Source organism: Microcaecilia unicolor, chromosome 10 (assembly GCF_901765095.1).
Source record: "Microcaecilia unicolor chromosome 10, aMicUni1.1, whole genome shotgun sequence".
In the NCBI taxonomy this organism is placed as follows: domain Eukaryota; kingdom Metazoa; phylum Chordata; class Amphibia; order Gymnophiona; family Siphonopidae; genus Microcaecilia; species Microcaecilia unicolor.
The window spans coordinates 216,568,568-216,841,184 of NC_044040.1; the positions used below are offsets into that span (position 1 = coordinate 216,568,568).

The following is a 272,617-nucleotide window of genomic DNA, read 5'->3' on the forward strand; positions in this document are numbered from 1 at the left end:
GGAAAGAGTTAATTGACTCTGTGTGGCATGGGGTGCAGTGGGGCTTGAAAATAAGTTAATGGGAGTCCATCGTAGTTAATATAATGTTAATTTGGTCTTGTTCAGTCCTGCTGAAATTTATTTGCCTACTTCAGTGTCATGGCCTGTTGTCTCTGTTGCTTACACCGTTCATCACCACTGTCAGCTTATCCCCCTCAGTTGACACAACCTGGTTTTTCCTACAGCTTCTATCACTGGGGTCCCCAACTGCCATGGCATGGCAGGTTGTGCACAACATGCCATCTGCCATGCATGTTGAAAACAATTATCACATGTACAAACCAACTGCCTTTTACACATAGGAGGATCAAATGTATTTACTTAGAAGTCAAGAATCCCTCAAGATTTCTTAAATCGCTTCTCATCCCGTCTACTGGAGATCGTTCCTGCCCCAACAAGGTCACTAGACCACCAGACTTGTAAGGTAGACCCAGAGAGAGCCAATGGATGGCGGGAGTGGCTTTCAGCGGGGATGTGAGTGCGGGGGGGGGGGGGGGACTGTACAACCCGCCTTTGGTTGGGGGAGTGCTTCTCAGTTTCAGTTTTGGCTTTGGTTTTAGTTTCAACCAAAAGTATGCCGTGAATTTTGGCAGATGTTTCGGTCACCCTCTAGCTGCTAATATGACTTCCTTAGCCTTTGCTTCCCTGAAGTAGGAAGATAAACGACACCAATGTTGGCAGTGGCACAAGACGGCACTATTTAGCCAGTCAGAGGACCCAATGTATCACCATGTTCCCCAGAGATACAAATTGAGGGGGAAAGGGGGGAAAACCTTCAGTGTATGAGGCCACGAGACAGAGACCATGCTGTTTTTGACATTGGGCCCCGTGTGAGCTCTGCAGAGAGAAGGTTGTTTTCAGTAGCAACGTTGCCTTTTGATGATTCTCGGAGCTAAGGAACCCTCCTCTTTGCCTGTGTTATGTTGAGAGAAACAAATCTGCATTCAGCCTCTGGAAGCAACCCCAAAGCCCTCCTTTACCGGGAACAGCGGGAGCCATTTATTGATTAATGCCAGACTTCAATGCTCATCTTTGTTCTTTGCTTCATCTCTCACCCCTTCTCCGCTCCCATTTATGTGTTCATTATTTAGGTATCTGGAAGGGCAGGAGTACAATAGAGTGCCAGCTTGGGACTCTCAGCCAAAGTCCAAATTCATCTTAGATTTAAAAAATATATTTAGAGAAAAAGTGCAAAGGGGGAGCGATGGACAAGAAGCATTCATGGGCCGACGATCAAAAGCAAACGCAGCTGCTGGAGGCTGTTAACACCATACTAGCGCCTGCATTTGCTTCCGCCCCATGATCAGAGCCCCTGAGCGTGTGAAACAACTTGCTCGCGGGCTCTGAACGCAACCAGCATGCAAATGCATGCAAAACATGGCTCTTAGCGCAAGTAGCATGCAAATGCATGCTAAATGTATTCCTCCCCAATGTCAACTTGCAGCATGCCAAACATTGGTGCACTGTCCGCAGAAAACTCTACGCCAACTCGGAGCCAGCGTTAAGAGTTTACACACCATTGGGGAGGAATGGTGAGCCCTGTCCAACATGCATTTGCATGTTAGCAGGCCCCCCATTCCTCCAATGCAGCAGCCTCCCCCAAAGGAACCCTGCTTGACCCCCCCCCCCCAGCGACACAGGGGCTGAAGGTCCAGTGGACCTCTGATCCCTCTGACACAGGTTTGGGGGGACTAGAGATCCAGTGGGTCTCCAGCCCCCCTAACTTCCCCCAGCATCCCCTCAGATATCCCTGGTGGCCCAGTAGCCCGCAGGTCAATCCCCCCCCCCCCCCACCTGGTGGTCTAGCAGCCCTTCTCCAACCCCCTACCTTCATTGGAGGAAGGAGGTGGCAATTTTTTGAAATGGCAGTGCACAGCCCTGCCCAGTGCATCCTGGAATGCACTGGGCGGGACTTCACACCATATAAGGGGATTGACCTGCGGCCCACTGGGCCACTAGGGACATTTGAGGGGATACTGGGGGGGGGGTTTAGGGGGGCTGCAGACCCACCAGATCTCCAGCCCCCCATGAACTTGTGTCGGGGGGATTGGGGGGACTGGAGATCTGCTGGACCTCTGGTCCCTATTTCACTTGGCACAGGGTGGAAGTTCTTGGGGTCTGGTGGTCCCATGGACCTCTAGCCCCTGTGTTTGACAGGTCCAGAATTTCATAACCCAGAGGCTTTCGATCTTCTGCCCATAAGCAATGTTAACAGGCCTCCCATTTCCAACAGGTTAAGTGGGGAACATCAGGATCATGATTAAATTTGCAGATGACACAAAACTATTCAAGGTTGTTAAAACACGTGCGGACTGTGAAATATTGCAGGAAGACCTTAGGAAATTGGAAGACTGGGCATCCAAATGTCAGATGAAATTTAATATGAACAAATGCAACATGATGAACATTGGAAAGAATAATCTGAATCATAGTTACCTGATGCCAGGTTCCACCTTGGGAGTCAGAACTCAAGAAAAAGATCCAGGTGTCATTGTAGATAACACACTGAAATCTGCTGCTCAATGTGCAGTGGTGGCCAAAAAAACGAACAGGATGCTGCACGCACACCTTGAGTATTGCGTCCAGTTCTGGTCACCGTATCTCAAAAAATGATCTGGCGGAATTAGAAAGAAATTCAAAAAAGAGTGACCAAAATGATAAAAAGGGATGGAACTCCTCTCGGATGAGGAAAGGCTAAAGAGGTTAGGGCTCTTCAACTTGGAAAAAAGACGGATGAGGGGAGGTATGATTGGGGTCTACAAAATCCTGTGTGGTGTAGAATGAGTAGAAGTAAATTGATTTTTTTACTTGTTCCAGAAGTACAAAGACTAGGGGACACTGAAGGAAGTTACATGGAAATACTTGGAGGAAATATTTTTTCACTCAACGAATAGTTAAGCTCTAGAACTCTTTGCCAGAGGATGTGGTAACTGTGGTTAGCGTATCTGGGTTTAAAAAAGGTCTGGACAAGTTCCTGGAGAAAAATTCCATAGTGTTTTATTGAGACAGACATGGGGAAGCAACTGCTTGCCCTGGGATTTGTAGTATGGAGTGATGCCACGATTTGGGTTTCTGTCAGGAACTTGTGACCTGTCTTGACCACCGTTAGGATACTGGGCTAGATGGACCATTGGTCTGACTCATTATGGTTACTCTTATGTTCTTATGGTATCATATCACAAGATGGGTACCTGGGGTGTAAAACTCAAGATCCAGCCAGCGTCAAGTATGAAAGATACCATGGTTAATGAGCTAAGTGATGAGGGTTGTGCATCTCCATTTTGGTGAAATTTGTATCATTTTAGTGTGAATTAAATAATGCACACTATAAGTAAGTAGCATGCACTAACATGAAATAATGAGTGGTGATATGAAATAGTGTGCCGTAAAAAAAAATTTAAAAAATCACTGAAACAAAAAGCCCAAAAGGAAATGAAAACAAACATTTGTAGCCCTACATACCTCTACTAGGCAAGTAATTTAAAAAGAGAAAACGAAAGAGCCGGGTCCTTTGGAAGGATTTCTCCTCAGTTGCTATAGTACTCATTTCTCACCTGGTAGCAGCCTGCCTACCAGTCTTATCTATCACCCCCCACCTGCAACTGGCCGTGTTTGAGTGGTCAAACATGTGTGACACTGGTAGAGGAAGCAATTGCGGGACACGTAATTCTCTCTCTTGCAGAGAAACAGGGGTGATATGATACAGACGTTCAAATATTTGAAAGGTATTAATCCGCAAACGAACCTTTTCCGGAGATGGGAGGGCGGTTGAACGAGAGGACATGAAATGAGATTGAAGGGGGGCAGACTCAAGAAAAATGTCAGGAAGTATTTTTTCACGGAGAGAGTGGTAGATACTTGGAATTCCCTCCCGCAGGAGGTGGTGGACATGAAAATGGTAGCGGAATTCAAGCATGCGTGGGATAAACATAAAGGAATCCTGTTCAGAAGGAAGGGATCCTCAGAAGTTTAGCTGAGATTGGGAGGTGGGGCTGGTGTTTGGGTGGTGGGGCTAGTTTTGGGCAAGACTTCTACGGTCTGTGTCTTGAAAATGGGGCTAGTGCTGGGCAAGACTTCTACGGTCTGTGCCCTGAAAATGGCAGATACAAATCAAGGTAAGGTATACACAAGAAGTAGCACATATGAGTTTAACTTGTTGGGCAGACTGGATGGACTGTGCAGGTCTTTTTCTGCCGTCATCTACTATGTTACTATCGTTACTGTGCTGCAAGGAGGCCGAGCCCTTCATGCCCCTTGTCCTCTTGAGGCTGGAAGAGGTGCTTTTCAAGGCAGTGGACTTGCCTGATCTTGTCACCTTCTTCCTCCCTTAGTTGGAGCATTTGCAGTCGATATAATGTAATGCACTACGTCCTAGGAGGTAAACGTACTTGATTGCTGATGAGCTAGACGTGACAGAAGCCTGGTGCAATGTCTTCCATCCCTTTCTTGGGAATGGAAAGAGTCAGTGTGACTCCTCATATTTGATTAATGGTCAATTCAGAGTCTTAATCAACAAAAATTGCTCCTGGAGCTTGAAGCAAAAGTCCATAAATCTGAGGCAGCAGGGCTTGGGGAAGGGATTTTTCTCCATTAGTTCTGGGGGTAGAGGATGCTAGAACATTGGGTTAGTATTGATCGGGTTAATATCCCAAATGCTTTCTTGCCAGTTGGGGATTAGTTCTCATTCCTAAGATGTGGGTCAAGACACCTGCCTAGAAAATAATTAATGTCATAAAACTGCTAACGAGGTTAGTCCCCTAAGCAGACTGCTGTTCTGAGGAAAAGAGCGACAAGACAAGGGGGAAGACAGTTTCTAAACAGTACAACAAAATTCTTTCTATGTCACAGCTGCAGCTTTCTGAGTCTGATGCGGAAAGCTACTGTGAGTCTAACCGCACATGGTCAGGCGCCACCATCTTGAAAGATGGCAGTGCCAAGACAGAAGCAACTGGGCATTGCTCCTGCCTCTATCAAGGTACAGGAGTGAAGGGGGCACTGGAGAGCATGATGGAAGTGTGAGGAACTGACTCCTCCGACCCATCGCCAAATTTACCTTCATGTGATGCTTTAGTTCAGTGTTTCCCAAATCTGGTCCTGGAGTACACCTTGCCAGTCATGTTTTCAGGATATCCACAAAAAATATGCATGAAAGAGGTTTGCATATAATGGAGGCAGTGTTTGCAAATCAAGTTCATGCATACTCATTGTGGGTATCCTGATAATCTGACTGGCAAGGTGTTACTCTAGGACTGGACTTGGAAAATACTGCTTTAGTCTGTTCTTTTTTTAGTACAGCTGTTGTGAAGAGATTAATTCAATTGAAGCAGCTTTTGTGCTTTCTACTGGGCAAAGCAATTGAAATCGGCTCCGCCTTCACCCGCCAAGCAGGGTTGCAGCAACTCCTGAGCAAGATAATATGACTGAGCAGCTTCAACATATTTCAACGGTGCTTTCTGAGAGCACCACACATATCAAAGGCATTAAGGCGGAAATTATGCATTTTAATATGAAGTTTTTTGCATTGGAAACTAGACTACTCACTCTTGAGAGCAAGTACATAAGTATTGCCATACTGGGAAAGACCAAAGGTCCATCAAGCCCAGCATCCTGTTTCCAACAGTGGCCAATCCAGGTCACAAATACCTGGCGGAAACCTCAAAGAATAACAAGATTCTGGAATCCCAGAGTAGCAACATTCCATGTAGAACCCCAGAGACTCGCAAGATTCCATTCAGAATCCCAAGTACATAAGTGTTGCCATACTGGGAAAGACCAAAGGTCCATCAAGCCCAGCATCCTGTTTCCAACAGTGGCCAATCCAGGTCACAAATACCTGGCCACTGAAACTTTAGCAGCACAGCAGAAATCCAATCGGAAGACCATTGACATATGTCATCTGGAAGAAGGTTCCAGAAGACTATGGAAACCAGAAGTGCTGAAATAATTTACAAGTTCTGGGCGTAGTGAAAAAGACCGAAGGAAAACATCTGAAGCACTGAGTTCCCGCCAGACCAACGTTGGCCCCAGCTAAGCCCAAACTTATTATTGTGAATGTGCTGAGGTTTCCACCTATACAAGCTATTTTGGAGAAAATGAAGACCATGCGCAGCATTCATTGGCAAGATCGATGCGGAGAAAAGGCGATGATTAGTGGATCTTTGGCCACAGCTGAAGCACTCGAGGCCCGCTTCGGTCTCTTGCTTGGTGCCAGAGAGAATGAAGATCATCAAAATCATACTAAAACCTCTAGTGACCCGGTAGAGTTGGAAAAATACTTTCTTGATCAGGAAACACTTGTCCGTATGAATACTTGAGGTTTTTTGCCTGATGGATATGAGAGTGTTCTGCCTCTCTTTCCTTCTGGTTGTGCTGTTTACTCATTGTTGAGCTGAAATCTTTGCTCGTTACATGTTTATATGATACTAGTAAAAAAAGGCCCATTTCTGACACAAATGAAACGGGCGCTAGCAAGGTTTTCCTCGTCTCCCCTGCAGCCACCCATGTCCAGCGACCCTCCTCTCCCCCTGCGCCCACTGCAGCCACCCATGTCCAGCGAACTTCCTCTCTCCCCTGCCCCCCCTCTAGCCACCCATGTCCAGCGACGCCCTGCCCCCCTGCAGCCACCCATGTCCAGCGACCCTCCTCTCTCCCCTGCCCCACCTCTAGCCACCCATGTCCAGCGACCCCCCTGCCCCCCTTGCAGCCACCCATTTCCAGCGACCCTCCTCTCCCCCTGCGCCCACTGCAGCCACCCATGTCCAGCGACACTCCTCTCTCCCCTGCCCCCCTCCAGCCACCCATGTCCAGCGACCCTCCTCTGGACATGGATCAGCTGTGAGGCATGTTCCTCCCCCCCCCCCCCCGGGTTGTGAAGTTGACATCATAATGGCTACGGTGATGTCAGCCTGATCTACGGAGCCTAGTAGCAGACCAACTCGGAATGAGCCACGGTCCCAGGCAGCAAGTCAGAACGATATATAGGGGCCCTTTTACTAAGGCACACCTAAAAGTGGCCTGCGCTGGTGTAGGCGCGTGTTTTGGATGCATACAGATCAATTTTTCACATGCCTGGACAAAAGGCTTTTTTTGTGGCCAAAAATGGACATGCAGCAAAGTTAAAACCAGTGCGCAAACATTTTCGGCCTGAGACCTTACCACCACCCAATGACTTAAGGTAAGGTCTCACGCGCTAACCAAGCGATAAGCGACCAGCGCACATAAACTGCTGTTTACCACCAGGTAAGCGCCACGAGATAGAAAATAGAAAATATTTTCTAGCACGTGTTTTGGGCGCGCGTCAAAAATGGAATTACCACCCAGGGCACGTGGTAAAAGGGCCCCATAATTCATAGACAGGGAATTGTTGTGTTACACGATTTACCTTTTGTCTTTCTTCTTTCACAGCTTATGTCAGCACCAGGTCAGAGGCCCTGGGACTGGCAACACCTCCTTTAGCCTTCCTCCTCCCTAGTTCCAGAGCTTTCTCTGGCCCATGCTCTTTTTCTCTGCAGTGTATGGCTGCGTGTTATTTTGTGTGTTCTGGGTCCGTATGTGAGAAGATGTACTTCAAGGCTGTTTATTATGGGGGTTGAGGGAGATTTCAGTCCCAGTATCTCAGGGCCTATAATGTACCTGTGAAATGGTTTTAGCTTTTTCTGGGAAATATTAACTGGTATTTCTTATCTACTGCGATGGTTGCTCTCATAGTCAGTTCAGTACTTTATTGAATGACTCTGATGCTACACTAATACTTCTATTTAACCTGCGTGAGTGCTCGTAAGATTGTTTCTTGACCATGAAGGGTATTACTAGTCCTTTTAAGCACAAGAACTTGCATTTATACTTTAAACATTTGAAAGCAGAAATTGTGTTTCTTCAGGAGACACATTTGTCAGTCCTCGAGTCAGCTGAATTACAGCGAGATTGGGTTCAGCGTTGCTGTTTTTCTCCAGCAAGTACACTGTATACGTGGGATTTCTATATTAATATCGAAAACCAGTTCAGAGTCGCTCTAAAGTTTCCACTGGCAGATGGATGATGCTCACTTGGAAATGTCCAAAGGTACTTATACCTTTTTAAATGTATATGTACCTAACATGGATGGTGTTTCTTTTTTTCAACACAGCAAAGCAGTTGCGTCACACTAGTTCAGATTATATAATCCTCAGTGGAGACATTAATCTGCCTTTAGATCCTGTTTTAGACAGACAATCCAGAGCCAGTTATAGGGTACCTAAGTCCTTCCATATTTTGAAAGCAGGATTGGTGGATGGATGGAGAGAAATGCACCCTACTGAGTTGGATCTTACCTTTCACTCTATTCCTCACAACGCTTATATGCGCCTTGATTATATTCTAGTCCCTCATGAAAGATGTGTTGCATTCAACCATTGAGCCTCTGCATAGTTCTGCTCAAGTGGGTATCACCATTACTTTCCAAGTTGGCTCATTAAGATCCATCTGGGCTCAGTGGCAATTTAATATCTCCCTTTTGGAGGATAATGAATTTTTAGAAAAGGTAGAATCCTGGTCCAGTGACTATTTTAGCCAGAATGATCTTGATGCCATCCCATATTATGTAATTTAGGATGCATTTAAAGCCTATTTCTGGGAGGAGGAAGGGGGAAATGATAAAAATATAGTGTACATAAATTAAATTTGCTGATGACACAAGATTGTGAAAAATTACAAGAGGACCTTACGAGACTGGGCGTCTGCACTTGCTCACATTAAACGTCATCTGCCATTTAAAGTGATGCATGTGGGAAAGAGGAACCCGAACTATAGCTATGTAATGGAAGGTTCCACGTTAGAAGTCACAGAGCAAGAAATGGATCTAGGTGTCGTCGCTGATGATACGTTGAAACCTTCTGCTCAGTGTGCTGCTGCAGCTAAGAAAGCAAATAGAATGTTAGGTATTATTAGGAAAGGAATGGAAAACAAAAATGAGGATGTTATAATGCCTTTGTATCGCTCCATGGTGCGACCGCATCTCGAAAATTGTGTTCAATTCTGGTCGCCGCATCTCAAAAAAGATATAATGGAATTAGAAAAGGTGCAGAGAAGGGCGACGAAAATGATAAAGGGGATGGGATGACTTCCCTATGAGGAAAGGCTAAAGCGGCTAGGGCTCTTCAGCTTGGAGAAAAGGCGGCTAAGGGGAGATATGATAGAGGTCTATAAAATAATGAGTGGAGTTGAACGGGTAGATGTGAAGCGTCTGTTTACGCTTTCCAAAAATACTAGGACTAGGGGCATGCGATGTAGCTACAATGTAGTAAATTTAAAATGAATTGGAGAAAATATTTCTTCACTCAACGTGTAATTAAACTCTGGAAATCGTTGCCAGAGAATGTGGTAAAGGCAGTTTGCTTAGCGGAGTTTAAAAAGGTTTGGACGGCTTCCTAAAGGAAAAGTCCATAGACCATTATTAAATGGCCTTAGGCAAAATCAACTATTTCTGGGATAAGCAGTATAAAATGTTTTGTACATTTTTGGGATCTTGCCGGGTATCTGTGACCTGGATTGGCCACTGTTGGAAACAGGATGCTGGGCTTGATGGACCTTTGGTCTTTCCCAGTATGGCAATACTTATGTACTTATGTACATAAGAATAAGATGCATACACAAAGATTATTAGACCTTGATAAAGAGATTAAGACACATGAGACATCCTACTTCAACAGGCCAACATTGTCAGTCCATCTTCAGCTCCAGAAATGTATACAACACAATTTTATCTGAGAGATCTGGCTTCCTGATATTAAAGGATCAGGCTACTTATCATGAAAGCCAAAACAGAGCAGAACACTTGTCAACCACTTACCTAAAGTGCAAGAAGAAATCTTCTCAAACTAATGCTGTCCATGTGGGAGATCAAGTTTATACTAATGTGAAGGATACAAGAACATAAGCTTTGCCATACTGGGACAGAATGAAGGTCTATCGAGCCCAGTATCCTGTTTCCAACAGTGTCCAATCTAGGTCACAAGTACCTGGTAAGAACCCTGAACAGTAAGACAGAATTTATGCTGCTTATCCTAGAAATAAGTAGTGGAATTTCCCAAGTCCATCTTAATAATGGCTTATGGGCTTTTCTTTTAGGAAATTAGCCAAATGTTTTTTAAACCCTGCTAAGCTAACTGCTTTTACCACACTCTATGGCAATAAATTCCAATGTTTAATAACACATTGAGTGATTAATTCTACAATTTGTTTGAAATTTATTACTCAATGACTTCATTGCAAGCCCCCTAGTCCTTGTATTTTTGAAAAGAGTAAACAAGTGACTCATGACTACTCATTCCATTCCACTCCACTCAGTATTTTCTATACCTCTATCATATTTCCCCTCAGCCATCTCTTCTCCAAACTGAACAACCCTGGCCTCTTTAGTCTTTCCACATAGGGACATCATTCCATCCCTTTTTATCATTTTTGTCTCCCTTTTCTGTACCTTTCCTAATTCCATTATTTCTATTTTTGAGATGCGGTGACCAGAATTGCACCCAATATTCAAGGTGCGGTCACACCATGGAGCAATACAAAGGCAGTATAACATTCTTATTTTTGTTTTCAATTCCTTTTCTAATATTTCCTAATATTTGTTCTTTCACACTGAATATGTAGAGCCCTGGTCTTACTCCCTGTCCTTAAGAGCCAGGGATTCTGGATACCTCTAGAGAAAACGAAAGAAAGGTGGGAGAAATGCAGATCTCTACAAACTCCGACCCACTGGTGATCCTCAAGAACTTGGAGTGAAGACCAAGGATTGTACAGTATGCTATGCTGATCAACGAAACAAACTCCTGGTTTAATGTTGAAGGGCATGAAGACTCTTACAAAGCATTGTGGGGCCCTTTTACTAAGCTGCGTAGGTTCCTATGAGCGCCCAACATGCGCCAATTTTGAGTTACTGCCCAGCCACGGCATAGGCCTTGCGGTAATTTCATTTTTGATGTGCGTCCACTATGCGCTTTGGAAAATCATTTTTATTTTCTGGCGTTCGAGTGGTAATCGGCATTTTATGCACGTAGACCGTTATTGCACGGTTACCGCGTGAGACCTTATCGCTAGGTCAATGGCTGGCGGTAAGGTCTCAGACCCCAAATGGACACACGGCAATTTTCATTTTGCCACACGTCCATTTTCTGTAAAAAAAATTTAAAAGGCCTTTTTATTTTACAGGTGCACTGAAAAAATGATTGTGCACGCTCCCAAAACATGCGTCTACTCCACCGCAGGCCATTTTTCAGCACGGCTTTGTAAAAAGACCCCTGTGTGTGCAGTGCATGAACTGAATGCCTACAACAGAATATGTGAGAAAGAGAGCTGGTTCACCGGATTCGATGATTATGATTGGGTGCATGTGAGAGTGTGTGAAAATGCAGCTGTACACAGAAGCGGTTGTGCAAGAAAGCAGGTGCACACCGAAATCCAACCCACCATAGCATGAGGTGCCTCTGTCTGCAAGGCAATTTCTGCCAGAGTATGTGGGTGAAAAGAAGTGCCTATGCCTTAGGTCTGCTGCCAGACCCCTTCCACCCTCTGCTGGGCTGGTGCTGGCCCTTCTGATGCCTGGCTGCCTCCCTGTAGTGAGCTACTGCTTGTTTAATTACCCTAATTCAATTAACCATGGAACAAGAGGCTGGTGAAATTGTAAAGGCTTGACAAAGCAGGTGATTCATTATCAGACAGGTCTTTCCCTCCCTTTCTAAAGTTCTTACCTCCAGGGTCATTAGATATGAAAGCAATGCCAGGATACAGAAACCAGAAAGAAAGAATCGGTATTGGAAGGAGGAACAGACCGAGGAAACCAGGGCTATGGCCAGGGCAATCTACTGGGCTTTTTCAGAATTGGCTGTGCTAGTCTTGTGAAATTTTTGTGGAGACCTCATAACCCACCCAAAAGAGACTCTTCACAGTTTATCAGCCTTAGGAGGCAGAGATTAATAAAGAGAAATAAAACAAAACAAAGAAGCAATGCAGCCTTCTTGGCAGAGGCTCTGTCCTGGTACCATTTTGGCATCTGAGGGCATGTAAATGTGACTTTCCTAACAGTACTTAAAGAAATCCCCCAGCAATTTTTGCCTTTCTTATTCAGTTCCTATTGGGTCCAAGACCCAACCATGCTAGGAAAAGCCTTTCATAGATAAAACATCAAAGGAACTCCATTGAGGAATTATTTTAGAGAAACAGAGACATGTGTAAATGTCGTTATTTTCACACAGATATCATAGTAACATAGTAAATGACGGCAGAAAAAGACCTGCACGGTCCATCCAGTCTGCCCAACAAGACAAACTCATATGTGCTACTTTTTGTGTATACCCTGATTTGTACCTGTCCTCTTCAGGGCACAGACCGTATAAGTCTGTCCAGCACTATCCCCGCCTCCCAACCACCAGCCCCTCCTCCCACCACTGGCTCTGGCACAGACCGTATAAGTCTGCCCAGCACTATCCTCGCCTCCCACCACCGGCTCTGGCACAGACCGTATAAGTCTGTCCAGCACTATCCCCGCCTCCCAACCACCAGCCCCGCCTCCCACCACTGGCTCTGGCACAGACCGTATAAGTCTGCCCAGCACTATCCCTGCCTCCCACCACTGGCTCTGGCACAGACCGTATAAGTCTGTCCAGCACTATCCCCGCCTCCCAACCACCAGCCCCACCTCCCACCACTGGCTCTGGCACAGACCGTATAAGTCTGCCCAGCACTATCCCCGCCTACCACCACCGGCTCTGGCACAGACCGTATAAGTCTGTCCAGCACTATCCCCGCCTCCCAACCACCAGCCCCACCTCCCACCACTGGCTCTGGCACAGACCGTATAAGTCTGCCCAGCACTATCCTCGCCTCCCACCACCGGCTGGCTCTGCCACCCAATCTCGGCTAAGCTCCACACACATGTAAGTAGCAGTTTCAAGAAGCTGCTTTTACAAATGGAATTCACACTACATAGAAATCTAAATGGGACAAAAAAGGACGTGAACCCCCCCCCCCCCCCCCTCCTTTCACAAAGGGAATACACATGCCTAAGTTATACACAAGTACTCATTTCAGCCATAGCCTGCACATTTTCCTTTATCCTAAGTAGTTTATTTCCATCTGCAAAATGTAACCAAGTTAAAATTGTGGCTTCTGTACTTATCTTGTGTAAGTTTGAAAGTGGCACCACTTTACCTTTTGAAGCTCCACCACCTCCACGTGAAAGCTGCCAGGTTTCTGCCATTGACTTTTCAACGTCTTTCTTTGCAAAATGCCCCTGCTCCCCCTTGCACATGCTGGTAAAATACATGGACACTGTAAGTACTTTGAATCGGCAGATCCCTTTGTAAAATGCCACCAGGACTGACCTGGACGTCTGAATTTCGATCCCTAAGTTCTGTGTAAAATTGAACTGAATTTACAGAAAAGCAAAAAAGTGGAGGGTTGGAAAAGCTGACAACTGCTTGATGGTACTGGTATGTGAGGGCAATGGGCCCCTGCATGAAGCACTATATACAGCACTTATGCTGCTATATAACAAAGGTACATGGGCTTGTAATCCTTGGCACCTTCCAGCATTGTCAACCTGGTATTAAAATACAGATTCTGCCTAACTTCATCTTTCACTGCTAAAGCCTATGTGTGCGCAGTCAGCAAAATCATCCTCGGGGGACTGCAAGCTAGCCAAGGACCACTGGAAATTCCCTTGCTGACTGAGCCGACATCATGACTGAAGGAACAGAATGCAATAACATGTTGCTTATTAGGACAACAACACAAAACAGCGAAGATGACCCCCAAAAAAGGAAGGGAAAACATAAACAATAAAAAAAATCCAAGTATAAGATAAAAAATAGGGAAATGATAAAAATAAAAAGTAAAAAATAAAAAATTAAAATCAAAAAGAGTAAAAAAAAAAGTTTAAAAAAAACTCAAGACGACACACAAAAAGATAAAACTCACTTTAGTTTCTCCAGTTGTTACAGACAGCGTTTGATGTCTTGAGTTCGAAGATCTTTGTAGTGACTGTTTGAAAGACTGTTCATACAATATGATCATAAAGGTTCAGCTTATTTAATAAGGTTCCATTCAACAGAACATTCCATATAGATTTTCAAACGACAAGAGAACACATACATAGTGTAAAGACTCCTGATGCAGGCCGGTTGGACCGAAACACAGCTGTGTCTAGTCATATCACCTTTCAATAAAATTTTGAGTTTTATCTTTCTGTGTGTCATCTTGAGTTGTTTTTTTTTTTTTTTTTTACTCTTTTTTATTTTTATTTTTTATTTTTTACTTTTTATTTTTATCATTTCCCTATTTTTTATCTTATACTTGGATTTTTTTTATTGTTTATGTTTTCCCTTCCTTTTTTTGGGTCATCTTCGCTGTTTTGTGTTGTTGTCAATTTTTTGCGAGGACCAGTTTCTTTTGCTTATTAGGACAAAGCTGTCCGAGCAGGGGGTAATTTTCCTGCGTTCTGTTTCTGCGCTGTGCATTGGGGGGGGGGGGGACTACCACCTCACCTCATTAAACAGGCATTTGAATGCATTTAAATACAAACCGTGCGTGTCCACAGCAGTGAACGTTCTGCTCAGCTTAACGCCTCTAGCACTAGTGTTAGGTTCTGAGCGTCACCCCATAAGTTTTGCTTTGGGACTTATTGGAACTGGAAGTTTCCCTCTGCTAGAACATTCTCATGGTAACAGACCCACATTGGTCCACCCAGTCTGCCCAGTTGAGACTCTTCTGCTTACAGTGAATTCCCATGGGCAGCCCCACACTGGGTATGTACCGAACAGCTGTTTGCAGGCGGAAGGACAGGGCATATCGGCATTGTAAGCTCATAAGCCCTCGAACCTGTGCATACACCCTTTCTGTAGTGGCTTTTCTTCACAGAAACTAGCAACTGGCCTTCGAATCAAGTCAGATCTGATGACACTCAGAGCCAGATGCACAAAATCTAACGAGCCCACAACTTACGTTTTAAACTGGTTCCAGGCAGTTTAAAACGCAAGTAGTTTACCGGGGCATGCACCAAGGGCATTTTTCCTGTCACGGTAGCAGGCAATGAAAACGGAATGCAAATTATCCAAAGGCTATTATAATGAGATGCACTACCGTTTTTCCGATTCCCTTCCTGTGAGGGAATCGGAAAGGAAAAGAGCCCCAAAAAAATTAAAAAAGGAAGAAAAAAAAGCAGCGAGCGCACGTGAGGGTCATCCTTTATGGACGTACTCTGCCTGCGCTTGTGAGGGACGTCTTTCGCCGTTTTTTTTTTGTTTTTTTTTAGTTTTGTCTCCCCTGCGCTGCTCACCTTCTGTAGCAGCGAGGAGAAGGGATTAGGAAATCGGGGGCCTGTGACTCAAGTCGATCCAGAGTTCGGGACGTCCCTTTCCATTATGCTCCTCTTCCAGATCTCTTCAGCCAATCAGAGTGCGTGTAGCTGACACCAACAAGCTAGATGCGCTTTGATTGGCTGAAGAGACCCAAGAAGAGGAGCATAACCGAATGGGACGTCCCAATTCTCCGACTGGCTACTGAGGTAATGGTGAATGCAACGGACCTACAACAAGTAGCTCATTTGCATTCCCTTTCCTTAGTGAATTCCCGTTCCCTACCGATTCGCTATGGAATCGGTAGGGAACGGGAATTACCGACGACTTTAGTGCATCTTCCTCTCAAAAAGGAACTAGACTTAGCTGTTTCTTCAGGCTTTTCCAGACTGGCAGATGGCAATGTTACACCCTGGGGTTCTACTTTTGTTTTCTGTGATTATTAGATAGTAGTACTAATAAGCTTTACAATGTCTTATTTTAATGGTGTCATTTCATTTATATGGTTTGATGATCTTTGTTGTATTTGTGCTCTACTAAGAGTATGTAAGATCAGCAGAATATAATTTGGTTTTAACTAACCAAATAAATAAATAAATATTTATTGTGTGTCAGTGTAGTGTTGTGTGTATTGAAGAGAAAGCGTGGCCTCTGAGGAGGATCTGGAGTTTGCAGAGAAGAGTGAGAAATATCCAGGAAGCCAAAGAATCGTCTTTGGGTCGATATTCAAAAGGCTTTATTTAACCAGGCAAGAGAGGCCTAGAATTAGTCAATTTCGATCCCACATTATCTCTAGAATCTAAGCAGGGCAGTGCAGCTGAACATCTCCACTAAGAGGAGGTCAGGAGCAGTCTGCGGACAGGACTTGGGGGGAGCCAGTATTTAGCTAGTTCATGGTGATATTCAGTCCGCGAACCACCTAAGCAGCCGCATCAAGTTAGGTCAGCCAGTGCCCGGTTAACTTCTGGGTCTAATGGCCATTTTGTGTTTCGAAGCCAATAGAGACATTTGTCAACTGTATTTTTTTTGTTCTTGGATGGATTATATTAAAAAAAAAAAAATTTCCCCTGAGGCAGCCAAGTCAAGGCGAAACAGGGCACCCCTTTGGGATATATGTGGATATTTACTTGATGAATGTGAAGAATACAGGAATATGAATTGTCATCCAAGATAAGTAGAGGAGTGGCCTAGTGGTTAGAGCACCGGTCTTGCAATCCAGAAGTGGCCGGTTCAAATCCCACTGCTGCTCCTTGTAATCCTGGGCAAGTCACTTAACCCTCCATTGCCTCAGGTACAAACTTAGATTGTGAGCCCTCCTGACACAGAGAAACATCCAGAGTACCTGAATGTAACTCACCCTGAGCTACTACTGAAAAAGGTGTGAGCAAAATGTAAATCTAAATAATAAGTACTGTGTGTTTGTAAACAGCACTTCATTGTCTCCAGCCAAATTGGTATCTTGAAAAAGGTTATCTTGTTTTTGTTATATGAATATCACTGGGACTAATGGAGGTTTTTTTTGACCAATGAGTAAAAGGAGCCCTCTGTGTTCATGAAAGTTGTATCGTTCAAACAGAGGTGTTCTCCGAAGATACCGAGGTCTTTTTTCTCCACTAGCTTTCATTACATAAAACAAGATATACCTTGAGATACTCAGGATAATTGTAGAAGCAACTTATTATATTTTGACAGTGAGCTGTTTCCAAGAGCGACTGTGTTACCTGCTGGAGGATGAGAAGAAAAACCATAGAGTGTAGAGCCTTGAAAGCTTGGATTTCCTCCCAACCCAACATAAGCCCCAAAGGTTAGGAGTGTGGAGTGCAGAGCACCAGCCCCTTACTCATTCACATACCCCAGGCTAGAACTACATATTGATTCTGGCAAGATCTAAGTACTGAGTGACAACCGGACTGGAAGATAAGAAAGAAATTATCATTTTTCTGCCTGATGCTGGACAGGACTGTGGGAGGAAGATGAGTAAGTGCCACACCCAGTGAGATAGATTTGGAAAAAGCAGCAGTGGTATGACTTACTCACCTCTTAAATGGAATAAAAGAGTTGAAGACTGACTTGTGGCCATGTGGTAATGTCCTCAGGAGAATAATGATGTCATCTGAAGTCTTTAGCACCAGGTCAGAGTCCCTTTCTGTGTAGCCCATTTCACTGTCAAAGCACCAGGACTCCTAAAGAAGGGACAACAGAACTAACCAGCCTCTTCCCCTGCCCCCTGGGTTCTCTGGGTCCTGATGCTGTGAGGGGTGAAGAGTTGGTACAGCCAGGACCCTGATGCCCAGTTCACTGTGTTGCCTGTGCCTTCAGGATGATGGTTTGCTTCGAAAAGTGGGCACATCTGGGGAACAGGTGTTGAAATGTTGCTTTTAATTTGTTTTATGAAAATATATATTTGTTTTATTTTAAACAACTTTTTGGATTGATTTGCCCTACAAGTTAGATGATGGCCCCCTTGCTGTTTCGGTTGGATGGTTAAGATCTTATGAGTAAAATGCTGTAGAGTCACGGATGAAACCCATGACTTCAGTATTCAGACCCCAAGAGGTTGTGCTGTCACCATGTCGTGTTGGACTGTGCTTAAAATGGTTAAAAATCTAAGGATGCCATATGTAATTTAATACTGGTTTTGTGTTACACCTTTCTAGAGGGGAAACCCATACCGGCATATCTTACATAATCATAAAAAGAATGTGTAATATACAAGAATACGTCATATCAATGAATACATCATCTTGAAATAATTCAGAGCAAAATAACAGATAAAAAAATGAAAATTCAATATATAATTCAAATATAATAACTAGGAGTTTATCGGAAATCTATGAGAGAAAAATCAATTGACTTTCAAAGTATAAGGTTCTGGAACAGCCTACAAGTCGATTTACGGCAAACTGATTCATACTGTAAGCGCCTTCTGAATGCAGACGTCTGTTAGTGTAATCATAGTAACATAGTAGATGACGGCAGAAAAAGACCTGCATGGTCCATCCAGTCTGCCCAACAAGATAAACTCATATGTGTATACCTTACCTTGATTTCTACCTGCCTTTTTCAGGGCACAGACCGTACAAGTCTGCCCAGCAGTATTTCCCGCCTCCCAACCACCAGTCCCGCCTCCCATCACTGGCTCTGGCACAGACCGTATAAGTCTGCCCTCCCCTATCCTCGCCTCCCAACCACCACCCCCTCTTCCCCCCACCTGCTCCGCCACCCAATTTCAGCTAAGCTTCTGAGGATCCATTCCTTCTGAACAGGATTCCTCTATGCATGTCCCACGCATGTTTGAACTCCGTTACCGTTTTCATCTCCACCACCTCCCGCGGGAGGGCATTCCAAGCGTCCACCACCCTCTCCGTGAAAAAATACTTCCTGACATCTTTCCTGAGTCTGCCCCCCTTCAATCTCATTTCATGTCCTCTCGTTCTACCGCCTTCCCATCCGGAAAAGATTCGTTTGCGGATTAATACCTTTCAAATATTTGAACGTCTGTATCATATCACCCCTGTTCCTCCTTTCCTCCAGGGTACACATGTTCAGGTCAGCAAGCCTCTCTTCATACGTCTTGGAACGCAAATGCCATACCATCCTCGTAGCTTTTCTACGAATTGCAAATTGCCTTAAAGGTGGAATAAAAGTAAATAAACACAATACGCAGACAGAAACAAAAAAAGGCAAAGATCTGCCACAGAAATAGCAAATCAAAAGAAAAAAAGCAGATCAAAAAAGACAAAAAAATAGAACAGGAGGGTAACAGAAGAAGTGGTTTATTACAAGTTACCCGACGTGGCCATGTTTCGCCCTCAGTTTTTTTTACCCCTGACGCAGCCTGATCTATTTTTTTGAATAAACACATGAAAATCACCATACTGGAGCAGAACCAGGGACCATCTAGACCCTGTATCCTACTCCCGACAGTAGCCAATCCAGGTCACAAGTACCTGGGAGAATCCCAAAGAATAGCAAGATTCCAGTTGACTCCTAAAGAGTAGCAAAATTTCATGCTTCAGGAGGAATAATTACTCCCTGGTTCAGATAATGTTCCAGTGAGGGATAGTGGCAGTGGGCGTAGCCATAGGTGGGCCTGGGTGGGCCAGGGCCCACCCATTTAGGGCTCAGGCCCATCCAACAGTAGCACATGTTTAGCGGTAGCTGGTGGGGATCCCAAGCTCGGCCAGCTGAAGACTTCCCCCTGATGGTAATGAAAACACGCATTCTCAGTTTTCAGCGCATGCCTGCTGCAGACCCCCAAGGTAGAAAGAAGCATTTTCCCGTCAGCTGAGATATTTTTTTGGTGGTGATTAGGGGGAGGGAGAACGCTTGGTGCCCACCCACTTCTTGTCTAGGCCCACCTAAAATCTGTTGTCTGGCTACGACCCTGGTTAGTGGTTTCTGCCAGTGGGTTTGATGGGTGCGTGAATGAAATTAGTAGGGAAGGGTTGGAAATGGAATGGAGATACTGAGATCAGAAACCATATATTAGTGATGACTGAATTGTTAATGACTGCTTTTAAATCGTAATTACGCCCCTATTTTCTGTAGACTGATTGCCATGTACATGTGTTTTAGGGACTCTGCTATGTATGTCTAGAGCTTTAGAGACCTGTAGGCAGTGGTAGGAGTTATTTTCACAATGTGTTTTGTTGAAATGCTCTAATAAAGATAATGTCCTGAAGAGACTAAGGGCCATGACATCATCTCAGTGGATGGAGACATCATCACAGGGTGATCTGAGCTGCCAGTGCAGCTCCGCCTTCCAGTGATTCAGCCCAAAGCCAGGTCCAGCCCGAGTAGGAGGTGCTGTAAAAGCCCACAAGACAAAGGAGAAATCAACATGGAATTGATTAAAGTGTTTATAAAACAGAGGCCGGACTGTTTGCCAATACCTAGAGGTGTGAAAAAATGGAAGCAATTTAGTGGAGCAATTACAGGGGATTAGAGTGATTCCTCCAGCTGCTAAAGTCACTCCAGTTTACTGCCTGACTGATTCTGGAGGTGGATCTTTCAGAGAAATCATTCTAATACTTTTATTTTTTGTTTTAAATTACGAAGCAATGCTCCTTTCATATTTCCTATTGAATGTTTCTGAGCGGGGAGAGGGAGTGAGGATTCTTCAAGAAAAGAATCGCCTTTTAAGAAACCATGGGACATTTTTAATTAACTTTTTCTTGGCTGAGTGGGAATAGGGATCCCGCTGGTTTGAACAAGCTCCGATGGAACCGGTGCAGAAAGCTCCGGCTCAGTCTCCAACAGTTCTGTATTGTTACCATAAAAGGCTTTGCAGTACCAAAGCGATGGTGGGTGACCTGCAAAAGCGTCCGGAGGGCTCCTGTTGCAGATGCAATAACTATTCCTATTGTCATTTGACTTCATATAGTGCCTTTCATGCAAGGGAGGACCTCAAGTGTTCTCCACTTTAAAATCTCATTCCTACACCCTTTTCACGAGACGTCCCAGCTCACCCTTCCCTCACATCTTCTACATCCACAGATTTCCGAGAAGTCCTCCTTAGTAGCATCAGCGGTATTCCGCTGGAATTTCAGTTCATTTTATAGGATACTATTTGTCTTGAAAAAGAGGAAGAATGAAGCCGTTATTGTATTCTAAATAAACACAATAACAAGATAATCCATAAGCAGCAGAGTGGGGTGGCTCACAGGTGCCATGGCCATAGCCCCCCACCCCCCAATATATTGCCCAGCACATCATCATCAACTAGAGAAGCTTGAAGCAGGGCTAGAGATTGGTTGTTTGGCCCCTCCAGCCAAAAAGATATTCCACTGCTCCTGAAATAAACATTCATGAATGAAACCAAATATGCCAATTTAAAAATCCTGTGGATTTACTACAGAGTAAGCTGCCTTGGCAAAGGGTAGAGTCATTCCTTGGTGGAAGATGTTCTAATTTTGCACATGTGCATTCATGTGAACCCACACCCACAGACAGACTAAGAAGCTATTTTGTTGGGATAAGCCTGTTCTGGAGGAAACCACCCAGGGTCTGTTCCCTTTCAGACTCAGAGAAAAAGTATAGTTCCTCCAAAGAGTTCGGAAGGATCCCAAGCCTGGTCTTAACTTGTAGTTAAAACTTTATATATATAAAAATAAACTAATCTCCAGAGGAAGAGGGAGATCCATTCTCATCGTTTCTACTCCCTTCAGGGTATCCACTCTATTGGCTATTTTCGTGTCATCCGCAAAAGGGCACACCTTTCCTTCCAACCCTTCAGCAATATCTCCCACAAATATATTAAACACAATAGGCCCCAGTACCGACCCCTGAGAAACTCCACTGCTCACCTTCCTTTCCTCCGAGCGGATTCCATTTACCACCACCCTCTGCCACCTGTCGGTCAACCAGTTTCTTATCCAGTTCACCACCTTCGGTCCTAAGTTCAACCCTTTCAGCTTATTCACGAGTCTTCTGTGGGGGACCGTATCAAAGGCTTTGCTGAAGTCCAAGTAGATTACATCTAGCGCATGTCCCTCATCCAGTTCTTTGGTCACCCAGTCAAAAAAGTCAATAAGATTCGTTTGGCAGGATTTTCCTTTGGTAAAGCCATGTTGCCTCGGGTCCTGTAGAAAGTTAACTATCCTTTCTTTCAGCAGCGACTCCATTATTTTTCCTACCACCGACGTGAGACTTACCGGTCTGTAGTTTCCCACTTCTTCCCTCTCTCCGCTTTTGTGAAGAGGGACCACATCCGCTCGTCTCCAATCTCGCGGAACCTCTCCCGTCTAAAAGGATCTATTAAATAAATCTGTAAGAGGTCCCGCCAGGATGTGAATTCATTTTTAAAGAAAATGCAAACTACAATGAAACAGATTTGATTTTGTTTCGTTTCATTTCAAAATGAAAACTGATCTCTATAAAATATGATTTTGCTTCATTTTATTAGCATTATTAGCACTATTACATTCAACATTTCCATCGTGCTATTAGACATATGCAGACATGTACAGACACATGTGGTTTAATGACCCTAGAAGTCACTGGAAGGCCTTAGAGAGAGATTCTACACTCAGCTCGGCATCCTTTCAATGTAACGAAGAGCCAGAATGGAAGAAGGAGGAAGAGGGAGTGAAGGATATTAGAAAGAGCATTGTGTACTGAACAAACAGTAGAAGTGAGACAAACCTGGAGACATCAGATTTCATTGTACAAAAGGCTCAGGGAACTTTTTATAATAGTTAGAGAATTATCATCCCCAGGAGAGCAGCAGAACATCAACTTGGGAATTTCTCAGGATAAACGTAGCTCATTTTTTCAGGATAAAATTAGCAAAATTCAAGTGGAATCAAATAAGAACAGACAGAATTTGGGGGTTCCTGAGAATGAAGAATGGGAATTACAACTTGATGATATGGATCTACAGTTTGATCATATTCCGGTAGATCAGTCCTGGAGCTTTTTTGCAACAGTAGACTCAGTTTTGGTTAAGAAATTATGCTCTAGATTTGCTAAAGGGACCGGTAGATTGGATCCTTCTCCAGCCTTTATATTTAAAGATATGCCTTCTTATTTCCTAGATTTTCTAACTATTCTCACCAACCAGTTGTTGTCAGTGCAATTAGGCTATATCTTGCTAACAACTTTATTGAAGGGACTGAAATTGGACCCCACATGGTGTTCAAATTATCGGCCTTTGGCAAATATTCCGTTTATTTCTAAAATGGTAAAGGCTGTAGTGGGTGAACAACTTCATGACTATCTCCATCAGTTTCATATTTTAGATAGTCAACAATCTGGCTTCCATCCTAGTTTCAGTATGGAAACATGGCTTTAGGCCTTAATAACCGATTTGAGGAATAATTTGGATAAAGACATATCAACAATGGTAACGCAGTTAGGGGATCTTTTACTAAGGCACAGTAGCGTTTTTAGCATGCGCCAATGATTAGGGTGCTCTAAGTGCTAGAGACACCCATAGGAAAATATGGGCATCTGTAGCGTTTAGCACATCCTAATTATTAATGCGCACTAAAAACACTAGAACGCCTTAGTAAAAGACCCCCTCAGACATGTCGGCAGCCTTTGACTTGGTAAATCCTGAGATTTTTTGCTGAGGTTATCCCATTTGGGGGCATCAGACATTGTCCATAATTGGTTTAAAGGCTTTCTACGACATTGGAATTTATAGGTTGCTTGGAATGGATCTCTTTGAGTTCCTGGAGAACGAACCGGGAGGTCCCTCAGGGCTCTCCATTGGCCCCAATTCTATTTAACTTCAATTTGATCGAGTTGCATCAGTTATTAAACTCTCTTAAAATAACCTACTATTCTTATGCTGATGATACAACCTTGGTTTTTCCAGTGACACATAATTTTCAAGACAATTTATGGTATTTTGCATGCTACCATAACCTCCCCCTCCCCCCTTCCCACCCATCCTTCCAGTAAAACACCTTATTTACTCCAATGATTGAAAGGTACAAGAGAAAAGCAGATACCAGCTGTCACTCCTGCCCCTCCTTCTCCCTCCCTCCCCCCCCCCCCCCGGCCACACAACTGATCCAGCCCAATATTATTACATTTCCCAACTAGTACTAATTGGGTGGGTCCTTTGTGGGGAGGGAGGGGCAGTTGATTAACCATTCTCTCTCTCTCTCTCTCTGCTTGGTCTTGATTTTCTCTCTGGCTCCTCCTTCCTTCTCCTTTGAAACTTGTTTTCCTGTCTTTCTCTCTTTTTCCTCTATGTGTCCACCTCCTTCATACAAGGCAGCCTCTTCACAGTTTGTTACCTTCTCACCCTCCTGCCACTTCCTCTCTTCACCCCTTAATGCTTTTCCGTCCACTACGATCCTCTCTCTTCTCAGAATCGTTTTTCAGCTTGTCTCCCCTGTCAGCTCCCCCTTCTCTCTGAGTCCCACACAGTTCTCTCCCATTCCTCTTTATTTCACTACTTTTCTTTCTTCACCAACCTCTCATCCGCTTCCCCATGCTGCCCTCCCCCAGCTTTCATTCCCTTCAGCTCTGTTCTCTCTCTCACACAGCCCCTGCCCCCAGGAGCATCCCAAACCAGAAATACCCCCTAGTGCTCCTGCCCCGCTATGCCACAGTAAAGCAGGGAAGGCAATGGATGGCCTCACATACCTTGCTACAGCCCAGTCTCTCTCTCTCTCTCTCTCAGCCTCTCGTCTCACAAGTAGTGTCTTCCTCTTCTAGCTCTCACAGTCTCTCTCTTCTCCCTCATCCCCTACTATCAGCCTCTTCTCCATCCCTTTCCCCTCAATTCCTCTCCTCCTCACTCAGCCAGGAATATGTCTCAGTTACTTACCTGGACCTCACAGCAGTATTCTACCTCTTAGCCAGTAGCCCTTTTACAACTAGTCTTCACCCCTCCCTCAACCCCTCTATCAGCTCCTGTGCTAGTGCCTCATTTACCCGTCATACATCCTCTGCTCCTATCTCAACCCTTCTCTCCATTCCTCATCAGTCTTCAGCCTTTCCTTCCCTTCCCTTGCCCTCTATCTGCTTCTCTCTCAGTCATAAGTACATAAGTAATGCCACACTGGGAAAAGACCAAGGGTCCATCGAGCCCAGCATCCTGTCCACGACAGCGGCCAATCCAGGCCAAGGGCACCTGGCGAGTTTCCCAAACGTACAAACATTCTATACATGTTATTCCTGGAATTGTGGATTTTTCACAAGTCCATTTAGTAGTGGTTTATGGACTTGTCCTTTAGGAAACCGTCTAACCCCTTTTTGAACTCTGCCAAGCTAACCAGTCCATCCTTTCCCTCCCTGTACCCCTCTCTCAGCTCCTCATTCCTTTCCTAGACTGTTTCTAAACCCCTCTCTCAACACTCCTCCCCCTCTCTCTATGGCAGACCAAAGGCAGGAAGTCTATCTGTCCCTCTTCTCCTCATGCTGCCCACTGCTCAGAAATTCTTTAGGCAAAATATCTTTTTTCTTTTTATATTTTTTATCTATTTTAACATTTTTTTTTACATTTGTTAATTGTTGTTTTTACTTGTAAACCTCTCAGATATGCTCAATTTGGTTGTATATTAAAAACAAATAAATTAACTGTTACTGTAGGCAGCCTATGGGCTTCAGGGAGAGGCGGGGCCAGTAGTAAAGGAGGCACCAGCTTTCTTTCCCAGGCTCCCCGGCCTCCTGCTCTAAGGAAGGGCCAAGGAGAACATAGGAGGAGTTTAAGTGCTCAGAACACACTGAACTGCTATCACTGGTCTCAGACACACTTAACAGCATCAACAGACCCAAGAAGTATTGAAGTAGAAAAGCAAAAGGCCAGAGTCAGTGTCTCCACTGTTAACCTTGGACAAAAATTCTGAAGAAAGAACAAACGTCCACCAGAACACGGAGGTTAAAGGCGCAACAGAATTTGCAAAAGAAGAGAAAAAACTCTCTTCATAGAATTAGACCAGTAAGCGAAGAATAAGAACCGGCTACGGCAGAAACACAAGGTTGTTAAAGGAGACAAGCTTTAGAACAACATTAGCAACTGAAGTGTCAGTACCAAGTAACTATTCTGAACTGCATATGCGGCTCCTCACTACCTCTCTACCCTCATCTCCCCCTATGTTCCCGCCCGTAACCTCCGCTCACAGGACAAATCCCTCCTCTCAGTACCCTTCTCCACCACTGCCAACTCCAGGCTCCGCTCATTCTGCCTTGCCTCACCCTATGCCTGGAACAATCTTCCTCAACCCCTACGCCAAGCCCCCTCCCTACCCATCTTCAAATCTCTGCTTAAAACTCACCTCTTCAATGCTGCTTTCGCCACCTAACCTTTCGAGAAATATAGTATGCCCTATCAGATTGACTCTACACTTGTCTTTAGATTGTACACCTGTCTTTTAGATTGTAAGCTCCTTGAGCAGGGACTGTCCTTCCATGTTAAATTGTACAGCGCTGCGTAACCCTAGTAGCGCTTTAGAAATGTTAAGTAGTAGTAGTAGTATTACATATAGCAGTGATTTAACCAGAGCTGAGATTGTGATGTCATAATGCCTCATTCCACCAATGCCTAAGAGCCAACCTCATCAGTGATGTCACAATGGCTCGACTGTCCTATACTTGGCCCACTTCCCCCCTTAGTGTGAAGAGTTTCAGTCTCTGGTATCCAGAGCTGAGATTGTGATGTCATAATGCCTCATTCCACCAATGCCTAAGAGCCAACCTCATCAGTGATGTCACAATGGCTCGACTGTCTCCTATACTTGGCCCACTTCCCCCCTTAGTGTGAAGAGTTTCAGTCTCTGGTATCCAGAGCTGAGATTGTGATGTCATAATGCCTCATTCCACCAATGCCTAAGAGCCAACCTCATCAGTGATGTCACAATGGCTTGATTGTCCTATATTTGTCTCACTCTTGTCTTTTAGATTGTAAGCTCCTTGAGCAGGGACTGCCCTTCCATGTTAAATTGTACAGCGCTGCGTAACCCTAGTAGCGCTTTAGAAATGTTAAGTAGTAGTGGTAGTAGCATATGGAGAAAAAGACATATTAACAAGTGCAGTCAAAGACCAAGAAAATGCGGCTGAAAGGTACAGAAATTATGCCACCGGCTTGAGTAAATAGAATATCCAGAGCATCTTGATATGTGTTTACGCATGTTTTACCCTAAGAATTCCAGAAGGGGGCACTGTTTGGAATGATGCAAAGGCAGAGGTGAGTGTAGCAAGAATATGAGAGACTCCTTGGGATAGGAGTGAGGTTCTTTTCTGTCATGGAATATGAAAACATTAACCCAGTCCTTTCCAAGTCAGACATTACCCAGTAGGAACATAAACCGCTACTAAACGGACTTGGAAAAATCCAAAATCCCAGGAATAACATGTATAGAATGTTTGTACGTTTGTGAAGCTTGCCAGGTGCCCTTGGCCTGGATTGGCCGCTGTCGTGGACAGGATGCTGGGCTCGATGGACCCTTGGTCTTTTCCCAGTATGGCATTACTTATGTACTTATGTACAAGCCGAGATGAAAGAAAAGAAAACATGGAAGACCAGGCTTTATAATTTCACTGTTTAACATTAAGATTGCTGCAGACAGCATTATACCTGCATATCACTGGCTTCTAAGACGGGATATTTTAATTATTTATCACCATTTATAACCTGCAAAACTGGTCATACCATTCAATGCAGCAAACAACGTCATGTCTATAAGTTAACAATTAAAGTGAAACTGTGTATGGGCAGCAACAGCCCCAGATCAGGGTTTCATACAGGCCTGAGCTACAGTAACGAGACAGATGAGGTTGGAATTCTGTGGCTATTTCTATTTTCTTGACCTAGATGACTTCATTGACTTTTGCATCAAGGCAAGACTCTATCAAATGACGGAAAAATCAATCAGGTCCTTAGAAGGCCTGCCTTAAACAGAAATTCCTTATTACTCATCCTCTCTCATCCCGTGCCCTCAAGTAACTGCATCTTATTTCAAAGATCTATAATGTCTCACTGCCATCAAAGAGGGGCTCTCGAAACATCTTTTTCTAATCAAGCAGTGTTATCTTGCAATGCTTTGCCAAGTCAGATAAGATCTCTATCATAGTTTATTTTGTTGCTCTCTGAAGACTTATCTCTTTGCAAAATATTGACATCATAATTGTATAATTTTTTCTTTGTTGGTGGAATTGTTACTTAAATTGATGTCTATTGTATCTTTTCCCTCTAGTCTTACCGTAAGTCGCTCTGGACCATATTACTGGGATCTAACGGGATCTAAGAGAGTAGATTGGATTGGATTGAAGATAACGAGAGGTATTTATAGAGTTGCAGAGACTTGAGAGGCTTTTCTTCTGCTTCCCTTTTTGACTTGAGCACAAACAGTGAAATTGTTGAAAGGTCAGAAGTTTAAATTAGGGAGAGAGCTGAAGACCTAATCTGTATACCCTAGAGGAAAGAAGGAACAGGGGAGATATGATACAAGTAAAATTACACACATGGGGTGAGCAGAAAGCCTGTTGCTGTGGATAATGCAAATGCTTTTCAAATTGCTCTTCCTGTGTAGCATAGTAACATAGTAAATGACGGTAGATAAAGACCTTACGGTCCATCCAGTCTGCCCAACAAGATAAACTCATTTTACATGGTATGTGATACTTTATACCTGAGTTTGATTTGTCCTTGCCATTCTCTGGACACAGACCGTAGAAGTCTGCCCAGCACTGGTTTTGCTTCCCAATTACCAGCGTTTCCACCTAATCTCCGCTAAGATTCTGTGGATCCATTCCTTCTAAACAGTACATAAGTACATAAGTATTGCCACACTGGGACAGACCAAAGGTCCATCAAGCCCAGAATCCTGTTTCCGATAGTGGCAAATCCAGGTCACATATACCTGGCAAGGTCCCAGAAAACTCAATACAGGATTCCTTTGTGTTTATCCCACGCATGTTTGAATTCCATTACCGTTTTCATCTCCACCACCTCCCACGGGAGGGCATTCCAGATATCCACCACCCTCTCTGTGGTGGATAAGTGGAATGCCTTCCCGCGGGAGGTGGTGGAGATGAAAATGGTAATTTTTATCCATTTTTAGAAACATAGTGTAATACGCAGTGGTATTTATCATCCTACAGCTAGTGAAGGTACTAAGGGACTGAGAGTACCATGAAGCCCGGGACTGGCCTACAGTTTCCCTCTAGGATGTGGGTAATTTGGCAGCTCTGCCGAGAGCATGTTCTGGCTGGAATATAGAATTTCTTTCATCCATCCTAATCCTCTGTGCAGTCCAGAGAACTCTCTCACCACACAAAGCAGGCCTCAGAGCCAGAGCTCCTGGCCGATATATTTCGGCAATTTCCCCCTCCAATAACCATCAGATTGACAATATTCATTTTAATATTGAACTGCTATATATTGATTAGAAAAAAAAAAAGAGGAAAATTGCCTGGGTGACTGCAAATAAATATATTACTTGCCTGACATTTGCTGATGAGATTTTTGGCTAAAATATGATGGATTACTTCCTATTAGCCCTGGAGCAGCTCAGAAGTGAGGAGGCTTTTGCTGGGGGTGTTGCAGATATTAGCAATCACGGCATCTTTCCAGCAGAGAGAGAGAGAGAGGGTGAATCAGGAAGCGTTCATTTTATTAATAATAAATCCCTGTGCAATGCATGAGGCCGGCTTTGTCCAGGGCTTTCTTGCTGGGTTTCTCAGGGCTCCCTGCTTGCATTCTGTTAAAAGATTTCCTTTCAGGGACCAGCTATTTCCTGTTCCTTAGCTGACTTGCTCCTTTACCCCTGATTTCCAGAGCTCTCGTTATCCTAATCTTTTGAATATAATCAGATGAAAATCCAAATCACACATAAATATCATTTTGTGGCTGAATTTTAAAAAAAGATTTTTAAAGTTAATGTTTAAATCTGTTATTTGTTCTGGAAAGTAAGATAGATTATTTGAGTGTCATCTCTTTTTAAAATTGTGCACAAGTGGACATGTGTAAAAATGTGATGAGGCTCCATCTCCCTTTCCAGTGTTCAGCAGTGGGATATTGGGGCTGGTATTGAAGGTGAGAGGATGGTGAGCCAATCAAACTGGAGGAAACTCACGTTTCCACTGTGATTCTGTCAGCCGAGTTTGAGCATAACGACACTGGCGGAATATTAGTCGTGCGGCAGAATTTTGAACAGATTGACGAGGAGAGAGATGGCTAAGTGGGAGACCTGTGAGAAGCAAGTTGCAATAGTCTAAGCGAGAGGTGATAAGAGTGTGGATGAGGGTTCTGGTAGTGTGCTCAGAAAGGAAACGGCAGATTTTGCTGATGTTATAGAGAAAGATACAACAGGTTTTAGCAGTCTGCTGAATAAGTGCAGAGAAGGAGAGGGAGGAGTCTACTATAAACTACTACTACTACTATAAATCACTTTTATAGCGCTACCAGTCGTACGCAGCGCTTTACAATTGAACATGAAGAAGAAAGACAGTCCCTGCTCAAAAGAGCTTACAATCTAAATCAGGACAAACAGACAGGACCAAAAAGGATAAGAGAAGGACAGACAGAAGGACACATAAGGATAAGATAAAAGTTACAAGTCAGGAGTCAAAATCAGCATCAAACAGGTAGGCCTTTAGCCCGGATTTGAAGGCTGCGAGGGATGGAGTTAGACGTGATGGCTCAGGAAGCCTATTCCAGGCATAATGTGCGGCGAGAGTCGAAGATGACCCTAAGGTTATGAGCTGATGAGACAGGAAGGATGAGAGTGTTATCCACAGAAATAGAGAATGGGGGAAGAGGAGTATCAAGCCAATGCTCTCGTTAATTTGGGCTCAATTGTTTTCTGAGTTCAGATTGCTTCTATACAAGGAGACCCTTCTATTTGCTGGGTTTGCAAGGGACTGGTTTGGGCTGGGGACTGGTGAGAGGGAGAGGAGAGGTGGATATCCTAGTGGTTAAAGCAGTGGACCACCAACCAGGGAAGCCCAGCTCAATCCTGCTGCTGCTGCTCCTTGTGATTTTGGGCAAGTCACTTAACCCTCCGTTACCTCGAGTCCTCTGGGGGGACAGAGAAATACCCAGTGTACCTGAATGTAACTCATTTTGATCTCTACTGAAAAAGGTATAAGCTAAATATTCACAAAGACATATAAAGAATCCCAAGCTACTGTCGATGAGAAGGGATTGTACAACTTCAGCTCTGCCACCTTGCTGATGGCATCATCAACAGCATCTCGGGGAGCAGAAACTGAAAACTGGACCAGCCCAAACCCTACCAATGAAAGATGTAAGCAAATACAGGAAGTAGTGCCGATAAATTACTGCTAACCACTCCTTCTTATAAACAGGTCATATTGGAGGATATTAGGTCCAAACTGTTTTATATCAGAAACTGGACCAGTACTTCTAGAATATATCTCAATCTTCATCTCCCTAACTGCAAAGGCCTTAAATACAAAACCTACTACGCATCCAACTTCTCTGTAATTGGCAGCCAACTCTGGAACGCCATACCTCGACACATCCGAAAAACCACTGAGCATTTACCCTTCCGAAAACTGCTGAAGACTTACCTCTTCAAACAAGCCTACGACCCGTCATAACTTCAAACACAACTCCACTCCTATATATCACCCACACTCCAATCCCTCCTCACATCCCTTACCAATGTCCCACTCAATGTAATTATCCTACTCTATGAAATTATAGCGTCCCTGCGACACTTTGTTCTATACTTTGTATCATTTCTGTGATACATCGTACCATACGGAACCTAATCTAAGTAATTATGCCATTTCTCTGATACATTGTTTCCACCCCTGTATTATATCTATGATTCTGTGTCATCTCTTTGATACATTGTTTCTATCCCTGTATTATCTCTGTGATACTTTGTAACATGCTATGTAAGCCGCATTGAGCCTGCTATTGAGCGGGAAAGAGCGGGGTATAAATGCCACAAATAAATAAATAAATATCAAAGGATCTTGGCTTTGGAATGAACTGCCTGTAGAATACGGCAGGTGGAGAATTACTTACTGTGTAGAAAATGACTTAAGGCTAATTATTATTTATTTTTATCCAGGCCTTCGGTGGCTGACCTGTTTTTTTTCTAATTTGAATCTGCTATTTTTTAATTTTTTTGTATGGTGATATTCTTTGTTTGTTTTTATATGATTTTATGGATGTTATATTTGTAAACCGCTTAGAACATAGGATAACATAGTAACATAGTAGATGACGGCAGAAAAAGACCTGCATGGTCCATCCAGTCTGCCCAACAAGATAAACTCATATATGCTACTTTTTGTGTATACCTTTCCTTGACTTATATTTGCCATTTTCAGGGCACAGACTGCAGAAGTCTTGCCCAGCACTAGCCCCGCCTCCCAACCACCAGCCCCGCCTCCCCCCACCGGCTCTGCCACTCAATCTCGGCTAAGCTTCTGAGGATCCCTTCCTTCTGAACAGGATTCCTCTATGTTTATCCCACGCATGTTTGAATTCTGTTATCGTTTTCATGCCCACCACCTCCCGTGGGTGGGCATGAAAACCAATATAAGAATAAGACCAAATCATATAATTAAAAATCAGGATGTAGCAGTCTATAAATTGTATAATAAACAAATAAATAAACAAATAAAGAATCCTGCAGACTAATGAGGTCCAGGACTTAATTTATGGGGGGGGGGGGGGGGGGACCGGCTGGAACGCAGTTCTTCCACTTCTTTTCAAAAGAGCAGTAGAGGTGTTCTGCTCCTACCCCTCCCTTCCAGACACCCCACACAGAAGAGGAGGGGAGGAGGTGAGTCTGGAGCAGATTAGAGAACAGTCTACTCCTTGCCCTCTTCTCCAGTTGCTCCTACCCCAGCTCCACAGTCCCAGTTTCTTTTTGCTTACAAATTAAGGCCTGATGGGGGGTCTGTTGTCATCTCTAAGCACACAGACAGGACATTAGGATCCAATGGTATGCAACCCTGTGGGAGAGGGACCCAGGAAAGCAGGAGACAGGTAATGGGTCTGTCTCCATGGCAGCCATGTTCAAGCCTGCTTCTCTTGAAGTGTGGGTAGTTTCTAAATACAGACTTCTGCCTTCAATGGACTGATGCCAATCACTTATTACGCATGAAGTGAGACACACAGCTTCCCAGTGACCATTTTGTTATTAATTCTTCTGCACAGCAGTAAGCGAGGCTATCGCAAGGCCGAGCATGCTGGCCCATGGATAGTCACAATGGGAAGACACAGCTTGTCAGAATGCATGTTATGAAGTTCATTTGCCACACAAATGAATAATCAATCTTAATCCTTCCAAACAATAAAAATCTATAGGCCATCTTGAATTCGTTTGAGAGTAATACAGAGCTGACATTTAGATATCAATACTGCGGCTGCATTAGCGGGAGGGAAAAGGAGAACATCTCGGGAAGATCAGGCTGAGACGTGCGTGACTCGTCTTTTCAAAGTTCAAACTTGTGAACCCACAATAGTAACGTTCTGGTACATCCCTATGGTTTATGCAGTAATCTTCAAGCAGTGTCCTTAGTGGAAGTGACATTAAGACAAAGTGTATTTCGGGTCCAGAGGTGCATTTCTCTGAAAGCAGAAGACACATATACTTTGCTCTGTTTACGTATTCATTCATTCATTCCAGTATTTTTATATACTGCTTAGACCTCAGCGGTTTACAATTTAATTTTACAGGTACTGCATCTGTCCCTAGTGAGCTCACAATCTAAGTAGTATGTTGTACTACGGGCAACGGAGGGTTAAGTGACTTGCCCAGGGTGGATCACACGGAGCTGCAGAGGGAATTGAACCTGGTTCTGCAGGATCTTAACCTATAGCTGACCATCAGGCAGCAGCGGGGATCAAACCCAGTTCCCCAGGTCCACAACCCTCTGCACTAACCATTAGGCCACTCCTCCACTGGTTTGGGAGGATGATAACTTTATTGCGGCGCCAAAGAGAAAATTTCAGCTGTAAATTGAAAAGCAGTGGGCACTGTGCATTCACTTTGCAATTCGTCTTTTCAAGTGCACCTCTCATGTTTTATGGAGGTAACGTTTCCCAGCATCCAGTGGGAATAGCTGAGCACTCAGTGATGCCATAATATTGATCGATCGATAAAAGAGCTGGCACATTGTCCATGAGTTTAGGACTTGGTGAAAAAAATGGGGAAATGTGGGGAGAATCCAAGAGCAAACCAGGGACTGTGTATGATGTACCTTTCTCTCCAATGGGGAGGTCCTAAAGCAGAAGATGAATTAACAGCTGGCAAGCTCCAGACTCCTGAATTTATTTATTTAACTTAGATTCTGCAACATTCCAAAGGTTCTTGGTGGATAAAGTACCTAATGGACATAACACAACTCTTCCGCTGTACGATTCCCTAGTGTGGCTGTGCCACACGAACTTTACCTACCACAACATCACTTTGTATTTGTTCACACCGGAGTCAGCAAACGCCTCTCCGGTACAATGTAAGCCACATTGAGCCTAGTGGTTAGAGTGGTGGACTTTGGTCCTGAGGAACTGAGTTCGATTCCCACTTCAGGCACAGGCAGCTCCTTCTGACTCTGGGCAAGTCACTTAACCCTCCATTGCCCCATGTAAGCCGCATTGAGCCTGCCATGAGTGGGAAAGTGCAGGGTACAAATGTAACAAAAATAAAATAGATACTATTGGAGATTCTACATGGAATGTTGCTATTCCATTAGCAACATTTCATGTAGAAGGCTGCGCAGGCTTCTGTTTCTGTGAGTCTGACGTCCTGTACGTACGTGCAGGACGCCAGACTTACAGAAGCAGAAGCCTGCGCAGCCACATTGGTGATCTGCAAGGGCCGACTTCTACATGGAATGTTGCTAGTGGAATAGCAACATTCCATGTAGAATCTCAAATAGTAGCAACAGTGGAGGAGTGGCCTAGTGGTTAGGGTGGTGGACTTTGGTCCTGGGGAACTGAGTTCAATTCCCACTTCAGGCACAGGCAGCTCCTTGTGACTCTGGGCAAGTCACTTAACCCTCCATTGCCCCATGTAAGCCGCATTGAGCCTACCATGAGTGGGAAAGCGCAGGGTACAAATGTAACAAAAATAAAATAGATACTATTGGAGATTCTACATGGAATGTTGCTACTATTGGAGATTCTACATGGAATGTTGCTATTCCACTAGCAACATTCCATGTAGAAGGCTGCGCAGGCTTCTGTTTCTGAGAGTCTGGCATGTACGTGCAGGACGTCAGACTCACAGAAGCAGAAGCCTGCGCGGCCACATTGGTGGTCTGCAAGGGCCGACTTCGCTAGTGGAATAGCAACATTCCATGTAGAATCTCAAATAGTAGCAACAGTGGAGGAGTGGCCTAGTGGTTAGGGTGGTGGACTTTGGTCTTGGGGAACTGAGGAACTGAGTTCGATTCCCACTTCAGGCACAGGCAGCTCCTTGTGACTCTGGGCAAGTCACTTAACCCTCCATTGCCCCAGGTACAAATAAGTACCTAAGCCGCATTGAGCCTGCCATGAGTGGGAAAGCGCGGGGTACAAATTAAAAAAAAAAATAGGTGGGAAAATGTGGGATACAAATGTAATAAATAAATAAATAACAACATTAACACTCATAAAATAAGGAGGACAAACAACATGTACAATTGAGATAAATGCAATCCGCTAACAAATACATTACTATAACTTCATCCTTAAATATGCTGTTAACACTCATCTCACCAAATGCCTGATAAAATAGAAAGGTTTTTAAATCCTTCGTAAATTGCTTAAAATCCTGAATTGTTCTTAATCTTAATGGTAGATCGTTCCACATGGAAGATCCAGCGTCATAAAAATATCGACGATCTGAATTCATTCCATCTCACGTCTCGGAGGCTGGTGCACCTATGGTTTTGTGGCCAACACAGCCTGACCCTTGTCCCGTTACAATTTTTAAAACCAAACAAAAAATCTTAAATTTAATGCAAAAGTCTATTGGGAGCCGGTGTAAACTCTTTTAAGACTGGTGAAATTGTATATGCTTACTTTGAGTTATCAATAAAATTTACTTAAAAAAAAAAAAAAAAGACTGGTGAAATGTGTTCGTAACGATCGTACCCAGCTATGACCCTTGCAACAGCGTTTTGCACAATCTGTGGAGCTTAAGTTGGAGTTTAGGAATGCCTAACAGTAAGCTTTTGCAATAGTCAAAGCACGGCAAAGTCAGGCTATGCACCACGAGTCTAAAATGCTGTCTGATGGACTGCGGTGGATGGAAGGCATACAATATTGGATCTTCTTGTGAGGCTGTCTTCTGGGGACGCTCCCTCAGTCTATAGAGGTCCTTGCTGCTTAGAAGGGTGATGAAGTGCTGACCCTGGAAACACTGGATCCTCAGCAGATTCTGATCACTTTCACTGGATCAAAACGAGAATTATTCATTCAGCTTTTCAGGCCTCACTAGTCCTACCTTCTGTTGTCATGCTTAAAGCATGTTGTTATGATGAAGCCGTTGCTAACGAGTGGTGATACGGTCTGCTATTCATCATTCTATTATCCAGTGGAAAATCGGTCCGCATCGCTGAATGCACAGCTATTCCCACCGGATGCTGGGAAATGTTACCTCCATAAAACATGAGAGGTGCACTTGAAAAGACGAATTGCAAAGTGAATGCACAGTGCCCACTGCTTTTCAATTTACAGCTGAAATTTTCTCCTTGGCACCGCAATAAAGTTGTCATTCTCCAAAACCAGTGACAGGACAAGAGCTGGAGAGTAATTCACTACTGGAACTTGTAGGATTGTTTTCTGTGTAATGACTAAATGAAGGGTTAAATGCAGAGGTTGTTTCACTGGAGAGAAGGTCAGGACAGGCTTCTGGAATCTGTGCTCTGCTTACAAGTCTTTATGACTCGGAATAAATTATTTACCCGCTCATTCTATAACATGTAAGTTCCATTTGCATGCTTAAATTTATAGAATGCAGCCATTTACACATACTACTATTACTTAACATTTCTAGAGCGCTACTAGGGTTAGGCAGCGCTGTACAGTTTAACAAAGAAGGACAGTCCAGCACATTTATGCACGGAAAATGCAGTCAGTCACCTAAGGGTACTTCTGTAATTATGCACTAAAATGGTTTAGTGTGTTATTGCAAAGGGACATTCACAGGGGATGGGGAATAGATGGGGCAACAATTACACACTTAACTTAGAGAATGCTGAAAGTTATGCACACGATTGACACACGTGGAGGGGCATAATCGAACGGGGGCGCCCATCTCTAAGGACGGCCCCGTAAAGGGGCATCCCAGACCGTATTATCGAAACAAGATGGGCGTCCATCTTTCGTTTCAATAATACGGTCGGGGACGCCCAAATCTCAACATTTGGGTCAACCTTAGACATTGCCGCCCTTAGAGATGGCCGACCTTGGTTTTCGCCGATAATTGAATCCAATGCGCCCATCTCAAAAATGGCCAAATCTAAGCCATTTGGTCATGGGAGGAACCAGCAATTGTAGTGCACTAGTCCCTCTCACATGCCAGGACACCAACCGGGCACCCTAGGGGGCACTGCAGTGGACTTCACAAATTGCTCCCAGGTGCATAGCTCCCTTACCTTGGGTGCTGAGCCCCCCCAACCCCCCCCCCCCCCCTCCAGGTCTGTCTGCCTGAAGTACACTACACCCACTAGAACTGCTCCAGGGACCTGTATACTGCTTTGATGGACCTGAGTATGGCATTTGAGGCTGGCAAAAAAGTATTTTAACCTGTTTTTTTATGGTGGGAGGGGGGTTAGTGACCACTGGAGGAGTAAGGGGAGGTCATCCCTGATTCCCTCCGGTGGTCATCTGCTCAGTTCGGGCATCTTTTCACGACTTGGTGATGAAAAAAAATGGACCAAGTAAAGTCGGCCAAGTGCTCATCAGGGACACCTTTCTTTTTTCTATTATCAGCCAAGGACACCCATCTCCTAATCACACCCCAGTCCCGCCTTCGCTACCCTGCCGACACGCCCCCATGAGCTTTGGTCGTCCCCGTGATGGAAAGCCATCGAGGGTGTAAAAAAATCGGCTTTCGATTGTGCCGATTTGGGCGGCCTTGCAAGAAGGGCGCCCATCTCCCAATTTGTGTCAAAAGATGGGCGCCCTTCTCTTTCGAAAGTGAGCTGGTTAGATGCTAAAATTTATGCCAACCACAGATCTGATGCAAATGTTAAGCACCTGAATGTTGCCGCATTGATTCCAACAAGCTACTATTTTGTATATTAGTAATTGCACCCAGAAGTGTTGTTATAGGAACAGGCTCACAGCCCCAACTAAAGTGTGTGGAGGGGGGACACCCAAATTATTCAGCCCAGTTATACAATTGCCCTCTAGGTCTCTATATTTCAGCTCTAATCATAGCTCTGGCACCGATGTCATTTCCTCCTCTGGTCTCACACTTTACCCACTTGGAAAAGTTTTTCAAATAATAAAAAATGTTTTCCTTTCTCCCTGTCTTCCCTTTGCAAGTTTTCCTGTACTCCAGTGCCAGAAATGTATTCCAATATTTTGCCCAACACAGAGCTTGGTATGGGGCAGGGGATTGGTTTGTTTGAGCTCTTCCAACCTAAAAAGGTGTGACTGCCCTTGATTTGTATTGCAGGTGAACTGTTTAATTAGCCTATTGCACTTAACATTACAATTAACTCTACTTAAAGGAAAGATGTGGCTGAGACCAGCTTAGTTTCAGTAATCCAAGTACTCGTTTCTGTCATCAAACATTAGATATTGCAAAAAAAAACTGTGAGCGAATCTAAAAGCCACAGCTGAAGACTCCCATGTCCTCCTCGTTGGCTTTTAATTCAGACACAAAGGGGCGTTAGCGGTGGAGGACTGAGGAAGGCTTGTGAGAGCTCAGTAGGCAGCTACGGATGGGCAAACTGGGTGGAAAAAGTGGTCTTTACCTGCCATTTTCTGTGTTTCTACTTGACACGAGACAAGGCTGATAATTAATTACTGTTTGTACTTTGCCACAATAGAAAAGGTGATTTGAAAGATTATCTGCCAGGGGAAATAGAGCAACTAATAAAAAGAATTATTTCACTTGTACTGTAATTTGTTCTCTCCCCCCCCCCCCACCCCCCCCCCCCCCCGTGGCACTGTGCAGGGCCATCTCTAGGGTCCGTGTGACTGACGGAAATGCAACGTCTTAAGCGAGGCAGCTTGACGGGTTAGAATGCTGAGCCTGCGTGGCATGTGCCCACCCGGAGACATCAGCAGCTGAGGACCACATGCAGCTGTGTGGGCTGCCCTGAGAGGATACAACACTCACGCTTCAGTACCCAAGCTCAGTAGTGGTTCTTCTAATCAAAGATCTTGGGACATTAAAGGAGCAGTTGTTAGTGCAGGCACCAGTTTCAATGGCTGGACTGTAATCTCAAGAAAAAGCAATTATCTTCTCCAACAATGATCCACAATGAGAGGTTAAAGACTCCTTGCACTGCCCTGTTACAGCTGGGTCTATTAGTTGTACATAACTCTACTCACATGCCCCCTCCCCCAAAAAATAACATGGTAGATCACGGAAGACAGCAGAAAGTTAACCCTCCAGAAATAAACAATTTCTGAGTTAAAGACATTTTGACTGAAGGTTACAACATGTCTAAATTGACACTCGTGATCCTGCCAGGTTACACATCGATGGTGACATGCTGATGAGGTGATGTCCTCCTCACAGTGTCACTTGCCTGACACCTGCCTCTTTAGACATATGAAAATGTAATATTGATGTGCTTTTGGTTAAAACAAAATAGGAAAATGACAACAGCATCTCTGTAAATGAAACAAAAAGAATCAGACAAAGACCCTTTTACTAAATCTTAGCACATGCTAACAGAAGTAGTGTTTTAAATGCTAAGAAACCCATAGGTATAAGAGGGGCTTCTTAGTATTTAGTGTGTACACACTAAACTTTAGTAAAAGGACCCCAAATTTCCTTCCTCCTGACCTCAGCACCACCGGGATTCACTTCAGATGAATAATCTGAAGCATTGTCCCAAGGATTGTGGCTCTGAATATCCTTATAGATCACCTCAGCCCTATTCAAATAGTACCAATATCCTGACAGATTGTCTCAGTACCTCTGGATGGTGCTGGGATGGTGCATAGGCAGAGCAAGGATGGAGCTGACTGTTGTCTCAGAAGCAGCTGTATTCAGACCACTGTCCAGATAACTACCCTGATCACATTAGGACATAAAAACATAAGCATTAACATATTGGGACAGACCAAAGGTCCATCAAGCCCAGCATCCTGTTTCTAGCAGTGGCAAGATCCCAAAACAGTACAATACATTTTATGCTGCTTATCCCAGAAATAAGCAGTGGATTTTCCCCAAGTCCATTTTAATAACGGTCTATGGACTTTTCCTTTAGGAAGCCATCTAAACTTTTTTTTAAACCCGCTAAGCTAACTGCTTTTACAACATTCTCTGGCAACGAATTCCAGAGTTTAATTACACATTGAATGAAGAAATATTTTCTTCAATTCATTTTAAATTTACTACTTTGTAGCTTCATCGCATGCCCCCTAGTCCTAGTATTTTTGGAAAGAGTAAACAATCAATTCACATCTACCCGTTCCACTCCACTCATTATTTTATAGACCTCTATCATATCTCCCCTCAGCCATCTTTTCTCCAAGTCACGTTAGCCTAACTTTATCCGGACATTGGCAGCACTCTGTGTTCTGTACTGGGTATTCAGCACCTCTCACTCTCTGGACAGCGGCATTGAATACCCTTGACTAATTTAAACAGTGCAGCCAAATATTGTCTCATAATACTTTTCTTACAATTCTGTCAATATATTACTAAATGCTGGATGATTTTGTGGAAATAGGACATTGAACATGGCTGCTGGGCATCTATTACGTTGTTCTTCTTGGACATTAGAACATTTCAATTTAGTCTCACAAATCAGTATCTCCTGCCAAGAATTTCATTGGTTCCTTTTTAACACATTTTCTGGCAGGTCATTGTTTAATCCTTCTTTTGCCCTTGCTGCCTGAAGCTGATGTACCACCCACAACCACAGTGCAGCTCAGATTAGATTCAGCGGGGTAGATAGTAAAAATGATCTAACCATGGAGGAGGGCTTCCTGCCCCAATAAATCGCCTTGGCCAACTCTCCTACTGAAAATCAACCCATGACTGCCATAATGCTATCCGGTTAGTGCCAGGGTAGGTAGAGAAAGCACTTACCAGATAAGTGGCAAATGCCCGGTCTGCAAAAAGGCATTTCTAACATTATAAACATAAGTGTTGCCATACTGGGACCGAAGGTCCATCGAGCCCAGCATCTTGTTTCCAACAGTGGCCAATCCAGGTTACAAGTACCTGGCAAGATCCCAAAAGAATACAATACATTGTCCTAGACATAACAGTGGGTTTTCCCAAGTCCATCTTCACTATGGCTTATGGACTTTTCTTTTAGGAAATTATCCAAACCTTTTTTTTAAACCATGCTAAGCTAACTGCTTTTACTACATTCTCTAGCAACAAGTTCCAGAGTTTAATTACACATTGAGTGAAGAAATATTTTCTCTGATTTGTTTTAAATTTACTAATTAGTAGCTTCATTGCATGCCCCCTAGTCCTATTATTTTTGGAAAGAGTAAACAAGCGATTCATGTCTACCCATTCCACTCCACCCATCATTTTCATTGCCCTTTTCTGTACCTTTTCTAATTCCACTATATCTTTTTTGTGATGCGATGACCAGAATTGAGCACAATATTCGAGGTGTGGTCGTACCATGGAGTGATACAAAGGCATTATAACATCCTCATTTTTTTCCATTTCTTTCCTAATCCACTTAGTTATCCGGGCACTTAGTTATCAGCTGGCAACTGGATAACCACTGGCAAGGCCATACATGACCCGGATATTCAATGCCAATGTCCAGATCAGGCAATACCAAGGGGAGTGTCTGGATTCATGCTCCATTTTCTAAGCTTTTAATCCAGGCTAAATCAAAATCTTAAGTTTCCAGAGGACCCAACTCTCACATGTCCAGTTCACCTTAGGGTTTTTAATTCAAGTCATCTCAGGTTTCTGATACAAGCTGACACAAATTTTCCGATTCATTAGACAGAGGCTGGGGAGGGGGCAATTTTATTCTTTCATGTAAATTTCCACAGTGGCACAAGCTTTGTATCCTGCAAACATGTCGCCCTTGGCTATATTGATTTGCTGGGCCAAAATCTGGAATCTTAGCCAAGCCAGATTGACGCTTAGATTGTGCTGACTTAGGATATAACACCATAAACATGCTCCATAACTCCAAGGCATAAAGGTAGCTGCAATTTGGATATTTCAAGGCACATTGATTCCTACCATTGCAATGCATTCTCATTTAAACAGCTACTATACCTGAATGTAACTCACCTTGAGCTACATCCAAAATCCCCTCCCTTTCAACTAGAACCAAATCACCACTCCTGGGGAGGCCCTCGGATTCTCCTCCTCATTTCTAATTCCCTGTGCCCCTTCCACCTCCATGCTCTGCATCAGAAGAGACACAACCTGCCCCTCCTTTCATGCAGCTATAAATTAAAAGGACCATGAAGGCAAGAAGTGTCTGTGATTAAAAGCTGCTCTGATCTTGGTATTTACAGGCTCACAGCAGTTTGTACTCTGCCGACTACAGCCAGGGGTTGTGAGAATAAAGGACCCGTAATGTTAATTAGCAAGGCATAATTAAAAGCACATAAAATGACTCACACTTCATTAAATTACCTCTCCAGGCTTTGTAAATACATCCACTGGGAGAGTTAACCCTCCCTGTGGCCCTCTACATGGGAGTCTATTTATCTGTTAACCCTGCGTTACTTCTGAATAGAACCAGAAAGCAGTTGAATTAGCAGAAACCTGTGAGCCGTCTCCCCAGTTCGGAATAATAGAAAGCACAAATTCCAGGGCCTTGGGGGAGGGGACAGTTTAACCAGATAATTCATTATTTACCCAAGTAAGTGGTTTTGAAAATTGCCCTGTAAGAGAACATTTACTAGTTTCGGTGCAGCACAAACTGATTGCATAATAGTTAAGAACATACGAATAGCAATACTGGGTCAGACCAATGATCCATTTAGCCCAGTAGCCAATAGGCCACTCTCGTGATGCAAAAATCATGCAAAGCAGTTCATTAATGCAGAAAAAAGCAAAACCAGGCACATGATAAAGGCTTTGTGAGCCTGTTTCTGCAGGAAAAAAAATAACTCCGGTTCAAGAGTTGGAATTATTTTTCAACCATTGTCAGAAAGAAGGTGGGGAGGAACCTCTGATCTCTAGATGCCCCCCACCCCTTTCATCCTCAAGGTGGGGCTAAAAAGCTTCAAAAGCTCCTGCTTCCTGAAGTTCTACCTCTGAAACTCCACCTATTCCTCCTGCAACCCTTCATAACCTATCTGCCCCCCACCAGATCCCAATTCACTCCAAGGAGTCAGAGAGGCGAACGGGCAGGAGTGATCCCCATTCATCAAAATGAATCACTGACCCCCATTGGTAGTCTCACAGTACTACTGACAAAGGTCAGATTGCCAAATAAGGAGCCCCTTTGCACAAGAATAACACACTATAATGTGCCAAATAGAGAACCTTAGGATAGGAATTCTACATTATAGTGTACCAAATCCTGGTCATCTCTCTAGGAGTATTGCACTAGTGATGTGCCAAATCTGGAGCTTTCCCGTAGGAAATCGAAATATGTGCAGTCCAGAGCCCTACCATAGAAATACTGTAGGACAATGTGTCAAATCCACAGCCTTCCTATATCAGTATAGTGGGCCAACCCCTGATCCTTACTCTTGGAAAACATGGGCAACAACATGTAATGGTTGGCAAGACATTTTGACGGCCAATGGATTGACAAGCCAGAAAATAGATGAGATGCATAGAAGGGTTGGTGGGAGGTAGAGGAGGGCAAATGATCAAGGTTTGAGGGATGGATAAAAGGTTTGAAGGAGGGGGTAGATGATGATGAGTGATGGATGGCTGGATGGATTTAGGGGCAGATATTCCTGGAGTCACGTCAACAGAAGAGTAGACAAACATTTTACTTCATTGCTCTGTCTAAAGATTCTCACAGCACAATATAATCTTGTATTTCTAGGTAATCATAAAGCAATCATTTCAGTGAAAATAAAAGCTGTCATTCAGAAAGAAATGATACCAGGAATGAAAAGGCAGCGTAAATTGTCTTCAGGAAAATGTACATTTATTAGAAAAAAAATCACATTAAACCCGACAAAGCGATGGGATTTTTTTCTTTCTGGTTGTTACCAGATACTCACAATTTACATGATTGGTGAACAGGAATTCTCCACGATCCTCCTAAAAGCTGCTCCGATTTGCAATAATTCATTTCGCGCTCCCCGCAGTATCATTGAACGGAGGTGGTGTTCTTGCAATCCCTTTTCTCCCCTGAGAGAGAGGGAGAGATGCCCTTCCTTTTACTGCCCAGACATACATTACAGGAGAATTAGCACAGAGGGAAAACTTCCAACCATGGTATAACAACCCCACTAATCTGACAGGGTAAATGAGGGCAATGAGGACAGTGGTCCCATGGTTTACAGTACCCACAGCACTACAAGCAGAGGAAAACTGTTCAGACCATTTATTATAAAAGTTTCTGATAGGACACACGCTGACCATGCACATTAGAAAATGATGCGGGGACAAAGTTTGCCCCTGTCCCTTCCCCATTCCTGCAAACTCTGTCCCCGTCCACAAAAGCCTCAAACAGTTGATTTTATTCCCAAGCCTTACATCTGAAAATACAGTGAAACAGAATAATAGGATTAAATTATATCATGGGATCAAGTAGACGGATATGTCTGAAACATGATGTAACAAAGTTGAAATTAGCAATAGCATACCCAACTGGGCATTTAAAAGTCTGTCCTTTAATGGTGCCGCGTCATATGTTCAAAAATCATATCCATGTGTATATATGCACAACACACTAGAACAGGCATCCGTATTCCATATACACACACTTCAAAAGTAAACAAACCAACTTCTACCGACTCGGCGTACATCCAAAACTTAATTTTTTATTTTCACATATATTTCTATCTTTCAAAATTCTAGACAGTAGATATAGAGATTAGTAGGACCCAAAGAAGTCCAAAACAAAATCAGAAAAAACACAGTTTTATACTTAATTGTTTAACCATCCTTAGGATTCACCTTTGGGTTTAAAAAGCAAAACCATGTGCATGTAAGGACTGACTAAACAAATTAAAAACAAAGTTTGACTTTGAAGCAAATGCCCTTAATATGTAATACTGGTAGCAAGCAATAATGAAAAAATGATGAAATATTCATTCACATAGCAAACAGCTTCTGCCAACAGATTTATTTTCTATTGAACATAATTAAAGTTTGTATGAACTTGGTGGCTACGACTGTGCTGAACTGGACAATATTGCCACTTGCCACATTTAGACTGACTGAAGCCCTTCCCTCATTACCTCTCTGTGAAATAGTAGTAATAAAAAAAGGCAAGTGCATTTTTGTAATACACCACTGCAATCCACAAAACAAAAGGAGCAAGTTCCCATATGCCATCTTTTTCCTTTGATATAAGCATCGGAAAAGAAGATGTTAAATGCTCCCAGGAAGGTCTCAACTCAACCTAACTATTGATTTTTTTTTTATTATAAATTGTAAGTCTTATTGTTGAGCACCTGATACTCATAACATGATGTCTGTTTTGGTGACCCTTTACTAGGTGAAAACATCTCTGCATCAATACAGGGAGTCCTTCCCTACACTACCGGGGTGGGGAGGGGGAAGAGGACGGGGAGGAGAACTCATTTAGCTAAAGCTGTAAAAGCTGGCTAAATGGGACCAATGGAGGGAGAAGGGGGAGAAGAGATTTACAGGTATTCTTTGTTAAGGAAGGGGTTAAAAGGAGTAAAGGGTTAGGGTTAGGGATTCCCTCTTCAATTTAATCCAGAAAGGAATTAGGGAAGATTTGCGAAGAACAGGATTTCCTCTTCTGCAGTCACATCTCTGCATTGCATACAAATCTAACCGATGAAACCATACTTTCTCTATGCATTGCAGCAAGAGCTGGCATGCTGGGGGGCAGGACTGGGGGGTGCACCTTACCGTGGTCTCACTCTTCACAATGTCTGACAGTTGGTAATGTTCCTTCTGGCCTGGGCTCACGCTAGCTCCAAGTTCTTGCTGAGTCCTCCTCTTCCTACTTGAGTCCTCTGCTGCCCGCGGCCGCTACTCTCTTTCCTCTACCACCACACACCACCCTGAATAATCCACACACAGAATGGTGGGCTTAGTGTGATGAGCCGGTGGCAGTAGCACGAAAGACGAAGAGTCTGACTCAACAGAGGCCAATCAGGGTCCTCTCTTCAAACTGGTGAATGGTGATGTCATGCGTGGTGGGCGGGGAGTGGATTTCGTTCAGGGAGGAATTCGGGAAGGACGGTGAGCATGCTACACTGCAGGTAGGGAGGAGCAGAGCAAAATGGACGGTAACAGCGGTAAAAGGTAGGCATCCTTTTTACAGCGGGTGCAGGGGATGTTACTACTCCCACGGGGCGGGGAAATAACAACTGTTTGCATCTGCGGTAAAACCATTCCCGTGGTTTTACTGCAGATTACCACTGTTTACTGTGTTTACCCACTTCCATGTCATTCTCTAGTCTGAGAGGACACACACTGAACCTGCACACACCTTTCTCGCTGAGAGGACAGGGACGGACTGAGAGTGGTCTGGGCCTGACACACCCCCTACCATCGTGGTGCGCCCTCCCCATCGCAGCTGACGCCTTCACTGCCCCGGTCCTATCTGAAGGGCCCTGGTGGTCTAGTGGTCTCTGCTGGGGGGGGGGGACATGTTCTTTCCTTCCCACTGCACTGCCACTATTCCCCCACCTGCGGGCACCGCCATGTTTTCAAAATGGCAGCTGAGACTTCTTGCCATGTTTTCAAATGGCGGTCAAGACTTCTTGCAGGTCTCGACAGTCTTGCGAGACTTCCACGGGGAGTCTCAGCTGCCATTTTTAAAGTACGGCGGTGCCGGGCAGGGGGAATAGCATCATAACAGGTAGAACATGCCCCCCCCCCCCCCACAGGCCACTAGATCACCAGCAGCATGCCTTTAAAGGTAGGACCAGGAAGGGCTGTACTGTGCGGCAGGTATCCAGGCAGAGCTTCTAAGCCTTCAAGAGCCTCTCAGCCCTTGGCCAGTGCCCAGTTGCCCGAATGGTCAGTCCATCCTGAAGGACACACACTGTGAACTTACACACATCTTTCCCTCTGTGAGAGGGTGTAATGAGCAGCCTACAATTTTAGGGGTAGAATGATGAGTAAATAAACTGTAAATAGACTCCGATTATTGCTGGATATGTTGCAAATATAGGTTAAAAAATATACCAGATGACATGCTTAAAATCAGTCTTGGAACTTATTTTTAGAAGTATTTTTCAGCTGAGAACGTGGGAGGCAAGGATTTCAAACTTACTTGGCTAGAAGCATAAGGTAGTATTACTTCATTGAAAAGCTACTACAAGTGTGCTGGGTTTTTTTTCTATGTTCATCAGTCCATCAAGGGAGAAACCAAGAGGGAGGGGGGGTCTCCACCTTCCACAAAGAAGAAAAAAGCACAGCAGCAAGGGGTGGAAGCAAGACCAAGTCCAAATTGTTGGAATGTAATTGTATTTTACATGCATTGCCTGTCACCTATTATTTCTCTGTGATTACTCTGTGACCTCTGATGTGAATTACTTAGAGAGGTCACACAGCTATGCAACTTCCTGTGGGGGTTAGACACAGCAGATGCAGCACATGCAGCACATGGAGCACATGGAGCTCATGATCTCTCCTAACCTGAGAGGATCTATGGTGGTGTGAGCATCCATTACCATCTAAGCACATGGAAGGAGCTGATAATACAAATGTATAGTAATATGTATATATAAGCCTGTCTGATTATAATCTAACTACAAACTGTGAGTAAACAGATGTTTTGTTACTTCAACTTTAAAGTGACTCAGCAGTGAATTATTCAGGGGTGAATGAGAGAGAGATGAAGAAAGAAATTAACATTTCTAAAGCTGAAGCTGTGTGTACTAAAATCTGCTAATTATTTACTACAAATAATCCAACAAAAGGGTTATGGGCCCAGGGTCCAGGAATTGAAAAAGAAGAGAAATATTACCAGGCAGAAAAAAAGGCCACATTTTTCTCTTAAGTTTTAAAGGAAAGATTCAGTCTGTCTCTCTCTCCCCCCACACAGCAGACAGAAGGCTAAGAAAATGGCTGAGGGAAGAAATTCACCATTGTTCTATTCTCTCAAGGTGCCTAGATTAACTGAGTTTAATTATCAGCAGTGGGAATTAAGATTCATATGTTTCCTTCGAGCAAAAAGATTAGATATATGCTTAGACCAAGACAGAACAGCTGAAAATATGGCTGAATGGGACAATGCAAACTATTATGTGAAGTGCATGCTTTTGGAAGCTCTCTCAGAGAAACAAGCCATATTAGTGGAGGGAAAAGATACACCAAAGGACATTTTATATAAACTGAGAACTATGTATGCAACTACATATGCAAAGCAGCAACCAATTTGGCTGGCAGAGTTGAATGAAACCAAATTAAGGGATAAAAGTAAATGTAATGATCACATTATGCATCTTATGTCTTCATTTCAAAAGCTAGAACTTTCTGGAATTCCCATGTGTGATGCATTGAAAAGAGCATTTCTTTTTACCTCACTATCAAAGAAGTTTGATGTTTTTAGGTCTGTAAATGAGGCCATTGAAGGGCAATCTTTTGAACAGGCAACATCAAAACTAAGGCAGGAATGCATAATAAATGATTCTGAGGAGATGTGTTCTCAAAGCAAGTCAGAGAGAAATGAAACAAATTTCTTGGCAAAGAACAGAGGAAGGCGGAGCTATGGGAAAACTCCACCCAAGGGCAAGCTGATTTGCTACTCATGTGGAAAGGAGGGACATGTATCTAAATGGTGTAAGGAAACACAAAACACTCCCTCTAGCTCACCTAAGCCAATGGAACTAAAGAATTTTCAAACCAGGAAATGTATGAAGGACAAAGATAAACACAAGGGCTTTCTAATGGCAGAAAAATCTTTGACTATGGTAAATAATAATTCAAATGAAAGTACTTGGATTTTGGATTCAGGGAGCACATGCCATTTAACCAATTGTAAGGATTTCTTTCAGGAAATGTGTCCAGAGGAAGGTATTCTTAAAACTGCAAACGCAGGGACTGCTAAGATCCAAGCAAAAGGTATTGGATTCTTAAAATGCAAAGTGTCTAATCAAGTTAAAGAAATTCCTGTAAGTGATGTCTTATATATTCCCCAAGCAGTTTGCAATATGCTTAGTGTATCTACATTAGATAAGAAGGGATTTGCGATTCATTTTGAAAACAGTAAGTGCACAATCTCTAAAAATGATGAAGTGTATGCTGAAGCTTTTATGCATAATGATGTTTATAAACTGAGCATTTCAGGTGAAGCCTCACATATGGCGCAAGTAAGGAAGAATGATGGTAAATGTAGTCTGGAAATCTGGCACCGCCGCCTGGGACATCGTGATTTTAAGGTGATCCAGGATCTTTACAGTAAGCAACTGGCCACCGGCATTCAGATAAGTGCAGATGCTGGTAAAATGGAGAAATGCATAGAATGTGTTACTCAAAAAGGTGTAAGACCCTCATTTCCTGCATACACAGGAAATAGGAGTAATAAAGTACTGGACTTAATACACAGTGACTTATGTGGACCGTTTAATATCCCATCATTGGGAAATAACAGATTTGTGCTAATATTCTTGGATGATTTCTCTAGATACTGTGTGGCCTATTTGCTGAAAGAAAAAAGTCAAGTCACAGACATGCTGAAGAAATACGTAGCCATGGTGAGCAATAAATTTGAAAGAAAACCAAAGGTTCTTCAGACCGACAATGGTGGTGAGTTCACTTCACAAAGCATGCGCACATTTCTAGAACAAGAAGGCATTCAGCATATCACAACAGTAGCTTATACACCAAAGCAAAATTCTGTTGCAGAGAGAAAATTTAGGTCACTTGTGGAAATGACCAGATGTATGCTGTCAGATAGCAATCTCCCTAAAAGACTATGGGGGGAAGCCATTCTCACAGCAGTGTACCTACAAAACAGAATGCCAACTAAAGGCGCTGAGCGCACACCACATGAGACATGGCATGGTAGGAAGCCAAACCTGTCACACATAAGAACATTTGGAAGTACAGCATATGCTCATGTACCAAAGCAAAGAAGGCATAAGCTGGATTCCACAACAGAAAGGGGCATTTTAGTTGGCTATGCTCCAGGACACAAAGGATATAGAATTTTGAATCTGAAAACTGGCATTGTTGGCATAAGACATGTTACATATTTTGATGAAAACAAAAGGGTTGATAAAGGCTGGATTATCCCAGATGAGCCTTATCATCCAGAATATGAAACTAGAACCATAATAGACATGCCAGTGTTTATAAATGCCATACCAAGGCAGATGTCTGAAAGCAACTCATCTGTATCTAACGAGGAACAGGCAGAGGAAGCAGACACAGAAAGAATCATTGAAGAAGACAGTACAGTTGGAGAAGGGGAATCAATTGGAGAAGGACTCTCAGATATAGAGGATGCGGAAAGGTCAGACCAACCTGTTGTCAGACGCTCATCCAGGGAAAACAAAGGTGTTCCACCCCCAAGACTGTCTTACCTAACAAAGTCAGCAGAAGCTCAAGAGCCCTTAACATGGGATGAGATTGAGAAAATGCCAGCAGAAGAAGCTGCTGAATGGCGTAAAGCTGCACAAGAAGAAATTGATGCATTGGATAAAAATAATACTTGGATTCTTACAAAATTACCTCCTGGCAAGAAAGCTATAGGATGCAAATGGGTATTCAAGTTAAAAGGAATGCACAAGGAAAAGTGGAAAGGTATAAAGCCAGACTAGTGGCAAAGGGATATCTTCAAAAATATGGAGAAGATTTTGATGAAGTGTTTGCACCTGTAGTGAAACACACGACAATAAGAACACTTCTGAGCATTGCAGTCTCAAAAGGCATGCAAGTCAAACACATTGATGTGAAAACAGCGTTTCTTCACGGAGATATAACTGAAGACTTGTACATGGAACAACCAACAGGTTTCATAAATACAAAACAAAGACAGCTAGTGTGTAAATTAAACAAAGGTCTTTATGGATTAAAGCAAAGTGCAAAATGTTGGAATGAAAAATTGCATGAAATATTGACAAATTTAGGATTTAAGCAAGGTGAAGCAGATAAATGCTTGTACACTAGGTGCACAAATGGACAATATGCATACATTTTAGCTTTTGTTGATGATCTGCTCATTGCAAGCAAAGTGAGCAAGAGTACAAGGACATTGTAAAGTGTTTAAACCTCAATGTTGAGATAAAAGAACTGGGTAATGTGTCATACTATCTTGGTATAGAAATTGAGAAACAAAATGATGGTTCTTATCTTCTAAGCCAGAAGCAGAAAATAAATGAGCTTATTGAAAGTTTAGGTATGCAAGATGCCCAAGTTGTAAGCACTCCCATGATCACTGATTTTCTGAAGGATGAAACAGTAAGAGAACCTTTACCAGATAACATCCAATATAGATCAGCCATAGGTAAGCTTTTATATCTAGCTACCACATACAGGGCTGATATAGCAAATGCAGTAGGAATTTTGAGCAGAAGGGTCAGCTCACCTACCAAATCAGATTGGACTGCAGTTAAAAGGATGGTAAGGTATTTAAAGGGTACCATTGATTGTAAATTAAAGATTTCAGCCAATAGTAATCCAAAACTAATATGTTACTGTGATTCAGATTGGGCAGGGGATCATTCTGATTATAAATCCACAAGTGGATATGTGTTTATGTATGGAAATGTACAAATTTCATGGGCCAGTCATAAACAAAGTATTGTGAGTTTGTCTTCTACAGAAGCTGAATATGTGGCCGCATCGGAAGCGTGCAGAGAACTGATGTGGATTGAAAAACTTTTGCTGGATTTCGGAATAGCTGAAAAGAGACCAATCCAGATAATGGAAGATAATCAGAGCTGCATCCGACTGTCACAGAATGACAAGGTTCAGTCACGCACCAAGCACATCGCAACGAAATACCACAACGTGCGAGAGTTGGCAAAAGAAGGGGTCATCAGTCTACACTATTGTCACACCAGTGAGATGACAGCTGACATCATGACCAAACCGTTACCCAGAGAACATTTTGTGAATCTGCGTATAAAGCTTGGACTTTGTATGAATAAATAATTGCATGACAGTTATGCATGAGAAGGGGTTTGTTGGAATGTAATTGTATTTTACATGCATTGCCTGTCACCTATTATTTCTCTGTGATTACTCTGTGACCTCTGATGTGAATTACTTAGAGAGGTCACACAGCTATGCAACTTCCTGTGGGGGTTAGACACAGCAGATGCAGCACATGCAGCACATGGAGCACATGGAGCTCATGATCTCTCCTAACCTGAGAGGATCTATGGTGGTGTGAGCATCCATTACCATCTAAGCACATGGAAGGAGCTGATAATACAAATGTATAGTAATATGTATATATAAGCCTGTCTGATTATAATCTAACTACAAACTGTGAGTAAACAGATGTTTTGTTACTTCAACTTTAAAGTGACTCAGCAGTGAATTATTCAGGGGTGAATGAGAGAGAGATGAAGAAAGAAATTAACATTTCTAAAGCTGAAGCTGTGTGTACTAAAATCTGCTAATTATTTACTACAAATAATCCAACACAAATGACCAGCCCAAACAAGAAGTAAGAGCCTTGAAAAGGTTTATTGGCACAAAGAACCCTACACGGTCCGTGTTTTGGCATCAAGCCTTCCTCAGGGGGTCTAAAAACATAAAAACCAAGTATTAAAAGGCTATAAAAACATAAATAATAAAAATGAATGATAAAAATGGTAATGATAAGAAACACACTCTCTATAAATGAAAAGCAATAGTATAAATATAGTAATACAAACACCATCACATAAAATGTCAAAAATTAAATTATAATAAGATTATATCAGAAGAAGAACAAATCAAAGTTACAATTTAAGACTGTATAGTGGATTCAGTCCATCAAAACAGTTCTAGCAATATTTCTGTGGATCCAAATTAAGCCAACGCATTTCAGTATTCCTACTCCACAGCCAGAGTCCTTTTTGTGAAAATCATCAGATTCATACCACACACATCACAGAAATGCGAAGAGACGGATCTGGCAGAGGTCACTGGGTCCAACCTCCTTCTGCTCCTTTAGCAAGCCAGCAGGAGAGGTAGGAAAACAAGGTCCATATTGTGCAGCAATTCCTTCCCAATCCTATTCCTTATTCCTATTTTGGCCCCTTCCACATCACGGATGCCTCTATGGTAAGGTTGGGATGCTCATCTCGATGGTCTCCATACTCAGGGTTCTTGGTCCCTACAGGAAAAAATCACCACATTAATCTCCCAGAACTGCGAGTGGTCTAAAACTTTCCAAGCCTGCATCCTCGATCAGATCATTTTCATTTGCACAAACAGGTTGCAATGTATTACCTGAGCAAATGAGGAGGAATAGGTTCTCCCCAACCCTATTCCTCTCCCCTTATAGTGACATACAACCCAGAGCTGGAAAAATTAAGAAAAATCATAAAAGATCTACAGCCTCTACTCCAGGAGGATGAATTACTGAAAGAGATATTCCCATCCCCACCAGTGCTTGCTGGCCTTCCGACAGCCACCCAACTTAAAACACAAGCTAACTAGAAGTAAGCTCCCAACACAGACTCAAAAATAAGAGAATGGCACACATCCTTACAATATATCCTGCTGCAAACTATGCCAAAACATTTCACAGGACCCCACGGTCATTCACAAAGGAAAAATATTCAACATTAAAGAATATTTCACGTGCTCATCTTCCAATGTGGTATATATCATTCAATGTAAAAATGCAACGAAGGCTGCTACATTGGAGAAACAAGTCAGATGCTAAAGAAGAGATTTAATTTACATAGACACCATATGAAAAATGCTAGTACCAACCAGGATGTCACCTCTGTGGGGCAACACTTTACAAAACCAGGACACTGTACCAGTGATTTTATGGTAAGAATCCTAAAAGGTACTTTAAAACAATAGAGAGTCTGAATGATTAAATATTTTGACACCCACCAGACAGGACTTAACAAAGATCTGGGTTTTCTAGCCCATTATAAACCATAAAATTGTACTGCTTTGTTTGTCACCCTGTCCCTCATCCACCCGACTCTTCCTGTCTCTCACCTATCCACCCCCATCCTGTTAGACTGCCACTGAAATGCTTTGATGTTTCACTTACATATACTGTCATCTACCAACATTTGCTTATTTCCGATCTGAGGAAGAAGGGCAACCTTCGAAAGCTAATCAAGAAATGTATTAAGTTATGTCCAATAAAAAAGGTATCATCTTATTTTCTTTTCCATGTTTTATTTTGTTTGATTTCTATAGATTCTACATGGAATGTTGCTATTCCACTAGCAACATTCCATGTAGAAGTCGGCCCTTGCAGATCACCAATGTGGCCGCGCAGGCTTCTGCTTCTGTGAGTCTGACGTCCTGCACGTACGTGCAGGACGTCAGACTCACAGAAACAGAAGCCTGCGCAGCCTTCTACATCGAATGTTGCTAGTGGAATAGCAACATTCCATGTAGAATCTCCAATAGTAGCAACATTCCATGTAGAATCTCAAAGAGTAGCAACATTCCATGTAGAGAGTAGCAACAGAACCTCAAATAGTAGCAACATTCCATGTAGAATCTCCAATAGTAGCAACATTCCATGTAGAATCTCCAATGGTATCTATTTTACTGTCATAGTAATGCTTGAATGTTTTCACTTATATACACTGTCAGCTAGCACATTTGCTTATTTCCGATCAGACGAAGAAGGGCAACCTTCGAAAGCTAATCAAGAAATGTATTAAGTTATGTCCAATAAAAAAGGTATCATCTTATTTTCTTTTCCATGTTTTATTTTGTTTGATTTCTATAGATTCTACATAGAATGTTGTTATTCCACTAGCAACATTCCATGTAGAAGTCGGCCCTTGCGGATCACCAATGTGGCCGCGCAGGCTTCTGCTTCTGTGAGTCTGACGTCCTGCACGTACGTGCAGGACGTCAGACTCACAGAAACAGAAGCCTGCGCAGCCTTCTACATGGAATGTTGCTAGTGGAATAGCAACATTCCATGTAGAATCTCCAATAGTAGCAACATTCCATGTAGAATCTCCAATGGTATCTATTTTACTGTCATAGTAATGCTTGAATGTTTTCACTTATATACACTGTCAGCTAGCACATTTGCTTATTTCCGATCTGACGAAGAAGGGCGACCTTCGAAAGCTAATCAAGAAATGTATTAAGTTATGTCCAATAAAAAAGGTATCATCTTATTTTCTTTTCCATGTTTTATTTTGTTTGATTTCTATTGATTACCTTTAAAAGTGGACTAACACAGCTACCGCATCTCTCTTCCCAACCCTAAATCTGGGGATTGGGAACTCTCCTTACTGTATTTTAGTCCGTGCGTCGCACTCAGCTTTTTCTTCCTCCTCTAAACTTTCGCACAATTTGCCTCTGAGTTTCCTAAGATGGGTCAGATCATCTGTTTGTATTTGCAGTTAGGAGATTGTGCCAGTATGATAAGTGTTAAGTTGGACCATTTCGCTGCACGTTACAGAGACCCTACATTACAGGTTACAACCCTGATTTGGTTCAACTCACCTCCTAAAATATGATGCCTTGAAATATAATGTTTGAATATTCCCTGAAAGCGCACGAGAGGATAGAAATGAAACAACCTCTTAGGCTTAAATAGTTTTTGATTTTTAGTTGCCGTGACAACTCGCTGCAGTGTATTTAAGAAGAATCAGGTTTTCCCATGTTGACATGTGTAACATACAGAATGCTGTTACATGCTATCGACATGGCATAAGTAGGTGCACTTAAATGTTGACATGCAAATACCAACTTCTGATAGTATTTGTATAACAAAACTGGATCATCCAGATGCCATTATAGAAATAGCATTGAAAATCAGCACAGCAATAGCGTTATTCTATAAGCCGCGCTTAAAGTTCAGCGCAGTTTACAGTGTAGCACTCAAGCCCGGGAATTAAGCCATTGGCACCAACCGAAACCGTGGTGCAAATGTCGCATCTACGTTACATGCATATCCCCGTTATTCTATAACACGCATGCATTTTTGGAACGTCCCTGTTATGCCCGTGACCCGCCCATTTCCATGCCCCCTTTTCCAGATCATGTGTAAATTTTAGGCGCGGATCCCATTCCTAAATTTACACCCATAATTGCCAATTAAATCTAATTAGTGCCGATAATTGCTTGATTGTGCACACAAATTTGCATACGTAATTTTGGGTGACTTTTAGGGGTTAGCATGTTGCATCTTGGAGCCTAACTTTTGGCTTGTTTTGTAGAATTGTCCCATACAGTATTTACCAACAGTTCTTGGGTTGCATGTCAAACCCATTTGTTATAAGCCTAAACTTGCACAGTGACGCTTCCTTTCCAGTACAATACTTATTTTAGTTACATTTGTACCCCGCACTTTCCCACTCATGGCAGGCTCAATGCAGCAGGCAATGGAGGGTTAAGTAACTTGCCCAGAGTCACAAGGAGCTGCCTGTGCCGGGAATCGAACTCAGTTCCTTAGTTCCCCAGGACCAAAGTCCACCACCCTAACCACTAGGCCACTCCTCCACTGAGGCAGTTATTAAGCCAAACTTCTTGTCACTCCATCTGTTGCACGGATAAAATAGCATACATCACCTACCAGCGTGAAGAAGGAAAACTCATGTTTTCTTCATTTGCATGACCTTCCCCTGATCTTACTGCCAGTACCACCTTGGTAGCCTCTTGTCTTGGTCCCTGCATCGCAGGGGTATCCAAACATTTCTTTCAGATGTAGGGTCTCTTCCAGCAGCCACATCTAATAACAAAGCACATTTCTGAGGAACTTCAGCAGAATTGTCCATGGGCAAGCTGCCTGAAGACACAAAATTACTGAGCACCTCTGAACCTCACTGCCCAGTTATCAACCGGCTCTGCTGGTTGATGTTCCAAAGACACCTACAATCTAAAAACTAAGGAACTCCTAACATCTCTTTCTCTTTTGTTCTGAAGGGATAAAGAATGTTTCAATTCTTCTTTACTTGGAACAAAACTTCAATTAATGCACTATGGGAAGACTTTCCAGATAATATTTTCTCTCTTAAATAGTAAAATGCATTCACATGAACAGATTTAAACTGCATATCTAGAGAATCAAACACATGAGCACATGGTTTTTCTTTCTGTGAACGTTTGGTATTTCTGTTGCAAAAATATATCTTGTAGTTATTGCAAACGTAATAAATAAAAAGGTTTAAAAAAGAACTGATGAGTTTTAATTTGTGGACCCCTATTCGATATCAGGTGAGAGTCTGTCTAGCTTCAGCATATGATTATAGTAAAAGGATTCTGCAAACCACTAGCTTAAGACAGCAAAAGAAGCACAAAAGAGCCCTCGAGACTGGAACAATGTTGAAATCTTTAATACTACTACTACTACTATTAAACATTTCTATAGCGCTACTAGACTTACGCAGCGCTGTACAAATGAACATGAAAAGACAGTCCCTGCTCAACAGAGCTTACAATCTAAATTGGACAGACGAACAGACAGCTAGGGGTGGGGAAATTGCAGTGGTAGGGGTGATAAGTGAGGGTGTTGAGTAAGAGAGTCATGGTTAGGAGTCAAAAGCAGTAGCAAAGAGGTGGGCTTTAAGCCTAGACTTGAAGACAGCCAGAGACTGAGCCTGACGTACTGGCTCAGGGAGTCTATTCCAGGCATAGGGAGCAGTGAGATAGAAGGAACGGAGCCGGGAGTTAGCAGTGGGGGAGAAGGGGGACGACAGGAGACATTTACCCAGCGAACGGAGTTCACGGGGAGGAGTGTAGGGAGAGATGAGAGCGGAAAGGTACTGAGGAACTGCGGTGATTTAACCAGAGCTGACATTGTGATGTCATAATGCCTCAGTCCACCAATGCCTAAGAGCCAACCTCATCAGTGATGTCACAATGGCTTGACTGTCCTATACTTGGCTCATACTACTACTATTAAACATTTCTATAGCGCTACTAGACTTACGCAGCGCTGTACAAATTAACATGAAAAGACAGTCCCTGCTCAACAGAGCTTACAATCTAAATTGGACAGACGAACAGACAGCTAGGGGTGGGGAAATTGCAGTGGTAGGGGTGATAAGTGAGGGTGTTGAGTAAGAGAGTCATGGTTAGGAGTCGAAAGCACTAGCAAAGAGGTGGGCTTTAAGCCTAGACTTGAAGACAGCCAGAGACTGAGCCTGACGTACTGGTTCAGGGAGTCTATTCCAGGCATAGGGAGCAGCAAGATAGAAGGAACGGAGCCGGGAGTTAGCAGTGGGGGAGAAGGGGGACGACAGGAGACATTTACCCAGCGAACGGAGTTCACGGGGAGGAGTGTAGGGAGACATTAGATTGTAAGCTCTCTGAGCAGGGACTGTCTTTCTTCTATGTTTGTGCAGCGCTGCGTACGCCTTGTAGCGCTATAGAAATGCTAAATAGTAGTAGTAGTAGTAGATGAGAGCGGAAAGGTACTGAGGAGCTGCGGAGTGGATGCACTTGTAGGTCAAAAGGAGAAGTTTGAACCGTATGCGGAAGCGGATAGGGAGCCAGTGAAGCGACTTGAGGAGAGGGCTAACGTGAGTATAGCGACTCTGGCGGAATAATAGACGCGCAGCAGAGTTTTGGACAGATTGAAGAGGAGATAGATGGCTGAGCGGGAGACCAGCGAGAAGCAAATTGCAGTAGTCTAGGCGAGAGGTGATAAGGGTGTGGGTAAGGGTGTTTGGTAGCAATACTCTCTGATGGAAAATGAAATCCAGAACGGTCCTTCGTCAAGTTCAGCAAACTGTTATACCCCTAGTTTTATGCCGGGATCTGTAGAAGTCCAACTTGTTCTGAGTTCCAGTGGGAGGTGTACCGCGTTCTAGCATCTGTTGTCACATTATAGGTTGCTGCTGTTTGAGTCCTGGCAGTTAATGAAGTTTGGTACAGCAGGTTTGCTATGGGTTCTGAATGTCTTTTGTAGGGTTTTGTATTGCCCCTCTGTGTGTTTCGTAATAGAAAGAGCTTGTGTTGCTGTTACAAAGGTGGCTTCAGAATTAGAATTGGTTTTCGGCCTGCAAGTAGTAAGGGAAAATTCCCTAGTTCTGTTCTGCACTCGCTATCGGGAAGGGGGATTTCTGTGTTCTACAGAACTGGATTGGCAGGGTTTATACTAAGATAACGTCCCATCATGTCTAGATCCCAGACTTCACGCCCATGTAGGAGTAGGTGAAAAGCTTAATGTTTCATGATCTGTTTGTCAAGGCTGTGACACCTTTAGAATTGGCTCATCTGTATCCCAAGATGTTTGATATGACGAAGCAAGCGTTTTAAAGATGAATGCACTTTGGAAGATGATTCAGCCTTTATTGGATGCATAATTTGGGAGAGGGGCAATCTGAAAAATAAATAAAAGGGGCCCATCCACAGAAGTTCGCCCATGGGCCACATGCATGGTTAAAGTGCCTCTGTGAAGAGCATTAGAGTTGACCGAAACCTTCTCTTGCTGATGCCTTTCCCATGAGCTCTGAAAGTGAGGAGAACGTCTTCCTCTTCAATTACTAGTCCTCTGGATACAAGAGTAAAAGGCTATAGCACAGAAGCCTTGAATGTACAAGTTAATTACTGCCAAAGAGACCACATCCATACTTGAAGAAAGGAGCTTGGGTCTAGTCCCATAGGAACTAGCTCTGTGGGTGCTTGAGCATCCCCAATATTGAGAGAATTCCTTGTATGTGTCCAGGAAGGGCTTATTTCCATTGGGCTTAGCACCCCCAATAATACTGAAAAGTTGGCTCCTATGTCTAGACTATAAAAATGGAAAGCAGTAGATTTACAAGTAAGCCAGCTGAGCTTAGATCTCTATAGGTACAATTTTGCCAAATAAATAAACAGTAGATCATCTAGATTTCCTTCATTGAATGGGCATAAGTACATAAGTAATGCCAAACTGGGAAAAGACCAAGGGTCCATCGAGCCCAGCATCCTGTCCACGACAGCAGCCAATCCAGGCCAAGGGCACCTGGCGAGCTTCCCAAACGTACAAACATTCTATACATGTTATTCCCGGAATTGTGGATTTTCCCAAGTCCATTTAGTACTGGTTTATGGCAGATATAGAGCTTTGGATCTCTGCATAAAACCAGGGCAGAAACAGCTGACTGTGCAAATTGTGCATGAGCAGAGGATGGAGCTGTGAGATTTTCCATGGGAAGTGGCTTAGTGGAATAGGACGACAGACAGCTTCTTGATCAGTATCATTTGTACATTTCCAAGCAAATGACCATTGGTGAAGAACTGGCAATACGTTGCTGAGAAAAGATGGCCATTTAATACTGGAATCTCTTCCTGGTTTTTAGGTCTTTAGAAAACTTGAGAATATAATGCATCCTTCCAGGAAAGTCTCAATTAAGCCCTCAGATCATTAATAGGTTAGAGAATTTGTCTCCTGAACAGATGTTATCTGGCAATTGGAGAATACATCAACCTGAATGCCAGAAGAGGCATTTTTATTACTTCAGGTCAGGTCCAGAAGCAGATTTGCCTTTAAAAGAAAACAGGTTTAGAAATTCAGTCGCTAATTGCTTCCTGCAAGATTCAGCACACGCTGTATGCCAGGAGAACCGTCGTCCCTTGCGACATCCACAGAGCTGATTGGATTGCCCCAAAAAGTAGCTTAACAATTATATTCTGCTCTTTTTGAAAACGATTAAGACAGGAAGCCTATATTGAGCCCGCAAAGAGGTGGGAAAATGTGGGATACAAATGCAAACAATAAATATTCAACCAAAAGAGATTTACAATGATCTGTACAAAAGACATCACAAATCCTCTTTACCCAAGACTGATCTAAGAGCCCTAAGTTGCCTAAAGATTTCAAAAGATGCCCAAGCAATAGTAGAAACCTGCTTATCAAAACTTAGCTGAGAATCCATGTAAACACCCAAAGCATCAGTAAGAGAGAGAGGAGCCCAAGCAGGCAAACGATCAAGCCTTGAAATCCAAGTACTACTACTACTACTACTTAACATTTCTAGAGCGCTACTAGGGTTACGCAGCGCTGTACAATTTAACAAAGAGAGACAGTCCCTGCTCAAAGAGCTTACAATCTAATAGACAAGTGAACGGTCGGTCCGATAGGGGCAGTCAAATTGGGGCAGTCTGGATTCACTGAACGGTAAGGGTTAGGTGCCGAACGCAGCATTGAAGAGGTGGGCTTTAAGCAAAGACTTGAAGACAGGCAGGGAGGGGGCTTGGTGTAAGGGCTCAGGAAGGTTGTTCCAAGCATAGGGTGAGGCGAGGCAGAATGAGCGGAGCCTGGAGTTGGCGGTGGTGGAGAAGGGTACTGAGAGGAGTAGCCCTAGATTTACCTGGATTAAGTTTCAGGCCATACATCTCTTACCAAGTAGCAAGCCTTCACGTTGCTAATATCTGGGAGCAAAGGATCAACTGAAACTAACAAATGAATAAGGAGTTACACCAGATCTAAGTCAGAGTAAAAAGTGAAAATATAAAGATATTAAACAGTAACGCTGCCAGTATGGAACCCTGAGGGATTCCACAAGAAGTGGCAACAGAATGGGACAGTTGCTAATCCCATTGAACCTGAAATGATTTATTTGATAAATAAGAATGAAACCAGCCAATGAACGTACCCCTGGACAAAGCCCACCTAAACAATCAATATCAAGAGTATGATGTACCAACTACGTCCATTGAGCAAGCTGAAAGACATGGTCACACCGTATGATTCCCGAACGATTGTACAGAGCCAAATACTGACTAAAATTGACTACTGTAACTTGCTATTTCTGGGTATACCAGCATCCCGAATGCAAGCTCTACAGGTCATCCAAAACACAACCGCACAATTGAGCACTGGAATATCAAAATCCGAGCACATCACGCCAACACTAAAGAAACTGCACTGGCTTCCCCTACAGTACCGAGTGCAATTCAAGACACTTGTATTGACACATTAACACATATTTGGGACAATCCTAGCCTACTTCTGAAACATATAAACCGAAACAAGCCTTAAGATCCAAGATGTCACATCAACTATATCTACCTGCCACAAAATCATATAACTACGTAGAGACAAAACAACGAGCCTTCTCCATCACCGCCCCACCCTACTGGGATACCTGAGAGCACGTGAAGACACTCAACAATTCAAGTGGTTACTCAAAACGCATCTGTTGGTGAAAGCCTTTCCAACCACAGGAGGGCCTATCTAGTTAACTACGTTCCTAGTTTTGTGTTTCTTTTCAACTACACCCAGCATCCATTCTACTGATAATGTTACCACACTCATTCTATTACAACTGCAACGAAGACTATATATGTGACCACATGTCCATATAAATGAAGACTATGTATATGACACAGGCGACTAGATGTTCTCTCCATACAACTGTAACTACCACCCAGCTAAAACCATGTATGTGGCAATTGTCGAAGACTATGTATGTGACATCTATGTAAAATGATGTATGTGAATATTGTTACCCGCCTTGGATAAAAACAGGATATAAATGTATTAAATTAAATTACGTCAGACCATAAGTGAATCCTTACCAACAACAAGAAGCAAAACCAGTAAGGTTTCCATGCTGTAACCTGCACAGAACCCCAGCTAACACAGATGAATTATATTCCTCCTCACATAATCTGAAAGCTGTAGAAAAAACACACACACAATTTTTTTTCTATCATTTTAGACAGAAAAGGCAAATTAGAGACCAGCCGTTAATTAAAAAGCATGAAAACAACCCAGTTAGCTCCCTTCAAAACAGGACAAACTAGTACCTTAGTCCAACTAGAGGCAAATTGACCCTGGGCCTGGGACAAACTCGAGAAACAACTGAAGAAAGAAAAGTCAGGAGAGCCAGTGCAGAGTCCTTAACCAGAGGAGAAGGACCAGGGTCACAAAATGGAGTAGCCAGGCCTCACTGAGGCAACTGTCTTAGCATGACCCAAGGCAGTGGGAAGATTAAACTCCTGCTATGAAGATAAACCACTCTGATCTTCCAAGAACAAGTGGCAATTGTTCAAACTGTCAGGATACTAAATAGTGAAATGAAATTGACACCTTATTTGTTCCACTATCAATGAACAAATTGGCAAAAGGATCTGGGAGGACACGTATCAGATCCTTAACTGATGCATCATCAGAAGACCCAGATACCGTCACTAAACACTTAACAGTCTACCAGAATAACATGGGCGAGAGTACATATAGGAGGGAAAATAAGCTTTCTTAACGACAATAACAGCCAACTTCTAATACCAACGACGTAATCCAGAAATATCCAAATCTGCAGCCCTTGTATTTTTCTGCCATTTTGTTTCAGCCTGGCAGACCAACCCAGAATGAGTTGAGAGAATTTTTTTAAAAGCCTCTCTCTTGGGAGCAGCAACATCCCAGCCCGACACAAAGTGTCATCCCAGCAATTAGTCTCACTCTCAAGCAGGGGCGTAGCTGCTATGGGGCCATGGGGGGCCTGGGCCCCCATAGATTTGACCCTGGACCCCCCTGCCAGCGACCCTCTCAACCCCCCCCTCCCGCCGCCTGCTACTTTTGCTGGCGGGGGACCCCAACCCCCGCCAGCCGAAGTCTTCTTCCTTCGTTTGGTTTCTCAGTCTGACGTCCTGCACGTTGTACGTGCAGGACGTCAGACTAAGAAACCAAACAAAGAAAGAAGACTTTGGCTGGTGGGGGTTGGGGTCCCCTGCCAACAAAGGTAGGCGACGGTGGGCGGGGGGGGTCGAGAGGGTCGTCAGCGGGGGGGGGTCAAAGTTGTAGGAGGTGTCAGCAATGGCGTGGGGGGGGGGAGTCGGTGGCGGCGGGGGAGGGAGGCTAAAATGTGCCCCCTCACCTCGGCTCTGGACCCCCCTACCGTTGAAGTCTGGCTACACCCCTGCTCTCAAGAGGAAGAATAGCAAAATCCAAGAAAAAGGAGCCACAAGCCTTTTTCAAAATATCTAAACTGAGAGCCCTGAAATTGCAAACTTAAATCTCACAAAACCCCCCGAACATAAGGCCTTTTTTACAAAGCCTTGCTACCGATTCTCGGTGCGGCAAATGAGAGGGAGCCCATTCAATTCCTACGAGCTTCCTCTCATTTGCCGCGCTGGAATCACTAGTGCAGCTTTGTAAAAGAACGTAGTGAATAGTTGACACTACAAAGAGTGAGATTGAATAAAACCAACAAATGATCCGACCAAGACAGGTCAAGGCCCCTAAAAGACAAAAGAGACCAATTAGAAGAAGAAAAAGAAAAAAACCAATCAAGAGAATGTCCAGCTGTATGAGTTGCAATGATATACACTGAATAAATCCAAGGTACGGCATAAATCTAACAGCCGCTGCAGCCTGAAAATCACAAGGCCTATGGACATGAATATTAAAATCACTGACTACTAACAAACAAGAAGGTTTAGTAAGAGCCTACAAAATTAAAAGCCTCAACTCATCAAGAGATGCATTACAAGTAGGAGGATCGTGATAAATTACAACTATATGAATCAGCGAACGCTGTTGCTGTCCCATAGCTACTCTCAACAGCAGGGTTGGAGAGTAATCAATGCTGCAGATCCCATAATGCAACTGGATAGGGTTGTCAAAAATCCAGTACTGTAACCGGGTAGCTTGGCAGTTCTTTCAGACTAGTACATGACTTCTGAAGCAAGCCAGTTCCGAATAATAAGGTACAGCCTCCCAGAGAAAGTTCTTTATTGAAGGGATGGCCTAATGGTCAGAGCAGCAGGCTGAAAATCAGGGTTCAAATTCCACTTCCCCCACTGATAATGCTTGGTGGCCTTGGGCAAATCATTTGACCTTCCTTTGCTCCAAGTACTTGCATAAACCCTCTGAAGAGTAGAGACCTTCTTGCCAGGGCCAGTGTTAGACATGATGGAGCGCAGGGCAGATAATAGGGAGGGGACCCCAAAGCTTGCTTGCAGATTGTTCCTCTTTCAACTTCAGGCAGGATTGGGACCTTCAGTGAGATGGGGACCCAGATCAATTGCCGGCCTTGCTTCTTGCTGAATCATAACACACCTTGAACATTTGCTTGGAAAGTAGAGAACTTTTGTCAACGGAGACAATGACATGATCATCACAGAGGTCAGATTTAACTTACCATTTTACAGAAACATATACAGAGAAATTCTATGAATGCTGCTCAAAGTTTGGTGCTAAGGGCCATAATAGCCCTTAACCCTGATTCCCACACCCAACTCTGAGTGCTAGATTTAGACCTGCTGAAATCTGGTGTAAATCCCAATCTGCAAGTTGGACATGGAAATCCATTATTCTATAACACTGCGCCCAAATTTTAGGAATGTCCCAAATTATGCCAATTAACATAATTGGTTGTTAGCATCCGATTATTGATGGTTAACAGCTCGTTAGCCAATAAAGTTGATCTTGGGAGCACGTCATATACAGAATTCGGGGATGGGGGGGAATGCACAGTCTTTGCCCCTTGGAACTTACAGTCTACTAAAATTGACTGATAGACACATTTAATCTGAGCTAAGAACATAAGCATTGCCATACAGGGACAGATTGAAGGTCCATCAAGCCCAGTATCCTGTTTCCAACAGTGACCAATCCAGGTCACAAATATATGGCAAGACCCCAAAAGAATAAAATAGATTTTATGCTGCTTATCCTAGAAATAAGCAATGGATTTTCCCAAGTCTATTTTAATAATGGCTTATGGACTTTTCTTTTAGGAAATTATCCAAACCTTTTTTAAACCCTGCTAAGCTAACTGCTTTTACCACAGTCTCTGGCAACGAATTCCAGAGTTTAATTACACACATTGAGTGAAGAAATCTTTTTTTCTGGTTTGCTTTAATTCTACTACTTAGTAGTTTCATTGCGTGCCCCCTAGTCCTTGCATTTTTGGAAAGAGTAAACAAGCGATTCAGATCTACCTGTTCACTGAGTATTTTATGGACCTTTATCATATCTCCCCTCAGCTGTCTCTTCTCCAAGCTGAACAGCCCTAGCCTCTTTAGCCTTTCCTCATAGGGAAGCTGTCCGATCCTAATTCGGCTATATCTTTTTTGAGATGCAGTAACCAGAATTACACACAGCATCCGAGATGTGGACAGAAGTCACAGCATCTCCTTCTTTCTTAGGTCAGTTTTCTTTTTTTTTTTTTACCAAGCCCTATATGAAAACAGAAGGAGGATGCCTTTTCTATCTGCTTCCCAGAATAACCCTGCCTGTTTTGCATTTTCAATGAAAAAAATCATGCAGTGTTGATCATAAGAGTGGAAAAATCTTATTTGTCACCTGCTGATGCTGTAAGAATCCATTCCAATGTGGGATAATCTGAGGGAGAAATAAGTTGTCAGCAGGGGGGCAGGGCTGAGAGAAACAGGCTGCTACTGCCAGCCTTTCACTTACCAGTCTCCTTGGAAGGGGAAAGGAGAACGAGGGGAATCACTTTGGGATGAGATCAACCTTAGACTGAAATGAACACTGTGATGAGTTGTCCATGACACAAGCCTATTGGGTGTTTCTTCTAGACTCTGCATCTTCACACTGCCTCTAGAAGGGTCATCATTTCTACACAAGCCCTGCCTGTCTCTCTATAATCGTATTTCACTACAGAGGGGTCATGGTTCAGCAGGGCAACCACATTAGGGAAGATGAATGGATTGGAAAGCAGCAATCCATACCTTATATTCCCTTGGGATCCAATGATGGATAAGGGAGAGGCAATTCTTAAAATTTCTCCTGTTTTACAGAAACATTCCGCCTTAAATCAGAAGCCCCAGGGCTATAAGAAATTTGCAGGCTGCTCCAGCACAAGTAAATGAAGCCAGTTTATCCACAATGGTCCCTGGAAGCTAAACAACAGGGACTGTTCAGATTTCACAATGCTGTGGCATTAAATCTTAAAAGAGATATTTGTCTCAGAATAAAGATATTTGGATCAGCCTGAAAAAAAACAAAAATTTGGCAGGGTCAGGACAGAAAAAGCTATCAAAGATGTACCCCTCTCACTTGTCCATGGGACAGTCCAAAATTATCCATTCCATAAGAATATAAGAGTAGCCATACTGGGTCAGACCAATGGTCCATCCAGCCCAGTATCGTGTTTTCCAAACAGTGGCCAAGCCAGGTCACAAGTACTTGGCAGAAACCTAAATCGTAGCAACACTCCATACTACAAATCCCAGGGCAAGCAGTTGCTTCCTATTTCTGCCTCAATAGCAGACTATGGACTTTTCCTCCAGGAATTTGTCCAAACCTTTTTCAAACTTAGATATGCTAACTGCTGTTACCACATCCTCTGGCAAAGAGTTCCAGAGCTTAACTATTTGTTGAGTGAAAAAATATTTCCTTCTATTTGTTTTGAAAGTATTTCCATGTAACTTCCTTGAGTGTCCCTTAGTCTTTGTACTTTTGGAATGAGTAAAAAATCAATTTACTTCTACTCGTTCTACACCACTCAGGATTTTGTAGATCTCAATCATCATATCTCCCCTCATCCATCTCTTTTCCAAACTGAAGCCCTAACCTCTTTAGCCTTTCCTCATACGAGAGGAGTTCCATCTCCTTTATCATTTTGGTTGCTCTTCTTTGAACCTTTTCTAATTCCGCTATATCTTTTTTGAGATACGGCGACCAGAACTGAACGCAATACTCGAGATGCGGACGCACCATGAAGCAATACAAAGGCATTATAGTGTTTTCGGTCTTATTCACTATCCCTTTCCTAATAATTCCTAGCATTCTATTTGCTTTTTTGGCCGCCGCCGCACGCTGACCAGAAGATTTCAGCATATTATCTACAACAACACCCAGATCTTTTTCTTGAGCACTGACCCCCAAGGTGGACCCTAGTATCAGGTAACTATGATTCGGATTATTCTTTCCAATATGCATCACCTTGCATTTGTCCACATTAAATTTCATCTGCCATTTGGATGCCCAGTCTTCCAATTTCCTGCAATATTTCACAATCCACTCGTGTTTTAGCAACCTTGAATAGCTCTGTGTCATCTACAAACTTAATCACCTCACTTGTCATTCCGATTTCCAGATCCTTTATAAATATGTTAAATAGCACCGGTCCCATTACAGATCCCTGTGGCACTCCACTAGTCACCCTCCTCCATTGAGAGAAATAACCATTTAACCCTACCCTCTGTTTTCTGTCCAATAACCAATTCCTAATCCACACCAGAACCTTGCCTCCTATCCCCTGACTCTTTAATTTTCTCAGGAGTCTATCATGAGGAACTTTGTCAAAAGTATTCTGAAAATCTAGATACACCACATCAACAGGCTCACCTTTATCCACATGTTTATTCATGCCTTCAAAGAAATGAAGCAGACTGGTGAGGCAAGACTTCCCTCAGCTGAACCCATGCTGACTCTATCCCATTAAACCATGTTTGTCTACGTGTTCTGAAATTTTAGTCTTTATAATAGTTTACGTGCCCCGATGTGTTTCATTAGCTCTGGCCCTTTAAAAAAAGTCATCTTTTACCCCTGGCGGTAAAAGGTGGATATGGTACATGGCAAAGCCATATGCCGATGCCCCTTTTATCGCCGCTTGGTAAAAGGAGCCCTAACTTTTTATTGGTGGCTCCCACTAATCACCCTTGGCTTGATCAATCCTTTCAGTCAGTTAAGGATCATTATTTACTGGAATCTAAAACCCGTATTTTAGGGATTCAAGTTGATAATTCATTAGGTAAACACCTTGGTAAAAAGATCCTTTCTTCTAATGAAGAAATCGCATTCTATTATGAAATATTTTGATTTATCTAGGGTGTATCTAGACTAGATTATAGTAATAGCGCCTATGTAGGCCTATGTAGGCTGTTCAAAAGCCATATACAAGAAATAACAGACAGACAGGCGCATCTTTGTTGCTGGAAAATCTGATAGGGTGAGTCCTTTATTTATTCAATTGCATTGGCTTTCAGTTGAGGTCCATGTAAAATTCAAAAATTGTATGATGGTTTTCACAATATTTTATGGTCTAGCCCTTGCTTGTTCAGTTGGCTCCATCTCACTGTCTCATGGCTCCTATACTGGAGCTTATAATCTTGTGGCTTATGGTGTGTGGAGATCCAGTCTATACATCATTAATCTGCCTAATTATTTAGTCATGGCAATCTGTAGCATTGTTTCTGAATCTGAAATCAGATGAAATTCAATTTCCTTACTGTAAAAGGCATCAAATCCTTGAAACATGCTAACTCTTCACTACTGTATCAAATGATTTTAATTTGGAATTCTCTTCCTACAGAAGTTAGAGGTTTAACTGATTATCATTTAGATGAGCAGTCAAAACTCGTTTAAGGAATTCAAGATTGATTGTTAATTTTTGTTGTTGTTGTTAACAATTAAATGCACATCTAAATGGATCGACCTTCATTTTGACCTAAGATGTTCTTGGTAAAAAGCCATAAAATCAAGACAAGACAGTACCCGTTACACCAGTTTCACTAAGAATATTTAATAATATCTCATGGTCTACCAGATAGAAAGCACTGGTGAGACCAAATTGGAGATCTATCATTTGCCGTCCCTGACTCAATAGTGATTTTTCAAAGGCCACGAGAGAGCAGAGAACTGTTCTGGGCTAAACAAACATACAAAAAAAGCATATTGAATCCCATCATATTTAATTAAACACTTGCAGGATAAGATAACAAAAAAGATGCTCCAATATCTTCAGTCTCTTGTCTCATGGCAAAGAAACCTTTCTTCCTATCTTGAGTAGATTTGGTGGCGTCAGGATACATCCAAACGTTTTGACCATTAAACAGAATCTTAGCATTCGGAAAACAGAGTCTCATCACGTTATTAAGGTCTTGTTCAAATACAAAGGAAATAACCAAAGTGGTTCTCTCTGCTCCATCCGATATCATTTCCTCTAATGTAGCTAAAAAGTTATTCAAATCTAGACCGCCTTCTTTGACTTGAACAACCTCTGGTCCACCATTCTCTTTCTTTAGAAGTAGTAGGGTAAAGTAAATTTTGTTCCAGGGAGGTACAGTTTCAGGGGTAAAATGGAGAACTTCAGGGGTCCTTTTACAAAGGCACGCTAGTGTTTTTGGCATGCGCTAAAAATAAGCGTGCCCTAAATGCTAGGGATGCCCATATAATCCTATGGTACATGTGGAGGGGCATAATCAAATGTGAACGCCCATCTCCATGGGCGTCTATGTCCGAGAACGGGTATGTGAAGGGGCGGGACAGACCGTATTTTCAAAAAAAATGGGCGTCCATCTTTTTTTCGATAATATGGTTTGTGCAGGGGCAAATACATTGGATTTGTGCGGATTTGAGTTGGGCGGTTTTGTTTTCCAGCGCTAATGGAAACCGAAGGCGCCCAGCTCAAAAACGAACCAATCCAAGGCATTGGGTCGTGGGAGGGGCCAGGATTTGTAGTGCACTGGTCCCCCTAACATGCCAGGACACCAACCGGGCACCCTAGGGGGCACTTGTAGCAATTAAAAAAAAAAGTAAAATACTTCCAAAGTCCATAGCTCCCATCCCTTGGGTGCTGAGCCCCCCCCAAAACCCACTGCCCACAACTCTACACTATTACCATAGCACTTGTGGCTGAAGGGGGGCACCTAGATGTGGGTACAATGGGTTTTGGGGGCGGTTTGGAGTGCTCCCATTTACCACCACAAGTGTAACAGGTAGGGGGGGATGGGCCTGGGTCCACCTGGGTGAAGTCCACTGCACCCACTAACAACTGCTCCAGGGACCTGCATACTGCTGTGATGGAGCTGGGTATGACATTTGAGGCTGGCATACAGGCTGATAAAAAAAGTTGTTAAAGTTGTTTTTTTTTTGTGGGAGGGGGTTAGTGACCACTGGGGGAGTCAGGGGTGGTGATCCATGATTCCCTCCGGTGGTCATCTGGTCATTTAGGGCACTTTTTTGGGACTTGTTCGTGAAAAAAAGGGTCCAAAAAAAGTGACCCAAATTTGTGGTAAAAATGCCTTTCTTTTTTAGATTATCGGCCAAGGGTGCCCATCTCTCCTCGGCCAATAAACACGCCTCTGACACGCCCCCATCAACTTTGTTCGTTTCTGCGACAGAGTGCAGTTGAAGATGCCCAAAATCGGCTTTCGATTATACTGATTTGGGCGCCTTTGCAAGATGGGCACCCATCTCCCGATTTGGGTCGAAATCTGGGCGCCCATCACTTTCGAAAATAAGGCTGAAAGTGTCCCAAACATTGATATTGCAGCAGGAAGCTCAACTACAAAATCTACAACAATATGACATTTTTTTTATATAAGAATATTTTTTTTGGGGGGGGGGGGGGGGGATCATCAGTTCTTAGTGCAACTCACACCATTAGAACATCTTGTTCCTTCTTCATATTGCAAAAAATGGTTGCGGTGCAAATCGTCATTAGATCACCCTGATTTTGTGATTTTTTTGGCATATATCTTATGCAGTATTTTATAATTCTTTACAAAAAATGTAGTATAGCACAGCATAACACTTATCTTAATAAGCTGGCGACAGTATCTAGTAGCAGGAGGTTCTCAAAACATATGTCTCATATACTCCTGCACCAGGGGCGTATCTGGACTCCGGCGGTAGGGGGGGCCAGAGCCAGAGGGAGGGAACACATTTTAGCCCCCCCAACGACCCCCCCCCCCCCCGCTGCCGCCATTGCCAGAACCCCCCCGCCATTGCCAGATCCCCCCACCAACGACTCTCCACCCTCCCTCCCTCCGCCAACCCTCCCCGCTGCCGTTGCTTACCTTTGCTGGCGGGGGACCCCAACCCCCCACCAGGCGAGGTCCGCTTGCCGCCTTTAAAGATATTTCTTTAGCTGGCGGGGGACCTCAACCCCAGCCAGCCGACCGGACGTCTTTAAAGTTCTTCTTCGGCTTCCTTGGCCGTGCTGTAGTTGATAGCTGTTCAGTCCAGTTCGGAGTCTAACGTCCCAGCACGTTGTCCTGCACATACAAAGGTAAACAATGGCAGCGGGGGAGGGTTGACGACGGTAGGGGGGTCCAGGGCGAAATCTGCGGTGGCGCAGGCTCCTGTGGCCCCACGCAGATACGCCCCTGTCCTGCACAGAAACAAAATGGCCACCATTTTTGGTCAATTAATTGGATTTTTCATATATTCCTATGGGCATCTCTAGTGTTTAACACATGCTAATCATTATCGCACTAAAAACGCTAATGCGCCTTTGTAAAAGATCCCCTCAATTAGCTATTTCCTGAATAAGGGAGCCGGCTTAGCAGAATTCAGAAGACAAAGATTTAACTTCCTATTATAATTTTCAAGCTGCTCTGTCTTCCTATGAAGAAATAATTTATCCTTAGCTTTTGCTGTTTTAAAGCCTTATAATTCTTTTACTTCTTTTAACTGGTTTGCACTATCCAGCTTGATAATATCCATAGCAGATGCCAAATCTTGTATTTTAGTAGATAAAGATTTTACCTCTTTAGTAGATTCAGCCACAAAGTTGTTTAAAGTTTGAAGGCCTTTCCAGATGTGATCCAAAGTTACTTCCATGGAGGCCAGTGGACCTCACAGCTGACTTTTCTCTCCAAACAAGCTTCCTCTTTGCTGAGGCTCATAGACACGTCTTCCATCTCCTGAGCCCCAGCAGACTTGGCAGGAGCAGTGGCTGTACACAAGGGAGGGTTGACATCAGGAGGGGAGAGAGAAAACTTCCAGACCCAGAACAGAAGACTCTCCCACGTCTTCCAGTACAGGGGTGCCGATGGTGCTATACTGGCGAGGGGGTCTGGGCTAAAGAGGAAAGTGCCCAGACCTGTCCTTTCCTCCATGTATGGGGCATCAGAAGCTCTCACCCACAGAAGGGGATCTCTCCACAGGAGAAGCGAAAGCCAAAACACACAGACAGTGGATCCCAAAAAGTCCTCTCACAAGTGGTGTTTTCTCAAACAAGGTCTTTATTTCAAATCAATAAAAACAAACCCGACACGAATCGTGCTTCGGCCGTAAAGGCCTGCGTCAGGGGTCTATAAATAAACATAAATATAATCATCAAAACCATATGTCCATATATAAAAAATGATAAATATTACTACTACTACTACTACTATTAAACTTTTCTATAGCGCTACTAGACTTACGTAGCGCTGTACAAATTAACATGAAAAGACAGTCCCTGCTCAACAGAGCTTACAATCAAAATTGGACAGACGAACAGACAGCTAGGGGTGGGGAAATTGCAGTAGTAGGGGTGATGTGAGGGTGCTGAGTAAGAGAGTCATGGTTAGGAGTCGAAAGCACTAGCAAAGAGGTGGGCTTTAAGCCTAGACTTGAAGACAGCCAGAGACTGAGCCTGACGTACTGGCTCAGGGAGTCTATTCCAGGCATAGGGAGCAGCGAGACAGAAGGAACGGAGCCGGGAGTTAGCAGTGGGGGAGAAGGGGGATGACAGGAGACATTTACCCAGCGAACGGAGTTCACGGGGAGGAGTGTAGGGAGAGATGAGAGCGGAAAGGTACTGAGGAACTGCGGTGATTTAACCAGAGCTGACATTGTGATGTCATAATGCCTCAGTCCACCAATGCCTAAGAGCCAACCTAATAGCAACATTCCATGTAGAATCTCCAATAGTAGCTACATTCCATGTAGAATCTCCAATAGTATCTATTTTATTTTTGTTACATTTGTACCCCGCGCTTTCCCACTCATGGCAGGCTCAATGCGGCTTACATGGGGCAATGGAGGGTTAAGTGACTTGCCCAGAGTCACAAGGAGCTGCCTGTGCCTGAAGTGGGAATCGAACTCAGTTCCCCAGGACCAAAGTCCACCACCCTAACCACTAGGCCACTCCTCCACTCCATCTTGCCATTCCTTCCTTGAATTTAGATGATAATTCAACCATTCTGTCGATAAATGTAGAAAAGGAGTGGATGCTGCTTTCATCAAATATGCCGGGCGACTGTCTAACATACAATAAGATTCGCCAGATTTTTTTCACAAGACAGTCAGTCTCTTGCATAGAAACCTCCTGAAAAGCGCAGAACAACACCCTAATGCTCAGCGTTAATGAGATGCAAATATAAGCGCGCTCATAGCATTCAGCATTAGGGAGTTTGATGCGAGGATTGTGATTGACGTATGTGCAGAAGAATTCCGCGGTAAGCTCAGCTCCTGTGCGCATGTTGTCTGTTTTCTGCAGCCTCAATATAAGCGTTATTAATTTTTTTATCCCTGGATGCTTATATTTAGATCTAAGTAACAGACGCCAATGTGTGCTTTGGAGGGCGGTTTTTTTCAAGCATGGCCGCTCTAAATTTAGACGCAAGACATGAACGCCAATGTGTGCTTCACGTTCGGGTCTGCTGTTTCTTACAAGGGCTTGCACCAGGGCCGCCGAGAGACTGGGCCGGGCCCGGGGCAAGGCCGCCTCCCGGGCCCTGCCCCCGCCACCACTGCCCCCCCCCCCCGAGGTCGTTGTCATCGCCGGCCCCCTCCACCATCCCCCGAATTCAAATCATAAGCGCCTCACCTCGACCTCGCTCCGTGTAAAAGAAGCGCAGTAGCGGCAGTCTGCAGATCGCCTCCCTTCGGGGTTTCCCTCCCTGAGTCCTGTCCTCGCGCAAGTTACGTCAGATGAGGGCGGGACACAGGGAGGGAAGAACCGAAGGGAGGCGATCTGCAGACTGCCACTGCTGCGCTTCTTTCACACGGAGCGAGGTCGAGGTGAGGCGCTTATGATTTGAATTCAGGAAGGCCCGGCCCAGTGATGGACAGAGGGGGGCGGGTGGAGGGGACTGCAGCGCCGGGCCCCCCTTGGAGGCCTGGGCCCGGGGAATTTTCTCCCTCCTGCCCCCCCCCCCCCTCGGCAGCCCTTCCTTGCAATTGCTTACTTCTGCTTCCGAAAGCAATCAAAACTGGTAGATTTTCCAGAAAGAAGCATGAGAATCATGGGAAATCCCCTCTTCCACCCAAATACCTGCTCAGACACCTTTGTTTCGGGTGCTCTTTTCTGATCATTGGGGAGGAATACAAAATGACCTCATTTAATTAAGCTTGACTACATTTGCATATTATCTGCGCTAAGGCCTGGCGCGTTCATTGTTTGCCGCAATGGACTTCTCTGGTAAATGAGGACGCTAGTATAGCGCTACTGGCCTCTAGCACCCGCGTTTACTTTTGATCATTGACACCTCAGTGCAGTGAGGGGCCGTGATATCAACCTATCAATGACTGTTAGATGGAAGATGAACCATGGCAGAGGCCTCCCATCCCCCGCATGCCCTATCATTATTCCACACAACCATTTGAGTCGAAGTCCATCTTCCTCTTCTCACATTGGGCCCCTTTTACTAAACTGTGTAAGACTCTACGCACGTCCAACGAGCGTCAAAATGGACTTACCGCCTGACTACCGTGTGCCTTTTGTGGTAATTTCATTTCTGGTGCGCGTCCGCTACGCGTGTCTGGAAAATATTTTTTACTTTCGGACGCTGAGGCGCGTAGGTCATTACCACACAAATTCTTTACCGCTAGGTCTATGGCTGGCGGTAAGTTCTCAGACCCAAAAAGGACGCGCGACAATTTTGATTTTGCCACACCTTCATTTTCGGCAAAAGTTTTAAAAAGGCATTTTTTTTGTAGGTGCGCTGAAAAATAATTCTGCACGCGCCCAAAACCCGCGCCTGCTACCGCGGCTTAGTAAAAGGACCCCATTGTTTTTTTCTTTTATATCAGAAATAATTAGCAGGTAAGGGAAGATAAAAATAAACAAATTAAAAAAAAAATAACTGAAAAAGAGCCTTCCTGCTTAGTAACAGCCTGTGCGTGATTTAAATAGGTCCGCTCCTAATGTAACAGCATTAAAGCAATGGGATTTGAATGGCAATCTTTCTGTAATAGATATGACAAACCAGAAAACGGGGGCCAGGCAGAGGCAGCGACCAGAACGCACGGGGCTGGAACACAGTTTTGGAAGTGGAAGTGCCGCATGCCTCATCAACACTTTGATGAGAAGATGAGAAATTCGGGTTGTCTAGGAAGTGCACAGCAGCGGCAGCGGGAACTAGATGCTGAAATTGCTCATTTTTGAAATGGATTGTTGTCTGTGATGCAATCTAAGAATTGTTTCTTTTACAAGCAGGTGGGAACATTAGGGAGGTATTCAGGGGGAGAGGGGGAGGTGGTTTTGTTCTCACTCCTTGCAAGGAAAGTGGGAGGCTTCCATGAGATTAATATAATAAAGTTCTAAGCAGTTTACTAATTAGAATGTGAGCCCTCCAGGGACAGGGAAATACAAAGTGTACCTGAATGTACAAAGACTAGGGGACACTCGAGGAAGTTACATGGAAATACTTTTAAAACTACTACTACTAATAATCATTTCTATAGCGCTACTAGACGTACGCAGCGCTGTACACTAAATATGTAAGAGACAGTCCCTGCTCAACAGAGCTTACAATCTAAGGAGGAAAGATTTTTTCATTCAACGAATAGTTAAGCTCTGGAACTCTTTGCCAGAGGAGGTGGTAACAGTGGTTAGTGTATCTATCTGGGTTTAAAAAAAAGGTTTGGAGAAATTCCTGGAGGAAAAGTCCATAGTCTGCTATTGAGGCAGACATGGGAAGCAACTGCTTGCCCTGGGATTTGTAGTATGGAGTGTTGCCATGACTTGGGTTTCTGCCAGGTACTTGTGACCTGGCTTCGCCACTGTATGGAAAACAGGATACTGGGCTAGATGGACCATTGGTCTGACCCAATATGGCTACTCTTATGTACTACTGAAAAAGGTGTAAGCAAAATCCAAATAAATAAATAATCAAGACAAAGAGCCAGGACAACACTACTACTACTTATCATTTCTAAAGCGCTACTAGACGTACGCAGCGCTGTGTACTTGAACATGAAGAGACATCCCTGCTCGACAGAGCTTACAATCTAAGTAGGACAGACAAACAGGACAAACAAGAGATAAGGACAAAGAGCAGAATGATTCCGGAATCCCAAAGAGTAGCAAGATTCCATGCAGAATCTCAAACAGTAGCAAAGATTCCGGAATCCTACAGACTACTACTACTACTTATCATTTCTATAGCACTACTAGACGTACGCAGCGCTGTACACTTGAACATGAAGAGACATCCCTGCTCGACAGAGCTTACAATCTAACCAGGACAGACAAACAGGACACATAAGGGATAAGGGCAAAGAGTAGCAAGATTCCGGAATCCGAGCAGTAACTCAAAATTGACATGCGTTGGCCGCTCATAAGCGCCACATAGAAGAGCACAAGGACCAGAAACCTTTCATCCTTCAAGACTAAACATTGTCTAGTCTGTAAAAAAGATTGCAACCAAAAGAACACAGTTTCCACTTTTCCACAGTCAGGTAATAAATTTGACAGTACCCTGATGGTCTACTGTGTCGAATGTAGCTGAGATATCAAACTGTAGTAGTATCATTCCTCCCCCTCGACATAACATCTGTCTAACAGCTGAAGTCAGGGTTAATATCAAAGTCTTTGCACTGTAATAGAGAGAAGACGGTTCTTCCTAACATTTCTGGCAAGTATAGCTAGTCGTAGGGTGGTGTGAGGCCTGGGTGAGTCTCCCAGAATGGGATTTCCCCCTTCCAGTTTCATCTGCTAGCCTTGTCTTCCTCCACTGGTTAATTAATTCATTTATTTATTAGCCACCTTTATGAAGAGATTCACCCAAGGTGGTGTACAGTAGGTACAGTTTAACATCAAACTTACTATTTCCACGCACCAGAAAATAAAAATATTTTCCGGCTCGCGTATCAGACGCAAATCAAAAATGAAATTACCGCAAGGGCCACGTGGTAGCCGAGCGGTAACTCAAAATTGACACGCGTTGGGCGCTCATAAGCACCTACGTGGCTTAGTAAAAGGGATCCCAAATGACTTACGTTGTGCACCTGTTAATGCAAATTTCAGAGAATAGCCCTGATAGAGGCCCTGTAAATACTAGGACCACCGTAGCATTTCAGGGTTTTGTAAGCATTCTGACTTGGGCAACGCTGTAATCTCAGTTGTTTTTGTGAAGAGAAAAAGAAAGCTCTTAGACTGGAGTCAAAGACAACGGGAAGGATCAAACCACCTTTGGACAACGTTTGACAGGCTGTGAGGTCCCAGAGAATATAATCTACTCAGACATGGAGCAGTCCTGAACAGCAGGCATAGCTCAGCCCGAGGGGAAAGAAGAGGGAAAGTAAAGGAGCATATTGCTGCTAGCAGGGAGTTTCTTTAGGCCTGGAAAGTAAGAGCAGTAAGGACAGCTCTTCTGTGCTTCCAGCCTTGATGGATGGCTCTTTTTAGTGCAGAGAAGGGGGAGAGAGACAGGAGGAAAACAAAAATACAGGCAGCATATTCCAAGCTGGGAAACAGAAATCTTCCTGCTGACCCCTCACAGATCACATAATGTGCCCTCAGTCTGTGGAACTCATTGCTGTAGGTCACTCTAAAGGTAAATAATAATCTGGGGTCAAAAAAGGATTTGAGAGATTGATGGACAACAGCCCAGTCAGCAGCTCTTATACATGACAGTTCAATGCCTAACCCTGACTGCCAGATATGGGAAGACCATGACAGAAGGTGGACAGCCCTCATTTTTGTTCAGACCCAGCAGTTTGCCTCCTGGTCCTTCTGGCTTCCAGCTCATCTGAAGCCAGCGTCTACCGGTCAACTGCACGATCGAAAGAGCTCACTCCTTCCCCTGCTCTTCAACCTCTGGAAGGGGGAAATCCCATTCTGGGAGACTCGCCCAGGCCTCATACCACCCTACGACTAGAAATGTTAGGAAGAACCGTCTTCTCTCTATTACAGTACAAAGACTTTGATATTAACCCTGACTTCAGCTGTTCGACAGATGTTATGTCGAGGGGGAGGAATGATACTACTACAGTTTGATATCTCAGCTGCATTCGACACAGTAGACCATCAGGGTACTGTCAAATTTATTATCTGACTGTGGAAAAGTGGAAACTGTGTTCTCTTGGTTTCAATCTTTTTTACAGACTAGACAATGTTTAGTCTTGAAGGATGAAAGGTTTCTGGTCCTTGTGCTCTTCTATGTGGGGTTCCTCAGGGATCCCCAGTTTCTCCATTACTTTGGGAATGATCACTTTAGGACCTGGAGAGTTGTCTTATGCTGACCACATTTTTCTGTTGATTCCTGTCCGGCGGGGGACCGATTTTGTCTCTTCTTTAATCCAGGATAATATACAAAAGATAGCCGAGTGGCCTACTAAAATGCGACTTAAACTGAATACAGGAAAAACAAATTTATTCTGGTTTGGTTTATCGGATTTGAATATTCCTAAATTTATAGATTTGGATGGACAACAAATTTCAGTTGAAAGAGAATCTAAAGGGTTGGGTGTTCTATTGGACTCTGGAACCACAGGTGAATAATTTAACTCGGAAAACTTATTTTAAACTTAGATTACTTCACTCTTATTTTTTACACGATCATTTTAGGATATTAGTTCAGCTATCTATTTTCCCTATGTTGGACTATTGCAATTCTTTATATTTTGGTATAAAGTCAAAGCATTTGGTTAAACTACAGCTAAATCAGAATTCGGCAGCAAGATTAATTTTTTTATAAGTGCAAGTTCGACCATGTTTCAGCATTGCTGGGGGAGTTGCACTGGTTGCCGGTTCAAGCACGGTTTGTTTTTAAGTCGTTATGTTTGATTTTTAAGTCTTTATATGGAATTTGTGCAGCTGATCTTTCTCGGTCTTTAAATATGTTACAATCAAGTACCAGGTCTCGTACTTGTAATTCAATGATCCTAGCTTTTCCATCTGTAGTTCAAATTAGATTTAAAACTTTATTTTCTAATTTATTTTTATAAGTAGCAATTTCTCTCTGGAACAGTCTTAAGTTTTCATAAGGACTTGAAGTTCCACTTATTTACTTTTATATAATTAGAGGTTGATTGACATTGTTATCATTATCTATTACATTTTTTCCATTGTTTTATTTCTTTCCATACTCTGCTATTGTTACTTTGTAAACTTCCCTATGTTTTTTTTTTTGGCTTCTTTTTTGTATTCCCGCTTTGAATCCTTACGGGAGATCTAGCTGTCTACAGTTACTCTTGTAATGTAACGTATCATCTTTGTTTATTGTCAATTCTTCATCTGGGGCAGAATCCGGAAGAATTAATGCTCTTTATACATTGATCCAATTCTCCTTTCCCCCCGTTTTCTATTTCTGTTGATGGCTCTCTCATTCTCCCTGTCTCAATCGGCTCGAAACCTTGGGATCATCTTTGACTCTTCTCTCTCCTTCTCTGCTCACATCCAGCAGACCGCCAAGACCTGTCGTTTCTTTCTTTACAACATCCATAAAATCCGCCCCTTACTTTCCGAGCACTCTACCAAAACCCTCATCCACACCCTTGTCACCTCTCGTTTAGACTACTGCAATCTGCTTCTTGCTGGCCTCCTGCTTAGTCACCTCTCCCCTCTCCAATCGGTTCAAAACTCTGCTGCCCGTCTCGTCTTCCGCCAGGGTCGCCTTACTCATACTACCCCTCTCTCTCAAGTCGCTTCACTGGCTCCCTATCCGTTTTCGCATCCTGTTCAAACTTCTTCTATTAACCTATAAATGTACTCACTCTGCTGCTCCCCAGTATCTCTCCACACTCGTCCTTCCCTACACCCCTTCCCATGCACTCCGATCCATGGATAAATCCTTCTTATCTGTTCCCTTCTCCACTACTGCCAACTCCAGACTTCGCGCCTTCTGTCTCGCTGCACCCTATGCCTGGAATAAACTTCCTGAACCCCTACGTATTGCCCCATCCTTGGCCACCTTTAAATCTAGACTGAAAGCCCACCTCTTTAACATTGCTTTTGACTCGTGACCACTTGTAACCACCTGCCTCCACCTACCCTCCTCTCCTCCTTCCTGTACACAATAATTGATTTGATTTGCTTACTTTATTTTTTGTCTATTAGATTGTAAGCTCTTTGAGCAGGGACTGTCTTTCTTCTATGTTTGTGCAGCGCTGCGTATGCCTTGTAGCGCTATAGAAATGCTAACTAGTAGTAGTAGTAGTAGTAAAACTTCATTTGTTTTAGGCTATTAAATACGTCATATCAAATAGCCCAATCGCATTTGAAACTAACTAGGGGTTTTCTCCATGTTATAAACCAGCCCTTCTAGCAGTTGACCTTGATGAGGGACTATTGACTTCAACTCTTCCAGAGTCCAGTAAGGCTTGTGTAACCCTTGGCCAAAGGACAATCCAACAGAGGATGTTTTAAACTTACATCCCAAAGCAGTGTAGTCCATGATTAAATCCATTGAAATCAGTGCTGCAGGTCCCATAGTGCACCAGGATGAGGTTGGCAGAAACCCAGGACCGGCCAAAATGTCTCCCTCCTGGAATGGGTAACTTGGCAGCTATGAAAAATGTACCTGGTAATTTCATGTAATCTTATACATAAATCAGCGTGCGTAGCCAATTTGCGCACACAACTTCATTGTTTAACAAATCAATCAGTGGCAATAATTGACTGCTAACAACTAATTAATGCTGTTAATTGGCCTTATTTAGGATTTACATGCAGATCATATTCTATAATGATCCGTGCGTAAATTGGGGGGAGGGGTATGGCTTGAGGCCAATCCAAAATTTTATGTCCATAAATACAGAATTCGTCCGAACCACTCCGGCATTTTGTACCAGCTTTTAGCAGGCGTGATTTCTGGTTTCTAAAGTTAGGCGCAGTTTATGCCGTAAGTGTATCCTTTATAGAATAGCGTTCAGTGTGTAAACTTTTCAGTACTGATTTTTAGGTGCCTCTTATAGAATTCACTCCTGAATGCTATATCTATGGGCTTACATAACTACATAAGTATTGCCACACTGGGACAGACCAAAGGTCCATCAAGCCCAGCATCCTGTTTCCAACAGTGGCCAATCCAGGTCACAAATACCCGGCAAGATCCCAAAACAGTACATTTTATGCTGCTTATTCTAGAAATAAGCAGTGAATTTTCCCCAAGTCCATTTTAATAATGGTCTATGGACTTTTCCTTTAGGAAGCCGTCCAATCCTTTTTTAAACCCCGCTAAGTTAACTGCTTTTAAAAGGCGATCGCCAATTCTGGTATGAACAATTACAAAGTGATGTAGTGGTAGAATAAGGATCATGTGTAAAAGCCACAATAGGGATTCATAGAGAGGGGAGTTGTGTTACGACCATTATGCTCTTTGGTTTCACTTGTGTTGCAGGGTTCAGGCATTTAGGTTGGGTCGGTAAGGTATGTCTTTTTGAACAGGCTAGTTTTTAGTGATTTCCGGAAGTTTAGGTGATCATAAGTTGTTTTCACGGCTTTTGGTAATGCGCTCCATAGTTGTGTGCTTATGTAGGAAAAGCTGGATGCATAGGTTGATTTGTATTTGAGTCCTTTGCAGTTTGGGTAGTAGAGATATAGGTATGTTCGTGTTGATCTTGATGTGTTTCTGGTTGGCAGATCTATGAGGTCTGTCATGTATCCCGGGGCTTCGCCGTAGATGATTTCATAAACCAGGGTGCAGATTTTGAAAGCAATACGTTCTTTGATTGGGAGCCAGTGCAGTTTTTCTCGGAGGGGTTTGGCGCTTTCGAATCGCGTTTTTCCAAATATAAGCCTGGCTGCCGTGTTTTGAGCGGTCTGAAGTTTCTATACTACATTCACAGAGTTTAATTACACGTTGAGTGGAGAAATTTAAATTTACTACTTTGTAAGTTCATTGCGTGCCTCCTAGTCCTAGTATTTTTGGAATAAGTAAAGAAACGATTCACGTCTACCTGTTCCACTCCACTCCACTTCTTAGTACTGAGCACATGCTAATTCCATTAGTGCGTGATAAGCTTTAGTGAAAGGGTTCCTTAATTACGTACTGAATGTCTTCTCAGATACTGACGTTTATTCTTGTACCAGCTGTGGGCATCTCTGCCTGTTGTCTAGCGGTGTGGGCAGCTCTCAGACACTCTTCACTATGCAAGAAGCAACGCCTGTTAAAACTTCACTTTTGCACGGTGGCATTTCACACTGCCCAGGTCTTTTCCTTTCTAAACTAGATTCCAAATCCTAAGGACAGCTTTGAGCTCTGCTTCTTCAAACAGCTGTCACCACAATGGTGCCACTGCTGCTGAGAAGCTGGCCTGGCAACGGCACTCTCCATATATTTCCATGATAGCGGGGGATTAAAGGGCTCCATGAGAGCACAAGAGACTAGCCTTTGAGGGAGCCCTCGCCTGCCAAGCTACTCAGATCCAGAAGGGGAAGTTTCTGACCAATCCTGGAATTGCAGGGCAAACACAGCGAAGGTGACGCCAAAGATGCTGCAAAACAAAACATCCAACGGACTGAAAGAGTTCACATCAGAGGCTTTATTCAAAGTGTATAATGGACTGGACTTTGGATGTAGGCGCTCCCGTAAGTGATACACCTAGACTAGGTCATTACCCTCAATACCTGTAGAGCGCTAAGAAGCTATACAGTTACACTTCACAGGGACTCCTGAAGCAGGCCTCTGTGGCCGAAACACCATTCGTGCCGAGTCCATTATACACTTTGAGTAAAGCCTCTGATGTGTTCGCCTGCTTGTATTGACTTGTGCGAGGGTCCTCTGTTCTTCTGTGCTTGTCCAGTCCTGGAATCGAACTTACCTCCCAAAGCAGTCTGGGATTTGTAGTCCATGATTCTATTGCAATCAGCGCTGCCGGTCCCCGTAAAGTTACAGGATGGGGTTGTCAGAAATCCAGGGACCGACCTAAACTCTCCCCAGGAACTGGGTAACTTGGCAGCTGTGCAGATGCTGTAAAAGTGAATGCACCTACCTTATCCAGCCCTCAGTTTTATCATTCTCAGTCCATTATATCGGGATTGGACCTAGTTCTGGGCTACTCTAGGCCTCTGCTCTCTTTCTTGCAGCATCAGCCCGGCACACTATCAAATCAGTCTTTAAACTGTGCACCTGGGACCCCTCACTCCTTCACCGCTGGACTGCGTTTAGGGCAGGAAGCCCCTGCAAGAGGAAAGAGTCGGTCATTGCAAAACTCCTTGGGCCCCATGGTTTCATGAGCTACCTTGACCCAGATCAACTCCTGAAGGCTGATCCAGTCTAGGTTTAGCTCACTGTCAGCCTGGAAACACAGCATCATACTGTCCCTGATCACTGGAACATCACTGCAGGGTCACTGAACAGTCAAACTCCAGGCCCATCACCGATTTGTGTAAATATCGTGTCTAATAACAACTTCGAACTCTGAGCTTGATGGATGAATAACACAGCTAAATGTCAGCCTTGTATTCAAGCTGGTTAACAGAAAATATAAATTATAGCATTTGCAGCATCTCTAATTTGGCTGATGGTGGATATATCAGCCCCTCACTATGAGTGGACTGGCAAAAAGCCAGAAATATTTTTAAAGCATGAATACATTCTGGTAAGAAAAGGTATCACATTAAACTCTGTCATCGTCAGATGGTAAGATCTCCCCAAAATCCTGTCTCTAGTCTGCACCTCCCTAGGGCTGAAAGTCTACACACTCCCTTCCTGGGTCTGAGGTCCAGGTTGTCTCTGACTACAGCACATTCACTCCTTCCTTGGGAATGAGACTTCAGGCTGTCTCTGACTGTACAATGCACACACTCTCTCCCTGGAACTGAAAGCCCAGTCTGTCTCCCACAGTACAGCACACACAGTGTCTCTCTGGATCTGAGAGCCCAGGCTGTCTGTGACGGTACAGTACACACACTCCCTCCCTCCCACTCTGGGACTGTGAGAGTCTAGGCTGTCACTACAGCTCATGCACTCTCTCGCTGAGGCTGGGAGTCTCATCTCTGAGGAAAAGACACATTTACAAATGCACTTTGAGTTAAACATTTACTGTCTATCCTTAGTCAATTACTGAGGCAGCCAGAAGATATTTTACAATTACCTGACAGAGAAAGGTCTAAGTGAGCAAAAGCAATGCCAGAATCATGGGAGAGACACCTACATCTGTAATGTATTTTACAGTGTCCGAGTATTCAGCGCCTCATCTCCTTTCAGTTATTATATAATATATAATATAATGTTTTGTAATATAATGGTATTATAAAGAACAAAATTACAGAGCATATTCAAAAGAATGGATTAATTACTACTAGTACTTATCATTTCTATAGCGCTACTAGACGTACGCAGCGCTGTACACTGACCATGAAGAGATAGTCCCTGCTCGACAGAGCTTACAATCTAATTAGGACAGACAAACAGGACAAATAAGGGATAAGGACAAAGGGTAGCAAGATTCCGGAATCCCAAAGAGTAGCAACATTCTGTGCAGAATCCCAGAGAGTAGCAAGATTCCGGAATCCCAAAGACTACTACTACTACTTATCATTTCTATAGCGCTACTAGACGTACGCAGCGCTGTACACTTGAACATGAAGAGACAGTCCCTGCTTGACAGAGCTTACAATCTAATTAGGACAGACAAACAGGACAAACAAGAGATAAGGACAAAGAGCAGAATGATTCCGGAATCCCAAAGAGTAGCAAGATTCCGTGCAGAATCTCAAACAGTAGCAAAGATTCCGGAATCCTACAGACTACTACTACTACTTATCATTTCTAAAGCACTACTAGACGTATGCAGCGCTGTACACTTGAACATGAAGAGACAGTCCCTGCTCGACAGAGCTCACAATCTAATTAGGACAGACAAACAGGACAAACAAGAGATAAGGGAATATTAAAGTGAGGATGATAAAATAAGGGTTCTGAACAAGTGAGTAAGGGTTAGGAGTTAAAAGTAGCATCAAAAAGGTGGGCTTTTAGCCTAGATTTGAAGACAGCCAGAGATGGAGCTTGACGTAGCGGTTCAGGAAGTCTATTCCAGGCATATGGTGCAGCAAGATAAAAGGAACGGAGTCTGGAGTTAGCAGTGGAGGAGAAGGGTGCAGATAAGAGAAATTTACCCAGTGAACGGAGTTCCCGGAGAGGAATTTAGGAAGAGATGAGACAAAGCCAATATGAATTTAATGAAGGGAAATCTTGCCTCACCAATCTATTACATTTTGAACAAACGTGTAGATAAAGGAGAGCTGGTCGATATTGTGTATCTGGATTTTCAAAAGGCGTTTGACAAAGTACCTCATGAAAGACTCCAGAGGAAATTGGAGAGTCATGGGATAGGAGGTAGTGTCCTATTGTGAATTAAAAACTGGTTAAAAGATAGAAAACAGAGAGTATGGTTAAATGGTCAATGTTCAAAATGGAGAATAGTGGGGTTCCCCAGGGGTCTGTGCTGGGACCGCTGCTTAAATGATCTAGAAATGGGAGTAACTAGTGAGGTAATTAAATTTGCTGACGACACAAAGTTATTCAAAGTTGTTAAATCTTTAGAGGATTGTGAAAAATTGCAAGAGAACCTTACGAGACTGGGTATCCAAATGGCAGATAACTTTTCATGTGAGAAAGTAAAGTGATGCATGTGGGAAAGAGGAACCTGAACTATAGCTACGTGATGCAAGGTTCCATATTAGGAGTCACCAACCAGGAAATGGATCTAGGTGTCATTGTTGATGATACGTTAAAACCCTTTGCTCAGTGTGCGGCGGCGGCTAAGAAAGCAAATAGAATGTTAGTTATTATTAGGAAAGAAATGGAAAACAAAAATAAGAGTGTCATAATGCCTTTGTATCGCTCCATGGTTCGACCGCACCTCGAATAATGTGTGCAATTCTGGTCACCACATCTCAAAAAAGATATAATGGAATTAGAAAATGATAAAGGGGATGAGATGACCTCCCTATGAGGAAAGGCTAAGGAGTCCTTTTACTAAGGTGCACTGAAAAATGGCCTGCGGTAGTGTAGGCGCGTGTTTTGGGCGCGTGCAGAATTGTTTTTCAGCGCACCTACAAAAATGCCTTTTTTTTTTGCAAAAAATGGATGTGCGGCAAAATGAAAATTGCCACCCGTCCATTTTGGACCTGAGACCTTACCGCAAGCCATTGACCTATCAGTAAGGTCTCACGTGGTAACCGGGCAGTAATGGTCTATGCACGTCAAATGCCACTTGACCCGCGTAGCTGCCGCACACCACAAAATAAAAAATAATTTTCAGAAGCGCATAGCAGACGTGCACCAAAATTGAAATTACCGCAAAACTGGCGGTAACTCCAATTTGGCTCGTGTTGGCGCACTTAGGCACCTACGAGGCTTAGTGAAAGGGCCCCTAAAGTAGCCAGGGCTGTTCAGCTTGGACCTGGCACCTGGTACTAGCCAAAATAGTCAAATGCTGGCACTCTTCCTCCCTGCCTCTCCTGCTTTCCTTCTCTTTTCTCCTTATTCTTCATTTACCTTGATTTATTAAATACATTTTTGGACTAAACAAAGTCACAATTCAGCAAAGCTGCCCCTGCTTTCCTTTCAATGTATCACCTATACATTTCTGTATTTTCACTGGTATTAGCCATATAAATACTGGGTTTGCACATCCATATACTACTACTATTTAACATTTCTAGAGCGCTACAAAGTGTACGCAGCGCTGTACAAACACAGAAGAAAGACAGTCCCTGCTCAAAGAGCTTACAATCTAATAGACAAAAAGTAAAGCATTTAAATTTAAAATATTTAAGCAGTCAAGCACAAGAGAACAGTCACAGAAGGACAGAAGATGTTGAAGGGTGGTCAGTGTGATTAGGTGTAACTCTGGTTGGAGTAGTGGGAGAAGGTGATAGAAGAATAGAAATGGGTGAGGTAAAGTAATGAGTGGGTTGATAGGGAGGTTATATAAGACATGTCACTCTAGGGGTGGGTGGGTAGAGGGGTAGGGTGGGTGGAAGCAGGAGAAGGTATTCTCTGCAGCCTATCTGTGAGATGGAAAATGCTCTCTGAAGCTGCTGCTATAAGTTGTTAGTTTTCTCTCCCTGAAAGAGATCCAAGCCACACCCACGAAGTTCAAACTGTCAGTGGGGAGGGTGAGGGGAGGAAATGGCAGTGCTTGATGAAAAAGAGAATATATTAGTTTAACAGTCACTTATATGTTTGCCGTGTGCCTGCTGTTTACCTGTCAACGGAGATGTTATTGGCCCTCATTTTACAAGCCCCTAGTCTCATTTGAGACAATTAAATGTTAATCTTGCATAAACGTCCCCGTCCCCGCTTTACAGAGTTGAGATATGCATGTATCAAACCCAAGCGTATGCAGATGGAGGGGTGTGGCCTGGGTGTTTCTTGGCTGGGACAAGGGCGTGGCTACCCAATAGGCGTTTATTTCCCATTTTAAAAGAAGACTAAACATTTGTGTCCTAAACGATCAACACCAGGAATTACCCCTGAGCAGAACTCCACTGGAAGGATCGGAGGGGACTGAGGGTAGTTTTTGTCCCCCCCCTCCCCCAAAAGAACCGGTCAATTGTGACAGCATCAGGATAATAACCAGCTAGGTTTCCAAGGTCGCAATGATAACCGGTTGCGTGCTGTCTTTGAACACCTCAAAATGTTTCTAAAGTTAATGTTTACACTGCACGCACCCGGCACATAAACGTCCATTTCTCCTGTACGTCAGAACTGGTTCTAGATTGGCAGATTCCATTCTCACATTCTGGTGGAGGAGTGTGGTAGCCGTGTTAGTCCACTTTTAAGGTTATCAATAGAAATCAAACAAAATAAAACATGAAAAAGAAAATAAGATGATACCTTTTTTATTGGACATAACTTAATACATTTCTTGATTAGCTTTCGAAGGTTGCTCTTCTTCCTCAGATCGGAAATAAGCAAATGTGCTAGCTGACAGTGTATATAAGTGAAAACATTCAAGCATTACTATGACAGTAAAATAGATACCATTGGAGATTCTACATGGAATGTTGCTACTATTGGAGGTTCTACATGGAATGTTGCTACTATTGGAGATTTTACATGGAATGTTGCTATTCCACTAACAACATTCCATGTAGAAGGCTGCGCAGGCTTCTGTTTCTGTGAGTCTGACGTCCTGCACGTACGTGCAGGACGTCAGACTCACAGAAGCAGAAGCCTGCGCGGCCACATTGGTGATCTACAAGGGCCGACTTCTACATGGAACGTTGCTAGTGGAATAGCAACATTCCATGTAGAATCTATAGAAATCAAACAAAATAAAACATGGAAAAGAAAATAAGATGATACCTTTTTTATTGGACATAACTTAATACATTCCTTGATTAGCTTTCGAAGGTTGCCCTTCTTCGTCAGATCGGAAGTAAGCAAATGTGCTAGCTGACAGTGTATATAAGTGAAAACATTCAAGCATTACTATGACAGTCTGACAGGGTGGGAGGAGGGGGGTGGGTAGGAAGTATGCATGGGGACATCAAAGCATATCATTGATATTCTAACAGGGTGGGTGTGGATAGGTGAGGGGAGGGTGATCAACAGAGACATACAGCTTTATGGTTTATAATGGGCTAGGAACCCCAGATCCTTGTTAAGTCCTTTCTGTTGGGTGTTAAAATAGTCAATCATTCTGACTTCAAAGGTCTTACGTTCTTGTATGGTTTTAAAGTTACCTTTGAGGATTCTCAGTGTGAAATCACTGGTACAGTGTCCTGGTCCTGTAAAATGTTGACCAACAGGCCTGTTTCTCCAATATAGCATCCTTCGTTACATTTTTTACACTGAATGATATATACCACATTGGAAGATGAGCAAGTGAAAGATCCCTTTATGTTGAATATCTTTCTGGTGAAACTTGACACGCAATGACCTGCGGTCTCAACTCCTACTTCTAGGACCTGTCCAAGATGGAGCTGCACATGTTCTGCAGCTGGTTTGCCACTGAAAAAATGACTTTTTTACCTGCCCCTTAACTCCTGCCCAATCACTCCGCTTTTTACACATAAAACAAGATGTGTTTCACATACATCCACTGAGAACTGGATCATAATACATAGTAATATAGTAAAATGATGGCAGATAAAGACCTGAACGGTCCATCCAGTCTGTCCAACAAGATAAACTAATTTTACATGGTATGCGATACTTTATATGAATACCCAAGTTTGATTGGTCCTTGCCTTTCTCAGGGCACAGAGGTGAGTACATTCATTTCTGCAACATCTGTGATGCAGCCAGTGAGTGTGACAAAGCACTTGAGCACTGGATGCTGAAGCTGAGGAATCAGGTGCACTGACAGAGCTGCATTGGTGTGGGGGGGGGGGGGGGGAGGGAACAGAGAAATATGTCTTACAGAATGTATATTTCCTTTTCTCTTTGCATCTAAGGTTGCAATAAAGGGAAATGGGACTTGATATACTGCCTTTCTGAGGTTTTTGCAACTACATTCAAAGCAGTTTACATATATTCAGGTACTTATTTTGTACCAGGGGCAATGGAGGGTTAAAGGAGCTGCAGTGGGAATCGAACCCAGTTCCCCAGGATCAAAGTCCACTGCACTAACCACTAGGCTACTCCTCCATTCATTCCACCAATAAGAGCCAACCTCATCAGTGATGTCACAATGGCTTGATTGCCCGATACAGTTCCCCAGGATCAAAGTCCACTGCACTAACCACTAGGCTACTCCTCCACTCATTCCACCAATAAGAGCAAATGTCATTAGTGACATCACAATGGCTTGATTACCTGATACTTGGCTCACTTCTGATATTGTGATGTCATAAGGGAAAGGGAAATGGGACTTGATATATCACCTTTCTGAGGTTCAAAGCGGTTTACGTATATTCAGGTACTTATTTTGTACCAGGGGCAATGGAGGGTTAAGTGACTTGCCCAGAGTCACGAGGAGATGCAGTGGGAATCAAATTCAGTTCCCCAGGATCAAAGTCCACTGCACTAACCACTAGGCTACTCCTCCACTGTTTGATTACAAGCATTAATCTAGATTGTGCATTGAAATTTGGGGTTTTTTTCAGGTTTAAGTTGCCCTCTGTATTTTGCTGGAGAGGAAGACACTCTGCTTCCTACAAAATTTTGCATTTCATGTGAAAATGTTTTTTAAAAAACCTTTATTGTACACTCTACTTGCAGGAAATATAAATGGGCCACTTTTCGCTCTTCTGAGAATGCAGTTAGTTTTGTCTCTGTCTAAAACGTGTGTGTCTGAGAATTATTTCAAGATGTGGTGATTTTCTCTATCTCTATGTGTCAGTACAATTGCATTCTAGGAGGTGTAGTTATTAGCACAAAAGGATGAGAGGGAAAGTGAGGCGACTGGTTATGAACAGCACAGCGCAGCCGCCTTCTGGGACATGAGCCAAACACAGCTGTTCCAGCTGACCCTGACAGAGTCTGAAAAAATTGGCTGTCAAGAACGTAAGATGTGGGAGTCATCGCAGAGTGAAGAAAGAAGAGTTTCTTTTCTTTCAGGACAGTTGGAAGCAAATTGTTTTGATACTTAGAAAAAGAAGTGTTTATATGTTTACAAGAGGACCACAGAACAGGCTTTTACTGAAATTTCAGAGGAATTAAACAGAGCTTGGGGGGGGGGGGGGGTAGTCTAGGCAGATGCTGAAATTTAATAAGGAATTGGGGAGTGGGGGTATTCGTGATTCTTGTTGAGTTTTGCAAAGCCCTGGCCATCAGGCCTTCACCTGGCACTGCATTTTCAGAGATGAACTCTACAACAGCCAAAGTACATAAGTAATGCCACACTGGGAAAAGACCAAGGGTCCATCGAGCCCAGCATCCTGTCCACGACAGCAGCCAATCCAGGCCAAGGGCACCTGGCAAGCTTCCTAAACGTACAAACATTCTATACATGTTATTCCTGGAATTGTGGATTTTTCCCAAGTCCATTTAGTAGCGGTTTATGGACTTGTCCTTTAGGAAACCGTCCAACCCCTTTTTAAACTCTGCCAAGCTAACTGCCTTCACCATGTTCTCTGGTAACGAATTCCAGAGTTTAATTATGCGTTGGGTGAAGTCAAATTTTCTCTGATTTGTTTTAAATTTACTACACTGTAGTTTCATCGCATGCCCCCTAGTCCTAGTATTTTTGGAAAGCGTGAACAGACACTTCACATCCACCTGTTCCACTCCACTCATTATTTTATATACCTCTATCATGTCTCCCCTCAGCCGTCTCTTCTCCAAGCTGAAAAGCCTTAGTCTTTCTTCATAGGGAAGTCGTCCCATCCCCGCTATCATTTTCGTTGCCCTTCGCTGCACCTTTTCCAATTCCACTATATCTTTCTTGAGATGCGGCGACCAGAATTGAACACAATACTCAAGCTGCGGTCGCACCATGGAGCGATACAACAGCATTATAACATCCTCACACCTGTTTTCTGTTGGAATGTAATTGTATTTTGCATGCATTGCCTGTCACCTATTATTTCTCTGTGATTACTCTGTGACCTCTGATGTGAATTACTTAGAGAGGTCACACAGCTATGCAACTTCCTGTGGGGGTTAGACACAGCAGATGCAGCACATGCAGCACATGGAGCACATGGAGCTCATGATCTCTCCTAACCTGAGAGGATCTATGGTGGTGTGAGCATCCATTACCATCTAAGCACATGGAAGGAGCTGATAATACAAATGTATAGTAAAATGTATATATAAGCCTGTCTGATTATAATCTAACTACAAACTGTGAGTAAACAGATGTTTTGTTACTTCAACTTTAAAGTGACTCAGCAGTGAATTATTCTGGGGTGTATGAGAGAGAGATGAAGAAAGAAATTAACATTTCTAAAGCTGAAGCTGTGTGTACTAAAATCTGCTAATTATTTACTACAAATAATCTAACAAAAGGGTTATGGGCCCAGGGTCCAGGAATTGAAAAAGAAGAGAAATATTACCAGGCAAAAAAAAAAAAAAAAAGGCCACATTTTTCTCTTAAGTTTTAAAGGAAAGATTCAGTCTGTCTCTCTCTCCCCCCACACAGCAGACAGAAGGCTAAGAAAATGGCTGAGGGAAGAAATTCACCATTTTTCTATTCTCTCAAGGTGCCTAAATTAACTGAGTTTAATTATCGGCAGTGGGAACTAAGATTCATATGTCTCCTTCGAGCAAAAAGATTAGATATATGCTTAGACCAAGACAGAACAGCTGAAAATATGGCTGAATGGGACAATGCAAACTATTATGTGAAGTGCATGCTTTTGGAAGCTCTCTCAGAGAAACAAGCCATATTAGTGGAGGGAAAAGATACACCAAAGGACATTTTATATAAACTGAGAACTATGTATGCAACTACATATGCAAAGCAGCAACCAATTTGGCTGGCAGAGTTGAATGAAACCAAATTAAGGGATAAAAGTAAATGTAATGATCACATTATGCATCTTATGTCTTCATTTCAAAAGCTAGAACTTTCTGGAATTCCCATGTGTGATGCATTGAAAAGAGCATTTCTTTTTACCTCACTATCAAAGAAGTTTGATGTTTTTAGGTCTGTAAATGAGGCCATTGAAGGGCAATCTTTTGAACAGGCAACATCAAAACTAAGGCAGGAATGCATAATAAATGATTCTGAGGAGATGTGTTCTCAAAGCAAGTCAGAGAGAAATGAAACAAATTTCTTGGCAAAGAACAGAGGAAGGCGGAGCTATGGGAAAACTCCACCCAAGGGCAAGCTGATTTGCTACTCATGTGGAAAGGAGGGACATGTATCTAAATGGTGTAAGGAAACACAAAACACTCCCTCTAGCTCACCTAAGCCAATGGAACTAAAGAATTTTCAAACCAGGAAATGTATGAAGGACAAAGATAAACACAAGGGCTTTCTAATGGCAGAAAAATCTTTGACTATGGTAAATAATAATTCAAATGAAAGTACTTGGATTTTGGATTCAGGGAGCACATGCCATTTAACCAATTGTAAGAATTTCTTTCAGGAAATGTGTCCAGAGGAAGGTATTCTTAAAACTGCAAACGCAGGGACTGCTAAGATCCAAGCAAAAGGTATTGGATTCTTAAAATGCAAAGTGTCTAATGAAGTTAAAGAAATTCCTGTAAGTGATGTCTTGTATATTCCCCAAGCAGTTTGCAATATGCTTAGTGTATCTACATTAGATAAGAAGGGATTTGCGATTCATTTTGAAAATAGTAAGTGCACAATCTCTAAAAATGATGAAGTGTATGCTGAAGCTTTTATGCATAATGATGTTTATAAACTGAGCATTTCAGGTGAAGCCTCACATATGGCGCAAGTAAGGAAGAATGATGGTAAATGTAGTCTGGAAATCTGGCACCGCCGCCTGGGACATCGTGATTGTAAGGTGATCCAGGATCTTTACAGTAAGCAACTGGCCACCGGCATTCAGATAAGTGCAGATGCTGGTAAAATGGAGAAATGCATAGACTGTGTTACTCAAAAAGGTGTGAGACCCTCATTTCCTGCATACACAGGAAATAGGAGTAATAAAGTGCTGGACTTAATACACAGTGACTTATGTGGACCGTTTAATATCCCATCATTGGGAAATAACAGATTTGTGCTAATATTCTTGGATGATTTCTCTAGATATTGTGTGGCCTATTTGCTGAAAGAGAAAAGTCAAGTCACAGACATGCTGAAGAAATACGTAGCCATGGTGAGCAATAAATTTGAAAGAAAACCAAAGGTTCTTCAGACCGACAATGGTGGTGAGTTCACTTCACAAAGCATGCACACATTTCTAGAACAAGAAGGCATTCAACATATCACAACAGTAGCTTATACACCAGAGCAAAATTCTGTTGCAGAGAGAAAATTTAGGTCACTTGTGGAAATGACCAGATGTATGCTGTCAGATAGAAATCTCCCTAAAAGACTATGGGGGGAAACCATTCTCACAGCAGTGTACCTACAAAACAGAATGCCAACTAAAGGCGCTGAGCGCACACCACATGAGACATGGCATGGTAGGAAGCCAAACCTGTCACACATAAGAACATTTGGAAGTACAGCATATGCTCATGTACCAAAGCAAAGAAGGCATAAGCTGGATTCCACAACAGAAAGGGGCATTTTAGTTGGCTATGCTCCAGGACACAAAGGATATAGAATTTTGAATCTGAAAACTGGCATTGTTGGCATAAGACATGTTACATATTTTGATGAAAACAAAAGGGTTGATAAAGGCTGGATTATCCCAGATGAGCCTTATCATCCAGAATATGAAACTAGAACCATAATAGACATGCCAGTGTATATAAATGCCATACCAAGGCAGATGTCTGAAAGCAACTCACCTGTATCTAACGAGGAACAGGCAGAGGAAGCAGACACAGAAAGGATCATTGAAGAAGACAGTACAGTTGGAGAAGGGGAATCAATTGGAGAAGGACTCTCAGATTTAGAGGATACGGAAAGGTCAGACCAACCTGTTGTCAGACGCTCATCCAGGGAAAACAAAGGTGTTCCACCCCCAAGACTGTCTTACTTAACAAAGTCAGCAGAAGCTCAAGAGCCCTTAACATGGGATGAGATTGAGAAAATGCCAGCAGAAGAAGCTGCTGAATGGCATAAAGCTGCACAAGAAGAAATTGATGCATTGGATAAAAATAATACTTGGATTCTTACAAAATTACCTCCTGGCAAGAAAGCTATAGGATGCAAATGGGTATTCAAGTTAAAAAGGAATGCACAAGGAAAAGTGGAAAGGTATAAAGCCAGATTAGTGGCAAAGGGATATCTTCAAAAATATGGAGAAGATTTTGATGAAGTGTTTGCACCTGTAGTGAAACACACGACAATCAGAACACTTCTGAGCATTGCAGTCTCAAAAGGCATGCAAGTCAACCACATTGACGTGAAAACAGCGTTTCTTCACGGAGATATAACTGAAGACTTGTACATGGAACAACCAACAGGTTTCATAAATACAAAACAAAGACAGCTAGTGTGTAAATTAAACAAAGGTCTTTATGGATTAAAGCAAAGTGCAAAATGTTGGAATGAAAAATTGCATGAAATATTGACAAATTTAGGATTTAAGCAAGGTGAAGCAGATAAATGCTTGTACACTAGGTGCAGAAATGGACAATATGCATACATTTTAGCTTTTGTTGATGATCTGCTCATTGCAAGCAAAAGTGAGCAAGAGTACAAGGACATTGTAAAATATTTAAACCACAATGTTGAGATAAAAGAACTTGGTAATGTGTCATACTATCTTGGTATAGAAATTGAGAAACAAAATGATGGTTCTTATCTTCTAAGCCAGAAGCAGAAAATAAATGAGCTTATTGAAAGTTTAGGTATGCAAGATGCCCAAGTTGTAAGCACTCCCATGATCACTGATTTTCTGAAGGATGAAACAGTAAGAGAACCTTTACCAGATAACATCCAATATAGATCAGCCATAGGTAAGCTTTTATATCTAGCTACCACATACAGGGCTGATATAGCAAATGCAGTAGGAATTTTGAGCAGAAGGGTCAGCTCACCTACCAAATCAGATTGGACTGCAGTTAAAGGATGGTAAGGTATTTAAGGGTACCATTGATTGTAAATTAAAGGTTTCAGCCAATAGTAATCCAAAACTAATATGTTACTGTGATTCAGATTGGGCAGGGGATCATTCTGATTATAAATCCACAAGTGGATATGTGTTTATGTATGGAAATGTACAAATTTCATGGGCCAGTCATAAACAAAGTATTGTGAGTTTGTCTTCTACAGAAGCTGAATACGTGGCCGTATCGGAAGCGTGCAGAGAACTGATGTGGATTGAAAAACTTATGCTGGATTTTGGAATAGCTGAACAGAGACCAATCCAGATAATGGAAGATAATCAGAGCTGCATCCGACTGTCACAGAATGACAAGGTTCAGTCACGCACCAAGCACATCGCAACAAAATACCACAACGTGCGAGAGTTGGCAAAAGAAGGGGTCATCAGTCTACACTATTGTCACACCAGTGAGATGACAGCTGACATCATGACCAAACCGTTACCCAGAGAACATTTTGTAAATCTGCGTATAAAGCTTGGACTTTGTATGAATAAATAATTGCATGACAGTTATGCATGAGAAGGGGTTTGTTGGAATGTAATTGTATTTTGCATGCATTGCCTGTCACCTATTATTTCTCTGTGATTACTCTGTGACCTCTGATGTGAATTACTTAGAGAGGTCACACAGCTATGCAACTTCCTGTGGGGGTTAGACACAGCAGATGCAGCACATGCAGCACATGGAGCACATGGAGCTCATGATCTCTCCTAACCTGAGAGGATCTATGGTGGTGTGAGCATCCATTACCATCTAAGCACATGGAAGGAGCTGATAATACAAATGTATAGTAAAATGTATATATAAGCCTGTCTGATTATAATCTAACTACAAACTGTGAGTAAACAGATGTTTTGTTACTTCAACTTTAAAGTGACTCAGCAGTGAATTATTCTGGGGTGTATGAGAGAGAGATGAAGAAAGAAATTAACATTTCTAAAGCTGAAGCTGTGTGTACTAAAATCTGCTAATTATTTACTACAAATAATCTAACATTTTCCATACCTTTCCTAATAATACCCATAGAAATCAAACAACATAAAACATGGAAAAGAAAATAAGATGATACCTTTTTTATTGGACATAACTTAATACATTTCTTGATTAGCTTTCGAAGGTTGCCCTTCTTCCTCAGATCGGAAATAAGCAAATGTGCTAAACAAGAAAAAGCTAATCAAGAAATGTATTAAGTTATGTCCAATAAAAAAGGTATCATCTTATTTTCTTTTCCATGTTTTATTTTGTTTGATTTCTATTGATAACCTTAAGAGTGGACTAACACGGCTACCACACTCCTCTACTAATAATACCCAACATTCTATTCGCTTTCCGAGCCGCAGCAGCACACTGAGCAGAAGGTTTTAGCGTGTTATCGACGATGACACCCAGATCCCTTTCTTGGTCCGTAACTCCTAACGCGGAACCTTGCATGACGTAGCTATAATTTGGGTTCTTTTTTCCCACATGCATCACCTTGCACTTGCTCACATTGAATTGAATTGAATGGAAATTATATTACGGCTTCTTTTGCTTTTCTTTTCTTTTCTAATTGAGGTCTGGTTTGCTTTGTATTATGAGTCATTGGGAAAGATTCTCCCCAAAAACTGTATCAGGGTATTCAACTTTACGGGAAAGGGAATTAGTTAGATTTTTCAACCTACACCATGACAATATTTTTTCTTAATTTTAAACATTATTATATGGTCGTGAGTAAAATCTACTTTCCGTCTTTATGACTATTTCTTTTTGTATCTGAAGAACAAGCATTATAATATCATACAAAGGAAAATCTTATTGGATTAATAATATAGGTATTAAATTCTGCTCTCATAAACGAAGCTGGGAAATGATAATTTTATGGTTTTATAGTTGGGTTATAATTACTGGATAAGTTAATTTTGCCTTGACAAATAAATTAAGTAATACGACTCAGGTCTTACATTTTATAATAATATTCATGCCATTCTAATGGTTTGTTCTTTATTTTTAGTACCTTTACTGAGAACTTCTGACTACCTAAATACACACCTTGTCCACGAAAGAGACTGTGATGCTACAGAGAGTCAAAAAGTGTTTGCAGAAGAAATGCCGATGACTCCTACAAGATTCCACGGAAGAAGCTCAAGTTAACTCACTTGTAGGCGCACTTCATCAAGGGTCGGTTTGTCTTTCTGTCTATCTGTCCATCCATACTGATGTGTCTGAATATATGCATAAAGACACAAACCTGAGGTGCAGGAACAGCAAAGTGGCAAGGAGGTCAGACCCCCTCCATCTGAAGAATGGAGGGAGTCAAAAAGCAGTAGGGATTGGACTATGATCCTTCACAAATGAGTCGGGATGCCAAGGGTATGAGCCATACAAAAAGCACCGCATATATACTCTCAAAGGACCCGACCTGGGACCATGTTTCAGCGGAATAGCCACCTGCCTCAGGGGGTCGGGATATCTGATGAGTGTGGTGATGAAAGCCTACTGAAATGACAATGAGGTTTTAGGCTCAAAACAGCAGCAACGCTCTCGAAATGGATGCAGTCTGGGGAGGAGGAAAGAAGATGAAATCAACTCAAACTCTGGGCTTGTTGCTGCTGGAAGGGTGGTGGAGAGTTGGTAACAAGAAGGTACTCAAAGGATGCTAACGTTTCTCCTGTAACATTGGAATACGGTTAATCCTAACAGGTTGTGAGTGTGATGTCACAGAGGAATAGAAGAACGTGGCCTGCGAGGTGACAATGGGTCTGGATAGATATCAACAATTGTCACAATTGGAAAGTCAAGGCTAGGAGAAGAGCAGTTCCTGTTATAATGAAACTGTGCCCCTCCGATGGTAGCATGTAATGTTACTGGGTCTACCCTTCCCCTCGCCCCATGTTATATCTTCTTTTTGTAAACCTCTTAGATGCTTTTGATTTGCGGTATATCAAATAAATTGATACTTGATACCAGCCTAACCATCTGCATTTTCTCAGTAGCCATATAGATTAAGCACTTGACGAGGACAAGATAGCTTTTCCTTTATGGGTTCTGAAAGCTGGTTTCTCTCCAGTGTTTACAGGTATATTACGTTATTATCTTTGCTGTCCTTTATTGTCTGAGAGCATTTTGCTGGTAGTAGGGGCAGCATCTGAAGGGACCAGGTGCCCTGATCTGTACCGATAATAGACAAGCACTAGTAATAGGGGAAGGGGCGTCGGATGAGTAAGAGGGGATGGAGCTCAAACCTGGAAAACACCAGACCACCAGTAGGGGATTTCTGGTCCATGAATAGCAGGGAGGGTGTGAATGTGTGCCAGAGACGGGCACGAGGGTCACAGCCATATCCCAGGATATTCCAGGCAGGGAATGTGGAGGGTCTGTGTAAAAGTTTTTACCTAAAATGTTCTAAATGCAAGAAGAATCTTTGGAAGGTGGAGAACCTTAACAGAAAACCTGGACCACATGCCTGGAATTATTTATTCATTTAGGAATATGATAATGGTCACAGTGACAGTCTACTGACATATATAAGAGCAGGTCCCACAGAAGGTCCACAGCAATAGATATAACAGAACAGTTCAGATGAGGTCTCAGATCTCCAGGAGCTACTACTACTACTACTTATCACTTCTATAGCGCTACAAGGCATACGCAGCGCTGTACACCATACACAAAAGACAGTCCCTGTTCAAAGAGCTTACAATCTAGATAAGACAGGCAGATAGACAGAACAATTAAGAGGTAAGGGAACTAAAGAGGTGGGGTACAGGGCAAGTAAGTAGTGGTTAGGAGTCAAAAGCAGTGTCAAAGAGGTGGGCTTTTAGCCTGGACTTGAAAACGGTCAAAGACAGGGCTAGACGTACAAGCTCGGGAAGTCTATTCCAGGCGTGAGGTGCAGCGAGATAAAAGGAACGGAGTCTGGAATTAGCAATAGAGGAGAAGGGGACAGACAAGAGAGATTTATCCACGGAACGGAGTATCCGAGGGGGGGCGTAGGGAGAGACAAGAGTGGAGAGGTATTGGGGAGTGGTAGAGTGAATGCACTTACAGGTCAGCAAGAGAAGTTTGAATTGAATGCGGAAACGGATAGGGAGCCAGTGAAGTGACTTGAGGAGAGGGCTAATGTGAGCATAGCGACTTTGGCGGAAAATGAGTCGCGCAGCAGAGTTTTGGACTGATTGAAGAGGAGAGAGATGGCTAAGTGGGAGGAGCTGAGCTGTTTATATGGGAATCTGCATTAAATTGTTTCCAGGAGTTTACCTGCCTGCCTCATAAGATGTTCCATGCTGAGTATACCAAAGGCCACCAGCAAGCACTGTTCCTGAGTGGGAGTCCTCCACGTACAGTCCTGCCAGAGGGTGGCGCTGTTTCACTATTACATTTTCAATGGTGAGGGACAAGCAAGCTCTGCAGGACTCTAGCGAATCTGCCTGTCTCTGGTGATTGAAAACACAGTATATAAGCACTCCACCCCCCCCCCCCCAACACACACACACTGGCAGCAATGTAGTTGAAGGACTCTGCTCAGCTTAGAGGGAACAGTGTTCCATCTCCAACATCCTGGTTCTGACAGCGGCCAATCCAGATCACAAAGACCCAGCAGGATCCCATCACGTTTGGCTAATAATTGTTTCTAGATTTTTCCTCAAGTAACTTGTCTACATCCCCTATAAAACCAGCTATGTTAACCATCTTCAATCTTCATCACTTGCTCTGCAGGGCCAGCCTAACTACTGGGCAGAGGGCAGCAGAATTCAGGGGCAGTAGAGCAGCAGGATAAGGCCTGCTCTGTTCTCTGCTGCTATCACTAGGGTTACCATACGTCTGGATTTACCCCGACATGTCCTGTTTTTGAGGACATGTCCGGGTGTCCGGACGGGTTTTGCCAGTCCGCCTGTTTGTCTGGATTTCTCCCCTCCCCTTCCCTTAGTTACTATATACTGCCCTGGTGGTCTAGTGACCTCTTCGGGGCAGGAAAGAGCCCCCTCTTTCCTGCCCGGAGCGCTGCCTTGCTCTGCATTCTGTTGCTGTGACGGTCTCGGGATTCAAAATGGCCGCCGAGAGTTGATGCGGCCTCGTGAGACTTCAAATCTCGGCGGCCATTTTGAATCCCGAGACCGTCACAGCAACAGGATGCAGGGTAAGGACAGAGCTCCGGGCAGGAAAGAGGGGGCTCTTTCCTGCCCCGAAGAGGTCACTAGACCACCAGGGCAGTAGATAGTAAGTAAGAGGAGGGGAGGTGATGGGGGGAGGGGAGGGAAAATTGTGACAGGGGCGGGGCGTGGGTGGGGCAGGGGGGCGGGACACATGTCCTCTTTTTCAGAGGACAAAATATGGTAACCCTAGCTATCACCCATTCCCTACCTCTGCTCAGGCTGTCCTAAAGTGCTCAAAAACAACACTCCGAGTGCAGGGTCCTGCCCCACCAGCAGGATGTTTGCAATAGAGGGGGATGGAACCCAACTGACTATGGGGGAGATGCTCAAAGCAAACCAGGCTTGTGCCATTTCATCTAGACTGGTTTTAGCCGGTTTAGCACACGTGATTGTGTGTCTAATGCACAAAGCGTCTCGGCACTGCTTTTACCATTCGCAAAAGCAATGAATGAAAACGCTATGCGAATCAATGAAAATGCACATTCATTTGTATTAAAATGAGCATTCCGTGTGATGCAGAGACATTTCTGAGCAATGAACAGGAAGGAGCACCTACCTGTAACGTTCAAAATTATCCAGCAGGTCTGAGCTGTCTTTGCAGTAGGGCAATTTCTCGGTGGAGCACTCTGATACTACTACTACTTAACATTTCTAGAGCGCTACTAGGGTTATGCAGCTCTGTACAGTTTAACAAAGAAGGACAGTCCCTGCTCAAAGGAGCTTACAATCTAAAGAACGAAATGTCAAGTATCATTTTTTAATAGTACCTGCATGCATGTGGAAAATGTATCCTGTCCGTGTATTGTCTGTGAGGAAATGGTCCATGTGCGTGTATTATATATGTGTGTGTGTGTGTGTGTGTTCTGCACGTGGAACAATAAATAAACAACGAATCAATCCTCATGAACACAGATGACATCCGTCTATGGTGCGTGCAAAAAGGTTTGCTTTACGGCAGGAGACGCTGCCACAAAGGCTGTCAAGATCCTTTTCTCTCGCTATAAAACCTTGCTGCAATAGCGACACACTCTTTACAAGTCTATCTCACAGTTACCATTTTCCTTTTTTATCTTGGGCATATGCAGAACATCGACGCTTACCGCGAGACCATTCTGTGCATGTGCTAGGCGCTGTCTCTACCAGGCTGCACTTAGACTTTCCACGTATCTCATTTGCATGCGATTTCCTTTGAGCATTGATCACCGTTCCATGTTCGGTAAGTTCAGCTGTGGCTATTTACGTAGGTGGATGTTAACGGTGACTTTTAGCATCTCCCCCGGTGAGTGCGTGACTCTGCTCAGAGACCCCATACCATGCACACTACATTGAACTACATAAGGGCTGTATGAGCAGAGACAGGAAAGCAGCAGCAGAGGAGGGGAGGAAGCAGACCCTGCGAGGGAAAATATAGGGAAAAGAAGGGGAGATGCTGGATACTGGGAGATATGGGAAAGATGCCTGTCAGGGAGGAGTGGGGAAGAGAAGGGGAGATGCTAAACGGGGGGGGAGGGGGGAGGAGAGTGGAGAAGAGCTGATGGTGGACTAAAAAAGTAGAGAAGGGAAGGAGAAATGCTGGATATGGACCTGAGGGAAGGCATGAGAAGGGGAAGTGCTGGACTTGGGGCACAAGGAATGGGAGACACTGGACTATGCCGAAAAGTGGGGATGAAATTCAGATTTTAACCACCTCATGTGGGTTCTGGGTGACTTTTGTAGTTTGTTTGTTTGTTTTTTTAACACGTGTGCTTGGTGTTGGAGAGAGTTTATGTTGCTGTTACTGAGATGAAACCAGAATCAGGCATTATTTTGTATGGTGAGTTTGTGAGGAATTGTCCTGGTTCTGTTGTGAGCCCATTTTAGGCATGGAGAGGGGGTTGAAACGGAGGCACTGGGCAATCCCTGTTTCTTTGGTAACAAATTCCACAGTTTAACTGTGGATTAAGCAAAAAAATATTTTCTCCAATTTGTCTGACCTAAGTTATGCTTGAGCTGTACCTGCCTGTGTAATGCTTGAGCTCTGTGGCAGCTGTAACTGCCTGTGTAATGCTTGAGCTGTGTGTGGGAGCTGTACATGCCTGTGTAATGCTTGAGCTCTGTGGCAGCTGTACCTGCCTGTGTTATACCTAATGCCAGTCACTGCAGGATGAATTATATAAAATCAACAAATGATATGAATGAAATCCAGTCACAGGAAGTTTCAGGAACAGCCTCTGACTGGCTAGGTGTGTTCTTCAGTATCTGCTTGACAGCACCAGCAGTGAAAGGAGGTTTTTCCCTTCTGCACATGTTTGATTTCCAGAGGAAAGTAAAGTGGATTCCTGCTGTAATTACAGAGCTGTAACTCCCGAATTGCTGCACTCACTGGGGACACTCAGCTTTATTTATCTTTGCAGTCATCTGCAATGCAGCTTAGCATTAGCCTGGGTTTTGATGTACTTTTGAAATTCATTTGGGTGCTTAAATAGCTAAACCCAGGGAACCAGATTCTGGCAGGTCCCCTCTTATTGGGGGAGAAAGAACGGGAACCAGGTAGCCTTCAGAGGGGTGGAACTGCAGAGAGGAGTGAAGGCTGAACGAGATAAAGCTACTTGGCCCACCCAGTCTAGCCAGTTGCCTCTTCTCACAGTGCTCCATGTCTGGTCATCCCCCTCCCTTTCTAGCCATTAGCCCCACTCTCTCTATTAAATTAATCTAACAAACAAATGCTCACCCTTGTTTCTACATTCCTTTACCAAAACCTGCCCCAGCCCTGCCCCTATGTCTCTGTGCCAAGTGTTTGAATTCTCTCATGGTCTTGGTTAGTGCCACCTTTCCTGATGGACTATTCCTGACATCTCAGTAAAGATGTATATCTTTATATTTCTAATAGGTTTCCCTCCATCTTCATAGCATGGAAAATCATCCCTGAATTTCCAGTTTTATGAAAAATGCTTCTCTCCTTGCCTGGTGAAAATGATATTTCAATGCTAGGAGTGGCCAAATGGTTAGGGCACCAGTCTTGCAATCCAGAGGTGGCCGGTTCAAATCCTACTGCTGCTCCTTGTGATCTTGGGCAAGTCACTTAACCCTCCATTGCCTCAGGTACAAACTTAGATTGTGAGTCCTCCTGGGACAGAGAAATATACAGTGTACCTGAATGTAACTCACCTTGAGCTACTACTGAAAAAGGTGTGAGCAAAATCAGAATAAATAAATAAGATTCTGGAATCTTAAAGAGAGACAAGATTCCATGCAGAATCTCAAAAAGTAGCGACATTCCATGTAGAACCCCAAAGAATAACAAGATTCTGGAGTGGAGGAGTGGCCTAGTGGTTAGAGCAACGGTCTTCCAATCCAGAGGTGGCTGGTTCAAATTCCACTGCTGCTCCTTGTGATCTTGGGCAAGTCACTTAACCCTCCATTGCCTCAGGTACAAACTTAGATTGTGAGTCCTCCTGGGACAGAGAAATATCCAGTGTACCTGACTGTAACTCACCTTGAGCCACTACTGAAAAAGGTGTGAGCAAAATCTAAAAAAATAAATGTTCCTATCACATTCTCCGTTTCCCACCTGTTTCCTGGAAAGTTCATTTATCATTCCTGAAGCCTCTTTGTTTAAGGTTTGTACTGCAGGACTGGTATCATTTCTAGAACAACTTCCATCCTCTCAACATCCTCAGAAAAGAACCGAACAGAGTGCATCCAGGGCCTGACACAGACTTCTTGTCTTATTAACAGATGAAATCAATATTAATTTGGACTTCCGATAACAGGAGAACACGTTACCCCTTTGCCCAGCCACACAAAGGTTATGATATCTTATCAGGCGATTGTAACCGCCAACTCTCTTACTAAGGAATCAAGGCAAGTTACACAATGTAAAAACTGAACATACATCGGGAATTTACAAAAACAAATGTAAAAAAATAGAAGAATTACATAACAACTTCAATAGACATCATCCAAGAAAACAAATGAGTCTTCAAAAGAAAAGCAAAAAAAAATTCTTCAATAGGCAAATTGCTGAAAACCAAAAAGAATTTGTAAAAATTGTTTTAAATCGAATAGATTTAACAGATGGAAAAAACAATATTAAATAGCTACATAATTGAGATGTGGAACTATTATTTAAAATCTTAAATGTGTCTGATAAATCTCCAGGACAAACACCGTATAAAGATTTAAAAACTAAGCAAATTGCTTTAAAATAAATCCTAGCCTGAACAGGTAACCAATGCAGTTTGGTCAACAGGGGAGAAACTCTCTCAAACTTACACCTGCAATAAATCAATCGAGCTGCAGAACTGACAGCAGAAAAAGACCTGCATGGTCCATCCAGTCTGCCCAACAAGATAAACTCATATGTGTATACCTTACCTTGATTTGTACCTGCCTTTTTCAGGGCACAGACCGTACAAGTCTGCCCAGCAGTATTTCCCGCCTCCCGACCACCAGTCCCGCCTCCCATCACCGGCTCTGGCACAGACCGTATAAGTCTGCCCTCCACTATCCTCGCCTCCCAACCACCAACCCCTCTTCCCCCACCTGCTCCGCCACCCAATTTTGGCTAAGCTTCTGAGGATCCATTCCTACTGCACAGGATTCCTTTATGCACATCCCACGTATGTTTGAATTCCGTTACCGTTTTCATCTCCACCACTTCCCGCGGGAGGGCATTCCAAGCGTCCACCACCCTGTCCGTGAAAAAATACTTCCTGACATCTTTTTTGAGTCTGCCCCCCTTCAATCTCATTTCATGTCCTCTCGTTCTACCGCCTTCCCATCTCCGGAAAAGATTTTTTTGCGGATTAATACCTTTCAAGTATTCGAACGTCTGTATCATATCACCCCTGTTTCTCCTTTCCTCCAGGGTATACATGTTCAGGTCAGCAAGTCTCTGCTCATACGTCTTGGAACGCAAATCCCTTACCATTCTCGTAGCTTTTCTTTGCACCGCTTCCATTTTTTTAACATCCTTCGCAAGGTACGGCCTCCAAAACTGAACACAATACTCCAGGTGGGGCCTCACCTGGACTAGCTGAAGTTTAGAAATACACTTTGCTGTTTTTTTATTTTCTGCACTTGATATACCCAAGTAAACCCTGAGATGACTATCCAGCTTATTTTCGAAGGAGAAGGGCGCCCATCTTCTGACACAAATCGGGAGATGGGCGCCCTTCTCCTAAGGGCGGCCAAATTGGTATAATGGAAAGCCGATTTTGGCCATCCTCAACTGCTTTCCATCACAGGGACAGTCAAAGTTCAAGGGGGCGTGTTGGCAGTGTACCGAAGGTGGGATGGGGGTGTGGTTAAGAGATAGGCGTCCTCGGCCGATAATGGAAAAAAGAAGGACGACCCTGATGAGCATTTGGCCGACTTTATTTGGTCCCTTTTTGTTCATGACCAAGCCTTGAAAAGGTGCCCTAACTGACCAGATGACCACCGGAGGGAATCGGGGATCACCTCCCCTTATTCCCCCAGTGGTCACCAACCCCCTCCCACCCCCCAAAACAAATTTAAAATCATTTTTTGCCAGCCTCTAATGTCATACCCAGCTCCATCATAGCACTATGCAGGTCCCTGGAGCAGTTTTTAGTGGATACTGCAGTGCACTTCAGGCAGGCGGACCCAGGCCCATCCCCCCCTACCAGTTACACTTGAAGTGGTAAATGGGAGCCCTCCAAAACCCACCAGACACCCACTGTACCCACATGTAGGTGCCCCCTTTACCCTTTAAGGGCTTTGGTACTGTTCTACAGTTGTGGGTAGTGGGTTTTGGGGGGGGGGGTTGGGGGGCTCAGCACCCAAGGTAAGGGAGCTATGCACCTGGGAGCAATTTCTGAAGTCCACTGCAGTGCCCCCTAGGGTGCCCGGTTGGTGTCTTGGCATGTGAGGGGGGATCAGTGCACTATGAATGCTGGCTCCTCCCACGACCAAATGGCTTGGATTTGGTCGTTTCTGAGATGGCCGGCCTCGGTTTCCATTATCGTCGAAAACCGAGGTCGGCCATCTCTAAGTCCAGCGATCTCAACATTTAGGTAGACCATCTCTAAGGGTGACCTAAATGTTGAGATTTGGCAGGCCCCGACTGTATTATCGAAACGAAAGATGGATGCCCATCTTGTTCGATAATACGGTTGGCTCCGCCCCTTCCCGGGGCCATCCCCGGAGATGGGCGCCCTTAGAGATGGGCGCCCCTGTTCGATTATACCCCTCTATGCGGTTTACAATTTCTATTACAGGTTACACCTAAATATAAAGAGTGACCATAACCCAACAATGCTAAAATTGACAAACAATTGCCTTAAAGTGATCCTGTAAAAAACATGAACATAATAATCAGAGTTACTTAAGTTTAAAATACGCCTTCTGAACTACATTATTTATCTGAGGTTCCATAGATAACGAAGAGTCAAGAATCAAACCCAGAACTTTAGATTCTTCGTCAATCTGTAGAGTTTGTCCATCATCCAATAAAATGACTTGTGGAGTGTTGGAATGATCTAAACCAAACCACACAATCTTCATTTTGTTCTCGCTCAATTTAAGTCGCATATCTCTAGACCACAGTGCAATCTTCTATATGTGCCCATAGCATCAGCTAGTCTTAACTACTAATATTAGCCCTTAATTGGTGTTAATTTCTAGTTACGTGCGTAACTGCAGTTAGCCACTATTCTATAAACATATTCAGACCGCGAGAGGTAGCCAGGCTGCCTCCTGTGGTCGGTGCTGAGCCCAGTTATTCAATCGGACTGTTTCCAGTGACCAGCATTGCATATCCGGGTATTTTTTGGTTGGTTTCAATTTAACCAGCCAAGTCCATATTCAGGACTGTCTGGTTAAGTTGATACCAGCCAAAGGTAAGCCTGCTATTTCAGCAGCCTAATTTGGCCACCAAATGTAGCCAGCAATGTGCTGAATATTGGTGGAAAGCCACTTATATTGCGCACAAATATAACCAGCTATTCGCTAAGTGCTAACTGGCAATATTCAGTGAGAAATAGCCGACTATCTGCTGTTTAATATTGGTAGATAACCGATTAAGTGGCATTTAACCGGCCAGGTGCAGTTCCTGGCCGGTTAAATGGTTTTAAATATCGTCCGGATAGCACCTAAATGCTATTGCACTGAGCTACAAGAGTGAATGTCCCTGGACAGATCAGGGGCGTGTCTTGCAGCTGTGCAGGTAAGTTACGCAACGCAACTGCCAATTTTAGCTGCACAAGAACAAAAGAAAGAACCACAAATCCCAGAATTGGCAAAATCCAGAGCAAACAGAGTGGGAATGACCAAAACAGGAAGGAAACCAAGAGCAGCAGGATCCTTTATTCAAATGATTCAATTGTGGGAGTGCGTTTTTTTGTGGGAAAGTGGGGGTGGGGGGGTGGCTTAGGGAAAGGGAAGGGGAAGGAAGAGGGATGGGTGTTGTTACCTGGTTTTGACAGTTTACCTTAGTTGGCCAATGCTTCCTTATATCCTTATATCTTGAAGGTTCCTTATTTCTTGTAACCGATCCACTTTGTTCCACATAAGCCACATTGAACCTACCAAAAGGTGGAATAATGCGGGATACAAATGCAATAAATAAATAAATAAATATCCAGTTATTGTTCTGTTTGTTAACTTTTTGCTGACCTCAATAACATGTTGAACCATTATGAGAAAAATAAACAGGGGGGGGGTCAGGGAAGGGAATATTTGCACTATTGTAAAATATTGGACTGCTCAAGTATTTACTTGCTGGACTGTATCTTCTTTATATGGTCAATAAAAATTCTTTCCACTAAAATGATTCCCAACAGTCCTAGATAGTTGAAGGTCTTGGACTTTGAGGTGTGGCCATTTCCACCAACCTTTGACATGATGGACATGCTCACATCTAAGGTTGGCCAACTTACACTCTATTCTATTACGGCAATTTTGTACCAAGGGCAGGCTGGAGCTTAGTACCCATATTTCTTGCACCTACTTTTTGATGCGCTTTCCCGAATCTGCCCCAAACTACACAGCACTGAAAGATTTGGGGACCCCAGGGGAAAGAGCTGCAGATATTGTAAATAGAAAGCCTGATGAACTGGGACCACATATTACAGAAGAGACTTTATTTCCCGTCTCTGTCACCCTTTCATGCTATGCAATTTTCTCTCTTCCTGCTTTTCTATTCTAGATATGTTCTAGATATGGTGGGGAGTGGGGGGGAACAGGAGAGATGCTGGACATGGGGAAGAAGGGAAAGAAGGTGAGATACTAGACTTCTCAATAGACTTAGATCTAGTTTTGGGCAGCCAAGCCCAAGGGACATCTTTTTATTTGGAACTCAGAAGGTTTCATCGGTGTCCACAGTCCAGCTCACATAGTTAGGTCTAAGGTTTAACTACCATCTGGACACCAGGCCAAAACATGCAGTTTGCCCCTCCCTTCCCACTGGAGCGTGATCACTGGTGTTCAGGAACACTATTCCCCAGATGAAGTCTACTCCTAGATCTCATGGCAGCTATGACCCAAGGTACCGATGAGACTGGATACCAGGCAGACTGTTTCAATGCATAAGTATATAAATATTGCCATGCTGGGACAGACTGAAGGTCCATCAAGCCCAGAATCCTGTTTCCAACAGTGGCCAATCCAGGTCACAAGTACCTGGCAAGATCCCAAAACAGTACAATACCTTTTATGCTGCTTATCCTAGACATAAGCAGTGGATTTTCCCGAAGTCCATTTTAACAATGGCTTATGGACTTTTCTTTTACGAAGCTAGCCAAACCTTTTTTTAAACCCTGCTAAGCTAACTGCTTTTACCACATTCTCTGGCAACAAATTCCAGAGTTTAATTAGAAGTTGAGTGAAGAAATATTTTCTCCAATTCGTTTTACATTTACTGCTTTGTAGCTTCATTGCCTGCTCCCTAGTACTAGTATTTTTGGAGAGAGTAAACAAGCGATTCATGTCTACCCATTCCACTCCACTCATTATTTTATAAACCTCTATCATATCTCCCCTCAGCCATCCAGATTTGTACAGACTCCTGAGGAAGGCATGTAAGTGCCGAAACATTGGTAACCGTGTGGAGTCATTTGAAATACACAGCTTTCATTTCACATTAAGAGTCCTGCGTGTGTTTCAGAAGTGCCTGATCCACTCCATGTGTTTTTGCTTTGCTCATGTCCTGGGACTTTTGTGTTCTTTCCACTTTTTGTGTTGTTGCTGCTTTTTTGCTCTTCATAGGAAATGACACCAGTACTGAGGCCTTTCCTGCACAATACAATCCAGATCTGTGGGAGGCTCCTTTGCTCAAACCTAACTGAAGAGCAATCTAAGTCTATCAAATATCAGTAAACTTTCTTTTAATGGCATTTGCAGAGTGGGTCTTCTAAGTGCTAGGAGTACTGGACTGCACATCTCTGACGCAAAGGTCAGGGTTTTGTTTTGAGGGCGGGAAGGGCTGAAGAGGATGATTTCAAACCTTGCCCAGAATACTGCTGCAAGACTCATCTTGGGCAAACCGCGCATGGTTCCTGCGCGGCCCCTACGTTTCAATCTACACTGGCTACCTGTGAGAGAAAGAATCGCATTCTATTACTACTACTTGACATTTCTAGAGCGCTACTAGGGTTACGCAGTGCTGTACAAAATACACAAAGAAGGACGGTCCCTGCTCAAAGGAGCTTACAATCTAAAGAACGAAATGTCAAGTTGGGGCAGTCAAGATTTCCTGGGTAGAGGTGTAGAGGTTAGGTGCCGAAGGCAACATTGAAGAAGTGGGCTTTAAGCAGGGATTTGAAGATGGGTAGGGAGGGGGCCTGGCGTATGGGCTCGGGGAGTTTGTTCCACGCATGGGGTGAGGCGAGGCAGAAAGGGCGGAGCCTGGAGTTGGCGGTGGTGGAGAAGGGTACTGAAAGGAGGGATTTGTCTTGAGAGCGGAGGTTACGGGTAGGAACATAAGGGGAGATGAGGGTTGAGAGGTAAGGAGGGGCTGCAGATCGAGTGCATTTGTAGGTTAGTAGCAGAAGCTTGAATTGAATGCGGTACCTGATCGGAAGCCAATTAAGTGACTTGAGGAGAGGGGTGATGTGAGTGTATCGGTTCAGGCGGAAGATAAGACGTGCAGCAGAGTTCTGAACAGACTGAAGGGGGGATAGGTGGCTAAGTGGGAGACCAGTGAGGAGTAGGTTGCAGTAGTCAAGGCGAGAGGTAACGAGAGAGTGGATGAGAGTTCGGGTGGTGTGCTCAGAGAGGAAAGGGCGGATTTTGCTAATGTTATAGAGGAAGAAGCGACAGGTCTTGGCTATCTGCTGGTTGTGCGCAGAGAAGGAGAGGGAGGAGTCGAAGATGACACCGAGGTCGCGGGCAGATGAGACGGGGACGATGAGGGTGTTATCAACTGAGATAGAGAGTGGAGGGAGAGGAGAAGTGGGTTTGGGTGGGAAGACAAGAAGTTCGGTCTTGGCCATGTTCAGTTTCAGGTGGCGGTTGGACATCCAGGCAGCAATGTCGGATAAGCAGGCCGTTACTTTGGCCTGGGTTTCCGCAGTGATGTCAGGTGTGGAGAGAGTGCATTCAAGATCTGCACTCTGACACATAAAATAATCTACGGCTTAGCTCCGGAATACATGATTCCTCTCATAGATCTCCCACCTAGAAATGCCATCACAACAGCACGCACCTTTTTACAACTACATTATCCATCTTGTAGGGGTGTTAAATACAAGCTTCTTTTTGCCTCTACTTTCCACTACTCCAGCCCGAAGACTTGGAACGCTTTTCCCCTGTACCTAAAATCGCAAGCTGACCACCTTCTTTTCAAGAAGCTGCTGAAAACGTACCTTTTTGAACAAGTGTATTCCATTAGTAATTCTGCTGTTTAGCCATCCTAATTGCTGCTAACGTTTTATCCTTATTCTACTGCTAAATTCATGTGTTGTATCTTTTAACTTTTGTAATTCATGGAAGCCACATTGTGTTTGCATTTGTGGGAAAATGTGGGGTAGAAATGAACCGTAAATAAATAATAAAAAAAATAAATTTACCCTGTAAACGTACAGATATAGTGTCTGCAGCTTTTCTTTATGGTCACTTGTCTTGAAAGAAGGAACAGAAAAGATCTGCGCTTGATTTTCAGCCCCGCTGAGGGCTTCTTGCTTGTCTGCAATCTGTGGTACTTTACATCCAGGTCTTACAGTCCGCCGAATACAGGATTGCAATTAAAGAAGCCGGAACCCAATCAGACAAGTGCAGCGGATATTCAAACATATTCTGAAAATCCCATCAACAATCGAGACCTAAAGCAAAGTTTTAAGCGCTTGCTGAAACCTCAGATAATGATGGCACGATCTGATGTCAATTCCAAGCTGCTACAATCTGATACGATAACCAGCAAAAGACCTTGGAAAGTAAATGCCAGAACCACGAATGTTTGCAAAGATGGGGAGCGAGTGGTGACTGCATAACTCGCAAAAGCTTTCTCGGAGGCCCTGAGGAACCTCAGAATTGGGGGTGGGGGGCGCCTCTGTTCCAGCCTTATGTCCCACTATGTCAACGGCCCTGCCAAACTCCAGGACACTCAAGTTTTTGAAATAAAGACAGAAAGGGGAACTTTCTTTACCGGCTGATCGGTGGCAGAGTCAGTTCACAACGTGCAATTCACTACGGGCGGCCGAATTGCATCGCACGGTTGTTATATCACTGTTTTAACCATTTTCTATCTTACTGTGGCAAAACGTGTACTAAATTGTCACGGCCGAATCTGAATGTGACCTTGCTTTGCCCTGGAAGCACGAGAGCCCAGGTGCCCAGTGAAGTCCTGGCAGAGGTTCTGGGGAGGGGAGGGGGGTACCGGCAGCCCACCGGACCCCGAGCCAGCAGCCAGACTTAAGTGCTCAACTGCAAGGGCAGCTCCGGGCTCGCTGCCTTCTTCTCCTCTCTCTCTCTCTCTCTTTCTTTCCAATCTTATTACTCATTTCAGAAAATGGGAGCATGAGCTAAGAGACTTCTCCGTGGCAAGAGCACAGACCTGGGGTCCTTTGCATAGTAATGCTCTTTAGTGTTCACGTGGTCTGCACTGGGCGGAGGGTTTTAGCACTGGAGAGACTCCCCTCCCCCTCCCAGACAGCCCACTCCTCTCCTCTCGCCAAACGCTGCAGTAGGATTGCACTGGGGCAGGTAGATGCTTGGAGCAGGCGAGCTGATCCAGCCTCTGGGCGAGCTGTGACTGTGGCGTTGAACTGAGATCTGTCCCCGCTGCACTGCCTGGATCTTACAGCTTTTCTCAATCTTTTTTTTTTTCATTGTAAGTCTTCAGTTTCTAATGCATTTCCTCCTTTAACTTCAGCTTTCTTGGTAAGTGTGTGTGTGTGTGATTAATGCTTGTCATTCTCTGTGCCGTTTGCAGTCAGATCAGGGCGGTAGGTCTGGGCTACGTCTTCCCAGCTAGGCTGAGCCCAATCGAGGCGAGGTTTAGTGATCCAGAAACTTTGCCAGTGCATTGAGTTATTCCGCCTAAAATTGTTCCCTGGACTAGCAGAAATGTCAGACAGAACTGGGGAAGAGCTGAGGGGGGGGGGGGGGTCCTCTGAGCTGTTCAGAAGAGAGATGGATGCAGTGAGACCAAGCCTTCCAAAGTTGAACTTAGTTTCTTTCCGTCTTTAATCAAAGGATGGTGGTCACTGGTGGAAGTAGAGAGTTGCTGAGCCTTTTAGACCTGGTTACTGTGTCGATCCTTAGACCTGGAGATTTTATCTATGTATAAAGAGCACAGCAATTCGGCCAAGAGAGATCTGGACAGGCTTTTGCCGCTTCATTTTACAGACAAATTTGCTCAGACACACACGCAAAAAAAAAAAGGTTGAAAACCCCGTCTCTATTAGAGAGTGGAAATGTGGTACAAAAAACAGGTGCCCCTAAAAGTGAATGAACTGAGGCTTCAGATACGAACACAAAAACGTCTCTCCACGAATAATAATAATAATAAGAGACATTGAACGTACGTCCTATTTTCAGCCGTGTTCAATGAGGGGAACAACGTTGAAAATGCCAAATAGGAAAAAAAAAAACCTGAAAGCATTAAGTCACGGTAGTGGAAACGGGATATTTCAGTGTCTTAATTGGACGTGGACGCTTTGGTGGCATTGAAATGGGTTTCTGATGGTCTCTTCTGGAGCAGAAAGTTTCGACTTGGGGGGGGGGGAGTTATATCATCGATTGGAGATTATAGATCGCCCTTTCATGATATGAAGAAGAGACAAATAACTTCTCGGTTCTATTGATCTATTTGCAAATCGCTGCTTTAAATATCCCAGCGCCAGGGACACCGGCTCTTCCAGGGGGAGGGGGGGGCAGGCAATCTAATATTTATGGAGATTTAGCCGTTTTCCAATAAATCTGATGGGGTCTGTGCCTTTCATCTTACTTCTTCGGCAGCAAAGGTTTTAACATTGATTTTGAGCGACTTCACACAAGGCTCGACACTGTCAGGTTGGCTGGTTTGGGTGTAGAATAAGCAGAGGCATCTCCCAAGTTTGCAGAAACTGAGACCTGGAAGGTTTCGTTCACAGGCGGTGACAGAATAAAGGCAGCAGTTCGGAGCAGGGTTGAACATTGGATCGGGGCTGAATGATTTCTCCTTAAAGTCAAAAATGTCTCAAACTGCTGCCTGGTAAACTGTGGACAGCACAATACAAAAGACAGGATTTTGAGGAACAGAGGGAGGGGGGGGGGGCTGGTGGGGGAGGGGGGACAGTCCCACAGTGGATTCTAAAGACCAGTGGATCCTGGATCCTGAAAGAGATGGGGCACCAGTGAATAGAAAGAAAGGATTAAAAAGATTCTTTTATTCTATTGAATTTTCTTGCACTTCGGTGTCATCTGTTTATTTCAGTAATTGTGATTAATAATGGCATTAAATTAAATGGAAAAAGCATGTTAAGCTTTCAAACAGATGGCTAAAAGAACACCAGAATCACTCCAGTGCATTCCAGTCCCTAAATTTCTGCTTTTAAAAGGTGAGAAATGCCAGAATCCATGGTATAGGTGTTCATTGGCTGATGCCATTCGGCTTGTCTGGTGATGTTATTTTAGGGGTCCGCTTACGTGAGCCTAACGCAGCACAAATAGACTAACGGAACCGATTTGAGAGCCTGTCTCGAGGGACAACGTGAACCTTGGGATGGGCGACTCATCTGATCCAGGCTGGGATTGCTTCAGCCGGGGGGGGGGGGGAGGCTGGGGGGGCAGTCAGGTAAATAATGGGAGCATGGTGGGCAAGCCACACTGGTTGTTTAAGTTTAATTTCAAGAGCCCGTCTCGAATACTGGGCTGTAATGAGTCAGGCTGCTCTAGCAAGGCAGGACAAGTGGGCACTATTTACAGAAGCCCCCTCCGAGTTGCAGGGCTTTTCTTCTTGCTCCTTGGAGGCGGCTTTTTTCCCTCCCTCCCACCCACCCACCCTTGTTTTCTGTATGTTTCATAGCAATGCATTTGATTATTACTTGGGTGACTGCCGCTGTTTATCACAACTGGGTGGCGGAGCAGGTGGGGGGAAGAGGGGGTGGTGGTTGGGAGGCGAGGATAGGGGAGGGCAGACTTATACGGTCTGTACCAGAGCCGGTGATGGGAGGCGGGAAATTCTGCTGGGCAGACTTATATGGTCTGTGCCCTGAAAAGGACAGGTACAAATTCAAGGTAAGGTATACACATATGAGTTTGTCTTGGGCAGACTGGATGGACCATGCAGGTCTTTTTCTGCCGTCATCTATGTTACTATGTAACTGGCAGAGGCAGACACCCAAGCTACAAGGTATTATAAGAGATAAGCCATGAGCGTATTTCTGCAAGATCAAGGGCCCTGTTTACTAAGACTTTTAACATGCCTACGATTAATGCGCACTCTAACCATGTAGGCGCCTATAGGGATATTGTATGCACCAGGGATGTAGCCAGACTTCGGCAGGAGGGGGGCCAGAGCCTGAGATGAGGGGGCACATTTTAGCAGCCCCCCAGCACTACCGACCCCCCTGCCTGCCCACCCACCATTACCGACACCCCCCCACGCTGACATTGACCCCCCCCGCCGCCGCCGCCGCCATCACTGCCACCACCAACTTTGATGACCCCTGCCGACGACCCTCTCAACCCCCCTCCTGCCGCCAACCCTCCCCCCCCATGAGCTACCTTTGCTGGCGGGGGACCCCAATCCCCGCCAGCCCAGGAGGTCCTCTTTTTCCTGCGAAGGCTTTGTTCTGTTTCTGACGTCCTGCACGAACGAAGCCTTCGCGGGAAGAAGAGTACATAAGTACATAAGTACATAAGTAGTGCCATACTGGGAAAGACCAAAGGTCCATCTAGCCCAGCATCCTGTCACCGACAGTGGCCAATCCAGGTCAAGGGCACCTGGCACGCTCCCCAAACGTAAAAACATTCCAGACAAGTTATACCTAAAAATGCGGAATTTTTCCAAGTCCATTTAATAGCGGTCTATGGACTTGTCCTTTAGGAATCTATCTAACCCCTTTTTAAACTCCGTCAAGCTAACCGCCCGTACCACATTCTCCGGCAACGAATTCCAGAGTCTAATTACACGTTGGGTGAAGAAAAATTTTCTCCGATTCGTTTTAAATTTACCACACTGTAGCTTCAACTCATGCCCTCTAGTCCTAGTATTTTTGGATAGCGTGAACAGTCGCTTCACATCCACCCGATCCATTCCACTCATTATTTTATACACTTCTATCATATCTCCCCTCAGCCGTCTCTTCTCCAAGCTGAAAAGCCCTAGCCTTCTCAGCCTCTCTTCATAGGAAAGTCGTCCCATCCCCACTATCATTTTCGTCGCCCTTCGCTGTACCTTTTCCAATTCTACTATATCTTTTTTGAGATACGGAGACCAGTACTGAACACAATACTCCAGGTGCGGTCGCACCATGGAGCGATACAACGGCATTATAACATCCGCACACCTGGACTCCATACCCTTCCTAATAACACCCAACATTCTATTCGCTTTCCTAGCCGCAGCAGCACACTGAGCAGAAGGTTTCAGCGTATCATCGACGACGACACCCAGATCCCTTTCTTGATCCGTAACTCCTAACGCGGAACCTTGCAAGACGTAGCTATAATTCGGGTTCCTCTTACCCACATGCATCACTTTGCACTTGTCAACATTGAACTTCATCTGCCACTTGCACGCCCATTCTCCCAGTCTCGCAAGGTCCTCCTGTAATCGTTCACATTCCTCCTGCAACTTGACGACCCTGAATAATTTTGTGTCATCGGCGAATTTAATTACCTCACTAGTTATTCCCATCTCTAGGTCATTTATAAATACATTAAAAAGCAACGGACCCAGCACAGACCCCTGCGGGACCCCACTAACTACCCTCCTCCACTGAGAATACTGGCCACGCAATCCTACTCTCTGCTTCCTATCTTTCAACCAGTTCTTAATCCATAATAATACCCTACCTCCGATTCCATGACTCTGCAATTTCTTCAGGAGTCTTTCGTGCGGCACTTTGTCAAACGCCTTCTGAAAATCCAGATATACAATATCAACCGGCTCCCCATTGTCCACATGTTTGCTTACCCCCTCAAAAAAATGCATTAGATTGGTGAGGCAAGACTTCCCTTCACTAAATCCGTGCTGACTTTGTCTCATCAGTCCATGTTTTTGTATATGCTCTGCAATTTTATTCTTAATAATAGCCTCCACCATCTTGCCCGGCACCGACGTCAGACTCACCGGTCTATAATTTCCCGGATCTCCTCGGCTGGTGGGGATTGGGGTCCCCTGCCAGCAAAGGTAGCCCACGGTGACAGCGGGGGAGGGTTGGCGGCAGGAGGGGGGTCAAGAGGGTCATCGGCAGGGGGGTCCAGGGCCAAATCTACGGGGGCCCAGGCCCCCTCTGGTCCCACGTAGCTACGCCCCTGGTATGCACGTACATACTTAATGAACATTAAAGACACTAATGCACCTATAACATGGCTTAGTAAACAGGGCCCCCAGTTTCTAATTGGGGGGGGTCAGTTGACCCGGATTATAAGATTTGTGTGGAAGTCCATTGCAGTCCCTTTCGCCCTAGCTGTTAAGGCAGGGCAGGGGCTGCTCAGCTGTTAGGGTGAGCATAGGGGGGGGGGGGGGGTGATGTCATCATTGCTTTATTATATGTAGCTCGGTTGAAGAATTTGTTGTTATTTACATGTTTTAATGTTCCGAAATAAATGAAGCTGTGGCCTAATTTTAATGCCAGTGTTAATGTTTTGATTACTTTATCTGTAGTGTTAATAGTTTAAGGGTATTTAGGAGGGGTGAGGTAGTCCCATCTCCGATGGATAACTGCACACTAAATCGTTTTCATATATTTTTTTAAGGCTGCGCAATCTTGCGCTAACCAGTTAGTACGCCTGCATTACTGCTCACTAAGTGTTAGCGCAGGCGACGCAAAAGCCCTTCACCGTCCACAAAATAGGAGGTTGTTAGGGCTCCTGTGATAAAGTTGTAAAAATGGCGTTAGTGGATCCAGCCATTCCTATGAAAAAATTAGAGGACAGGCCAGTGGTTCCCAAACCCGGTCCCGGAGGCACCACAGCCACTCGGGGGTTTCAGGATATCCGCAATGAATATTCATGACAGAGATTTGCCAGCACTGCCCGCTGCTGCATGCAAATCTCTCTGGTGAATGTATTCATTGTGGATATCTTGAAAACCTGGCTGGCTGGCTGGCTGGGCTGCCTCCAGGACCGGGTTTGGGAACCACTGAGACAGGCTATGGTAAAAATGGCCTCAGCGCATGGGAAAGACCCAGGTCAGATCATGCTAAAACCACTTTTTCAATACCTTTGTTTTTAAAAAAAACCCTTACTGAGCTAACATATCTCCAGGCAAAAATTCCCATATTGGGAAATCTGGGCCAGGAAACAGATTAGATGAAAAATACACAGAGTAGGATCACCTGAGTCATTTTTGCCTTCCTCTGCAATTAAGCAATTGGGAAACTCTGTTCCTCTTTTGCATTTCCAATGAGGCAGTGAAACAGATAAACACTTTTTGGTACAAATCATGTTCACATTAAAAGAGTCTGTTCTGTCCAGTGATGAATCATCCTAAGAAAAGATTCCCTCACTATAAAGCAGTGAACAGATGTTCTGTCAACTCAACCGTTCCCTAGACCAGAGGCTATTCTGAGAGGCCACCACCTTCAACCACTTCACTGCTGGCATTCTGTGCCAAGCTTATACCAATCCACTGCAGCACTGGATAAAACGTCATTCATCTCTTTGTATCTTACAGGTCCTAATCTCATCCAAATCTTGACTAAAGAGACAGAATGTGAGGGACACTGAGCCACGAGAAAGTTTCCTGGATCTTTTCTTCCTGCCCTTACCTGACACCAGATGGAAGTTGCAAAAAAGACCCCCTAGAGTTCTCACCGCAACTGCGGAAATATATGCAAATCCAGCCCGCGTCAGGTGGGGGCTGACCGGCAGTGTCTTCCGAAGACACCATGCCTCACAAATGTAAGGACATCGGAGTCAGGGGAATGGAGAAGACATATTCACTGACGGCTCACTACGATGAGTTTCAGGAAGTAAAATACATGAGTAAGTACAAGAGCGGAACTTTATCCAATGGATTTAACCTCCACGTTGGATCCAAAAAGCAAAGAGGAGCCGGGCTTCCCCGATGGAGCAAGAGAGAGATTTGCCTCCTCTCTGGACTGGTCTTTGCAGCTGGCCTGTGCATTATTTTGGGCTGCATGCTGGTGCTCAAATACATCTCCCTGGAGAAGGACAGCTACTGCCTTGAGGACTGTCAGGAGAAGAAGGCCTTTAACCGGGCCTCCAGATTCATTGCAAGCAACATCGACTCCACCATAGACCCCTGCAAAGACTTTTACTCGTTTGCCTGCGGAGGGTGGCTGAGGAGACATGGCATTCCCGAAGACAAGCTGATCTACGGCATCATCGCAGCCATCGGTGAGCAGAACGAGGAGAAACTCCAGTTCTTGCTGATGCAGCCAGTGAAGAGCAACTACCGAGGGTCAGCGGAGAGAAAGGTCAAAGAGTTTTTCAAGTCCTGTCTCAACATGAGGGAGATTGACCAGTTGGGGCCAAAACCTATGTTGCATGTGATTGAGGACTGTGGTGGCTGGGACCTTCCAGACCTTGGGAAGAAAGCCAAGTGGGATTTCAATGAGTTGCTGTTCAAGGCACAGGGGATCTACAGCACAGCTGTGTTCTTCTCTCTGACCGTCAACCTGGATGACAAGAATTCTTCCAGATATGTTATCAGGGTAAGTGATGCGTTGTCCTTCTTGAGTAACTGTGATTCATGTGCTCTGTATTTCGCTTCCCCAATTGAAATGAGATTGAAGGGGGGCAGACTCAAGAAAAATGTCAGGATGCTTGGAATGCCCTCCCGCGGGAGGAGGTGGAAATGAAAACGGTAACGGAATTCAAACATGCGTGGGATAAGCATAAAGGAATCCTGTGCCGAAGGAATGGATCCTCAGGAGCTTAGTCAAGATCGGGAGGCAGGGCTGGTGGTTGGGAGGCGGGGATAGGGCTGGGCAGACTTATACGGTCTGTGCCAGAGCTGGTGGTGGGAAGCAGGACTGGTGGTTGGGAGGCGGGGATAGTGCTGGACAGACTTGTACGGTCTGTGCCAGAGCCGGGGTTGGGAGGCAGGGCTGGGGAGGTGAGGATAGTGCTGGGCAGACTTATACGGTCTGTGCCTGTGCCAGAGCCGGTGGTTGGGAGGTGGGGCTGGTGGTTGGGAGGCGGGGATAGTGCGGGGCAGACTTATACGGTCTGTGCCCTGAAAAGCACAGGTACAAATCAAAGTAGGGTATACACAAAAAGCAGCAAATATGAGTTATCTTGTTGGGCAGACTGGATGGACCGTGCAGGTCTTTTTCTGCCGTCATCTACTATGTTACTATGCCCAAATCCACTGTACAAGCAGCTGAAACTCTACTAAGCATAGGAGCCAAGTTTTCAAAATTATTGGGGGTGCTAAGCCCAATGGAAATACTACTACTACTACTTGACATTTCTAAAGCGCTACTAGGGTTACGCAGCGCTGTACAGTTTAATGAAGAAGGACAGTCCCTGCTCAAAGGAGCTTACAATCTAAAGAACGAAATGTCAAGTTGGGGCAGTCTAGAAATAACCCCTCCCTGGACACATACAAGGAATTTTCTCAATATTGGGGGTATTCAAGCACCCACAGAGTTGGTTCCTATGCTACTGAGTACACCAGGTCTACCACCTAAAACCCTGTCAGCAGGGCACAGCTCAGGGTGACGTCCTTCAAATCTACATCACAGACCTCCAGGAAAGCTGTAAAAGGGTAAATCCACTAATTTCTGTAATGCATTTTTTAGTCATGTCACACCAACATTTGCCATGTTTCTCTCCGATGAGGGCACAGGGTTAAGGCTGGGGGTGGGTACACAGTGAATGCTCCCCTAGGAGACTTTACTTGCTTAGCATGTTGGCCAATCAGAAAAGATGGTCGGATATGGTGGACTAATGACCTTTTCCAGGTCAGAGCGCAAGGTAAGTTACACTTTAGATACTCAGGTCATTTCTCTGCCCGAGGGAACTTACAGTCTAAGCTGTAGCTGAAGCACTGAAGGATGAAGGGACTTGTCCAAGGTCACAAGAGGCATCAGTGGGATAACTACTACTACTTAACATTTCTAGAGCGCTAGTAGGGTTACGCAGCACTGTGCAATTTAACATAGAAGGACAGTCCCTGCTCAAAGGAGCTTACAATCTAAAGAACGAAACGTCAAGTTGGGGCAGTCAAGATTTCCTGAATAGAGATGTAGTGGTTAGGTGCCGAAGGCGACATTGAAGAGGTGGGCTTTGAGCAAGAATTTGAAGATGGGCAGGGAGGGGGCCTGGCGAATGGGCTCAGGGAGTTTATTCCAAGCATGGGGTGAGGCGAGGCAGAAAGGGCGGAGCCTGGAGTTGGCGGTGGTGGAGAAGGGTACTGAAAGGAGGGATTTGTCTTGATTTGTCATTTCTCTGCCCGAGGCAACTTACAGTCTAAGCTGTAGCTGAAGCACTGAAGGATGACGGGACTTGTCCAAGGTCACAAGAGGCATCAGTGGGAGAAGCAGAATTTGAACCTGGTTCTTAGCCTCTTGCTCTAAGCAGGTGTGGAACCTGGTAACATAGTGAACGATGGTGCTGTGCTGTGTCTGCTGGCCTCGCACCACTGCTGCCGTACTCCTGTTGCTATTCTGTGCTCATAAAAGGGCTGCCATGGAGCACTTAAGAATCGTGTATTGAAGATATTGTGCTCAGTACAGACTGTTCGGCTAGGGTCCAGTAGAGAATAAATTGCAATAGAGGCCTCCTAGAAGATCGTTACATTACGTGATTATTGCACAGTTTTCCAGTCGACCTTATTTTTCACAGCGAAGCTCTATAATCTGGGGTTGGGAGGAAACGTTACCATGTTTCTTCTCCATCCCTTCAGGAAGTCTATCTAGTGCAGTTATGAAATAATCTACCACTTGATCGTAAGCATCAAATGTTCCTATGATTTGTTTCAGAAGGATTTGACAACTTTTTTATTTAAGAAATTTGTGAATTTACATAAGTACATAAGTAATGCCACACTGGGAAAAGACCAAGGGTCCATCGAGCCCAGCATCCTGTCCACGACAGCGGCCAATCCAGGCCAAGGGCACCTGGCGAGCTTCCCAAATGTAAACATTCTATACATTATTCCTGGAATTGTGGATTTTTCCCAAGTCCATTTATTTATTTATTGCATTTGTATCCCACATTCCCCCACCTATTTGCAGGCTCAATGTGGCTTACATAGATTTGTTAACATTGTCATATCAGGATATCAGATACAATAGTAATGTGTAGCGATTAAGGAAGGGAAGAGGGAAGAAGGAGGAGAGCTGTTAGGGTAGTTATAAAAGGTGGATTTATGGACTTGTCCTTTAGGAAACCGTCTAGCCCCGTTTTAAACTCTGCTAAGCTAACCGCCTTCACCACGTTCTCCGGCAACGAATTCCAGAGTTTAATTATGCGTTGGGTGAAGAAAATTTTCTCCGATTTGTTTTACATTTACTACACTGTAGTTTCATCGCATGCCCCCTAGTCCTAGTATTTTTTAACTATGTATACGTTATAAGTGTTTGTAACTACAAGGTTTTAAAATTGTAGACCGTTTCGGAATAAGCGGGTCAAAAGTGTCACTTTAGAGACAGGGTCTGCTTTTTCTCGCTTTGGGAGCTTCTCGTGTGCGCTGTGGCACTAGAGCCTGCTGATCCACCATTGGAGCAAAGTGGAGGTGGAAAAGCAGTAGCTGCTGAGGTGATCCTCGTATGGGCCCCAGAGATCAAGGGCAAGAAGAGAAAATATATTTCATGTGATGTGCCCAGCCCTGGGGCTGAGATGCAGAGGGTTCTGTGCTTCAATGCACAGTGTCTCCAGGTTGATTCAGGGCCGCTGAGAGACTGGGCCTGGGTCCCCCCCCCCCCCCCCCCCCGCCGCCCCCCGAGGTCGTCGTCGTCGCCGCTGCCCCCCCTCCGTCCACCACCAGGCCGGAACCCCTGAATTAAAATCATAGCTCCTCACCTCGACCTCGCTCCGTGTGAAAGAAGTGCAGCAGCGGCAGTCTGCAGATCGCCTCCCTTCGGGCCTTCCCTCCCTGTGTCCCGACCTCGCGCAAGTTACGTCAGATGAGGGCGGGACACAGGGAGGGAAGGCCCGAAGGGAGGCGATCTGCAGACTGCCAGTGCTGCGCTTCTTTCACATGGAGTGAGGTCAAGGTGAGGCGCTATGATTTGAATTCAGGGGGTGCCCGGCCCAGTGGTGGATGGAGGGGTGTGGGTGGAACGGACTGCGGCGCCGGGCCCCCCTTGGAGGCCCGGGGAATTTTGTCCCCCCTGCCCCCCCCCCCCCCTCGGTGGCCCTGGATTGATTCCCAAGTTTTGGATGTGGCTTGTGCCTTTTTCAGAAGTAACTCAAGGTGACTTACATTCAGGTTACAGTGGATTACTTCTCTGCCCCCGTCCTGCTGTACTTGAGGCAATGGAGAGAATTAAGTGACTTACCTGAGATCGCAAGGTGCTGCAGTGGGATTTGAACTCTCTCTTCCCTGGTTCTTAGTCTGCTGCTCTAACCTTTGGAGCTGGGATTTTCCCTTCCTGGATCAGCTGGAAATGCTACAAAGACAGTGTCCGCAGCCTCCTGGACAAGAGTTAGAATCATTCCACTAGATAGTCAGAGTAAGGGTTGCAGTTTACCATTGCCAGGTTTAAAAAGGAAACCAGATTACAGGGTCCCTGCTCCAGGATGGTCACTGCTTCAATGATACAGCTGAGTATGTTTAAGGAGAGGGGATGTGGGAAGCACATAGAAAAAGGGGGGGAATCCCAGACAGTAGGAACGGAGGCTCATGCCAGATCCCAGTCGGAGCTGAAGAGAAGGAAAAAACTGCCAGAGCAGAGGAATAACAAAAGGTGGTTTTAAAAGGAAAATCACCAGATAGCTCAAGGTGAAGCATGGGGACAGACTGCCATCCTACATCAAGCTCCCAAATTCACTGCACTGATGCTCCCAAATTTCAAACGTGTCCTAATTCTGGTTTGTTTTGGGGTTTTGTTTTGTTTTTTTTGGTGCTGTTGGAATGAACCAGAATGGAGCAATTAGCACCATCAGCTGACTGAAACTTGCCCTCATTCTTCAAAATCTCATCTGGCAGTTACCGCTGGCCAACAGCTCCTGTCAACCTGTAACTGGCCACAAGTGGGCTTTTTGCATTGCCGTTAATTAATAGCACACTTAACGACTGCTACGGGCCAGTATGCTGGAGCTTAATTAATTAAACCCAAACTGGGGCTGATAGCATCTGAAATATGGAATTTTCCTCTCATGATGCAGATTGTAAACTTACACTTTCAGATATTTCATCCAGTTGGAATTAATTTCATTAATCTTCATCATAGGAAGTTTTTCCAAGCACTTCACTCTGGAATTTCTTCTCTGTTGATATTCGCAAGGTGTGTGTAAAAAAAAAAACTTCAATTTCACTGAGATCCATAGAAATATGTGTGTATGGGAAAGCAGATTACTGAGAAATTCCTTCAGGGTGTTTTTTAATGAAGTCAGGAATAAAGGACATACATCATTAAGGAAGAAAAAGGTGTGAGTAAGTGTTTGCTTGGACAGAGCCTGTTGCACAACACAAATATTACAAAAATAGAGCATTTAGGAGCTGACCATTTGCTTGCCCACTCTCTCCGCTGTGTACTGGGAGTCCTGGTGAACTGCACAATGGCAAATTTGGTGTCTGTGAGGTGGAGTTTCAGTACTAGAATAGCAGGTGGTGCTGCACAGCAGGGCAGGAATAAGGTGGATTGGCAGAAGTGTGTGTGTAGGGGGAATGTTTTCAGTACTGGAATAGCAGGTGGTGCTGCTTGGCTGGAATGAGGTAGATTGGAAAAGGAGGTATTTGTGGGGGGGGGGGATGTTTTCAATACTGAAATAACAGACAGTGCTGCACAGCAGGAATGAGGTGGATTGGCAAAAGGGGTGTGTGTATGTGTGTGTGCAGGGAAGATGTTTTCGGTACTGGAATAGTAGGCAGTGCTGCATGGCAGGAATGAGGTGGATTTGAAAAGGAGATATTTGTGTAAGGGATGTTTTCAATACTAAAATAACAGACAATGCTGCACAGCAGGAATTAGGTGGATTGGCAAAGGGTATGTGTGTGTGTATGGAGGATGTTTTCAGTACTGAAACAGTAGGCAGTGCTGCACGCCAGGAATGAGGTAGGTTGGCAAAGGGGTGTGTGTAGGGGGAAGGATTTCAGTACTGGAATAGCAGGGGATATGCATGATCGAGGTGTGTGTTGTGTGTGTGTGTGTGTGTGTGTGTGTATGTGTGTGTGTGTGTGTGTGTGTGTGTGTGTGTGTGTGTGTGTGTGTGTGTGTGTGTGTGTGTGTGTGTGTGTGTGTAGGGAAAATGTTTTCAGTACTGGAATATATTTGTGGGAGATATTGCTGAAGGGTTGGAAAGAAAGGTGTGCCCTTTTGCGGATGACACGAAAATAGCCAATAGAGTGGAATCCCTGGAGGGAGTAGAAACGATGAGAAGGGATCTCCGAACATTAGAAGAATGGTCAAGAGTCTGGCAGTTAAAATTTAATCACAACTACTATTCGGGTTATATTAGATCAAACTGGTTTTGGGATTTATAAATTCTATATAACTTCTCACCAGTATATAATTGTATGGCTTTGCCTGTATATATTTTTTATATTTTTAAATCTGCAGTGCTCAGTGTTTGTTATGGTGCTTAATTACCAGTATATGTGGTAACGACATACAGCCCAATAACCCATAAACATCATCGCACTGTGCACAGCTGCAGCACTGGATTTCAACACGCCTAAACAGATAAGTGCTGCTTTCCCCTGCCATTATCTGAAAGTACTATATACGTAAGCGTCATTCTATCAATTGCAGAGTCAGGCAGGAAGGTAGGAACAGTGCGATGATGTTTATGGGTTATTGGGCTGTATGTCGTTACCACATATACTGGTAATTAAGCACCATAACAAACACTGAGCACTGCAGATTTAAAAATATAAAAAATATATACAGGCAAAGCCATACAATTATATACTGGTGAGAAGATATATAGAAGTTAAAATTTAATTCCAAGAAGTGTAGAGTGATGCATTTGGGATGCAAAAAACCCAAAAGAGAGATACCGAATAGGAGGGGAGAGATTAGTAAGCTTGACTCAGGAGAGAGACCTTGGGGTGTTGGTGTCTGAGGATTAAGGTGAAGAAACAATGCGACAAGGCGATGGCCGTGGCCAGAAGGATGCTAGGCTGCGTAGAGAGGGGCATACCCAGCAGAAGAAAGGAGGTGTTGATGCCCCTCTACAAGTCATTGGTGAGGCCCCACTTGGAATATTATGTTCAGTTTTGGAGGCCGTATCTTGCTAAAGATGTAAAAAGACTGGAAGCGGTGCAAAGAAAAGCTACGAAAATGGTATGGGATTTGCGTTGCAAACTGTACGAGGAGAGTCTTGCTGACCTGAACATGTATACTTTGGAGGAAAGGAGAAACAGGGTGATATGATACAGACATTCAAATATTTGAAATGTATTAATCCGCAAACGAACCTTTTTCGGAGACAGGAAGGCGGTATGTAACAGAACTAGAGGACATGAATTGAGGTTGAAGGGGGGCAGACTCAGGACTAATGTCAGGAAGTATTTTTTCACGGAGAGGGTGGTGGATATGTGGAATGCCCTCCCGCGGGAGGTGGTGGAGATGAAAACGGTAATGGAATTCAAACATGCGTGGGATAAACACAAAGGAATCCGGTTTAGAAGGAATGGTTCCGTGGAATCTTAGCGGAGATTGGGTGGTGACGCCGGTAATTGGGAAACAAAACGGGAGCTGGGCAGACTTCTACGGTCTACGCCCTGATCGTGATTGAATAGATAGGGATGGGCTGGAGTGTAAATTTTAAGGGGCTTCGATGTTTATTTTATTTATTTATTTATTTTATTTGTAGCATTTATACCCCGCTCTTTCCCGCTCAATAGCAGGTTCAGTGCGGCTTACAGAGTATGGTACAAAGTATCACAGATACAATACAAAGTATCACAGAGGTAATACAAAGTATTAGCTTCAGAACTTAGTACAAGAACAGTGCTGGGCAGACTTCTACGGTCTGTGCCCTGAGAATGACAAGGACAAATCAAACTCGGGTATACAAATAAAGCATCACATACCATGTAAAATGAGTTTATCTTGTTGGGCAGACTGGATGCACCGTACACGTCTTTATCTGCCATCATTTACTATGGAATAGCAGGGGATATGCATGATCAAGGTGTCTCAGCAAAGGTGTGTGTGTGTGTGATTATCATGGAACAAGATAACAGGTGCCTCTTGTCAGTCTGAGGGTTATTAACTGAGTTGTGCATTGTGGAGACTGGGGACATTATTCCTCCCTGTTTGCCTGCCCTGCTATTAGCTTTTCGCTTTTGTAAACATTAGAATTCGCACAGGGGAATTGTGCACATGCTAATTAGATGAGACTGCTGGAGAATTTTTTTCTGAACTGGCTGTCGTATACACACTGTGCCTCTTGGGAGTAGGTATCGTATGTAACTTTCTGCCCCTGGAAAATTAAACCATCTTCAGCCTTCAGTGGCTAGAGAAATATATCCCAACTGCACGAGAAATGGAAAGGTGAGAGGCAGGCTGAGTGGATCTGCCCTGCTCTAGCCAAGCCATGCTTCCCCTACCATGTACTTCCAGGGTAACATTAGTGCTGTTTTCAGCTTGAATAGGCTGACCTGTATGACTCGCTGACATTAGTTTTTTACTTGGACATAAGGGAAGCTAGGTTTCAAAGCCCACTTCTTCCACCGACTCCAGGTCACTTCACCCTCCATTCCTTCAGGAACAACATGGATTGTAAGTTCATTTGTGTTGGAATGTAATTGTATTTTACATGCATTGCCTGTCACCTATTATTTCTCTGTGATTACTCTGTGACCTCTGATGTGAATTACTTAGAGAGGTCACATAGCTATGCAACTTCCTGTGGGGGTTAGATGCAGTAGATGCAGCACATGGAGCACATGGAGCTCATGATCTCTCCTAACCTGAGAGGATCTATGGTGGTGTGAGCATCCATTACCATCTAAGCACATGGAAGGAGCTGATAATACAAATGTATAGTAATATGTATATATAAGCCTGTCTGATTATAATCTAACTACAAACTGTGAGTAAACAGATGTTTTGTTACTTCAACTTTAAAGTGACTCAGCAGTGAATTATTCAGGGGTGAATGAGAGAGAGATGAAGAAAGAAATTAACATTTCTAAAGCTGAAGCTGTGTGTACTAAAATCTGCTAATTATTTACTACAAATAATCCAACAAAAGGGTTATGGGCCCAGGGTCCAGGAATTGAAAAAGAAGAGAAATATTACCAGGCAGAAAAAAAGGCCACATTTTTCTCTTAAGTTTTAAAGGAAAGATTCAGTCTGTCTCTCTCTCCCCCCACACAGCAGACAGAAGGCTAAGAAAATGGCTGAGGGAAGAAATTCACCATTTTTCTATTCTCTCAAGGTGCCTAAATTAACTGAGTTTAATTATCAGCAGTGGGAACTAAGATTCATATGTCTCCTTCGAGCAAAAGGATTATATATATGCTTAGATCAAGACAGAACAGCTGAAAATATGGCTGAATGGGACAATGCAAACTATTATGTGAAGTGCATGCTTTTGGAAGCTCTCTCAGAGAAACAAGCCATATTAGTAGAGGGAAAAGATACACCAAAGGACATTTTATGTAAGCTGAGAACTATGTATGCAACTACATATGCAAAGCAGCAACCAATTTGGTTGGCAGAGTTGAATGAAACCAAATTAAGGGATAAAAGTAAATGTAATGATCACATTATGCATCTTATGTCTTCATTTCAAAAGCTAGAACTTTCTGGAATTCCCATGTGTGATGCATTGAAAAGAGCATTTCTTTTTACCTCACTATCAAAGAAGTTTGATGTTTTTAGGTCTGTAAATGAGGCCATTGAAGGGCAATCTTTTGAACAGGCAACATCAAAACTAAGGCAGGAATGCATAATAAATGATTCTGAGGAGATGTGTTCTCAAAGCAAGTCAGAGAGAAATGAAACAAATTTCTTGGCAAAGAACAGAGGAAGGCGGAGCTATGGGAAAACTCCACCCAAGGGCAAGCTGATTTGCTACTCATGTGGAAAGGAGGGACATGTATCTAAATGGTGTAAGGAAACACAAAACACTCCCTCTAGCTCACCTAAGCCAATGGAACTAAAGAATTTTCAAACCAGGAAATGTATGAAGGACAAAGATAAACACAAGGGCTTTCTAATGGCAGAAAAATCTTTGACTATGGTAAATAATAATTCAAATGAAAGTACTTGGATTTTGGATTCGGGGAGCACATGCCATTTAACCAATTGTAAGGATTTCTTTCAGGAAATGTGTCCAGAGGAAGGTATTCTTAAAACTGCAAACGCAGGGACTGCTAAGATCCAAGCAAAAGGTATTGGATTCTTAAAATGCAAAGTGTCTAATGAAGTTAAAGAAATTCCTGTAAGTGATGTCTTGTATATTCCCCAAGCAGTTTGCAATATGCTTAGTGTATCTACATTAGATAAGAAGGGATTTGTGATTCATTTTGAAAACAGTAAGTGCACAATCTCTAAAAATGATGAAGTGTATGCTGAAGCTTTTATGCATAATGATGTTTATAAACTGAGCATTTCAGGTGAAGCCTCACATATGGTGCAAGTAAGGAAGAATGATGGTAAATGTAGTCTGGAAATCTGGCACCGCCGCCTGGGACATCGTGATTCTAAGGTGATCCAGGATCTTTACAGTAAGCAACTGGCCACCGGCATTCAGATAAGTGCAGATGCTGGTAAAATGGAGAAATGCATAGACTGTGTTACTCAAAAAGGTGTGAGACCCTCATTTCCTGCATACACAGGAAATAGGAGTAATAAAGTACTGGACTTAATACACAGTGACTTATGTGGACCGTTTAATATCCCATCATTGGGAAATAACAGATTTGTGCTAATATTCTTGGATGATTTCTCTAGATATTGTGTGGCCTATTTGCTGAAAGAGAAAAGTCAAGTCACAGACATGCTGAAGAAATACGTAGCCATGGTGAGCAATAAATTTGAAAGAAAACCAAAGGTTCTTCAGACCGACAATGGTGGTGAGTTCATTTCACAAAGCATGCGCACATTTCTAGAACAAGAAGGCATTCAGCATATCACAACAGTAGCTTATACACCAGAGCAAAATTCTGTTGCAGAGAGAAAATTTAGGTCACTTGTGGAAATGACCAGATGTATGCTGTCAGATAGCAATCTCCCTAAAAGACTATGGGGGGAAGCCATTCTCACAGCAGTGTACCTACAAAACAGAATGCCAACTAAAGGCGCTGAGCGCACACCACATGAGACATGGCATGGTAGGAAGCCAAACCTGTCACACATAAGAACATTTGGAAGTACAGCATATGCTCATGTACCAAAGCAAAGAAGGCATAAGCTGGATTCCACAACAGAAAGGGGCATTTTAGTTGGCTATACTCCAGGACACAAAGGATATAGAATTTTGAATCTGAAAACTGGCATTGTTGGCATAAGACATGTTACATATTTTGATGAAAACAAAAGGGTTGATAAAGGCTGGATTATCCCAGATGAGCCTTATCATCCAGAATATGAAACTAGAACCATAATAGACATGCCAGTGTATATAAATGCCATACCAAGGCAGATGTCTGAAAGCAACTCACCTGTATCTAACGAGGAACAGGCAGAGGAAGCAGACACAGAAAGGATCATTGAAGAAGACAGTACAGTTGGAGAAGGGGAATCAATTGGAGAAGGACTCTCAGATTTAGAGGATGCAGAAAGGTCAGACCAACCTGTTGTCAGACGCTCATCCAGGGAAAACAAAGGTGTTCCACCCCCAAGACTGTCTTACCTAACAAAGTCAGCAGAAGCTCAAGAGCCCTTAACATGGGATGAGATTGAGAAAATGCCAGCAGAAGAAGCTGCTGAATGGCATAAAGCTGCACAAGAAGAAATTGATGCATTGGATAAAAATAATACTTGGATTCTTACAAAATTACCTCCTGGCAAGAAAGCTATAGGATGCAAATGGGTATTCAAGTTAAAAAGGAATGCACAAGGAAAAGTGGAAAGGTATAAAGCCAGATTAGTGGCAAAGGGATATCTTCAAAAATATGGAGAAGATTTTGATGAAGTGTTTGCACCTGTAGTGAAACACACGACAATCAGAACACTTCTGAGCATTGCAGTCTCAAAAGGCATGCAAGTCAAACACATTGATGTGAAAACAGCGTTTCTTCACGGAGATATAACTGAAGACTTGTACATGGAACAACCAACAGGTTTCATAAATACAAAACAAAGACAGCTAGTGTGTAAATTAAACAAAGGTCTTTATGGATTAAAGCAAAGTGCAAAATGTTGGAATGATAAATTGCATGAAATATTGACAAATTTAGGATTTAAGCAAGGTGAAGCAGATAAATGCTTGTACACTAGGTGCAGAAATGGACAATATGCATACATTTTAGCTTTTGTTGATGATCTGCTCATTGCAAGCAAAAGTGAGCAAGAGTACAAGGACATTGTAAAATATTTGAACCTCAATGTTGAGATAAAAGAACTTGGTAATGTGTCATACTATCTTGGTATAGAAATTGAGAAACAAAATGATGGTTCTTATCTTCTAAGCCAGAAGCAGAAAATAAATGAGCTTATTGAAAGTTTAGGTATGCAAGATGCCCAAGTTGTAAGCACTCCCATGATCACTGATTTTCTGAAGGATGAAACAGTAAGAGAACCTTTACCAGATAACATCCAATATAGATCAGCCATAGGTAAGCTTTTATATCTAGCTACCACATACAGGGCTGATATAGCAAATGCAGTAGGAATTTTGAGCAGAAGGGTCAGCTCACCTACCAAATCAGATTGGACCGCAGTTAAAAGGATGGTAAGGTATTTAAAGGGTACCATTGATTGTAAATTAAAGATTTCAGCCAATAGTAATCCAAAACTAATATGTTACTGTGATTCAGATTGGGCAGGGGATCATTCTGATTATAAATCCACAAGTGGATATGTGTTTATGTATGGAAATGTACAAATTTCATGGGCCAGTCATAAACAAAGTATTGTGAGTTTGTCTTCTACAGAAGCTGAATATGTGGCCGTATCGGAAGCGTGCAGAGAACTGATGTGGATTGAAAAACTTTTGCTGGATTTCGGAATAGCTGAAAAGAGACCAATCCAGATAATGGAAGATAATCAGAGCTGCATCCGACTGTCACAGAATGACAAGGTTCAGTCACGCACCAAGCACATCGCAACGAAATACCACAACGTGCGAGAGTTGGCGAAAGAAGGGGTCATAAGTCTACACTATTGTCACACCAGTGAGATGACAGCTGACATCATGACCAAACCGTTACCCAGAGAACATTTTGTGAATCTGCGTATAAAGCTTGGACTTTGTATGAATAAATAATTGCATGACAGTTATGCATGAGAAGGGGTTTGTTGGAATGTAATTGTATTTTACATGCATTGCCTGTCACCTATTATTTCTCTGTGATTACTCTGTGACCTCTGATGTGAATTACTTAGAGAGGTCACATAGCTATGCAACTTCCTGTGGGGGTTAGATGCAGTAGATGCAGCACATGGAGCACATGGAGCTCATGATCTCTCCTAACCTGAGAGGATCTATGGTGGTGTGAGCATCCATTACCATCTAAGCACATGGAAGGAGCTGATAATACAAATGTATAGTAATATGTATATATAAGCCTGTCTGATTATAATCTAACTACAAACTGTGAGTAAACAGATGTTTTGTTACTTCAACTTTAAAGTGACTCAGCAGTGAATTATTCAGGGGTGAATGAGAGAGAGATGAAGAAAGAAATTAACATTTCTAAAGCTGAAGCTGTGTGTACTAAAATCTGCTAATTATTTACTACAAATAATCCAACAATTTGGACAAGGAAATATCTTATGTACCTGAACCTGGAACGTGCCTTGAACTCAGAGATACATAGCCATGATCAAAGAAGGTACCATACTGCACCTGACCCCAAGCAGCAGCTGGAGCCAGGAGCGAGCGGCAGAGGACAGCCTTGAACTTCTCCAAATCCTAGTCCAGTGCTTTGACCCTGAGCCCAGGGCTGACTTAACTATTAGGCAGAATCAATGGTCACCTAGGGTGGGAAAGAGAAGACAAACACAGAAGATGGTTCCCTTTACCCACAGGGCAGTGGGCGCTTTTGAAGGAGGGCTCTGGATGGCTGAAAGTGAGTTACGTTCAGGTCCAGGAGGTATTCCTGTCCTCTGGGGGAAATTAATAACTTGTGAAAACTACCCTCCTTCTATAATCTCGTGCACCCAGTTGTACGCGTAGGGACAGATTCTATAAAGTTACTGCCCAGATTTCTGATGAGACTGTTATACAATAGCACCAGTTCTGCACCTAGCCTAATTCTTAAAATAGACACCAACTGCCCTTAAGTACCAGTAAGATCTCTTAAGTGGCATTAATTGGTAGCAATTTGTGGTTCCCACATAACAACACGTAGGCGCTAATCTATATAAACATAACTATAGTCTGCAGTTGCAAAGGAGTGTATCTATGAGTGGGGTGGGGGCGTGTCCCTGAGTGAGGCAGGGGAGGAGCAAACCAGGGCCGTGCCAAGGGTCTCTGGCGCCCCCCTGCAGACTACCAGATGGCGGCGCCCCCCCCCCCCCCCGCACCTTGACGTCAGAAGAAGGCGGGGCAGTGAGCAGCGAACAAGGGAAGGCTAAAGACGTCGGGACTGGGAGCACCGCCTCCTTCAATGACGCTGCACTGCCAGAGGAAGGTAAATTTAAAAGAAAAAAAAAGGAACGGGATCTTGGGGGGGAGAAGAGGGCGGGCAGTTCCTACATGGGAGCGGGAGGGCAGGGTAAGCACGCAGCGGCGGCGCCCCACAGAGGATAGCGCCCCCTTGCGGCGCTTACCCCGCTTACCGCATCGGCATGGCCCTGGAGCAAACACAGGGTTTCGGGGCCTCTGGCTTGGCTGGCGGGGGTCCCCAGGCCTTTCTCCAATGCTGTTCTTCATTCTGCCGCATTGCTTGCCCTGTGGCTGCTTTTCCTCTCACATCGTGCATGCTCGGTTTTGCTGAAATTGAGCATGTGCAACACGAGGGGAAAAGCAGCCACAGGGCAGGCAATGTGGCGGAGTAAAGAACAGCGCTGGAGAAAGGCATGGGGACCCCCGACAGCCAAACCAGAAGCCCCAAAGCCCTGTGTCTGCTCCTCCCCTGCCTTACTCATAGACACGCCCCCTAACTCACTCGTAGGCATGCTCCATCCCACTCATGGTCACGCCCCCACCCTAATCCTAGGCATGCCCCCACCTCACTCATAGATACACACACACCCAGCCAAAGTATGTGGAATTGCAGCAGGGGGCGACAGCAAAGATCCTGTGGGGGCAGCAGTGGTGGCCCTGCCCCGTGCCCGGCTCAGTCTCTCGGTGGCCCTGCTTAGCACCCCTAATTTTTGTGTCTAGTATGTGCACACTTTCCTGAATGTACTTAATTGACAAATTAGCTGCTAATTGGCACTATCAACCAATTACTGTGATAGTTTTATAAAATGTTGACAATTACTCGTGCTACTGTCACACTTAAGTGGTCACGTTGCCGCATAAACGCTGACTTATGCTAATAGGCTACCATGGTAATTAGATGCGTAATTGCTGATAAAGAGGTCACGCTTAGTGCGCAGCATCCTGGTGCCTTACTCTAGGTGACCTGTGGAAAATTACCTCCATTCCCCCGGATTGTATTTGGTGCTACTTAAGTTGCGCGCGCACAAATCCGGCCATATTCTGGATTTGCGCAAGCAACTTAATTAGCCTAACAAGCCAATCAGCAATGATAATAGCACTTAAGCAATTCTTGACACTAATTGGCATCAATTGGAATTTAGGCTCAGAACTGTCTACACGTATGCCATAAAGTGATGCTCGTAAATGCTAAGAAGCAGATCTGGAAAGGGGGTGTGGTCCTAGGCAGGTCATGGGCGTTCCTTGAATTTACACGCAGTGTTATAGAACATCCCATTCTGTGTGTCGTTTATAGCATCTTTTCATTGGCGTAAATGGCCGCAACTAAATATAGTCACAGAAAACAGGCACTGGGTGTATTCTATTAACTACGCCTAGATTTAGTCATGTTCTATAAACTGGGCCTAACTTTAGGCCTAGGTGTATTTTTTTCGGTGCCAATTTTGTAGGCATGATATGTAGAATCTAGTCCATTTTGTACAGATATGTGAAACAAGGTTTTATTTATTTAGAGGTACACGTTTTTTTAGGTTTGTTCTGGAAAGGGAGCTGTTTGGATGAAGAGAATTGTTCAGTTTACTTAGCAAAATCTTGGGGCAAGGGCTAGAGCCCTGAAAGATAACTGGGGGGGGGGGGGGGGGGGGAGGGCACAGGGCTAAAGTTTCCCCCTAGGATGCCCGATAGCTTCCTGGACCCATTTCGCTCCCAGTGGGTTAGAATATGTCTTTGACAGTGATGCTCCATAGCTAGCTGATCGTCAAGGGCGCCGAGACGGGGGGGCAGGGGGGACAAAATTCCCCGGGCCTCCAAGGAGGGCCCAGTGCCGCAGTCCCACCCGCCCACCCTCGGCTCCGTCGACCGTCCGCCATCGGGCTGGGCCCCCTCCATTCAAATCACAGCGCCTCACCACCTCACTCCATGTGAAAGCACAGCAGCGGCAGTCTGCAGAACGCCTCCCTTCGGGCCTTCACTCCCTGTGTCCCTCCCTCTTCTGACGTAACTTCCGCGAGGGTGGAACACAGGGAGGCAATCTGCAGACTGCCGCTGCTGCGCTTTCACACGGAGCGAGGTGAGGTGCTGTGATTTGAATTCAGGGGGCCCGGCCTGGTGGTGGATGGAGGGGGGCGGCGGTGGGGGTGGGGCCCTGGGGGCGGCCTTGCCCCGGTCCTGGCCCAGTCTCTCAGCAGTCCTGCTGATCACCAGGGACGGAGGTGCAGATTTGCGATCCCATATTTCCTGTTTTTTCAAAAGAGGCTTCTTAAAACAGGTCAAGACCAGGGCCGCTGAGACGAGAGAGCCGACGCCCCATAGCTGCCAAACTTTGTATGGATGATGCCATTTGAAGACGTCCAAGGTTTGATAAAGCTCTCTGTCTGAATCCCTGCTCCGCTCTGCCAGCTGTCAGGAAGTGTTTGTAGACACTTAGTAGAAACAAGGTTTATTTCTCAAAGTGTCACTAACAGCTCAGGATATTGTTCACATGCCTGAGAATCCGCAGAACGACTGCCAAGGAAGGGTTCAGTCGCTTTCAGGCTGAAGAGCTTCATACTGCCAGATATGTGGGATAATAAGAGGGAAGGAGGAAATTAGCTTCTACAATTTATTTTTAGGGATATTGTGATTATTATGTCTACAAAAAGGTATTCAGGAGAATATTTCAAATCTGAAAAAGCTGCTTTTTTAAACATTTCCCAGAACTGAAACCTAGCAGGATCGGTGGGGAAGAAGGTGTGAGAGGTCCTACGTGACTGATTCTGCTGCCTCCTTGGCTAGAGCTAAATATTTTTTTTCAGGCACAGACATGGTTTGCTGCTTCTATGATGACACCAAGGCTCTGCACTGCCTGGCGTTTGAAATTACTCAGCAGTGTTAAAGGCTGTTAGCTTAGCGGAGTTTAAAAAAGGGTTGGACGGCTTCCTAAAGGAAAAGTCCATAGACCATTATTAAATTGGACTTGGGGAAAATCCACTATTTCTGGGATAAGCAGTATAAAATGTTTTGTACTTTTTGGGGATCTTGCCAGGTATTTGTGACCTGGATTGGCCACTGTTGGAAACAGGATGCTGGGCTCGATGGACCTTTGGTCTTTCCCAGTATGGCAATACTTATGTACTTATGTACTTATCACAGACAGAATTCACAGTGGTTTTCACCATCTTCTCACTGGGGAGCAATGGAGAGACAAAGCTTGGACATGGGGGAGGAGTAGCCTAATGATTAGTGCAGTGGGCTGGCAACCTGGGTTCAATTCCCACTGCAGCTCCTTGTGACCTTGGGCAACTCACTTAACCCTCCATTGCCCCAGGTACAAAATGTAGATTGTGAGCCTTCTAGGGACAGAAAAAGTACCTGCATATAACGTGTACAGTGCTGTGTACATGTAGTAGCACTATAGAAATAATTAGTAGCAGTAGGTTTCAAGGATTGGATCCTTTAGCCTGGGCTTCATCCCATGTCACAGATCAGGGGTGTAACTGGACCCTTGAAGGGTTTTGCACAGAGTGGATAGCAGAGACGTAAAGTACCCCCCCCCCCCCCAGCTTCTGGAAAAGGGAGTGTTCCCCTTAGTCCTGACCAGTGAAGTAATGGTGGCTGATATAAAATCGCAACCCTGTTTGAATTTCCTTGTCTTCCCAGCCATCATACACTCAGCCAAGCCCAGGCAATATCCATGGAGAAGAAAGGAATGGAGAACAGAGACAGAGTTGCTGAGGCTTTTGCACTGGCCACCTGGAGTAAGCTGGAATTGGGAACCCCGGGAAACTGCCATTCAGAGAGGGAAGATTTTTAAAAGCACCGTAGAGGAGTTTTAGAAAGCGTAGAGAACTGCAACCACTGAGAAAAGACTAATGCCCCGATGATCAAAACTCCGGCGCTGTTTGGAAAAAGAACACCCAAACGGCGCAGTAAAGGAACATGCCAATTTAGGCACGCTCATAGCGTTGAGCTTTAGGGACCTCTGAAAGGGGGTAGGGTCCTGATTAGTAATCTTGATTGAACGTGTTTCTGCCTTCACCCTTTTTCTTGATCTATTTAGCTGTTATATGGTCTGTGCCCTGAGAAAGGCAAGGACAAATCAAACTCTGGTATAAAGTATCACATACCATGTAAAATGAGTTTATCTTGTTGGGCAGACTGGATGGACCGAACAGGTCTTTATCTGCCATAATTTACTATGTTACTATGTTACATGCATTTTGTGCATTAAGCACAGCTCTTAAGCGCATGCTCAGAAACCAGAAGGGGAGGAGGGAAGAAGGAGGAAGGGGGGGGGGGGGATTGCCTGGCTCCGGACCTTAGGCAGTGGGAAAACTTCACCGCCGGTAAAGCTCAGGTCTGGGTATATTTGCAGGATGAATTCTCAAAGGGTTTTCCATGGGTAAACAACTCCTTTACCTTTGGAAAAAGAGCTGCTGAAAACCACCTTCCGTTCTGTGAGGTACAGTTGTGAACTCTAAAACTCTAAGGCTTTTTTCTCCACCGTTGGTAGATATTACTTTGGGGTTTTTTAAAAAAAATCTCTTATGTTATTTTTTTGGTGAGGTTGTTTGTGATTTTTTTTCAACATAAAGCAATACCACAAATATCAAACAGGAAACCTCTCTGTCCACCCGCCCTCAGGTATATGATTTTATAAACAAATGAGTTTCAGGCGTCCTCAAATTCATCCAAAGATGACAGACGTAAATTGCCAGGCAGTTTATTCCAGAGCAGAGGCCCAACAATAGACATCGCATTGCTACTCGAAATCAAGTAGTGCACAGTCATCAGTGGAGGCACCATTGCACCCCAAAGGGTGAGCAAGGTCATAAAATTGAAATGATAGGAGGAAGTGCCATAAATACATAAGTATTGCCATATTGGGACAGACCGAAGGTCCATCAAGCCCAGCATCCTGTTTCCAACAGTGGCCAATCCAGGTTACAAGTACCTGGCAAGATCCCAAAAAGTACAATACATTTTACGCTGCTTAAGCAGTGGATTTCCCCCAAGTCCATTTTAATAATGGTCTATGGACTTTTTCTTTAGGAAGCTGTCCAAATCTTTTTTAAAGCCTGCTAAGCTAACTGCTTTTAGTACATTCTCTGGCAACAAATTCCAAAGTTCAATTACACATTGAGTGAAGAAATATTTTCTCCTATTTGTTTTAAATGTACTACTTTGTAGCTTCATTGCTTGCCCCGTAGTCCTAGTATTTTTGGAAAGAGCAAACGATTAATGTCTACCCATTCCACTCCACTCATTATTTTATATACCTCTACAATATCTCCCCTCAGCCATCTTTTCTCCAAGTTGAAGAGCCCTAGGATTGTGAGGCTCAAGGGTGAAGGGGAGGAATATGTAGACGTTGATAAGGATAAAGCTGAGCTGCTTAATAATTACTTCTATATTGATGTCCTGCAAAAGTGCCAGAACTCTTTATTTAAAAATGTATAACCTGCTCAATCTACTATCCTCGGCGGAGAACATTTTTCACATACACAATTCACATGTGTGAGGGGCAGGCAATTCGGGCACCCAGTTAAACAACTGCCCTTCAGGTGAGTAGCTTTTGTCAGGATCTGTAGCCGTCCAGCCTGTTCCATTTTCTTAACTAAGAAGTAGGAGCCAGAATTAGATTTGCACTGTGCATTTCTCATAGGTAAGGTCGTTGCTGTTTGAGCCTTGCGAATGAGTATGGTTTTAGAGTGACAGGTTTGCTGTATAATTTCTGAGTGTCATTTTTGCAGGGTTATCAGAAATTGTTTAGGTTGACATCACAACAGAATGAGAGAGGCTAAGGGACTCAAGAATAGGTTAAAAATACAAAGGAGACAGCAGCACCTGAGGTGAGAGCAAAAGAATCAGAGACTGATGCGGGAAGAGTAAAATGAAAAGAACAATCAGAGAGAAAAGAGGAGAACCGATTGTAGACCCTTCGCTGAAGGAGTAGACAATGGACTATGAGATCAAATGCTGCTGTGAGGTGTAGTGAAATCAGGAGAATGCTTTTGCCTCTGTCAATAGCAGAGAAAAGATCATTCAAAAAGCCACTGCTTGCCCCAGGATTGGTAGCATGGAATGTTGCTACTATTTGAGATTCAGAATGGAATGTTGCTACTATTTGAGATTCCGAATGGAATGTTGTTATTTGAAATTCGAATGGAATGTTGCTACTATTTGAGATTCCGAATGGAATGTTTCTACTATTTGAGATTCCGAATGGAATGTTTCTACTATTTGAGATTCAAATTGAATGTTGCTACTATTTGAGATTCTGGATGGAATGTTGTTACTATTTGAGATTCGAATAGAATGTTGCTACTATTTGAGATTCCGAATAGAATGTTGCTACTATTTGAGATTCGAATTGAATGTTGCTACTATTTGAGATTCTGAATGGAATGTTGCTACTATTTGAGATTCTGAATTGAATGTTGCTACTATTTGAGATTCCGAATGGAATGTTGTTACTATTTAAGATTCTGAATGGAATGTTTCTACTATTTGAGATTCAAATTGAATGTTGCTACTATTTGAGATTCTTGATGGAATGTTGTTACTATTTGAGATTCGAATGGAATGTTGTTACTATTTGAAATTCAAATGGAATGTTGCTACTATTTGAGATTCTGGATGGAATGTTGTTACTATTTAAGATTCTGAATGGAATGTTTCTACTATTTGAGATTCAAATTGAATGTTGCTACTATTTGAGATTCTTGATGGAATGTTGTTACTATTTGAGATTCGAATGGAATGTTGCTACTATTTGAGATTCCGAATGGAGTGTTGCTACTATTTGAGATTCAAATTGAATGTTGCTGCTACTATTTGAGATTCTGAATGGAATGTTGTACTATTTGAGATTCAAATGGAATGTTGCTACCCTTTGGGGTTCTACATGGAATGTTGCTATTAATTGGGTTTCTGCCAGGGAGTTGTGGCCTGGATTGGCCACAGTTGGAAGCAGGATACTGGGCTAGATGGACCTTTGGTCTGACCCAGTATGGCTTATGTTCATACAAAGTGATACATAACAGTATTTTCAATGTTTGAATGTCTCCACATGTGCTATATTTTTACACATCCACAAGATCTCGATTCTATACATGGAAGAGGGTGGAAGGCTGAAAATTGCCTGAGGTGCCTAAAATCCTTACATAAGAACATAAACACAGCCATACTGGGTCAGACCAGTGGTCCATCTAGCCCAATATTCTGTTTCCAAGAATAGCCTAGGTGTTGCAGGACTCCCAGGGGTCCTGTCTGCCCCTTACAGTTGAAAACAAGATACTGAGGCGCTACCTTGCCAGCAGGAGCAGGGGTGGAGGACTCCTGCGCAGCCTGGAGGGAACACGGAATCAGGTCTACCCTAGATCAAGCTTCACAGCAGCTAGAAACATGTGAAGCTCTTGGCCACAGCTGTTTTACACACCTTAGAAAATTAACAGCTTAAATTGTAAACCTTCTGGAGACAGGAATATACCTACTTTAGTGGAATGTCAATCACCTTGAGCTAGTACTGAATTGGCATGAGCTAATTAAATCGATAAATAATCATTCAGTCAATCTGAATAGTCAGAGAGAGGCATCCTCAGCAGAGCTGCTCTATCCCAGGCTGCCGCCCCTGTTAGGAACCTGTGAAAGGCTTAACTTCTGTACAGTGGCCCAGGAAAGCATCTGCTGTCATAGCCTCGAAGAGTACTGCCAGGTAGAGAAAGACACAGGACGGAGACCCCCGGTAACTGCGGGGATGGGGATGGGGACAGAGTTCGCAGGAACGAGGCGGGGACAGATCCCACGGGGACGGGGCGGGTCATTTTCTACTTTGAAGCCTGTTGATGAACTCGACTGTTATTTATGTTTGTGTGATGCAGACGACGATATTTAGATTTTTTTGGGAAAAACGAGCAAACATGCTGGCCACAGGTAGCAAAATTTGCATAGGGGATCCTGTACATCCTGCTACCAGCACATCTTCTAAGAAGACATCTTCTATTGCAGGAAGGACTGAGGAAGACAGGAGAGCTAGACTGAAGCCTGAGATTGCCGATGACTTATTCATCCAAAGATTAAAGTCATGCGAAAAACACAACCAAGAAGATGTTCCACTCAATGTGGAAATTAAAAATAGTAAGACCATTCTTCCCAAGGACCGTCTTCCGTTATCTGGTACAATCATTGGTACTCAGTCATCTAGACTATTGTAATGCACTTTACGCTGGCTGCAAAGAGCAAAAAACTCCAGACAGCCCAGAACACTGCAACTAGACTCATATTCAGAAAACCAAAATATGAAAGTGCAAAACCCCTACGAGAGAAGCTACACTGGCTCCCACTCAAAGAACGCATCATGTTCAAAGTATGTACCCTAGTTCACAAAATCATCCATGGCGATGCCCCTGCCTACATGTCAGACCTGATAGACCTACCACCCAGGAATGCTAAAAAATCATCTCGCACATTCCTTAATCTTCATTTCCACAACTGTAAAGGTCTAAAATACAAACTAACGCACGCATCAACCTTTTCCTATATGAGCACACAATTCTGTAATGCGTTGCCGCGCAACCTAAAAAATGATCTATGAACTAGCCAACTTCCGCAAACTACTGAAGACCCATCTCTTCAACAAGACATATAACAAAGATCAACACATGTGAAATCCCCCACATGTATCCAGAACGGTCTTATAATGTTTTCTTGTTATATCACTATTATGCTTTATCATTATCATGTAACCCAAAATCCTCTGTAACACCAAATGTCTATTGTCTTCTTATTTCCACTATTCATGATGTATTGTAAGCCACATTGAGCCTGCAAAGAGGTGGGAAAATATGGGATACAAATGCAATAAATAAATAAATAAATAACAGTGCTTCATAGGGCATATTTCTCCCCTCTAGGGCTAATACAACGGGTTGTATTTTATACCCCTGGACATTTTAACAGTGTGAATTAGGATTCCTTGGGGTAGTAGAAATCAGCTATTGTTGGGGTTGGAAGGGTAGAGGGTGGTGGTGGGAAGGAGGGTTGTTATAGCTGCTCATTGTTATTATTATTCTCTATTTGTAATTTATACACAACAGTTGCACAGCGTATTGTTCCTTTTTATACTTTAATAAAAAGATTTAAATATAAAATCATAAGTTTTCGAGGCATCTGCAGATGAGGACAGAGCCCACAGGGATGGGGACAGAACCTGCGGGGACGGGGTGGGGACAGAGACAGGGCATGCAGGGATGGGGCGGGGACGGAGACAGAACCTGTGGGGAAGGGGTAGGGATGGAGACAGAACCCGCAGGGATGGGGCGGGGACGAAGACAGGGCATGCAGGGATGGGGCGGGGATGGAGACAGAACCTGTGGGGAAGGGGTAGGGACGGAGACAGAACCCGCAGGGATGGAGCGGGGACGGAGACAGAACCTGTGGGGAAGGGGTAGGGACGGAGACAGAACCCGCAGGGATGGGGCGGGGATGGAGACAGAACCTGTGGGGAAGGGGTAGGGACGGAGACAGAACCCGCAGGGATGGGGCAGGGATGGAGACAGAACCTTTGGGGAAGGGGTAGGGACGGAGACAGAACCCACAGGGATGGGGAGGGGATGGAGACAAACTTTGTCCCCATGTTATTTTCTACTGCCAGGCCCTGTCCTTCACCATTTTCACCCAGTTCAAAGGATCAGCCCTGTACTGGCCAGCGAGCTGGTTAGTTTCTACAGTGGTTCATAACCAGCATTGCCCTACAGCTGCTATTCTGATGCCAGTAACCCGGACTGAGCCCCCTCCCCCACATCCTCTCTCCTTTGCTTATTTCTTGGCGGCTCCATGAGGTAGAGCATTAACTCAGAAAGGCAAAATAAATCGTCTGCATCTGCTGTAGGTACTAATTGCCTCTTCCAGCCCTGTTGCAGATCATGTGACACTCGGTGACTACATTTATTTGCACAGCAAAGACAAATTTACAGGTGGCGGCAGCAGACAAATGCTTTGTACTACAGGAACGTACACGACTTTTAATGCACGGCAAGTACATAACGTGTGTCAGGCTTCATAACTGTACCACGGTTTCCCACAGCGCTGTTTACTGAATTGCACAAGGTTAAAATGAAAGGATTCGGTGTTTCTTGCTTTGTGCCCTTCTTCCATCGAAGGTCACAAGGTGGATTGTCAAAAGTCCCGCTAAGAGGCCTAATCTTCGGCCTGCTGACCTTTCAGAGACCTTGGGTAGGAGACCAATGAGAAGAGAAAAAACTGCCTGCATTAATCTTTCATTCACAGAAAAAGGGGGGTCAGTTGCCATGCATCCAGCCCCTCGGTGCACTCTCGGAGAAAATAAAGAGAGCAAAATGTTGAAAAATAGAGGAAGACAAATCAGCAGGTAACACATGGGCAAGCAGAGGACCCTTGATAGCAAATGGTCTAGAGTTCTGGGCCCTGAAATAGTCCAGGCAAAGGTGTGACATCGTGGGAGACTCTCACCTTCCCTTGCCTCAAGCCTCCGCTCACTTTGTACTTCAAAACAGAAAACCAAGGCATAACTCCGGAGCACAATTAATTGCCAGGAGCTATGATTTATGATAATGTCAGAGCCCATGAAAATCTCCACTGAATAAAGTGCTGAGCTTCTCTGCACATGTCAGCTTCAGACTGCAGACGTCCGTTTACAAGCCTGCCCACCGGGACTGAAACACGGTGACACACACAGCGCTGGCGTGGCAGCGGGTGCTTGCTTTCTGTCCGACCCTGACATGTTCAGTCCCTGTGCTGGATGTCACTGGTTTCCATAGTCCACCGTTTTTGCCGTGGTCTCCGGCATTCTCGGCTCCTGCATTTTGCAGTATTCAGCGTTTCTGTCCTAACCTACAGAGTCCCCAAAGACTGACTGTGCCCTCCTGCAGTGCCATTACCTTCTGTCTAAAGGGGTTCCAAGGAATTTGAGAAAGTCAGGAAGAGAATTCAACCAAGCCTGGAATAAACAGAGTAGCAAAGGCATGGAGGAAACCCAGACAGCAGCTAGACGCTGTGGCAGTATTTCCCAAACTGTGCACCTCAGCGAACTCTCAGGGGTGCCGCGGCAAATCTTGACCTCCCACCGCCCACAATCCAGCATCGCTCCCTACTTTCCCCTCCCACAGGTCCGGAATCTGTCGCTTCCTGCTTCTTCCCCCGCCACCGCTGCAGTACTCGCAGCTTATATTTTCGGCCCGTCCGCGATTCATACAGGCACTCCGGGGCGTCTGGCCCTCTCTGATGCAACTTCCTGTTGTGAGGGCCAGATGTGGCAGAGGGAAGTCCCCGCAGTGCCTGTGTGAATCACGGACGGCCCGAAAATGTAAGCTGCAAGCACTTCAGTGGCGGCGGGGTAGGAGAAGGACGCGGCAGTGATCCTGGACCTGCAGGAAGGAAGGTAGCGAGCGATGCTGGATTTGAGGAAGGCAGAGGTGTGCTGGATTTATGGGAGGAGAGGGGCTGCAGGGAATGGTGTGCTGGACTTTCTGGGAAGTGCGACCGCACCTCGAATATTGTGTTCAAGTCTGGTCGCCGCATCTCAAAAAAGATATAGTGGAATTAGAAAAGGTACAGAGAAGGGCGACGAAAATGATAAAGGGGGTGGGACGACTTCCCTATGAGGAAAGGCTAAAGCGGCTGGGGTTCTTCAGCTTGGAGAAAAGGCGGCTGAGGGGAGATATGATAGAGGTCTATAAAATAACGAGTGGTGTTGAACGGGTAGATGTGAAGCATCTGTTTACGCTTTCCAAAAATACTAAGACTAGGGGGCATGCGATGAAGCTACAATGTAGTAAATTTAAAATGAATCTGAGAACATTTTTCTTCACTCAACGTGTAATTAAACTCTGGAATTTGTTGCCAGAGAATGTGGTAAAGGCGGTTAGCTTAGCAGAGTTTAAAAAAGGTTTGGACGGCTTCCTAAAGGAAAAGTCCATAGACCGTTATTAAATGGACTTGGGGAAAATCCACTATTTCTGGGATAAGCAGTACAAAATGTTTTGTACTTTTTGGGGATCTTGCCAGGTATTTGTGACCTGGATTGGCAACTGTTAGAAACAGATGCTGGGCTTGATGGACCTTTGGTCTGTCCCAGTGTGGCAATACTTATGTACTTCTGTTCTTATGAGGGGGCTGCAGGGAAAGAGAGACCTATGTGGCAGGAGAAGTGTGAAGACCTATGAGGCTGGGGGGGGGGGGGTGCGGAGACCCATGTGGCTGGGGGGGGGGGTGTGCTGCAAAAAACTGCTCGGACACAAAGGGTGCTGTGAACCGAAAAAGTTTGGGAACCCCTGAGCTGTGGCATTGTAAGAGTAAGTAAACGGGCACTGTCCGCCTATAATGCATGGAGCCTCCGTTAACAACCCGTAGCCCCCGATCAGTGCCCTGGCAGGGTGGCAGAGTCTTTCCCACCACGGCTATGACACCCTGCTGAGGGGAAGAGGTCCTTAAATGTCTCCACACCATGGAGTGTGTAGATCTCCCACCTACCCATTCATATCTGGTTTTTGTGGCTGTTTTTTGCAAATGTCACAGGTTGCAAAGTACCTGAGCCAGGGGCATTTTAATCAGGCTATAAGTAGAAATCATCAGTGAGCAAAGGGAAAAGGGGGGGGGGGGGGGGGTTGTTGAACCTCCAAGCTCCGGCATAGTTGCTGTTGGATTAGCTTCTCTGGTTGTCGAGTGCCCTTGCTGTGTGGTAGAATTGCAGGTTAGGAGTTGTTATGAGTTTGCATGATATTGTTAATTAATTAGCTCAGGGTATACTCCAGTATAATATTGCATATTGACACAATAATGTATGGTATTTGCATGTGTTACCTAATAACGCTCTGTGGTGTTGTGTGTTGTTTGTTTCTTTGTTGTATTGCTGGCCCAGACTGGTGCACCACCACCCACCACTCGCAGCTTATTGAAAAACAGCACTTCTAGCCCTCTCTCCTCCCTCCCCGGCCTGTCTTGTGCCCTCCACCTGCCTTTTCTGTCCTGAGAATACCTAAGTGACAGAAATGTACATGGCACAAAAATACCGACACGCTGATTTGTGTAGCTTCTCATAACCCCTAATTAGCTGTAAAATAAACAACCAACTTTGGCAATTTGTAAAGACCTTAGAATTAGAGAGTTGCATGGGGACAGAAATCCTACCCATCCCCGCCCGTCCCTGCTGGAATTTTACCCGTCCCCACCCATCCCCGCTGGAATCTTACCCGTCCCCACCCATCCCCGCAAAAATTAAAACCATTCCAACCCGTCCCCACCCGTCCCCGCAAGAATTTAACCCATCCCCACCCATCCCCGTAAGAATTTAATAGTACATAAAAGAAAGTTCCAGTCAGCTCCCTTTCTGGATTTGAGCCACAGCACTGTAGGCAAGGAAGGAATAGAAGTTGGAACTTGGAACACTCTGGTGCGCACATGTAAGATTTGTCTCTGATTCACTGGCAGTGTGTGCTGAGGATGAGTCCATTCACGCCACATGCACGCGCCAGTAGGTCAGGTGACATCTGATTCTCGTGCCTGTGTCAGAGCTGAGGTCTGTGCACCAGCCTGGGAGCAAAGAGGATTAACAGTAACATAGTAAGTGACAGCAAATAGACCTGAACGGTCCATCCACTCTGCCCAATAGTCACACTCATGATCAATTCATCATTAAATCAACGAGTGTGATATTATATACTTGATTATGGTCTTTCTTTCGTGTTTCTGGAACAAAGACCACAGAAGTCTATCTGGCCCCATCCTTATGTTCCAACTGCTGGAGTTGCCATCGAAGCCCACTCCAGCCTATTCATGTTCTCATTTGTGGGACACAGACCGTAAAAGTCTGTCCAGCACTGTCCTTATGTTCCAGCCACTGAAGTTGCTGTCTAAGCCCTTTCCAGCCCATCCTACACCAGATTGCCATGTATGAGACACAGACCATACAAGTCTGCCAGGTATCAGCTCTAGTTCATCACAGCCAGAGTTGCCATCTAAGTGTCACTTGACATATCCACACACATGCAGCCATTTAAGGTTAGGTTTTATATAACTTCCATTTTCTAATTAGAGATCCTCTGTGTTCATCCCACGCCTTTTTGAATTCCGTCATCATTTGTGACTCTACCACCTCCTTAATGGAAGACTTTCCACATTTATGCTGTTAAAGCAAGGAAGAAGAGGAGGAAGAGACAGCACTCAAAGAAATTGGTATTCGGTAGATGAGAGGCTGGTGCAGGTGCAGCTTACACTTCCACGGGAAGCCCACAGAACTGGTTCCATCCCCCGCGGGAACCCCGCAGGAACTGCCTCCGTCCCCGCAGGAACCCCGCAGAACTGCTTCCATCCCCCGCGGGAACCCCGCAGGAACTGCCTCCGTCCCCGCGGGAATCCCGCGGGTTCCGCGGGATTCCCGCGGGGACGGAAGCCGTGCAGCTCTCTACTTAGAATAGAAGCTCTAAAACTACAGAATGGGGGGGGGAGGGGGTGAAGGCAAAGGGAACTGCAGCATTTTAACAAAGGAGATTTGTGAGGAAGGAATGTGTTAAGTGACTGGGACACACATTAGTGCACTACAGGAAAATAAGTGATGCTTAAGGTGATTGCGACCTTGAGGGGAGCCGAAGTCCTCTTCTTCCTGGATCCTGAAGGAACTGGGTCTGAGCCAAGCTCCGTCAGACATTAATACTGCGCAATCCCACATTCAAATAGGGTCAGATTAACATTTTAGCCCTGGGAAATTCAAGAAACATTTTTGATTTTACAGTGCATACCTCCTTGATCAACCTGTTATTGCTGTCAGTTTCCAGACTTCTGGTGGGCTCTGGGGCTTAATTTTATAGCCTCACGCTCTTTATGACCTCCTGTCTGTCTCACATGTCTACAATTCTGTTGGAAAAGGTTTAACCCTTTACGTCTCTCCCTCATCCTCCGTGAAAAAGCATTTTTCAATGCAAGTACTCCAAGTACAGTCAGATGTCAACGTTTGGATAAATGCTCCATTTTCCACTGGAGATCTCCAAATATTTTAGACTGAGCATTCACGTAACTACACAGAACTGAGTGTGTCGGATGCAATGGCCTCTAGATTTCAGCGTCCGGGGTGGAATTTAGAACCCTTTATTCCACAATCTGGTATTCACTAATTCACGTGGAGGGGCATAATTGAACGAAAACGTCTATCTCCATGGGCGTTTATCTCCGAGAACGGGTCCGTGAAGGGGCGGACCGAACCGTATTTTCGTAAAAAATAGACGTCCATGTTTTATTCGACAATTTGTGAGCTGGGCGTTTTTGTTTTTCAGTGATAATGGAAAATGAAAGCGCCCAGCTCAAAAACGAATAAATCCAAGGCATTTGTTCGTGGGAGGGGCCAGGATTCGTAGTGCACTGGTCCCCCTCACATGCCAGGACACCAACCGGGCACCCTAGGGGGCACTTTTACAAAAAAAAAAAAAAGGTAAAACAGCTCCCAGGTGCATAGCACCCTTCCCTTGTGTGTTGAGCCCCCCAAATCCCCCTCAAAACCCACTGCCCACAAGTCTACACCATTACTATAGCCCTAAGGAGTGAAGGGGGGCACCTACGTGTGGGTACAGTGGGTTTGGGGGGGTTGGATGACTAAGCATTAAGCAGCACAATTGTAACAGGTAGGGGGGGATGGGCCTGGGTCCACCTGCCTGAAGTCCACTGCACCCCCTAACAACTGCTCCAGGGACCTGCATACTGCTGCCAGGGAGGTGGGTATGACATTTGAGGGTGAAAATAAAAAGTTGTGAAACATCATTTTTTGTGGTGGGAGGGGGTTAGTGACCACTGGGGGAGTCAGGGGAGGTCATCCCCGATTCCCTCTGGGGGTAATCTGGTCATTTAGGGCACTTTTTGGGGCCTTATTCGTGGAAAAAACAGGGTCCAGGAAAAGTGCCCTAAATTCTAGCTACAAACGCATACTTTTTTTCCATTATCGGCGAAAGGCGTCCATCTCTCCTCGGCCAATAACCACGCCCCAGTTCCACCTTCGCCACGCCTCCGACACGCCCCCGTCAACTTTGTACGCTTCCGCGATGGAGTGCAGTTGAAAACGTCCAAAATCGGCTTTCCATTATACCGATTTATTTGTTTTTGTGAGATAAACATCTATCTCCCGATTTGGGTCGAAATCTAGGCGTTTTTCTCTTTCAATTATAAGGTGGTTAGTGGCTTTCGAGGGGGGGGGGGCTGAGATATCTTTCATCAAACCATCACAAGATTGGATTAAATGCGTGCGTGATCTTTCAAGCCCATTTCTGAACGATCTTCAGCTGTGAAAGTTCCTCTCTGCCTCTAAAGCTCCCTCCCTATGTCTTTGGCTTCTTTTTTGTTTTTTTTTTACATTGGTGTAATAACAAAAAATCTGGTTTTCTCCAGGACCAACCTGGCTCCAAGCTATGCCATTTCTGGTTTTGCTCTGCTGCATTTAGGGATCTGAAGGAATTAGGTGTCAAACCGCAGTCCTGGAGAGCTGCAAAACTGGCTTGGTTTTCTGGATGTCCCCAATGAATATTGTGGCAAGTACATCTCCCCAGAAGGTCAGAAAAGGGAGAGAAATGGCCACAAGAACTCCAAGGCTGCAGGAAACACAGCAGATGGAGCAGGAGAAGGGAGGAGGTCCCTGCTTTTAGATTACCCCTCTCAGGATAGTCAATGTTATCCCAGGGAATACAAGAAAGCTAGGGCAGCTCAGGATCCTCAGAAGCTTAGCAGAGATTGGGTGCCAGTACCAGTGGTTAGGAGGCGGGGCTAGTGGTTGGGAGGCAGGGCTAGTGGTTGGGAGGCGGGGCTAGTGCTGGGCAGACTTCTATGGTCTGTGCCCTGAAAATGGCAGGTACAAATCAAGGTCAGGTATACACATAAAGTAGCACATATGAGTTTATCTTGTTGGGCAGACTGGATGGACCGTACAGGTCTTTTTCTGCCGTCACTTACTATATGTTACCATGTATCCTTCAGCAACTTATAGGTGGCCATCTGTCCCCCAGGTAGAAAAACCCTGGAACCAAGGATTGAGAATTGGGGATGGTCCATAGCAGAAGAGCCAACCCCTCCTTAGTCTTACTGAAGATCTCTGTAGCCCAAATTGAGGAGGGACTAACACTCCACCTTGGGTGAATGGTAATATATCATGCCTGTGGGAAAAGCAGAAGGAAGCTGGGAGTCCCAGGGACACAGCCTGAAGTATAGACGCTGGATACAAGTGGCCCTGCTGAAGAAGGGAGTCTGGAGAAAATTACCAAAGAGTATGAAGCTACTTCTTAATTATTTTAACCTGTTTGAGGAAAGGGCTGTGGGATGATTCTATGGTAGGTGGAGGCCTTCCTCCCTCCTTTATATAAGTACGTAATTATTGCCATACTGGGACAAACCGAAGGTCCATCAAGCCCAGCATCCTGTTTCCACCAGTGGCCAACCCGGATCACAAATACCTGGCTAGATCTTGAAAAAGTTCAATACATTTTATGCTGCTTATCCCTGAAATAGTGGATTTTCCCCAAGTCCATTTAATAATGGTATATGGACTTTTCCTTTAGGAAGCCGTCCAAACCTTTTTTAAACTCCACTAAGCAAACTGCCTTTACCACATTCTCTGGCAACAAATTCCAGAGTTTAATTACACATTGAGTGAAGACAATTTTTCTCTGATTCGTTTTAAATTTACTACATTGTAGCTTCATCGCATGCCCCCTAGTCTTAGTATTTTTGGAAAGCGTGAACAGACGCTTCACATCTACCCGTTCAACTCCACTCATTATTTTATAGACCTCTGTCATAGCTCCCCTCAGCCGCCTTTTCTCCAAGCTGAAGAGCCCTAGCCACTTTAGCCTTTTCTCATAGAGAAGTTGTCCCATCCCCTTTATCATTTTTGTCGCCCTTCTCTGCACCTTTTCTAATTCCACTATATCTTTTTTGAGATGCGGAGACCAGAATTGAACACAATATTCGAGGTGCGGTTGCACCATGGAGCGATACAAAAGCATTATAACATCCTCATTTTTGTTTTCCATTCCTTTCCTAATAATACCTAACATTCTATTTGATTTCTTAGCCGCAGCAGCAGCACATTGAGCAGAAGGTTTCAACGTATCATCAACGATGACACCGAGATCCCTTTCTTGGTCCGTGACTCCTAACGTGGAACCTTGCATGACGTAGCTATAATTCGGGTTCCTCTTTCCCACATGCATCCCCTTCTGCAGTTCACTCTTAATGCCCTCCCCCACTCGCCCGTACTGTCGGTCTGGCATCTCCCCCCCCCCCTCCTCCTGAACCACCAGCAGTTCTCTCTTCTCTCCTCTCCCCTCCTGGATTAACTTTTTTTTTCTGTAAATCTTCACCCCGCAGTGGCAACAGTATTGAAACTCTGCCTCGGCCTGCGCCAAGCCTTTCCAGGAAGCTGCATCAGAAGGGGGCAGGAGGAGTCAGAAGGAAAGGCCTGGTGCAGGCAGTGTTGCCAGGTGGGCGGTTTTCCGCGACCCGCCGTGGGAAATTTTTGCCCGCGGCGGGTTGCGGTTTTTTGGGCTTCTTTTGTGTTTTTTGGGCGGTTTTTTAGGCGTTTTTTTTCGGCCTTGGGGGGCGGGGTTAGTGACGTTCTGGGCGGGGCCGATGACGGGAGAGGCGGAGCCGATGATGGGGGAGGTGGGGCCGATGACAGCGGGGGCGGGGTTGATGACGGCGGGGGAGGGGTTGATGACGGCGGGGGTGATGACGCGGGGGTGGGGGTGTCAGGGGCGGGGTTTGAGTTTGGGCGGGTTTTGGGCTGGATTTGGGCTCGTTTGGGTGGGAAAACATTTTTCCACCTGGCAACCCTGGGTGCAGGCTGAGGCACTGTTTCAATACCATTGTGGCTGCAGGGCAAAGATTTACTGGAAAAAAGTTAATTGGGGAGGGGAGAGAAGAGAGAGCTGTTGGCTGTCTGGGAGGGTAGGGAGAGATGCTGGACCGACTGTGCATGCATGTGTGCAGATGGGCAGGGGAAGGAGGGCAGTTAATCCTGAATTGCGATTAAATTTTGTAATCGCGATTCATGATTGATGCATTCATCGTGATATTAATTGCTATTAACATGCAACCCTACTTTTTTCATATATGCTGATGATATTATGTTTTTACTACCAGTTTGTCAAGATTGGTCGACTACCTTGACCAGCATCACTAACTGCGTTCAGGTGACTGAACAGTGGATTTTCAGTAACCATCTCAAGTTGAACCATGAAAAAACAAGGTTTTTGTGGTTGGGTAATACCAAACCCAAATTTCCTCAGAGTTTTTCTGTTGCCTCTGACCGTGTGCGGAGAGCAGGAGGGAGATGGGAGGGAAATGCAGCATGGCACCATTAATAGTAATCAACTGACAGGGGGTACATAGGCACAGGGCTTTTTTGAGGGGGTACTTGGGGTCCTGAGTACCGGCACCTTTTCCATTGGCTGCTAAAATCGACCCATGGTCCCCAAGTTTTAATGAAAGAGCTCAGGCTCTACACACCAATTCTGCCTTGTCATAGGTTCTGTGACTGGTTGCAGGGGGCCTGGCTATTGTGGGGAGGGTCCCTCAGTGATTACCCCCACCCTTGAAGGGTGGCCTAGCATTTGAGTACCGGCACCTTTTTCACTAGAAAACGTGCATGGCATAGGCAACACACACACCTTGAATGGCTGCTCTGCTGCTTGGTAGGGCTCAATGAGGGAAATGAGGGAAAAGTGAAAGAGGTGACACCCTCCCCACCTCTCTCTCCCATACAGAGAAATACACTCGTGAGTGACTTCCTTGTGTGCTTATCTCCAGAATTTGTTTAATTAGTCTATATTGTTCTGGATTTACACATCAGAAGGTAGACTTGAAGCTCTACTGAGACCAATTCATGGACAGTATCAACTGAAGATAAGCAAAGGGGGTGATGGAGGGAGCAGTAGGGGAAGATAAAAGAATGAAGTGAGGTGTCAATATGGGACACTGACTCTGGATTTTTGGTCACTTGCACAGATTGACCAGGATGGACTCACGCTGCCAGAAAGAACTCTGTACCTCGGGCAGGATGAAGAGAGCGAGAAGGTAAGTGAGATGGAAATGAACACACGATAATGGTCGCTCGAATGCAGAAAACCGAAATCACGCATGACACTAAATAAAGGCCTTATGCACCAGAACTTGCTCAACTGTCAGGATATCCCTAGTGTAAATATTCGTAAGAAACTGGTGACGGGGGGGGGGGGGGGGGAATTTATTTCTAGAACCCGATATACTGACCTTCTGCTATAGCCAATCAAAGCAGTTTACAATAGTGATTCAGACAGATCACTAAATAAAACAACAAATTATATAACATCACCTCTACATAACACATGATCCCACCTCCCTTAATTTCTCCCGGGGGCTACCCAATATCTGGCCGTCCTCATACTCTGTCCAACAAAATCATTGGGAATAAAATGTTTTGGGATCCTTTTTGAAGTGGTCAATTCACCCTCAGATCATAGATCTTGAGAAGAGAATTCCACAGAGCTGATGCTCTCCCTACAGTTTCGGGTTCAGGGAATGTAAGAAACTAACAGATTCGCTAAGTAACGAGGACGAACTAGATAAAATTCCTTATGTGCCAAAACTAAAGTCTTGTATTTCGTATGGTGTATGCAAGGCAACCAATGTGTCTCCTTCCACAATGGTGGGAGAAGAAAGAGTAACTGGGCGGCAGCAGCTAGACGGCAGCTTTCCGAAGACCGTAAGAGTGGCGAAGGTCTGCTCGCCTTCTCATTCTGTGCTCTCACTCTGCTCTGTCTCTCTCGGACTCTCATTCTCTGATTCTTCTCTCGCTTCTCAGATTCTGGCAGCCTACAAGGTTTTCATGGAAAGACTCTTGAGCCTACTTGGGGCAGACGATGTGCAGCGAAAGGCTGAAGAGGTTCTGCAGCTGGAACAGCAACTTGCCAACGTAAGTGTCTTGTGTCCTGGGGGCTATGGAAAATGAGTGTGAGCGCTCCTGAGCCTTGGACTGCCCACTCCCACCTAAGCACCAGTAACGACATCCCTACTCCCATCTGAGTACCAGTAACAGCATTCTCACTTCCCACTCCCATCCCTGCATCAGTACTAACATTTCCACTTCCATCTGCTTTGGGATTCTAGATTTATTTCTCATCTTTTCCATATCTGTGCTCAAGGGCAGTTTATTTCCCCGTCCAAGTGGATTTGCTGTCCAAACTATGAATAGAGCAGAGAACGTTAAGCCCAAGGTCATAAGCAACATCAGTGTGAGATGCAGGATTTGAACCATTGTTTTGCTGTAACCGGGAGGCTCTTGCATCAGCATTCGCCTCAGAATGAAGAGAGCTGACAGGCTTCAACAAGGAGCGTTTACGGAAACTGAAATAGGAGGGAGCGTTTTGGAGTTCATCAGATAGAGAGTTCCAAAGTGAAGTAGAGGCAGACTGAAACCGAATCCACACCTGTGGCCGAAATTCGTGGCTCAGTTTTGGCCAGAATGAAAACTGGGGCCCCGTCCCTGCTGCCGCTACTACCGGCCAGCCTCCTCCCATCCCTCCTAATAAAAACCATGTCCCCCCCCCTGGGCCACCCAACATTCTGCACCCCTTCCCCCCCCCCCCTACAGTAGCCCCTGCTGCTCAGACCATTCCTGATTCACAAATGGCAGCTGCAACTTCCCACAGGCTGCTGCCATTTTTTCAGCGCATTGGACGGGGGCAGGAGCAATTCAGGATGCTCCTGCCCCAAGGACACCACTAGACCATCATGGCTTTAGAAGGTAGGCCCAAGGGGGGGAGGATAGGGTTATCATATTTTGTCCCCCCAAAAGGAAGACACACGCCCCGCCCCCTTTCACACCCCACCCCTCCCCTTTCACGCCCTCGCTCCGGCCCCTGTCACATTTCCCCTCCCCCTGTTACACACCCCGTCACCCCCCCTCCCCTTACCTTACTACTGCCCTGGTGGTCTAATGACCTCTTCAGGGCAGGAAAGAGCCCCCTCTTTCCTGCCCGGAGCGCTGCCCTGCATGCATCCTTCCCGTTGGTGATTTCGGCGCCGATTCAAAATGGCCGCCGAGAGTTGAAGTCTCACGAGGTCACTTCAACTCTCGGCGGCCATTTTGAATCGGCGCCGAGATCACCAACAGGAAGGATGCATGCAGGGCAGCGCTCTGGGCAGGAGAGAGGGGGCTCTTTCCTGCCCCGAAGGCGAAATAGGTCACTAGACCACCAGGGCAGTAGTAACTAAGGGAAGGGGAGGCTAGCAATCTGCCCATTTCTCCGGATTTTTGGACAAACGGGCAGATTGGCAAAATCCGCCCGGTTTCCCAGACATGTCCTCAAAAAGAGGAAATGTCCGGGTAAATCCGGACATATGGTAACCCTAGGGGAGGAGGGTGGAGTGGTGGGTGGCCTGGAAGGTGTGTTTTTTGTCAGGGAGTGGGGGGAAGCTGGTCTGCAGCAGCTGCAGCAGTGATGGGGGGGTGAGGCTATAGTTTTGGGTTTCCACCGAAAATGCCCAGGCATTTTCAGCAGAAACCGGAACCTGGATTTCAGGTCAGTTTTGGTGCCAAATCTGAAACTGAAACCAAACTTTGGTCGGCCTCTAAGTCTAGGCCCCATATGCAATGTGATTTTAACCAGCCAGACACGGCTCCTGGCCAGGTAAATTGCCTATTCGAGGTGAACCGCTAATTTTCAGGGGCGCTAACCGGTTAAGTGCCACTGAAATGTAGCGGTTAGCGCCAAACTTAAAATGGCTATTTCAGGGGCGTTCTGAGGGTGGAGTAGACACTTGGCTGGTTAAATTGCAGTATTCAGCACTTAACTGGCCCAGGTTAACTACATAAAAATCAGTCCTATCTTTATGCGGGGAAAATATAAAACCTGGAGGCAGATCATATAAAAAAAAGTCGTCTTTCATGAAGTGAAAATGCTCCCAGGTCAATAAACATCTGTGCCCAACATGGCCGTGTTTCGCCAACAAATACTGGATTCGTCAGGGGCAGTATGGACCAGCTGGCGTGAACTGCAAATTCACCTGGTCCGGTCCAGCATAAAGGTAAAATAACCAAGTTTCTTGTTTATTGAACTGGCAGGCATTTTCACTCCATTGAAGACGACCTTTTTATCTGATCTGCCTCCCGGTTTTATATTTTCCACGCTGGATTTGGCGGATCCCTTGCCTTGTTTTCTGCTATCTTCATAGGGTAACCCATAGCCCACTTAACCAGCTATGCGTTAGGCAGCCCTGGAAACCCAGAAACTCTACTACTACTACTACTATTTAACATTTCTAAAGCGCTACCAGGGTTACGCAGCGCTGTACAATTTAAACATAGAAGGACAGTCCCTGCTCAAGGAGCTTACAATCTAAAAGACAGGTGTACAATCTAGAGACAAGTGTCCAGTCAAAGACAAGTGTAGAGTCCGACTAATAGGGCATACTATATTTCACGGACGGTTAGGTGCCGAAAGCAGTATTGAAGAGGTGAGTTTTAAGTAGAGATTTGGGTAGGGAGGGGGCTTGGCGTAGGGGTTGAGGAAGATTGTTCCAGGCATAGGGTGAGGCAAGGCAGAATGAGCGGAGCCTGGAGTTGGCAGTGGTGGGGAAGGGAACTGAAAGGAGGGATTTGTCCTGGGAGCGGAGGTTACGGGCGGGAACATAGGGGGAGATGAGGGTAGAGAGGTAGTGAGGAGCAGTAGACCGGGTGCATTTGTAGGTAAGGAGGAGAATCTTGAACTGTATGCGGTATCTGATCGGAAGCCAGTGAAGTGACCTGAGTAGAGGGGTGATATGAGTAAATCGGTTTTGGTGGAATATGAGACATGCCGCAGAGTTCTGAACAGATTGAAGGGGGGATAGATGGCTAAGTGGGAGGCCAGTGAGGAGTAAGTTGCAGTAGTCAAGGCGAGAGGTAATGAGAGCGTGGACGAGAGTTCTGGTGGTGTGCTCAGATAGGAAAGGGCGAATTTTGCTGATGTTGAAGAGGAAGAAGCGACAGGTCTTAGCAGTCTGTTGGATATGCGCAGAGAAGGAGAGGGAGGAATCGAAGATGACTCCAAGGTTGCGGGCAGATGGGACGGGGTGGATGAGGGTGTTATCAACTGAGATAGAGAGTGGAGGAAGAGGAGAGGTGGGTTTGGGTGGAAAGACGAGGAGCTCGGTTTTGGACACGTTCAGCTTCAGGTGGCGGTTGGACATCCAGGCAGCAATGTCGGATAAGCAGGCCGATACCTTGGCCTGGGTCTCCGTGGTGATGTCTGGTGTGGAGATATATATATATATATATGGAAACCCAGAAACTCAATGCGGGTGCAGGTTTCCAGGTTTAACGCTGGCAGCGATCAGCAAAGCGCTGACCATTGCTAGCCGAATATCAGACCCTCTTTTACTAGTCGTTGGAAGCTTAATATTATGAAGCCCTGGGAACTGAAGAGACCTTTTATGCAATGAATGTAAAACCTGCCGGGGAGCATATCTTGTCAACTTATGCGAAAGATAAACGGGAAGTCCCAAATGCCTTTCTAATATTACTTCTGCTGAAGCTGCTCCACAAGCTACACCTGCTCTGAGACAGAAGTAATTGTGACACCTGCGTCAGTTAGAATCAGTCTAATTTATACAAACCAACAAGCTAGGATCGTGGCCCCTTGCACAGTGCTACCACGTCCAAAAGAAATCCCAAGTCCTGGAAAACACTTGCATTAGGGTTTTCCCCCCCTTTTTTTTTTATATGCACGGGTTTTTTGAGTAGCTGGGATTCTTGTAGTGTTGTAAGATACACGCAGAAGTGCTGGTTCTGACCCTGCTCTGCCCATTCTCTGCTCCCAGGGATGCCAAAGAGGTGCTTTGTTTTCCTGGGTTTTTTTGTTTCCAAGCATGTAAACCCCCAACTAATAAAAAAAAAACACTGATCTATATGCTCAAAGTCACTTATAAATCCCCAAAGTGGTTATAACAATAGGATAAGATTCAGATCCCTTGTCTGGCCTGGAGGCAGGATAGAGCATTTCTGATTATTATATTTCATTTGCATTTCCATCCCGTCTCCCGTCTCCCGTCTCCGAAGCAGTTTAGGAAGTAGCAGAGCTGTATCTGCTGTTTCTACTTTTTTTTCCCTAGGATGCTGCAGTTTTCTTTGCTCATTCTTTTGTGGGAAATCTCTGAATTGGTCCCTCAGCGTTGGGAATTGTGTATTTTTTTGTTTGCACAGTGAGTACGGGAGGAATTTCTTGCCGGTTTCTCTCCCTCCAGTGCTGCACTGTTGTGTAGGGACAAAGCCTCCCCTCCTTCCAAGCTCTCCTCCACCCTGTTGGACTTCCATGACCTCAGCCATTCAAATATCCTCCTCCCCCATTATTCATCTCCATAAACCTCAAAGGCATCAATCTTCTAAACACGATTCTAATTCATAATTATTGAAAGGCATAAAGCACTCTTTTAATAGTCACCCAGCGCATTGAGAGTCGTGGGATTTCCGGAAGCCTTATCATTATCACAGAGGGATTCCCGGAGACCTAATCACTTCTGTTAATTCTTCTCTTCACTTTGGGAAATCATAATAATGGTTACAGAAAGCCACTTTCTTTCTTTTGAGTCCTGCCTGTCCTCTCTCCCCTCCCACGCCTTTGCTGCCCCAGGAGTTTCTTTCCCTCCCTGGTGGTAGCTGCTAATGGTTCTGTTTTCTCTCTATGGATTCAGATCACCATTTCGGAGTACGACGACCAGAGACGAGATATCAGTACCATGTACAACAAGGTGACCATGTCTGAGCTGCAGCGGATCGCGCCAAACGTGAGTCAGACCTTCCCCACCATCTACTGGATGTAACAACCCTGGTTCAAGCTGTGGGTCCCTTACACAACTCAACCACAACCACAACCACAGAAGGTGCCCTGGGGGGTTTTGGCCTTGGGTCTTGTCCCTCGTCATCAGCACCAGCTGCGAGTATACTACTAATAATTTCTATAGCACTACTAGATGTACGCAGCGCTGTACACATTATATACAGGTGCTTTCTCTGTCCCTAGGGGGCTCACAATCTGTTTTTTTCCCCCTGGGGCAATGGAGGGTTAAGTGACTTGCCCAAGGTCACAAGGAGCTAGAGTGGGAATCGAACCCAGGTTGCCAGGATCAAAGCCCACTGCACTAACCATTAGGCTACTCTTCCACTCATGACAATAAGGGCTACACAGTGTTGGCAGAGTACACAGAGCTGAACAAAGCTCATTCACATGTTTACAATCTGCCTGCTCAGAAAACCTTCCAATCAAAGCTTGAGCACAGGGCGGTGATATGACCCCTACAAAGAGGAAAAAAGAGACCAGCAGAGTTCAGTTTCAGAAGAGGGGGCTGAAAAGGAAGCTAAATATTTAAAAGGTATGAGACCTCTTAGAAAGAAGAACAGGGGGGGGGGGGTGGAAGAATGACAGCAGTGGCAGTAAAGCCTGTTGAGAGATTGTTTTCAGGTACTTCAGTGAATGTAGAATTTGCAGAGGGACTATAAACCCCAGGAGAAAAGTAGAAATATGTGGTACTAAACCGGGTGTGAAGAACTTTATTTCAATGGAAATGGAGTTCAATGGAACCGAGTCACAAAGCCAACAGACCGAGGAGTAACATTAGGAAACATTTCTTGACATAAAGCATAACGGACGCATGGAATAACCTTCCAAGAGAGGTTTAGAGCAGTCGTGGAATTCAAGAGAGCTGGATACAAGGTGAAAGTGGCAGGAGTGGGGCAGGGTTATTCCCATCAGGAATGGGCAGTGGGACCAGCTCGGTGGCAGGGGCTGGCACAATTCCAATGCAGAAGGTCCCTGGATCAGGTTCTCCAAGCCTCAGGTCAGGTGAGTGAGGCTGAAGATTCTGCATTCACAGCCCCTGGGGGGAGGAAGGGTGACATCTGGTGGCTGGGTTTAGAGCCCATGTAACAGGGTTCCAAGTGCAATAACCAGACCTGGAACAATTCAATTCAATTTTTTCTACCCGCAATTTCCCCAAATAGAGTTCTATGCGGTTTACAGGAAATAAGCTGGGCATTCTCGGGAGCTACAAATTTAGTTACATTTAGAATCGTCGATTTTTATCTAATACGTATTTTGAGAATAAAAATGCTTTAATAATTTTACGAAACACGCCATAATTAAACATCATCCTAATTCTGACTGTTAATTGATTCTGCCACTTAGCAGATTGCTATTGAAATGTGGCTGAAAACACAGGTCTTTCAGAGTAGGGTATGATAACTCTAAAAAGCATCTTGCTGTTTTCAATCTATTGCGATCCGATAAAAAAAAAAAAGTCAGATTATAAGTACATAAGTACATAAGTAGTGCCATACTGGGAAAGACCAAAGGTCCATCCAGCCCAGCATCCTGTCACCGACAGTGGCCAATCCAGGTCAAGGGCACCTGGCACGCTCCCCAAACATAAAAACATTCCAGACAAGTTATACCTAAAAATGCGGAATTTTTCCAAGTCCATTTAATAGCGGTCTATGGACTTGTCCTTTAGGAATCTATCTAACCCCTTTTTAAACTCCGTCAAGCTAACCGCCCGTACCACGTTCTCCGGCAACGAATTCCAGAGTCTAATTACACGTTGGGTGAAGAAAAATTTTCTCCGATTCGTTTTAAATTTACCACACTGTAGCTTCAACTCATGCCCTCTAGTCCTAGTATTTTTGGATAGCGTGAACAGTCGCTTCACATCCACCCGATCCATTCCACTCATTATTTTATACACTTCTATCATATCTCCCCTCAGCCGTCTCTTCTCCAAGCTGAAAAGCCCTAGCCTTCTCAGCCTCTCTTCATAGGAAAGTCGTCCCATCCCCACTATCATTTTCGTCGCCCTTCGCTGTACCTTTTCCAATTCTACTATATCTTTTTGAGATACGGAGACCAGTACTGAACACAATACTCCAGGTGCGGTCGCACCATGGAGCGATACAACGGCATTATAACATCCGCACACCTGGACTCCATACCCTTCCTAATAACACCCAACATTCTATTCGCTTTCCTAGCCGCAGCAGCACACTGAGCAGAAGGTTTCAGCGTATCATCGACGACGACACCCAGATCCCTTTCTTGATCCGTAACTCCTAACGCGGAACCTTGCAAGACGTAGCTATAATTCGGGTTCCTCTTACCCACATGCATCACTTTGCACTTGTCAACATTGAACTTCATCTGCCACTTGCACGCCCATTCTCCCAGTCTCGCAAGGTCCTCCTGTAATCATTCACTTTCCTCCTGCGACTTGACGACCCTGAATAATTTTGTGTCATCGGCGAATTTAATTACCTCACTAGTTATTCCCATCTCTAGGTCATTTATAAATACATTAAAAAGCAACGGACCCAGCACAGACCCCTGCGGGACCCCACTAACTACCCTCCTCCACTGAGAATACTGGCCACGCAATCCTACTCTCTGCTTCCTATCTTTCAACCAGTTCTTAATCCATAATAATACCCTACCTCCGATTCCATGACTCTGCAATTTCTTCAGGAGTCTTTCGTGCGGCACTTTGTCAAACGCCTTCTGAAAATCCAGATATACAATATCAACCGGCTCCCCATTGTCCACATGTTTGCTTACCCCCTCAAAAAAATGCATTAGATTGGTGAGGCAAGACTTCCCTTCACTAAATCCGTGCTGACTTTGTCTCATCAGTCCATGTTTTTGTATATGCTCTGCAATTTTATTCTTAATAATAGCCTCCACCATCTTGCCCGGCACCGACGTCAGACTCACCGGTCTATAATTTCCCGGATCTCCTCTGGAACCCTTCTTAAAAATCGGAGTAACATTGGCTACCCTCCAGTCTTCCGGTACTACACTCGATTTTAGGGACAGATTGCATATTTCTAACAGTAGCTCCGCAAGTTCATTTTTTAGTTCTATTAATACTCTGGGATGAATACCATCAGGTCCCGGTGATTTACTACTCTTCAGCTTGCTGAACTGACCCATTACATCCTCCAAGGTTACAGAGAATTTGTTTAGTTTCTCCGACTCCCCCGCTTCAAATATTCTTTCCGGCACCGGTGTCCCCCCCAAATCCTCCTCGGTGAAGACCGAAGCAAAGAATTCATTTAATTTCTCCGCTACGGCTTTGTCCTCCTTGATCGCCCCTTTAACACCATTTTCGTCCAGCGGCCCAACCGACTCTTTGGCCGGTTTCCTGCTTTTAATGTATCTAAAAAAAATATCACCATATATTATACGAAAATGCACAACTAAAAGACAGGCCTTGCTTGCACAGGAAGACAGTGTGCAGTTTGACAAATAGCTGCGTTACTCGCTCATATTTTGATTTTGAAAAAAATCAATCTGGCTGCCGTGTTCTTACATTCAGAGGAAAGTCTCTGGAGAGTTTTGAATGACAGGTCCTGGTGTCAGAATTTCTACCCTGGTACTACATTACATAGCCAAAAAAAACCATGGAATGGGTATCTGAACCCAATCTCACTCCTCCTCCACCTGTGTGGGCAGCAATCAGGGCCTACAGTTTCGTGGTGTCAGGAGCAAATTAACTCCATCTCCAAAGCAGCCGACTTGTTTTCTAACTGGCTGGATTTATTTAACTAAATGGTGAGATGTTAGAAGCTCTGAATAATGGGGGTGGTTACAGGGCTCTACCTGAGCTAGGTTTCCAAAATCAACTGCAACTCACAACCTTACTGCAGATTCCTTGTCCCAAGTTCAACTCGTCCTGTACTGAAAGGCATTCGGTCCAGATCTGCCTTCTGCCTGGGGCAACAGAATCACACACAGTAACACAGTTACGGGCAGACTGGATGGTCTCGTGCTCCGTATCGTCTCAGTTTTCCAGGAGTCCATCAGGGATGCAAAGTAGGGATGCACATTTGGTTTGAAATGTTCCCCATGTTGTTGGTGAATGACAACATTTTGTGGGTTTTGTGTGTGGTTAGTGCACAGGATGTGCACTGTTCAAAATGAGTGTGCATTGCACTCGCACGTGAACCATTGTGCATGTGCTCATGTTTGAGAAAGAGCACATACTCTTCATGACCAGTGCTCACGCAATGATATTGCTCCCATGATGACATAATAACACCCTCCCCCTGAAGAAAACAAACATTCCCGGGAACGATACAGAAAAACAACACAACATAAATAATTTTGGGTTTCTCACCCCTAATGGATAGCTTTGGGACTAGGTAAAGTATGAACACAAGGAAAGGGGGAAACCTCATATTGAGAGGCTCAGTAATAGTCTTCTCTCTTTTGGACCCTCCAGCATGATCCCCAGATCAGTCCTCTGTCCTGTTTCTCTGTCCCCTTCTTTTCTCCAGCATAAAAACTCAAAGAGTCCAAGAGACCTCAATGTGTTCATAAAAACACATAAAGTAAAAGGCCATCCAAGTTTCTACAGATCAATCAACACAGCAGAAGGAACAAGACTCAGCACAATCATGTTTCGGCAAAACTGCCTGCGTCAGGAGTCAAACATTCTAATTATTTATTAAGTTGCGTATCGACTCTCCTGCCTTGATGATGAAACATCAGCTAGGTTCACAAATGCTGAAGAATGAAATGCATAGTCTCCGTAAAAAACGTCCAGCAGTTGCAAGTGAAGCAGTGTCAGGGTAAACCAAGTGTCTTTGACATTCCCGTGTCACTGCCAAATGACAGCCCGTCCCTATCCAGACTCTGCTGTCGAGAATTTCTCTGGATAGTCTTGGGCTGGCATAAAATCCTGCTGATCCTAAGAGCTGAATATTGACCCATGTATCTCTGGGACCATCGTGGGGAGGGGGAGAGGGAGAGCGATGCTTTTAAGGCTCTTCCTCGTCTTTCTCTTCTCCATCCTCCAGTTTTCCCAGCATTCAGCACTGTCATTTCCAAAGAAAATTATCCAATTCTGAATGACCTTTCTAGCAAGTACAATAGTAAGTAGATTTCTAATAAAATTGAGATTCAGAGAGGCAGACAGAGGTGAATAAAATCTGAGCCTTCCAGGGTTGGGATTTCTCCTGTCTGTAGGCTCCTTTTGACCTTGATTCTCTGAACCTTTTCATCCTGTGTCTCCTTGAATTCTGCTCAGGAATCTGTTGAAGTCAAACTCTGTCCAATTATCAAAACAATGAATCTCTTTCCTCTAACCCAAGGCCTCCCTGGCCCTTGGGACCCACTCCCCCGTCCAGGCACTCTTTTTGAGCCCCAGAATTCTCAAGAAAGGGGGAAAAAAGAAGGATCCAGTCCCATCCTATACACCAGGTTTTACTCTTGCAGTCCTTTTGTAGATAGTGTCATCAGAATATCCTCCTCCCACTGTGAATCACTGTTAAGCCTCTAAAGCCATTACTAGTAAGGGACTTTTATTACCCCCTTAGGGTAACATTATATTTGACACCATTTGAGAGTTTGTGCTGTCATGAATACATTTAATCATTGGGAGAAGACCGAGATTCTAGAGTTTGCAGAAGTATCATTAGTATTATGCTAATGTTGTATTATATCCTGGTATTTGAATTCTAGTGCTGTTAAATGTAAGTGACCTGCCCAAGATCACAAGGAGCAGCGGTGGGATTTGAACCAGCCACCTCTGGATTGCAAGACCAGTGCTCTAGCCACTAGGCCACTCCTCCACTCCACTATTGTTATCCTGTTAACAAAATTGTAAGTTTTATGTTAAACTGTACCCGCCTTGGGTGAATTTCTTCATAAAGATGGTTAATATATCCCAATAAATAAATAAATAAAATTTCCCACTCATGCAATTAGTGACTCACTCTCATATGGTGTGAGGTCAATCAAAGCCTTTGCACCAGTTCAGTGAACCTGACAGGAAAGTGGAAGAGAAGAAAAGCCAAGTGTTTGTTGCTTGGACAAAAGGACCCAACATGGTTTGTGTTTCGGCGTCGCAAAACACCTACCTCAGAGGTCACAATAGTATTCTAAAACACACATTAGTGTGTCATACATATGTAGTATGCGACGCCAGAACACGGACCGTGTCGGGTCCTTTTGTCCAAGCAACAAATAAAGAGTATTTTAAGCACTATCTCAAGCGTCGGATTCGTCCTTTGGTCAACCTCTACTCCTGTTTCATTGGATGATTTGATGTAGAGGTTTTTCCTGTTTGTTGTTCCTGATCCTCTCTAGTGATATCATTTCAGAGACACCAAAGAAAGTTAAATATTTTCTATTGCCTATTTAAATATTTACAGACCAGATACACCACCTGAAGAATATCACAATTCAAAGCAGTGCACTGTTGGCGGCTCTGAGCCTTCACTAAAGATTAGATTTAGTCTGAAAACTTCAGATGTTTGGAAACGTCTAAACCAACCTGCATACAGGGAAGTAACAGGTTGAGATCCGCCCCAGGGATTTGAGACACCAGACAGTAACGAGAGTGCAGGAACTTTTACTTAAAATCCATCTATATCTAAGCAGAGCACATAAAAAACAAACACAATCTACAAACAATTATGCCAACACAAATCAATCAAACATAGAATCACAAAAACAATATACAACCCCCACACAGCTTTTGGGCTGTGGTCTGAATCTACAACGTCTGCTGTAAATGGGTCACAACAATCCTAATGCATCTCTTAGGTCTATGAATCTGAACCGCTTTGGCACTATAGTGCCTGAATGCATCCAGAATGATACTATAAGATATACAGAGCCAGTACCGGGGGAGGGGGGCAAGGGAGGGACCATATTATTAAGTCCTCATAATCATAAGAACATAAGAGTAGCCATACTGGGCCAAACCAATGGTCCATCTAGCCCAGTATATCCTGTTTTCCAAACAGTGGCCAAGCCAGGTCACAAGTACCTGGCAGAAACCCACATCGTGGCAACACTCCATACTACAAATCCAAGGGCAAGCAGTTGCTTCCCATGTCTGTCTCAGTAGCAGACTATGGACTTTTCCTCCAGGAACTTGTGCAAACCTTTTTTAAACCCAAGTACACTAACCACTGTCTCCAGGTCCGCTGTGTCAGTTCTACATTTAGGCCAAAGGTACCCCATCCTTTCTGTGTCAACAAAGGGGCAAAACTTTACAAAACAAAGAGGCTTTTTTTAACTCTTGTTCTTCTGCCCTTCCCTCTCCCCGCTGCAAACAGCTGAAATGGAAACACCTCCTGGACAGAATATTCCATCACAGCTTTTCGGAGGATGAGGAAATAGTTGTATTGGCTACAGACTATATGCAGAAGATTTCTGAACTGATTCGCTCCACTCCAACCAGGTACAGTGATGACAATATGTACTGAACTTCACTGCACATGTATAACGAGTCCTTCCTTAGCAATGTGGGGGCTTTCTCTGTCACATATTTGCAATTTTGGGAAGCACACAGGGTTTATCTTCCTGTTTGACTTGTCTTGGGTAGCATCTGGTTGTTCGCTCAGATCTTCCCATTTTGCTGTTGCATTTTGATTTATTTTGGTAATCTCTGTAAAGTCCTAAGAGTAACAACTAGCTCCCTTTGGGGTAACCATGGGGATCAGAATGAGCTTTTAATTTGATCTATTGTGTTGCAAGTAATCCAGAGATTTTACTTGTAGAAATGACTCAATTGATTATTAACGTTCAGACTGAACTGCCCTTTTGGTATTTGAATATTCATGTTGATGCTGTATTGACCGGAACCCTACTGGAATTCATTTAATTTATTTGTTACATTTGTACCCCACATTTTCCCACCTATTTGCAGGCTCAATCTTGCTTACATAGTACCGTAAGGCGTTCGCCAGCCGGTTGATAACAAATACAAGGTTATATTGTGGTTGAGTGAGATAGGTGTGTATCAGGCACCGTGAGGGTGAAAGGGAGTGAAGATTGTATATTATCCAGTGCGATCATTGGTAATGCTGTGTTGCTGGATGTAGGAATTTATGGTGGATCGGTGGGGTAGGCCTTTTTGAAGAGATTGGTTTTTAGTGATTTCCTGGTCATGGTGATTTCCTGGTCATGGATTGTTTTCACAGCTTTTGGGAGTTGTACACTTATGTAGGAGAAGCAGGATGTGTAAGTTGTTTTGTATTTAAGTCCTTTGCAATTTGGGTAATGTAGATTTAGGTATGATCGTGATGATTCTGTTCTGTTTCTGGTTGGTAGATCTATGAGGTCTGTCATGTATCCTGAGACTATGCCGTAGATAATTTTGTGGATCAAAGTGCAGATTTTGACAAATGATTCTTTCTTTGATTGGGAGCCAGTGCAGCTTTTCTCGGAGGGGTTTAGCACTTTCAAATCGTGTTTTACCAAATATCACTTTCTTTGTTTCTTGCATCTGTGAAGCTTTTCTCACAGACAAAACGTCTTGTAAATTTGTACCTCAGACACATCTCTGTAAGCCCCTCTCTTTGGGTCAAGTCCACTCCACATCTCTGGTTGTACCAGAGTCAGTGAAGGGTGAAAATGACTTGCTCAACCTCCCTGGGTCTCAGCCCACTGCCCCAAAGAACAGGGACTTCAGAATGTTCCTTTGTTGACATAGACGGTAGATTGTGGCGATCCTGCCGCACTCAAGGATCAACCACTGCTGTTTCAGGCTGATCCTAGATTTGGAGGGTTCTCTTCATTCAATACTTAGAGGTACATTTTCTACAGGTCACTTAAACATAGGTGCTAGGGTGCTCCGCGCTAAGCAAATCCGATATCAACAATTACGCGGGTAATTGACATTATTGTCTGCAGTTACATGCCAAGATTTTGCTGAGGCTGCTTCCACCATGTCAGTAGTGTGTGTAAATCTCCATGACTACATGTTGCAGTTATGTACTTAATGCATCTGACCCCCCCCCCCCCATGCCCACACCCCATGCAGTTACATCGACTCAGGGCAGTTACATGTGTAACTGCAAATTAATGCCAAAACTTGGTTATTAGTGCCAGTTACTGTGCAATTTGTCAGTTAAATTACGCACATAACTGCCAGTGCTTTATGGGAAATGGGACTCGATATATTGCCTTTCTGTGATTTTTGCAACTATGTTCAAAGTGGTTTACATATACAGGTACTTATTTGTAGCTGGGGCAATGGAGGGTTAAGTGAAGGAGCTACAGTGGGAATTGAACCAAGTGTACAGGATCAAAGTCTGCTGCACTAACCACTAGGGTGGGATTCCGGAATCTTGCTAATCTTTGGGGTTCTACATGGAATGTTGCTACTCTTTGAGATTCTGCATGGAATCTTGTCACTCTTTGGAATTCCGGAATATTGCTATTCTTTGGGCTTCTATATGGAATGTTGCTACTCTTTGAGATTCTGCATGGCATCTTGTCACTCTTTAGGATTCCAGAATCTTGCTATTCTTTGGGGTTCTACATGGAATGTTACTACTCTTTGAGATTCTGCATGGAATCTTGTCACTCTTTGGGATTCCGGAATATTGCTATTCTTTGGGCTTCTATATGGAATGTTGCTACTCTTTGAGATTCTGCATGGAATCTTGTCACTCTTTAGGATTCCAGAATCTTGCTATTCTCTGGCGTTCTACATGGAATCTAGTCACTCTTTAGGATTTCGGAATCTTGCTATTCTTTGGGAATCTACATGGAATGTTGCTACTCTTTGAGATTGTGCCTGGAATTCTGTTAATCGGACTTGATATACTGCCTGTCTGTGGTTTTTGCAACTACATTCAAAGTGGTTTACTTAGTATATATACAGGTACTTATTATTTGTACCTGGGGCAATGGAGGGTTAAGTGACTTGCCCAGATTCACAAGGAACTGCAGTGGGAATCGAACCCAGTTCCCCAGGATCAAAGTCCGCTGAACTAACCACTAAGCTATTCCTCCACGCAAACTAAGGGGTAAATTCTATATATGGCACCTGGAAAATCTGTGCGGTACAAAAATACGCATAGGCATATTCTGTGAAGTATGCCAAAATTTGATAGAATAGACTTAAATTTCCATGTGGTATGTAGAACACGCCGAGTACCTCTCCACACAACCAAATTTGGTGGCATCCATTTAGGCCGTGTTTTACTTGGCATAACTCCCGATTCTCTCTTTCACCTATATGTCTCTTTCCATGGCTGTAGCTCAGTCCGTATTCTCTTCTGGTTTTCTCTTTCTGTACTGTAGGGAAGACGAGTTAGGTTGGCCCTGCAGAAAACTGAAACTTTCACAGGCTGAAGCTCCTTTGAAATGCTAAAGTAAAAGCTGAACAGACTAATAACTAACAGTAAACAATGTAGTCCAGGCACTTCTGAGACCTCAGAGGTCTCCTCTTTTGTTCTCTCTCTCCTTCCATCTGTTTATTTCCCTGTTTGTCTCAGGATTTCCTTTTCTCTCTGTCAGGCCTGTTATCCTCCTCTTCACGCTGCTGTTTGTCTTTCAATGCACCTCTCACTCTTTCTTCTGCAGTCGGTCTGTTGTCTTCTGTTGTCCTCCCCTCCCCCTACTAATGCTTTTGTCTCTCTCCTATTATGTCTATCCATTTCTTGTACAACACCCTCAGTCTACCTCCTCCGAAGGTACCCAGTGCAAATTTGGTCATTTTGGGAAGTGCCGTTGTGGGGTAAAGATCCTGGAAATTTTGCAAACGCATTTTAGCACTTGAAAATTCACACAAACCCAGACCACTACCTAAACAAAATAACAAACCACCAACAGCCTTCCCCTAATCTGAACAGGATAACCAGCGGCCGTGCCCTCTGTTCCCCGGTATTGGAGTTATGTTGGATCATTCTATAATAATATGAATTTATTAAGATTTAACTCGCACCTTTTCAGTAATATCTCAAGGAGAGATACGTTCAGGTACACTGGTTATTTCCCTGTCCCCAGAGGGCTGACAACCTAGGCTTGTGCCTGGGGCAATGGAGGGTTAAGCGACTTGTCAAGAATCACAGGGATCAGCAATGGGATTTGAACCTTGCCCTGCTGGACTTCAAGCCCAGTTGCTCTAACCACTAGGCCACTCCTCATATTTAGAATAATAAATAGGGAACATGGGCACTAATGGAGTATTAGCACATGTTAAACAGGTACAAATGGGAGCCTAAATCCCATAAGATCAGCCAACGCCATTTTACAGTTTGGTACCTGTGTAACAAGATGGAGGATGGCTCCCTTCTGTCCCATCCACTATGGTCCCACTGATGGTTGGGGGGTCTCAGATTCTTGCCTGGGGGTGGCATGTGTGTTTCTTGTGACGGAGAGGAGATTGAAACCCTTGATGTGCCCCACATTATCACTGCAAATCTCCAAATTTAACACATATTAATACTGTGGCCTTTCAAATGAGATTTTCAAGAGATAATGCTCAAGTTGATACTCAACCAACAAGGTGTGTTAGCAAATAACTTAAGGCAGTGTGATAGAAACTCTGCTTATGTCTACCTTCATGGGGTTCCTGTTTCTGGTTTTCTTCCTACTCCCCCTTCCCTAAAACCTCAGAATCCTTCACAATTACATGATCTGGCGCACCGTGGTGGTTCTGAGCGGGCACCTCTCCACCCCTTTTCGTGATGCCATCCATGAGCTCTCCAAGGAAATGGAAGGCACAGAGAAGCAGCTGGAGCTGGGGAAGATGTGCCTGACCCAGGCTAACAAGCATTTCGGCATGGCCCTAGGAGCCCTCTTTGTAGAAGACTACTTCTCTTCATCCAGCAAGGCCAAGGTATAGTGCGACAGGGAGAAGTTATAACGCACAAAAATCAGCTTCCACGCAAGGGGAAGTGGAGCCCTGCTTTTTCAACCAAGAGACCTGCTTCTGCGACTCAGCAGTAGCATCTCTCGCTCAAAATCAGGGAGGAGGAAATCTCTAATCCTAAGAGGCCCTTGGTTGGGATGGTGGTGCTCCAGAATGAGGCCCACTTGTAGAACTGTCCCACATCTACTGTACTAACCACATAACAGTGACTACAGAATTATGGACCCCCCCTAAGTGTTTTGGCACCATCAGGATGCACAGTGGGAGCCAGATTCTGTCATAGAACATGGCGTAACCTGGTATTTGCCTAACATACATTATGCACCTGCAGTAACTGCAGCCATAAACCTGACGTAACCGTGGCAAGAACGTGAGTAACTCACAGTATTCAGGAAGTGGGCTGTATAAGAGGAAGCTCCGCCCATGCTTCACCCATGTACATGCCCCCTTGCATTTACACGCTGGGTGAGTTACACGTGCTCAGGTGCCCTTGATGGCAGTTTCACAGGTAATTGTACGCTTGTACGCAAAAGAGCTCGTATTTTACACGCCCCCCTTCCACATGTAAAAGCAGAGATGTGGTACCTCGATTACAGAGTTGCCAGGTATGGGGCAGTTTTATAAGTGAGGCCTATATTTAGGTGCTCCAATGCCAATTCTATAACAGCATCTGGGTATCCAGATTCCACTATGGAAGATTAGTGTAAGCAGGAATCAGCACAACTTACATTTCTGCACCTGGTAACTGAGTCGCCTACATGCATTAAGGGTGCGCAGAGTACAGAGTTACATGGGGACGGAAATCTAACCCATCCCTGTGGGAAGCTAACCCGTCCCTGACCATCACCGCCACAAGTAATCTCCTCCATTCCCATCCCACCACCCCACTCCCCTGGCACCACATAGCACCTTGCTGTACAGTCACCTTGACCCCCCCCCCCCCAAAGAAAGCCAGATTCTATAAATACTGTAATATAAATGTATTTTCTTCCATACTGTGCTAAATAAAAGGGAAAGGGAAATGGGACTTGATATACTGCCTTTCTGAGGTTTTTTGCAACTACATTCAAAGCGGTTTACATATATTCAGGTACTTATTTTGTACCAGGGGCAATGGAGGGTTAAGTGACTTGCCCAGAGTCACAAGGAGCTGCAGTGGAAATTGAACTCAGTTCCCCAGGATCAAAGTCCACTGCACTAACCACTAGGCTACTCCTCCACTCATTCCACCAATAAGAGCCAACCTCATCAGTGATGTCACAATGGCTTAAAGTCCACTGCACTAACCACTAGGCTACTCCTCCACTCATTCCACCAATAAGAGCCAACCTCATCAGTGATGTCACAATGGCTTGATTGCCCACTACAGTTCCCCAGGATCAAAGTTCACTGTACTAACCACTAGGCTACTCCTCCACTCCAAATTTTATAGATGCACATTTCCAAAAAAGCAAACATCCATGCGCTGCACGTCTCCCTCTCTTCTCCATCTCCTTCTATCCCATGTGCTCTATTTCCCCTTATCCCTTCCCCCTTTTCCATGTACGTCCCCTTACCAAAACTTTTTCCAGTCCCCTCCATCCCTCCTTTCTTATAGCCCTCCTTTCCCACTCCCGCCCTCTCATGCACGACTCTATCCATCCACCCACCTCCCTTCTAGCCCTAGGTGCCCTCCCTGAAGTTAACATACCTCAGTACATCCTGGTGGTCTAGCAGCCGCGGAAGTCTCAGTAGCCATTTTAAAGAAACAGCAGTAGCGAGAGTATCAGCGGCAGTGGGCAGGAAAAAGAGGAGATTTTTCCTGCCCGTAAGAGGCCATTAGACCAGCAGGATGTACTGAGGTATGCTCAGGGAGGGCACCCAGGGCTGGAGGGAAGGGGAGGCAAGACTGGACTCACCTACACTTTTGCGGGATCCCCATAGGATCTGGGTCCATCTCTGTGAGATCCCTGCAGGACCCAGGCCCATCCCCAAGGGATCCCCATGGTAACCACAGGATTCTCACTAGCCCCATTCCCGTGCAGTTCTCTAGCACTGAGCTTACCGTATTCAGGAAGTTCCACGTGTAACTGGGAGATCTGCCTACACCCCTCCTGTGTTTCACCCATTGAAATTGTTGAAATATATATTAAAATGGAGAATATTGTTACATAGATACGTGCAATGATTAAAGTTTGTGAGAGGGGTCCTCTGTTAGGATTAAAGGGAATCTTTTGGGATCTAGCATGGTCCCTCTATTGTCTATGAGCACATATCTGTATGTACAGTGTTTGATCATTTTATGTGACCTTTTTACAGTATATTGATTTATGAGTTAGTCACATAATATCTACCTGAAAAAACCCACAGTGTAATGTTTCCCCAGTGATTAATTCGAGTAGTATACCCCTTGATTTCATTTGGTTCTTCCTTTAATTGTGCCAGGAGTGGGAGTCACTGGTACCTCGATTGTGTGCCTGTGCATTTTAGTGGGGTCATCTGAGAACTCAGCCCAATGATGCTGTGCCTTCTTCCTTCCTACCCTGTCCTGGTGAGATCTGCAGGTGCAGCAGCTGGTAGAAGATATTAAGCACATTCTGGATCAGCGGCTGGATGAACTTGACTGGATGGATAATGAAACTAAAGCTGCAGCAAGAGCAAAGGTAACCACGTAACACTGACCACAGAATTCTGGACCTCCTAAGGGTTTTTATCCACATCTGCTGACCACACAGCCCTGACCACGTAACACTGACCACAGAACTCTGGACCTCCTAAGGGTTTATATCCCACATCTACTGACCACGTAACATTGACCACAGAATTCTGGATTTCCTAAGGGTTTATATCCCACATTTGCTGACCACACAGCCCTGACCGTGTAACACTGACCACAGAGGTTTTGACCCCCTGGGGCTTTATATCCCACATCTACTGACCACACAGCCCTGACCATGTAAAAATGACCACAGAATGCTGGACCTCCTAAGGGTTTATACCCCACATCTACTGACCACATAGCCCTGCCCACATAACACTGACCACAGAATTCTGGACCTCCTAAGGGTTTTTATCCACATCTACTGACCACACAGCCCTGACCACATAACACTGACCACAGAACTCTGGACCTCCTAAGGGTTTATATCCCCCAACTACTGACCACACAACCCTGTCCACGTAAAAATGACCACAGAATGCTGGACCTCCTAAGGGTTTATATCCCACATCTACTGACCACACAGCCCTGAACACGTAACACTGATGATAGAACTCTGGACCTCCTAAGGGTTTGTATCCCACATCTACTGACCACACAGCCCTGAACACGTAACACTGATGATAGAACTCTGGACCTCCTAAGGGTTTGTATCCCACATCTACTGACCACATAGCCCTGACCACAGAATTCTGGACCACCTAAGGGTTTATATCCCACATCTACTGACCACACAGCCCTGACCACATAACACTGACCACAGAATTCTGGACCACCTAAGGGTTTTTATCCACATCTGCTGTCCACACAGCCCTGACCATGTAACACTGACCACAGAACTCTGGACCTCCTAACGGGTTTATATCCCACATCTACTGACCACACAGCCCTGACCACGTAACACTGATGATATAACTCTGGACCTCCTAAGGGTTTGTATCCCACATCTACTGACCACATAGCCCTGACCACAGAATTCTGGACCTCCTAATGGGTTTATATCCCACATCTACTGACCACACAGCCCTGACCACATAACATTGACCACAGAATTCTGGACCGCCTAAGGGTTTTTATCCACATCTGCTGACCACACAGCCCTGACCATGTAACACTGACCACAGAACTCTGGACCTCCTAACGGGTTTATATCCACATCTGCTGACCACACAGCCCTGACCACAGAACTCTGGACCTCCTAAGGGTTTATTTCCCACATGTACTGACCGCACAGCCCTGACCATGTAACCCTGACCACAGAGGTTTTGACCCCCTAGGGCTTTATATCCCAGATCTACTAACCACATAACAGTGACCACAGAATTATGGACCCCCTAAATGTTTATATCCCACATCTACTGATCACACAGCCATGACCATGTAACACTGACCACAGAATTCTAGATTTCTTAAGGGTTTATATCCCACATCTGCTGACCACACAGCCCTGACCATGTAACACTGACCACAGAGGTTTTGACCCCCCTGGGGCTTTATATCCCACATCTATTGACCACACAGCTCTGACCATGTAATGCTAATCACATAGTTCTATACCTGTTGAGTGTGTAGACCTGTGTGTTTAGGTGCTGGGAGTATGATGATTGGTGTATATAGGTAGTGGTATCATGTTGAGCGTGTTTAGATGTTGGGGGTTTGATGAGTGCTGTTGTTTAGCTAGTGGGAGCATGTTGAGCCATAGTAATGTTGATGATTGGTTTTCATAGCTCCAGTATATGATGGTGATGATCGGGTACCCAGACTTCCTGCTGAAGCCAGACTCCATTGACAAAGAATACGACGTAAGTAATGGATTCTTCTTTCAACCTGCTGTTTCCAGAGGATCTTCAGCACATTTGCTAATCCCTGTACTGTGAGAGGAAGGGCATGAACTCAAGCTTTGAAGGCCATAAACAGGTCTGTTTCTCAGCATAAATAAAGGCTGCATTCTTCTACCATAGATATGCAAATGTATCTGATGAACGTTCTTTGTGGCTTTTCTGAAAGTAGCCCTGTTTCTGGCCTGTGAGAAGTCCTCCTTTGGGATCTCAAGTGCTGACTGTGATAAGCTTTGCTCCTTTAGTGCTTTTCAAAGTTTCCCTGCCCTTGAACTTGAACGAGGAAGAGTCACAAGGCTTCTGATACCCTGTCTTTGCTTTTCTGCAGTTTGAGGTCAACGAGAAGACCTACTTTAAAAACATTCTGAACAGTATCAAATTCAACATCAAACTGTCTGTGAAAAAGATTCGTCAGGAAGTGGATAAAACCACGTATGTATTGCGCTATCACTGCCAATCGAGCACTACCAACATAGCCAACACATTAGTACCACCAATACCACAGTTCTCTCTGCCACCGTTGGTAGCAGGTGCCACTAAGTGTCACCACGATCACTGCCAATACTGCACCACTCCCATTACGATAGTCACTGTCACCAGTAGGTCCCACCAACATATTAATGCCTCATCATTGACTCCAGAACTAGCCCAAGAGTATCTGATGCCTTAGCTGAACCTTCAGCCAAATGCCCAGTCCCCCCACCACCACCACCAAGGCATAGCTCACAATTCGAGTCCCTCCCCATTCAGTTTCCAGTATCTCTCTCTTTCCGTATTTCCTTTCCCCTTGGTCCAGCATCTTTCTCTTCCCCTGCAACCCCCCCCCCCCACCATAGTCTTCAACATCTGTCTCATTCCTTCCTTCCCTCCGTCTACCTCCCCCTCTCCCCACCGCATGAGTTGTTCAGGCCTTACCTCCCTTCCTCCGTAATGCAGCAGGCAACAGCTATAGAAGACGCATCATGGTCAGCGCAGGGCCTTGAGCATCTAAGAACATAAGAATAACCATGCTGGGTCAGATCGATGGTCCATGTAGCCCAGTATCCTGTTTCCAACAGTGGCCAAGCCAGGTCACAAGTACCTGGCAGAAATCCAATTCGTAGCGACATTTCCTGCTACCCATCCCAAGTAAGCAGTGGCTTCCCCCATATCTATCTCAATAGCAGACTATGAACTTTTCCTCCAGGAACTTGTCCAAACCTTTTTTTAACCACTGATTCCACATCCTCTGATAATGAGTTCCAGAGTTTAACTATTTGTTGAGTGAAAAAATATTTCCTCCTGTTCGTTTTAAAAGTCGTACCATCTAATTTTCTTGAATGTCCCCTAGTCTTTGTACTTTTTCAAAGAGTAAAAAAAAACAATTTACGTTTACCCATTCTACACCATCAAGTATTTTGTAGACCTCTATCATATCCCCCTTCAGGGTCTCTTTTTCAAGCTGCAAACGCTCAAGTCCTACCGGCTCCTGCCCTCTCCAAACTTCCTGTGCAAGATGCCATCAGACCTTGAGAGCATCCACAGAAGCTCAGGGCTCCAGGCCAACCACCGTGCCATTACCCTGCCCCAGAGGAAGGAAGAGAAGGCCTGAACCACCTTAGAGTAAAAGGAGGGAGGTAGGGAAGGAAGGAGAGGGAACCTGGAGACCTAGTGCCACCTTAGGCCCGTTCTGATTGCCACTGCCACCTTTTTGAATATTGTGCTCTAGTAACACTTCTGTTATCTTCCACAGTGACCGCTTAGACCCAGATGCTAAGGCTCCTTCCTTTCTCTTCCCTCGCTCATGTTCCCGTTGCACTAAAACTGCCTCAGCTGGTCCGGAATCCTGTCTCACTGCTGCTTAACTTGTTCGGGTGGCTTTATCCTTCCAAGAGAAAACCTGAATGGGTCTAGTATGAGAAAGTAGCGAGAGACTAATATAATCTATTAAAATAACAAAGAAATAAGAAAATTCCATCCACTTGGCTCTATGTCTTAAACTGGAACCCATTCCCTGTCTTGCTACTGCAGTAAAAGACATCTTCAGTTGGAAAACAGTGGACCGTAACCACCAGCAGCTGAAAAATAACGAACGTGATAAGCGTTGCTTCAATTTATAATTCGGCATTTGTGTTTGTGTACTTTGACTGGTTTTTGTTTTCCAGTTTCTCAGCCTAACAGTAAACATGTGTGGTCAGTAGGGGGCATCTGTCTTCCACCCCATCACAATCTGCTGGCGCTCTTTGACCCCGCACATTAAAGGATTAAAATACAGACTAACACATGCGTCCAGCTTTTCCTACATGAGCACGCAGCTGTGGAATGCACTACCAACTAACTTGAAAACAATTAACGAAACAACTAACTTTCGCAAATCTCTGAAAACCTCTCTCTTCAACAAAGCCTACCACGAGAATCCATAGCTTAACTATAACACATCATCACTCCACCCTTATTCTGAATTTCTTTCTATAACTGTCTGCTTAGTTCTTTTTTTGTCATCCTTGATCTCTTTGTAACACCAATTATACCCTTTTACCCTGGAATGGCGATGCCATAACAGGTCTTTGTGAGCCACATTGAGCCTGCAAATAGGTGGGAAAATGTGGGATACAAGTGCAATAAATAAAAATAATAAATAATATTCCCAAAGGCCCAGGAGGTAGTGACTGTGGCACAAGGAGAGGGTGCCCTCTCCTCAATCCATAAATCATTGTCACTTAGGTTCTAACTTAAATAATGGAGAGATAGAATGTTTCTGCAACATATCTTTCAGTCTCACAGATATGGTCAACCATGTCAGCAGGTTTGATGTCGAGAATTCCTGCAGTAAGAAAGGCCCAGTCCCAGCCCCACCTCATTCACTGAAAGGTCAGGTTCTCTTTGCTAAGTCCGGCCTATCGACATACTCACTCTTCTGTTTCTTTGGCAATGTCTTACAGGTGGCTGCTTCCTCCCCAGGCCCTGAATGCCTACTACCTCCCCAACAAGAACCAGATGGGTAAGGCTACTGGAGCCCAGTGAGCTTTAAAGGGGTCATTCTTAAGAGGTCATCTAATGCAATGCACCAGGATGATGCACACTAAGTGTGAATTCTGTATCAGCAGTTAGGCGTGTAACTGCCACTACAGAATACTGGAGTGAGTCCACCGTTCTATACTTAACTGTAGGCGTTCACACCTTCATTGGCTCAGTGACTGCTGTAAATGCTCGCACCTAACTGCTAGTACAGTACTACCTCGGTTTTCGTTGACTTCGGTTATCGTCGGTTTCGATTTTTTTTCACGAAAAATTTGTCTCGGATTTTGTCGGCGTGCCCACGTGACCTCGCTGCTAATTTTGGGAAAACAAAGGGCAACCCACACGTTGTCCTGCTCAGTGTGGCGTTGTTTCTCGTTGTGTGAGCATCACCCCAAGCGTCTAGCCAACAATTCCATTGCTTACCAGTGTTTTTGTGCTTTTTTTTATTGATTGCGAGTGCTAATACTACAATTACATGTAAGTGATTACTGCGTATACAGTATTCGGTGTAATGTGTTTATTTTGCATTTTTCAAAATGTACGTAACACACGTAAGATAAAATCACATGTACTCAAATCTCATTGCCTCGGTTTTCATTGGTTTCGGATTTCGCCAATTGTTTTCGGACAGATTATCGATGAAAACCGAGGTATTACTGTATTTGATAACCCCTGACGCACCTGTGCCCCTCCCAGATTCACATCACATGGATTTTGAGCACACAATTTTCAGAATCCCAAGTAAAGGCAGTGACATGTGCAACAGCTAATTAGTGCCAATTAGCAGCTAATTATGAAATTAAATAATGCGCACAGCTGACACTAGTCTACAACTTGCATGTGCAGATTTGCACAGCAAAAGGGTGAATATAGGTTTAAAGAATTAGGGAATCTGAGCACTGAAAATTCTGCCAGATGTTTCAAATTCTTTAACAGAATTGACAGACTGCAGCTGAAGGTCCTGCCCACCCCCACCCCTCCCAGCATCTCAGGGAGTAAGAAGTGGTGTCTTCAAGTCCTACTCCACCTCCAGTCTGAGCTGTGTAAAACCAAAGATGGGAGAAAGGGAGTTAAGAGTGACATGGGATGGGTGGAAATAAGGATCACAGCTCCTCGGACAAAATGCCTGGCTATGAAATCACCCTCTCATGCGCAAATGAGATGTGTTTGATTCCAGGGCCCAGCTTCTGCTGGCCATAGTTGGGGATACTGAGCACACAGGGTTCACAGCTCCTGCAGAAAGGGAGCCTTGGACATTGCACAATGGCAGCCCCTAGTGGCCAGACTTAGGGTTCATGTTAGGCAGGTTCCAGGTGGAACCCCAGCTTGTAGTCCTTGGTAGAAGGAAGGAAGGAATAGGGGAAGGAGCCTATGGGTAGTTCTGAACGATGACTCACAGGGCCACAGTTCAATAGATGTCACTTCTTAAGGAGTCAGAAGCATAAAAGAGCAAGAAGAAACTGCTGAGCCAAAGAAAATGTGTAAAGATATTAACAGTGCAACAGTCTGTGTCACTAGGGCATGGAAAGAGCAAGAGGACCAAAGGAATTGAAGAAAGGGTCACGGGAATGTAGGGAAGGGCTGCGTGATGTAAAATAGGGTCACAGGAGTGGAGGGAAGGGCCGCGTGAGTGGAGGGAAAGGCCATGTGAGTGAAGGGCCAAGTGAGTGAGGGAAAAGCCACATGAAGGGCCACGTGAGTGGAGGGAAGGGTCATGTGAGTGGAGGGAAGGGCTGCATGAGTGGAGCCACGTGAGTGGAGGGAAGGGCTGCATGAGTGGAGCCACATGAGCGGAAGGGCCACGTGAGGGAAGAGCCACATGAAGGGCCATAAGAGTGGAGGGAAGGGCCGCATGAGTAGAGGGAAAGGCCATGTGAGTGAAGGGCCAAGAGAGTGAGGGAAAAGCCACATGAAGGGCCACGTGAGTGGAGGGAAGGGTCATATGAGTGGAGGGAAGGGCTGCATGAGTGGAGCCGCATGAGCGGAGGGAAGGGCCACGTGAGTGAGGGATGGGTCACGTGAGTGGAGGGAAGGGCTGCATGAGTGGAGCCACGTGAGTGGAGGGAAGGGCTCCATGAGTGGAGCCACATGAGCGGAAGAGCCACGTGAAGGGCCATATGAGTGGAGGGAAGGGCCATATGAGTGGAGGGAAGGGCCGCGTGAGTGGAGGGAAAGGCCATGTGAGTGAAGGGCCAAGTGAGTGAGGGAAAAGCCACATGAAGGGCCACGTGAGTGGAGGGAAGGGTCATATGAGTGGAGGGAAGGGCTGCATGAGTGGAGCCGCATGAGCGGAGGGAAGGGCCACGTGAGTGGAGGGAAGGACCACGTGAAGGGCTGTGTGAGTGGAGGGAAGAGCCATGTGTGTAGAGGACTCCCCAGCTCTTTTTCTGTACTAACAGCCCTGTTTTCTTTCTGCCAGTATTTCCAGCAGGAATCCTCCAGCCCACGCTATACAACCCAGACTTCCCCCAGTAAGTACAAAGCCTGTCATGTTAGTCAGCATCACTGCAAATCATTCGTCAGCAGCTTGATACATCTTACCCAGCCTCATCTGGCACACGTGTAAAAATGATCACACACAGCAGAAAATCCCTGGCTCTGAAGGTGAGAAGAGCAGACTGTAGCTAATACTACACGCTGAAGGTAGGTTTTCAGGATATCCTCAATCAATATGCATGAGCCATATTTGCATACAACGGAGGTGGAGGCAGTGCATCTAATAATCTTGCATATTAATTAGAGATTTCCTGAAAATGTCCCTGGAGGCGGGCTTAGAGGACTAGTTTGAGCATCACGAATAGCAGTACTGAATTTGGGGGTGTGATGGGGGGCCATGTAATCTTCACCTCTAAAAGTGAGTGATGTTTAGGAAAGGGGCAGGTTCAAATCTTGGTCTTTTAGGAGGTCATTATACACAGATGTGCTGGGGCCGATGCTTGGCTCTGAAAGACAGTGAGGTCCAGATGCCAGGCATAGGTGGTAGCATGTGGAGCAGGACCAAAGAACAGTGACCAGAATGAGAAAGGGGATGGAATTCCTCCCATAGGAGGAAAGGCTAAAGAGGTTGGGACTCTTCAGCTTGGAAAAGAGACAGCTGGGGGGGGGGGGGGATATGATAGAGATCTGTAAAATCCTGTGTGGTGTCGAATATGTAAAAGTGAATCGATTTTTCACTCTTTCAAGAAGTACAGAGACCAGGGGACACTCAATGAAATTGCATGAAAATACTTTGAAAACAAATAGGAGGAAATATTTTTCACTCAAAGAATAGTTAAGCTCTGGAACTCTTTGCTGGAGGATGTAGTAACAATGGTTAGCATATCTGGGTTTGAAAAAAGTGTAGACAAGTTCCTGGAAGCAAAGCCAATAGTCTGTTATTGAGATGGGCATGGGGGAAGCTACTGCTTGCCCTGGGATTGGTAGACTGGATTGTTGCTACTCTTTGGGGTTCTACATGGAATGTTGCTACTCTGAGATTCTGCACGGAATCTTGTCACTGTTTAGGATTCCAGAATCTTGCTATTCTTTGGGGTTCTACATGGAATGTTGCCACGATTTAGGTTTCTGTCAGGTACTTGTGACCTGGATTGGCCACTGTTGGAAGCAGGATACTGGGCTGGATGGACCCTTGGGTCTGACCCAGTAGGACAATTCCTATGACCAGATTCAATGTACGATTGTATAGATAAATAGTGATGCTGAGCCTATATTTTAAAATGGCGTCTGCACCGTTGAAATAGATGTCATACACATAGACAGTGACACTAAATATACATTTAAGGCATGACCAACACCAACGACATTCGGCCACTCTTCGTATAGCCAAGCGGTTTCATTTAAGACTGCTTTTTTGCAGGCCTAATGTAAAATGCTTAACCATATGGCTGAATATTATTGCCATCTGTTTGGCGCTTGTTCCATCCTCTCACTATCTGGAAACCACTGCAGCAGTTAGAAGGATTTAGACGTTTAGCAGCAGATACTAAACATATCCTTTCAAATATTGCTCACTGTTTTCCTTACTGTGAAATGTGATACTTTTGGTTTTTGCCTACACTGAGCTGTATTACGAGGGAGCCTGAGCTGAGCTGTATTGAGAGATGGTGGCATGTTCTTGATGCGTTTGCTGCTTTCTTTGTATAAAGTGACCATCCAGTTCTTTCAACCCAACAGATCTCTGAACTACGGGGGAATTGGTACCATCATTGGCCACGAACTGACCCATGGTTATGACGACTGGGGTAAGTTGATCTTTTATTTTGCGCTCAACAGAAAAGTTCTGATCGAGCAACAGAAAAAATTAGCCAGTGAAATCAGTCCTTAAACACAGTGCCACAGCTCAAAAGTACCACGGACCTCAAACTTTTTAAAAACTAACATGCACCCTGAGCCAGTGACCACAGGCACTGGTCCACGTAATCTATAAGAAAATAATGTCCACTGACTTTGGACTGGAGGAGTAGCCTAGTGGTTAGTGCAGCGGACTTTGATCCTGGGGAACTGGGTTGGATTCCCTTCTGGGCAAGTCACTTAACCCTCCATTGCCCCAGGCACAAATAAGTACCTGTATATACTATGTAAACCGCTTTGAATGTAGTTGCAAAAATCACAGAAAGGCAGTATATCAAGTCCCATTCCCTTCCTACTTCCTTCTCAAGAAACTTTCAGAGCTGCCCCCCACTGGCATATCAAATCAGAAACATTATCATCCTGAAATAGTTAGATGAGTTCATGACTCTCTAGTGCCGCTCTGCAGAATACACTTGAATACAGAAGCTAAATCATGGAAAACAGCCGGACACAAAATAGTCATTGTTTGATAGAAAAGAAGGAATGTCCATTCCATATTCAAGGCTCTAGTCTAAAAATTCGGCACAGTTCCCATTGCAGCCACCGGGTTGTTTGATCTTTGAGTGAGGATAGGGTGAGGGGAATGGTGGCTCCTATACAGGTCACAATGGATGAAGAGTGTCTGGAAGGAAGGTGCATCCAGATGTTTCTGTAGAAGGGAGGAAGGGAGGGTGGTTGGGCAGATGCTGACAGATGTTTTCTTTCCATAGGAGGACAGTATGATCGCCATGGCAACCTGATGCACTGGTGGACCGAGGACTCTTACAGCAAATTCCTGAAGAAAGCAGAATGCATTGTCAACCTTTATGACAACTTCACCGTCTACAATCAGCGGGTAAGGATACTGGCGCAGAATGTGCCACGGCTTATTCTGGGGTATTACCTCCTTTTGCTGCCTCCGAGAAGTGCTACACTTTACTCTGAGGTATCACTTCTGCATTACCTGGTCAGGTGCTGCCTCTGAGAGAGCAGATATTCACTGGGACACAGTATGGTATCACTGCTGTCAGTACTACCAGAAAATACCACAGGAAGGGCCTGGTTAATGATGACACTTCTCCTATTCTGTCAGGCCTTATTCATTTGTGGTACAGTTGTTAACAAGTTACTCACTGTGCCTCGCTCTTGAATTGCCCTGATGCAAACTGAAATATCCCCTTTTTCTGACTGTTTGTGATATTGTTGCTACCTATGATCCACCATCAGCAACAACTGTCTTGTCTCTACCAAAAGACCATAAGAAAATAACTTCCAATGTCTTTGCTCTTAGACGGTCTCTGTGTGGCATCAACACAACAGAAGAACAAGTTCAAACACCCTTCCCCATTAAAATTACTATTGGAAATTATCCAATCCTCTTCTAAGGGAGTGAAAGTTTGAGGTCTATCTTAACCCCAAATTGGACAGACCCCCCCAACAGAAACCCTGCACCTCCAGTTCTGTGACAGACGTTACACAATGTCAAAAAGACACAAACAACCAAAAACAGGAAGAAAACCACTATGATAAATCCAAAATGCCAAAAAGAAAGTAGGGAATGACTCAATGACTTCCAATCGACAGGTAGATGAGAACTCAGAGGACCCGTTACACAATCACGGAAACACCCCCAAATGGATGGGGTGTAAAATTAGGTACTGCAATAGCCGCTATTAAAAAGAGGGGGGGGAAAACGAATATGTAAAGTCTGGCACCCCATTGCCAGCACCATCCACTTCCAGGAACTCTGAAAAAAAAAAAAAAAAACAACAAACCCACCATACCACAACAGACCTAACTGCCAGAACTGACACAGCAACACTACTTAAGGAGAAGACGGAGCCCTAGAACACCAGGACACCTTCCGCAGAGAGAAGAGAATGTTGGGCTTCTAGAATCACTACACAGAAACTGCACAGACGCATCCAAACTCTTCAATAGCACCAGGGGACTGTGTGATCAGAAGTCTGTAAGTGCACGGGCTGCATTAATGTTTCACTAATAACGGTAACGAAATACAGTTTGCTGTTTGGAAACATGAATTTTTTTTAGCAGTAATACAAAACTGTTTAATCAACTTTATTCATAGAGAAGGGCCCGGGTACAGGCCTATCACTAATCACTGATCCGTTTTCATCAAGCCAGTGACAATACTGGTATCTAACAGCCTTTATGATTCATGAGACCCATGGGGTGTGACCAGTCAAGGCAGATTTTAATTCCGACCCGAGATTGACATCATTGATGGTGGCTCTCACAGTTTCTTGAAGGAGGCTGTACTTTCACAGAGTCAGTGGGGGGCCAATCATTGCCCAGATTTTGGCCACATAGCTAGAAATTCCTTGCTAATTTTGGACTTCGTATAACCATCTGCAGAACTCCAGGGACACCTTGTCTTCTTGCTGGGCACAGTGAACTTTCAGCAAGGTAGGCTTCTCTTGACACTGAGCCCCACCGATAGGGCAGGTGCTGTCATTCAGACACCTCCTGAGGTTTTGCCTTTGAAGCTTAAAGCACGAGGCATCCTCATCTCTTCTGAAACTGTGATTTCAATTTCACCAGACTGCAGAGCTATGACTCTAGTGGGCTCGGAGCAGTTCAGGAATGGGAAATGAGTGTGCCCTCCTGTTGCTCTCTGAATACCTGCACTTCCTGCCAAAGCTTCAGTTAAAGATACAATTAGAATTACTGTGTCACAATAAAATTTTAATTACAAGCGTATCTGTGATATTTAATTAGGTTAAAAAAAAACACTTTTTTTAATATTCAAAATGTCAAGCAGGTCACATGATGGACACCCAGATGCTAGCAGAGTCCCTTTACCTCTGTCAAGGGTGCAGAACACAGAAAGACCCTCAGCAAAAGTAGAATAAGTGACCACAGATTAGAAACAGAAAAGTGTTGACAAAAGCTAAACAGGAAAGCTGAAGAAGCCAAGTTCTGTATTTATTAGGATTTATTTACCGCCTTTTTGAAAGCATTCACTCAATAAGAATAAATCAAACATGAGCAATAGAAAATTACAGCAGTAAAAACATTCAAATAACAACACAAAGTATGTATGCAATGCAACACTGGAGAAATAGAAACATTTTCTCCTGCAATGTGCAAAATGCAGAGACACACATTTCCAAAACCTGAACGAGAAAATCAAAGCGTGAACAGGAAAATCTCAGTATAATCCTAGAGGAAAGAGGAGAAAAGGCAGCTAGAGCAGCAAAATCTGGTAGATCGACCTGACCAGGGACAACACCGAACGTCTCCAGAATTTCGATGCTCTATTTTACTTTCACAAAACAAGGACAAACTGTGAAGCCAAGAAAAGATTTTAAACTCAAATCTGAGAGATAGTGAGACTGAGAGAATGGCTAACACTGAGCCAAGTTTACAGCCCGTTGGGTCACTGGCTGAGGGGAGTTTGGGATTTTTCAGACAGGTCCAGGAAAGGTTTGGAAGAGACCTGTGGCTATTAATGATGAAGCGGGTGGGGCTGACTTCTGTTTCTGTCTGGCATTACTGAGCTTTTCAAAGAGTGGGCAGGTGCATCCCAGTGGCGTAGCCAAGGGTGGGCTTGGGTGGGCCCAGGCCCACCCACTTTGAGCTCAGGCCCTCCAGTAGCAGTACACCTATGATGTGGCTGGCAGAGATTCCCAAGTTGAAAACTCCCAACAACTGTCCCTCCCGCATACCTTATAAATAGCAGATCTTCGCCTGCAGGAAGCAGCGACTGATACATACTGCTCAAACCAGCCCCAAAGCCTTCCCCTCTGACGTATTCCCACCTATGCAGAAACAGGAAGCTGCATCAGTGGGAAGGATGTGGGGCCAACATGAATACTGTGTATTAGCTGCTGCTTACTGCCAATGAAAATCTGCTATATAAAAGGTGTGCAGGAGAGGGGGGATATTTGAGAGACCATATGGCATGCAGGTGAGAGGAGAGACCAAATCACCTGTGGGATGAGGTGGGGTTTGGCCCATCCAAAATTGGGTGTCTGGCTACGCCCCTTGTGCATCCCCTTCCCATAGACACCTTTTATGAACCTGTTGCTTTTTCATTAGACTTAAGTACATAAGCATTGCCATGCTGGGACAGACTAAGGGTCCATCGAGCCCAGCACCCTGTCTCCGACAGCAACCAAAAGAACAAGCAATTTGTCCCGCCCATCCCAGAAATAGTGGATTATTCCCACGTCCATTCAATAACATTCTATGGCCTTTTCCTCCAGGAAGCCGTCCAAACCTTTTTTAAAGTCCACTAAATCAACCGCCTTAACCACTTTTTCTGGCAACGAATTCCAGAGTCTAACTACACATTGAGTAAAGAAACATTTCCTACGATTCGTTTTAAATTTACTGCACTCCAGCTTCATCGCATGCCCCCTTGTCCTAGTATTATTGGAGAGCGTAAACGGACGTTCCATGTCTATCTCCCCTCAGCCGCCTTTTCTCCAAGCTGAAGAGCCCTAGCCGCTTTAGCCTTTCCTCGTAGGGAAGTCGTCCCATCCCCTGTATCATCTATGTCGCCTTTCTCTGCACCTTTATTGAAGGCAGCAGAAATCGTATTTGGAGCTGAATTTCCTATCAGCTTTATTGAGATATTCTTCACATGCAGCTGGCTGGAAGGGAGATGAGCAGCAGTGGAGGTGACATCCCACCCCAGTCGCCTTGTCTAGGTCACTGACCTTCACGTCTTTCCCCTTAGTGTGCACTGTGGATCTCAGACCCCATAGCTCTCAGACGGCCATCCAGGGAACAGTATCTGCTCCTGCTGCCATCCCAGAACCTTTGATATCCTGTTACCCCTCATTTTATTTCAAAATATTTTCCATCTTTTTAGAGTTTGCACATACTATGTTCCTGAACACACCTTAGTATGACTGAGACTGAGACTCTCAAAATTGCAATTCTGTAGCAGCTGTATCTGTTGAACTAATGTCTTAGGAAGGCCACCCAGAGCAGTCACTTAACCACTCTCTGCTCAAGGTTAGTTGATAAGCTCTTTGCACCAGGGACATTGTAACCAGGTGACTTAAATTGATTTCTTTGTTTTCCACAGGTTAATGGAAGACTCACTCTGGGAGAAAATATAGCCGACCTAGGGGGCCTGAAGCTGGCATACTACGTAAGTGCCAGCACTGCCTCTCTAGAAGTATTATGGACAGGACGCTCATGGTATTGCCCAGGTGCTTGCAGGTATAGTCGGGTAATGGGCTTTAAAAGGGAAGTCTAGATAAACGAGTCAAGACTGCCATCAGCGCAGAAATGCTGGAAAAAGCCACGGCTGCTGGGAAGAGCAGCCCAGAATCCCACATAGTGATGAGAGGCTTCAGGATTTAATCAGTCTCCTTTACAAACCCACGCTCAAGGTGAGCTATATTCAGGTCCATAAGTTATTAGGCTTCCGTGTAAGATCTACCTTGATTATAGAGGGCCACGTGACTTGCCCAAGATGACGGCAGTGGGTTTGAACCCTGGCTTTGTCGAGTTTCAGCCAGCTGCTGTCATCATCAGGCCATGAGTGCACTGTTGTTCCTTCTCTAAAACGGACGCCTCCCTGGGTCGCAATCTGCTTCTCTAACCACTAGGAGGAGCAGCTTATCGGATAGAGAAGTGGGTTGTTGTAACTCAGGGAAGCCAGGGTTCAAACCCTGGGTCTCTACTGACATTCTGTGACCTCTGGCAAATCACATCACCCTTCATTGCCTTAGGTAAAACTAGAATGTAAATATAACTGACTTTGAGCTTGTATTTGGAAAAAAAAATGAGTAATTAGTCTAAACTCCAAATCCAGCATTTAGCATAACATAACCCAGCTGATAAGCAGAAGTCACAATGAGCTGCATGAGTCTGAAACTCACCATTTAGCTGGGGGCTTCCACCTCCTGAGGCTAGTTAGATTTTCAGGATACATAAAATGAATATGCATGAGATTGATTTGCATACACCTGCCTCCATTGTTTGCAAATCCTTCTCATGCATATTCATTGTGGATATCTTGAAAACCAGACTGGCTTTGTGTGTCCTGAGGACTGGATTGAGAACCCCCATGTTAAGTCTCTGGATCTGGCATGCTATCCTGTGGTAGGTCCTATGATAAGGCTCTGGACACACCAAGCCAATCTGGTTTTCAAGATATCCACAACGAATATGCATGAGAGAGATTTGCATGCAATTTTATCTTATACTCATATATACTGAAAACCTGACTGGAGTGGTACGTCCCGAGGACTGGGTTGAGAGCCACTGGACTTTGGGTTTGGCACCCTATATTTTGGTGTTCACATGTAAGTCTCTGGGTTTGGCCCATCCTACTGCAGTATTTGTAAGGTAAGAATCTGGATTTGGTGACCTGGGCTGTGCTATTTCTAATGCCCTGGATTAGGCACACTTGTGTCTCCAGTGGTGAGATTTGGGGTTTGACACGTGGAATTCCTGTACTAGGACTCTGTACATTTTTGTGTGTATTAGATTGAGACCCCCTTTGGGTGGACGTCTAATTGCTTTGGCCATGGTCCTCTCCGGATGCCCTATAACATAAGTACGTGTGTTTTCTGCATTCACCCCCAGATTTTCACTTTCTTTTCTAGGCCTATCAGAAATGGGTGAGAGAGCACGGTCCGGAGCGACCCCTGCAGCGGCTCAAGTACACACACGAACAGCTGTTTTTTATTGCATTTGCACAGGTAACGAGCCCATGAAAGAGGCGCAAAGGGAAGAGTCAGGGAGGGCTGACATAAGTGAGAGAGGAGGAGAAGGAAAAGGTGAGGGAAAGGAGGAAGGCAGCGTGTGGCACTGCCTGACCCCCCCCCCCCCCCCCCCCCCCCCACACACACATATATCACTGTGACAGGTGTTGCGTTAGCTGACTGGGCAAAGCTAGCTGTGTTCTACCTCTTCATACACAGATATAAATATTAGTATAGAGATTCGGCCGCCAGCCTCTGTGCTGTCATCTCAGCAGCCTCCTCTGCAATTAATGCAGCATTTTCTGATTGAGAGATCTCCATCATCTGTCAGAAGCTCTTAAACAGCTGAGGAGATGGGAGGGAAGTTTTAGAACGAGAAAAACAGAACCAGGGTAAAGCTATGTCCAGGGGGAGAGAGAGAGAGAGAGATTAGGATTTATTTACCGCTTTTTTGAAGGAATTCACTTGAGGCAGTGTACAGTAAGAATAAATCAAACATGAGCAATAGGCAATTACGGCAGTAAAAACATTCAAGTAACAATACAAAGTACGGCATAGTACACCACTTACAATGTCAACACAATATGTAATAGAACATTTAATAGACAGCGTAGGGTATAAGCAAAGATGGAACATATAGACAGGTAAGAGAGTAAGAGGAGTTAGAGAGTAAGGCGACTAATTTAAAGAGAGTTGCACATGAGGTCAGAGAGATGGTTAAATATTATCTCAGCTAGGGTAGGAGTGGATAAACATGTCCCGCTGCCGTAAGTGCAGCCCGAGTCACTCCTTGTGTCTATGAGTGAGATTAACGAGTTAGCTACTTCTTCCATTAAAGGCTTGGTTGAAGAGCACAGATTGCTAACTCACTAAGTGGGCTCCTGCTTGTACCTGCCCCAATGTCACGCAGTGAAAGCTCCTGGATGCCCAAATTCCATGATTGAATATTAGTGTAACCCAGTGTGTCAGTGCACCTTACGTCTAGGTGCCCCCAGTTGTACCAGCTGTAGACCTAGTGTAGCCTGCTCACGGCCAAATGCAACAACGGCACAGACTGTGTAAGTTGTGTATGTGTGTGGGCCCCACCCTTGTCCCTTCCATGCAAATGACCCCTAGCATTTAAGTGCTGTGCCAATGACAAGTGCCCTTAGAACAGTGCCTCAGTGTCTCGCTGCCACTTATACTGGCCTGCAAAAGTGACAATATTCTGAACAGTTACGCAGAAATGTGCATTTACTGGCCGTACAGTAACGACACAAGAAAAGATGAATTAGAGCAAGTTTCACACTCCTGAGCAGTAGCATAAATCAAGAAAACTGCAACTACTGTCTCTCTTCTAGGGCTAAGATTCCCCACCAACGTGATGTGAAATTTCTGCTGCTGGCAGAGAAAATGAGGATAATTTATGTTTGTTTATTAGAGTCCTTTCTGAGATACAGTCAAAGTGGTTTACATTTATTACATGGAGGTACTTCCTCTATCACTAGTGGACTCACAATCACATGGAGGGTCAGCTGCAGTGGGACTCAAAGTCCACTGCTAGGCTACTCCTCTACTAGCAACATTCCATGTAGAATCTCAAGTAGGGAAGGGAAAGAGAAATGGGACTTATTTGTGGCTGGGGCAATGGAGGGTTAAGTGAAGGAGCTACAGTGGGAATTGAACCAAGTGTACAGGATCAAAGTCTGCTGCACTAACCACTAGGGTGGGATTCCGGAATCTTGCTATTCTTTGGGGTTCTGCCTGGAATGTTGCTACTCTTTGAGATTCTGCATGGAATCTTGTCACTCTTTGGGATTCCGGAATCTTGCTATTCTTTGGGGTTCTGCCTGGAATGTTGCTAACTCTTTGCCTGGAATCTTGTTAATGGGACTTGATCTACTGCCTTTCTGTGGTTTTTGCAACTGCATTCAAAACGGTCTACATTGTATATACAGGTACTTATTTGTACCTAGGGGAATAGAGGGTTAAGTGACTTGCCCAGAGTGGGAGCTGCAGTGGGAATCAAACTCAGGATCAAAGCCCACTGCACTAACCACTAGGCTACTCCTCCACTAGCAACATTCCATGTAGAATCTCCAGTAGGGAAATGGGACTTGATATACCGCCTTTTCTATGGTTTTTGGTTTACATAGTATATACAGGTACTTATGGAGGCAGTGGAGGGTTAAGTGACTTGCACAGTCACAAGGAGCTGCACTGGGAACTGAACCCAGTTTCCCAGGTTCTCAGGCTGCTGCACTAAATGGCAGCAAACTTAATCTTCACCAGCCACAAACCACTGCTCATCCCATGCAGGCAGCTGAAGTGTAGAAAATGAATGGTTTCTCAGGAGTGAGGGAGGAGTAGGTAGGGCTTTACCGAATATTCGAATATTCCTGAACACATTATTTGCATTCAGCCAAATAGTGATTTAAATTCAATTATGAATAATCCAGGGCTCTACTGGGCTAAATCCTACTGAAAAAACAAAACACTTGATCTCTGATTTCACGTTGCTTCTTGTATTATTTGATATGTTAAAGCTCAGTGCTCATTATTCATATTCGGCCAAATATGATTTTTCATTATTCGTATTCAGCCAAATAGTAAAACATGCGATTCAGAGGACAGACATTGATGATATCAAGGGGGGGGAGGAGGGAATGAGGGAAAAGAAGATGATGGTGCCAGACAGGATAGAGGAAAGGGTGAGATGTGATGCATGGGAAGGTGGAGGGTGAAAAGGGAAGGTGATGATGCCAGGTGTGTGGGGGAAGGGAGAGAGGTGATGATGCTAGAGGCAGGGCCGGTGTTAGGGGTGGGGGCAAACAGGGCAGCACTCCAGGAGGCCCCATGGTCCAGATTTCCCTTCCCCTTGTCCTCACCGCAGTCTGTCTCCTCCTCCTTTCCCAATCTTCTTTAAAAATTTATTTCCCATTCTCTTTCCCTCTCTGCCGCAATCCACCCCCCCCCCCCCCCCCCCCCCCCGATGCAATTTCCTGTTTCCGCCTGGGCAGATTGCAGCCCCGATAGAAAGCTTTGGGACAGTCGGAGGCAGTTTGTGAGGATGGCTGCTGCACCGGGTCCCTCAAAGCAGGGAAATAAAAATGTTAAAGAAGACAGGCAAGCTGAGGGGAAGGGAGGGAGGCAGACTGTGGTGGGGAGAAGGGGAAGAGATGCCTGGACCACATAGTAGCAGGTGGGAAGATCTGGGGGAGGTGAGCCCCACCGTGTCTAAAACCAGCCCTGGCTGTGGGAGTTGTGCGGGGAGGGGGGGGGGGAAGAGAAGGAGCTAATGCCGGGAGTGGAGGGAGGGAGGATGATGGAGTGCTGTGACAAAGTGAACACAGGGCTGCTGATGTGTTCAACCAGAGAAACAGGAGGGAACTTTTGTCCTGGGTCCAGAGGCTCTGTTGATGCTCAGGTGCTGACAGGTATCTGGGCTGGAGAGCTGGTGCCCTCTAGTGGCATAGCCAAGGCGGAGCGCTTGGGTTTTGGGTCTGCTTTTTGTAATGTTGGATTGAATTGTAGCCTTCTCTCCAAACCTCTTACTCTCAGGTCTAACTAGAGAGGTTTCAGTCTGGAACTTTTTAGCTGTAATCAGCCCTCTCTCCTCCTTCTTCCTGTCCAGAACTGGTGCATCAAACGAAGATCACAGAGTATATACCTGCAAGTTCTCACCGACAAACATGCCCCAGAGCATTACAGGTACCTCAGCACACTGGAGGAGGGGTGGTCAGGGCCGCCGAGAGGGGGGGGGGGACAGGGGGGACAAAATTCCCTGGGCCCGGGTCTCCAGGGGGGGGCCAGCGCCGCCACCACAGTCCGGCCCGCCCGCCCTCCGTCTCGCCCTGGCATTGAACTTAAGCGCCTCACCTTCGAAAGCGCAGCAAGCAGCGGCAGACCACTCCTTCCTTCTGTGTCCCGCCCTCACCTGACGTAACCCACGAGGGCGGGACATGGAAGGAAGGAGTGGTCTGCCACTGGCTTGCTGCACTTTCGAAGGTGAGGCGCTTAAGGTCTGTGCAGAGAGGGCCCGGGGGTGGAGAGAGGGCCCGGTGGCAGGTGGAGGGGGGGCCCAGCAACCTTGGGTGGGGGGGGCCCGGGGGCGGCCTTGTCCCGGGCCTGGCCCAGTCTCTCGGCGGCCCTGGGGGTGGTGACCAGGGAAACCTGATCTTAAAGGCAAGCGTTTAGTCAGACCTGCTCACCCACCCTCTGAATGCTTTTTCTCTTTTCCATCTCTCTCAGGGTCATCGGCAGTGTTTCACAGTTCCAAGAGTTTGGAAGAGTCTTTCATTGCCCGAAAAACTCCCCTATGAACCCTGTGCACAAGTGTTCTGTCTGGTGATTCCACAGCCCACCCTGCCGTGGTTATTTCCTCTCTACATTCATTCTATCTTTTCTTGTTCCTTGTAACAAAACAAAACAAAAAAAACAAATCACAGCTTTGTTCTGCCAGTTTTTCAAGACGTCACCTCTTGGCTTAAAGAGAAACATCGTCACTGTCAGGTACTGAATCTGTTTGACACAGCTAGAACAGATAGCACTGAAGGGCAGATGCTAAATCCCGGCAGGCTGCATGTCCCTCAGATCAAGGGGGCTTGTTCTAAGTGTTCAGATGCTAAGACTGTGGAAGAGTCTACGACTGAATTTGGATTGGGTCCAATCGGAAATCTCCCAAAAAGGTATTTCAAATCTAGTAGACAGCCAAACAGCAGAGGATATAGGGGAAGGCATAGAAGTAGCCCCTACCCTGTGGCATGTCCAGGACCGTGAAGGGCAAAGTGCTGCGAGCTAAAGACCCCACCCCCCACCCAAGCCACCTATGGCTGTGTATCTTTTGCTCTGTCGATCCGAGACCGACACTAAATTCCACCTATCAGCTGGCCCCATCCACTACATGCAGTTATCTGACTAGCCAGATCAAGTAGTGGAAAGAGAAGAGGTCAACAGGAAGGAGACCCCCTCCCCCAAAAATTAAAGGGCACAATTTTTCCTGCCCTTGGGCACAGTAGTGATACACTTTTCTCTGCTAAGATGCTGCTAGAAGTTATACTGTATTATAGCTGTTGTGTTTTTCAGATATAACGAACAGAAAAGAGAAGCATATGTGGGAGCACAAGGAGGAGACAAGATGGGGCCACGTCTTGTCCGTGCTCTCTGGGGGACAATTTGCACAGGCAGCTCATTGCTTTGCATCGTTTCTTTTTTTTGCTTTTTTGGTTGCATTACCGTGGGTATGAATGGGCTTTTTTCTCAAGCCTTCTGCCTTTTCCCTCGCTCTCTAACTGGAAAATGGACAGGGAAGCAGATGGGTTCGGGTTGATCTTTTCCTGCTGTCTTCTACTATGCCATCGTTTGCAATGTATGTGCCACCACTGGGTCTTACAATGTCTTTATCAGAATGGAGGGTCTGGGGAGTCAAAGCATCTGTTTCATCTTGTATGTCAGATTTTAATGTCACCAGAGGAAGTCACAGGCTGAATCCACCTCATCTGAAAAATCTCTCTGTACCACTCCCGTGGCCTTCAGTAAGCTGAGTGTGGTACTCTGGGTTCATTAGAAAGGAAACAAGAACACTTGGAAACAGTGGCGTCGCGAGGGCAGCTGACACCTGGGGCGGGTCGCCGCTGCGCACCCCCCCCCCCGGGTACAGCGCGACGCACCCTCCCCCCTCCGTAGCGCAACACCCCCCCCCGCCCCGCCCCACCCGCGAGAACATACCTGGAAGGCAGTGAGGGATGGGTGGGATGACCAATCCGCCGAGAGCACGCCGCTGGGGGGTGTCGGCGCCTCGCTGGTTCCTTGCTCTCGCCCGGAACAGGAAGTAACCTGTTCTGGGGCAGAGAGAGAGAGAGCAAGGAACCAGCGAGGCGCCGACACCCCCCAGCGGCGTGCACCCGGGGCGGACCGCCCCACTGCCCCCCCCCCCTTCCTAAGCCACTGCTTGGAAATACTGAAAGGAGAACAGAGATGTGAACCAAGAGAAGTACCATCCCTCAGTTGACTAAAAATCCGCACCTCCTTCCTGTTCTCCCAACCTGTCAGTGATATCTCAAGTGTTTTGCAGAAATCCCTGGCAGCCAGTATCCTATATAATTCTGTCACTGGAGTACCGGAGAGATTCCTCACATACCATTTTTTTCTCAGGGTGAGGCAGCTTGACAGTACTCAGCTCTACCTTATGGAGAACTTACACCTCCATACCAAGGTTTCACAGACCTGCAAATTTCCAGAATACAGTCTTTTTTACACTTGTATTTTGTGATATGGAACCAAACCACCGCAGATGCAGAGAGGCCTTCAGGACCTCCCAGGTCTGTCCTTCAGAAACTGTATAACTGCCACAGAGTCAGTGGAAAGATATGAGGTGCTCAGTGACCCGGACTTCAGCCTTGTACCACCCTCAGTTAACTCTCAGGGGGTCCCTAGCGCCCCTCCTACCCCTTTGATAATTAGACTCATCTGCCATGATCACCGGCAACACCGTCCCTCCAAGAACAATCCTGTCAGATCCCAGAACTGAACATTACACTTTGAAATATTAAATCGTGTTTCCCGTATAGACGGTTTGACCCCTTTCATTTTCCTCTATAACAAATGGCTGTGTTTACTAAAACGTGGCTCACCAATAGACCTGTGATCGTGCAACAAACATAAGAACGAAGTATTGCCAAACTGGGACAGACCGAAGGTCCACAAAGCCCAGTATCCTGTTTCCAGCAGTGGCCAAACCCAGGTCACAAGTATTTCTTTATTTACACATTTACTAACCGGCACAATCTTTAAACATTCTTGGTGCCTTACAACAAAAACAACAATCTTAAAAACCAAAATTGAAACTATATTAAAAAACCATAAGATAAACATAACAATAAGGTAAAACAAACAAATTACATAAAATCAAAACATGCTGCTTATCCCAAGAATATCACATATATTCTACTTAATCAGTGGAAATAATCGTGTGTATTTGTACATATTAAAGGGAGGGTCTCATACAGTCATAGGGGACCTCTTTTCTCACTGCCAACTATGGCGTGCCCCACTTATATGACAAATATAGTCATAGACCTTCCCTGCCTTATATATGATATAAGTGTAGTGGAATTTTGCCAGCTTGTTGGATCAGTATCCCAAGAATCAGCAGTGGATTTTCTCAAGTCCATCTTCATAATGGTTTATGGACTTTTCTTTTAGGAATGTGGCCAAACCTTTTTTTTTAAACCCTGCTAAGCTAACTGCTTTGACCACATTCTCTAGCAAGGAATTCTAGAGTTTAATTACACACCGAGTGAATAAATATTTTCTGCAATTCGTTTTAAACTTTACCACTTGGTAGCTTCATATGCGCGTGATATTCTTTTTCAAACTTTCGAAACATTGAGCGATCAAATGAAAATGATAAATGTGAGCGATAAGAATGATGTGCTCAACATCAGTTTACAATGGTGGTGTAAAACGCACTCAGATGCCCACCATTACCGCAGTGTTTGCATGATGGTTGCTTGCGCCACTGCTTTATTGTCAATGACGCGCTGGGCCACGCCCTGTGGTGTGCTGGAGCAGGCTCTCACAGGCTCTCGAGAGCCGTTTGTTTTTAAGAATTTTGGGAGCCGGTTCTCCATGGCTACTTTAACAAATGGATCCCAAAATGTGGGTTTGGGCCCCTCCTGAATTCTCTTTTACTTTGCTGGCGAGAGAGAGCCCCCTGTTAACAATTTACCAGCACACCCCCTGCCACGCCCTCCTCCAGGATACAGTGCTGCAACTCATTAGCGTCTCATCAATAAACGCAATTTTGCAAGTAAGTGCCTTCAGTCCACCAAGTGACCACTATTTTCAGGAAACACATTATGAAACTTTCTCACTCCCAAACGTTTTGTTTGTCTTATGTGCTTATCGTCTTCTATCAAAATCCCATGTTGACCGACAGTAAACGGCGACGTCATAATTACACCATGATTTGCCAAGAATATTTGCTGCATGATCATTCACAACTCTATCACTGGTCTATTTGTGAATCAAGTTTTATTACTGTTTCCAGCCATTTATTTGTTGTAGTGAAAAAGAAAAGGGGTCCCGTTATTTTGAAACACAGCAGATATATGTGGAGGCTTATTTTCAAAGCACTTAGACTTACAAAATTCCATAGGTTACTACAGAGGCGTATTTTCAAAGCACTTAGACTTACAAAGTTCCACAGTAACCTATGGAACTTAGTAAGTCTAAGTGCTTTGAAAATACGTCTGCACACACTTTAGATTTTTATGTGCTCTGAAAATGATCACCATATTACACAAACACAGGGTTTTTTGACAATTGCCCCTACTCCCTGTGAATAAATCTGGATATACTGATGGTCCTTTGAGTTTCTCTGTGGCTGTCTGGATCTATTGCTTTGATGTGACTGCAGCTGTTCTTTGTACCCCACTCCTGCCTCTCCCCTCCCCCCTCCCCCCAAGTTGCTGCCCTAGGCGCTGCCTAATCTTTCTAGTGGCTGAGCTGGCCACACTACAGACGACTCCAAATAAAATTTGCAAAAACTCATTTGTACAGAAAAACCTGTTTTACTTGATTCACTGAAGATATCATAACCTCCAACGAATCACCAATTTTCATGAGACCAACAACACACTAAATATTTTGATCCATTCCTCATTATTCGTAGAGCCACAGACCAGGTCGAGGCAGGTCAGATGGGGTTTATGGTAATTATTTGCCATCGTGGGAGTTGGACATAGTTCAGTAGCAGCTCAAGCCCTGTGTTTTAAGCTGCTCTCTGGTGGCAGCCGTCCACTGAACAGGACCACAGTTTACAGCACAACACACAGACCGTGGCCACGTGAACAAGGCACCTCCATGTTCCCATAATCCTATTCAGCTTCCAGTATTGTGGCTAATGAAACGCATCCTAAGCGCAAGGATTCAGCTGGGCAGTCTGGTTTTCCTTTATTTTGATTAATATTCATGACCTTGCTTTGCATGTTCAAGCCTGGGGATATATGGCCTAGTCGTTGCTGACAGCTCTGGAGTTAGGGGTTTGTGTTTTCTCTTTCATCAGCAGCTGAGACACAGGTGTCCGTGTTATTTATACTGGTATAAATTTGCACTTTTTGTAATATTAATGTCTTGCAAACTGTAGTAATAATGTCCCCCCCTCCCTTTGTAGCACATCGATCAAGATTTCCCAACAAGCAAAATGTATTTCAAACCTGTCCTGCCCAAATAAATCAGCAACCCTGCCGCAATGCAAAGCGCTGTCATCGTAATAAAATAAAACATGGTTACTAGTAATATCTTATCCTCGTATATTTATTTCACCATCAGGAGCTACGCACTGGTTTTTCTAATCAAGCGCTGACAGTGAAGGTGGAAATTCATCACCACATGCATAATCGGTGGTGTCCTGCAGGGTGAGATGTATTGTATCATGGAATGACAGCTTAATCCTCCGGGGCACAGGCGAACAAAACATGAGGGAATGAGGCTGAAATTTAAAAAAACAAGGCTGATCTTAGGACTTCACCTGCTCTCACCTATCAGCGTTCAAAATCACAGGCAGGCGGATTCATTAGAGTGACACTCAGGGGCTGGAGACCGGATGGCCTGCAAAGTCTGAAACTGGTCTTTTACAAAGAATATATTACAGTAGGTAGACGCAAGTTCTCCATTGCTCTGTCCTCGAGAGGGATGTGGGTCTCAAAAAGAGAACACTACTCACGGGCTCTAAGTTTCTGACCGAGTTGTTAGCTTGTCAACAGCATGATGGCCAATGTCATGAGGATGGTTAGAAGACTGGTGCAAGACAAGAGGGAGCCCCTGTTGGGTGGACAGTCTTTGTAGGGTTCTAGGCAAGCTGCATATGCCATCAGATGAGCCACATATGTTTGTTCTTGGACCCCATGGAAAAGGTGAGCCATGGGGCCCTTGGAAAAAATGGCCACATCCTCACCACCGTGAGTCTCTGAGTCTAGAGGGACCACCGCCTGCTGTAGGTAATCCTTCCCCTCTGGAAAGAAAACAAAGCAGAATTCAAAATACAAAGCCCCAGGGTCTGCATCTCATCACCCGTCCACTCCTCACTCATCCATCTGTCCTCAGCAAGGTATCATTTCACCCTTTATCCCTGCATCTGTAACTCCCTAGAGGTTTTCATCATATTTCCGGACCCTCTCATCTTCCCCAAGTTCTAGGTTTGGTCTGGGTAATATCATAGACCTGAAGACCCTTCGGCACAGCAGAACTGGCTGTAATGTGTCCCGAAACGGAGGTATAGCCATCTGCTCAGAAAAGATATGGGTGGGCAGAAATGGGAAGCGGCAATTCTTAAACTGCCTGCTGGAGCCAGGCTCATCTCCCGGAGTTAGGGGATCTGTGTTTCTCCAGCAGCACCTGTGACACAGGGCCTACAAGCAGGACAGGGTTAACCCTTTGGCAGACTCTCGGCAAACAAAAACATTGGGATCCCCAATATACTAAACATACATTTTTAAACAAAACTTGTGAACACCAGTGCATTGGCCTCTACATCAAATCATGCTTCATTAATGTGGGGGAGTTCAACGCATCCCCAGACCTCAACAAACACTCTTCCCATCTCCACCTCCACGACCAAGCCAACACTGTCTACTCCTAGACCCCTGCAAGCACTTCCCTCCTCCAGACTCTAGTAAATGAGACGACTTCCCTATGAGGAAAGGCTAAAGTGGCTAGGGCTCTTCAGCACGGAGAAAAGATGGCTGAGGGGAGATATGATAGAGGTCTAATAAAATAATGAGTGGAGTGGAATGGGTAGACATGAATCACTTATTTACTCTCTCCAAAAATACTAGGACTAGGGACACGCAATGAAGCTACAAAGTAGTAAATTTAAAACAAATCAGAGAAAATATTTCTTCACACAACATGTAATTAAAGTCTGGAATTCATTGCCAGAGAATGTGGTAAAGGCGCTTAGCGGGGTTTAAAAAAGGTTTGGACAGCTTCCTAAAAAAAAGTCCATAAGCCATTACAAGATGGACTTGAGGAAAATCCACTGCTTATTTCTAGGATAAGCAGCATAAAATGTATTGTACTGTTTGGGATCTTGCCAGGTACTTATTATCTGGATTGGCCACTGTTGGAAACAGGATGCTGGGCTTGATGGACATTCAGTCTGTTCCAGTATGGCAACACTTATGTACTTACGTTAAATGCTCTACCCCTCTCTATCTCCAGACTCCTGCAAACACTGCCCCTACCCCTCTCCACCCCCAGAGGACAAAAAGCATTCTCACACCCATTCGCTAAAACTGCTGGCTCCTTTTTAGGCTGTTCACCGTTTCCAGCTGCTTTAGTTCCTGTGAGTTTGTTTAAGGGTTTGAAAACTTCACGAGGCTGACAGGGGCCTTAAGCTACTGGAGCAGATGCCAAGGGTGCTCAATTTTTGAAAGAGAGATTTTAGTACATATGCCTTAGCCCTGTCCTGCCTTGGCCCCGCCCACCCTACCTCATGGCTCCACCCCGTGACACACCTCAGTCCCATGAACATTCCAGAAAATTCCTTATTTACACCACTGAAAACACGGGTGGATAAGAGGTGTTGTTTCAGAGCAATCTAATACACCCGTCTCCAGCATCTATTCTCCCCAGGGTCATAACCATGAGGGGGCCTCCTCATTTTGAGCTTAAACCCCCTCCAAAACTCCAGAACCAGTTGAATCCCTGGTGGAGATGTCCAAGCCCTGCCATCAAAAGAGGTCCAATGCCCGAGCCCTCTACTGTGTTTGAGCAGTGCGGAAATCGGCGATGCTGGCACTCCTGCGCATGCTGAGTTCAGGCACTTGAAAATGAAATATAAGATGATCCCTTTTTATCGGACTAGCCTTAATATATTTTTTTGATTAGCTTTCAGGGGCCAAAACCTCCTGCCTTAGGTCAGGTCAGCACAGTATACTGCTGTTATGGTATCCTCTCCTGACCTGAGGAAGGAAGTGTTCTTCACTGAAAGATAGTTAAAAATGTATTAAAATTAGTCCAATGCACAGGTATCAACTTATTTCCATTTTGTATTTTATTTATATTTATCAACCTTTGTAAACACAAATACCACATTACTTTATCCTAAATTAAAAATAAAATTCTTTTTTTCTACCTTTGATGTCTGGTGATTTTCTTTTTCTAATTGTGATGGCTCCAGACGCTTGTTTCTGCTTTCTTTCATCTTCTTTTAACTCTCTTGCCAGAGTTTCCTGTCCATTTTTCATTTTCTCTCCTCCTTTTTCTTTCAGTTTTCTTCAATTTATTTATCTATCTATCTGTCCACATTTAATTCATTCTTACTATCCAGTCTAATTTCCCTCTTTTTACAGCCTTTCATTTTTCTGTCAACCTTGTTCTCCCCCCTATGCCCTTTCATCTTATTCTCCAGTTTTTAACTCTACTCTCTCCCCCCTTTCCATCCAGCATCTCCCTTTTTTCTCTCCCACCCTTCCATCCAGCATCTTCCCTCTTTCACCCCATCCTTCTCTCCAGCGTCTACCCTCTCCTGATCCTTCCATCCATTGTATTCCTCTGTGTATCCCTCCCTTCCTTCCATCCAGTGTGTCCCTCTCTTGCCCCATCCTTTTACCCAGCATCTTCTCTCTACTTTTTTCCATTCATCATGTCCCCGCTCTCTCCCCATCCTTCTATTTAACATCTTCTCTCTCCTCATCCTTCTATCTAGCACCTCCCCTCTTTCTCACCCTAACTTTCCATTCAGTATCTCCCCTCTTTCTCTCCCCATCCTTTCAGTGTTTCACCCCTTATCTCCCCATCCTTCTGTCTAGCATCTCCCCTCTTTTTCTCCCTACCCTTCTATCCAGCATCTTCCATCTTTGTCCCCGTCTTTCCAGCATCTCCCCTCTTTTCTTCCTTCCATCCAGCATCTCCTCTTTTTCTCTCCTCATCCTTTCAGGCATCTCCCTTCTTTTTCTCCCTCCTTCTATCCAGTATCTCCCCTTTCTCTCACCATCTTTCCAGTGTCTCCCCCATTCTCTCCCCATCCTTCTATCTAGTGTCCATCCTCTTTCTCTCCCTACCCTTCTATCCAGTGTTTCCCCTCTTTCTTTCCCCATCTTTCCAGCATCTCCCCTCTTTCCATCCAGTGTCTCCTCTCTTTCTCTCCCCATCCTTACAGTGTCTCCTCTCTTTCCCCGCTTCCATCCAGTGTCTCTCCCCATCCTTCTACCCAGCATCTTCTCCCTCTGTCTACTCCTTTTCCATGCAGCTTGTCCCCTCTTTCTCTCCCCCTTTCTACTCATCTTCTCTCCAACCCTCTTCCATCCAGCATTTCCTAGCCAACATTTCTCTTCCCCATTTCCATTCAGCATCTCCTATCTCTCTCTCCCCCCCCCCCCCCCCCCCAATCCATTGTCTTTGTCGTTCTACAGTATCTTCTGTTTCCTGTGGTTGCTGCTACTTCTCTCCATGAGCGTCAGAGGAAGCAAACAGCAAGAAGCAGTTGCGGGGCTGCAGTCTTCAGGCATGCGCTGTCAGCTCTGCTGGTCCCCTGCCATGGAACAGGAAGCTGACATTAGAGAGGGCAGGAGACCAGCAGAGCTGACAGCGCATGCCTGAAGACTGCAGCCCCGCACCTGCTTCTTGCTGTTATGCTGTCGCTGCTGCTTCTCGGGGCAGTGCGGTGGTGGCAGTGGCTTAGCAGAAGAATTTCTCTCTTTGGTGGGAGTGCGGAAAATGACCCGCCAAAGAGGGAGTGTCTCTTGCTGTGAGCAGGAGACTTGGCAGGTATGCTGTGGGGGGGGGGGGGGGGAAGTGATACTGAACCATAAGATGAGGGGCACCAAAGCGGGTAGGATGGGGTAGGGTGCCACAGTCCCTTGAGCTGGCCCTGACCAGTTCCACATCAGAGTAAGGGCAAGGACTGGAACCCAGTGTGAGTGAATGCTGGAAGCCTGCGTGAAAGGTGGTGGGACCCAAACCCTGGGCGCATAATACCTGCCAAGTGCAGACAGGATGAGCATGAGGAGAAACCGTTAAGGAGAATTAACTCCTACAGAGGATAGAAGGGATTTTCCTAAGTGCTGCAGGTGTTTTATATAATCACTTTCAACATTTTATTTGTAAAATGTCCAAAGCTATTTGCTCAGAAAATGGGAGTGATTTCAGGCAGGCCAAAACCCAATGCATTCAGCAAATTGTCAATAGGCAGAGAGCAGGTATAACTTGAAACGTGTGCCTGGCTATTTAACGGCATATGTGGATTCTCAAAGCAGCACATATGTAGAGGTCTGCCAGGGAACATGCACAAGCTTTAAATGACCAGTCACATGTTTAAAAGTTTTACGATGGCCATGCAGCCTTTCAGTGTCTCTTACATAGTAACATAGTAGATGACGGCAGAGAAAGGCCTGCACGGTCAATCCAGTCTGCCCAACAAGAAACTCATACAGTGGGGGAAATAAGTATTTGATCCCTTGCTGCTTTTGTAAGTTTGCCCACTGACAAAGACATGAGCAGCCCATAATTGAAGGGTAGGTTATTGGTAACAGTGAGAGATAGCACATCACAAATTAAATCCGGAAAATCACATTGTGGAAAGTATATGAATTTATTTGCATTCTGCAGAGGGAAATAAGTATTTAATCCCTCTGGCAAACAAGACCTAATACTTGGTGGCAAAACCCTTGTTGGCAAGCACAGCGGTCAGACGTCTTCTGTAGTTGATGATGAGGTTTGCACACATGTCAGGAGGAATTTTGGTCCACTCCTCTTTGCAGATCATCTCTAAATCATTAAGAGTTCTGGGCTGTCGCTTGGCAACTCGCAGCTTCAGCTCCCTCCATAAGTTTTCAATGGGATTAAGGTCTGGTGACTGGCTAGGCCACTCCATGACCCTAATGTGCTTCTTCCTGAGCCACTCCTTTGTTGCCTTGGCTGTATGTTTTGGGTCATTGTCGTGCTGGAAGACCCAGCCACGACCCATTTTTAAGGCCCTGGCGGAGGGAAGGAGGTTGTCACTCAGAATTGTACGGTACATGGCCCCATCCATTCTCCCATTGATGCGGTGAAGTAGTCCTGTGCCCTTAGCAGAGAAACACCCCCAAAACATAACATTTCCACCTCCATGCTTGACAGTGGGGACGGTGTTCTTTGGGTCATAGGCAGCATTTCTCTTCCTCCAAACACGGCGAGTTGAGTTCATGCCAAAGAGCTCAATTTTTGTCTCATCTGACCACAGCACCTTCTCCCAATCACTCTCGGCATCATCCAGGTGTTCACTGGCAAACTTCAGACGGGCCGTCACATGTGCCTTCCGGAGCAGGGGGACCTTGCGGGCACTGCAGGATTGCAATCCGTTATGTCGTAATGTGTTACCAATGGTTTTCGTGGTGACAGTGGTCCCAGCTGCCTTGAGATCATTGACAAGTTCCCCCCTTGTAGTTGTAGGCTGATTTCTAACCTTCCTCATGATCAAGGATACCCCACGAGGTGAGATTTTGCGTGGAGCCCCAGATCTTTGTCGATTGACAGTCATTTTGTACTTCTTCCATTTTCTTACTATGGCACCAACAGTTGTCTCCTTCTCGCCCAGCGTCTTACTGATGGTTTTGTAGCCCATTCCAGCCTTGTGCAGGTGTATGATCTTGTCCCTGACATCCTTAGACAGCTCCTTGCTCTTGGCCATTTTGTAGAGGTTAGAGTCTGACTGATTCACTGAGTCTGTGGACAGGTGTCTTTCATACAGGTGACCATTGCCGACAGCTGTCTGTCATGCAGGTAACGAGTTGATTTGGAGCATCTACCTGGTCTGTAGGGGCCAGATCTCTTACTGGTTGGTGGGGGATCAAATACTTATTTCCCTCTGCAGAATGCAAATAAATTCATATACTTTCCACAATGTGATTTTCCGGATTTAATTTGTGATGTGCTATCTCTCACTGTTACCAATAACCTACCCTTCAATTATGGGCTGCTCATGTCTTTGTCAGTGGGCAAACTTACAAAATCAGCAAGGGATCAAATACTTATTTCCCCCACTGTATGTGTTACCTTTTGTGTATACCTGACCTTGATTAGTATCTGCCATCCTCACGGCACAGAGCGTAGAAGTCTGCCCAGCACTAGCCCCGCCTCCCAACCACCAGCCCCGCCCACCACCACCGGCTCTGCCACCTAATCTCCGCTAAACTTCTAAGGATCCCTTCCTTCTGACCAGGATTCCTTTATGTTTATCCCACGCATTTTAAACATAAAGGAATCCTGTTCAGAAGGAAGGGATCCTCTTGAGTACAAATTTCTCCGATACTTATTTATTGTAGATATGTGGAAACCTGACTTGGGAGGTGACTAGGACAGGTTTGGCTAATACCATCTGTCCGTGTCTGGCATCAGTCACCCACAGGCACATGGGTAGTCAGAATGCCGGGCTCTTCTTACCACTGATTGTGATGTTGACATTTGGACGGGTATCGTTGAAGTAGCCGGGTCCGTTCCCATAGAGAATGGAAGTGTACGCCTTGCCATCCATCGCCAGTTTTGGTGCCAGACCTGTTACGAATGAAGGCAATGAGGATTTAATTGGATATGGTAACTAGCAAAAATCAAACTGACGCCAAACAAACCAACATGAAAATAAAGCAGCAAAAACATCTGGAGAGAGAAAGACAGCCCTGCAAGCCACAAAATAAATGCAGCTGCAGAACTAGGAGTGGCCTAGTGGTCAGGGTGGTGGACTTTGGTCCTGGGGAACTGAGGAACTGAGTTCGATTCCCACTTCAGGCACAGGCAGCTCCTTGTGACTCTGGGCAAGTCACTTAACCCTCCATTGCCCCATGTAAGCCGCATTGAACCTGCCATGAGTGGGAAAGCGTGGGGTACAAATGTAACAAAAATAAAATAGATACTATTGGAGATTCTACATGGAATGTTGCTACTATTGGAGATTCTACCTGGAATTTTGCTACTAGTGGAGATTCTACATGGAATGTTGCTATTCCACATGTAGAAGGCTGCGCAGGCTTCTGTTTCTGTGAGTCTGACGTCCTGCACGTACGTGCAGGACGTCAGACTCACAGAAGCAGAAGCCTGCGCGGCCACATTGGTGATCTGCAAGGGCCGACTTCTACATGGAATGTTGCTAGTGGAATAGCAACATTCCATGTAGAATCTCAAATAGTAGCAACAGTGGAGGAGTGGCCTAGTGGTTAGAGTGGTGGACTTTGGTCCTGGGGAACTGAGGAACTGAGTTCAATTCCCACTTCAGGCACAGGCAGCTCCTTGTGACTCTGGGTAAGTCACTTAACCCTCCATTGCCCCATGTAAGCCACATTGAGCCTGCCATGAGTGGGAAAGCACAGGGTACAAATGTAACAAAAATAAAAAAAATAAAACTAAACGCATCAGAACTGCTGGCTGGGGGGGGGAGGGGGCCCAACCTAAATGTAAAGGATCTCAGTGTAAGAATGACCCGTTCCTGCATCCCATGCAAGGGTCACATCTGGAAGTCATCCAGCAATAACCACAGCAGAAATGTCCTGCAGTTTCTAGAAAGTGTTATTATAGGAAACTCCTTTTTTTTCCCCAGCATATTTTTATTTATTTATTGCATTTATATCCCACATTTTCCCACCTATTTGCAGGCTCAATGTGGCTTACATAGTACCGTCAGAGGCGTTTGCCCAGTCGGTTGATAACAGATACAAGGTTGTATAGTGATCATATGAGGTATAAGTGGAGGGTCAGAAGGGATGAAGGTTGTGTGTTGTCCAGTACAATTATAGTCTTGCTGTGTTGCTGGGTGAAGAGGTTTACCTGGGGTCGTTTAGGTAGGTCGTTTTGAAGAGGTTGGTTTTTAGTGATTTTTTTTTTTTTTGTTACATTTGTACCCCGCGCTTTCCCACTCATGGCAGGCTCAATGTGGCTTACATGGGGCAATGGAGGGTTAAGTGACTTGCCCAGAGTCACAAGGAGCTGCCTGTGCCTGAAGTGGGAATTGAACTCAGTTCCTCAAGACCAAAGTCCACCACCCTAACCACTAGGCCACTCCTCCACTGTTGCTACTATTTGAGATTCCACTAGCAACATTCCATGTAGAAGTCGGCCCTTGTAGATCACCAATGTGGCCGCGCAGGCTTCTGCTTCTGTGAGTCTGACGTCAGACTCACAGAAACAGAAGCCTGTGCAGCCTTCTACATGGAATGTTGCTAGTGGAATAGCAACATTCCCTGTAGAATCTCCAATAGTAGCAACATTCCCTGTAGAATCTCCAATAGTATCTATTTTATTTTTGTTATATTTGTACCCTGCGCTTTCCCACTCATGGCAGGCTCAATGCGGCTTACATGGGGCAATGGAGGGTTAAGTGACTTGCCCAGAGTCACAAGGAGCTGCCTGTGCCTGAAGTGGGAATCCAACCCAGTTCACCAGGACCAAAGTCCACCACTCTAACCACTAGGCCACTCCTCCACTCCACCTGAAGTTCAGGTGGTCATGGATTGTTTTCACAGCTTTTGGGAAGCCGTTCCGTAGTTTTGCGCTTATATCACATCACAAACTATTTCCTCTACATAATGTCTGCCAATACTTGCTGAAAGCCATTTCTACGGATAACAGTGCCAGGGACCAGGTCTTTGATAAAACTGTTCACCTCAAAAACCGGCAGTAGGGGGAGCTGTTCCTGGAGGTAGGGTAGGGTTGGGTTGAGGTTTGGAATTAAGTTGCGTAAGTATATGTATTTCCTCTGTTCAAGTTAGTTAAGTGTAAATGTGTGTGGCTGCTTTCCCTGAGTTAACTGTCAAACCGAGCATACACACTTTGAAACTCCGGCGTGTTCCTAGCGTGAAAAGTGTATGTACACTTTTTCCAACACGTGTGAGCAGTCATAAAATGTTTTCCTTCCTTGTCTATTAGTTTGAGTTCTCCGCTAATGGTATTGCTCGTAACTATCTGCTTCTACTGTCTATTACTTCATAATTGTTCCCTTATGTCTCTTGTACTTTTAAGTTTTATGAGGGTTTAATGAAAAGTAATGCCTCCACCTCTGTGACACTTGTTTAAATGAAGATGTTGTAAAGAATAAAAAATGAAAATAATGCTTGGAACTTGCTCTTTTATTACATGTATTTACTTTTCTTCATAGTCACTATCATTCGCCACACATTTCGGCCAATGATGGACAAGGTTTTGAAAGCCATTGAGAAAAAAAACTGTACAACTTGTCTCTTCAACAGTTGCTCATGGTCCTATCCACCCCTTCATCTGAGTTAACAGACAACCCCCCCCCCCCCCCCAAAGCTATTCCTTAATTTTGGAAAAAGATGCAAATGGCATGGCGCCAAGTCTGGACTGTACAGTGGATGGAGGGGAGACTGTGAGACCCATCTTCAGACTTGCCTCTATGGTGTTTCATGCTACGAGAGGCCTAGCGTTAATAGGTTGCAGCAAAATTTCCTTCTAGTGCTTCTGAGCTCTGCTCAATCGTTCTTTCCCAGTGTTGCATTAATGCTCAGAGTTGATAGCAAGTGCAAGGAAATCCATATAATCACCATCAACCATGTCCCCCAAAAAACTGTAACCATGATTTTTCCTGTAAAAGGCTATATTTAAAAATGTTTTCTTCGCAGCTGAACCTTTGTGATGATACTCCAAGGATTGGGCATTGATTCTGCCTCATAATGATGAGCCCATGTTTCTTCAGCTGCCATGATCTTATGAAGAAAATTCCTCATCTTCATTCTCCTACTGGGACAACCAATGCGGAAAGATTTCAAGTCTAAAAACTTTTAGTTCTGCAGTCAATATGTGAGGGGCCCATCTTGCACAAATATTTCGATATCTAAGAATATTAATAACGTAACCCACATGCTCCTGTATGAAATGCCGTGTTAACAATTTCCCTTTGTGTGATTCTCCTTTACAAGTTCATCAACCTTCCTCATGTGAGACTCATCCGTTACTGTCATAGGTTACCCACTTCATTTTTAATCACACAAATCAGCCCTTCCCAGCAGGGGTGTAGCCAGACAGCAGATTTTGGGTGGGCCTAGTCAAGAAGTGGGTGGGCACCAAGTGTTCTCCTCCCCCCCCCCCCCCCCCCCCCCCAATGCGATGAGGCCAGTATCAGCAGCTTAGGAAGCTTAGACTGCCGAAGTGCAAAGCAGTGTTTTCAGCACCATCAGGGGGAGGTCTTCAGCTGGCGGAGCTTGGGATCCCCACTAGCTAGCACTAAATATGTGCTGCTGTTGGGTGGGCCTGAGCCCTAAGTGGATGGGCCTCGGCCCACCCAGGCCCACCTGTGGCTAAGCCACTGCTTCCCAGTCCACCATCTTTATGTTTTTGGCCCAGAGATACACAGTGCTCACGTGAAATCAGTCATCATGTATGAATGCAGCAGTGAATTTCAGTTGGAGGGACTCCTTCAACAGTCAGAAATCATGGCACATTGCTTAAATCATTCACTACATGCTTTCGTTTCAGAAGCATTAGCAAAACAGCCTCTTCACACAGGCAGTTCTCCCTAACTGAACATGTGTAGCACGTCAACTGATGAATTCTGGAGGTGGAGGCATTACTTTTCATTCAACCCTCATATATTGTAAATGGTCTTATTGGTCTCAGAAAGGTAGAACATCAAGTATCCTAACAACAAATGGAACATAAACACCTTGGGGAAATTCCCCAGCAGGAATATTTGAATTGTGATTGTCACAATACTGAATCGATCCACCAAGACAACTCTAAAAAAAAAAAAAAAAACTCTTGGAATTAAATTGACTGGTTTAACTTTATTTCAATTTAATATTTCCTAAACGAGTTGTCTATTAGCAGCACGTACCTCAACTCCAACACTAACTTCATTGAGGGTAGTACAAATATTATTAGAATAGGCCCTGGGAATTCGTGGCAGACTTACCAAAGATGGAGTTACCACGTAAGGTATAGCCACCAAAACTGAAAACATGAGAGTGGTCGGCAGTGACCACGGTCAGCGTCTCTGATTCCTTGGTCATCTCACCAGCTTTCTGGATGGCTCTATCAAACATGACAGCCTCCGTCAAAGCCTGCTTCGCTTTTCCATCGTGGTGTCCGTGGTCAATTCTGCCTCGTAGAGATAAATCAGAAACAAATCAATCAAGCATTGAGGTAATCTGCAATGAGCATTACAACACAGACAGCACTGGCAAGACTCCAGGAATGGAGTTGCATACATGATGTGATCATGGTTAAATCCAAAATTTCAATGAGCAAAGGGTGCCTGGATGTCTTGGACAATGGTTTAGCTTGTCTTGGTAGCCGTGCGAATCAATGCAAGAAGGCTTGTGTACATTGGTCTTGTAAGAATTATTGAGGAAGATGACAAGACTTGAAATGGCCTCCCAGTGGGGGTTAACACCCTTAACCAATTCTGGGCACACTCAGGACCAATGTGGAGGGTGTTTGAAGTGCAGGTAAAAGACCTAAGGGGTCAGGTGCTGGTGAGAAGTTGACTATAGGAATTTATATGCTTATTTAGCTAAAGTGGGCAGATTGGCTGGGACAAGTTAGCTTTTTCTATCATCTTTTTCTCTGTTACTATAGAAACGAAGATAACAGGATACTGAAGAGGTGGGCAAATGACTGAGGGGTCAGGGATGACGGTGGACGGTGCACGGTAGGGGTGTATAGCCCAAACACTTTCATTTGTCTTAATTTCCCATGTGTTTACAGGGATTTGGGGTTCGTTTTATTATTTTTTAATGTCATAAGTAATGCTCATTATTTACAATGCAGGAAAAAAGTGTGCTCTATTTACCACACAGAATAAAAAAAACTAATTTGGGGTTTTTTCCCCTTTCATTGCAGAGTAAAAATGATAACAAACAATATTGGAAACAAATGCATGTCCCTAGTGTACGGTGCAAAGATTACAGATAGAAGGTGAGCACACCCAAAAACGAAGGCCGTCCAACATCCTTACAGAGATAGATGTGAAACCTAGAACAGACCTCGCTATGACCTCTCTCTTGTCTTTGGAAAGGACCATGTAGGGTGAATAAGATGCAGATGTTCCCATCCAGCGTTGCCTGGTGCATTTAATCTTTCTGGGCTAGAAAGGTGTGTTGATGTGCACGTCTGAACTAGACGATGGGCCGACCGATCTTTCTACTCAGCAGCGTTACTCTTACTGTAGATTCCCTCATGTCTCCAGAATCCCAGTTTTTAGCATCTCCTCAAAGATATAGCATTTTGATCTTCTTGGGAACTTTTATGCTAAAAGTGGAAACTAGTGCTTTCCACTTCGGGCTCCCCCACCATCTCCCCCTTCCTTCCTCAGAAAACCCCATCTCCATCTCAGAGAGTCTCCGGTTCTAAGCTCTGAGCTTCCAAAAGCTGTTGGTTTAGAAACTTTTAACATCCTAAATTATACATTTGTTTGCAATTATCATTCTTATAAATAAACTCTATGTTACTTATTATTATTATCAGGGGCATAGCCAGACCTCGGCGGGAGGGGGGTCCAGAGCCCAAAGTGGGGGGGGGGGGCGCAGTTTAGCCTGCCTCACCCAGCCACTGACCCCCCCCACCACTTTTGACCCCACCTGCCACCGCCGACCCCCTGCCACTTTCGACCACCCCCCCCCACCCCCCGCCACTTTCGATCCCACTGCCGCTGCTGACCCTCCCCCGCCACTGCTGCCTGGTACCTTTGCTGGCAGGGGTCCCCAACCCCCACCAGCCAAAGTCTTCTTCAGCGCCAGTCTCCGGTGCCTTCACTGATCTGTTTCTGTGAGTCCTGACTCCTGACATCCTGCGTGCGTCAGGAGTCAAGACTCACAGAAACAGATCAACGAAGGTGCCGGAGACTGGCGCTGAAGAAGACTTCGGCGGCAGCGGGAGGGGGGATCGAAAGTGGCGGGGGAGGGTCAGCGGCGGGGGGGGGGGCGGTGGAAAGTAGAGGGGGCCATGGCTAAATCTGTGGGGGCCCATGCCCCGTGGCCCCACCTAGCTACGCCCCTGCTATTAATATAAACATATCCTAGAAGGAGTTGGAGCTCAGAACAGCTATTTGGGAGACGTGATTTTAAATACTCAGAGTGCTTTCTTTTATACACGTCACTATCCCTACACAGTCCATCAGTGGACATGTGATTACATTGTTCTGCTAGAAATTGTGTTACCCCTACCTTACATATCTCCCTATAAAGAAATAAGTCAGTCAAGAGTGTATTAAGGATGAAGTAGATGAAATGGAAAATGAAAGGGTTTCAGTCTTGTCTCCTGCAGTTCAGAACCTCCCCATAATCAGGGGCGTAGCCAGACACATAATTTTGGGTGGGCAGAACTCCACTTTGTCCCACAAGTGATTTGGTCTCTCTGTTACTCACCTGCATACCATATGGTCTGTCAAACATTCCCCCCCCCCCCCCCCCCGCATACCTTTTAAATAGCAGATTTTCACCAGAAGCGAGCAGCAACTAATACGCACTGCTCATGTTGGCCCCACACCCTTCCCTCTGATGCAACTTCCTATTTCCGCATAGACGAGAATACATCAGAGGGAAGGCTGTGGGGCTGGTGTGAGCAGTATGTATTAGTCGCTGCTCGCTGCAGGTGAAGATCTGCTATTTACAAGGTATGCAGGAGGGACAGTTGTTGGGAGTGTTTGGCTGATGGGGCTTGGGTATCCCTGCCAGCCACATCATGGGCGTGCTGCTACTGGGTGGGCCTGAGTCCAAAGTGGGTAGGCCTGGGCCCATCCAGGCCCACCCTTGGCTACGCCACTGCCCGTAATGACTGTCTGTTGTGAACTATAGATCCAGGACTGCAACAGCCCCTCCACCTGTTTAAAAACAACAAACTAGAATAGCTATAAAACAAAACTTGTGAGGTTTTGATTGTACAGATAAAATGAAAACAGAGACGAACAACTTATCTTCAACAAAGAGGTAGAATCCTTTGGGGTTTCTGCTGAGGAATCGGATGGCTTTTTCTGTCATTTCTATAATTGAAGGATCTGAGCTTCCATTCCGATTTAACTCATACTTCATGTCCCCAGGCTCAAACAAACCTGTATAACAAACAGTGAACACAAGCGGAGAAATGTGAAAAGTGCAGTGGAGGGGTCGGGTGAAATGGACACCCTCAGGGTAAGACAGAGATCCACAGGGACTTGGTATTTGAAGAGCCTTTTAAAAGAAACCCCGCTTTGAAAAATGCTGGAATCCTTGCCTTAAACTACCCCCCCCCCCCCCCCCCCCCGAAAAGATCAGTTCCCTTTAGCAGTGATAACAGGGTCTAACCAAGGACTCTCTTTCTTGTATGTTTAACATCATGAGAGATTCAGAAGGTTAAATCTGCCTCAGTGTTGCCAGATGGAAAAAATTGTTCACGCCCAAAACCAGCCCCCAAACCCGCACAAAGTCAATTTGCATATGAATGACATCATTAATAAATATTAATGAGGCTATTTGCATACAAATGACATCATTAAGCCCGCCTCCACTGGCCGCAGGAAAATTGAGCCAACCCACTGCGGGCAAAAAAAACACCGGCAGGGCAAGAAAAAGCTGCCCAAAATCCCACAACCCGCATGCGGTGTGAAAAAGCCGCAGCGGGTCGCAGAAAGGAGCCCGATTGGGCGGGAAACCCACAGCCCTGACAACACTGCCTGAATTTCTCACTGCTCTTACCTACAGGTCATGTTAGTGTCAGTGCCCTGGCTGGTGTAGGGAGAAGCCAGCTGGCCAATAGGAGACAGGCATCTGCATTTTATTCCAGCAGTGTTGCTGAGCTCTGTACATCCTGCTCCTGTCAGAAAGGCTCTAGCTAGTCTCTAGAAAGGTCCAGCACAGGAAAGCTCTGGAACTTACAGTTTTGAAGGTGCTGGGAGTTGGTAGAAGCCTGGGAGGAGAGAAGGTGCTGGTGGCGGTGGAACTATTCCCTCTGAGTCAGGGGCGTAGCTAGACAACAGATTCTGGGTGGGCCTAGGCAAGAAGTGGGTGGGCACCAAGTGTTCTCCCCCCCCCCCCCCCCCACACCACCACCAAAAAAATATATCTCAGCTGGCGAGAAAACGCTTCTTTCTACCTTGGCTTACCATCAAAGGGAAGTCTTCAGCTGATAGAACTTGGGATCTTCACCAGCTACCACTAAACGTATGCTACTGTTGGGTGGGCCTGAACCCAAAGTGGGTGGGCCCTGGTCCACTCAGGCCCACCTGTGGCTACGCCACTGCTCTGAGTATTTAAGCCCACTCTCCGCTATCCCACTTTCTCTTAGGTTCATCTCTAGCATCTGACCTTGCAACTACAGGGAAGCCCCTTCATATATGGCTGAAGCAGCCGGTTCATACCTTCACAGGTTGGCCATGTTCTTGAAATACCACACAGCTCTGAAGCACCTTCCCTCCCCCTTTTCCCTGCCCCCTGTCCTACCTACATTGTAGTTCTGCCCTCCTTCCCTTTCTAACCATGTGTTGTTACTATATTTACTTGAGTTAAACTATTTCTTGTTGCTTTCTCAATGTACGTAGGCCACCTAGGCATACGTTTGATGGGCAGGACAGCAAATCCTAAATAAACTTGAAACCTGGTGCATAAGTACATAACTGTTGCCATACTGGGACAGACTGAAGGTCCATCAAGCCCAGCATCCTGTTTCCAACAGTGGCCAATCCAGGTCACAAGTACCTGGCAAGATCCCAATATATTTTATGCTGCTTATCCCAGAAACAAGCAGTGGATTTTCCCCAAGTCCATTTTAATAATAGCCTATGGACTTTTCTTTTAGGAAGCTATCCAAACCCTTTTTTAAAACCCTGCTAAGCTAACTGCCTTTACCACATTCTCTGGTAACTAATTCCAGAGTTTAATTACATGTTGAGTGAAGAAATATTTTCTCCAAATTGTTTTAAATTTACTACTTTGTAGCTTCATTGCGTGCCCCCTAGTCCTAGTATTTTGGAAACAGTAAACAAGCGATTCACTCCACTAAGTATTTTATAGACCTCTATCATATCTCCCCTCTGCCGTCTTTTCTCCAAGCTGAAGAGCCTCAACCACTTTAGCCTTTCCTCACAGGGAAGTCATCCCATCCCCTTTATCATTTTCGCCACCCTTCTCTGTACCTAGTGAGTAGATTTAACTATCTAAGGGAATTAAAGTAGCCATTAATTGTATTTTCTTCTATGTCTGGAGAGAGGAGGAAAGATCTGTAAATAGTTACTACTTGGTCAGGAAAGATAATACTGGGCCTAAATCATTTAAAGGATAGTAAAGTTTGGTTCAGACTGTGGGTGGAGTGGATTCTAACTCAAAGTCTGGTGCTACTTGCTGTGACCTCCCAGGATAAATCCTGGTCCAACCCCGGTCCCAAATCAACAAATTCAATGTGTGCCCCTTCCACCCAGCTTCCAGGGCTCACACCAGGCAGCCACATAGGTGTAAAGACAAGGGGCTTACATATGGTCCTACTCACCATTTTATGATCAGACAATTGGAGAGGAAATGGTAGAAATGAAAAAGTGAAACCCTCCTTTCATGACAGTTCACATTTCAGAAGTAAAACCTTTTTCAGGTCATGTCTTACATTCTAGGGCTCAGGATGCCTCAGAGGTAGCACTTTTAATGCTTTCAACAACGAACAGTGACACCCAGTGGCCAGATCAAGGGCCCACAAGTGCAGAGTTCCAGACAGAGTCGCTACGCATTTATCCTGGCCAGGGACTACCACAGCTCTGACTAGGCTACATCATATGGGGGGAAAACCCCAGGGTAGATATGAATGAAGGTTCATAGCCCAAGGGATGAAGTTTTGATTATGCAGGAAGCAGATTCCAGCCACATTTGAAAAATGTTAAGTTTTAAGAAATCAAGTCTGCATATTAAAATAAAATGTAGACGTTGGCCCCTTCCATGATGTTTTTTGTAGGATTTCTAGACAAGTTTTCAAGTCTCATATTTTTATCCCGTGAAATCCAAGGACTCATATGCCTGCTGTTCTTAGAAATATTTTAACAGCACAATCCATAAAAACCCTGAGGTAAACAGGACTGACTCAGTTGTGCTCAGTGACATGGTCTTTCTATTTTAGTCTTTCAAAGTGATAGGATACTGTCCACAGTAAAACTGATTTTACTACTGCTACAGTAACTGTGACTCCAAAAATGTTAAAACTAGCTTTACACACATCAGCACAAAAACTGCAGTTCTGACCTCCTGCCATAAGAGGTGCTAAAACTAACTAGTCCCATAGCTAGACAGAAGCTGGGGGTTACTTATACATGCAGTCCAGATAATCTCTGAATATTGCTCACTGTGTTATCTTACCCATAATGTGCGTTATCGTGGGGCTGTCAAGGTTTAGGTGGTCCAGCTGGTCTTTATTCCATACATACTGAGCTCCCTGACAAAAAAAAAAGGAAACTTTCAAGATGAAGCAGTTACTCTTTACTAAAGAGTTTAGGGGAGTAAAGAGAGGTTCTGAATTCACCAATCAAGTGTGTGCTTTGGACTTTACGTTAAGGAAGAAATAATTGGAACCAGTTGGGCCAGTTTTCAAATGCTGTGGTCAGCATGTGTTTAGGCCCTGGTCGCAGCATTTAAATTGTCCACGTGTGCTCATGAGTGCTAAATATACAGCATGTATCCCAGAATGATCAGTACTAGCTATATGAGTAGTGGCAGATATTCAGCCACTCTCTGCTGTTCTAATTGGGAAAAATTGTAAAATCTTTATTTGAAATTGGGGTATTGTCCAGATGAATTAAAGTTGGCTACAATTCGTCCTGTTACAAAAGATTTGAAATTAGGAAATGCTGTATTATCCAATTATCATCCCATTTGCCCATGTGGTTAGTAAAACGCCTGGCTCAGCCACTTGCTTCACCGATCCTTCCGTTGCTACAGGCCTCTCTATTTCTGGGTACCATTCCCTAGAAACATGCCTTAATCACTCCTTTTCTCAAGAAGCCGCAACTTGATCCCTCTTTCCCTACTAATTTTTGTCCGATTTCTAATCTTCCATTCTTTGCAAAAATTCTGGACAAGTTGTTTTTTCACCAGCTTGATACTTTCATTGAACACACCAACGTCCTTCATCCCCATCAATCCAGTATTCATGTAGGTCACAGCACTGAGACACTCTTGCTATCTATGCACAACACTATTAGGGTCTGTCTTGACCAACGTCGCCCAGTTATCGTTTCCTTGGATCTCTCTTCTGCGTTTAATCTCATCGATCACTCTCTTCTGCTTCGTTGTCTCCGTGCCATTGGTATTTCTGGGGTAGTTCTCTCTTGGTTTACCAGTTTTCTCTCTGACCGTTCTTTCCAGCTCTCCTCTTCAGGTGTTCTTTCTTCTTCTTTCCCTGTAGTAATCAAAAGTTCCACAAGGGTCTATTCTTTCCTTCATCCTGTTCAACATGTTCTTGGCCCCTCTGCTCATGCTAATCCAAGAACATGCTATGCCGATGATACACAGATTTTATATAGGGTCCCTGACAATACCTCTTTCCCCCATTTCCCCACTCAACTCTTGTTTAGATGCTGTCTCCTTATGGCTGAAGAGCAATGGCCTTTTTCTCAACCGCTCTAAATGTGAATCCATTTTCTTTACAACCCCTACCTCTCCTACACTCTCGGCTCTGACTAGTGACGTACACTCCCTTTGTCTTGGGTGTCATTGTTGATTCTAAACTCATCTTCTAAACGCAAATTGATTCTGTTGTCTGCTTTGCCTTCTTCACCTTTCGTGCTAGCTGTTCTTTTCTCCTCATTCTATCTGTACCCTCCTTCTCTCCCTGGTAATTTCCAAAATTGATTACTGCAACTCCCTCTATGCTGGTCTTCCCCTACATTCCCTGAAGCACCTTCAACTATATTCAATCCACGGCTGTTAAAATTATTCACCATGTGCGCCTCTTCGATCACCCTACATCACTCCTTTACCGTGAACATTGGCTGCCGGTTTCCTCCCAGATAGAAACATGACAGCAAATAAAAGCCATATGACCCATCCAGTCTGCCCATTCTCTGTAACCCCTAACTCTTCCTTTTCCTAAGCGATCCCACATGCTTATCCCATGCCTTCTTACATTCTGGAACAGTCCTAGACTCCACCACCTCCACCGGGAGGCCATTCCACGCCTCCACCACCCTTTCTGTGAAATAATACTTCCTTAGGTTACTCCTAAGCCTATTCCCTCTTAACTTCATCATATGCTCCCTCGATCCAGCGCTCTCCTTCAGTTGAAAAAGACTCTCTTCCTGTACATAAATGCCCTTGAGATATTGAAATGTTTCTATCATGTCTCCTCTCTCCCTCCTCTCTTCCAGCGTATACATGTTGAGTTTCATAAGCCTGTCCCTACAATTTTGTGTTCAAGACCGCTTACTAGTTTTGTAGCCGCCCTCTGGACCGAATCCATCCTGTTTATATCTTTCCGTAGGTGCGATCTCCAGATCTGCTTCAAACTCCTCATATTGGTCTTCAAAGGGCATTTCCAGTTTGCCCCAGCTTTTGACTCCTTACTCCCCATCGCGTCTTCCAAGCTCCTTTTTAGTTCACTTGTTACGTGTCCTCCTTCCCCCTCCACCATGACACTGCTTTTAGTTACCTCGGCCCCAAACTTTGGCGTTCTCTTCCTCCTTCTTTTAGGTCCACCTCTTCTCTCCCTTCACTCAAAGCGCTTCTTAAGACTTCTCTTTTCTTTGGCTTTTGAGCCTTCTTCTCAGAGTCCTCTTTCTTAGGTTCTCTTTCTACCTCTCCTTCTATTTCTTGTGGCATCCTCAGCTGTATGACCTTATTTTGACTTTTTTTTGTAAATCGCTTGTTCGCGTATTTGGATCTATTTGGCAGTGTATGAAGCCCTCATAAATAAATAAAATAAATATTTGTTAACTTATTTGCTTCAACTGTATTTACGTGTTATAATATTGTTATAATAGTTATGTTGTATTACAGCTACATTTTTTTAAATTTATAGATGTCTTTATTAAGCAATGAGAAACCAATACAACAGCAAGTAACACACAAAATTAATGCAAAATGCATGGTATAGTAACATAGTAACATAGTAGATGACGGCAGAAAAAGACCTGCATGGTCCATCCAGTCTGCCCAACAAGATAAACTCATATGTGTATACCTTACCTTGATTTGTACCTGCCTTTTTCAGGGCACAGACCGTATAAGTCTGCCCAGCAGTATTTCCCGCCTCCCAACCACCAGTCCCGCCTGCCATCACTGGCTCTGGCACAGACCGTATAAGTCTGCCCTCCACTATCCTCGCCTCCCAACCACCAACCTCTCTTCCCCCACCTGCTCCGCCACCCAATTTTGGCTAATCTTCTGAGGATCCATTCCTACTGCACCGGATTCCTTTATGCATATTCCACGCATGTTTGAATTCCGTTACCGTTTTCATCTCCACCACCTCCCACGGGAGGGCATTCCAAGCATCCACCACCCCCTCTGTGAAAAAATACTTCCTGACATCTTTCTTGAGTCTGCCCCCTTCAATCTCATTTCATGTCCTCTCGTTCTACCGCCTTCCCATCTCCAGAAAAGATTTGTTTGCGGATTAATACCTTTCAAGTATTTGAACGTCTGTATCATATCACCCCTGTTCCTCCTTTCCTCCAGGGTATACATGTTCAGGTCAGCAAGTCTCTGCTCATACGTCTTGGAATGCAAAACCCATACCATTCTTGTAGCTTTTCATTGCACCGCTTCCATTTTTTTAACATCTTCGCAAGGTACGGCCTCCAAAACTGAACACAATACTCCAGGTGGGGCCTCACCAACGACTTGTACAGAGGCATCAACACTTCCTTTCTTCTGCTGATCACACCTCTCTCTATACAGCCTAGCTACCTTCTCGCTACGACCACCGCCTTGTCACACTGTTTCGTCGCCTTCAGATCCTCGGATACTGAAGGTGTGTGACATGGTATAAAAAACAAACTCAGAGTACAATAAGACATAGTCTATAAGAACGCATAAGTACAAACTCAATGCAGCTATGAATACTAACTATACCCCTAATTTTTCCGTTTTTATAATCACCCACCCCGCAAAACCAACCCAAAACTCCTCCGCACAAACCCAATCCCCTGCCTAATAACTCTCCCATAAATCTTCAAACCACTCCCCCTCCCATCCTATCATCCCTCCTAAAGCAAATAAGCTGAAAAAAAGGGAAAAACAATCGCCATTCATGCAGGACAGATTTGCACAAAAGGGTCCCCAATCATTTCCCATCTGGACAATGTTTTCTTTTTCACCGCTGTCAAACGCTCCATCTCACTATTACAGCTACATTTTTACCATTTATCATCTATAATTTAAAATTTAAAAAAGAGACTTAAAGAAACCCAGCATAGGCATCCAGATATCAACTGAACATCTGCGCGTATCAGTAGAGTTAGGTGGAATACCTACATTCTGCCCTGGCACCATCTGGATAAGGTCACTGAAAAGTCCCAGAGAGGGCTGGCTAGGGCAGGAAGCAGCTGCCACTCTCTGGAAAAGTGCTTTTAAATTTTGGGCTGAATATGTTTATGCCATAAAAGAGGGCAGAACCAGAGAGCTTTGTTTGGGTAGAAGGAAGAAACCAATCTTCAGCCCCACCTTCACAAACTCCTCAGTTGCTGATGCTGTGTTGGGCAAAATGTTGGCGGGCCCATGGCCCCTGTGGGCCACCTTATTCCACTGCCTACGTTTGAGAACCCTGGTTCCTTGGCATCTTCTCTAAGTAAGACCCATTGGTAAAGATGTGGGGGGGTTTTTCAAATCATGAAGGAAAGAAACATGAGATAGTCTTAAATCAAAGTTTAGGACTTGTACTAACCGTTTTCGCCTTTTTCCATTCTTCTATAAGATTCCTCCCATCTTTGCGGAGTCCATTTTGTTGGGCATTTTCAGGATACTCAGGGTCACGAGTTCCTGAAGGAGTCATATACTTTCTTCCTCCTCCAAGGATGATCTGCAAAGTTCATGGGATAAACCCTCAAGTTTATATTCCACTAGGTAAAACTCATTGGTCGATAAGTGAAAGATATGACAGGAAGCACCAGACATACATCAATATCCGTATTGCTGATCAGCTGAGAAGCTATATCCTTGCAGCCCCCATCCAAAGCCTCTTTTGGCATGTTGGCATCAGAGTACCAGTCTCGATCGGCAACGTGGGCATAGTTGCCTGCAGGGGAAGCATGTTGCACCCGTGTCGTGGTTACAATCCCAACTGATTTACCTGCATCAATAAAGGACACTCACAGTTACCACAAGGGGGCAATGCCAGACTGGGGGTTTTACTGCCCTCTAGAACAAAAGAACTAGATTTCAATCAGCCGGGTCTAGACTACAATTGCCACTTTTTCAAGGGGATAACGAGTGCATTAAAGAGTTCAATGGAAGTCTAGGTCACAGTTCCGATACCCTCCTTTTAGCAGGAGCAAAGCAAACTTTTCTCAAGCTCTTGGATCTCTGTGACAGATTTGGGAAAGAAGGTGAATTGAGTGTATCTTGTGATCCCCAGGAGGAGATTGAGAAAAGTGAACCGATTCCCAAGTGAAGGGAACAGGCTGTCTAATTTCCACGTTATTAAAATGCTTCTTCCTAAGGGAATGGGTTTCTTCTTTGTTATGACCCAAGACGGTTTAAGCTGCTTTTTTTTTTTTTTTAATAAAATTTAAAACCATAGTTTGTCCATCCTTGCTGTGATTCAGAGTTTTAAGGCCTGAAAGGACCCACTGCTGATCTCAAACAAGGGCTGTGATCTTTGAGTTTCCGAATGAGGTTGATTTTTGTCTTCATTTCAGATGAAGAGGTGCCTGGGAGCCAGGGGAGTCCACCTGGATATTTAGAAACTAAGCTGAAGGCGACTGTGACCAGCTTTCCAGAGCTCAGCTACGTCATCAAGGCAGCTCATTTACAGTAATCTCATTTACAAGTAAATCAGGGGTTGCAAATAGATCCCTCTCCCCCTTAACCCCCACTATAACACGCTGTGTATTTCACGGGTATATTGCGACCATATAATCCTTCACTTTTTCACCACTGGACACAGAGTAGCTCTCAAATATTCATCACAAATGTACTGAACACATTAAAAAAAAACAGGCTTTAGTTACACCACCTGCCCTCTGATCCCTACCTAGGCAGCTGGGAAAGGGCCCTGCCTCGAACATAACAGTGGTTGCCAGACCTGTCCTGGGGGCTATCCACAATTAATATTCATGACAGAGATTTGCATTCATCTCCTCCACTGCAAGCAAATCTAACTCATGAATATTTATTTAGTTATTTGTTGCATTTGTATCTCACATTTTCCCACCTATTTGCAGGCTCAATGTGGCTTACATTATGCCGTGATGGCGATCGCCATTTCCGGATTGAGAAATACAAAGAGGCATTGCATTAAGGTTCATTCATTCTGGAGAGCCTGAAAACCTGCCTGACTAGGGTCCCCCAGGACAGGTTGGGGAACCACTGGTCTAGACTGTCCCATTCCCTGAGGCATGAGGTGCTGGACTCCTGGTCCTCAAAAGCTTATGACTCAAACTGTTTAGTCTATAAGGTGCCACCTGTGTCTGTCATTTTTGTTTCACCAGATTACCACAATTGTCCATTTTACCCAGCCTCAAGGAACACTGTCCCTCCTCTGGTTCATCAGGAGTGGGACACAGCATGGGATGGTACCTGCTCGCTTCGCTCTCCGCAGAACCGATACGACTTCATTTTCTTTGTTGGTGTTGCAGACGGAGACCTTGGCAGCAGAGGTCAGGCCGATGGTCCCATAATTTCCTTTCACCCCACACAAGTAGGCAGTAGCTGTGCCAGCGCTGTCCGGGACCTGACGGTCCACATTGTAGGTCTGGAATTAACAAGAACGCGACGTACAGTTTGCATGAAAGAACCTACAATTCAATAGTCAAGCTGGGATATTCTTCGGATTAGTGCTATGCATTCTCTCTCCCTGGAGTTACTGATGTCTGTGCTATACCATCCCCCTCCATGAGGCTGCTGTTATACATGCAAACGTGTGTGTGTTTGAATGTACGTGTACTTGTGCATGCATACGTGTGTCTGTGTGATGTGAGATAATTGTAATTTATCACCTTCCTATAGAGATTCTTTCTCTTCTTAGCAATGTTGATACAAGGCGTTGGCCCATTATGGTAGAGATTAATGCATTATCCCACTCCTTTATCTTTGTGTTTCTGATTAATATAATGATAATAATTAGTGCTTTGTACTTTGAGCGTTGGGTCTGCCAGAATACAAAGCAAAGATCTTAATATGTAATGTTGACTGTCCTGCTTGTAACTTGAGCAGCCATGTGGCCAGATTGTCTGACAGGCTGTGACACGGTACAACTGCAGGGCTCATGGTTCAAGATGTCATTTACTTACTAAACCACATTTGAAAGCAGCACAAATGCTGCACACCTTGCGGGTGGGTCCTGCCTGTGGGAATCCTCAGGGAAATGCAGCATCACGAGGCCTGTTTATTAAGCTGAGTTCACTGTTTAATGTGGGACTTATAGGGTTAGGGGGTCAGTTTATTTATTTGGTCCACTTGTATCCCACATTTTCCCAGCTTATGCGGGGCTCAATGTGGCTAACAAAGTTACAAGAAAATTACATAATACATCAGGAGAAAATTGTTCCAGTAATAGGATACAAAGAAGTACAGAGGAGCTGAAATAAGAGAACATGGATGGGAAAACAGGAGCAACCAAGAAGAAGCTGCCACAGTTCCACAGTTTAGGCTTCCACTTTACGTGGAGGAGTAGCCTAGTGGTTAGTGCAGCGGACTTGATCCTGGGGAACCGAGTTCGATTCCCACTGCAGCTCCTTGTGACTCTGGACAAGTCACTTAACCCTCCATTGCCCCTGGTACAAAATAAGTACCTGAATATATGTAAACCACTTTGAATGTAGTTGCAAAAACCTCAGAAAGGCAGTATATCAAGTCCCATTTCCCTTTCCCTTATGACATCACAATATCAGAAGTGAGCCAAGTATCGGGCCATCAAGCCATTGTGACATCACTGATGAGGTTGGCTCTTATTGGTGGAATGAGTGGAGGAGTAGCCTAGTGGTTAGTGCAGTGGACTTTGATCCTGGGGAACTGGGTTCCATTCCCACTGCAGCTCCTTCTGACTCTGGGCAAGTCACTTAACCCTCCATTGCCCCTGGTACAAAATAAGTACCTGAATATATGTAAACCGCTTTGAATGTAGTTGCAAAAACCTCAGAAAGGCGGTATATCAAGTCCCATTTCCTTTTCCCTTTCTAAGACTATTCTCTAACAGCAGCTATACATGTCATCGCCATCATAAGTCAGCAGAAATGCAAACTTACACCAGGTCTACTGCGACACAGCTGTTAGTGTATAACGTGTGGTATTCTATGCCGGGCACATTAATGCAGCCTGCCTCTGCCGCACCTATTTCCCTCACCGGAGAATGACCCCTCCTTACAATTACATGCTAAGCCATTTTAGGACATAATTATACAGTAGCAGTGTTCTAAAAGTTTAAGTGTATAACTAAGACAACCTGTTGTAGAATGAAGGGTTAAGTGCTTAAATATTCAAAGTTATTAAAAAACACTCAGACTGTGAAAAAATGCAGGAAGACCTTAGGAAACTGGAAAACTTGGCATCCAAATGGCAGATGAAATTTAATGTGGACAAATGCAAAATGATGCACATTGGGAATTATAATCTGAATAATAGTCACCTTAGCAGTCAGTTCTCAAGAAAGAAATCTGGGTGGTGGAGTAGATAATACGCTGAAATCTGCTCAGTGTGCGGCGGTGGCCAAAAAAGCAAATAGGATGCTAGGAATTATTAGGAAAGGGATGGTGAATAAGACCAAAAGTACTATAATGCCTTTGTATCGCTCCATGGTGCGTCCGCACCTTGAGTATTGCATTCAGTTCTGGTCACCTTATCTCAAAAAAGATATAGCCGAATTAGAAAAGGTTCAAAGAAGAGCGACTGAAATTATAAAGGGGATGGAACTGTTCCCATATGAGAAAAGGCTAAAGAGGTTAGGGCTCTTCAGCTTGGAAAAGAGATGGCTAAGGGGGGGGGGCGGGATATGATAAGAGGTCTACAAAATCCTGAGCGTTGTAGAACGAGTAAAAGTGAATCGATTTTTCACCGTTTCAAAACAAAGACTAGGGGACACTTAATGAAGTTACATGGAAATACTTTTAAAACAAATAGAAGGAAATATTTTTTAACTCAATGAATAGTTAAGACCTGGAACTCATGTTAGTTTTAGGAGTGACTTTTCTGGCAATGCCTCCTCTGAAGGTTATTGTTAATGAATTGGACAGTTATTTACATTCAAGTGATACAGACAACGATGGTTAGACTTTTTGGAAAAGCAAGCAAAAGTGCTGGCCAAAACTGGCAAAGCTTGCACGGGGGATCCTGTGCATTCCTGCTACCAGCACATCTTCTGAGAGGACATTTTCTATTGCGGGAAGGACTGTGGAAGACGAGAGACTTTGACTGCATCCTGAGATCTTTGATAATTTATTATTCATACACAGATTTAAAAAAATCATAAAAGTGCTTCGTATTTCTCTCCCACTAAGGCATACAGAGCGGGTTGTATTTTTCCCCCTGGACATTTTAACAGGGTGGATTGGGGGGTCCTTGGAGTAGTAGAAGTCAGATATTGTTTGAGTTAGAAGGGGAGAGGTTGGCACGGGAGGGGGGGGGGTTATTTCACTTCCTCATTATTTATAAATCACAAATAGAAAACAATAACAACAATAGTTGTACAGAATATTGTTCCTTTTTATACTTTAATTAATTTAATTTAAATATAAAATGATAATTGTTTGAGGCTTCTGCAGATGAAGACAGAACCGCAGGGATGGAGCCAAAGTGTCCCAGTGTCATTTTCTAGTGTTGATCTCTGATCTGTTCTACTCATATCCTCATGAAATGTCTTTGAAGATGCAGAGATCTACCTTTTCAACTGCTGATGTGAATCTACTGTTTGGACTGTAGTTACTACCCCTATTTATTTGAGGAGTGGCCTAGTGGTTAGGATGGTGGACTTTGGTCCTGAGGAACTGAGTTCGATTCCCACTTCAGGCACAGGCAGCTCCTTGTGACTCTGGGCAAGTCACTTAACCCTCCATTGCCCCATGTAAGCCGCATTGAGCCTGCCATGAGTGGGAAAGCGCGGGGTACAAATGTAACAAAAATAAAATAGATACTATGGAGATTCTACATGGAATGTTGCTGCTATTGGAGATTCCACATGGAATGTTGCTATTCCACTAGCAACATTCCATGTAGAAGGCTGCGCAGGCTTCTGTTTCTGTGAGTCTGACGTCCTGCACGTACGTGCAGGACGTCAGACTCACAGAAGCAGAAGCCTGCACGGCCACATTGATGATCTGCAAGGGCCGACTTCTACATGGAATGTTGCTAGTGGAATAGCAACATTCCATGTAGAATCTCAAATAGTAGCAACAGTGGAGGAGTGGCCTAGTGGTTAGGGTGGTGGACTTTGGTCCTGGGGAACTGAGGAACTGAGTTCGATTCCCACTTCAGGCACAGGCAGCTCCTTGTGACTCTGGCAAGTCACTTAACCCTCCATTGCCCCAGGTACAAATAAGTACCTGTATACAATATGTAAGCCACATTGAGGCTGCCATGAGTGGGAAAGTGCGGGGTACAAATATATTAAAAAAAAAAGTATCTGTAAACTTGTTTCAGATTTTGGGAATTACACAGTGTTATCCTGTGTGTTGTTTTCAAGTGAGAGGTTCCAGAGTGGCCAGAAGACCTAGAAGGTTCTGTCCCCTCAGGGAAGGATGTTGCATGAGCGAGGAAGGGTTTTGTGTGGCCTGGATAGACTGGTCTGCAGCAGGAGTAGACAACCACGATCCTTGAGAACCACAACCCAGTCATCGATCGGTTAGTGTAGAGGACTGAGAACCAGGGAAGCCAAAAGTTCAAATCCTGCTGATTATCCTTGTCATCTTGGGTAAATCAGTTAATCCTCTATTGCCTCAGGTCAAAACTTAAGCTGCAAGCCCTCCAGGGGCATGAAAATATCTGACTACTACTGGAAAGGCACAAGCTAAATCCTCAATTCTAATCCTAATAAACGTAGCAATAAGAGACATGAATGAATTGCTAGTCTTCAGCCTAAAGCATATGGGGGACAGAACACAATCCTATATAATAAAACTCACCCTCAACGTTCTGAGGACACTGACGTCACTGTCAGTTCCTCCGGGCACTTCCTTCCGGTTCGAAGGGTCCGTGGTGGCAAAGCCATCGAAATCACTGTGTTGGGGCCCCGCCCTGGCGTCAAACGTGATGACGTCGAGGGCGGAGCAATGGCGTCAGTGGCTAAACAACCAACGACTCAGCACATTGAAAGTGGCGTTGGCGTGCGTTGACGAGGTCCGCAACAATGGCGGTCAGTGCCTTCACAACGCCGAAGGGGTGAGCGGGGGGGGGGGGGGTTCGGGGGGAAAACCCTGCTAGCGCCCGTTTCATTTGCGCCTGAAACGGGCATGTTTTACTAGTTATATATGAAAGGCTGGAGAGGGGAGCAAGGATAGAGACATTCAAATACCTCCATGGCACAAATGCAGAGGAGGTGAGTCTCTTTCAATTGAAAGGAAGCTCTGGAACAAGAGGGCATAGGATGAAGCTGACAGAGACAGGAGTAACCTAAGGAAATATTTCTTGATGGAAAGGACGGGGGATGCATTTCACGGCCTCCCAGTGTTGATGGTGGAAATACATACTGCACCTGAATTCATGCAAGCATGGGACAAGCACAGAGGATCTTTAAGGGAAAGGAAAAGATTGTAGAGCTTAGTTGGTATGGATGGGCAGACTGGATAGGCCATATTATGGTCTTTATCTGCCATCCCTATATTTCTATGAATGAGTTGAATTGCATTCGCTTCTGCAAGAAGTTGAAAGTTCAGCTCATCAACCAAGTATTTCTCCCATTTCATTGAGTTGAATAGAAAAATTTCAGTTGGGTTTACGCATAATTGCATGAGAATGTGATAGGTATGTAGATTACCTAATAGATGTCTTACAGCCTGTTATGTTTTATTGTCCTTGCTCTGTTTTATACTGCTTGTTTATGGGTGTTTTCTTGTACCCCACCCTGGTTTAGCAATATAGAGACAGAAACTGTAAATCAGCCAGAGACGATGAGGAACATGAGGTTTCCAGACCATACCAGTCCCTTCTTCAGATATACAACAATAACTTTAGATTGTTTTTATCTCATAGCCTGCAGAGAATCCAGTTTTATTGAGACCAATATGCTGATAGACCTCTGCTCCTGAGGAAAAGATAAGGTAGAAAGAACCTTGGACAACGCCAGGTAGGGAAACTTGTCCATCGTTAGCTGAGTCTCTTCCCCGCTCTTCCCTTCCAGCTGTCCACTCAGGATTCGGGTAGCAGTTACAGTAGGAACACCCATCCCTGAAAGCAAACAAATCAGCAACATGGGAAACGGCACTGCATGCGTTCTCCACCCGTTAGTACAAAGTAGACTGGAACAACGCCTCAGTATTGTTTTATACCAGTAGTAATACAAACACTTCCCAGTTTACAATGTGCTGCAGCTACAAAGAAACAGATAACAGATGAGAACACTTGCATTTAAGGCAAGACTCAACTTCCATTCAATACATCAATAACCACAGCAGTCCTTCTCCATCAACACACACAGCACTGACTTCCAACAAAGCTTCCATTTATATGGTCAACATGACTTCAGTAACTTTAAATCATGAGCAACATCTGCACCTGATGGTTAAACAGCTCGTGGGCCTTCCACCTGAATCCTACATCATCTCTGGATCTTCCAAATGCTGGGAACATCTTCCAATGCTGGGAACATCTTCCCAAATCCAGTAGATATATTTTATACATAAGACTATTTATCAACTAATTCAACGATCTTCCAAAGTCATGTGTCTCTATACCTTATATCTTATTCAAAACTGATTATCCCAAAACCTCAGTGATGTTAATCACTGCAACTTCAACTGCAGTGATATAATTAACATCAAAATCTTCATAGGTTCTTTAACACCTAACATTCTTTATATTATTGAAAACTTTTTCACTTATCTCATCTCATTGTCGGACCCAGGGGGAAAGATGTCCGACATGCACGTTTCGCCCAAACCTGGGCTGTCTCAAGGACCTTCCCCCGGTCTTTTCATTAGCATCAGCTCAGCAAAGGTAACTCTTGGCTACTAAGTCTTATGTATAAAATATATCTACTGGATTTCAGAAATTTATGTTGTATGGTGATTGGAGATCCAGTTCTAGAAATATAAACTTGCCTTGTTATTTAGCGGGAACATCTTCCCAGCATCTTTTTCATCCTCTAAGGATCACTTCAGCTCCTCAGGGGTAGGACCATTCACCCAGTGCTTAGATGCCTGATTCTGTTGCTCTAAGAACACATCTGTAGCCCCAAACTAAGCCGGACCCCAGTTCAAGGTTAGCCAAGTCGCTTTTTGCCCTGGCGCCATTTGATAAACATACCTGCCCCCCCCCCCCCCCCCCCCCCCCACATACTCTCACAGGCATACACACTGATACACAAACCCAACAGTGAAGGGACACATCCACACACCTGTTTGCGCCAATGTGCGCTCGCACTTTCGGTTTCATCTGGACATGTGCAGAACAGCTGCGCTCACTGCAAAAGCATTGTTCCTCCCCTTGCCTTTGGTTTCACAGTGCAATTTCACCACGCTTAAAATTTAAGCATAGTTAGCTTCGGGCATCCCTTAGGTATTCGTTTGCGTTGCTGTTGTCTTTTGGGCTTTGAGAGCATCGGCCCCCAGGTCTGCTATTTTTTTTGTTTTCTGATCAAGTGAAGGTTAGCATAATCCACTGAAACTGTTTTTATGGAGCGATTTGAGGGCAGAGTGTGATGTGAGATATCTCAGCATGCTTCCTTATTGTTTGATAGATGTTCTTTATGATATGTGCTTTTGTATTGATTTTATGTAGGTTGATTGTAATGCACTTAGTTTTTTAGGCAGAATATAAATCAATAAATAAATATTAGAAAATATGAAACCACAAAAAGCAGCTCCCACTTCCTTTCGTTCTCTTCGCAGCAGAGGGACCTATTGAATTTCGCTTCTTACACTGTGTCATGTGTATCAGAGCCGGGCCTTTCACTTGGTTTCTGAAATAAAACGTGCTGGCAATGGACCTGGGAATTCAGAGTTTGGTGCACCAAATGGCTGCAGGTCTGTGGCCTAGAATGGGATGAATGGAACGTGTTTCATCCAGTCCCGATGGTGTCCTACCATTACGAGCTCTGCCTGTTACTGAAGCCGCCAAATAGCTTTACAGCCAAACTACTTTCTTTGGTGACCTAATACTCAGCCACTTACACTTGTACCTGGCTTCACTCTAAAGGCAGGAGACAGGTCCTTAAAGAAATCTTACCCACAGCCAAGCAACAGCACAGTTAGCTCACTCCAGACCTACCAAGTTACCCAGTTCCAGGATGGAGACTTTGAGATTGTCCTGGATTTACGACCACCCCATCCTGTTGCAGCACTGAGTTCAATGGTCAGGATCAGGAACTACAAATCCCACAATGCTTTGGGATGCAAGTTCAAGATGTCTCCAGCCTGGAACTGGGTAACTTGACATCTCGCTCACTCACTGACTTCCACTGGCAACAGTACCTGACTGGCCAACAAATAGCCATAATGTCCCTGGTTTCAGCCCACATCCACAGCCCGTGCACAAAAGGTTTCATTCATGATTCTCTGACCTCTACCCTCGCACCAACAGAAACACCACAATCACTACTGCACCACTGAGATGTGGAGTTGGTCGTACCCAAGACCTCGTCCTACTCACCGTCTCCAAGGAACAGGATAAGATTCTTTGCCTGGTGATGGATCGGCTTCAGCGTCAAGGCTGTCTCAATAGCCTTTGCAGCTTTCTCATTCCAGAACGATACCTTTGCTTCTTCCACTGTGGAAAGTTATATACATTTTTTAATTAAAAAAAAAGAGAGAAAGGGATACATCTGGGGTATTTGCAAGGTTCAATGTCAGTTCCCACTCACCAATTCCCATCTAGACAATTGCCACCTAGGACAATTACCAAAGAACCAATTCCCACTCATAACAACAACAGAAAAATGCCAAACACATCCCTTTCTCCTTCCAGACATGCAGTTTGTTTGGGGTTTTTTTTTGGGGGGGGGGATTCCCCCATCCACAAAATACACCTATCCAAAAAGACTTAAAATAATCTACCCCAAGCTCAAGACACACGCTTTTTAAGTTTGAAACATTTCATTTTTTCCACTCCCACTCGATTCTACTTTTTTTTACACTGGTTTCTAGAAAGTTCTAGAACATATCACAACGACCCCTCTCTTGAACTTCAGTAATTGACTGTTTTAATTGTTATTTCATTATTGATTTCGTTATACCCAATGCTTTATCTCACTATGTTACTCATATTCTTGTGTAATTATTAATTGTATCTTTACTCAGCTATGGCAATAGCCAGGGCGGAAAATTGTAAGCCACATTGAGCCTGCAAATAGGTGGGAAAATGCGGGATACAAATGCAACAAATAAATAAATAAATAACCCTCCAGCTTCCAGATGATTCTCCCTGTCAGCGTCTGAAACAGCAGCGCCACAACGCAACGTGACGCACCTCCAGGACTTATGGGAGTTCACTGAGACCCAATACAAGAAAGAAAGAAAACGAAGCTACAGTAAAAAAAATAAAAAGGGCTAGGGAGGGTGAGAGATGACTGGAGGGGAGGGGAAGTCCTTGGTGGGAATTGTTCCCCTTAAGTGGGAATTGGTTCGGTGGTTATTGTCCTAGGTGGGAATTGTCCTGGGGGGAATTGGTGGGTGGGAACTGTCCGGGTGGCTACTCACCAGATACCATTTTCAGACCATTCTATATTTCCTGATAAAGACAAGGTTGATTATTTATTTATTTTAAACATTTATATACCACCTATAACCAGGGTGGTTTCCATACAAACATACATAATAAAAATAGAAACAAAATAAAACAGAGTACAATCATATACAATTCACAATAGTACAATTCTTCATTCTCAAATTCTGTTACCAAAATATAGCTGCTCACAGAGTGCAAAACCAGCAGGTTAACACAAAATTTAAAAAAATGCCACCACAGAAGGTGCGTCTTCAATGTTTTTTTAAATTGGAAAGTACTGCCACGAAGACGTAACTGTCCTGAAAGCGCATTCCAGTAAAGGTGGATGATCTTGTCTCAGCATAACGTTTTTTTATTACTAAATCCAAAGAAAGCCGCATGGCATTGTCTGATCTCAATGTCCTTCCTAAGTGGTACACGTTCAAAACTTGTTTAAAATTAAAAGGAGCATTGGAATAGAGAGTCCGATGCGCAATCATCAATACCTTAAACTGAATTCTGTGAATTACTGGTAACCAACATAGATGCTTAAGAGCCTGATGTCACATAAGAAAAGTTTGATACACCTACAGTCAATCGAGCAGCTGCTTTCTGGACTGCCTGCAATGCCTTGATACTCGAAGATGCTGTTCCAAGGTAGAAGGCATTGCAGTAGTCCAACCGCAACAATACCATACTCTGAACTACAAATCATAACTAGACAACGTCGGTTTCATTTATACAATAGATGAAGATACTTAAAGCTTGCCTGAACTACCCTACAGACTTGACCTTTCACATTAAGTCTATTATCCAATGTCACCCCTAACAGCTTTGTTTCTTCTTTTTTTACTGGGGCAGACATATCTTCAAAACAAACCATATCAGGCCACTCAAAAGGCTCTTCCCTTCTCATAATCATCACCTCAGTCTTAGATACGTTCAGCACAAGATCATTTGTAATCATCCCATTTCCATGATGAACCACCCAATTGAACATCTAAACCTTTCCCCCCCAAGATACAACAGGGAAAAAAATTGTTCCTCACCAACATATAGCCGATAATGGACACCTAAAGACTGGATTCTCTGTGTGTGACCGAGACCAGGTATTTTGTTAATATGAGTTTTCTATATAACGATCTGTGGTAGTTTGGCTTATTCATTCTCACACCAGTTGTACTGATGTTCTATGGCCCACTGTAATATTTAGGGTGCTGCCTTTTTGTAGGTAGGGTCCTTGTTTTGAAAGTTAGTGCTGGCATGGTAGATTTGCTCTAGGTCCTGAGTGACTTTAATCTTTTTAAGAGTTGTTATATATGCCTTGTACTGAGAGGGTTTATGTTGGTGAAAAGTTCTAGCTCTGCTCTTCAACCATTGTTGGGGGGGGGGGAGCAGGGGCTTCTGTGGATACATAATTTGTTTTAATACTGCCTGAAGGAAGCAAATCTGTGTTGGGAGACCATGGCTCAATGAGGAATGAAGAGTACAAACTCTTGTAACTTTCCCCACCCCCAGCCTCCAATGTGGCCTTCAGGAGCTGAATCTTGTACTGTTGGCCTAGTTGCAGTTATTTGTTTGGGGCTGAGCATCGGGTGGAACACGGGTGTGGTAGGTGGTGAGATTTTGTGTTTCAAAAGGTTGGCAACCTTAGGCAATCCAGTCCCTTAGAAGTAGCAGGAGGCAGCATTTCCCTTACAGCCTTTCATCTCCCCCCTCCCCCACCGCTACTCCTCCACAGGTTATTGAAGGAAGAAAAAGAGAGGTTGGGTCATCATCGCCATGGAGATAGGAGTAGAAAAGACCTTTTTTTGGCCTGGTCAGGTGGGAGGCAAAGAGAAAGGAGTTTAGGAAGCAAGAGAGGAAAGAGAGAGGGGTTAGGGACATTGGGGCACTAAAAGATGAGTGCAAGGTGGGGTTGTGTCTTAGAACGGTAAAAGAGAAGAAATGGGGCAAAAGGGGCCCACAGAAGGAAGAGTTTAGGGTGGTAAAAGAGAAATGGAGTTAGTGTTGAGGCAGGATGGGAAGAAAGAGGAGTGTGTGGGATAAAATGAGGGGAACTGGGCACAGTGAGGGAGGTTTAGGATTCAAGAAGGGAAGAGTGAAGGGATGAGGCAGAGAAGGGCATGTGGAGTGTGTTCAGGATGGGAAGAGAAGATAAAGGGAGTGAAAGGGTAGGAGAAGAGAGAAAGTAAGTGGATAGCAGGATAAGGGACAGAGAACAGTGGATGAAGGGATGAATGACAAAGGGGAAGTGAAAGGATAAGAGAGCAAGGAAGAAGCTATTGGGTTCATTTTTACAGGGGAAAGAGGATTAGGAAGGGATATGGGTGATGTTTTGTTGGGGTCACCGAGTCTCACTGCTTCCACTGGGAATAGGAACTACTATGTTGAGCCACAAAGTCCCTCTTGTTTTTCGTTGGAGTAGGAGATGTTAGGTTGGGCCCACAAAGCCCCTCTTGGTATTCTTGCTGGAGTGAGATGTATGGTGTTGGGGCTGCTGAGCCTCTTTTGCTGTTTTTGTGAGGGTGGGAGGTGCCATTGAGTCCCTCTTGTTGTTTGGCACATTTACTGAATCCCCCATTGTAAATTTCACCGCACTCTGAGTAGAGGTTGGCAGGAGGATGACCTCACAGCCTGCGTCAGTTCATTACTAGAGCTAGAAATTCCACAGGTCCAAAAGAGAGAATTTAGGCCAGTCCTGGATTTTTGACAACCCTATCCTGATGCATTATGGGACTGGCACCTCTAATTTCAATGGGTAGAATCATGGACTACAAATCCCACATTGCTCTGGGGTGTAAGTTCAAAAACAGGACTGGCCAAAAGTCTCCCTCTTGGAACCAGATAACTTGGCAGTTCAGCATTTCTGGAGAACAGATGGATGACGGTAATGATAAACCTCATCTCTAAGTCAGGAATTTACCCAGGGGGTGGGGGTGGGAGAGGAGACTACTGGATAGTACTCTTTAATCATGATCACACAAACTCAAAATCAGAATGAAAATGACCACGACCCGTTTCACTGATCTCCCTCAGCTCCAGCGAGATAAGGCATCAGTGCAAGGCAACTACCCAGATAACTGAAGAGCTGAGCTTCTAAGATGAATCAATTCAAACAGCAGTCTGAGGGAGGTGCTAGTGAGCTTACACAGAGATATAGAACATGACGGAATTTCGATATCGTCTGCAGCCCTTGCAAAGAGTGGACTGCATGTGGAAAACCCACGATTGTCTTCTCCTTCTCTGGACCACCTCTGCTGTTTTTGCTGTTCATTAGCATAACTAGTCAAGAAAATTATAGCTAGGAAAAGGAGGGTCACGTTATTAAGTAATATCCTGATGATTTCTGAAGATCAGCCTCATTAGGAACAGAGAAAGTCTAGTAGTCTGACTTAGATGGTTCATTAGCACCTGTCCAATGTATCTGTATTGGAGTAAGGATATTTGAATGTCCTTCTCAACATCCATTACTCAAATAATGTTCTTTTTAGCTCACAAAAGCTTTTTGAACACTAGTCAAGTTATCCAAGCTAGGTCAGGGGCAATCTGCCTATAACTGGTCCAATATATGTCAGGTGGGCGTTCTCTTTTTATGGAAGGACGTGTGGGATTCTGTCTGCAACATTGTAGGCCTTAGTGAGTCATTGTCTTATGAAATTATTTTCTGGGGGGAGATTGGAAGAGGCGACAGTTCTTTTCAATTTACTGGTATCAAAGGGTTTTATATATTTTTGTTTCAATGGATAATTAAATCAACGTAACTGTTTCAACTTGCTGATGAAGATACGTGAATACACTAGCAAGCATCACAACCTCCCGTTTATGCTTGATTTTTTTGACTTAACGGAGGAAAAGACTTCAGATGCTCGGCTCTCAATGGTATAATTACCAATACGGATGCCGGGCGAGCTTCCTCATTAGTCTTGAAAAACCTCCTACACTTAGACAATAATTTCTTTTTGTTGTTTTTTTCCCCCCTTTTCTTTTCAATATTAAATTTGACTTTTCACACAATACCTTACCAAATAAGTGCCTTTGTATAATTAAGTCCTAGATTAAAATGGAAAGTTAAATTTGATATTGAAAAAAAACAACAAAAAATAGAAACTATTATCTAACTCAAGGAGGTTTTTCAAGACTAATGAGGAAACTCGCCCAGCATCCATATTGGTAATTATAGCATTGCGAGCCGGGCATCTGAAGTCTTTTCCTCCGTTAAGTCAAAAAAATCAAGAATAAACGGGAGGTTGTGACACTTGCTTGCTAGTGTATTGAAATGTATTTTTGTTTGCAAAGTTCTGGAAAAATTCCACTTATCTGAAAACCATCCTCAGACACATCTCTCTAAATGGGAAGCTTATCTCATTACTTTTCTGGCATCTCTAACCCTCAGACTTATTTATGCACCATTGGGAAGAGAATTGTCCTACAGTTGTCTGAATGGGTGGCATTTAGTTTATGGTATTTCTAAGTATAACCATTACAAAGCATCAGCTCACCCCGCATCAAACTGGTGAAGAGGAAAAAGCCTCAGCAAGTTCAGACCTTTTAAAACAGGTTCTACAAATGACTTGGTTGCAATCAGCTCTTCTGTTTTTACTTTTCCCATCTGTTGCTGCTCTGCTAACCCCGAATCAGTATAAAGCTGACCAGTAACCCATTCTGTGTAGAAAAATTGTAGGCCAGTCCTGGCTTTTCTCACACTTCCTCCTAATTCACTGTGGCACAGAGGAAGCAAACCCAGCGAAATATCAGGTCAAAAGCCTGGGTCCTGTGGGAGCTCTCTGGAAATGTACCTCATATAAGCCTAGTGTACTGGGTCAGATAAAGACTTCCTGAACGTATTCGTAATATTTATTTATTTAGATTTTTGCTCACACCTTTTTCAGTAGTAGCTCAAGGCGAGTTACATTCAGGTTCACTGGATATTTCTCTGTCCCAGGAGGGCTCACAATCTAAGTTTGTACCTGAGGCAATGGAGGGTTAAATGACTTGCCCAAGATCACAAGGAGCAGCAGCAGGATTTGAACCGGCCACCTCTGGATTACAACACCAGTGCTCTAACCACTAGGCCACTGTGTATTTCTAAAAGCTCATATCATTGACACTACATTCTAGGGCTTGTTCTTTGTATAAACTATCTAAGCTAATTATGTTTAAAAAATGCCTCTAGAGCAATGACTCAGATTATCTTGCCACGCACAAAGCTTGTTTCTTTTTTTTTTTTTATATATTTGTTTATTGGATTTTCAAAAATAAACAACCTCTACTGATACAAGCTTCTGGTGAAATTATTACATCAACTACATACAAACAATGAAGATCCTACAGCTCAGATGCTCATTTCTTTTCCACTTCAATTCTTCCCCCCTCCCTCCCCTCCCCCCCCCCCCCTCGGGTGTACATCATCCTGCCTCATCCCACTCCTTTCCATTGTTCATACGCATCCCATATTTTTTGAAACTTTTGAAGCTGACCTTTTCGCAATGCACAAAGCTTGTTTCTTGATTAAAAGGCACCATTCACGATTGTAGATGTTGTATACTCATTTAAATATTTCCTAACACATGGTTATAAAAAATATTTAAAACAAAACAACCAAAAAAGGAGGGGGAAAAAAACCTCACGAAACCGTGAGACGCAAAGAAGAAAAAAAACAGCGAGGACAATCTTTCACTTCTAACTCTGCTGCGCGACTCATTTTTCGCCAGAGTTGTTATGCTCACATTAGCCCTCTCCTCAAGTCACTTCACTGGCTCCCTATCCGTTTCCACATTCAATTCAAACTTCTCTTACTGACTTACAAGTGCATTCACTCTACTGCTCCCAGGTACCTCTCCAGTCTTGTCTCTATGCCCCCCCTTTGGGTATTCCGTTTCGTGGATAAATCTCTCTTGTCTGTCCCCTTCTCCTCTACTGCTAATTCCAGACTCTGTGCCTTTTATCTTGCTGCTCCCCTGGAATAGACTTCCCGAGCCTGTACGTCTAGCCCCGTCTTTGGCCGTTTTCAAATCCAGGCTAGAAGCCCACCTCTTTAACGCTGCTTTTGACTCCTAACCACTACTCACTTGCCCTGTACCCTTTATCCCCACTTCTTTAATTCCCTTGCCTGTTGCTTGTTCTGTCTGTTTGTCTGTCCTATTTAGATTGTAAGCTCTTTAAGCAGGGACTGTCTCTTCATGTATGGTGTACAGCGCTGCGTATGCCTTGTACCGCTATAGAAATGATAAGTAGTAGGTAGTAAATCATAATATTAATTTAGGCACGTTTTTATGTTTCTACAATTACACAGAGTTTTTCAATGTTTTTTTTATATACTGCATATCTTGTGTTTGCCATCATAATAATCATTATTACCATTACACTATGTGTTTGCATAATTAATGTCTGTAAGATTTTTATACCAATTGGACACAGATATCCTTTATTTTGTATATCCAATAACATTAATACATGTAACAATATTTATTTTATATAATCAATAATATTTATATATTCAAAATGTCTTCCCCATTAGTTTTATGTCATATCATGCGTTTTATATGCTTACAACCTATATGTTTTACTTCAGATATATATTTTCACACAATTTATTCATTTATCTATGTATTTCACCGCACACAATACATGTTTATGTCCGTTTTCTTCATGTAGATTGATCAAGACCCCTGAGGCAGGCCTTAGGGCCGAAACACGGCCGTGTCGGGTCATTTTTTAGTATTTTCAATAAAGACTGTTTTCGTTATCCTCCTTGGATTGTCCTCACTGTTTTTTCTTCTTTGCGTATAAAAATATTTAGATACTTCCTGGGACTTGAAAGTATTCTTTGTGCCTCGCAGCATGTCTGAGATCCAGATGTGTCTTGGTATCACTTCCCATCCTCCACCATCGTAGGCTAGACTGCTAAAGTCGGCACACTGTTAACGGGGCTGCCACCTGTTGAAGTTCAACCCTGATCTGCATTTGCTCCGTTGCATCCCTGAACTAGTATGCTTGCCTTTCCTAGAGAAAGAGGAGCCAGAAACCCTGGAATGCAATGGTAACAGTTGATGCACGGGTATTCCTGCGGGCAGCTCTACTCAATTTCTTCTACCCACATCTTTTATCCAACCTTCCCCACCATTTCATATTTTCCGTAACTTCGTCCCTGCTGCTAGGCCACCTCTATGTTACAATGTGGCCTCCCTTTGCTCACTAAGTTTTGGGTTTAACTACCTGTCTTGGAAGTCCAGCCTATACCATTGCGGTTCAGGCTGTCCCAATGCCCTCCGCCAACTTCAGTGCAGTCAGTGCAACTCTTCGTGGGTTGATATTTGCCACTCTGTGCAAGTTACTTCACTGCCTTCTTGGAAACCTCATACTGCTGTGAGCTGAACTGTCTCTGTGCAGATTACAAATTGCTTCATCATACCCCCAAGGATACCATTTTGCCTCCCCCATGTCCACCAGGAGAGCCTTCCGGTTATCCTCAACCTTTTCAGAAATTCTTCCTGCACCCTGCCTCATTGCAGCTTCATGTCGCGATCCTTAGTCCTGTTGGTTTACCATTGAGAGGTTTGCTTCTTACACATTAATACCTTTCAGATGTCTCTACCATGACCCTTCTGTCTCCCAGAACAGCTCTGTCTGCCAAGGTAATCCAGGTCAAATGATCCCCTGTCGCATGCTCCCTGTTCCAGAACTACCCCTTGCCACCCAATACTTTCCAAAATGCGTCCTCACCAGCTAAAATAAGCACCTCTCTCACAGACTAAATCTTTGGGGCTGAGGAAGCTGTTAAGACTGAAGGAAATGTGTGGAGCTTACCTGGCACAGTGGCACAAGACGAGAGCACCCAGATGCAGAGGAAAATGCCACACTGCAGTGAAAGCATCTTGCTGTCCTGCAGCCAGGAAGAATCAGAGCCCAGAACTGGAAGTCTCTTCTGTAAGACAGCGGTTTACAAGCCTTCAGTTCTCTCACCTTTGGACCTACTTGGCCTCACAATGCCACCACACTGGAAGTTATCCCCACAATAAACAAAAATGCTTATCACACTTAGTAAAGTTGTACAGGACGTAGGGCATTAAGCAACTGGTGAATCATTTCTTTCAAAAGCTGACAGGCTGAGACAGGACTAGGAGCACATTTCCTCTCTTCTTCTGCTCCCAGGGCTGTAATTTCTGCATAATATTAAAAAATAGTTTCCAACCTTTGGGAAACGGAACTCAAAAATCAGCGTGGAACTGTATTCTATCATGGGTGTTCCAGGATCAACGCCCTTTATACAATGACATGGGTGCGAGGAGTTCCAATGTGTAATTCTTCACTCAATGCGTAATTAAACTCTGGAATTCGTTTCCAGAGAATGTGGTAAAAGCAGTTAGCTTAGCAGGGTTTAAAAAAGGTTTGGATCGCTTCCTAAAAGAAAGTCCATAAGCCATTATTAAAATGGACTTGGGAAAATCCACTGCTTGTTTCTAGGATAAGCAGCATAAATGTATTGTACTGTTTTGGGATCTTGCCAGGTACTCGTGATCTGGATTGGCCACTGCTGGAAACAGGATATTGGGCTTGATGAACCTTCAGTCTGTCCCAGGTGTTCTCTGTTGTATCTCAAAAATGATATAGTGGAATTAGAAAAGGTACAGAGAAGGGTGACGAAAATGATAAAGTGGATGGGACGACTTCCCTATGAGGAAAGACTGAAGCATCTGGGGCTCTTCAGCTTGGAGAAAAGACGGCTGAGGGGAGATAAGATAGAGGTCTATAAATAATGAGTGGAGTGGAACGGGTAGACGTGAATCGCTTGTTTACTCTTTCTAAAAATACTAGGACTAGGAGGCATGAAATGAAGCTAACAAGTAGTAACTTTAATACAAATCGGAGAAAATGTTTCTTCACTCAATATGTAATTAAACTCTGGAATTTGTTGCCAGAGAATGTGGTAAAGGTGGTTAGCTTAGCAGGGTTTACAAAAGGTCTGGCCAGCTTCCTAAAGGAAAAGTCCATAGACCATTTTTAAATTGGACTTGGGGAAAATCCACTATTTCTGGGATAAGCAGTATAAAATGTTTTGTATTTTTTCGGGATCTTGCCAGGTATTGTGACCTGGACTGGCCACTGTTGGAAACAGGCTTAGGAGGCTTAATGGGAAGCAGTGATGCTCAAGTACATTTGCCTCTGTCACCCATGTATGAACTTCAACAGGTTTTCTTCACACCGATGTGGTTACTGCTTTCAGAAGTCATTAGCACAGAAAAGGAACAAAAACTGAATGGAGGACACAAGACAAGTCAACAGCAGAAGCAGCCCCTCTACCAAGACCCTGAAGCAGCAAGACGAAACGCTGGCCATCGTGGCTTGGGGCGAGGGAGAGAAGGAACAAACTTTAGTTGAAGAACTTCCAAGTGCTGGGTTGCCAGTGGTTTGAAAGATAAGTGCTCTTTCAATACCACAGTTTTTGCATTATAATGTAGACCGGGTCAGTATAATTGCTAATTTATGAGTGATATTTAATAAGACGGAAGGTTTTTTGGCCAATGATGAACAGAGGATCTATTAAGACCCATTTAAGCTCTAGTAGATGGCAAGATCTAGGAGCTCTGTGCAGTGGCGTTCCTAGGGGGGGGCAGTGGGGGCGGTCCACCCCGGGTGCACGCCGCCGGGGGGGTGCCGCACGCGCCTGCCCTCCGTTGTTCCATGCTTCTTCTCTGCCCCGGAACAGGTTACTTCCTGTTCCTGGGCAGAGAAGAAGCATGGAACAACGGAGGACAGGCGCGCGTGTGCGCGGCGGCACCCCCCCCCTCCCGGCGGCGTGCACCCGGCGGGGGGGGTTTCCTTCGCGGGAATGTCCCTTCACTGGGGGGGTTCGCGCTGCATCGGGGGAGGGGCGATGCACCCGGGGGGGTGGGGCGAATCGGCGATCCGCCCTGGGTGCCAGCCCCCCTAGGAACGCCACTGGCTCTGTGAGGCCTTTTTCCTTCCTGTATTATTCATAGAACGGTACTACATTTACAGTTTTACATCATTTTCATTAGGTGGAAATTAGTGTAATTTAGTATTACCTAACGATTTTGTATTTACACACCCTAGGCATTTTTCATAGGTTTAGTTGATACTAATTTGATTAGCATTATTTTCTGTAGAAATTTCACCCACACAAAGGAGCAGATATTTTGGAGAGGAACAGCCACAGGTGGGTCTGGGTTCCTCACTTTTGCCTGAAGCCTACCTAGCAGCAGCACAGCATTGATATAGCTGGTGGGGGTCCCATGCCAGCTGAAGACATCTGGAGTCTGCCATCCCCATCAGATCCAGCCCTCTCCTCAAGTTACTTCATTGGCTCCCTATTCATTTCCGCATACAGTTCAAACTCCTCTTATTGACTTATAAGTGCATTCACTCTGCAGCTCCTCAGTACCTCTCCACTCTCATCTCTCCCTACATTCCTCCCCGGGAACTTCTTCACTAGGTAAATCTCTCTTATCTGTACCCTTCTCCTCCACTGCTAACTCCAGACTCCGTTCCTTTTATCTTGCTGAACCATATGCCTGGAATAGACTTCTTGAGCCGGTACGTCAAGCTCCATCTCTGGCCGTCTTCAAATCTAGGCTAAAAGCCCACCTTTTTTATGCTGCTTTTAACTCCTAACCCTTACCGACTTGTTTAGTACCCATGTTTTATCATTCCCACCTTAATAATTCCCTTATCCCTTATTCATCCTGTTTGTCTGTCCTAATTAGATTGTAAGATCTGTCGAGCAGGGACAGTCTCTTCATGTTCTAGTGTACAGATCTGCATATGTCTAGTAGCGCTATAGAAATGATTAGTAGTAGTGGTCTTTGGGATTCTGGAATCTTTTGCTACTCTGCAGGTCTTTTTCTGCCATCATCTACTATGTTACTATTATCCCTTATTGTCCTGTTGTCCTTACTAGATTGTAAGCTCTGTTGAGCAGGGACTGTCTCTTCATGTTCAAGTGTATAGTGCTGCGAACGTCTAGTAGCGCTATATAAGTGATAAGTAGAGTAGTAGTCTGTAGGATTCTGGAATGTTTGCTACTGTTTGAGATTCTGCACGGAATCTTGCTACTCTTTATCCTTATCCATTATTTGTCCTGTTTGTCCTTATCTCTATTTGTCCTGCTTGTCTGTCCTAATTAGATTGTAAGCTCTGTCTAGCAGGGACTGTCTCTTCATGGTCAGTGTACAGTGCTGCGTACGTCTAGTAGTGCTATAGAAATTATAATAGTAGTAGTAGTCTGTAGGATTCCGGAATCTTTGCTACTCTTGGGATTCTGGAATCTTGTTACTCTTTGGGATTCTAGAATCGTTCTACTCTTTGTCCCTTATCCCTTATTTGTCCTATTTGTTTGTCCTGATTAGATTGTAAGCTCTGTCAAGCAGGGACTGTCTCTTCATGGTCAGTGTACAGTGCTGCGTACGTCTAGTAGTGCTATAGAAATTATAAGTAGTAGTAGTAGTCTGTAGGATTCCGGAATCTTTGCTACTCTTTGGGATTCTGGAATCTTGTTACTCTTTGGGATTCTAGAATCGTTCTACTCTTTGTCCTTATCCCTTATTTGTCCTATTTGTTTGTCCTGATTAGATTGTAAGCTCTGTCAAGCAGGGACTGTCTCTTCATGGTCAGTGTACAGTGCTGCGTACGTCTAGTAGTGCTATAGAAATTATAAGTAGTAGTAGTAGTCTGTAGGATTCCGGAATCTTTGCTACTCTTTGGGATTCTGGAATCTTGTTACTCTTTGGGATTCTGGAATCTTGTTACTCTTTGGGATTCTAGAATCGTTCTACTCTTTGTCCTTATCCCTTATTTGTCCTATTTGTTTGTCCTGATTAGATTGTAAGCTCTGTCAAGCAGGGACTGTCTCTTCATGGTCAGTGTACAGTGCTGCGTACGTCTAGTAGTGCTATAGAAATTATAAGTAGTAGTAGTAGTCTTTGGGATTCCGGAATCTTTGCTACTCTTTGGGATTCTAGAATGTTGCTGCTCTTTGGGATTCTAGAATCGTTCTATTCTTTGTCTGTATCCCTTATTTGTCCTCTTGCCTGTCCTAATTAGATTGTAAACTCTGTCAAGCAGGGACTGTCTCTTAATTGTTCAAGTGTACAGCGCTGCGTACGTCTAGTAGTGCTTTAGAAATGATAAGTAGTAGTAGTAGGTTCCTGCAAAGAGCTGAGCATGCTCATGGTACCAGCGTCAGTGGCTCAAAGTGCTCCTACTGACTGCCATGCTTTTTTTCTTAGGAAACAATGGACTCCAAATCCCCACCATGTACCAGCTAATGTATTTTAATTTTTTAATTTGGTAGGGGAGTGGGGAGGGGGAGGATGGAAGAGGAACTGCATGTGTTAACAAGTCCAAAAACTGCTTTATAGCTACATTTTGGCAGGGCCGGCTCAACCTATGGACAAGATGAGGTGCTGGTTCAGGGTGCCAAAATCTCAGTCCAGTGTGTTCCCTCTACCCTGTAGGAGGGGGGAGGGGAGGGAGAGATGCTGGACCAGGCTTTGAGATTTTGGTGTATTATATCACTAGTTGGGAAGGGAGGGATGAGAGAGGGAGAGCTATCAGATGACAGGTGGATGGAGGGAGGGGACCAAAGCAGACATTGGTGCCATAGTCCCTTGAGCTTGCCCTGACCACTGGCATTTTGTAAGATTACTGTATCCTTCAAAGGGAAAATGTGAATGTGCATTTCCTTTGAAAATTAGGGACAAAGTACAGGCAGACTTTTCACCTAGCTGGGCAATTTAAACATTTTCCATGCCTCATTTCAATTAGTTCCCCAATGCTCTCACCTGCAACCCTGACCCCTCTTTCACCCCTTCTTTCAGGCTCTGTATATGACGGAGGTGGAAGACTTGGTTTTTATCATATAAATATATTGTTTGGTTTTGATAGTTTCAAAGCACAGGAAAGATTATGACTTAAAGCTATCATTGTTTCATAATATAATATGTTATTTTATACCACTCTAGTTACAAAATCTAAAACACAAATGCAGAATTAATTATGACAAATAAAAAATTTGTAACAAACATAAAATATTTTAAAAGACATATAACTTACATTCTGTAAATAAATCTCACACCTGTTCTCTTAAATACAGTCTGTTTGGGACCATATTTACAGTACTCACATAGCTGCAGATCTGCATGAACGTAACTATCACGCATGTGCCAAAATCCTTCAATTTTGGACCACAAGGCTAGATGGACAGGTTCACTTTGAATTCTGGGTGAATCGAGAGATGACCCAGTGGCTCCTGTGACCAACACCAGGGTTTCTGGGTTTCACTGAATGAGGAGGGGTAGCAATGTTCTATCTATCTACTTATCATTTCTATAGCGCTACAAGGCATACGCAGCGCTATACACCATACACAAAAGACAGTCCCTGCTCAAAGAGCTCACAATCTAGATAAGACAGGTAACAGACAGAACAATTAAGGGTAAGGGAATAAGAAGTGAGGATAAAGGACAGGGCAAGTGAGTAGTGGTTAGGGGTCAAAAGCAGTGGTAAAGAGGTGGGCTTTAAGTTTGGACTTGAAAACGGCCAAGGACGGGGCTAGACGCACAGGCTCGGGAAGTCTATTCCAGGCGTGAGGTGCAGCAAGACAAAAGGATCGGAGTCTACAATTAGCAGTAGAGGAGAAGGGGACAGATAAGAGAGATTTATCTACAGAACGGAGTACTCAGAGGGGGACGTAGGGAGAGACAAGAGTGGAGAGGTATTGGGGAGCGGGTAGAGTGAATGCACTTATAGGTCAGTAAGAGAAGTTTGAATTGAATGCAGAAATGGATAGGGAGCCGGTGAAGTGACTTAAGGCGAGGGCTAATGTGAGCATAGCGACTTTGGCAGAAAAATGAGTCGTGCAGCAGAGTTTTGGACTGATTGAAGAGGAGAGAGATGGCTAAGAGGGAGGCCGGTGAGAAGCAGGTTACAATAATCAAGGCGAGAGGTGATAAGAGTGTGGATAAGGGTTCTGGTAGAGTGCTCAGAGATGAAGGGACGGATTTTGCTAATGTTGTAGAGAAAGAAGCGACAGGTAGGCATTCAAACAGTTTGTGCCAGCCAGGTTCAGACTCTTAGGTCATGTGAGGCAGCGAGATCACTTCCTGTCTGATTTGGAGCCAGTGGCTGCAACACACTCACTTTTCTGAAACAGGGAAAACAGTCCAGAGAGAGGCCAGAATGGCATGGGGAGTGGCAAGTACAGTTTCACACAGGGCAGAAATCTAACCTGTCCCTGCTGGGATCTTACCCATCCCCACCAGAATTTAATGCTACCTAAAACAAAAATTCCAGACGGCTCTCCGTCTCTCTTTGGGTTCGAGCCGCAGCACTGCAGGCAAAGGAAGGAACCAAAGTTGCAACTTGGAAGACTCGTCTCTAATTGGCTGACACTGTGCCGAGAGGTCACCACATGCACACGTCAGTAGGTCAGTGACCTCTGATGCTCCTGCCTGTGTCAGAGCTGAGGCCCTGCACGTCAGCCCAGGACCAGAGAGGATTAACGGAAGACTTTCCGCCAGAGGCGTAGCCAGAAAACAGATTTTGGGTGGGCCTAGGTAAGAAGTGGGTGGGCACCAAGTGTTCTTCCCCCACCACCACCAAAAAATATCTCAGCTGGTGGGAAATCACTTCTTTCTACCTTGGCAGTCTGCAGCAGGCATGTGCTGAAAACTTAGCAAGTGCAGGTGCCGGTATCACGGAGAGTAGCATTTTTGTTACCATCAGGGGGAAGACTTCAGCTGGCGGAGCTTGGGATCCCCACCAGCTACTGCTAAACGTGTGGTACTGTTGGGTGGGCCTGAGCCCTAAGTGGGTGGGCCCCAGCCCACCCAGGCCCACCTGTGGCTACGCCACTGCTTTCCGCAACTGCGCCGTTAAAACAAGGAAGAAGAGAAGGTAGCACTCAAAGAACTTGGTAGTTGTTAGGTGAGAGGCTAGTGTGAGTGCAGTTTACACTTCCACAGGAACCCCACAAGAACTGCTTCCATCCCCACGGAAACCCCGCAAGAACTGTTTCCATCCCAACGGAAACCTTGCAGGAATTGCTTCCAGACCCACAGGAACCCCGCAAGAACTGCTTCCATCACATGGGTATAGTTTGACTGTTTCATTTGGGGGGGGGGAGGGGTAAAGGATGCGGCAGAGCACATTAGCATATTCATTTGCATATATATATCATACATATTCATTATGGTTATTCCCAAAAAAGCCAGCTCTTTTGCCCTTCCTTCCTTCTTTGCTCCTTACCCAGCACTCCCTCTTCCTCTCCAGTAGTATTTACTACTACTACTACTACTACTTAACATTTCTAGAGCGCTACTAGGGTTACGCAGCGCTGTACAATTTAACAAAGAGAGACAGTCCCTGCTCAAAGAGCTTACAATCTAATAGACAAGTGAACGGTCGGTCCGATAGGGGCAGTCAAATTGGGGCAGTCTGGATTCACTGAACGGTAAGGGTTAGGTGCCGAACGCAGCATTGAAGAGGTGGGCTTTAAGCAAAGACTTGAAGACAGGCAGGGAGGGGGCTTGGTGTAAGGGCTCAGGAAGGTTGTTCCAAGCATAGGGTGAGGCGAGGCAGAATGAGCGGAGCCTGGAGTTGGCGGTGGTGGAGAAGGGTACTGAGAGGAGGGATTTATCCTGTGAACGGAGGTTACGGCGGGAACGTAAGGGGAGATGAGGGTAAAGAGGTAGTGAGGGGCAGCAGACTGAGTGCATTTGTAGGTAAGAAGGAGAAGCTTGAATTGAATGCGGTATCTGATCGGAAGCCAGTGAAGTGACCTGAGGAGAGGGGTGATATGAGTATATCGGTTCTGGCAGAATATGAGACGTGCAGCAGAGTTCTGTATTTCCCCAACACCTTTCCCATACTATGCCAGTGTAGACCTTAGAAATGCATAGGCTCTATATGTAGATCCTTCAAGAGGCAGTGTGTCATGATTTAGGCTCTACACCCTTTCTGATGTTTTGGTGCCACCTCAGTAAGGTCAATACACAATCTCTCCACTGCAAAACACTATACACAAACCTGTGCAAAAACACACTCATAACCTTACCAAACCATAACAGCACTAATTCCAAGGACAGGACGAGCTACAACCTTATGCGTGAAAAGGCAGAACTGTAATTACATCAGGCTCTAAAACACCAATACACTACCTCGTGAAAAAAAAGCAAAACAAAAAGGGCTGCAAATACTACACACTAGCAGAATACTGCACCTTAATCACACATGAAAAACACATGACACAACAGACATAACACAAGGAACTAGAAATAAAAAAGTATGAAGGCAAAATACTGAACTGGAAAGTTAACTCAAGAAGTCAGACTCAGCATGCAGCAATACCAGAAAAATTGAAATTTACAGGCAAAATATCACAGATGCACATTTCCAAAAGCTGACATATTCCAATTAATAAATTCTGAATAAAATACTTTTTTTCTACCTTTGCTGTCTGAGCATTTAGTTTTTCTATTTGCTTTGGTCCTAGTGTCTTCTGTTTTATGCAGTGTCTTCTTTCCATTTGATATTTTTTCACTCACCATGTCCACCATCCTCCTGTGTCCTTATGTGTTCTGTCTACCATCTGTTGCCCTGTCCGTATCCTTCCTCCAGTTTCAGTATCTGCCCTCAAAGTGTTCTGATCCAGCCCTTAAATTCAGCAGTTTCCCCTCCATCATTCTCTTCTCATTTCCATCATCCATGATGTTTTGTAAGCCACATTGTGCCTGCAAAGAGGTGGGAAAATGTGGGATACAAGTGCAATAAATAAAATAAATAAAAATCCATATCCAGCATTTCTCCTCTCTCCCTTCCCCTCCATACGTATGCATCTCCTTCGTCTTTCCTTCCCTCCATCCTTGACCAACATTTCTGCTCTCAACTGCCCTCCACTCCATCCATGTCCAGCATTTCTCCTCTCTTCCCTCCCCTCCATCCATGTGCATCTCCTTCCTGTCTTCCGTCCCCTCCATCCATCCATGTCCAGCAATTCTCCATTCTCCCATGCCCTCTCCTCCATCCATATCCAGCAAATTTCCTCTCTCCCCTACCCCTCCATTCATCCATGTCCAGAAATTCTCCTCTTTCCCCTGACCTCCCCTCCATATCCAGTGATTTCTCTTCTCTCCCCTGCCCTCCCCTCCATGTCCAGCGATTCTCCTCTGCCCCTTATCCTCCCCTTCCATTCATGTCCAGTGACTTTCTCCAGCCCCCCCTTTTCAGTTCCCAAGTTCAAGTTCCAACCCAGCCCCACCTGCCCGCCCTCAGCACCCCAACAGCACTCCTTTCCATTCCTGCCGCCCTGCATTTAAACCTTTTAAGTTGCAGTGGCAGCAGTGAAAACAGCACAGCAGGCTCGCCTCCAGCCTTTCACTTCCCTCTCAGTGTCCCGCCTTCCTCTGATGACGTATTTCCTGTTTCCGCAAGGGCGGGACACTGAGAGGGAAGGGAAAGGCTGGAGGCAAGCGTGCTGTGCTGTTTTCACTGCCGCTGCTGCGGCTTAAAAGGTTGAAATGCAGGGCGGCAGGAATGGAAAGGAGGGCTGTCGGGGAGCTGAGGGCAGGCAGGTTGTGCCATCCCTGCGTTTGGGAGGGCAATGCCCCTCCTCCTCCCAAACTACGCCCATGTTCCATCCCCATGGGAACCCCCACAGCCCTGGAGGGGATTCCTGCAGATTCCATAGGATTCCCGCAAATCCTGTTCCCGTGCAGGTCTCTAGTGGCACGCAGCACGCTTACCCCTTCATTTGGATAGAGCAGGCCCTCCATATATGGCGGGATGAAAGCTGCATGTGCTATGATATGGCCATATAGTCTTGCTTATGAATTGCTGCGGCAGAGATCCACCATCGGCCCCCTTCCCACAATGCTCATGTCCTCGCCACCATGTGTCTCCAAGGACAGTGGCACCTCTGCCCTGCTGTCTATACATTTTCTCCTCTGGTAAGAAAAGTTTAGTAATCTCTCACTGCCACAGGTACACAGAGTTTTTCATGCTGCTTTCCATCATAGGCAGGTATTGTGAACAAAGTTTAAGAAGCCAAGGGCTGCCCAGTTTTAAATATTTGTTCTGCTAAGGCTTTATGTAGCTTTCATTTTTCTCTTTATTTTGACAGTACTGCTCATTTGTCTAAGTTTGCTAACCAGATACGAACTAGAGGCGAGTGACAAAGCAGAAGCCATCACTGCTGGACACAAACATGGGTAAACTGGGAACTTCTTCTGGATTTCAAGCTCTGCACATTGGGTAAAGTCTGCAAAGGCTTCTCGCCTGTGGATTCTGCATCAAATCTCAGAACGAACAGATCTGCATTATCCGCGACTGTCTTCTGCACCCTGCTTTTTCCTGTGCAAACTTTATCACAGAAAATGAGATGCAAAAGGTCTGACAATGCAAACATCTGTATATTTCTTCCCTCACCAGCCTCTCAATAGGATTAAAAAGAGGTAACTTGTGGAATAAAGCTCCCCGTTCATCTGCATTAGAGGGGGGGACGGCAGTTCTCAGACTGCCAAATTCTGTGACGCTCTGGTACTTACAGATATAAATGGCTTTGAAATTTGGACCTGTAAATACGCTTTGCTCCCTACAATCAACATCACAGACTAAACCAGAGCAAGAGGGGAAAAAAAAAAAACATTTCTCAACACATTAACCTGAGACAACTTACAGCCTCTTGTAACTGTGACGTGAATCCAGCAGTGAAACAATCTCCAGAGCGGGGATTTCCACACATTAATGCCATCCGTGTTCTTTCAAACTGGTCCTAGTACTTGCTCTTCGTAAAGATGCGTGTGTCCAGTCAGTGTACACTGCTGCGTACATTTAGTAGCACTACAGAAATGAATAGTAGTAGTAAAGTAAATGGCACATAGCCTGATATTAAAGATCATGATATAAATTACATTTTTCTACTGCCGATACAGAAGAGGGTTTCTGCCAGGTACATGTGACTTGAATTGGCCACTGCTGAAAGCAGGATACTGGGCTAGATGGACCATTGGTCTGATCCAGTATGGTTACTCTTATGTTCTTTGGGATTCTGCATGGAATGTTGCTACTCGTTGGGATTTTGTATGGAATGATACTTTTTAGGATTCCGGAATCATGCTATTCTTTGGGATTCTGTATGGAATGTTGCTACTGTTTGGAATTTTGTATGGAATCTTGTTACTGTTTGGGATTCTGGAATTTTTTTTCTCTTTGGGATTCTGTATGGAATCTTGCTACTCTTTGAGACTCTGCCTGAAATGTTGCTACTAATTGGGTTTCTGCCAGGTAACTGTGACCTTGATTGGTCACTGCTGAAAGCAGGATACTGGGCTAGATGGACCATTGGTCTGATCCAGTATGGCTACTCTTATGTTCTTTGGGATTTTGTATGGAATGTTGATACTTTTTGGGATTCCAGAATCTTGCTATGCTTTGGGATTCTGTATGGAATCTTGTTACTGTTTGGGATTCCGGAATTTTTCTTCTCTTTGGGATTCTGCATGGAATCTTGCTACTCTTTGGGATTTTGTATGGAATGTTGATACTTTTTGGGATTCCAGAATCATGCTATTCTTTGGGATTCTGTATGGAATGTTGCTACTCTTTGAGACTCTGCCTGAAATGTTGCTACTAATTGGGTTTCTGCCAGGTACTTGTGACCTTGATTGGTCACTGCTGGAAGCACGATACTGGGCTAGATGGACCATTGTTCTGACCCACTATGGCTATTATTATGTTCTTATGTAGGGTCTGGAATCTCATGCTTGGCAACTGCAGCAGGTAGAGGGGCCACATTCTGCCCCACCCGAAGGACCCCACAGAGCTCATGACTCAAGTGGCAGACTTAAAGACTCAAAGTAAGGAAGTACTGAAAATCTTGAAGATGAAGAACACTGGGGGAGAGAAGGGAAGGGAAATTATGTTTAATAGGTGACCAAAAATGGACCAAGATTTGAAGTGGCATCACATTCTGAAAACATGACTTCTGCGCACATTGGAACTACTACAGGATGGAGATCAGTGAATGTGGAAAAGCACACCAAACTGGCATAAAAAATGAGTAGCAGACTGTGTCCAGTTACAGTGAAAGCTCAAATTAGAGAAAGAAAGCTAAGCTGATGGCATTAGCCAAGGAGAGAAGAGATCTGAATTACAAATCCTCTTTATTGCAAGACTTTTCAGCTAAAGTGTTGGACAGTAGAACAGCTGCAACCCCTCTACTGCACAAACTGTACAACTGCAAATAAAGTCCATCTTATAATTTGTGGCCAACCGAGCTGGTGGAAGAGGCTGCTGCAACTTCACCACTGAGCCAACAGAGTGGAAATTTTTCAAAAAACACAGTCGTTAAAGACCTTCCTTAAGATATCATTGAAGGAATAAATCAGAGCCCAGGGAATCGAGTACAATAAAAGCGGAATTTTACAAAGGCTTTTTGTTTTTGTTTATGTGCATAAAAGCCTTTAATAAAATTGCCCCCAGGTAAAAATGTGCATGATGATGTGAAGGTGCATACTTTTAACACACCAGGAGCATGGGCTTGTTTCCGGGCACAGTCACAAATCACTCTTGTGTATGTACTCGATGCACTTACATTAACACCTGCTCCGATACGCGGGTTTATTTTAGCCACAGGCTCAGCAGCTTTAGAAAGAAACACAGGAGCCCGTGTGCTTTCTCAAGTAGCCCCAAAACAGGCACCTACTTGGTTTCCCCACCTCAATTACTCTCTAACACGGGGACTCTATAGAGGGTGCTCAAATTAAATGCCCACATTTGGGCACAATCCTGAGACATGCATGCAATTAAATTGGGTAATGAGTCAATTACTACTAATAAGTGTTTATATTCCTTAACAACACTTTGATTGTCTTGTATAACTCTTCACAATGTAATCCATAACCAAGTTGTAACAAATTGTATTTCCATCATTCATATCGTATTGTAAGCCACACTGAGCCCGCAAAAAGGTGGGAAAATGTGGGATACAAATGCAATAAATAAATAAACTAGGCGCTAATAATTATTGCAGTTGATTTGCACTAATTTGGATTTGCCTGCACATCTTGCTATGAGCTATTCTATATAACTGCACACCCAAATCTCATACTGCACAACCGAAGAGGGGTGTGGCCATGGGAGGGGCATGAGTGGGTCAGGTGTTTTGGACATTTGCATGCTGAGGGGAGATATAAAATAATGAGTGGACTGGAACAGGCAGATGTGAATCACTTGTTTACTCTTTCCAAAAAATACTAGGAATAGGGGGAATGCAATGAACCTACAAAGTAGTAAATTTAAAATGAATCGGAGAAAGTATTTCTTCACTCAATGTGTAATTAAATTCTGGAATTTGTTGCCAGAGAATGTAGTAAAAGCAGTTAGCTTAGCGGGGTTTTAAAAGATTTGGATAGCTTCCTAAGTCCATAAGCCATTATGAAAATGGACTTGGGGAAAATCCACTGCTTATTTCTAGGGTAAGCAGCATAAAATGTATTGTACTGTTTTGGGATCTTGTACTTGTAACTTGGATTGGCCACTGTTGGAAACAGGATGCTGGGCTTGAAGGACCTTTGGTCTGCCCCAGTATGACAATACTTAATGTACTTATGTTATAGAATACTGTAGATGCACCAGGAATTGCACCTAGTTTCAGCAGGTGCAAGGGAATTGGGGCTATGCGCTCGATCCTCAACCCGGAGTGCTCTTTACAGAATAGTGCTGGGCACCAATTTTTTCCAGATCCGAAATTTGGGTGCCATTAACTGAATCCGATCCTAAATGTGCACTTTCACGGCTCTTCAGTTTTGAGCATTTCAGCATTGAAAACGTAGCTGTCTATGAATGTTTACAGATACTACAGTTTAACTGGAAATGGCAGTGACTGATGACCCAGAACTGGGATCAAAGGAACTGAACATGAATTCTAGGGTCAGAGATGGGGGGGGGGGGGGGCACAGTGAATGTGCTAGGAAGGGAGGGAGGGATGGGATGAGAAAAGGGGTTATGAATGGCAGGCTGAACGTAGGATTTAGAAACAGGGGCATAGCCAGACAACAGATTTTGGATGGGCCTAGGGAAGAAGTGGGTGGGCACCAATTGTTCTCCCCCCTCCCCCCCCCCCTACCACCCAAAAAATATCTCAGCTGGTGGGAAAACGCTTCTTTCCACCCTGGTAGTCTGCAGCAGGCATGCACTGAAAAGTGAACATTCGCAGTCTTCAGCTGGCCGAGCTTGGGATCCCACCAGCTACCGCTAAACGTGTGCTACTTTTGGGTGGGCCTGAGCCCTAAATGGGTGGGCCCTGGCCCACCCAGGCCCCAATCTGAGCTTGCTATGTGCCACTTGCATCAGGAGACTATGGTGTGTTTCACCGGAGCCTCAAGCTTGTCAGGTGAAAAACCTTTGCTGGGACATCTGGGAAGAAACCCACATCCAGGAAAACTGAGTATCCGAATGGGAAATGGGAAACTGATATCTTTAAATGTAGATTGAATTCACTCCCTGCTGAAAGAGCAAAAACTCTTAACTTCCTAAAATATCACAAAGCAATTAACCTATTAAATAGATTTGAACATAAAAAGCTTAAGAGAAATTGGTTAGGTGAATTGGGATTTTCTGAATACAATACCGTGGAAATACTGACAGAGAAAATGTTCCTTTGAGATTCATAAAGAAATGCAGGATCCAAAGGGACGATTCATTGCAACAACTGGAGTCCTACAGAGTATAATGCGATGTAATGGATATGAGCCTAATGTTTATATTCAAAAAATGCTTTTGTTGTAACCCTTGTTTGCCTGGTGAGCATCAGGTAGGTTACACAAATATACGCAAACCCAATTCATTATTATAATTATAATAATTTGGATGATTATTATTAATGGTAGGTTTGACTTTTGGGAAATGGATTGGGTTAGTCTCTCACACTAAAAATCAAGCCAACTGCAAACATACCAAACCCAATCCATTACCCCCTCACACTGGAAATCAAGTGAACCACAAATTAGTTCTGTTAACACTGTATTAACTGTTTGCACAGACCTGGGCTATTAGCAAGTGGAAACTCACACATTAAACAGCTAATAAGCGTATTAAAGAGGCCCCTTGTCATCTTTGCAGGTGAGGTACTACAGTAGAGTCCTGAATATCCAATGTTCCAGATGATCCAACAGCTGCTTATTGGAGCTCTGCTCCCTTCCTCCCTCCCCCCTGAAAATCTCCTGAACTCCTTCTCCACCCACCTATAAGCCCACTCAGGCCTATCTTACACTCCCTGGTGGTCTAGTGCTGAAGTTGGAGCAGCAGAAATCCCCAGTCACTGCTGCCCATGCTGGCTCCACTTTCAAAATGGCTGCCTCAACCTCTAGCCTAAGTCTTGCGAGACTGTCACTGGAGGTTGCAGGCAGCCATTTTGAAAGTGGAGCCAGCATGGGCAGCAGTGACTGGGGATCACTCCTGCCCTGACATCACCACAACACCACCAGGAACTGTTAGGTAGGCCTTGGAGGGTAGGTGGGTGAGGGGAGCAGGTGGCACTTGTGGGGGGGGGGGGTCCAGAAGGTGGGGGAGGGGGAGCAGTGCACCGAGTGTGCTAACATTTAAACCTCCTATGCAGAGTAAATGTCCACAGTTTCATTCTAGCTGTGATTTCTGTTGCTTTACCCCTTTTATTTTGTAAAAACACATACATGTCTGTGTATCTTTATAAAATAGGCACCTTCTTACCCTCAAACTCAGGAGTGGAGGAGTGGCCCAGTGGTTAGAGCACCGGTCTTGCCATCCAGAGGTGGCTGGTTCAAATCCCACTGCTGCTCCTTGTGATCTTGGGCAAGTCACTTAACCCTCCATTGCCTCAGGTACAAACTTAGATTGTGAGCCCTCCTGGGACAGAGAAATATCCAGAGTACCTGAATGTAACTCACCTTGAGCTACTACTGAAAAAGGTGTGAGCAAAATCTAAGTAAATAAATAAAGATTCCATGCAGAATCTCAAACAGTAGCAACATTCCATGTAGAACCCTAAAACATAACAAGTGGAGGAGTGGCCTAGTGGTTAGAGCACCGGTCTTGCAATCCAGAGGTGGCTGGTTCAAACCCCACTGCTGCTCCTTGTGATCTTGGGCAAGTCACTTAACCCTCCATTACCTCAGGTACAAACTTAGATTATGAGCCCTCCTGGGACAGAGAAATACCCAGTGTACCTGAATGTAATTCACCTTGAGCTACTACTGAAAAAGGTGTGAGCAAAATCTAAATAAATATATGGAATGTTGCTACTATTGAAGATTCTACATGAAATGTTGCCACTTTTTGAGATTCTGGAATGTTGCTACTATTTGAGATTCTAGATAGACTGTTGCTAGTGGAGGAGTGGCCTAGTGGTTAGAGCACTGGTCTTGCAATCCAGAGGTGGCTGGTTCAAATCCCACTGCTGCTCCTTGTGATCTTGCACAAGTCACTTAATCCTCCATTGCCTCAGGTACAAACTTAGATTGTGCCCTCCTGGGCCAGAGAAATATCCAGAGTACCTGAACGTAACTCACCTTGAGCTACTACTGAAAAAAGTGTGAGCAAAAATCTAAATAAATAAAGATTCTAGAATTCTAAAGAATAACAAGATTCCATGCAGAATCTCAAAGAGTAGTGACATTCCATGTAGAACCCCAAAGAGTAACAAGATTCTTTGGGGTGGAGGAGTGGCCTAGTGGTTAGAGCACCAGTCTTGCAATCCAGAGGTGGCTGGTTCAAATCCCACTGCTGCTCCTTGTGATCTTGGGCAAGTCACTTAACCCTCCATTACCTCAGGCACAAACTTAAGATTGTGAGCCCTCCTGGGACAGAGAAATATCCAGAGTACCTCAATGTAACTCACCTTGAGCTACTACTGAAAAAGGTGTGAGCAAAATCCAAATAAATGACGCCTGTAACAAAATTATTTCCATGTCACTATCAACATATTCTGTAGCTGCTGCAGTTCCCACCCTCCCCCCCCCCCCAAACATATTGTTCCAATTTAGGCAGGGGGGGGGGGATTTATTTCTCCCAGAACCCTTGGTCCGATCTAGTCCATTTTTTAACTCAATGTGCCTTTTCCCTCACAGATAATTTGGCTCATTCTATTGGCTATCAGAGAATTATTTTATCCCCAGAATAGACCAAAGCACATGAGGTAGACAAAGTTATATCAATACCTCAAACCACATAACAAGACTGTATAAAGTAGATAGGAAAGAAGAGAAATCTTATCTATCTTTGGCTGCAATGCGGACCAAGGATATTTCAAAAGCCCCGACTGCCACAGTCGTGGCAAAACCATAAAACTGCACAGAGGAAAATGAAAAGGTGGGATTAAAATAACACCCAGACACTCCATGTTAGAACAGAGCTAATTAGCAGGAATTACACAAAAGCTGCATCTGGCACAGCAGAGAAGCGATTATTCAGTTACCTGTTTAAAGATTTGTGGGTTTTGGACCGAGCTTTATGTTCAAGTGTGAATCCTGAAAATGCCAACATGACTTAAACCAATTAAATTATCCTTTTAAAGTGATTCCTCTGTTTCTGCCTTCAGACTTCTGCACATGTTAGATAGAGACAGTGGCTGAATTTAGCCACTTTTCACATAAATTTCAGTCCCACCCTCGCCTCAATTTAAAACAGATAGATTTTGGCCATGTGGAAGCTGAGTCTAAGGAAAGCAGGCACATACCTTCCTGTACAGCCTATCAACTTAACTGGGTAGATACCATGCAACACAGCAGCCCTACATCTGGCCTAGATAATAGAGATATGCAAATAACAGAGTAGCCTTTAAGACATGCACATATGATCCTGTCTACACTTGGCCCAGACCCCACCCACCTGTAAAACACACACTAAGAAATGCCTGCATTTACAGCGGATTTTCAGGATTCACACGCGTGTGCAACTATGCATTTGTACACACAGCTGTTCAGGTCATTTACCCACGTACTCGTCATGTGAATGTTAACATATGCGATCAGAGATTATGCACATAAGAGGTGTGAACATTCTTAAAAAGTATTTATATGGTCAGAACCCACTGCTAACCACACAATTAAGTTTGAACATTGAGTTTAGAAATTTGAAAAAGTCAAAAATAAATTTATAACCATGAAAATAAACATAGGACATGTATCATACTCATGACCCATAAGCATTGGTTATAAAAGTAATTTTAAAACTGTAGTTAAGTGAAGGTGAGGGGGCACCTTCCCAATTACAATCTTTCAAAACAATTAATAAACCTGAAGGCTACTGTAAAAAGCAACTATGTTCTGAATCCATTGGGTACTCAAGGTGCGGTGTCCTTTCAGGGGTCATGCACATCCTTCTTCCTCCCAGCAGGTCACTGCCCGAATATTCAGGTGATGAAAAAGCCTGGTACAGGAAATAAATACAGCGCTATCAGCTGAAAAGTTGTACGTGGTTCCTGCTCCAGCCTCCCTGTCATCAGAGTGTTTGATTAAAGCCTGAGGGCAAGAGTACGAAAACCACTTCACTGAAAGGTTGTTCTTCTATTGATCTGACAGTATTTGTTCTATTTCTGATCAGGATTCTTCCGCCCGAAGAGGCTTAAAACAAAAAATATGTCATAAATTCACACAAAAATGCAAGAGATCATAAAATGCATGAGCATGTCCTTATGATCTCTAGGAAGTACAGTAAGCCAAGGGCAGGATGTGAGAGGCCCACTGTCTGAGGAAAAGAGACACATGGTAAGCCAAGGAGAGATGCGAGAGTCCCACTGTCTGAAGAAATGAGACACACGGTAAGCCAAGGGCAGAATGTGAGCGTCTGACTGTCTGAGAAAATAAGACACATGGTAAGCCAAGGAGAGATGCGAGAGTCCCACTGTCTGAAGAAATGAGACACACGATAAGCCAAGGGCAGAATGTGAGCGTCCGACTGTCTGAGAAAATAAGGCACATGGCAAGCCAAGGAGAGATGTGAGAGTCCCACTGTCTGAGCAGAGACGTGATGAGCACAGGGTTGCTGCCTGATGTCAGGCCACCATGCAGCTGATCCTGTCCTGCTTTTGCCCAGGTGCATGCAGAGAGTTATAGTTCTGGTTGTCCATTTGATTTTCCTAAGAAAATCAGAATTGCAGTTCAGAAAGTGGAGAAGAGAACCAACTGAAAGTAACAGGATAGATCATAAGGAATGCCAAGCCAAATGCAAAGCGGAGATAAGGAGGGCAAAAAAGGACTTTGAGAAGAAATTAGCGTTGGAAGCAAAAATACATAGTAAAAACTTTTTTAGATACATTAAAAGCAGGAAACCGGCCAAAGAGTCGGTTGGGCCGCTGGACGAAAATGGTGTTAAAGGGGCGATCAAGGAGGACAAAGCCGTAGCGGAGAAATTAAATGAATTCTTTGCTTCGGTCTTCACCGAGGAGGATTTGGGGGGGACACCGGTGCCGGAAAGAATATTTGAAGCGGGGGAGTCGGAGAAACTAAACAAATTCTCTGTAACCTTGGAGGATGTAATGGGTCAGTTCAGCAAGCTGAAGAGTAGTAAATCACCGGGACCTGATGGTATTCATCCCAGAGTATTAATAGAACTAAAAAATGAACTTGCGGAGCTACTGTTAGAAATATGCAATCTGTCCCTAAAATCGAGTGTAATACCGGAAGACTGGAGGGTAGCCAATGTTACTCCGATTTTTAAGAAAGGTTCCAGAGGAGATCCGGGAAATTATAGACCGGTGAGTCTGACGTCGGTGCCAGGCAAGATGGTGGAGGCTATTATTAAGAATAAAATTGCAGAGCATATACAAAAACATGGACTGATGAGACAAAGTCAGCACGGATTTAGTGAAGGGAAGTCTTGCCTCACCAATCTAATGCATTTTTTTGAGGGGGTAAGCAAACATGTGGACAATGGGGAGCCGGTTGATATTGTATATCTGGATTTTCAGAAGGCGTTTGACAAAGTGCCGCACGAAAGACTCCTGAAGAAATTGCAGAGTCATGGAATCGGAGGTAGGGTATTATTATGGATTAAGAACTGGTTGAAAGATAGGAAGCAGAGAGTAGGATTGCGTGGCCAGTATTCTCAGTGGAGGAGGGTAGTTAGTGGGGTCCCGCAGGGGTCTGTGCTGGGTCCGTTGCTTTTTAATGTATTTATAAATGACCTAGAGATGGGAATAACTAGTGAGGTAATTAAATTCGCTGATGACACAAAATTATTCAGGGTCGTCAAGTCGCAGGAGGAATGTGAACGATTACAGGAGGACCTTGCGAGACTGGGAGAATGGGCGTGCAAGTGGCAGATGAAGTTCAATGTTGACAAGTGCAAAGTGATGCATGTGGGTAAGAGGAACCCGAATTATAGCTACGTCTTGCAAGGTTCCGCGTTAGGAGTTACGGATCAAGAAAGGGATCTGGGTGTCGTCGTCGATGATACGCTGAAACCTTCTGCTCAGTGTGCTGCTGCGGCTAGGAAAGCGAATAGAATGTTGGGTGTTATTAGGAAGGGTATGGAGTCCAGGTGTGCGGATGTTATAATGCCGTTGTATCGCTCCATGGTGCGACCGCACCTGGAGTATTGTGTTCAGTACTGGTCTCCGTATCTCAAAAAAGATATAGTAGAATTGGAAAAGGTACAGCGAAGGGCGACGAAAATGATAGTGGGGATGGGACGACTTTCCTATGAAGAGAGGCTGAGAAGGCTAGGGCTTTTCAGCTTGGAGAAGAGACGGCTGAGGGGAGATATGATAGAAGTGTATAAAATAATGAGTGGAATGGATCGGGTGGATGTGAAGCGACTGTTCACGCTATCCAAAAATACTAGGACTAGAGGGCATGAGTTGAAGCTACAGTGTGGTAAATTTAAAACGAATCGGAGAAAATTTTTCTTCACCCAACGTGTAATTAGACTCTGGAATTCATTGCCGGAGAACGTGGTACGGGCGGTTAGCTTGACGGAGTTTAAAAAGGGGTTAGATAGATTCCTAAAGGACAAGTCCATAGACCGCTATTAAATGGACTTGGAAAAATTCCGCATTTTTAGGTATAACTTGTCTGGAATGTTTTTACGTTTGGGGAGCGTGCCAGGTGCCCTTGACCTGGATTGGCCACTGTCGGTGACAGGATGCTGGGCTAGATGGACCTTTGGTCTTTCCCAGTATGGCACTACTTATGTACTTACGTATGCAATGGGGCAAAACCATAACAGAATCAGCCTGCTCGCGTGATCTGGGCGAGGTTCAAGTGCCCAGGAGGCAGATAACTTTTCATAAAGTCAGCAAAGGGCAGAAAATCAATAGTCACCATTCAGCCCCTCCCCTTCATCACTTCATGAACACATACAGGGGGTTATTTTTAAACACCTCCCCCCCCCTCCCCACCCAATAGTACTAGTTTGCAAGTGAATAATTTTCTGAGAGAAGCTCCCCGAAGTTTCCCTTTGAAAAGTTGGACTTGCCAGCATGCACGTGGAAAGCTAGTGCTGGGTAAAAACAATTTATTCTGCAGAAGGTACAATTTTCACACAGTCTCGGCAGCTGCAAAATTCCTAGATACCTTGAAGTTTGAAAATTGGTTAGGAATGAAAAACTATCTAATCTATTTCAAAAGATTTCTAGCCCAACAGTACCTCACAGATGGTAATGACACGCCTAATGCTTGATCATATAATCATACACTTACACGGTAACCCAAAGACATTGCTAGCAATACATACACCAAATGTATTACTTCAAAGGAAATCTCATTAATGGATCTCCAGCAATTATTCTAACTCTTGAGTAAATTTATATCTGAAAAAACTTCCTTACTGAAAAAGGAAAGTTTTTAACTCCACGGACATAGCACTAGCTCCACCTGAAGTAAAAATGTGTACAGAGACGTGAAAATCCAACATATAACCCTCTAATATTTCTTTCATATATTGGTACCAAAGTATTTTTCTATATGTATGATTATGATTCTGTGAAGTGCATTGCAGAATATTTTAGCTATAAGGTTCAATATTTCCTTTTGAAGAAAAGAGGAAAAAAGCCTCAGCAGAAAGTCCAACCACCCACCCCAAAACAACGTGGGTGGAAAGAAATCAACGGGCTGTTTAATCTTCACGGGCTCTAAAAAAAAAAAAAAAACCCTTCTAACTTCAAAACTGTGGTGTAAAAATGCTGACTTCACAGAAGTGACTTCAAGTGGATCCCCAAACACGGAAACAATTTTTACTTAATTATCAAGTAGAAGAGGTCATGTGCAAGTGGTCAGTCCATCACACCGACTTTGGCCAGAGTTTCGCAATCAGCTGTCTCAAGGCATAGAGGACCATTGATATCTGGCACATTTAGCCTTAGTGTAATGGGATCACTAAGCCATGGCTTGACGATACTCTCTCAATTCCTTTTTTGTGATATACAAAAATCCAACATATATACATCAATTTCCCCAGGAGACAGACGCAAGTGCGCAGTGGAAACCTATTCTCCTAAGTGATCCTGAAAACTTTTCATGTTGTGTCCTGGTCACCCTGACCAGAATTTCAGTTTGGCACAGCCTGGGTGATGGAAGCACGCCCTGTCATGAGTTCCAGCGAGAAACTGGAAGGGGAACACATGGAGTGCAAATTGCCTAAATTTTGGAAGATTTGCGAACAGCTGCAGACAGTTTTAATGCACTGAATCATCAGAATTTTTAGCCATTCCAGCTTCTGAGCTCAGCATTACCAGCTCTTCTAAAGAACTGCAGGGTAAATCTGTGATTCACTGCTCTGAAAGGAATTCAATGAGCAACTATGCTCTGTTCTGGAGTTTGCAAAACAGAAGATTGTCTTAGAACTTACTGCATGAGGGGGAGAGGCGATGAGGAATTGCGGCAGAATTGTACAGATTTGTATGAATTGATACTTAAAGCTAATTATGACTAACAGCAGCTGGCTGTAAATTTTATCAGTAATGCTAGAATAATAAAAGGAGGAATTTAAAGCCTTGGTCCTGAACACTGAAGTCCACAGCTTGAATCACAGTAGAGATAATGCTCAAAGTCTCAAGGAAAAAAAAAAACCTAGACGCAGACCAAAGGAATGAGAGTACATGGAGAGAGACCAGGTAAAGCTTGGAAAAGAGGTTACAGGTACTTTTATCCAGGAAGAGGAGGGTGATTTTCCGACAAGTTGACTTATTAGGGTAAATGGCTTTGAAACAGTTTCACTGAGAGACGCACAAAGGTAACACATAGGAACAGATGGACAGACCCTGGATGACATGAAGGCTCTCAGGTGTGCACACTACAAACAGAGAGACAGATCAGTAGCATAACTACAGGGGGCCTGCCCCCCACCCTCACGTTGGGTTCAGGTCCTCCTCCAGAAGTGTAACACTCCTTTAAACGGCTGCTCCCCTCCTTCTTTAGTGCAAAAGCTGGTGGCTTACCTCCAGCTGCCGACCTCAGGACTCCCCAAGAATACACCAGAAGTCCCAGCGTCGACGGCTGCAGGCACACTGCCAATTTTTGCATAAAGCATGCTAGGGATTGGCTCCGGAGCTAGCATCCCTGCCTACAAAGATATGTTTAGCGTGTGGGGAGGGGGGAGGAGGAGGGAAGAATGTGTTGTCCCCCCAGTCCACACCTGGGTGCCCCCAAAAGAGGAGGGCTGGCTAGGTCCCTGAGACAGACACATTCCTTCTGGCCCTGTTATCTTTTACCTACATCAATGTCTGTGTCATGTATGAGTTGGTCAACGATGTCTCTGCAGCCAGTGCTGATGGTATCACAGGGCACGTCAGCATCGACATACCATTCCCGTTTAACGGTATGGGCATAACCAGCTCCTGGAGACACATGCTGAGCTCTTGTGGTGTTCACTATCAGGCTTATTTTCGAAAGAGAAGGGCGCCCATCTTTCAACAAATCAGAAGATGGGCATCCTTCTCACAGGGTCGCCCAAATCAGCATAATCGAAAGCCGATTTTGGGTGTCCTCAACTGCTTTCTGTCGCGGGGACAACCAAAGTTCACGGGGGCGTGTTGGAAGCATAGCGAAGGCGGGACTGGGGCGTGCTTAACACATGGGCGTCCTTGGCCGATAATGGAAAAAAGAAGGGCGTCCCTGACGAACACTTGGCCGACTTTACTTGGTCCATTTTTTCTTTCAACCAAGCCTCAAAATGGTGTCCGAACTGACCAGATGACCACCGGAGTGAATCGGGGATGACCTCCCCTTACGCCCCCAGTGGTCACTAACCCCCTCCCAACCTAAAAAAAAAATTTTAAATATTTTTTCCAGCCTTTATGCCAGCCTCAAATATCATACCCAGCTCCATGACAGCAGTATGCAGGTCCCTGGAGCAGTTTTAGTGGGTACTGCAGTGCACTTCAGGCAGGCGGACCCAGGCCCATCCCCCCCTACCTGTTACACTTGTGGTGGTAAATGTGAGACCTCCAAAACCCACTGTATCCACATCTAGGTGCCCCCCTTCATCCCTAAGGGCTATGGTAGTGGTGTACAGTTGTGGGTTTTGGGGGGCTCAGCACACAAGGGAGCTATGCACCTGGGAGCTTTTTCTTAAGTCCACTGCAGTGCCCCCTAGGGTGCCCGGTTGGTGTCCTGGCATATGAGGGGGACCAGTGCACTACGAATGCTGGCTCCTCCCATGACCAAATGGCTTGGATTTGGTTGTTCCTGAGATGGGCGTCCTCGGTTTCCATTATGGCCATAAATTGGGGATGACCATCTCTAAGGTCGACCTAAATTTTGCGATTTTGGCGTCCCCGACTATATTATCGAAACGAAACATGGACGCCCATCTTGTTTCGATAATACGGGTTTCCCCGCCTCTTCGTGGGGACATCCTGCGAGGACATCCTCAGAAAAACTTGGGTGCCCCATTCGATTATGTCCCTCCACGTCCACTGACGTTCATACCTGGAATTTGAGATGACAAGCAGGATTAAACACGCTCAGACAATATGTTTCCAGGAAATTTGGTATGGTGCGTTCATTTCTGGTCACCGCATCTCAAAAAAGCTATAGTGGAATTAGAAAAGATGCAGAGAAGGGCGATGAAAATGATAAAGGGAATGGGACGATTTCCCTATGAGGAAAGGCTAAAGTGGCTAGGGCTCTTCAGCTTGGAGAAAAGACGGCTGAAGGGAGACATAATAGAGGTCTACAAAATAATGAGTAGAGTAGAATGGGTAGACGTGAAGCATCTGTATACGCTTTCCAAAAATACTAGGATGAAGCTACAAAGTAGTAAGTTTAAAATGAATCATAGAAAATGTTTCTTCACTCAATGTGTAATTAAACTCTGGAATTTGTTGCCAGAGAATGTCGTAAAGGCAGTTAGCTTAGCGGAGTTTTAAAAAAGGTTTGGGCGGCTTCCTAAAAGTCCATAGACCATTGTTAAATGGACTTAGGGGAAATCCACTATTTCTGGGATAAGCAGTATAGAGTGTTTTGTACTTTTTTGGGATCTTACCAGGTATTTGTGACCTAGATTGGCCACTGTTGGAAACAGGATGCTGGGCTTGATGGATCTTTGGTCTGTCCCAGTATGGCAATACTTATGTACTTGGGATTCTGAATGGAATCTTGTTACTCTTTGGGATTCTACAAGTGTTTTCATTTTTTCATTTCCGAATATACTTGAAGACTTATATGTATGACTATAGAGAATATTTTAGGATGTTTGGTTTAATGATTTCTATGGGAAGTAAGATATGTACCTGGTATACAATTTGTTGTTTTAATGATAAGTAATTCAGCTTCGTAAGAAGAGTTTTTCTTGAATATGTAAACCACAATGAAGCCCTTTGTGGCAAATGCACAGTATACAAGACACAGGTAGTATAGTAGTATATGGAAATCTGGTTTAAGATGGGCTGGAAAGGGCTTAAGCACAGGGCCAGGCAGACTACTAGTCTATATCCCAGAAACAGCAAAGAAAGGCCATGCTCAAGTATTTTACATCACATTCATTGTCGGTTTAATGATGAATTGATAATGTGTAACTATTAGGCAGTGTTTGTCTTTCAAATAATATACAGTGTAGCACCTAACTATATTCAAGGCTTAATTGATCTGGCGGATAGAAATGCACGCATTCAATCTAGGGAATTTCCGACTCTTCATTAGCCCAGTTGTAGGAAAATTATTTATAAATCCTTTCATTCTGCTTGTTTTCCTGATCAAGCATCAAAATGGTAGAACTCACTACCATTAGAGATTAGAACCCAAGATGATCAAAAACTGTGAAAAACTTTTGTTATTTTGTTAAGCCTTTGTCATCATGATGAGATGCTATTGTTGCATTGCTATCTCCTGGATAGGATTCTTTTCTTTTTCATAGTTCTAACCTTTTTGATTGTCTTGATATTATTATTTGTAAGCCACATTGAATTTGACAGTTAATATGGGATAGAAATGTCAATTAATGTAATTCATCTACTATGTTAAACGCTAGCTACGGTATTTCAATTATTCATAGATACTCAGTGCCACCATCCAGACAGTAAACAGTACTGCACTGAGCGGGGACTGCGGCCGTTAACCAGGTAAGAGCGATATTCAAACCACCACAAGGATAAAAATTAGGACAACAATTTTTCAGTCCTAATTTTATCCAGAGATTAAACCAGATGATCTGAAGGCCGTTGTTAACTGGATAATTTTCCAATTAGGGTAGAGGCAGTCTGTGAGGTTATTCTATCTCCTCTCCCAGTGCATTCTGGGCCTCATCCTCCTGCTTTCTACCTCCCCTCCCAGTTAGGGTGGTTCTTATACTCTGAAAGGTAATGGATGAAGCAATTACAACTGACAGACTAATCTGAAGGAATTCAGATGTGTTTGCCCTCAGAGAGGCCAGGTCTGCCTAAGAGGTAGTGTAGGGGCAGACTGGGGGAGCCAGAGGGAAAGGGTTGAAGAGGAGCCTTAGACAGTTTTGGAAATGGGAGGAGTTGCATTCATGCATTGCTCCAGTCCAGGCTGGAAGGAGGTAAGCGCAGTGGCAGACAGAAAAGAGGAGGGGAAATGTGTGTGTGTGGGCGGGGGAGGGGGAACAGGAGAGGTATGCTGGCTAGTTGGACTGATTTTCATCTATCCAAATTCTGACCTATTTCACAGGTTTGTCAGAAAATATCTATCTTAAAAAAGGTGCAAAACACAGTGACAGAGGAAGGAAAAGAGAGATGGCGGAGACAGAGAAGGGGGTACTAGAGGTGTATCAGTAAGAAGAAAACACAACGATCAGGGAGTAAAGTCTCATTTGCGGTACTTTAGCTCATGTGAGTCCCACACCCCAGTAACTAATTACTTATGAGTTATCAGATTTCTCAGAAAACAAGAACCTCCTGCAACATGCATTTCCTACTCTATACAACCATTGTTGCTATTCACTGGGTGTTCATCGGCATTCATTTCAGGAATATGTGGTAAACTAGAGAATAGAAATGAGAACTTTTAGGAACCAGGTCAATCTTCTGAACAACCACTAGGTGGCACCATTGGATAAAGAACATGAGAAGTTGTCCACTAGTTCTGCTCTGAGTCCTTCTCTAGCTTCTGAGAGCTCTGCTCCGTACTTCAGTTATGTGCAGAAAGAACCAATGTCCTTTCTACAACACCATTCTTTTAACAGATGTAAAGTTGTAGTAGATTTACAGAAAGGAGGAGGAGGAGGAGGTGTCTTGGGGATGCCATCGTTCAGGCTTCATCTTTCATATGTACCTTGATTGTGAGATCTGGTTTGGAAAAACTCCCTCTGTCCCTCCACAGCCAGACTGAAATACACACATTTCAAACCTTAAAACAAAGCCATGACACATTTTATTTTACTTTATTTCTTGAAATTCTCTCCATTAATATTTTCAGAACCCCCCTTATTGGGGGCTACGATTGGAAAATGTTATTTTCCTATTCTATTTTTTCTTAATCTTTGCTTTCCTCATATTATCCTAATTGCTGGACAGGTTTTGATGTTATTTGGATTGCTTGTAAATTAATGATAATTTTCAATGAATATAAAAATAACAATAACAAAAGGCATGACAAACAGATATGTGTGTTCGTATCTGCTCCTTGTGATCTTGGGCAAGACATTTAATCCTCCATTGTCTCAGGTACAAACTTAGATTGTGAGCCCTCCAGGGACAGGGAATTGTGTTTGAATGTAACTCACCCTGAGCTACTGCTGAAAAGGTGTGAGCAAAACCCAAACAAATAAATAAAACAGAGACAGAAAACACAATACCCATTAAAAGTTTTAAGTTACATGAGTGGAGGAGTGGCCTAGTGGTTAGGGTGGTGGACTTTGGTCCTGGGGAACTGAGTTTGATTCCCACTTCAGGCACAGGCAGCTCCTTGTGACTCTGGGCAAGTCACTTAACCCTCCATTGCCCCATGTAAGCCGCATTGAGCCTGCCATGAGTGGGAAAGTGCAGGGTACAAATGTAACAAAAATAAAATAGATACTATTGGAGATTCTACATGGAATGTTGCTACTATTTGAGATTCTACATGGAATGTTGCTATTCCACTAGCAACATTCCATGTAGAAGGCTGTGCAGGCTTCTGTTTCTGTGAGTCTGACGTCCTGCACATTCCATGTAGAATCTCCAATAGTAGCAACAGTGGAGGAGTGGCTTAGTGGTTAGGGTGGTAGACTTTGGTCCTGAGGAACTGAGTTCGATTCCCGCCACAGGCAGCTCCTTGTGACTCTGGGCAAGTCACTTAACCCTCCATTGCCTGCCGCATTGAGCCTGCCATGAGTGGGAAAGCGCGGGGTACAAATGTAACAAAAAAATAAATATGTCTGAAAGGAGAGCCACTTCTTTTAAAAATGTTATTTAGCTGAGCAATTAGATTGGAAAATTGTTCTTGGGGGGAGGGGGGGGGGAATTTTAGGCAGAGGTGCATATGTTGCACCTAGTCTAATAAGGCAAAATATGCACCTGCATGTCTTTGTAAAACAGCTGAGCCCAAGCTCCAGCAAACAAGTCACACTTGCTGCATGGTAGGTGTAAGGTTGTGCCACTAGGGGTCAGTGTGGATCCTGTCACTGTCTCCCTCATTCTTTGCTCCTAGAAATGTCTAGCCACATAATAGCCTAAGAATGTGCACGTCTTGTTTTACATGAAACAGAGATCAGGATTGAGCTTCCAGACCAGGATGTACTTTGTTCCAGTGGAACTTTAGAAAAGGATCTGCCAATGTAGAGCAGTGGTGTACCCACAGGTGGGCCCAGGCCCACCCAACAGCAGCACACCTATGATGTGGCTGGTGGGGGCGGGGCTTTGGCTGCTCACCTACCTTGGGCCCAGGTCTGCCCAAAATTGAGTGTCTGGCTATGCCCCTGATGTCGAGCCTTTGCTAGAATACCCAGAGGGTGTATTTGCCGATAGACAAATGATTGGCGTGAACCTTGCAACCTTCATAGGGAGGTAATTTGGCAATTTTGCAAATTCCTTGTGTCAGTGCCAACATTTCTACTTGTACCTGCCTCGTTTTATAAACTTATCATGTGTAAGTGCTGCCAGTCAAGTAGCAACGCTGCAAGGTTTCATTTTGGAGGTGGAAATAAATAATGAGAGAAAATGACTCCCTTAATCCCTCGTGTAAAGCCCTGGCCAAAACAAGCAGGGGTTTTTTTTTCTCAACTTATTCATGCCATTGAGAAGATTTAAAAGCCACATGGCTCTTTTCCCCCATTCATGTGTATTCCCTTTGTGAAATCGCAAATACCTGTGTAAAGTTGAGTCTTGGCCAAACCTGTCCCACAAACCACGCCCCCTTGAAACGTGTGTTACTGAAGGTTTCCACGTCTGGGATTTTTACAACTATAATAAGCACAAGTAAATGCTGACATTTCTATTTGGAAATCTCGAACAGATCTTCTAAAATAACCCCTCAAGTTGGAAGCTGGCTTCTGAGGTCACAGGGGGACAACAAGGACAAAGTGCCCCGTATCCAGCAGTCTTACATCTACTCATATCCTTTGAAGCTGACAGAAAACCACCAGTTTATTACGTCTCTGTATAGCATCTTCCTTCCTTTTAAAAAAATTAAAAAAATTTTTTTAGTATTGTTTTTTCCATAATCGTTTTAATACTTCTATTCATTTGCGCATGTAATGTATTTATCTGATGAAACATTATTTTGTTTACGGTTTTTGTTACTTTACTTTTAAAAAAATTAATAAAAAAGATTTGAAGTTAAAGATAAAATTATAAATTGAAAATTAAGCAAGGGACGGAATAGCACACTGTGAACTTATGGAGCCGATGATGAGTTTGGTGAAACACAGGGCTGAGTTCTTTGTGTGAAAGAGTCGCTGCCGAGGCTCCTTCACAGTGTTTTAAGAGTAAACATT

General features: G+C 44.5%; 2 protein-coding genes across 3 annotated transcripts; one reads left to right on the plus strand and one right to left on the minus strand.

Annotated features, from left to right (window-relative positions):
- Window positions 1-113,816: 113,816 nt before the first annotated feature.
- On the plus strand, window positions 113,817-195,760 carry ECEL1 (endothelin converting enzyme like 1). Of its 2 annotated transcripts, XM_030216268.1 has the most exons (18): window positions 113,817-113,982; window positions 119,930-120,932; window positions 155,113-155,181; window positions 155,948-156,058; window positions 160,816-160,908; window positions 168,233-168,357; window positions 172,527-172,749; window positions 175,326-175,424; window positions 177,208-177,282; window positions 177,647-177,750; window positions 180,240-180,298; window positions 182,738-182,789; window positions 184,492-184,559; window positions 185,379-185,503; window positions 189,707-189,772; window positions 191,238-191,333; window positions 194,950-195,026; window positions 195,567-195,666. In XM_030216268.1, exons 2-18 carry the CDS (start codon window positions 120,144-120,146, stop codon window positions 195,664-195,666), a joined length of 2,331 nt encoding a protein of 776 aa, XP_030072128.1. In that variant the 5' UTR covers window positions 113,817-113,982; window positions 119,930-120,143. The 2 variants fall into 2 exon arrangements, with proteins under 2 accessions (XP_030072128.1, XP_030072129.1); XM_030216269.1 differs by lacking the exon at window positions 113,817-113,982 and having other exon boundaries at window positions 120,144-120,932; window positions 195,567-195,760.
- Window positions 195,761-199,515: 3,755 nt separating this feature from the next.
- LOC115479234 (intestinal-type alkaline phosphatase-like) lies at window positions 199,516-242,253 on the minus strand. The gene is made up of 11 exons (XM_030217068.1): window positions 242,063-242,253; window positions 233,201-233,317; window positions 230,664-230,779; window positions 224,984-225,158; window positions 223,363-223,535; window positions 223,131-223,265; window positions 218,609-218,684; window positions 215,215-215,349; window positions 212,215-212,406; window positions 207,741-207,851; window positions 199,516-201,330 (listed from the first exon to the last, which is right to left on the minus strand). The coding sequence occupies exons 1-11, from the start codon at window positions 242,127-242,129 to the stop codon at window positions 201,068-201,070; spliced, it is 1,560 nt and encodes a 519-aa protein (XP_030072928.1). The 5' UTR covers window positions 242,130-242,253; the 3' UTR covers window positions 199,516-201,067.
- Window positions 242,254-272,617: the final 30,364 nt, after the last annotated feature.

Coding starts and splice junctions, on each gene's coding strand:
- ECEL1 (XM_030216268.1), top strand. CDS start 120,144: ATGCCTCACAAATGTAAGGACATCGGAGTCAGGGGAATGGAGAAGACA. Junction 177,283..177,646: donor CCATTGACAAAGAATACGAC/GTAAGTAATGGA, acceptor GCTTTTCTGCAG/TTTGAGGTCAACGAGAAGAC. Junction 182,790..184,491: donor TACAACCCAGACTTCCCCCA/GTAAGTACAAAG, acceptor TCAACCCAACAG/ATCTCTGAACTACGGGGGAA.
- LOC115479234 (XM_030217068.1), bottom strand. CDS start 242,129: ATGCTTTCACTGCAGTGTGGCATTTTCCTCTGCATCTGGGTGCTCTCG. Junction 223,266..223,362: donor TCAGCAATACGGATATTGAT/GTATGTCTGGTG, acceptor TGAACTTTGCAG/ATCATCCTTGGAGGAGGAAG. Junction 215,350..218,608: donor CACGATAACGCACATTATGG/GTAAGATAACAC, acceptor TTTGTTATACAG/GTTTGTTTGAGCCTGGGGAC.